The 205,533-nt window shown below is 37.6% G+C and overlaps 14 protein-coding genes across 18 annotated transcripts; 5 read left to right on the top strand and 9 right to left on the bottom strand.

Annotated features, from left to right (window-relative positions):
• The first annotated feature begins 32,991 nt into the window (after positions 1-32,991).
• On the top strand, positions 32,992-42,069 carry LOC124636883 (methyl-CpG-binding domain protein 3). Of its 2 annotated transcripts, XM_047173133.1 has the most exons (5): positions 32,992-33,280; positions 33,699-33,848; positions 38,250-38,415; positions 38,541-38,685; positions 41,289-42,069. In XM_047173133.1, exons 1-5 carry the CDS (start codon positions 33,150-33,152, stop codon positions 41,453-41,455), a joined length of 759 nt encoding a protein of 252 aa, XP_047029089.1. In that variant the 5' UTR covers positions 32,992-33,149; the 3' UTR covers positions 41,456-42,069. The 2 variants fall into 2 exon arrangements, with proteins under 2 accessions (XP_047029089.1, XP_047029090.1); XM_047173134.1 differs by lacking the exon at positions 33,699-33,848.
• Positions 42,055-45,656, bottom strand: LOC124636882 (GPI mannosyltransferase 2). Its single transcript, XM_047173131.1, has 2 exons — positions 45,518-45,656; positions 42,055-45,431 (listed from the first exon to the last, which is right to left on the bottom strand). Exon 2 carries the CDS (start codon positions 45,429-45,431, stop codon positions 43,836-43,838), a length of 1,596 nt encoding a protein of 531 aa, XP_047029087.1. The 5' UTR covers positions 45,518-45,656; the 3' UTR covers positions 42,055-43,835.
• A 1,674-nt stretch (positions 45,657-47,330) lies between these two features.
• On the bottom strand, positions 47,331-54,714 carry LOC124637119 (ubiquilin-1). 2 transcript variants are annotated; one of them, XM_047173460.1, is made up of 11 exons: positions 54,383-54,714; positions 54,073-54,259; positions 52,887-52,984; positions 52,613-52,756; positions 52,163-52,301; positions 51,787-51,894; positions 51,164-51,435; positions 50,925-51,038; positions 50,434-50,622; positions 49,483-49,615; positions 47,331-49,279 (listed from the first exon to the last, which is right to left on the bottom strand). In XM_047173460.1, exons 1-11 carry the CDS (start codon positions 54,482-54,484, stop codon positions 49,203-49,205), a joined length of 1,563 nt encoding a protein of 520 aa, XP_047029416.1. In that variant the 5' UTR covers positions 54,485-54,714; the 3' UTR covers positions 47,331-49,202. The 2 variants fall into 2 exon arrangements, with proteins under 2 accessions (XP_047029416.1, XP_047029417.1); XM_047173461.1 differs by having other exon boundaries at positions 51,164-51,432.
• A 258-nt stretch (positions 54,715-54,972) lies between these two features.
• Positions 54,973-69,194, top strand: LOC124637121 (tubulin polyglutamylase ttll6-like). Its single transcript, XM_047173464.1, is given in 22 exon segments — positions 54,973-55,083; positions 55,186-55,301; positions 55,380-55,485; positions 55,749-55,932; positions 56,022-56,222; positions 56,335-56,427; positions 56,513-56,654; positions 56,740-56,855; positions 57,108-57,236; positions 57,574-57,727; positions 61,309-61,380; positions 61,574-61,740; positions 62,069-62,164; positions 62,672-62,798; positions 66,099-66,335; positions 66,550-66,690; positions 66,769-66,867; positions 67,164-67,230; positions 68,423-68,550; positions 68,754-68,790; positions 68,793-68,837; positions 68,840-69,194. Coding segments are annotated over 21 exon segments (2,442 nt in total). The 5' UTR covers positions 54,973-55,083; positions 55,186-55,295; the 3' UTR covers positions 68,935-69,194.
• Positions 69,176-72,263, bottom strand: LOC124637120 (cyclin-dependent kinase 7). Its single transcript, XM_047173463.1, has 8 exons — positions 71,974-72,263; positions 71,703-71,871; positions 71,239-71,373; positions 70,972-71,137; positions 70,587-70,764; positions 70,197-70,369; positions 69,706-69,993; positions 69,176-69,476 (listed from the first exon to the last, which is right to left on the bottom strand). The coding sequence occupies exons 1-7, from the start codon at positions 72,025-72,027 to the stop codon at positions 69,852-69,854; spliced, it is 1,017 nt and encodes a 338-aa protein (XP_047029419.1). The 5' UTR covers positions 72,028-72,263; the 3' UTR covers positions 69,176-69,476; positions 69,706-69,851.
• Positions 72,264-73,783: 1,520 nt separating this feature from the next.
• LOC124637118 (polyubiquitin-C-like) lies at positions 73,784-78,576 on the bottom strand. Its single transcript, XM_047173459.1, has 2 exons — positions 78,420-78,576; positions 73,784-77,254 (listed from the first exon to the last, which is right to left on the bottom strand). Exon 2 carries the CDS (start codon positions 77,246-77,248, stop codon positions 73,823-73,825), a length of 3,426 nt encoding a protein of 1,141 aa, XP_047029415.1. The 5' UTR covers positions 77,249-77,254; positions 78,420-78,576; the 3' UTR covers positions 73,784-73,822.
• A 4,010-nt stretch (positions 78,577-82,586) lies between these two features.
• LOC124636812 (cytochrome c oxidase assembly protein COX16 homolog, mitochondrial) lies at positions 82,587-84,082 on the bottom strand. The gene is made up of 2 exons (XM_047172976.1): positions 83,768-84,082; positions 82,587-82,870 (listed from the first exon to the last, which is right to left on the bottom strand). Exons 1-2 carry the CDS (start codon positions 83,908-83,910, stop codon positions 82,690-82,692), a joined length of 324 nt encoding a protein of 107 aa, XP_047028932.1. The 5' UTR covers positions 83,911-84,082; the 3' UTR covers positions 82,587-82,689.
• A 184-nt stretch (positions 84,083-84,266) lies between these two features.
• On the top strand, positions 84,267-86,930 carry LOC124636810 (DET1 homolog). The gene is made up of 5 exons (XM_047172972.1): positions 84,267-84,691; positions 84,805-84,930; positions 85,038-85,264; positions 85,539-86,441; positions 86,524-86,930. Exons 1-5 carry the CDS (start codon positions 84,371-84,373, stop codon positions 86,714-86,716), a joined length of 1,770 nt encoding a protein of 589 aa, XP_047028928.1. The 5' UTR covers positions 84,267-84,370; the 3' UTR covers positions 86,717-86,930.
• Positions 86,931-87,021: 91 nt separating this feature from the next.
• Positions 87,022-89,362, top strand: LOC124636813. Its single transcript, XM_047172977.1, has 4 exons — positions 87,022-87,294; positions 88,161-88,395; positions 88,505-88,577; positions 88,655-89,362. Exons 1-4 carry the CDS (start codon positions 87,225-87,227, stop codon positions 89,360-89,362), a joined length of 1,086 nt encoding a protein of 361 aa, XP_047028933.1. The 5' UTR covers positions 87,022-87,224.
• A 10-nt stretch (positions 89,363-89,372) lies between these two features.
• LOC124636811 (tyrosine-protein kinase CSK) lies at positions 89,373-120,906 on the bottom strand. 2 transcript variants are annotated; one of them, XM_047172975.1, is made up of 17 exons: positions 120,760-120,906; positions 106,577-106,662; positions 105,082-105,201; positions 104,076-104,156; positions 103,486-103,567; positions 101,576-101,666; positions 99,313-99,459; positions 98,401-98,491; positions 98,061-98,180; positions 97,442-97,577; positions 96,955-97,120; positions 95,743-95,907; positions 94,976-95,192; positions 94,649-94,735; positions 94,330-94,518; positions 92,086-92,549; positions 89,373-91,072 (listed from the first exon to the last, which is right to left on the bottom strand). In XM_047172975.1, the coding sequence occupies exons 2-16, from the start codon at positions 106,622-106,624 to the stop codon at positions 92,547-92,549; spliced, it is 1,743 nt and encodes a 580-aa protein (XP_047028931.1). In that variant the 5' UTR covers positions 106,625-106,662; positions 120,760-120,906; the 3' UTR covers positions 89,373-91,072; positions 92,086-92,546. The 2 variants fall into 2 exon arrangements, with proteins under 2 accessions (XP_047028931.1, XP_047028930.1); XM_047172974.1 differs by lacking the exon at positions 120,760-120,906 and adding an exon at positions 112,960-113,282.
• A 466-nt stretch (positions 120,907-121,372) lies between these two features.
• LOC124637015 (ADAM 17-like protease) lies at positions 121,373-135,828 on the top strand. Its single transcript, XM_047173327.1, has 17 exons — positions 121,373-121,537; positions 121,618-121,857; positions 122,303-122,424; positions 122,585-122,726; positions 122,812-123,074; positions 123,155-123,214; positions 123,296-123,430; positions 123,816-123,954; positions 126,633-126,868; positions 127,125-127,263; positions 127,344-127,413; positions 127,657-127,783; positions 128,098-128,209; positions 134,637-134,752; positions 134,859-135,014; positions 135,348-135,457; positions 135,707-135,828. The coding sequence occupies exons 1-17, from the start codon at positions 121,477-121,479 to the stop codon at positions 135,765-135,767; spliced, it is 2,289 nt and encodes a 762-aa protein (XP_047029283.1). The 5' UTR covers positions 121,373-121,476; the 3' UTR covers positions 135,768-135,828.
• On the bottom strand, positions 129,965-132,896 carry LOC124637016. Its single transcript, XM_047173328.1, has 2 exons — positions 131,413-132,896; positions 129,965-130,027 (listed from the first exon to the last, which is right to left on the bottom strand). Exons 1-2 carry the CDS (start codon positions 132,501-132,503, stop codon positions 129,994-129,996), a joined length of 1,125 nt encoding a protein of 374 aa, XP_047029284.1. The 5' UTR covers positions 132,504-132,896; the 3' UTR covers positions 129,965-129,993.
• On the bottom strand, positions 135,820-177,763 carry LOC124637014 (dynein heavy chain, cytoplasmic). Of its 2 annotated transcripts, none has more exons than XM_047173326.1 (93): positions 177,434-177,763; positions 177,152-177,222; positions 176,869-177,071; positions 176,460-176,597; positions 176,095-176,212; positions 175,880-175,993; positions 175,490-175,662; positions 175,296-175,416; positions 175,092-175,213; positions 174,735-174,876; positions 174,328-174,435; positions 174,005-174,110; positions 173,617-173,816; positions 173,178-173,313; positions 172,988-173,094; positions 172,727-172,890; positions 172,419-172,524; positions 171,748-171,903; positions 171,379-171,558; positions 170,903-171,046; positions 170,362-170,507; positions 169,711-169,860; positions 169,537-169,629; positions 169,007-169,221; positions 168,525-168,651; positions 168,103-168,205; positions 167,730-167,952; positions 167,171-167,318; positions 166,731-166,836; positions 166,079-166,288; positions 165,635-165,781; positions 165,333-165,505; positions 164,915-165,082; positions 164,482-164,647; positions 164,106-164,291; positions 163,669-163,851; positions 163,282-163,404; positions 162,897-163,056; positions 162,329-162,462; positions 162,127-162,250; positions 161,734-161,974; positions 161,344-161,458; positions 160,441-160,636; positions 160,239-160,327; positions 158,657-158,766; positions 158,212-158,337; positions 157,769-157,946; positions 157,540-157,649; positions 157,344-157,461; positions 157,078-157,235; positions 156,736-156,862; positions 156,563-156,652; positions 156,136-156,295; positions 155,576-155,763; positions 155,266-155,392; positions 154,773-154,921; positions 154,046-154,239; positions 153,298-153,443; positions 153,106-153,221; positions 152,648-152,839; positions 152,011-152,172; positions 151,712-151,821; positions 151,375-151,528; positions 150,846-151,054; positions 150,395-150,554; positions 150,071-150,172; positions 149,286-149,385; positions 148,430-148,625; positions 145,969-146,086; positions 145,676-145,891; positions 145,261-145,416; positions 144,841-145,014; positions 144,308-144,472; positions 143,921-144,057; positions 143,614-143,774; positions 143,168-143,379; positions 142,700-142,873; positions 142,106-142,326; positions 141,783-141,951; positions 141,381-141,555; positions 140,827-140,944; positions 140,218-140,431; positions 139,887-139,959; positions 139,625-139,746; positions 139,179-139,364; positions 138,875-139,003; positions 138,652-138,769; positions 138,454-138,542; positions 138,065-138,193; positions 137,497-137,694; positions 137,022-137,132; positions 136,550-136,713; positions 135,820-136,217 (listed from the first exon to the last, which is right to left on the bottom strand). In XM_047173326.1, the coding sequence occupies exons 1-93, from the start codon at positions 177,672-177,674 to the stop codon at positions 136,049-136,051; spliced, it is 13,956 nt and encodes a 4,651-aa protein (XP_047029282.1). In that variant the 5' UTR covers positions 177,675-177,763; the 3' UTR covers positions 135,820-136,048. The 2 variants fall into 2 exon arrangements, with proteins under 2 accessions (XP_047029282.1, XP_047029280.1); XM_047173324.1 differs by lacking the exon at positions 148,430-148,625 and adding an exon at positions 147,162-147,360.
• An 11,377-nt stretch (positions 177,764-189,140) lies between these two features.
• On the bottom strand, positions 189,141-196,809 carry LOC124636917 (odorant receptor 49b-like). The gene is made up of 9 exons (XM_047173188.1): positions 196,514-196,809; positions 196,202-196,413; positions 195,921-196,033; positions 195,498-195,573; positions 194,810-194,978; positions 193,423-193,522; positions 192,324-192,437; positions 191,913-192,068; positions 189,141-189,303 (listed from the first exon to the last, which is right to left on the bottom strand). The coding sequence occupies exons 1-9, from the start codon at positions 196,807-196,809 to the stop codon at positions 189,250-189,252; spliced, it is 1,290 nt and encodes a 429-aa protein (XP_047029144.1). The 3' UTR covers positions 189,141-189,249.
• Positions 196,810-205,533: the final 8,724 nt, after the last annotated feature.

Raw genomic sequence — 205,533 nt, 5'->3', positions numbered from 1 at the left:
TTAATCCCATAATCCCTACTATAGTTCGGCCATTCAGAGAATGCGTTCCTGACACGTCGCGATTGAACTGACGACGTAACTTTGCAATGGCGTTGCAGTTACGATAAAAATATTTTTGCTGGTTGTTTACCGTTTTAACAATTGAGGAGCATTAAAACAACATTATTATATCAATAATCAATGAATGTTATAATTTCGTCAGTTCAATCGCGACGTGTCAGGAACGCATTCTCTGAATGGCCGAACTATAATATAATAAATCCAAAAGTAGCTCCGTTACGCTTAGTCGAGGTGATGAGATCAACTTCATACCAAAGAATGGACAAATATAATTTTATGTAGGGGGCCACGAAATAAACGAGGCCACGGAAACATGTGTTTAAAAAAGAAACAAAAAAAGATGAATCGTGCCTTAAAGAGTGGTTGACGTATGGATGTGGACAGATGGAGAGGCAGAGTTAAAACTCAAAAAGATGGGTTCCCTGAATTAGAAGGGAGGGAGTGAATGAAGTATGACGAAATTAAGAGAGGAGTGGAAGCAGAAAACAAATACCTCAAACACATTTGAGAGCAGAGCAAATGAATTTAAAGTCATTGGAGATGAAATTTCTTCGACCAGCAAAAAAATATGTTTCTTATCCTCAATTAACCCTAATAATAAGAATTTTAATTCTATAATTTCAATCGTACATAACTAATTCTATTCTGTAACAATAACCTTGCATAGCTGCTTATTATAACTGTAATTATATGTAAAACTAATGTATCGATTTGCCACTGAAGAATAACAGTAATTATTTTCCATCACAAATCGAATGACATGATAAAGCATACGACGAAATAATGATCACCTTCGGTATATGGTAATGACAATGTACGGTCAGTGTCATGCATGACGTGCAATTATAAGTTCAATATCATAAGTGATCGATATTAGATCCACCACCCATAACTGAAGGTAACGAGAAAGTGGAACAGAAAATTAAAGCAATTAATGAACTAAGTTCAGGTGGACAATTCCAATAGTTTGAATACTTTGATAGTTCTAGGTATGGTGACGAAGCGCGGTAATTATTTGGAAAGTTTTGAACACTTTAAACAGTCGCAATTTGGAAAAAAATATAAAGAATCATTTATATAGTTAAGTAGTAAGATCAATCAATCAATCTCATTTATTAGTAAGATCAAGGCCCAATCGACAACGATTTACAGAAAAAAGTTAATTTGGCTTCAATATAAACTGGGGCCGTTTTTCAGAATTCCCGTCGCTAAGTTGGGCCGCGTTGATGTAACCCAAGTTTTCACAAACTTTTGTCAGTATCCGCAGTCATAAGCTTTGCACTCGTTTGCAATAAATTTCTCAGCACGCAAATGAAAATGTAATTGAAGTGATGTTTCGCGCAAATAAAAAGTCATGAATGAATCATGTGTTCGGACTCAAACCACACCGGTATCGCTGAAAGCTCAGCTGATATAATTAAATAAATAATAGTTTAAAAAAAACTAAAAAACACGCTTTTTATAGAAAACCGAACTAAAAAATAGAAAATAAATTTCAATGAATATAAATTAATAATAGTGTGAATACAAAAAAAAAAAAAGCGTGGGGTGCTTTTTAAGGTCTTATCGAAATGAAAATCACTCTACTCATATCTGTCAATAAAATATTTATAACTATTGACACCATGCACCCCACGCTTTTTTTTTTTTTTTTTTGTATTCACACTATTATTAATTTATATTCATTGAAATTTATTTTCTATTTTTTAGTTCGGTTTTCTATAAAAAGCGTGTTTTTTAGTTTTTTTTAAACTATTATTTATTTTCTACTTTTTAGTTTGGATTATTTATAATAGCTTTTTTTGTTTAAAGCTTTTCAGTGATACGAATAGTTGTCACTGTCCATACAAGTGGGAAGTTCTCATCAATACAAAGAATATAAGGCCAAACGAGGTATTTTACATATTCAGTTGTCGAGTTCCCTCGACTTTCTCTGGTCTCCATCATCAGGTCAGCTCCCGACCTTCACTGTTGCATAGGTCTTGTCAATACAAATAATTTAAGCCCAAACACGAGGTAGTTTACATATTCAGTTGTCGAGTTCACTCGACTTTCTCTGGTCTCCATCATCAGGTCAGCTCCAAACCTTCACTGTTGCAAAGGTCTTGTCAATACAAATAATTTAAGCCCAAACACGAGGTAGTTTACATATTCAGTTGTCGAGTTCCCTGGACCCTCTCTGGTCTTCATCATCAGGTCAGCTCCAAATCTTCACAGTTGAATAGTGCTTTTAGGCGTACACCTGAGTGTCAAGTTTTTACCGTATTTATGCCTACAACTTTCGAAGGTTGCACTCGATTTCTCAGGGTTTCCATCATCAGATCCTGACCTGATGACTATGGGACCAACTGGCAGCTATTCCGAGTCGAACAAAAAAAGAATCACGTAAATCGGTCTATAAACCTCGAAGTAATCGATGTGTATGTGTAACCTCCTCCTTTTTGGGAAGTCGGTTAAAAATGGAATAATTTTATCAAATTAGTGTATTGTCATCGGTCCTCAATAAATCTACAAAGTTTGAACGAAATCTGGCCGTTTAAAGTGGGTCAAAATCGCGCCCAAAGAAGTCGGTTACAAACCTACAAACATACAGGTGAAGCTAATAAAAAGCGTGTAAAAACATGAATGAAACGAGCAGTACGATCAGACAAACATGAGGTAATATGCATGAATCTGTTTTCTATTTTCATTTTTGTGCTTATTCACAAAAAATTGTTCAAGCAAATATAGAAAGATAGATTGTTTTCTCCAAGATGTCAAGATCCTCTTCTACCGTAAGATTCCCTTTGTTTCCCTAAGGTCTTCTGCTAATTTATTCACAAAATTGATATGGGATCCTCTAGAATATTCTGTTGAAGAAATACGCGTGTAGAACATGGAACAGCATAACCGACCTTGAGGACAGGTGTATAGTGGGCGGGAAGACACTCACCTTGGCCATGTGTTCTCGCCGAGGACTTTCCCATGTCGGCCGCACCATCGACACACATATACACTCACACTTGCGCGCGACACTTAAACACTCTGTGCGTACTTATACTTATAGGTTGGTATAAAAGAGGCGTACAAAAAGTTAGACGTTATATTATCGAAGGACACTTGAGGGTTAAGCTAGGTCTCCTATGGAGAAGCAGGTGGTAGGGAGGCGTCGAGGGCGGAGGGCCGCGCGGCGCGATCGGCATTCTGTGCACCGCCAGAGCACTTCGTCTTCCTGAAACAAGACAAAACACATCGGTAAATGACTAAGTCAGGCGCAAACATCGTAAACACTGGAAAAAGCACTTCAGATACTTCGAGGACTATCCAATAGGGACACATATGATTTGCATTTTAATTATTTGGTTATAGAAATTATAACACACTATTCAGCGATAAATAGGAATTTAAATGCCCTCAATCACAATTCTCAACCACCCTTTGAGTAAACAGTGATAAGAAGCAACTGAATCACAGTCTTTGTAGTTTTTCTTGGACACTCGTCAACTTGCTCATAGCGGCTGAACAAAACGTATCCCAACATTTCCAACAGCTTTTGTGATCCGTGTGAACTTGCAGTTATGACGTGTCAATCGACGAGTTCCTTTGAATCTGGTCGTACGTCACGTTGATGAGTGGCCACTTGAGCCCTTAGTTTCTAAGGACGTTGCAACGTCGATAGCATTATTCATTAGTTGTACACAAAATGGTTTAACTATTTACAGTCATAACCGCAACTTCTGAGATTTTAAATGGCTGTGTATCTAAATAAAAATGAATCACTAAACAGATAAAGAAACCATTCGCAGTATCTGAAAGAATATTCAATCAAATCCTACACAGAGCCTATACGATAGCCCGTTTAATGGACAGTCCATCACAAGTAACATGAGACATGACAGCAGTTTCACTGCTATCAAAGATTGGATCAAAATCAGGATAAGTCTTGCTCGCTCAATTATCTTGACCTTTAAATCAAATATTCAATCACTGTTTAAATAAGTTGTGAGTCTGAATAATAACAACTTAAACTAAGCAAACAAATACCTTAAATCACGCCCACAAGCAACAAGTTGACGCCATTCAAAGATGAATTGCTTTGAATTACAATAACGATAGTATTACACCTACTCCATTAGTTGTTTCATAAGGTTATGTTATACCAAAGTTGGAGTAAACATTCAAATTATGAGCCAATAATGCAATTATCAACCACGACAAAGGTTCTAATTGATTTCGAAGTTGGCGAAAATGACAATAGATTTTGAAAGAAATACAGATAGTCTCAGATAGCTACGATTATAGTAAGACAATTTTAAGTTCTATTAATGCTAGTGGAAGCCTTTACAGCAAGAGCATATAGGATACAGCTGGAATTAAACCTTAGTTACTGTGACTTTCAGCCTAAAGTCTTGTTTCCCTACAGGTAACGGGCGCACATAGGGGTATTGGACCAAAAAAAGCGGACAATATTATTTTATGCTCTTATCCTGTTTATTGGTCAAAAATCACTGTGTAGAATGTATTGTTACTTATTTTATGATATTATTTTAGTTAAAAAAAAGTCGTGAAAAAAAAAAATTAAACATAATAATTATTAGCAAATTTTGTGACATGAATGAATCAATCAATTAATCCTAACTGAAAAAATCACTAGGTACTTCAGCTAGTTTTAGGTGCTTCAGTTTCATCGCCAGAATCTATCGAACTTTCGTCTTCAGTTGAGACTTCAACTTTACTTGGCATTAGCTTTTCCCTAGCCGCGGTACTAAAGGGTTTCGACTTCTTTGGGCGTTTTGGCCTAATACTGCTTATAAACGGGTCAGATGTAAGAAGTAACCTATTCAGAACGTCTTGGTTGCACTGAATTGTAATATTGTATTTCCTCGTTTGTAATATCAAATGTTTCATGAACAAATCTTATTCTCATGGGGCGGCAAAAGCGAGGTGAGGATGGTGTCGCATTTTGCCAAATAACCCTTTTGCTATTGGTACAAATAATTTGAAGGGGCACCACAGATGATTGAAAGATGAAAGCATCGGAATCGGCCGTATTTTCAAATCTTTGTTTGTACTCTGTCTGGTTCGATCCATCACAGCCCCACTTACAAATTAACTCCAATAAAGCTATTTCTTCTGTTGGTAGACTTTTTAGTACATCATCCAAGTATAACAGTAGTCGTTGAGACGTGTGATTCAATAAATTTTGAAGTTTTACTTCGGCGCAGATGGCAGTTACCAAAACTGATTCTTTATCTGGGTAACAGTCTTTTTTTGCTCTTTCTTTGCACTATAACATGGATATAATTTTATATCACTAGTCCTAATATTTTCATACTGATTCCTCGTTAAAGACGCTTCCACAAAGATTGATAATGCTTGATTGGGTGTTAATTGTGATCTTAATGATGAACCGCTGCTTTTGTAGTTTTTTAAGTACGTTGATCCTCGGGTTGGACTTTTACTGATATCTTTGACCACTTTTGCAGCCTGTGGATAACCATATTCTCGGAGCTTCGTTTGACTCGCATATAAGAGTTGTTGAGAGTCACCCTCATCTTTAAGGCTCTCAACTCTTCGCCTTTTACTGCGATCACATAAATCACTAAATGCTTTCGATGGACGACCTGAATTTCTACTTGATCCCGTAGGTATTTCTACAGTACCTTGAAGCCAACTGTGATTTTTTTTCAAGAAAACCTTTTCTGTCCTACTCGCAGCAACCCATCTGGTCTTCATTTCTGACTTAATGGCAGAAAATTTGTGCAGAAACTGTTGTTTTTGTTCCTCGGGGAAAGTCGGCTTACTTACAATATCTTTCTCCACAGAGTCCAACTTCTTTACAAATTCTCTTTCTGTACTTTTTTTCATCAATTTAAATAAGTATTCCCGCGTAATAACATTGTTTCCAGAACTACCTGCTAAAGAAAAACTCCTGTATTGTCAAGTTTTCAATATCAAGTGAATAATATAAGTTTGTTTTGTAAAAATTGTATTAACAAAATAATACGAAAAAAATATGATAGGCAGATTTAGGCACCTAAAGTTCTATGTTTTCAATAGTAGAGTAGTTAATCTTGTTATAAAAAAAACAAAAATTGCCCTGAAACGTCCTGAGACATAACAAAAACACTATTATGTATATGTTTGTTGTAAAATCTTACTACGTTTTTATGCAGTCTAAAGAATTGTTCATATCTATAAGCTAACTAATACTACATCAAAACAAATAAAATAAAACGAATAATGAATGAACCTGCTTCATTATTATCCATCATGAATATCACTTCACAAGACTTTGTTTAGTTAATAACAACCAAAATTGCGCGATAAAAAATCGTTAACTCAATGATTGTTACGTGACCGTTTGCAACCGTTCAATTGATAGGCGAAATAATGATACACAACATTTTTTTAAGTTTTTAATGTGGGTAGTTTTAGGTTCTTAATTTATCTAGGTACCCTCAAGTACATCCAATTTGCGAAGATACTGTACTTTGATCTTGTCGAATATTGTCCGCTTTTTTTAGTCAAATACCCCTATGTGGGGCGGCCGGCTGCATAAACTAGTAAATAAAAATATTAAAAATTCTGACTAAATGATGTGATAGTTAGAATTCCAGCTTTGCGTTGAATTAAAATATGCGGATATTCCATAGTGCTAAACTGAGGAAGCAATGTTTCAAAAAATGCGATAGGTACTATTGTTTAAATAAATTGTATTTGTATTATACCAAAATAGCTATTAGCCCGGTCAAAATAGACATTTGAAATAACAAAAATTCCCACAAAGCTGATTTTTGGTGGAGAGCTAGATTTGATCATTATAAATAAAATACTAAAAGTCCCCATCGATCCCATGTGTGCGTCAAAAGTTATTCGAGGTCAAATGTCAATATTTCTGGTTTTTTGTGTTTTTTTCGAAAACGGTAAGTTTTATCAAAATAATACATCAGACCAAAATTGTAGATTATAAAATTTTCTACAAAAATGTCACTAACAGTTTTCTCCTAAATGTTACTATTCCTGAGATATGGCGCTTCAAAGTATATTCCATACATGACATGCACACATTTCCACGCCACCTGTGAGGAAGTGTACTCGGCGCGTTTTTTTTATCGTGGTTTCCCCTGTAGGCCTACTCCACTAACTGTCATGACAATTTTAGGATAGTTTAAGGGAATAATTGCCGTCAAGTTCTAATATATATTATATAAAGTTCTAATATATCATTATTGATATTAACTATTGGGTTAACTATTATTGTGATTGTTTTAGATTTATCAGATTCATACAAAAACTCGTGGTGGCCTAGTGGGTAAAGAACCAACCTCTCAAGTATGAGTGGGTCCGATTCCAGGTCAGACATGTACCAATGCAACTTTTCTAAGTTTGTATGTACTTTCTAAGCATATCTTGGACACCAATGACTGTGTTTCTGATGGCACGTTAAACTGTAGGTTCTGGCTGTCATTGAACATCCTTGGCAGTCGTTATGGGTAGTCAGAAGCCAGTAAGTCTGACACCAGTCTAACCAAGGGGTATTGGGTTGCCCGGGTAACTGGGTTAAGGGGGTCAGATAGGGTAGTCGCTCCTTGTAAAGGACTGGTACTTAGCTACATCCGGTTAAACTGGAAGCCGACCCCAACATAGTTGGTAAAAGGGCTCGGAGGATGATTTGATACTACAATAATTTTTGCAATTGCAAAAAATAATGTCAGGAGTTTTTCTGGAGCAGGTGGGAGTAAAGTTTTAATAGGGTCCAGATACATAATGTATCAATTTCCAACCCCAGTCTTCTGGATAAAAATGGAAATGTCGAAGGAAAATTAGTGTGCGATAATTTTCTACAACTTTAAAAGCGGATTGTCGCGACTTCAGCTGTTTAAAAAATTTTGTTCTGTGTTTAGTGATGCAGAACCATGCCTTAGGACTGCAGTACGCTGATATTTAGGATTTAAAAGTGGGCAATCTAGCCTTAGCGATAAGTCACGTGAAGGTAATTCAAAACCCGATATGACCCAAGATAATATCGAGGCTATGCGGCAGTTAATTGTCGCAGACCAACATGTAACATACCGTGACATAGATCCGTGGGCATTACACGATTGTTTTACATTCCCCAAAATTAAGTAAAGTCTTCGTGGTAAACGTTTCAGCACACCTGAAAAAGCTGTTGACTCATACAAATCGGCCAATTTGACTACCCCCACTTCAGAATGGAATAAATATTTCAAGAACTGGGTTTAATGCATGCAAAAGTGCATTAAATATCGCGGAGAATTCTTTGAAAAACAATAAATGGTATTAACCTATTAAATTGTCTATACTTATTTCAAACGACACAATTTAAAGGCAGCCGTCGTATGTACGTGGCTTATATGTGCATATCATGTGTAGTGTGACTCTTTGAATCGCGATATGTCTGGAATGATAAGATTTAGGAGAAAACTGTTAATGCCATTTTTGTAGAAAATTTAAAGATCTACAACTTTGGTCTGATGTCTTTTCTTGATAAAACTTACCGTTTTCGAAAAAAAAACAAAAAACCTAAAATTTTGACATTTGACCTCGAATAACTTTTGACGCACACATGGGATCGATGGGGACTTTTAGTATTTTATTTATAATGATCAAATCTAGCTCTCCACCAAAAATCAGCTCTGTGGGAATTTTTGTTATTTGACCACTACTTTTATGTCTATTTTGACCGGGCTATATATATAAAATCTGAACGGTAAATCCCCAGATATGTGAGACTAAAGCGTTGTGTATTTATGTTTTAAATACTCAGTGTTTTCTAACGGTCCATTATTGCTTGCTTACATAGTTTCACAGTAAGTACTGCGAATGCATGCCATCACAAACAAATTATCACCAACGCTTTCCATCAGAGACAATATACCAGATAATCTATAATTGCATTTTATGATAAGAAACATCTTATCACAAGAGCTTAGCATGTGCTTGACCGGATTCGTCGAAGTACATAATACGTATACGCCTTCTCTCCATGTGGCTGTAGACTAGCTGAACTCCACGCTTTTACGTACCCTCGCCCTCGTCTTTAAGCGTACCGACTTTTGACTTGTTCTTACAGACTTTATATCTTCCGACGCGCCTAATTATTATCATAAGATCAATTTAATCTGACCGTTACATGCCTCAGGAATGACTATGAATGCACAGAATTTCTAAAGGAAACTGGCCATACAAAATTTAACTGACATATATATTTCGCAAAACCAGAGATTATGTTGTTCAACTTTATAAATATGTATTAGGATAGATGAGCAAGATGTTTTTCGTCCTAGAGACAAACCGCCAACCAGTGCTAATGATGTGGCAATTAAACTTTATTGGGTGAATTGAGATGCGCCGCTTGATACAAGTCACGTGTCATCATCTTTTATCAACGATGGACTTGAAAAATATTCTCAATTAAGGACTATTTTAGAAATATACGAGACAACTGATGAACAAGGTCGCATTAGGTGACGAATGGGTTAAAACTTAATTGAATATAGTGCTCACTGATTCCTATTGAATCAATATCAAGTGGCTGCACGTCATAAAAGCTGATGATGATTATGCTCGATGAACACACTGATCAAGCACGACGGGTGATATAGTAATTAATCAGGCTCTTACATCTGATAATGAATACAATCGTATATTTTCAACACTTAACAATAACTTAGGAAAGTCTTTACGCGATAATGTAGTTGTAGCCTAGATCTCTACATAAGGACGGTAAACCAGCTTGTGCATTGCGTAATTTTACAACGCTTGACATTATTATGCCATACCAAAACATTTGTGGCCTTACTACAAAAACTTTAACCACTGTTTTACACTTGTCTAAAAAAAATGTGGCTCCAAAATGAACCATATGTCAACGTCATAATTTGACATTTTTTTAGACAAGTCTTAAACTGACGTTAAAAAGTTTTTGTGGTAAGACGGTTGGTATTTAACAAAGGACATACATTTTGTATACAGTTGAATATATCTAGGGTCAATTATCAAAGTAATGCAGCCCCGGATCTTCAATTTTTTTTAGGCGGGGCAAAAACTGAAAAATGCCGCCCCGCCTACCTACGTACTTATGTTTATTTTCACCAACGAAAGTCACTTTTTTGGTAGGTAAAGGACTTAAAAAAATGTGTCCAAATCATTGTAGGCTCAAACTGTTCGCCAGGTTTAAGTTATGAATGCCGGCTTTAACTCTACTAGCGCCCTGGGCGAGATTTCTACGACGCCCCCAACTACAAGTCAAACCCATACGAAAAACAGAGACATAATATGTAGTTACCGATTGCGCGAGCGAAGCGAGCGCGAATTTTTTTTTATAGTTAACAAGTCAAAGCAAAAATTACCTAAATTGTAGCCCAATCGTACATAAGTTATTGCTGGTTGGTGAATGCAAAAACACGGGAACATAGGTTGTGATTGCGCGAGCGAAGCGAGCGCGAAATTTTTTGTTATATTTTAGAACTCAAAACAAAAATGACTTAAAATGTAGCCCAAACGTAGATAGATCTTTGTTGGCGTTGGCGCCTATGAATTAAAATTTTGGGACTTAAAGTAGTACCATAAATAGAAACTAGAAGTTACTTTCTTATTAATAAAAGGACTTAAAAACGACGCTACCTTTTTGCCTAGCAAAAAGGTAGCGTCGTTTGTAGACAAAAAAATGTTGAAAAATAAAAACAACTATAAAGTGAAGCAAGCCCGAAAAAGCTTTTTTGAGATTTGGATCACTAAAAGTCCTTAACATATATAATAAAAGGCGACTGTGAAGTGAAGAAGCCGCGAGCGAAGGGAGCGCGAATTTTTTTGAGCATTGGGACATAAAATTAAAAGTAGCTATATGTGAAAAAAAAATGTAAGTGTAAAGTAAAGAAACCGCGAGCGAAGCGAGCGCGAAAATTTTTGAGTACACACATGATACACTACTTTTATGTCCCAAAGGACATAAAAGTATCTAACGCGCGTGGCATTGTATGACAATACATTAATTTAATTGAAATTTCTTGGTCCAGGAGCGTACCGCGGCGCCCCTGAGCTCGCGGCGCCAGGGTTATTCGAACACCCTGCACCATAGGTTAAGGCGGCCCTGTAAGTAACTATTATGGTAAATGTAGGATTTAAAATCAGGCAGCCGCCTGATTTTGCCGCCCCCTGAATTTGCCGCCCGGGGCATGGGCCCCGGCTTGCCCCCCCCTAGATCCGGGGCTGAAGTAATGTAACGTTTATATGCTCTGTTGGAATAAAGGAAAAGCACGTTGTTATTATCGATGGTAACAGGATCTGATCTTCCTGTATTAAAATTACTTATCGTTTGGCAAAACCCACACATATTTGACAGGGCGTTTTGGATAGCAACCATTGTTTCTATTATTTGTGTAAAAGTTAAAGCAGGAACGACTATTCAAAAATTCATTAGTAAAATACTATATGACAACAAGTTGCAAATGAGTTTTATGTAGCTTAATTCACTTGATTTCAGCCAGGAGCCAATTTCAGGATTAAATCCCGTCTTAAAACGAATAACTCATGTGTATAGATCGACATCAAAATTACGTGATTATGTATGGTATTACGTAAGGTAGCCCATTATGAGTACCTATGTAGGAAAATACGGGCTCATGTCAAGCGATGACATCATGATATGTTACAAATCTTGGCCAGTTGCTTAAACCGATTCTATCATTTGTAATAAATTAATAATCCTTAAGTAAGAATATAAAATGTATTCTAAAGTTATGTTGCCCACAAAATCGTCTCTCTCTGCATTTGAAAATACTCAATTCTTTATCATAGCGTTTGCTAGAATTTTGTGTTTCCCACGTAATACGTAATGTAACAGAAATATTTTTTTTGTTACTCGATTCTCTTTCTACATATAATCAACGAGGCAAAAAGAAATACCTGTAGCCTTGGACCCATGGCAACAGCGAGACCTTAAGTGACGTAGGTACTACAAAGACTGCTCACAAATCTGTTCCGAAGTAAGGAAAGTTTCTATTATCAAGATAAATTCATATATGAATCACACAGTGACTCAGCCGTGCAATTATTTCAAGTATTGACTGATAATGAATGATAGCTGATTAAAGACAGTGACGTCCGTTCAGATGCACAGTACTGGTCATAATTTCAATATTATCGTTAGTTTTCATAAGGAAAATAGCATACATCAGTGCACAGTCCACGATACAATCAACGTTTGTATTAAATGCTCACGCAAATGCTTTAGGGTTGCAATTATTGATTATGATGGTATCACAGTTAAAACATGATATGCGTGCATAAACCACAGTTCCGCAATACAGCTGGTCGGTCATACGATTTTTAACCTATTTATATAGCTACGTATTTAACGAAAGAAAAGAAGAACCCGTAAGGGCAAATAGTTCGTTCATTAATCATCATTCGGGAAAAACGTCTGTCGCCTCGCATCTATACAAATTGCGGACTGACAAATAAATTCGGCGTACACCAAGGAAGTGTTTTAGGGCCACTGTATTCTATTCAGATTCTTTTAATGAAACGTTGTTCGCGTCAACTGCAGTGTATTCCAAGTTATTATCGTCTTTGCCATATTTTAGCTTTAATTGTTACTGCACTTTTGCATCCTCTACCTGCTTCACACCGTTTCGCTGTTACTTTACAAACAATATCTAAATCTCGCCTTGTTTCAAAGGCCCTGTTATGTTATTATTTATTTATTGTACTGTAAACATTTTATGTTTGGATTTTTAGTACAGGGATGGCCTACATTTTATGTGCGAGGGACAACCTTAATGCCAGGTTTGTAGGTCAAAGGGTTTGGCCCAAGCGTTGATGACTCATTTAAGGAAGTCTTGGTGATATTCGAAGTCTTGCGTACAATACAATGTATTATAGATTTAATGCTCAAATAATGTGTATTTTGGTTTATTTAACAAACAGTGATTTATTAGTTTTATGCCTAGATTTCTTAATTGTTTACACAGGAATATTTTCTACATATAGATTTGCAAAGTTTAATTCAGATTAGATCAGATTATCGAGATAAAAAGAATTTATTTAGTACTTTTAGTCGACATGTTTTTTTAACGGCATGAACCACTTTCGCATCTATGTAATTTAGGTTTGGTCCACCCCATTACCTTATTTCCTTGTGACGTAATATTTGAAATGACGGTGACTGGTCGTTTTGCCTGTACCCCCATTGAACCAGTTATTGATGTACAATCAAACCAAACCAGCGCGAGAGAGATAGCATTTTCTTTATCAAATCGTATCAGATATTAAATCAATACTCTATACTTCTATAATGATGACAGTTACGTATCGGACGTTATATTATCTTGTAACATAACTACAATTACAAAGGATTGGATGGTAACAACAATCAATCAAATTATTTTTCCATACCGAAAATTACTTACTTTTATTGAAAATTATTCTGATTCATTCTATATTATACAAGGTGCTACATTTGTGTAAGTAATAGAATAATACATTAATAACATTAAAATGTATTGAGAACATTATGATGATTAAAATATAGTTGCATTTCGTAAGAGGTTTCTAGTAAATGCAGAAAATGAAAGCAAAATTAATTTTATAAGAATATTAATCTGGAAGCTTATAAAAAATGCATATAATAATTTTGAAAAAGTAATAAAAGTACTAGTGGTATGTAGAGTCCGCCTTACTTCGGAAATAAGTTTTGTTATCAAGCAGGAATGAAGTGGTAAGGTTATTCCCCGTTTGATCCGTTTATTTTACTGATATCAAATACCTACAATTTAATAAAAATAATGTAGAACAATTAAAAATATTTGCTTATTATTTAGCGCAACGTCAAATATACCTAATACACATAAGTTTAACCAGGCTATTACAAGACCAATAAAACTTATTTTTATCCGCATACTTAATAGTATTCTTATTTTAAGTTTATCAAATCATTGCTATTTTATCAAATACTGCATACTTTTACTTAGTTGATAGGAATTAAAACAAATGATTGAAAAATAACAATGAACGTGACCATGATCAAATAGCACAAGTATCATAAACCACACTAGCCTATTTCCGTGTTTAAAAAATTAACTCACATCATAGAAATAGGTTTCGCCCAGACCAATCTCAGACAATCCAATGAGACGCTGAGTCCGCGTTAAACACGTCACATTCACATTACAAAAATAATTTTAAGCTTCAAAACAGTCCAAAAACCTATTATTTTTAATACTAAACCATTAGAAGGCACTGTTTTTAAATGCTATTGAATGTGTCGCGACTTTATTTCACGGCTTTATTTGTTAAACAATAATTATATGGTTGGAGCGCTTGCCGGGCGAGCGTGTGACTCGGAACGGTGAACGAAACGCACTGTTTTGATAGTGTATTTTAGCGTACGTAACAGCAAACCTCAAGGTGAGTTGGAGCTCTACCAAAGTGAGCCCCCGACACCACTTCCATTGAACGTTTCGCTCCATTCTATGTCCAATGCTGGCTTTGGTACAATAACATTCAACACAACTAAGCCATTACCAGCAATCTACAACTTCACTTTGCCTATTTCCTTTATATTGTAGACCGGCCTGTATTGTGTTCTTAAAACTTTAAAGGGAATGTGAATATTTAACTAAAGTGTAAAAACTTGAAATCCTTAACTTACTTTCTAGTTTCAGGTTTATTTCTTTTTTATTAGAGGTGGCTTCTTCAACAAATGTAAGACAATGAAAATGGGTGAAATATGATTTGCTGAAAGCTGTTTTCACGTGGTTTCACACGGGTCTCGAGGGAACTATTGTACGTACCCGCATAAAATATAGCATATAGATGTTATTCGGGAATTAGATTATTCTAGCTTCCCAAAATCGGTACACTAGTATCAGAGCTTTTACGGTACAAATAAACAAAAAAAAAACATCTTTATCATATTACTAAAGTTTGACTTTTCTGATAACGGATACAAATCAATAACACACCCAGACATAAAGGATGATTTAATTTGTCTGTAGTGAAACAGCAAACAGTAACACCGTTTGCGGTCGGGCCATTATGTCGACAGGTCTTGTGCAACGGCACACACGGATGGCTAGACACTGTTACTACTGACGACACTATCAATGCAATATGACAACATTGCCGATGCGAATTTGCAGGAACGTGGAAGAACTACACAGCTTTACAGTGCAAAAATGAGCATTAATTGTAACCGCTAAACAAGATTTTCAGTAAACATGAAGGATGTGTGTGTGATTCATGAAAATAATCGCAGAAAAATAACAAATAACGTTGAACACATACTTACTCCTTATTTGTTATGAATCACTGTAACCAAGATAGTTAACAATATTTGCAGAAAAATTCGCATTCGTGAAAGTGGCGACGCTGCAAGGTCTTAGAAAAATAGAGCGGTAATTCAGAATTTGCAATATCCAACTTTAAATAGACAATGCACAAACAAGGTTTCATCAAGATTGGATTAGAAGTTTGTACAAGTGGAGAGAAGACATTTATCTTGTCTCGTGTGTACCCACGAAATATAAAGCAAAAACTGCTTGTCAAAGAGCGTATGACAATGATCTGAAATAGTCACATTTAATTGGAATCATCAATTTGATGCTGTGTTGCCTATTTCTTATAGGTCCCCGATTAGATTTTCGGACACTTTATTAGCTATCTATAATTTTCAGATTAAGTTACTTGGACGCTTGTCTAGACATGTCGTAAATATTATCCCGTCCGTGACTTCAATCGTGGGCCATATGCGCAAGAGCACCATCATAAGAATGCTGCATGTTGCGAGAAAGTTATTTGATGTTTTTATAACGATGTTTAGCCTTAACAAATTTGATTCATGAGGAAGTTTTAGTTTTCCTGAAATAGTTGTAAGAGATTTATTTTTTCAATATTCTTCAATATACTCAAAATAAATCTATGAATAATCAGTGAAAGCAGTCACGCAGAGTTGGCATCAATCCAATTTAATCGATTTTTCATCTTGTTCTAGATAAACGAATTATTACTTAATAGCACTGGACGTAGATACTAACATTCATTGTTTGCAGCATCATGAGCTCAATTATCTACACTGCTGTTAATTAAATGAAGAGCACTCAAATGTAATTTGTTGCTAGGCACAGTTTTTAATGCCGAAACTCCAAAAATTGACACTGTCCATTGAAAATAAGCAGTTCCTAAATATGAGGTAAATAAATAAGATCATCTAGACACACGGGAGTGTGTCCGCCAAGTTCGAACTTGGCAAGTTTTAATAGAAAATTAAATACTTGATTCATTGCGTTTAGGTTTATAACGGTGTATGAAAACTTGCCAAGTAACATCATTAAAAAGCAACTATTTTTAACTGAGGTATGTGTATGAAACTTGGTACTTATTCAGATCTCACTTCTTTTATAGGCGAAGCATTCCCATATTATCGAACTTGGCAGTCTTTCACATTTTTGTTTTGGGTGGGATATTATTTAAACATGCCTTCAGAGGATGCAGACCATAAAATAGGTAAACTTGTAACGCTGCTGCAGACTATTAATTTTCCATAGCTAAATGCGAACCTCTAAAGATGACCTCAATGTAGCTTCGTTTATTATTACCAAATTATCAAAGGGTAACAACTTCCGATAAACATTTACGGGAAAATCTAACGATATACTTCGTAAACAACGCCAACCTGAACGGATATATGGGCCATTACCGAACTGCCCTATACGTCAAATTGTGTGTTACTAAACTACTATATTGTCAGTATAAGCTTATAGAATATATGAAGGTATCGGGCCCGTTAACAAAATACAATCCCTTTAAATTAAGCGGGACGCGGGCAGAGCGAACAAACAGCGCCACCCCTTAAACAGTAGATAAACCTTTGACATCGAGCCTTAACAGCAACAAAGAAGAACTAGTTTGGCGTAAAACGCTTACGAGTTTCCGCGTTCTACTTTCAGGAACATTAAAGCTTAGTCCCGGTCGTGATTGGGTTAGGCGTGGCGTGGCACCCATCACGCGTCTATGCGGTCACCACCAATATAGACTCGTCAGTGTAATCGATTAGCTGATAGGGTTTGATGGGGTCACCACCAGTCACTTATCAGGTGAAGGCTTATTTATTTAAAACGGTAATTAGTCAATTACATACATTTGTAACCATAGCCTATACTTTGGATTTTTCCCTATTTAAAAATGTATACTAGGGAAAGTTTTAAGAATGACATCATTTGTCAGTTCAGTACTTTTAATAATATATTGCTAGATACGCAACAGCATGTTGTTTCTCAAGAAGTTTTAGGACTCTAACTGCTGACTAATCTCATAATTTATGCAGACCATTTGATTTTGTATATATGGCGACGGAGTATCAAACAATACCAATTACCATGTCACCCATACGCTGCTGATTCATCAATTCACATCGATACTTTATCGTAATTATTAAATTAAAAGAATAATCATTTTGCAATTAACACTATAAATACTCATTCATAACTAAAATTGGTTCACTCATTAACTTTAATGCACAGATTTACTTCGTTCAATCAAAGTTAATTATAACCGAGGTTGTTAATTAATTAAAGTAAGTTTTTAAATTAATTAGAAACTAGAATATTGTTGTTAATTTGGCAAACATCAACGCGTGACGACCACACCTCCGAATGACGGCCTTCAAAGACAATACACCCTTCTTCCGCATTATGTATCCGTTTTCGGATTTCACGAAAAGTTAGCGAAATAATTCATCAACTCTGTTGACGTGTAAAACAATGGTCATTTGATTGTGTACAATAACTTGGAATTTTAGGTGTCTTTACAAAAGCTCGGTTATAAAGTTCTTTGGCGGTATTATTTCTTGACATAAGGCATAGTCATGATCCATCGCTCACAGTCACACTGCTGAACAATTAGACGAGACTGGTCATCGTTAAGGTTACCTTCACTTGCAGGTAGCTGTGGTAAACTATGGAATATTCCTGAACCAATATAGATAAATAGGAATAACTCACCTGAAGCCGAAAACAGTAACAGTTCCTAAAGGCACTGGGCCATTACTGCCATAGTCATTACCTGTTAACCAAAATAAACCATTATTTAAACAACATTCAAGCAAATTATTTACACTATCGGCTTGTAGCCATTGATATTGTTCATTATTTCGCATATGCTTTAGTCAACATTATAATTCTGCTAATCTTTGCAAATGTGTACACGTAAAATTTTACGTCACGTTACCATAATGAACTACTGAAGGAATTTATATGAAATTTTAATGTAGATCTCCACATCGCTATATGATTTTTGACTGAATAAAAAACTTTTTTACAAAAAAATTAAACCGACTTCCAAAAACACTAAAAAGCTAAAAAAAATAATAATTTTTGGTGCATCGGCCTAGAAGTCGGTGTCTAATGGATGTTACTAAGTTAATTTTGCCACCGTCGTTTAATTTTTATTTACAGCTTTTTAGTGATACGAATAGTTGTCACTATCCATATAAGTGGAAAGTTCTTATCAATTCAAAGAATATAAGCCCAAATACTAGGTATTTTGCGCTAAGTCGTGTCAGAAGTATAGAAGGTATAGTTTTGTCAGATTTGGATGCCAACAAGTTACTTAATCGACCACACGACGGCAGGGCGTTGGCAGAAATAACGAGGTTAAGAAATCTTCCTTCCAATACTTAAACGTCGGTAAACATTTCCATTTAGAATATCCTTAAACTGTTTTTCGTCTTCACTGTCGAATCTGCAATATTACCCATCTCAGCTTAAAGTGTACATCAATACGAATAAAATACGCCCAAACACTATATAGCTGCTATCGACCATTAAGGAGTTCCCTAAACTGTACTGCACCTGCATCACTGACCTTGCTGTGGCAGTCATAACCCATCTCAGCTTAAAGTTCTTGTCACCACGAATAAAATAAACCCAAACATTATGTAGCTGCTATCAACCATTAAGGAGTTCCCTAAACTGTACTGCACCTGCATCACTGACCTTGCTGTGGCAGTCATAACCCATCTCAGCTTAAAGTTCTTGTCACCACGAATAAAATAAACCCAAACATTATGTAGCTGCTATCAACCATTAAGGAGTTCCCTAAACTGTACTGCATCTGCATCTCGGACCTTGCAGTGGCAGTCATTACTCATTTCGGTGTAAAGATCTTGTCAACACTAATAAAATAAGCCCAAACACGAGGTAGTTAAGATGTGCCGTTTAGGAGTTCCCTCGATCCTCTGTCGTCTCCATCATCAGATCTGCCCTAAACCTCCATAGTATTGTAGTCTCATCAGATAAACACATAAATATAAAGTTTGTACCCCATGCTCGCCTACAATTTTCAAGAGATGCCCTCGATTTCTCAGGGTTTCCACCATTAGATCCTGATCTGACGACAATGGGACCAAATGACAAGCATACCCCTTTCAAATAAAAAAAGAATTTTTGAAATCGGTCCAGGCGTCTTTGAGAAATCGAGTAACAAACATTAAAAAAAAAAAAAAAATACAGCCGAATTGAGAACCTCCTCCTTTTTTTTGAAGTCGGTTGAAAAGGAAAAGCAAGAAGGAAAAAGCGAATTAAATCGATGGTGTTTCACTCTGATGTGGTGATCTACTTTTGAGACATAAAAAGAGTTGAGAACAGAAGTTTACATTTTTCTCAAAGCAGTTAAAATAAGTTTCAAAAAATCAAGTAACAGAGTAACACAGCTAGCTCTAACTAAATCTAGTCCTGAACTAAACATGATAATCTATGTAGAACTGCAGAATGCAGCGCGTGCCCTAGCGCCAATTGTTTTTGAACGAGTCGAGATATGATAAAGATGACAATGGGTAAAGTTGTTTATTATTACTACATAATTAACGGATTAAACGGAAACATTATATTATCCGCAAAGCTAGTTTACACAGTCGAAGATTATGATCTTGTAAGAAATGCTGTATTTCAAGCATAATGGTATTTTCCCATATTGAAGATAAACGCAATATTAACTTATCAAACTGGTTCATAGGTAGGCAACATTTGTATTAACAAGTTTTATAAAACCGGTGATAAGTGAAATTACTTTTTCCGCTACCATAATTCAGTAACAGCCAGTACTGCTGACCATAAAAAAATGAGGCCGGTCCTAAGAAAGAACCTTGGGGTACGATTCGCTCGGACAACCCTGCCATGACAAGAGATTAGGGTGGGCACGGGCGTGGCAGGCGCACCGCGAAATGTCGCGCCATTTCGCTGATGACGTCACAGGCCGCGCCTGACATTTTCGGATAAAGCAACAAAACAGCCCAACCTAGCTTCGCCGCTGATAACCAAAAAAGCTTAATAGCTTTCAGAGCTTTTGCGGGTTATTCGCTCCGCATGCTCGCGCTTCTGCCGCGGTGCCTTACCTTGACATTTAGTTATGTATACGTATTAACTAGGTACGCAGACAATATCTAATTCTAGGATTTAATGTACTCGTAAGCTTTAGGCCCTAGGGACGATTCCGCGACTGCGTGCGTGGGTTATGATTATTTTTGTGTAGGTTTAACAAATTCTGTTTACTCAAAATACTCTTATTCAATAACTCTTTGACAAACAAATGGTTTGTTCATCATTATCAGCCTTGCCTTTTCCCAACAATGTGGGGGTCGGCCAGTCTAGCCGGATGCAACTGAGTACCAGAGTTTTACATGGAGCGACTGCTGTATAACTTTGTAGGTACTACAAAAGAGATTCCCAGTCATCGACGGACTCTTTCAGGAAAAAACTACACGAGGTTTCAGTTGGCTAGTCAGTTTTCTCAAAGTGTTCAAATCTGCCTAAGTCCCCTCGGTCCTCCCAACTCCCGCGTCGCGTGCCGTAGATGATTTTGGGTGCCTATTTTGTTCGTATTAAGTCAGGCATGCCCAATCAATCAAGTAAACTGCTTAATCAATTTTACTTACCATCGAATGAGCACTTTTAAGACCAATATGTATTCGATTGGAGCATATTAATGCTACGTAGGTATATTATGCAATACCTGATTTTAATTTAACACATAATTAATATGAATAATGCATGAAAAAAACCCTCAGTATCAAGCAAATCTCAACCACATAAGCAGGATTGGGTATATAATACACAGATTGCGTGCAGAGGTTTAATATTCTTTATAGTCGACATGGGTCAATAAACTGCTGGGTGATGGCTACTGGCCATTAAGTTAGCTAACCTACAAAAGTTATTCCATTGTCAAAACAGCATGGGTAGGCAAGCAAACGAACTTCAGTTATTCGCCACCAAAAAGAATAAACCCAATTTCATTTTGTGGGACAGTTGAGAGAAGCTTGACAAAGATTCACGAAAGTCGACTCCTTTCTCGCGCTTGTTTTTGGATCAGAACAAGCGCATGTCCTGATATTATTATGACCTATCTGTTATTTTGGACTAATATTTTGTAACCATTTATGATTTCTCAAGTTCACAAACAGCGTTCAATACTCAAATGAAGTGTGAAACTTAAGTGTTTGCAACAGAAATAATTTGTCAGGGGAATACAAAACTGATTGATTTATGATGTGTCAACTTTGCTGAAGTATTACTTTAAAACGATCGAGTTACATATAAACGTATATAAAGAAGTGTAAAAAGCTCAAAACAGGCTTTGAAGCAACCTTTATATGTTATGCAAATATTGACCTATGCAGTGTACGGAGTTACGTGCCAGTTGTCCTTACTTACACTTCTATTCTATAAAACAACTCTTTGAGTTTTGTGATCAGACTTCGTTGGTTTATCAGAATCGGTTCAAAATTTTTGTTAGACTTTTTGAGCTACTAGTCGATTATGCATGTATCGAGATCTGGAAATATTTAGGACTCGTTGCAACAAATGGCATGCCGATAGGTGCAGCTAAAGGGTAACAAAGACAATAAGCATGTACGTACGTAGACACAGACTGCACCATAGTGGTTGATAAAACCACATGCCTACCACACGAAAGTTTTGACATTTAAACATCCAATTGCGAAAAGAAAGTTCAAGGAGGCAAACCGCCGACATTCGTTCGATTTATGAATATTTGAAACGATTAATTGATCCACAGGCGTGAGACTGGCAGCAGCCGACGCACCGGCCGTCCATGTCGTGATACCATAGAGCACTCTATTAATATTGGAAACAATCATGGTCAATGCAACCAGTTCGACAAATGATTGTGCAATTATTGCCCAAGTGATTATGTGAGAATATACATAACTGCTATACTATGCGTGATTATTATGTAAGATAAGATACATAAGTTATTTGCACGCATATGAAAACAACATCAGGTGTCTGTTGGCTGTTTGTGTGTGCCTATTAATAAACGGGGCTATTGATAATCCGCAATAGTAATGCAGTTTTGCCTAAAATTAAATGCGGGACAGCCTGGCTCTAAGGTGCTGTAGGTAGGCCATAGGTTTTCACGGCATGAAATACCTAGTCAGGAGATCCCCTTCGCACCCATGGCAACTCAATTTAAAAACTTGAAATATGTCGTATTGTACAAGATTAGTTTGAATATCCATAAAAAATACCCTTTTGCTGCTTTTAGGGTCAACGCTTCTTGACTCATTAATATAACAGGAACGCGAAGAAGCAATCTGTATGGACAACTTTATTATCTCGCAAAAAAATATTTGAAAGAGCGATTTAACAACTAAACTACCTGGAGCATTTTAATCTAAATTTAGTGTTTTGCTGTTCAGATTCGGTGGAGTTCAAAGTGGCGTGTTCGGCACTATTCTAATAGAGCAGATTATTTCCTGGTTAACTGTCTAGCTAACTATTTGTTAAATCACGGGAAAGTGAATTTCCGAGGTCAAAATTGATCAAAGAATGGTCTCATCAGGTATAGAGTAGTTGCCCTGCGAGTTTGGGTGCTTCTGTAGGCGATTTAGATTTACGCCTTCTTTTAAACAGGGCGCATTTCTTTGTTTTCAAGAAGTAGTTCGGCACCCTTTGCATGATCAGGCAGCCACCCTACAATTGTGTCCCATAAGTCTATATTATGAGTTTGATAATTGTTTTGTTATGTATAAGAGGATTAGGAGCTTGAGCGGCTAATAGACAGAGCCAGTGTATGTATTTAAAACAAACGCGGATCCATATGTCATCATTCGTCATTCAAACTGGTAATTGGCAATAGGGTTGTTTCCAATTTTCGGAAATCTATTTAGATAGCTTCTAAATAATTTTAAGATCACCCTCTCTTTCATTTTTCGTCTCAAATCTTTTTATTTTTTATGTATTACATGTTTTTCTATTTGTCTTAAAAAATTGCTCAGAAAACGCTAGATCACGTGACTGTGACGTCAACGTTCTCTGTTCATTCCTTTACATTTTAAAGCACATCTAACGAGAAAAAACTAACATACCAACTAATGGATTTATTTTAATAATGTATTTTTATAAAATAGCTACAAAAACTATAATATTTTATACATATAGATTATTTTTATACATTTGCACAAAAATAAAATACCTCAAATGTTTTGAGTTGTGTACGCGGAAAAATGAAATGGTGCAAAGAAACGTAAAGTTTGTGTTTATTTATATTGAGGTTATGTTTGTGTCCGCGTTCGAAAAGATTTGATGCTTTTTCAAAAAACTTAAATTAAATGAATGTCTACAAGGTTTGTGTTGTGCGAGACTGTGGAAATACGACCATTAGTGCTCTAAATAAACTGTTCATCCACGTACCGCTGAATAAAAATCTTGGTTATTGGCAAAGAATTGAGCGACCATAAAAGAGTCTACTCTTGGCAGATTGGAACTATCAGCTTTCATAAATCCTTTCTCCATAATTCTTTAGCAGTTGTATCACTTAAATGCAATTAACACACAGAACTTCACAGAAGCAAATAAACAAAACATTAATTCTGAGGTTATTTCGATATATCTGTCACTGTCAAATACTTGTCATTGTCAAATATAGAAAGGATGACGTCATCGGTCTCTTCTCGTCGTTTTTAATGGCGTGACGTCACAGGCTCAAAATTAAAATTTCATAAATTAATTAAAAAATATATGGTCAGTTATAAATAATATAATATAGCTTATCGTGTTTCTAGTTTTGTGAACTTTCGGTGCATTTATTTAATTTTAACTAAATGAATACTAGGAAACAACCCTATTAGTTGTCGCGAAACCGAGCAGAAAATCCGCTACTTTTAAAAGAGTTCTTACGTTGTTGAATTTCATACAGGGTAAACGGTGCTTTATAGCCTTTGCCTTTTGAAAAACTGGGCCACCAAAAAATAAGAGTGGTTGCCATCATCTAGCCACGAGGAATTATAAGCCTTTGCAAAGAGAAACTGTGACACTTGCAGAAATTCTCCACTTTCCTAGCCTTTTCTGCATCTCATTTTAGTTCCTTTTGTAGTAAGTGGGAAGCTTAGAACCGCATTTGATCAAAGTGAGATTGGCTGGATTGGATAGGATTTTTTCTAGATGTTGGAGTTATAGAAGTAGAAAGGCCTACATTAATAAGGTTGCAGTTAACTTACCAACTACAAATAAGTTTATTGGATATTAATTTCAACCATACATTTCTGAGAAAAAGCTCTGGTGGATAATTAATTGATTTTGATTAAATTACACGGCCTACAAAAAGTTACAACATTAGTTTCATATCATCCAATTTTGTTTAGGCGTTTTCCCATGATTTCACTCACGTCCGGGATAATATATAGCCTATGTTACTCAGAAAGAGTGTTGATTGTGTGTACTGTAGCACTGCTTGACAGTGAAATATTTTGTATAATTGGTTCAGAGGTTTCTGTGCCTTTAGGATATAAAAAAAAAAACAAAAAATATTCTATCCGTATACAAATCTAAATCTGTATTATAATGAATAGGGTTGTTTCCTAGTATTCATTTAGTTAAAATTAAATAAATGCACCGAAAGTTCACAAAACTAGAAACACGATAAGCTATAATATATTATTTATAACTGACCATATATTTTTTAATTAATTTATGAAATTTTAATTTTGAGCCTGTGACGTCACGCCATTAAAAACGACGAGAAGAGACCGATGACGTCATCCTTTCTATATTTGACAATGATAAGTATTTGACAGTGACAGATATATCGAAATAACCTCAGAATTAATGTTTTTGGGATTCTCGCCACAGAGTGTCTTTGGTTAGCACGTGTGCCTAGAATTTTCAGCCGTTTTAAGTGTTTTGGTGAACTTTTGTGACTTAGTTTTGTGTTTGTGTGTTGTCCTTGTGTTTGTCTCCAGTGGTGTACTGTTATTTCGGTAACTTACTAGTTGTTTATAAGCATAATGGATCAAAATAAACCTCCCGATCCCGATCCTCCCGACATCTCTGCATATGCTCCTCTTTCCCCCAACTATCCGCTATCCCAACTCGCTGATGTTGCTTGCAGCATCGCGGACTCCCAGACCCCATCAACCTCGTATACCAGGAAACGCTCCGGAGATGATGCTAACATTAGCGTGTCAACCCCGCCATCCAAACAACAAAGGAACCTAGTTGGCCGCAGCAGGTACTCAGCTACTGATAAGGCACCTTTTATCGTTCATGTCTCTCGATTGGAGCCCCAGCCTAACGCCGGTACCTCTCTACACCCTGTTACTTTCGGAATATTCCTACAAAAACATAATATTACTAACGTTGTCCGTGATGGTGTTAAAAAAGTTGGTAGGAACCGTGTGTCTGTAGAGTTTAAATCCCCTCAGGATGCAAACTCATTTATTATCAACAGCATTTTACATAAGAACTGCTATGTTGCCTCAATCCCCACTTTTAATATAACTAGGATGGGAGTTGTGACTGGTGTTCCCACAGATTTAAATGAAGAGGAAGCCCAAAAATACTTACAGGTCCCTTCAGGTTGTGGTGAAATCCTGAAAGTTCGTCGCATAAGCAGGAAAGTAGTTATAGATGGAGTAACTGAATTTAAGGCAACAGAGACATGTGTACTTACCTTTGATGGCCAAGTATTGCCTCAAAGAGTTTTTTGCTGTTACACTTCCCTTCCAGTTCAGCAATATGTTTATCCCACCATCCAGTGCCGTAAGTGCTGCAGGTTTGGTCATGTGGAACTAGTGTGTCGGTCCAAGCCTCGCTGCAGTAAGTGCGGCCATGATCACCCTGGTGATGGTTGCAGCACTTCTGAGGCGGAGGCATTCTGTGTGCTCTGCTCAGGGAATCATTTTGCAAATAGCAAGTCATGCCCGGAGTTGGGTAGACAGAAGGCCATTAAGACGGTTATGGCTGAGAAGTCCCTTTCATATGCTGAAGCTAGCAAATCTGTCCCACTTGCTTCTCGCAATTATGCGAATGCTGCAAAAGCAGTTCCCGCCCCCACTCAGTCATACCGCAAAACTGTTTTCCTTAAGCCAAGGACCCATGCCCCTCTATCTCCCTCTTATGATAAAGCTGCCCATCAGCAAATTATTAACTCCCCTGCACCTTCACAGCCTGATGGCTGCGCTCTGAATAACCCATTCATTGATAGTAATGTTTCCTCAATAATAGATATACTTATTAAACTTCTATCTACAATCCTATCCACCAATAATACCCAATTACCGTCCAACGTTGCCTACCAATTAACTAACCTTTTATCAAATATTAGAAATGGCGCCTCGCCAAGTATTCCTTCAATGGAATGTGAGGAGCGTGTGGCATAAAAAGCACGACCTCATATTCCTCCTCAACAAATTCAAGCCTCTGGCTTGCTCTGTAGCTGAGACTTGGCTCACCCCGAGTCTCAGTTTTAATATACCACTATTTAATATTCTCAGATGTGACAGATCTGATGGCTATGGAGGGTCGGCTCTCCTTGTTAATAATCGTGTCCCCCTCTCCACCTTGTCCCTTCCGGTTCTGGATGGTGATATGAATATAGTTGCGTGTAGAATTGAGGGTATCACTGTTTTATCGGTGTATATTTCCCATCCTCAGCGTAGGTTTTTAACCACCATTAGGGACATTTTGAATAGCATAGTAGGACCTGTGCTCGTCATGGGTGACTTCAACTGTCACCACTTTAGATGGGGCTCCAATCGTTGTGATTCGTTTGGGGAAGGTTTAGTAGAAATCTTGGATGATTTAGACCTTTGCATCTTAAATGATGGTAGCCCTACTCGTAGATCCCTTCCAGGACAGCAAAAGAGTTGTGTAGACCTCACATTCTGTTCAGTTGAGTTGGCGGCATCAATTCATTGGGAATGTACTACTCTGACGCATGGTAGCGACCATTTCCCCATTGTTGTAACTTTAATTAATAAAACTTATTTAGAGAAAACTTCTCCTCCACTATTGAAGTACAACTTGTCCAAACCTGATTGGTCGAAGTTTGCATCTTTACTGGAGGGGAAAATTAGTACGCTTCCAAATTTAAATTCAAGTTTCCAAGATTCTTCTGGTCACTGCCATGCTAAGAGCTGCTACGATGGCTTTATCTCGGCCATTACCTCAAGCGCAGACTCTACCTTTCCGTTGCGCAACTGTGCCAGAAATAAAATCCCGTCACCCCCGTGGTGGGATCAAGAATGCACATCGGTTATTAAAGAAAGAAAAGAGGCCGAAAAACAGTACAATGATGCGATGAATAGCGTCAATCTTATACGGTACAGACGAGTGTTAGCTCAATCTCGACGGCTTCTTCGCAAGAAGAAACGTCGCGGTTGGGTTAAGTTTTGCACTTCTCTATCCCCTTCCACTCCTATTTCAGCAGTTTGGAAGAGCATTAATCGTTTCAGGCGAGGCTGCTCCCCATCTATCTCTTCCCCTATCTCGAGACAAACTGCTGAATCCTTTTTCGACAAAATTGCTCCAGCCTATGTTCCTTCTTCCTCAGAACTTCTGCTCCCGTCTGTAAATATTTTGGACGATCCTATGAATGAACCATTTTCGTTGGAGGAACTTGATGCGGTGTTACGTCATGTTAGGGATTCCGCCCCAGGCATAGACGGCATACCGTACTCATTTGCAGTTCATTTTGGTTTTGAAGCAAAAAAGTATTTTTTAGGAATATTAAATTATTGTTATCAATTTGGTTGGGTTCCCGAACAGTGGAAAGCTCAGATAGTAATTCCCCTTTTGAAGCCCGGCAAGACTGCTGATGATCCGAATGGCCTTAGACCAATTGCTTTGTCCTCAGTGTTGGCCAAGATATTGGAACATTTAATTAAAAATAGACTTGAGTGGTTGGTGGAGTCTAGGGATTTACTGCCGAGCCATCAGTTTGGCTTTAGAAAGGGGCTTAGCACCATGGACAGTGTGGCAATTTTGGTTACTGATATCCGTACAGCCTTTTCCAAAAATGAATCTGCTGTAGCCACTTTCCTTGACATCTCTTCCGCATACGACAGCGTCCTTCTTCCAGTTCTCAGGCAAAAATTGCAACAGCTGAGGATTCCGGGTAAGATGGTACAATGTATATGCGCACTCCTCATGTCTCGCTCTTTGATGCTCAGAGTGCAGGGGGAGGTATTTGAGGTGAGACAGACGTGGAAGGGCCTTCCCCAAGGCTCAGTTCTGAGCCCTCTACTATACAACCTGTATACAGCAGACATTGGCTCCTGCCTTAATTGTGACTGCCACCTTCTACAATACGCGGACGACCTAGTGTTGTATGTAGTAAATTCATCTATTGCGGACGCTGCCTCATCTCTCTGTCTCTCCCTGGACTCTCTGCACACATGGCTTTTGAACCATGGTCTCACGTTATCCGCCCCAAAAAGCTCGGTAGTGATTTTTTCCCGAAAACTACTGATCCCTCAGGTCTCAGTTAACATTCAAGGACAAGATATTCCCATAAATAATAAAACAAAATTTTTAGGCGTTTTCTTAGATTCAAAATTATCCGGGATTCACCACTTTAACTATTTGATCCAAAGATGCGAAAGAGCAATCTCCATCTTAAAAGCTCTCGCTGGTGTCTGGTGGGGGGCCCATCCCTTCACTATGAAACTGGTCTACAATGCCTTAGTCCGCAGTATCCTGGACTATGGGTCACACTTGGTGATTCCAAGCAACAAAGGTGCCTTGGCCGGTTTAGATAGGATTCAATCTCAATGCCTTCGAATCATCTCAGGTTGCATGAAGTCGTCGCCTATTAACGCCTTGCAGGTCGAATGCGCGGAACCTCCTCTAGCCCTGAGACGTCAGTACCTTGCTTCCCGTTTCCTATCCAGGGTTATTCCCAAGTCGTCCCACCCCCTCATCCCAAAACTCAGAGAGCTTGACACTCTTTGTCACAGCTCCAAATATTGGGAACACAAAGAAATCCCCCTATTCCTAAAAGCATACCGGTTTTTTCAAAATTTAGAATCCCCCATTGCTCCATATCCCAGACTTCCTCTATTTAATTACCCCTATGAAGTACTTTGCTTCACCCCTAAAATATTCTATAACATTGGCATATCCAAAAACTCCCCATCGGCAAATTCGGCCTTTAATGCGGTTTTGGGTGAACGATGGATTGGGTTTCAAAAGTTCTTCACGGATGCTTCCAAATCAAATGGTGGCTGTACTGGAGCCGCGGTTTACTATCAGAACTCTAAAATAATTTTGAAATTCAAATGTCCGAAGGAGTCTTCTGTATTTACAGGCGAGTGTGTGGCACTATTGGAAGCTTGTCGTTTTATAGAGTCCCATGAGATTAGCTATGGAGTTATCTTTACTGACTCCCTTAGCTGTCTCCAAGCCCTATCCCAGAATCCCTTTAGAACTAAACTCCATTTTCCTATTGTCCTGGATATTAAAAAGTCCCTTTTCTCCTGCACTAGGCAAGAGAAAGAAGTTCACTTAGTCTGGATTCCTAGCCATTGCGGTATAGCGGGCAATGAATGTGCCGATGCATTGGCCAAAGATGCGTGTTCATCTGAGTCTGCTGACCTTGTACACTTCTCCCTTCAAGGGCATGACCTGCTAAACCTCCCTAAATTGAGTCTTGAGACCTCGTGGCAGGAATGTTGGAACATCTCCAGCAAAAAGAAGGGTAGCTCTTATTTCGCCATTCAACCGGTTGTAAAACCAAAACCGTGGTTTTCAAAATTTAAAAAATACCCTAAAAGGGTAATTTCAGTCCTGTGCAGAATACGGTTAGGTCACTGTTGTACACCGGTCTTTCTGCGCAAAATTCGGGTGCAGGATTCATCCCTCTGCGAGTGTGGACTGGATGAGGGTACCCTGGACCATATATTTTTTGACTGTCCTAACAACTCATCCTTTGATTTATATGGTCGTCTCCAAAAACTTAAAATTCCTCTCCCTACTAATTTCCGTTCCCTCTTATCCCACTCCTGTCCAGAACTGCTCCAGATGCTGTTGATGTTTATACATCAAAACAATATTAAATTATAAACTGTGGCCTATATTTAGGCCTCAGTTTGTATGGTTGTGGTATATGTATGTTATGTGTTACTAACATTTTCTTGTTATTTTTATATATGTAAATGTATTTCTGTTTGTTTCAGTGCCGTCCTACTAACACATTAAGTTACACAAGATCGGCCACAGCTCCGTCTTAAATCAATATATAATTATTATTTTTATTTTTTTTTCATTAAAAGCACTACTTGCTTGTCATCCCACTTGTCATTGGCAGAATCGTCGAATTGACATCGACACGGATTGCCATATCCAAAAATAGAATAGAATAGAATTAATGTTTTGTTTATTTGCTTCTGTGAAGTTCTGTGTGTTAATTGCATTTAAGTGATACAACTACTAAAGAATTATGGAGAAAGGATTTATGAAAGCTGATAGTTCCAATCTGCCAAGAGTAGACTCTTTTATGGTCGCTCAATTCTTTGCCAATAACCAAGATTTTTATTCAGCGGTACGTGGATGAACAGTTTATTTAGAGCACTAATGGTCGTATTTCCACAGTCTCGCACAACACAAACCTTGTAGACATTCATTTAATTTAAGTTTTTTGAAAAAGCATCAAATCTTTTCGAACGCGGACACAAACATAACCTCAACATAAATAAACACAAACTTTACGTTTCTTTGCACCATTTCATTTTTCCGCGTACACAACTCAAAACATTTGAGGTATTTTATTTTTGTGCAAATGTATAAAAATAATCTATATGTATAAAATATTATAGTTTTTGTAGCTATTTTATAAAAATACATTATTAAAATTAAGAAATCCATTAGTTGGTATGTTAGTTTTTTCTAGTTAGATGTGCTTTAAAATGTAAAGGAATGAATAGACAACGTTGACGTCACAGTCACGTGATCTAGCGTTTTCTGAGCAATATTTTAAGACAAATAGAAAAACATGTAATACATAAAAAATAAAAAGATTTGAGACGAAAAATGAAAGAGAGGGTGATCTTAAAATTATTTAGAAGCTATCTAAATAGATTTCCGAAAATTGGAAACAACCCTATTGTTTTATATAATGATTTTTTTTTTATATTATCAACAAAATTATTAGATACTTGTTACAGTGCAACAATGCCCATTTTACACAGGTATTATAAAAGTATTACTTTAGTTCCAGAACTTATTGTAAATACACAGAGAAAGCCTTTGCAATATTATTTTATGTGAATAAAATAGTTATAGATGAACTATGTATAATCATGACGTGACAAGACGGCAACTACCCTCATACCTTATATATTTTATGAATAGGTTTTGTTTATTATCAATATCTCTTCAAGAAGTCCACGTTTCATGCCTTATAAATTATAAGTCATCAAGTATAAAACTTGTACTAGCTAATAAAACCTTTTTATTTTACAATATTAACTGGACATTACAAATTTAACAGGGTTTATTTGTGAATTTTCTTTCATAACTCAAAAAAGATAGATAAAACAGGTAATTACAGGAAAAGATAAATATACCTGGTATAATACAATACAGGTGATAAACACAAGTGGGTAATCTTGTCACAGCAATAAAATTATGTCCACAGTACTATCTACAGTACTAGCTATATTTAGTAAAACTATACCATGTTGGAAGTTGACAGCGAGATAATCAATGTTTGAAATTCATTAGATAGTACCAATTTGTTATTATTTACATTCAACACAATTCTTGTGATGTGGACCAACAAACATTTATTTGATGGACAACTTTTGCGTAAAATTTATAGGATTCCTAAAACATTTCCTCATTCAGGAGCCTCATAAACTTAATAGTAATCACTATAATCATTTGAATTCATAAAATGATTCAAAGTGAAAGTATCATAGCAAAAGTTGACATCATTCAACGAAATAACCAAGACCAACACAAGTTAATGGGAAATAAAGGGCAAATACTTACATGTAAATTATCCTTGATGAAAACTGGACACCTTTGCTAATACCACCATATATTTAAACTATAAGTAAGGTAAATTATATTCGTAATTTCTTGATAAAATTAATAAACCTAACGTTATTCACTATTCACCGCAAGACAGAATTCCTACGATGACGACCGACCGACCGCACTAACTGAATGATTGAGCTAGTCCTTCAAGACACCATATAATCTGTGGTTACCCTCAATTTTCTGAAGGGTAACTATGTTTGGGGGAATCCAAATAGCTGATATGTTGGCGTTGGGTATTGAGAATAAGGCAAGCAATAATAGTTTTCGTAAATTACGACATAACACACTATTATAACAGTGCTTGATCGATACTTTTTTTTTTTTTTAACGACGTAAAAAATCATCAAATGACCCCTCCCGCTGTGGGTTAGCAGCGGTGAGGGAGTGTCAGACTCTTACTGACTAAAAGCCGTCGTCGTGTTCCGTCGTAGGCCTTCTTATGTGCTAGGGCCGCGGTACCTCTTTCGAACAACCCGCAGCCCCTTCGAACAACCCGCAGCCCCTGCTTGATCGATACTGGAATTGAAAGATGAACGAGAATAAACAATACACTTTTTATCCGAATTTTCGAAGTTTCTGTTTGTCAGTAATGTCAGTGTCAAATCGTGTCGAAACGATATCCATTCGACTTTGTCTTGTTTGATTGTATTGTATATGAATAAAATACCCTAAATAAACTACTTTCAGTATTAACACAATAACTTTCTTGTTAATTCTAGCCGATGAAGATCATAAATAATTGAAAACATGAGTACGATGAACATATCTATAGAGAAGAAAAGATCCGACTGTCCTGCCTTACCCAAGGGATGGCAAAGGGAAGAAGTTCTCAGGAAAACAGGCTTATCTGCCGGAAAAGTTGATGTTTACTATTACAGGTACATATTCGTATTTATTGTTGAAACCCTAATGTAAATAATTAGTATTCGGCTCGAACCATGGGCTACTAAGTTGCTCTATCTATGTATAGATTTTTAATATGAAATCCTAGTAAAATGATAAATATAAAACTAATGTTATGTTTACGCGAATGAAACATTCAAATTTTTATTATTATTTTATTAGCATGTTCACTGTCGTGTTTAAGAACATGTACTGATTATGAAATAAACTGAAATATTACTTTAATGCCAACATAGATTAAGCTATGATATATTAATCAACTTTTCAGTTAACATGGCTAATGAATGTCTAACTAAACATTTACATATTCATCACTAAATCAGGGTTTAACCGAAGCTAACACACACCAGCTCCTGGCCGAGTGGTCCATAGTGACAATAAAATTTTCTGTAGCCCAACAGGTAAAAAGTTTCGCAGTAAGGCTGAGCTAGTTCGTTATCTGGGTGATAGTATGGACCTGTCGTGTTTCGACTTTCAGCAGGGTCAGATAAACACAATGCTGCTGTGCAAGGCCAAGAAAGCACGCGCGCAGTTTGACTACAGGTTCCCATTAGTGTCATAACTTCTTCCACTTGTGTTGTGATCATTAGTGCAGTCCTGCTTTGTGTACCATCTGTATCTATAATGCAATAGAAGCTTGTAATCAGTGTGCCTAGGTATAGTCTTGCTGTTGTGTGTGAACAATGATTATGTTTTAACTTTCCTTGTTTACGAAACATAATCAGTGTTGTTTGTCTTTGTAGTAGTCTTTAGTCATCACACCAGATATGCACCGCTTGACACAAACCAGTTTTAGTACCTGTTCATATGTTAACCATACTCCTTGATAAGCTTAGGCTTTTAGTGCTTCATTTCACAGTTCATTGCCATTTATTCATTTAAAATAGTTCACCATAACTAGCTTTGCTAATAATTGTACAATCATATTTTGTCATGTACATTTTATCACAGAGCATAATGCTTTCACACAAATTCATACCATTTCTTTCCTTAGTTTTGCCTTTTTTTGTAAAATAAATCAGTATGTATTATTTGCGTGTTGGTAAGTAAATAACTATGTTAATGTAGATTGATTTGAATTTTTCCTAATATTTGTGGTATTATAATATAAGGTTCACCTGTAGTTACGTGTCATATGTGTCATTAACCATCACTGTCTTTGGGTTGGTATGGGTTCAACTTATATGGAGTGTTTGTTTGGTTTGTAAATAATGTCCAATTTGTGATGTTGTTACATGAAACTGCAAAAAAACTGTGTACTGTCAGTAACCATGTATAACATTGAAGAGATTCACTGTAATTTTTGACTTCTAATTAATCTAAATAATTAGTGGTGTATTCACACATATAAACAACTTTGAACTTCGTGTTCAGTATATTTTTTTTTGAGTAGGAATGAAATACACCTACCATTATTTCAATTTCAGGTAGTAGTAAAGTGTGTGTGTTAGATATGTGAGCATGTTGTTCAATTAACATTTATGGGTCATTCTAAGTTAAGAAGTACTTTCGACGGCAACAACAAAAAAATACATTTTTTTTCAATAAACTTTACAAATAACCTATTTATCACTTAAAACTAAATGTTTCCTATGTGGTCACTCAAATTTATTGCAGAAATGTACGTAATTAAGTCACAATAAGCTCTAATATAAGAAAAATGTCTCTCCCCTGGTCTGTCCCCCAACCGACTTTATTTGTAAATCAGTAATTATGAATGTATTAAAATTCAATAATTATTTTAAACTCTTTAATTTTATAGGTACAGTAAACTTAGTAATAGTATCTTACAAGTAAAAGTGCTTTTATTCCAATTCTTTAAAAAAAATATGAACACCAAAATTTGTCCACCGAGTTTCGTGTCTCGTCCCCTGGTCTTTTGTTTTCGTTCAAAAATCAGTTTTGCTCTCCTAGTCTGAAGAAGTGACCTTGAATGCATAGTGTGTAACGTGAAGTTAGCAGCAAACGGCGCATAAGCAACTGCGCCGCCTTTATTGTCGGCCATTTCGATCACGCTACTCGCTGGGTGCAGAAGAGTTATGTGAATGCAGTCTTTCCTCTGGTAAGTTTTACATTGCAATTTTTTGTTAAAATACTAACATATACTTCAATATTTACTATGAATAGTGTGTACATTGTTATGTTTGTGTGTGAATGACGTACGCGAAATACTTTTACGGCTATTTTAGATTTCTATCGAAAATGTATCTCCCCTGGCGTATTTCCCCTGGCTCTTTTGATGGCAGGGGAGATACTTAATGTCCAGGGGAGATACATTTTTACGCGTTTCCATTAATACTTCTAGTTTTCTCTAATCCTTTACTTGGCGTTATGCTTATTTTAGCTTTACAGTACATATTACGTTTTATTTACAGAAAAATGGCTTGAAAAGAAGAGGATAGAAAACGATTACGATATCAAAGAATTAAAAATGACCCGGATAAGTATTTCATCGTTGTACTTGTTTTTTTTGTAGCGTTGGACTGCACAGATTTAAGTGAATCTATTTCTTCCGCTTGTTTTTTTATTTTCAGGTTTCTTGCTTTTCTTGCTCGAGTGGACTTTTGCTGCACGATCTCCCGCGAAGCAGCTAGCCTACTGCCGGACTGCCAATTGGGGATCTGGAGGCGAGAGTCTTCTTGCGCCTGTACTACTGGCGCGAGGAGGCTCAGGGCCGGGAGGGAACTCCGTTGCCGCGGCAAGTTATCGAGCAGCGGGCGGAGCTCCGGCGCGATCTCATGGTGGCCTGGAGGGAACGACTGTCGCAACCCAGTGCAGGGCACGCCACCATAGTGGCGGTAAGTCCCCTCTTTGAGGAGTGGCTCGGGAGGAGTCACGGCGCCCTGACGTACCGCATGACGCAGGTCCTCACCGGACACGGTTGTTTCGAGAGGTACCTGCATCGAATCGGTCGTGAGGAGGCGCCTGGGTGTCACCACTGTGCGGACAGCCCCAAGGATACGGTGGACCATACAGTCCAGGAGTGCCCTGCGTGGGAAGGGCACCGCCGGGTCCTCGTCGAGGCTTTAGGCGGCGGCGACCTCTCGCGTCCGGCCCTGGTTCAGGCCATGGTCCGGGGCGAGAGGGAATGGGATGCCGTCGCCTCCTTCTCGAGCATGACTGCTTCGCACCTCTCATCCCGGCCGCCGCGCTGGAGCAGGTAGACACCACGGGCGCCGGGTGTCGCGAGCCGACTCCCGGCCACCGTAGGCGTAGGTCTGTGAGCGGTGAGTTCGAGTGGCTCATCGCTCATGTCTATTTTTAGACAACAGACCCGTGTCGGCGGGACGCGTTGTTCCACGCGCTCCTCAAAGAGATGTCAGCAACCCCAGCGGGGCCCAGTAGGGCCAAGGCCTGCCAGGGCTGCGGGTTGTTCAAAAGAGATACCGCGGCCCTGGCACATAAAAGGCCTGCGACTTTTGATGATTTTTGACGTCGTTAAAAAAAAAGTTGACTTTTGCTGTGCTGCCTGCGTTCACCTGTTTATATTTTGAGGAGGCGGTGGGCCTTCATTATCTGAACATGGTGGTGTTACAAAAGCATTACATATATCTTGGAGTGCTAAACGTCTTCTACGAATTTTGCTTTTTCTCTCCATATTTCAAGTTACTGTTATTCAAAAGAGAATTTTTTGTTTTTGTTTCTTTTTAACCGACTTCCCAAAAAGGAGGAGGTTATCAATTCGGCCGGTATGTTTTTTTTTTTTTTTTTTTTTTTTTCTATGTATGTACATCGATTACTCCGAGGTTTATAGACCGATTTACGTGATTCTTTTTTTGTTCGACTCGGAATAGCTGCCAGTTGGTCCCATAGTCATCAGGTCAGGATCTGATGATGGAAACCCTGAGAAATCGAGGGCAACCTTCGAAAGTTGTAGGCATACATAGGGTAAAAACTTGACACTCAGGTGTACGCCTAAAAGCACTATTCAACTGTGAAGATTTGGAGCTGATCTGATGATGGAAACCAGAGAGGGTCGAGGGAACTCGACAACTGAATATGTAAACTACCTCGTGTTTGGGCTTAAATTATTTGTATTGACAAGACCTTTGCAACAGTGAAGGTTTGGAGCTGACCTGATGATGGAGACCAGAGAAAGTAAGTCGAGGGAACTCGACAACTGAATATGTAAAATACCTCATATTTGGACTTATATTCTTTGTATTGATGAGAACTTCTCACTTGTATGGATAGTGACAACTATTCGTATCACTGAAAAGCTTTAAATAAAAAACTTTTTTACAAAAAAATTAAACCGACTTCCCAAAACACTAAAAAGCAAAAAAAAAAAACTATTTTTAGGTGCATCGGCCTAGAAGTCGGTGGCAAAATTAACTTAGTAACATCCATTAGACACCGACTTCTAGGCCGATGCACCTAAAAATAGTTTTTTTTTTTTTGCTTTTTAGTGTTTTGGGAAGTCGGTTTAATTTTTTTGTAAAAAAGTTTTTTTTATTATTGTTTTTCATGTTTTGTACCTAGCACATAAGACTGCTAAGAAATGAAAAGTCTAATTATAAATAATTCATAATTAAAATAAATAAAGATGATTCTTAAAATTAACCTCGTTATATTTTTTATCTCTTCCCTGTTCATGAAGTATCTTCCCCTGTACACCTTGTCTCTCCCCTGTATTGTGTATTTCCCCTGGTCACTTATAAAACGAGATAAACCCAAAAAATTGACTGGCCCCTTTGTAAACGTTTTCAACGTAGCCGTTTACATTTAAAAATGTATACTTAAGTAAAAATATATAAAAAAAAACTCGTGCCGCCATTTCATACAACGAATTACCTCTTAACTTAGAATGACCCTTATATAGCATGAGAGAGTGACAAAACAATAATATCTTTTGAAAATATACAAGAATTAAGATATGGACTTCTGTAGTCACCTTTAGCTTACACACTTACAAAATATTAATTTTAACATTCAATTTGACAGGGGAGTTCGATCTGATGCCTCTTTGGTACCTCCTATTCGTCAGACAGCATCTATATTCAAGCAGCCGGTCACTGTCTATAAGACTCAGGAAAGCAAAGTGAAAACTGACCTCAAACATGGTACACAAGAGAAACCAAAACAGTTGTTCTGGGAAAAGAGGCTAGAAGTAAGTTTATACAGAAATGTATGTACTACGAACTATGAAATAGAAATAGCTGATTGAAGAGTTCCAACAAATTATCAATGAATGATCCCAACATAGTTTAAAATATGTTATCATCCTTATTCCAGGGCCTGACGGCGTGCGACGCGGATGGAGTGAGAGGCACCACGTCCCTGCCCAAGTACATCAAGCCCTTGGGGCCATACAACTCTGATGCTACAATCATTCAGTCCCTGGCGACAGCTCTACACGTTTCTTCTCAGCCCATTACAGGTAGAAAAAAAGATCTCTATTTTAAATTAAACTAGCTTCTGCCCGCGGTTTCACTCGCGTCCTGGATGGTGACAAAAACTCCTGCCTCCTGCCTCTAAACTACCTCCCTGCCAATTATCAGCTAAATCGGTTCAGCCGTTCATGAGTTATAAGTGGAGTAACTAACACGACTTTCCTTTATATGTATATGGGTGTTTTTCAGAAAACTTGACCCTAGCAAAATCGGTCTGTCCCACACCTTCAAACATTTTTATTTTTATTTTTTTATATGGCACGTGTGAAAGTGAGTTTTTGATTAATTTAGGTATATATTTTAATGTACAATGAAATCAATATGTAGCATAAAAAGTGGATAGTTATTTTTATATTTAAAATAAAGCTAAAGAGGACGTACCTACAAATATCGTGTGTCCCATGGCGCTCTTGGAGATTTCAAATACGTCTTACTTCTAAAATATTCGTTTTTAGGTATGTTTAAGTTTTTGAATTTAGTCTCTGTATTTCTAAAAACGTATTTTTAATTTTTATGCCATAAATTTATTTTTATTTTAAGAAATATCATTATTTTAATGTTGTCCTACGAAAATCATTGTTCCGGAAAATCCGGCTTCGTCACGGCGAATTTGATATCGTACGCAAGACAAAATCTACTAGTTTGTGTTTTTTCTACCTTCTTGGCAACTTTATGATCGTATTAGGATTCCGCCATTGCCGTTTTAAAGTCAGTTATGACTAAAACTGTGACGATAATGTTGAAGTCATCGGCGCGCAAAATTTTTGTTCCGGATAGTGGCAGTATTTAAAAGGGTAATAAATTATTTTCTTAACTCTATAACACTGTATATAACATAAACAACTCATTATTATTAGATTATGAAGGCTAAAAACAAGGTACAGTCGACTCTCGTTAATTCAAACCTGCGATAATTCGAACCTCTCTTTAATTCAAAGTTATCACGAGTTCCCTACAAAATCTCTTTATATTTCGAACTAAATCAATACATTTTTATGCACTTGGTAATTCAAACGAAAAAAACATTGCTATGTAACAAAACGACGCGTTATTTCGAATTCCTATATAGTCGTCCAACACTCAGCAATTCAAAGTTGCAGAGAGAAAGGGGCGGAAAGAGTGAGGTTAGTCAGAGTCGGAGAGCATTCTGAATTCAGAGTGGCAGCAATCTGCTCTGTAGCAAACCAGTATGACGACGGGGTTGTTTCGAAAGATTACTTAATTCATATTATGAATAAGTACATGTGTGTACACAAATGTATTTTTAAACTTTTGACATTGTTTTAGAATAGCAGTCAATAAATAATAATTGATCAACACTTGATAAAAATCAAAATCAAAACCCATTTATTTACTTATTATAAACTTGGCTGCATAACAGCACTTTTTGAACGTCAGAAAAAAATTACATAAGACAGCCCCCAAAACGCCCACCCTTCACCACTTCCTATGTGTTTTTGCTGGGAAGAAGAAGTGGCGCAACAAACTCCCCAGCAACATAGCGATAATTCGAAATTCTATTTATTTTCTCTCACAAATTTCGAACCATTTAGTATTTCAAAAACTCGATAATTCGTAATATTTTTAGAGTCCCTCGAGTTTCGAATTAACGAGTCTACTGTAGTTTAAATAAATATTAGTTATTTTCAATTTTAAAAGTCTCGTGAGATGAAAACGTCACCTCCTGCGCGTCACGTTACATACTACCGGAACAAAATCGTAACGATCTTGAATTGTAAAGCTTAGTATACAATTAAATAATTTATGGGAGTGTCTTGTCCGCGCGTGTGGTAGGTATCAAACGAAAAGTCATACATTTAATCTGTTTTGTTTATATATGTGTGTAAAGGTTTATATTTAAAAATTTAGTTATTTAATACTTTATTCTTTGTAATTGTGTTTTGAAATCGGCAGTGTGGACATTGCTCAAATTATTCTTATCCATCACGAAATTTTCATAATAGTCCCATATTCTGGATGTTACAAAAATGGTTTTAAAAAAAATATTTTTCATTTTATAGCATTTATTTTGGCATCATAGTATTTTGTTAGTATCCAAAATTTCTCACTAGGCTTGATTTTGGAAATTGTAGCGGGTATCATTAGTAATGACAACTTTTCTAGTGAGATGTGTCCAAGAAGTGACGAAAGTGAAATTATTTAGCTGATTATTGAATAATCTTATAGAATTGTGCTATAGTTTTGTTTGTTTTTAAAAGATTTTAAGCATATCTTTATGCCAACATAAGTTGATTTCGTTTCAATACTTGTTTGTTTTATTTCTGATTAATTATATTTTGTGACGTTCAGGAATACTATGCATCATACGCTGACAGAAAAACTTTAATATTTCTTAAAATCATATTATAATTTTAATTTAAAATGCAGATTTAGCTGGTTAACAATATATTCATTAATATTAGAGTAAATATAGTAGATTTCTCAAAATATAAAAAATATATTTCCTGTGCGTCACAGGGTATTCTTTTCTGAAAATCACCCATATATAAGATTTAATCTCTACTCATTGATTTTTGCATGTTGCTCAAAAATCAAGTATACTTTATTAATACTTATTATCTAATTCCAGGCCAAACCGGATCTAAGCAGTCCATATTGGAAAATCCAGGCGTTTTTTTAAACCCTGAACAGCCGCTCATCGCGGCTGTGACCATTACGAAGGATGACGTGCGGCGCCAAGAGGAGCGCGTGCGTCGAGCTCGCCAGCGCCTGCAGGAAGCGCTCGCGGTGGCATAGGGGCACGCCGGCGACGGGGAGGCCAGCGCCGACCCCGTCGCCGATTTATCCGTGCCCTCGTCCCGGCTATCGGACTCCGCTGAAGCCTCTCCGAAAACTGCGCCCGCTGATATGAGTGTTGATAATAATGAATGAATTGAAAGTCTTTTAGAAGAATCTGACGAGTTTTCTACAGTTTTTAAAATAATTCCATATCTATCGTGGTCTCTTTTCGAGTTTTATTCAAGTGTGAATGAGGTAGATACACTGCCATTAATCGTAAGTGTATGTAGGTTAACGTAACTTGTCGATTGTAAATTAAAACATTTTGTGTAGACTATTGCATGCTGGTAGACAAATGTGTATTTTTTATTGTGCTGGTATATGAGGCAATATGTTTTATTAGGAAGCTAGCTGTAGTTTTCATAAGGTAAAATTGTAGACTGCCGTTTCTTTCCTGGTTGCCAGTGAATCTAGTAGACTGTGATGGAAATGACAACTCAATCTACAGTACAAAAATCAATTTATACATTCATCAGAGAAATTAGGCAAAATCGACAATATTTTTCTCTTAAATAAATTAATTAAATGATAAATTTTGTATTGTAATAATAAAACGATTTTATAACTTGTGATATCGTGTTTAATTTAATACGAACATAACGGTAAGTGAAAGAAGTGCGATCTAAATCTAGATACATTCCTATTACATAATTATACACATTCACAACCATAAAAAAAATATATAAAATCAATTTAATCATTAAGTAGGTACCTTTCAGGGACAATAAATAAATATGAAGTTTAATTTTAATTAAAAATTGGGATAATAAATAATTTGACACCTTTTTTGTTGCTAATATTGCTTATGATGCCAACTGAACCGTAGCTGACTCAAATGATGATATTTTTAACAACCTTACTAGTTTTTATATTTAGGAGCTTGCAGTTATTTCTCTTTAGAGAACTAAGATGGTATTAAGGTGTATCTATTCATAAAATTTATTAAACCTTTCAATATGTAGATATAATACTGTAAAAACTTTAAAATTTTTGAGCTTAAAGCGTTACACGTCCAATTTCTAGCGAAAGCTAATTTTATCTTATTGTTTTAGTTTATCACGTAACAAATATTGTTTTATACCACGCCAATTAAAATTACTTATTTTGTGCAAATTAAATGTAAACAACTACATTTTATTTTTTTATAAATATTCTGGAAAGTTTGTAGCTTGTTACTCTACTTTGTTCCTTAATATAAAGAAACTGATGAACTCGAAATCGGGAAACAAGGTAGGTAGGACAATAATTAGTGATGGCTATTTCAAAATGGACGGTTGCTCTACATCATGCCTGAGAAGCTAACGTGCCTTCAAAAAAACTAATCCCTACATTAGAACATACCTACAACTAATAGGACTTGTCAATAAAAACTTACGAATTTGCTGGGTCACCGGTATTATCTAATTCGGTCTCATTCGGTGGTCCCACGCTACGTCTTATCAAAGCTAATAATGAATATTAATAAAGCTAATTCGTGTTCAAAGTCAATTCCATTTTAAGATCAATTGATCTATTATTTGGTATCCTAGACTAGTCTCGTGGTAGATAACTACACTGATACTTAAATAAATGCCTAATGCCAACTTCAGGATTATTGATTTTATTGCAAGCCGCAAGTGCCATGGAATTATGGAATGTTGGCCTCTCTAACCACCTATAAGCATAATCTCGATCATTCATAATTACGCGTAGAGTTCGCAAATAAACTTATAAGTACATATAAAGTAATACACAGCAAGCTCTTCAGGGTGTACATTATTTTTTTATTAGTAAATGTTAATCTTTTAAATTACTGAGTTGAGTTTGTCAAGATGCGGTACAATTTTACTGGATTTTTCTGAAAATTGATTAGCTAGTATTTACTTGCTGTGTTTACTTTTGTTTCTAACTATAAATAAATGACTAGATTAAGTAACAGTCGATTTGTACGAAAACCTTACTCCTTATAATTACTTCATAAAAGCGATTTTTATTAAATGACATGTAGCTTATTATTTTAATATTGTTAACATTGAAAGGCCCCATTTCAAGCATAAAAACCTTAACATCCTTTGACCACTAAGGGCTTATCTAATTAAGAATGTTGTTAATATAATTTTCATCTATTTACTATAAATATTAATTTGCTAAAAGATCTCACACACTAGGATGTTGCATGATAAGGCAGTATTATTTAGTAAATATATTTTTGAACTAGTACATTTTATGAAAGATTGTTGTCATAAATGGAATGTATTTTTATATATCACAAATGATATGTAGTTAAATTATTTGGATAAAATATCAGTCCATAGCTGATACGTAAATGATATGTCCAGAGTAATAATAAAAAAAATATTTAAGTCCAAGGATAAAAATTTGAGAACAAAATTGTACCTATAAAATAGTATCCAATAAAATAATATTGTATCATTCGTGATTGAAAGTCTGGCATCCTTCTGGAGATAATGAAAGTTTTCCACTTACTGTACATATTGTCTACTCCCTCCAAATTAGCTATGGATAAATGGTGAGGTGGAATTCGCTTTCCTATCCCAATACGTCGAAAATGTTCATTTATAGTATTCTGATCTGATGTTGGTGTAGGACCAACATTCATTTTGCCTGAACATATCCAGTACAAAATTGGACTAGCTGATGCTAAGAGTCTGGTTGACACTTGAATGTGTACAAATATAATGCAGAATATACACAAAAATAACATATGGACTACATACACAAATATTGCAGGCTCATTGACCCCAAAATATTTAGGATATTGCTTTGGCCTATAACACATTTTATTTGAATATCCAATAACACCAATTCTCAATCCAAGTCTAAAACATATCCTAATGTTGCACATAACATAAGAGCAACAATTATACAGAACTATAAAAATAATAGGTGCAGCAAGGATAAAGTTAGGAATTTGTTTCAATTTATAATACTTGAAGAAACCAACATCCCAATAATGACTCTGTATATAGGAGTATGACAATGGCAAGCTACTATTACACCATGGACTTTCAGCACTACCTGGCAATACATATTCTGTATTTGATAAAAATTCAGGCAAATTGTGATCACTGTGGATGCAATATTTAATGTAGTTATAAGTCTGAACCAAAAGAAATGGCAACAATGCTATGACCACAGTTAAAAATAATGATACAAATGTTGTAAACAATGGCAACAGCAAGAATGGCAATATTAACTTATGTTTTAATGTTCTATATTTGTACATGATTTCAGGTAAAGTTCTTTCTACAACATTTTTAAAACTTGCATACAATATGAACCCTAAATTAACAGAGCCATTGGATCGAGTGATCATTGAAAATCCTGCTGGCAGACCACTAAGTATATCAATATTAGCAAATCTTAAAGTCTCACATTCTGTACACTTAAACATGGTGTAAAATGACATCCATGCAAACAGTGACTCAGAGTATGGTGCTGAAAAGAATATGCTCGCTGGGTTCACACAATACAAAATCACAGACTTGTATGCTCTGCATTCACTTCTCAATATTCTTAAACTTAGTCTGTGTAATATATCAGCCGATTTAACAAATATGACAACATTTAAAACAGTTGCAGATATCAACAAAGTGCTATGGAAGTTCAGGAATGTTCCAAATAGACTGTTAAGCCCATAGGCAACATATCTTACAGCTAAAGGGAACAATGGAAAGAAGGCTAAACAATTTTCATATGTATATCCATACTGGGCAATGTGTATAAAGTACTGAGCATCCCATCTCTTCATTCCTCCTAATAATTTATCCACGACTAGGTCGGCGTGCGTTTTACGCAAGTTCGGGTCTTCAGGGCTTATAAAAACATTGGCGTCATGGTCTGGTATAATAAAATTTGATATTGCTTGTAAGATAATTAAAAAAATTCTGGTGCTGAACGCAAACCATAAAATTTTCTGGCGAGGGGAATACATCTGAAACATGAATGATTTAATTTTAAATTATTAATAACAAATGGTAAACTTGCTACAGTGATACATTCTAGTACACAAAAAATTACCTTGCAAGATTTGCACCCTTATTTGTTCTTATAAAATATCATTGTCGATAATGTTTAAATTTATTTTAATTCAATATTTATTGATAAATCGCTGCTATCGTAAGATATTGATATTGGTTAGCTGTTAAAATGTCAATGTCAATCAACAAAGTGTCAGTGTCACTAGTCCGTCATGGTCCTAGCATAGACATAATATTAGTAAACAGGACTGCGCACATAAACCCAAAAAACGAGCCGAGTGAAACAGTTAGTACGGAGGCTGTCTGTCCCTTTCTAATAGGGTGACTATGAGATTAAGCTATGTGAGACAAATCCGAATTTGCTAAGATTATTAAACACAGATTGGTATTGAAGTTTTAACTGACGCAGTTTGTGACCTTAAGATACTAATAAAGGCTTTTAATAATTAGCGGGAATTAGCAGTATATAAGCAGGAAGATTCGAAGTGAAAACTGTTTTTTTTGTATTTCTACTTCATATATAGACTGCTGAGTCATTTATGTCGCCTTTCTTCATTTTTTGGGCAGGTATAACAATAGTACAACAGTTTTAAAATCCATCACCCATATTTCGACTCATTACAAGAATTCATGGGCACCCTAGTTGTTTGGTTTACGAAAATGTTATTATTAGCTAACCTGTGGAACGATATATTGCAACCACCATAGAATTCACTTTTACAAGTATAAACGCAACACTTTTTCACCATTTAAATAGTTTAAATTGATTTAATACAAAAAATATAAACAAAATTTTAAATGCTGATTACGCGCCAAGAATGTTCAGGGTTACCGCTAGAAAATAAAAAAAAGCAAAATAAAATTTTATGTTGTTTATGTTTTAAGAATAAATACGAATAAATTAATGCGGTTTTTATTAATTTGTTGACTTACAATTGTTAAAATAAGATAAAAATATATGTGATTCAATTGTTTTTTTGGGAAGACAAAACTTTTGATCACAACATTTTTTTATGCTGGCAAGGCTGGCTGCAAGACAAACGGCCTCCGTTCTAACTATCCCTCTCGGCTCGGATTTGCCTCTGTGTATTGTGCAACAAATTGAGTACCTTATTGCGTTGGAATAGAGTTCATTTTCGTAAATATATATTTTGAGCGTGCGCAATCTTGTTTATTATATTACATCTATGGGTCCTAGCGTCACAAAATCAAAGACTAGACCGTGCCACAGATTACTTACTATGTAAACCAAGCTAGAGCTAGATTGTGCACAATTTTGGAGTGGGGTTGGTTCATGTCCCAGGGGTTGTCGTGGTCGGGTGGTCAGACAGAAAATCTGACAACCAGTCTCACCAAGGGCTATTGGGATGCCCGGGTAACTTGGTTGAGGACATACGATTTAGGGTCAAAGATTAAAGTCATACTATGTTTAGGGTTTCTAGACTCCTTTTAAAACACTGGTACCGAGTTGCATCCTATCCGGTTAGACTGGAAGGGGACCCAGAACATAGTTGGGAAAGGCTAGGCAGATGACGTGTCATCGTAATGACGATGTTATTTATATCTCTCGCAAACGACACTAAATTGTGCTAATATTGCATTATTATTCCGAAGGTTTTCGAAGGGAAATTCCATCTATACGAATTAAAAACATCAGTATAAATCAATTTAAATCTAACAGTAGAAGATTTTTTCAGACTTCGTGAGATCAGGATGTCCATTCAAACAAACAAACTCTTTCACGCGAAAGAATTACCTATGCATTGTTGACACCCAACGAACACACGTTTTTTCCCGTAGTTATTCACGGCGGACTAAGCTGGTATAGAATAAAGGATCAAATAAAACCATCGTTTTCAAGTTTATTTATAATAATTGCATTCTGTCACGTAATAATATTGTTACACCCAGATTCATACGATTTTAAACAATTCTAGCAGTCTAGAACACATCACAGAGCACACACCTATTTGTTGATTTCAACATGAATTTCAGAAGCTCAAATCAATGCGTATTTTGGCAAGAATTTGGAAATGAAATAAGTATAGTCAGAATCCGAACGAAAAGAAACCAACCTATTTTTTATCCAAACCGATTGAGCCAGTGAATGCTAGCATTATTTTAATGCATTGACTTGTTGGCCATTGAAATGTTATATTTTAACGATAACTGAAGGCTGTGCTTTTATGATAAACGCCTCTGTATACAAGTAATAATCCACTCGAGTGATTCATCACTTCTGGGTAATTTTAACAAATTCCCTACAAAACTGAGCAACCATAGTACTCTTTCATACTTTTTACAACTTAAATTTAATTACCTATAAAACCACTACAATAGGCTACAAAAGGAAAGTGTAATATAAAAGCATTTACCACCACAAAATAATAGATAAAATATACTTTACATGGCTACAGACAAAACAGAACAAAATAAAGGCATTATAATATATAATTGAGATACATATATAAGAAAAGAAAACAAATCGTATTTTTTGTCTTTTGTTATATTGATATATTTTTGTCCGTATTTAAACCAATATTCAGTGTTACCTGGCATAATGCAAAAAAATCAGTCAACCTTATATACCCCTTAAAATTGTGACTAACATAAAAATCATGAAGAAACTCTGAAAATTGTATAAAATTCAATAATTTTCTATTATTGATAAATGATAAAGTTTATTGCATGAAAGTGCGTTTCTTCCACATTTTTATTTCAAAGCAAATCTATTTACATAAACCTATTATTTACGTAATTCTACGCAAGTGAAGTTCACATCGATAACATAGAGTATAACAAGAATACATTAAATTAAATAGTAGAAATACCATTTTATATTTCTTTACAGTAGTACATTAAAAAATCTGACGATTTTATACGGAGTTCTTCTAGTGTTTTCATTACTTAACGTATAAACAACAATTTTGCATATTGCCTAAAAACAAGAAGGAATGAATTTTATAATTACAATTATTTAAAGGGAAACTGAGACGTGCGTAACGACAGAAACAGTCATAAATGTAAGGGTGTTGTAAATCGTTGTCGCTAGCCATCCTTACTTACACCATTGCAGAAAGAGTAAACCAAGTGATAGCATATATCTATAAAATGACGTTATTCAAAATTTGAGTATGTTTTACTATTCATTCACTAAGTGCTATTTAATAACTATTGAAATTACCATTCAATAAATATGAAGATGAGTTTAAATGTATTTTCAATATTTATTACCATAAAACACACGTATTTCGAATCCTGCCATTTTAATATAATTAGTTTGAAAACGCCGCTCACACAATTTTATACCGAAACCGTAAACATCATAAGTATCAGACTCTAATCTTGTTACAAACGTTCTTGACACTAAACAGCAGTTGGATAATTTTAGTGTATTTCATTAAACATCACTTTCTCAATAGTTAGGGCAAACAAGAGGCAAAACTGCCTTACTTCCTCAAGTCAATTCTTCAAACATATTTTTTCTAGTGCCTCATAGGCATTTTTATCCCAAGTCCCGACATCTAGCAAACCACACGTGATCATAACGAAGCTTCGAACAACAAACAACCGTGATACATGAACAAAACGAACCTCATTTTTACTTCGTTGGACAATTTCATCCCGTGAATGTTTTGTTTGTAACAAAATTACAGTTGAGTTAGTATGGTGTAAGCAAATCGTAGCCGGAGTAGTGGACGTCTAAGTTGCTAGGCGCGCGAGTGTTAGCTCATGGACAACTGGCCGAGGGCGAGTAGCCTCTCCACTGCAGCGTTCACGTCGCCGAACGTCGCGATCAGTGCTGGAAACAAGTACAAAAAACGTTGTATATAATGTGCAAAAAAAATTCTGTTACACTGTTGGTAATGATTAGATCTCGATGTCATTCCGCAATTAAATCCCAAGCATAAGTCAGCGTATGTGTCCATATTACGTACTCGCGGATTGCTTAATGTTTTGCGCGAACTATACCATAAGATAAAATAAGATTTGTATAGGATTTACCTTGCAAGTTAGCTTCCCGGTTGAGAAATCCCATAGCAGTTAGTTGTTCAAGTTGTTGGGAATAGCGTTGCTCAGGTGGCTGTGATGAATTCGTCTGGTTATTCGCCATCGCAGACATCATTCGCTGCATGAACTGCGCACCAAACAATATTAATTAGCATATTGCCATGTGAAAAAACAGTAGCAAACTATTTACACCAATATTTACTACTTTTTATTAACATAATAGTATGTTACATAAGCTATGAGTACTCTCAATGTAAACCTTATTACTGTCTCAACTAATGATACAGGGGTAAAACAAATGAGCATTTCAATTTTTCTTTCTCATTTTTGTTCCTAAACAAAAGAGGTCCCTAGAAAAGAGGGCCTATCTCATTTGTTTTGAACCCTTCTAACCTGTATAATAGACGATATATTTATCACTAACAACTCACTTAAAAGTAAAAGTTATTAGGTACCACATCGACGTGCGGCCGGTGCCCGGTCGACTGCGACGAAGCCGGCACATATAGACAAAGTATTATATGTCTACTTGTTAGTGGCTACACTGCAGTTAAGAGCAAATTACTCATAACCTGTTGTGAAACCACTGTTTAATATTATCCTATTAATGTTATTTAGGACTTAGTACCTTACATTTCTAGTTCAAAAGTCCTGTCCACTTCCAAAAGAAGTGTTATAAGTTGGACTGCGATAAAGTAGAAAACAAATGTGTGACACAGTAGTGGCATGTGCTACAAAACATCACATAAAAGATTAACAAATACATTCTCCACCGACCCTAAATAATAATTGGGATAAGGATGATAATGATTAAATTATGTTGCAAATCTATCGTGTACTTGTGTCTGTATTTTAACTGCCTTCCAAAATGGAGAAGATTGTTTCGGATGTTCGTATTTTTGGTGTCGTCATTTTCGTGTGATGTATAGATGTATGGAGTGCTACCTGCGTGAAGAGCTCGGAGTTGTGCTGCTGGCGCGGCGGCTGCGCGGCGGGCGGCGCGGCGGGCGCGGGCGCGGCGGGCGGCGCGGCGGCGGCGGCGCCCACACCCAGCCCCAGGTTGCCCACCAGTGTGGGTGCAGCACTTCGCAGCTGCTCCAAGCCTTGCTGGATCTGTAGCAGCGCGTTCAGGGCCTATAACATTTTTTGAATTTTTATTGCGCCTCGATGGTTAAAAGCTCGTAGCAGTCGCTCTATGTAGAAGAGTAATACTAAGCTGCACATAGTTAGACTGGAAACCGACCCCAATCAAGTTGCAGTAGGTGTCGACTTAGCGGACCTGGCGCTTTATTTGCAAGTGCTTTATTTAGTCGATCGTACTGCGTTTTTCACGCTCGAGCAAGCCCGGCTAGCTTCTATAGGTCATTAATAGTCTGCGCAGTAATCTTTGCTAGTTGGATACCTCTTTCAGTGTTCTTCAACGAATTTACACTAACCTGTGGGTTGGACATCATTTGTTGCATTTCAGGGTTCTGTAGCTGCGCTAGCATCTGCGGCATCATTGTGCGGATCTGTTCCTGTAGCTGTGGGTTGTTCGCGAACATCGGGTTCTGGAACAAAAAGCAACACAAATGTCTTGATGAAGATATTGACAAAAGAATACTAATTTTATGGGATCTCTCTATGACTAAATCGCTGATTTAGTGAAAAGAAAAATGGTTCAATTGAAACGCACCTGGTTAATAAGCTGTGAAGCCATATCAGGGTCAGCGGCGAGGGCCTGCAGCATGGTGTTGGTGTAGGGCGCGGACAGCATGGACTGCACGAGGCGCGGGTTCTCGGACATCTGCTGCAGCAGCGACTGCATGCCCGGCGTGTTGATGAGGCCGGGCCCCGCGCCCGCGCCGCCCGCCCCGGCCGCGCCGCCGCCGCCGCCTCCGCCCCGCTGCCACGGGTTGGGCAGCGGCTGCCTGTTCTCAGCACCTTGTTGTGGGTTTGTGCCGTCTACTTGGAACAACAAGTTTCAATGGTTAATGCAGCTGCATGAAATTAGATAACTGGCAACAAAGTATGTAGGTATAGAATCTATAATGCATTTACAAAAGTATTCTGTTTTATTAGTCACTGGTTTTTTTTCTGTGGTTTCCCCCACTGCTCAAGTCACCTACCACATGAATGTATAATAACTGTAGAGTTTTTGCATATTAAAGTTACAAACATCTACATAATGACATTGACTGGTAATCATTAACAAAATGTTGAACAATTAGATTTGCATACAATAAAATAAACAAGCAAATACAATACAAACATTCTTTTACAATTTCCCAGATATAGTCATAATAAAACATATCTCACCAGAGTTGTCCACCAGTCCTGAGAATGGGTTGCCTGCCATACTGCTGGCTACGTTTAACATAGGCTCTTGGATGTCTCTGTACATGCGTTGTAGAGCATTGTAGCCACCTGAAAACAAAATTATCAGTGTTGTAATTTTCTATGGAAAAATAATACTGCAGAAAATTTACGAAAAGAAGTGAAAGTTACGGCGAAAACCGCATGATAACGAATCAAACGAAAACAACCATACTTTTATTTAAACGAGATTATTATCCTAGTAAGAAATGGGTATGTAGCTATTTTTGCAAATTCAATAATTATATAATTGCCAGTCATATTAACGTATATGTATATGGGAACAGGGCAGGAAGAAGGAGAAATATCAAAGTCTTACCAGGTATGCTCTCAAGGTTGGAAAGCGCGCGGTCATGAGAGCGCATGAGTTCCTGCAACATGGCGGGGTTGCGAGCCAGCTCCATGGTTTGCCGCAGCAGCTCAGGGTTGTTCAGCATGTGGCTAATCTCTGGGTTCCTCTGCACAAAGCGATACAATCATATAAAATTTTATACTATCAATCAATTTCAACATCAATGGATTTGCCATAGGTTCTTATAATGTCATAAGTATATGACAGCAAGGACTAATTATTTATGATCATAGACCTTGTGTCACTGACCATAAACATTCTATGAAACAAAAGTACATAAAGCAGATTTTTTTATGATTGGAAAAGACAGTCTGCTGTACATAAACAAATCTTACAAAACATAGTTCTTATCATGTCTTTATCTTTCACTTTAATTAATATGGAAAAACTACTATGTAAACCATAGACGGAACTTACAGCCATTAAATCCTGCATCTGTGGGTTGGATGTAATGAGTGTGCGCATGTTTTCAGGGTCATTCATCATCTGCTGCACCAGTGGGTTGTCTAGCACTTGCCTCAGCATGTCCGGGTTAGACAGCAGTTCTTGTTGCATTCTAGCCTGGAACATAACAAATCAAATGTTCTAAATCTATGCTTGAAAACTTGAAGCTGTTGAATGAATAAAGTGTGAAGAAGAGAGTTAATTAATTAAAAAGTAACTAATACATCATGTGAAAATGGATAAGTACCTGCAAATCCATAAAAGTGCTTTGACCAAGACCCAGGCTCTCTAGGCCAGCTAATCCACCCAGTGAGTTCAACCCAAACGGTGTGGCACCGACATCAGCTGAAAATAAATGTATTCCTTATTATAATCTGTTTTCTAAAGTAAATAAATATAAAACAGTTCCCAATTAAAATGAGTATGAAGTATAAAAAGGGCTACTTTCATAGGTCCAGTGCCCATATAAAATTCTTTTTTATTTATTTTATCATAGTATCTCAGAGACAGTTGCATGCAACAACATCATAATGGCTTTGATGTCACTAACTCATAGCTGGGTAGATGCCAACAGACATAATGTGGACAATATTTATCATGTGCCTTTAAATAATATGATGAAACAATACTGTTATGATGAAACTGAGATGTAATCCAACATTTAATGGAGCTGAAAGATTCAATTCCTGTTCCGCAACATCTTTCAATTATTGATGGCAGTTCATTCTTATATTGATCCAAAAAGACGTTATGAAATATAAAGAAGTTTAGTAATTAGTACAAATCAAGTAATACAACATTCCATTCCCAAGAAAGTTATTGTTTTGATATCACCATTAGCATTATTTCCCTTTATAAATAATATCTGACCTCCATAGCCATTAAAAACATGATGTTATTATACTTTTAATAAGACAGAAAGAATATTTGTTTAGACTACATGAATAGGACCCATGTTTGGGTGAATTGTCTTTCATGCTGTCTACTTGAGTGTGATAAAAGTTGCAACTTAGTTGAAGGCGTCAATAATTATTATTATACATTTTGTTGTATTCACCTTTTTATTCCTCAATATATTGATTGAACACTCTATTGTTCAACCTCTTATGAAACTCAATGTTACTTGAATATATTAATTAGTCAATGACCCAATTAAAATTATACTATTACACATTCCAATGTGGTTATGCACTTATATTCTGCTCATTACTTTGCCCACTTATCTTGATTGGACATAGCCTGATTTTAGTAATATTGCAGTGCTAAAATTATTTCAGCTTACATTTAAATGCACTAAATTATTAAAGTTTATCATGAAGGTGTAAATAAAGGTCAATAAATAGACCCCATAGGTACATAATTCCAAAGCCTAGATCGAGTTGTAGCTCAAACCTCTTGTTGACAATAATGACAGGATGCAAGTAATTCAGTACCTGGAGGGCGTCGCGTAGCGCCCTCGGGCTCGGGCCTGGGAGGCGTCTTAATCACGAGGTGGACTGTCAGCCCGTCCTTGATGTTGTGCTGTTTCAGGCTGTCGGCATCATTCAAGATCTTTCCGGCAAATATGAGACATAACTGCTCCGGTTCCGCACTGAATTTAGGGGACAACACTTCCTTAAGCTAAAATCAAATAACAAATTCATATTACGTTGCCGAATAGCTAAATAAATGTCGTCAGTGATTGCGTGTTCAATATCTATGTTATTACGCCATGAGCTAAGTTTCTGGCGGCGCCGTACTCACTTTTTTAACGTCAGCATCCTCATCAATCTCAACTTGCTGTTTTTCTTTCGGTGTTTTCACTGTGATAGTAATTTTTTTGGGTTCGTCCTGTCCCTCTGCCATTTTGGCAAATCTAGAATGACTCTGTACTTTGGCGGAAAAGCAGAAATATGTACAAGAATGTAGAATTTGACGATTTGTGTTAAGTTGACGGCCGAGGGTACGGCCCACTTTGGTAAAATGTTAGAACTTTGAAAGCCTAAATCGCAATCAAACACTTTTATGTTTTATTGAGTAAAAAATAGAGTTTAATTTGTTTCCCACGTAACACAAGCGAAGTTAGTCACTTATGTCGAAAATTCTGCTTGTCTATGGATTTTAATTGGAAAAAGTCGAATTCTATAGCTGGACCGTACTCAATGAACAAGCTAAAAAAAATTACAGTGTTGCCAAGTTAGTCAAATCAGCCTTGATTTGTTTGTGATAGATCATAGACAAAACCAAGAGCGTGGTTACCAGAGACAAGAAATCAGGTCGACAGTTCGAATTTTTGGTAAATGTATCCGATCTATATTATGATGTCATTTCCGGATTTTCCGGAAAGTTTGATTGCGGAAATTATAAATGACTTGCTTGACAGCTGACATGAAACAAAAACAAAAAACAGTTTCCAATAATGTCTCTCGCAAAATTTTAATGAAATTACTACATAACAAAGTTTGGTAAGGCGGATATTATACATGTCACGGTGATATGAAAGTCTAGCGCATCAATTATTTTATGGTTTATATTCCTGCTTCAGCGATTTTTAATTTTTGTTTTAGGTTTTCTTAATTAGGTGACTTATAAGCACTGAGCGATATTATTGCATGCCGTAGAATGCCTATCACGAGCGTTTAGGTCTTTTGTCACTTATATTAATTCATTGCAGCAAATGGAGGTAAGAATTATAAATATTCATTATTGATTGCAAATCTAGTTGCACACCTTCTTGTTATAAAGGTCTTAATATTTTTAGGTGGACTTACACGACACTTTCTTGCGTGACGAGGATCAGCAATCACAACACAGCTCGAAACAAACATATTCAGTGCCAAATAAAAGAAAAAATGACAAACTACAGGGTGACTACTTTCAATATTCCATATTTTGATTTTATTTTTTTGTTGTAATTTACCAGTGCCGGATTACGCATACAGGGGGCCCGTAGCAAAATTAGTGTGGGAGCCCATATAGATCACAAAAAGTAGTTGTCTTCCTGTTAAAGATTAGTGAAACAATAATGAAGAAATAATTTGGTAGTTCAAAACATTTAGAACCCTTTAGTTAGAAATTGGTGTGAGGCGGGGCCCGTAGCACATGTATGACGTCTATTGTATCTTTGCAGACGATAAAGCAGTAACTGAACAACAAGCTAAGGAGGAAAAGGAACAAGCTGAAAATATAGCTTCAATGTTGATGCGTAATTATGATACCAAGTTATACGGCGAGGATGACACATCACAGCCAACTTCACGTACTGCACCTATTATACCTATAGAAGCTTCAAGGAAGAAAAAGAAAAGAAGGAGGTATTTTTAATTGGCAGTTAACAATAATTTCATTAATCATTTTCTGTAACATACTCTAACTAACGATATGTTGTAATTATTTATTTCAGATCACAAATTTCAATATGTCTAACAAACTGCCGATATGAGTCAATACGAAAAGTTGCTAGTGCTTTCGGAATGCGAGAAGTATCTGAAGAAGATGCTTGGAATTTTTACTGGACTGACATGAGTGTTTCTGTGGAAAGAGCTAAAGAGATGAAGAGGTTTCAGCGCATAAACCATTTCCCTGGAATGTTAGAAATCTGCAGGTATAAAATATTTTATAATAATTCAAAAGCAAAACTATATTTATTTGCTTCAAAATTTTTATGATTCTAGTTTGTTCTCATATTATTATTTTAAGTAAATGTTCGTTTTCAGAAAGGACTTGTTAGCACGGAATTTAAATAGAATGCAGAAAATTTATCCTAAAGAGTATAATTTTTTCCCAAAAACTTGGTGCTTGCCTGCAGAGTAAGTGGTTATCTGAATATATTTGATGAATTTATTTTGAGTGTATAATGAAAAGAATTGCATAAACAAATATTAAACATTTCAGTTTTGGTGAAGCGTTGAACTATAGCAAATCACGAAAAAATAAAACTTTCATAATAAAACCGGAATGCGGAAGTCAGGGCCGCGGCATCTACTTGACGAAGTCGCTTAAAGATATTAAACCTACAGACAAACTTATCTGTCAGGTAATTTTAATGATATCACTTTGGTGCATCTTCATTATTTGTATTTTTCTAGTTTAGTTAATGTATTTTTCTTCTCGGGTTTCAGGTGTACCTTTCCAAACCATACTTGGTGGATGGCTATAAGTTCGACATCCGAGTATACACTCTTATAACGTCTTGTGATCCTCTCCGAATTTTTGTGTACAACGAAGGACTTGTAAGGTATGTATATGTCATTTTCATTAGCAAGAATTTTATTTCGACAAGAACATTTGCTACGTCTAGGTAGGACTCCAAAAGTAGCGAAAAGCAGAACTTCTGCATGTATTCAATGTTACTTAGAAACGGTAGAGGTCCAAGAATCGTTCCTTGAGAAACGCCATTTTGACTAAAGGGGATAAGATTAGGTAAACGGTTCCGAATTCATCAATTTTAATGAACATTACAAAGGTGGTAATTTTATTTGTATAAAAGGTTTGCAACGAGCCGGTATGCGGACCCTAACGTGAACAACACGACCAATGTGTTCATGCATCTCACAAACTACGCGCTGAACAAACACAGCCGCACCTACGTGTATGATTCTGAGGCGGGCAGTAAACGGTAAGGCAAAATATAAATATAGATTATATAGCTTTATGCGGATATACTTTTGAATAGGTATTAACAGTTTTGAATGACCAGTTGCATGTGAATGATTTACAACCCTTTAGTGCATTTGAGAATGTATTATATCCCCTCTCAATTTTTTCTATTTCTTCTAAATCATACCATAGGTTTAGCGACTTACAGCAAGATTTAGTTTCAGGTCATTATTTTATAGTACATAGAGGTCTTACTTACATTTTTTTATTTAATAAGCCAGGTGCTTAGATAATTTAGGTAACAGCAATTTCCTCCCTAATCGAATCCTAAAGTCACGATGAATTTCATTCATCAGCAAGATATCGACTTTGAACAAGATCCTGTTGTCGCAAGGAGTGGACTTAGACAGGCTGTGGCATGCCATCGACCAAGTGATCGTCAAGACGATAATATCTGCGTGGCCGATACTCAAGCATAGTTACCACGCGTGTTTCCCCTCGCATGACATGGTGCTTCTAAGTTTTTCATATCGTTGAGCTTCTGATGGCATTTTTGTGTGTAGTTTAGCTTTCGTTATTGTTGAAATTGAGTATTGAGTTGGTAGGTATGTTGTACCTTCATGATGTATACTTCGGGCAACTATCTCCCTTCCTAATGAATCTGAGAGTTCAACGATAGGTATCCTGATTTGATGGTTGCCCTAAAGTGCCTTAAACTACTTTAATATGCGAGTAGGTAGGTACATTTATTAGATCTGAACGCCGTTGTTTACATATCTTTATCTGTATTTTGTATCTATAAGTATTTCAAGTACCGTTCATGAGAGAACAGCTTATGTAGAAAATATATAAATTATTGTTTAGTTCCAATATTTAGGAAACAATAATTTATAATATATAAATTATAATATAAATTATTGTTTCCTAAATATTGGAACTATACGTTACGTTATAGTTATTATAGTTAAAATGGTTGTTAAAGTATCTTGAATGCTTTTATTGAAGCCGTGTAATATGCTTAACTGCATGGGCGTAGCCACACTGGGGCAAGCTGGGGCACTAGCCCCACCCTGGGCCCTGGCTCTGACCTATAAGGTGTCTGATTAAACAAGTTTTTTTTACTAACTCTAACTAACAACATCAACAACATATGTACTATCCGTAAGTTATTGCACAAAAAAATTGTCGACTTTGAAAAGAGCGCGATCAAAACAAAATGCACGCTCGAGTTCCCGAACGTGTGCGGTGCGCGCGTTATTTGAAAGCGAGCCGTATTCCCTAAAAGAATAGTTGCTATGTGGCGTAGCGAGCCGAGCCATCCATCTAATCCAAAAAATAATGCATTGAAGGAGATGGAACTGGTAGATGTGATCAAAATTTCGGAAATGCAATTTTATCCTAGTGTAAAAACCGCTCTCGCTATTTTGCTTGCCCAGCCATGTACGACCTGTACAATAGAACGATCGTTTAGCACAGTGGTTCTTAACTGGTGGTCCGCGGACCACTGTTGGTCCCTGGAGGCATTCCAAGTGGTCCGCGAAGCTTAGCTACGCGACGCTGCTATACGTTATCTAAATTTATTTTTATCGACTTATCCATGCGAGCGAGGGGGTTTTCGTAGGGACGTAAATCGGGTGTGTCGTACCTAGTTCCCCCATTCATGAAAATGTATATTTGGGCGACATTTTACGTAGTTTTTGGTTTTGAGTCTTAAAAAAAAGTAAGATAAAAATTTCACGCTCGCTTCGCTCGCGTATTCAGAAACTATACGCCCTTTTTTTGCATTTGTCAACAAACAAAAAGTTAAGTACGTTTGGGCTAAATTTTACGTAATCTTTGGTTTAAGTCCAATAAAAATTTCGCGCTCGCTTCGCTCTCGTATTCAGAAACGATATGCTCTTATTTTTACATTTGTCAACAAACAAAAAGTTAAGTACGTTTGGGCAAAATTGTACGTATTATTTGGTTTAAGTCCGATAAATTCGAATCCGATATTTCGCGCTCCCTTCGCTCGCATATTCAGAAACTATATGCCCTTACTTTTAGCGTTTGTCCTGTGTGTGATTGTTTATTTTCTGTACTTGAAAATATAAACCTCTCAAATTAAGAGATTAACAAGTTTGAGATTAACGGCTCAAGATACACAAAATCGGAGGGCCCCCGCCCTCCCCCGGGGGATAGGTTGACTGCTGCCCCACCCTGAGCCCAAAGCTGGCTACGCCCATGCTTAACTGAATTGTAAGATCTTTTCCTAATACAAAGCCTTGATAAAGCAGGACTTTGTTAATGGGCATTGATGCTTAATAGAATAAATGTTAAGTAGGTAGTATGCAATTTTTTTATTACATATCGGGTGTTTCGTACCTAATCACATTAAATTCTATCACATATATACTTTATGATACTCTATGGCGAATTGTGAAAAAAAAAATCTAATCCATTCAGTGGTTTGGCCACAGGAGTCATTTTCAGTTTTCATAATTTACAACATCATGTATAGCCACTCAAGCGTCTGGGCGACTATAGTCGCCCAAAAATTTTTGGCGTTAAGCGTCCGGGCGACTATAGCAGCCTCTTTGACTTGTGCACTTCAAACGAATTTTTATCTATGACAAGTTTCAAAGAGCTTTACGAATGTTACACTAGATGGATCTGTATTAAATAACGCGTCTATGGGTCGGTAAAACAGTATGCCAGGTACAGCAAGAATATAAAAAATAATTGTTTACAAACTGTGTGTCAAGTTTTGTGAAGTGTTTAGGAACTTTGCATTTAATATTTAATTATTCATTTATTTATCATCCTACTGTATTAGTGTTATATATTAAAATAATCCTCAAGATTCATTCTTTCAAAATATTCATAAGTGCTATCAATCCAAAATTTGATAGGTTGTCTTTACATTTAAATAAAGTCGGCATGCGAGAACTGCCTTTGAGTACCAGTTTTTCGTTAAGTTTTTGTGTGTTAAATTCTATATTTTAATAAAATTCTTGAAATTAAGAGAATAGGTCATAATTAATGTATAAAAAAAATATGCGGAAAAAAGAAACGGAAATAGTTAGGATTTAACGTTTTTTTCGTCATTTTGTCATCCGAGGCGATAACAGATTGCTGCGGGAATGCCTTGTTTGTTTTGGTTTAATGTGCTACACTGTTCATTCCAAGTATATATAATATTGGTATCAAAAAAAAGCTTATTTAATCTAGTTTATAGTTCGGCCATTCAGAGAATGCGTTCCTGACACGTCGCGATTGAACTGACGACGTAACTTTGCAATGGCGTTGCAGTTACGATAAAAATATTTTTGCTGGTTGTTTACCGTTTTAACAATTGAGGAGCATTAAAACAACATTATTATATCAATAATCAATGAATGTTATTACGTCGTCAGTTCAATCGCGACGTGTCAGGAACGCATTCTCTGAATGGCCGAACTATAATAATAAGTATAAATCAATGAGAAAAGTTAAATAACGTTTAGTTAAAACTTGTTAAAACAAATATTTTGCTTGAATTTAGCATGTTCTGTTAAGTTCAACTTTTTTTATGCATTTGTAATTGATTTCTGTACTTTAATTAGTACATATTTTGATTCATTAATAATTCAGCTTTATACTGGTATATTTTACTTTGCTATAGCTGCAATAGTTTGCTAGAAAATACACTTTAAATCGGTAACGGCATGGGGCGCTCGACGCGATTCAACACAAATCGAGCGCGTGAACGTACGAGGTGTTGACAGGTGTCGCACGCGAACGCTTGAGTGGGTAAAGCAGAGATAAAGTTAGGACTATCGAATAATTTGATCAGTTGACAGCTGTCAGTTTTCAAGGGAGAATTTCAGTTGTTTGTAATGACTGACTTTTATATGGTGTTCTAATTTTCGAACATTTTTATTCTATTTACTTTGTTTGAAAAAATCTTTTTTTTATACGTATTTTTCTTTTTTGTTTGTGTTAATCGACATATATTAACCAGTATATTAACGCATTTCATTTAATGTGATTATGAACGACACACCCGATATAATAAAGGTGCATAGAATCTTCCATCCATTGAAATTATAAATCATAGAAATTATTTGCAGGTACATGCTTGCTTCGAAATACTGGGTTTTGATATTCTTCTGGATCACAAGCTACATCCCTATATATTGGAAGTAAGCTTACTTATCTTAAGCACTTATTTAATTAAGTCTCTTTGAAAGGAAAAACCATTCAGCATCTAGTTGATGAACCATAAAAAAAAACGAAGTCCGGGGCCCCGAGGCTTCCGTCGCATTAGGGCCCCAGAACGTCTAATCCGGCCCTGTACTAAAGATTTGATTAAAATCGTAACTCTGTACATTCTAGGTGAATCATTCTCCGAGTTTCCACACGGATACGCAATTGGACCGTGAGGTGAAGGAAGGCCTGCTGACAGACACGTTCACTATGCTGAACATATGGCAGTGTGACAAGCGCAGGGTACTTGAGGAGGACCGCAAGAGGATAAGAGATAGGCTCCTACAAACTAACAAGTAAGACATCATCATCAGCGTTTTTGTCTTCCCACAGCTGGGCACAGGTCTCCTCTCGCACAGCAAGATTTAGCGTTAATCACCACGCTTGCTCAATGTGCGTTTGTTGATTACAGACTTGATAGTCCAGGTTTCCTCAAGATGTTTTCCTTCATCTTTAATCAGTGATTGGTGTCCAAGACTCCTGTTTTAACCGTGCAACTAGTCACTAGTGTGAAGTTTCATAAGAGCCTGCTAAAGCCTTTGTGTAATAAAATTGACTTTCAACAAAACAGGTAGTTCCCAAATGGTGCATTAAGTGGTTTGATCGTAATCCTGGGTGTTACAGGTTCGCAGAATTCACACCAACAGAAGAGAAAGAACCGGAGAAGAGCCCGTGGCAGACACAAATACAGTGGGAGGAAACACACCTGGGAAACTTTAGGTACATACCGTGTCACCAACCCAATTCGAATAGAAGTTTCTTCTAAAAGTTTATTCAATACATAATTCAATTCTTTCGCATAAATTTTGTAGTTTCATTTCATTTTTCACATGGTATGTTTAGAATTTGTTTGAGTTTGTTTATAGCTTTTATAATATAAAAAAGTTTTATCTGCAACTTCAGTGTTATCCTGTTGTAAGAACATTAGGTACGAAATTTTATTTATAATAATGAATTAAGAACTCGCCGCCTTTTACCCTCATCGTTCACTGACTTGAAAGTGGACCCACATTTTTGTACCTAAGTATTAGAGGAGCACAGAAAAAGGTCACTCTTCCCTTCCTTTAGGGAACTACATACTTAATCTTATAAGGCAAACGCAACTATTTGGTCCTATGCCCATGATGACCAATGAATTCGAACATAGTAGGTAGGTACCTATAACAACGATCTTTTTCTTGAACTAATTCGCTTTTTTTATTATTAGTTTTTCTTGTGTTGTGTCAGACGTGTGTACCCGGTGGGCGAGCAGTACGCGTCGCTGTTCCAGCAGCCGTCGGGCTCGCTGTACACGGGCACGGCCTCCTCGCGGGCCCGCGGGGACTGCACAAGGCTGCAGCGGGAGGAGTTCCAGGTAGGGGCTTCTAACTGTAAATAATCTGAACCTTCCTTAACATAATCATCAGCATTTTCCTAAGCGCGGAGTTACATTTTGGAGCTGCGGAACATCATCATCTGCCTAGCCTTTTCCCAACTATGTTAGGGTCGGCGTGTTTTACATGGAGCGGGTAACCAAACACCCCTCGCAGCTTGTGTTCATCATCAGCCTATCGCAGTCCACTGCTGGACATAGGCCTCTCCAAGTGCACGCCACTGAGATCGATTTTCGGCTACTCGCATCCAGCTCCTGCCAGCCGTCTTGCGCAAGTCATCACTCCACCGTGCCTGAGGACGTCCTACACTACGCTTGCCGAGGCGTGGTCTCCACTCTAGAACTCGTTTACCCCAACGGTTATCGGTTCTTCGGCTAATATGGCCAGCCCACTGCCACTTCAGCTTGCTGATTCGGTGGGCTATGTCGATGACCTTGGTTCTCTGACGGATTACCTCATTTCTGATGCGATCCCTCAGAGAAATGCCAAGCATAGCCCTTTCCATAGCCCGCTGAGCGACTTTAAACTTGTGGACCAGCCGTACCGTCAGTGTCCACGTTTCGGCTCCGTAAGTCATGACAGGTAGGACGCACTGATTGAAGACTTTCGTCTTTAGGCACTGTGGGATCGACGATGTTAGGACTCGACGTAGCTTCCCAAATGCAGCCCAACCCAACTGAATTCTCCTATTCACCTCGTCCTCAAAGTTGTTTCTACCTAACTGCAATGTCTGCCCGAGGTATACATATTTCCGAACAACTTCGAGAACGGCACCGTGTATCGCAATCGGTTCCGGTAGAACATGTTCATTGAACATGACCTTGGTTTTGTCCAAGTTCATCCGTAGGCCGATGCGTAGAGAAGATTCAGCCAGGTCGTTCAGCATTTGTTGTAGGTCCTGCAGCGTTTCTGCCATGATGACGATATCGTCAGCAAATCGCAAGTGAGAGATGTGTTCGCCATTGATGTTGATGCCACGTCCTTTCCAGTTCAGCGTCTTGAACATATCCTCCATTGCATTAGTGAACAGTTTCGGGGAAATAACATCCCCTTGTCTCACTCCTCGATGCAACGGTATGGGCCTTGTTTGCTGATTTTGTACTTGGACGGACTATGAGCAGCACAAAAAAGCCACGGCCCCTAGTTCCCGGCAGTCCCGCTATTCCCGGTCATGGTGGCGACCGTGGTTACGGCGGGGCAGGGGGTGCGAAGAATCTCCGGGTTACGGGAGGCCACCAAACAAAACTGACTCTGGCGACGTACAACGGCCGCACGCTACGGCTTGACTCGCATCTGGCGCAACTCGAGGTGGAACTTGGGAAGATTAGGTGGCACATATTAGGGTTATGTGAAGTTCGAAGAGAGGGGGAGGACACCATAACCCTCGAATCAGGTCACCTAATGTACTTCCGAGAGGGAGACCAACAATCCCAAGGTGGCGTTGGGTTTCTGGTTAATAAGTCCCTAGCTGATAACGTTGTGGAGGTGTCTAGTGTGTCGAACAGGGTAGCGTACCTTATCTTAAAGCTCACCGACAGGTATAGCCTCAAGATAGTGCAAGTGTACGCACCGACCTCGACACATTCAGACGATGAAGTGGAGGATATGTTTGATGACATATCAAGGGCCCTCCACTTCACTACAAAGACCCATTACACCGTTGTCATGGGGGACTTTAACGCTAAAGTGGGAGTACAGATTTGCGGCGAATCGGCAGTAGGATCCCATGGATTTGGAAGCAGGAATCATAGGGGGCAAATGCTCGTCAACTTCCTCGAACGTGAGGGGCTCTTTTTGATGAACTCTTTTTTCAAAAAGCAGCCCCAAAGGAAGTGGACGTGGCAAAGCCCCGACACTATGACTAAAAATGAGATTGACTTCATCATGACGAACAAGAAGCACATATTCAGAGACGTCTCCGTGATCAATAGGTTTAATACCGGTAGCGATCACCGACTTGTCCGAGGCTCTCTGAATATCAACTTCAAGGCTGAACGTTTCCGTCTGATGAAGGCCAGGCTCCGACCAACACTGCTCCAAACCATGACAGGATCTGAAACGTTCCAGTCAAATTTGGAGAACCGATTTGCCGCCGTGGAAACCACAACAGACGTTAACCAGAACCACGAAAATGTGGTTCGGATCCTCAGGGAGGAAGGTTCGAGATTCTGTAACATGCAGCGTAAGGGCAAGAAATCAAAACTTTCGGAAGAGACATTAGGGCTTATGAAGAGACGACGTGAAAACCCACCTGTCACTTCGTCAGCTAAGCGGGCTCTAAACCAAGAGATCAACAAGCACGTACGACGTGACCTCCGGTGCTCCAATACTCTTGACATTGAAAGAGCAATTGAGCTGAATCGGGGGTCAAAGGTGTTCGTACAATCTCTTGGAAGAAGCCACTTGACGAAGCTGACCACAACAAGTGGAGAAGTCGTTTCTTCGGTGCCCGCAGTCCTTTCGGAAGTGGAAAATTTCTATGGCCGGTTATACGCATCGCATGCATCTCGACCTGATCCCGGAAATGAGGATTCTAGAGCCACATTAACGCGCCATTTCACCGAAGACCTGCCAGAAGTCAGCAGTGGCGAAATCGAGATCGCTCTGAGACAGCTCAAAAATGGAAAAGCCCCTGGCGAGGATAGCATTACAACAGAGCTATTAAAAGCAGGAGGAAAGCCCGTACTGGGGGAGCTCCAGAAGCTTTTTAATGCCGTCCTGTTTGAAGGGAGAACTCCAGAGGCGTGGAGTAGGAGTGTTGTCGTCCTGTTCTTCAAAAAGGGAGACAAAACCCAGTTGAAGAACTATCGACCCATTTCCCTCCTAAGCCACGTCTATAAGCTGTTCTCAAGAGTGATCACGAACCGACTTGCGCGAAGACTCGACGAATTCCAACCACCGGAGCAGGCTGGGTTTCGGAGCGGATACGGCACCATAGACCACATCCACACAGTGCGGCAGATTATACAGAAGACCGAAGAGTATAATCAGCCCCTGTGTCTAGCATTTGTGGACTATGAGAAGGCCTTTGACTCGGTTGAAATCTGGTCTGTTCTGGAGTCCCTGCAGCGTTGTCAAGTAGATTGGCGATACATCCAAGTGATGAGATGTCTCTACGAAGCCGCTACAATGTCCGTCCAAGCTTGTGTTAGTTTTTTCAAATCGTCCTGACGGCCTGACGACCCGTGTGGCTGTTACTTAACCACGCGAACCTCTAGATGTTTATTTCATAAACAACTTGCAAACTGTTTCCTATAATATTGACCTTTCATAAAATCCAGCAAACGAAAGCCAAAGCGGAAGCCCTCAAGAAACCATCCCAACCCAAAGCTACAAAAGAAGGCGAAAAGAAACCCGGCGAAGATGGTGCCACCACGATAACGGCAGTCACTACCACAACGACTACTACCGAAAAGACCGGCAAAACTAAATCTCGCACGGACAGAGAACAGAAACGCAAGGAGAAAGAGGATAAGGACAAGAAGCTTACCAACAAACCTTCGCTTTCACTACAACCGGTTAGTCATCTCATTTTATTTTCAGACTTCTCTCCAGTTCATCAAGTTCTCTTTTCTTTTAGAACTTTTAGCTTATAATTCCCGTTTAAGGCCTTGCGCATGCACTGTAGTGTTTATTTATTTTGACTATCATGAAATCTCTAATGTCTTACTTCTCACATGCAAAGCTACTTTGCTAGAACGATAATTATATTGATCTGTAAAATCACACCAGGTACCCGAGAAAGAGTCCAAGCCTACGTACGTGCTGTGTTCATTCGAGCCTGATCCTATAGTGGAGAAAGAGGAACGAGAGAGAGTCAACCTATTGGCGCAGAGAGATTTCCTCATCAGGAGCTACGGCATGTTAGAACAGGTTAGACCTTTTCACATATACGAGGTAATTTTATATTACACCGACTCCATATAAAATCATTATTTGTATTACCTACAGATTTATTTAGTCATGAAAAAAATGGGAACACTGAGGCCAGAAGACGAACGCAAATATGGTGTCTACGGACGACTGTCAGTGGTTTCTAACTCCCCCAAGGTAAAATGTGAAACTTAGAAGACAATGTTCTCAGGCCATTTCATTTGTTTCTGCTTCTACTATCCTTCTTACTTTCTTTGGCCAACACAATGTTTTTACTAAAATATACACCTATGAATTGGCTCTCTGAACATTGTAAATATTATATTATTTAATGACATACATTACATTATTCTAAAAAGTTGTGTTTGCCTACAGAAAGTGTGAATGTTTAAGCTGCATGAAACTTATCTATAAAATAGAAAAAATTAGATGTAAGAAATTAAAAAAGGAACAGATAAAAATTTTGTGTACAGACCGGCATTAAGAAGAGCAAAACAGTCGCACACAAGCCTAACGACCACGGTGATAATTCGGAAAGTGGTAAGTTCAAAACGGCTGTTATTTAACTTTGAAGTAGCTTAAAATATTATGCTTACTTACTCTTAATAGCACAAGGCACCGCCGCCGCTAGAAGCGTTTTTAGATTTGTTTCAAAATGTCTGGCCGGCTTAGGGACATGGCACATTATAGCAGCACCGAGCAGCACGGCGTGACTACGGCTAGCTGCCAGCGCGCGAGGTGTAAGCTTGCTGTCACCGCAAACTCAATATTATTTTAAGACAGTTATGATTGATCACGACGCAATGACGTTGTTTCGCTGCCGGCTCGGAGTCGGCGCGTAATTAGCACGCCTATGGCGCGCTGTACGCATGAGGTCCGCTCGCTTGCAGCACGCGGGCGGCGAGTCGAGTTGTGTGGTAGCGGCAAGCGCGCTGTACGCATGAGGTCCGCTCGCTTGCAGCACGCGGGCGGCGAGTCGAGTTGTGTGGTAGCGGCAAGCGCGCTGTACGCATGAGGTCCGCTCGCTTGCAGCACGCGGGCGGCGAGTCGAGTTGTGTGGTAGCGGCAAGCGCGCTGTACGCATGAGGTCCGCTCGCTTGCAGCACGCGGGCGGCGAGTCGAGTTGTGTGGTAGCGGCAAGCGCGCTGTACGCATGAGGTCCGCTCGCTTGCAGCACGCGGGCGGCGAGTCGAGTTGTGTGGTAGCGGCAAGCGCGCTGTACGCATGAGGTCCGCTCGCTTGCAGCACGCGGGCGGCGAGTCGAGTTGTGTGGTAGCGGCAAGCGCGCTGTACGCATGAGGTCCGCTCGCTTGCAGCACGCGGGCGGCGAGTCGAGTTGTGTGGTAGCGGCAAGCGCGCTTACTGCTCGCCGTTGGCTTTTTCATATGGACATTACGAAACATATTATAATATACACGATTTAATGCTCTAAATTGAATGACAACTTAAATGCTGGTGTGGAGCCGTGCTGTTGCGGTGCCGCTATATGTGCCATAACCTTAAGGTATTGAATAATTTTTGCCGAATTAGCCATAGTAAGAGTAGCAATTGCTACGGGCCCCGTACGCAGTCCTTAGTGGGGCCCTGCCATCACAACTGAACAGTTTTATTCGCTGTCTCCATTGGCTAGGAGGAGTATACAACTTTTCAAGACTTTTAGGTTGCCCCCTTGAAGTTACGTCCGTTACTATAAAAAGAATAATCCAATTGTCATTTTCGTGATTGATTGTAGGATTACAAGTGCAATGCCGAGACGTAGTGATATGGAAGCGGCCGTCGCCTCTGGAAGATATTCCGGAACGCACTACCAAAGCGCACATCGTCCGCACCGCTTACACCGTTTGGAAGATGAATTCGTTTGTATTAGCTCACTTTTATTTCACTTGCTTTATGAAACGGGTTTGACCCGTATAAATCAATTCCCGCAACTGGATCTCAGTCTCAATCGTTTCCAGGGTCTACCTATCTATATGACGTATTCCAAATTTATTCTCAATCGGTTCAGCCGTTTTAGAGTGAAAGAGTAACAAACATACTTTTATAATTGAGTATATTCTTCTCAGATTAGTTTCACTACCGCTGCCCAAGTAAAGTGGAACAGAGTGATTCGACATTAGCGACGCTCCTGTGTCGTCGTAGTGTTCAAGAGTCTTATATAAAGTTTGCTCACGAGAGCGCGTGTTAACCAAATATAGTCGTAACTATTTCGATAATATTATGATTATTGTATACTGCTACTTATGACAATTATTAGCTTGCCATATATCTCAATTACACATAAGATTTATTTTTATATTGTAATTGCTAACGTGTTCATATTTAATCATGATAATTTTAACATTACCGATACTTATAATTAGAGTAATTTTGTCAATGTTATGTAAATTCTGGTGCATAGAAAAATAAGCAATAACTGAAAGATAAATATTACTATAACTGTATTCTTATTTTTACAGTCATCATTGTTTTTAATGAAATAAAGGTATATTTTAATATCAAATCTATATTTTCTCTTATCAATACAAAAGTTTATTATACAGCACAAGTCACAGTACAAGTCTTTGTAGTTCAGTTCTGTCATTTAGTTGGGTCAGTTTAGTATGTCAAGTCTGTCTTTACAATCATATGGGAACAACATTATCATTATACATTATCAAGTTGTCTTAATACTTTCAAAGTTTTATTTGTATGGGTGTTGCTAATCACGTGCAACCCTGTAGTATTATTAAGTATACAAAGATGGCGTAATTCCACCTAGTAACATTGCACAACATATTATAATTATTATAGTTCGGCCATTCAGAGAATGCGTTCCTGACACGTCGCGATTGAACTGACGACGTAATAACATTCATTGATTATTGATATAATAATGTTGTTTTAATGCTCCTCAATTGTTAAAACGGTAAACAACCAGCAAAAATATTTTTATCGTAACTGCAACGCCATTGCAAAGTTACGTCGTCAGTTCAATCGCGACGTGTCAGGAACGCATTCTCTGAATGGCCGAACTATAATGTGCATTACATTTTGCATGCATGTTTACCTCTTATTTATATGTCCATGTCAATATTATAACTTGCATAAAGCATCAGTAAATTGCACTTTCTTCATTGTACTAAATCCAGCAGTACTTAAGAATGTCTTAAATTGTTTTTTAGTCAAAACTGTAGCCTCTTAGCTAGGGAGCCACCATCAATGTTTTCCAATAGCTTTCTCTTGAGTGAGGGTTTTTCAGACTCTATTTTGCTTATGTTTGAAGGCATTGGGAGCTTGGAGCCCACTGAAGGAGCTGGTTTGTTACTGAAACAAGGATAATAAAATTTAATAAAAATCGGATGGAATTGCTGAACCAATGGATTACGCAAACAAAAACTGGAATTCGTTGATATTAACTTGAGAACTACTTCCTGTACCCATTTGAATTAATGCGAGCTCAGACAGTCGAAGTCACTTTTGCAATTATAATCTTATAGTGAGGGTAATAACACCACTATTTTAATTACCTAAAGTAGGGCATCTGCAACGCTTGCGTGCAGTCGCACCGACTGGGCGGGTAGAGTGCCAGGAGGCTCTCCATCAGTTGTATCAGATCATCAGACGCAGCACTGAATATGTGCCGCAACTGCTGTGGCGGGAAGTGTTTGAACTGTACATAGTCCGTCAAGTTCTTCATACCCTGGAAATGACCAGTGACAAATAAGGCTGGGTCCATATCCATAATTGTTAATATGGATGGCTGTTGGAAAATTTACCATACATTGCTTTTGTTTGGGATATTAAGGGAGAAAAATAGAAATGTTTTTCTTTGATACAGATCACTGTAGCGATGACACATGGAAATTATACATGTACAGATTGGGCTTTAGATTGAGTCAACTGCAGTAAATACTCACTGGCCAAGTCTCTTCACTTGGTGTGCCAAATACTTGGAAGATACGTGACAATTGGTCCAAATCTGATTCTCCAGGTAAAAATGGTACTCTTAGAAGAAGTTCGGCCAGTATACAGCCTATTGCCCACATATCAACACCTGTGCCATATTGTCTCGCACCAAACAATAATTCTGGTGACCTGAAATTTATGATGTATGATATATTTGCAAACAAATGCTCAGATCCCATGCTGAGAATGTTATTATATAATTTTTTATATTGTATCTCAATACTCATTTATTAGGTAAATTCAGTTTTGTTTAATGTTATGGGAAAACAAACAGACAGATAACCTGGTGGAAGTAAAGAACTCAACTAATAAATGCAATAAAAACATTGTAATTACCTATACCATCTGGTCACCACTTGATGTGTGTTAATTCTAGTAGGAGATCCAAAAGCCTTTGCAAGTCCAAAATCACCAATCTTAAGAATACCCTCTCGGTTTATAAGCAAATTATTGGGCTTTAAATCTCTGTGCAATATCCAATTTTGATGTAAGTATTCCAAACCTGTGGCCAAATAAATATGTATAAAAGACAAGCATTAACATATCTTCCAGTTTGATTGGAGCAGATTAAAGTATTGTAAGGTGCTTACTTAGGTAACTTACCTTTTAAAGTCATAATCATATAAGCCTTAACATTAGCTGGAGTGAGTACAATGTTGCTGTCCTTAACAATTATCTCTAAGTCTGTGTCCATGAAATCAAAAACAAGTGACACATTTGATTTCTGTCCAAATACATCTGGAAATTAGTAAGGAGTGTTGTAAGATTTATCTTTAAGTAGTAGGTATGAGTACAGTTGCACTCTGTTCCTATTGATATACCGTATTTATACACTACTTATTGCCAAGGATTTCATGGTTGAGGCCAACACTTAATGATTGGTTGTAGCGGTCAGATAAGTGCTCCAAAAATGACATCTGGTTAGCCTGAAAGCGGGCTACAATACAGTTCGTAAATGTAGTAAAATGATAGACAAAGTAAAAGACTTATCACAAGTCAACTATAGGAATGTGGAAATACTAGAGAGCTAATAAGGTAGATATTGCTAAAATATAATGAATGGATACCTAATAATCCAATGAGATTGATATGCTGTAACTCCTGCAACAGCTTTATTTCTCTCAGAGCTGTCCGATTGATGCCATCTTGGGCTTCTAGACGGGAACCTATTTTGATCTTTTTTACAGCCACAATTTTATCAGTTTTGACGTCCCTGGCTTTGTATACCGTGGCGAACTAAAACAATTTTTTGAGGTTATATTTATGTTAGAATTTGTTAAATACAAATAGTTAGCTATGAGGTTGCTGCTTGTAGAACAATAGAACATTAAAACAGACCTGTCCTTCTCCAAGGAAGTCGATTTTCTCATAACGTAAAGTAGGTTCTTCCATGGTGTATATTTGTTTCGTTTAGTTTTAGGCAGTTGAACTTACACTAACATTAGGCTTCACTAGCACTTATTATTTATATCAAACCATTATGCCACAGACACAGTTATATTGAAAAAGTACAATACAAATTAATTTAAAGGCTCCCGTTTGTGTCGTGAATTTCATCAGATTTTTTGAATTTCAAAATTTGACAGTTCGCTCGCTCCGTCTCGCTCAAAGTCGGCAAATCAGAGACAATAATATACTTTTAGTTCTACGAGGTCTATCGTTATATATATCATATCGGCAGCGACTGAGCAGAGCAGCTGCAAATCAGGAATCACTTCTATGACCACGTTTCTTATCAAAACATGCATCTATACATTACAACCAACCAACACGGTGCCAACGGAATGTCGCTGTCACCCCTTGATACTTGTCTGGGCCCTATGATTTTTCCTCAAACGAACTGTATGTACTGTGTATGTACTAATATTTCTTTATAGTTATCGGCACGAATAAGGGGTCTCGGCGGATAAATCATCCCTAAGGGATGATTTAAATTAGGCCGGGCCGTGTCCGGGGAGTGCCGTGTACGTGGGTCGTACGGGGCACGCAGGGGCACGGATGTGAAACGTTACATACATTTTGTATGAAGCAGTTTATATTACACCGTGCATGATCCGTGGCCCGTCCGGGCCACAAACGACGCTCGTCTTTAGAATTTCGTAAAAGCCCGGACACGACCCGGCCTAAATCATGCCTTAAGGCAATAAACCAATAAATCACTTCTGCGCAGGTGAAGGTCCTACTATATTAGTTCTATACTATACTTATAAAATACAGCGGAAACATTGTTTTGTTTGTTTGTACCCTAAAGACTCCGAAACTACTAAAACGATTCGAAAAATTATACCATACGATTGGTCTTATACTAGTAGCAGAATGCCCGATATAGTTAAAACTGCTATTGCGATTCAATTTCTATTCAATTTTGATATTATTAACTTAAGAGAATCGGGCCCCTGTGATTATATGGTGGGTGTTGTAAACGGGGCGGTGAGTCTTGAGCATCTTCCTCAACTAGCTACATTGCGGCAGCGCATCGTCTTTTGGAGCTCGTTTTTGAAGCTGACTGGACATAAGTTTTTATCTCTATCTTATCTTAAAGACGTGTAGGTAAGTCAAAGTAGGTCCGCAACTAATTTCCGACTATTTACGACCAAACGTAGGTACTCGCTTGTGACCTGTACCTACTCCTCCCAGCACCTTCGACGCCCGCAGATATCTAAAATCGGGACTAGGGACTCTAAAATATTTATTCTAGTTTACAGTACGTATACAATATGTACATAGCAGCAATAAGTCAATAACTCATCATCCGTGACTGCCTACTGTCTAACTATATATCACGGTTTATGAGATACAGACCGCCAGACAGCGAAGTCTCATTTAGGGTTCCACAGTAATCTGGGAACCTTTGTTCAATTTTGGGTTGATAGGTACCCCAAAAATGTGTTTCGTGACAAATGCCCATGTAATACACTGGTTCTCAGCTGCATCCGGCCAGACCGACCACCCCATACTTGGGAAAAGGCTAGGCAGATGATGAAGTTTAAGTATTTGAAGTTCTTGTTTATGCGTGTACCTTGTTACTTTCCAAAAGCTTGACGGTGCCTAATTCAAGGGTATATTGGGCTAGGTAGATTACGCACTAGAATCTAGAATCTGTACTGATTGAACATAGATGTGATATTACGTCAAATAAAACAAAATGTGCATTCAGAATATGTCTTTTAATTCAGAAATCTATTTTTTACATTCCACCTCTCAACCTTAGAACTAAATGAAGTGTTGATTCCTTTTGAATATTGTAATCGGAAAGAGTGCGTCCGTCTTCAAGCTGCTTACCAGCGAAAATCAATCTTTGTTGATCTGGTGGAATTCCCTCTTTGTCTTGAATTTTGGCTTTGACATTTTCAATTGTGTCAGAGGGTTCAACTTCTAATGTAATGGTTTTACCAGTTAAAGTTTTCACAAAAATTTGCATGCCGCCTCTAAGACGGAGGACTAAATGCAACGTAGATTCCTTCTGAATATTGTAATCAGACAATGTTCGTCCATCCTCCAATTGCTTGCCGGCGAAGATCAATCTCTGTTGGTCTGGAGGAATACCTTCCTTGTCCTGAATTTTAGCCTTGACATTTTCAATTGTGTCAGATGGCTCAACTTCTAGTGTGATAGTCTTGCCAGTCAAAGTTTTGACGAAGATTTGCATACCACCACGCAGACGGAGTACCAAGTGAAGAGTGGATTCCTTTTGAATATTGTAATCGGAAAGTGTGCGACCGTCTTCCAGCTGTTTGCCAGCGAAGATCAATCGCTGCTGATCTGGTGGAATACCTTCCTTGTCCTGGATTTTGGCTTTAACATTTTCAATAGTGTCGGAGGGTTCTACTTCTAGGGTGATAGTCTTGCCGGTCAAGGTTTTGACGAAGATTTGCATACCACCACGCAGACGCAAAACTAAATGCAAAGTGGACTCCTTCTGGATGTTGTAGTCTGAAAGAGTGCGACCGTCTTCCAGTTGTTTACCAGCGAAGATCAACCTCTGTTGGTCAGGTGGGATACCCTCCTTATCCTGGATTTTGGCTTTAACATTTTCGATCGTGTCAGATGGCTCGACCTCAAGGGTGATGGTCTTACCAGTCAGTGTTTTCACGAAAATTTGCATACCACCACGCAGACGAAGTACCAGGTGAAGAGTGGATTCCTTCTGGATGTTGTAATCCGAGAGAGTGCGGCCATCTTCCAACTGCTTGCCGGCAAAGATCAATCGCTGCTGGTCAGGTGGAATTCCCTCTTTGTCTTGAATTTTGGCTTTGACATTTTCGATCGTGTCAGAAGGCTCAACCTCTAGAGTGATAGTTTTGCCGGTCAAGGTCTTGACGAAGATTTGCATACCACCACGGAGACGGAGTACCAAGTGAAGAGTGGATTCCTTCTGGATGTTGTAATCCGAGAGAGTGCGGCCATCTTCCAACTGCTTGCCGGCAAAGATCAATCGCTGCTGGTCAGGTGGAATTCCCTCTTTGTCTTGAATTTTGGCTTTGACATTTTCGATCGTGTCAGAGGGCTCGACCTCCAATGTAATAGTCTTACCAGTCAAGGTTTTGACGAAGATTTGCATACCACCACGGAGACGCAAAACTAAATGCAAAGTGGACTCTTTTTGGATGTTGTAGTCTGAAAGTGTGCGACCGTCTTCCAACTGCTTGCCGGCGAAAATCAATCTCTGCTGGTCTGGGGGAATACCTTCCTTGTCCTGGATTTTAGCTTTGACATTTTCGATTGTGTCTGAAGGCTCAACCTCTAGGGTGATGGTCTTACCAGTTAGTGTCTTAACGAAGATTTGCATACCACCACGCAGACGAAGCACCAAGTGGAGAGTGGATTCTTTCTGAATATTGTAATCAGACAAGGTCCGCCCATCCTCCAATTGCTTTCCGGCGAAGATCAATCGCTGCTGGTCTGGGGGAATACCTTCCTTGTCCTGAATTTTAGCTTTGACATTTTCAATTGTGTCAGAGGGCTCAACTTCTAGTGTGATAGTCTTGCCAGTCAAAGTTTTGACGAAGATTTGCATACCACCACGCAGACGCAAAACTAAATGCAAAGTGGACTCCTTCTGGATGTTGTAGTCTGAAAGAGTGCGACCGTCTTCCAGTTGTTTACCAGCGAAGATCAACCTCTGTTGGTCAGGTGGGATACCCTCCTTATCCTGGATTTTGGCTTTAACATTTTCGATCGTGTCAGAAGGCTCGACCTCAAGGGTGATGGTCTTACCAGTTAGTGTTTTTACGAAAATTTGCATACCACCACGCAGACGAAGTACCAGGTGAAGAGTGGATTCCTTCTGGATGTTGTAATCCGAGAGAGTGCGGCCATCTTCCAACTGCTTTCCGGCAAAGATCAATCGCTGTTGGTCTGGAGGAATACCTTCCTTGTCCTGAATTTTAGCCTTGACATTTTCAATTGTGTCAGATGGCTCAACTTCTAGTGTGATAGTCTTGCCAGTCAAAGTTTTGACGAAGATTTGCATACCACCACGCAGACGCAAAACTAAATGCAAAGTGGACTCCTTCTGGATGTTGTAGTCTGAAAGAGTGCGACCGTCTTCCAGTTGTTTACCAGCGAAGATCAACCTCTGTTGGTCAGGTGGGATACCCTCCTTATCCTGGATTTTGGCTTTAACATTTTCGATCGTGTCAGAAGGCTCGACCTCAAGGGTGATGGTCTTACCAGTTAGTGTTTTTACGAAGATTTGCATACCACCACGTAGACGAAGTACCAAGTGAAGAGTGGATTCCTTCTGAATATTGTAATCAGACAAGGTTCGCCCATCCTCCAATTGCTTGCCGGCGAAGATCAATCGCTGTTGGTCTGGGGGAATACCTTCCTTGTCCTGAATTTTAGCTTTGACATTTTCAATTGTGTCAGAGGGTTCAACTTCTAGTGTGATAGTCTTGCCAGTCAAAGTTTTGACGAAGATTTGCATACCACCACGCAGACGAAGTACCAAGTGGAGAGTTGACTCCTTCTGGATATTATAATCAGAAAGAGTGCGGCCATCCTCTAACTGTTTGCCTGCGAAGATCAGTCGCTGCTGGTCTGGGGGAATACCTTCCTTATCCTGTATTTTGGCTTTGACATTTTCAATTGTGTCAGACGGCTCAACTTCTAAAGTTATTGTTTTACCAGTTAAAGTTTTTACGAATATTTGCATTCCTCCGCGCAAACGCAATACTAAGTGAAGGGTAGATTCTTTTTGGATATTGTAGTCTGATAATGTGCGTCCATCTTCCAACTGTTTGCCGGCAAAGATCAATCGTTGCTGATCAGGTGGGATACCCTCCTTATCCTGGATTTTGGCTTTAACATTTTCGATTGTGTCAGAAGGCTCAACCTCTAAAGTGATGGTTTTGCCAGTCAATGTTTTTACGAAAATTTGCATACCACCTCTGAGACGCAGCACGAGATGAAGAGTAGACTCCTTCTGGATATTGTAGTCGGAAAGAGTGCGTCCATCTTCCAATTGTTTTCCGGCGAAGATCAATCTCTGTTGATCGGGAGGAATGCCTTCCTTATCTTGAATTTTTGCTTTAACGTTTTCAATGGTATCAGAGGGTTCCACCTCTAATGTTATGGTTTTCCCCGTCAAAGTCTTCACAAAGATCTGCATGTTGTCCTGTAATAGAAGAAAAAACAATTGTTAAAACACTATAACTCTCGTCGGTAATGAGTGGGACTAATTTCTCCTAACATGAGTCACGAATACTCATGACAACTAATGAATACAATGCTTGACACTATGACTCAAGTTATCATGTAGATATTATCCGTCAGCCGATAGTGTCATTTGTAAATAAAAAATACCTGAAGCAAAGTTTATAAACTTAAGGAAAATTTTATATCAACACCACCATGACGGATTTCTTACATTGCAAAAACATTTGTAAATAATATGCATAATTAGGTGCATATTACGTAGGTATGTAAGTTCCTTCACAATCAGTTTTGATAAAGAATGATCTACGTTATTATTTATTTTTGACACCCAAACCTAATCCAGGATACAAGTAAAATTAATATTTCAGAATACTTTATCTACTTCGATATTTTCTTAAATTTAGACTTGGTAACTAGGTAGTAGGTAAGTATCTCACAACAGAACATTATCTAAGTAGGTACCTATTCCGAATACCAATGATTGTGTTCTATTTACATCGATGTTATTATTTCCACTGGTTAATGCAAGTGATGACTGTGATGAGTAACGTAGGATAGATAAATACATATTTACCTACGTTAGAGAAAAATATGGCCGCGGACGGACATTGGACAGAAACTAGGTCACGGAAACATTTTCTAACTAGGGCGACCTACTAACATCAACGTATCTATATATAGATTTAATATATTATGCCTAACATGAATATTTATAAATTGCAAAAACTGAAGCAAAATTTATCCTTGGTAACTTCCTAGGTACTTTGTGAAAATCCACAACACAATGATGAGAATGTCAATAGGTAATAATAGGTATGTATTATTATCATACCTTGAGTTTAGTAGACAAAGATGACAATTTAAACGGCACAACAATAGCTTTAGAAGTTGATTAGGTACAGGACTACTTGAATTTTTTATTAGAACATAAACTCCATTTATTTAAAGAAACTTCAACACTGACGCAATTTCAATTCGCTTCGATGTAAAAACCAAAATGGCGTACGATCAATAATAAAAACTGCGCAGTTCACTGATTCGACCTTATTTAGAACGTTTCTAAAATCACTTTCTGATTTACAACTTATTGAAGAAGGTACATAATAAAGAAAAATAACACTTACCGATTAATCACTAGAATTTAGTCTGATAAAACACAAAATTTCAATAAAATCCTGTTATCTCTGACGAACAACTCTAAAAAGTCACGCGCTTATGAATTCCTTTTTCAATTTCTCGTTTTGAAATGCGGTCCGAGAATTGACGTTCCCTTTATATAGACACGGTCTCGTGTACAATCGATAACGGCGGAGAGCCGACGAGGGGAGCCGAAGCAAATTTTATCTCTTTTTAATATACCGAGAAAGATAGGGATGGCAATAGTGTTCTAGAACGCATGCGTTGCTTCTTTCCTTTGTGACGCAAACTGTTTGGTCTGGCTGCGCTGTGAGTGGCTGTGAGAGAGGAAACCCAACAAAAACAAAGCCGATTCTGCGTATCACGGCGATCAATAAAACACAGTCTGGACGCAAAACACTATTTCTACTAACCAAACAAGAATATGAAATTTAACTTTACTTAAACTATTTTGATTTCCTACCTATTATAGGTACGTTTTTTACGTGTCTATACCGTTCTTACCCACTTATCTACATTAAGTTACATACATAAAGACATAAACAAGAAACTACATAAACTTTGTCTTATGAAACTAGACTAATTAAATCAATTAACGGTAGGTTACAGGGAAATCTTACAAGGATGGTTACGTTCACGTTACGTCCCATGATTTGCAAGTCTTCTCTCATGTAGGAAATAAGCCATTTAGGTTTTAGTTGTCGGGTTTAGTTTCCCGAAGGTAAGGTTCCCTTTGTAGGCGTATACCAACCTGCTGTAGACCTTCCTTTTATAAAAATAACTATTTAAAAATATACCACGCTGGTCATTAGTCCGTTTGAGGTCATTGACATTCCTTGACGTATTTTCTTTATGAAAATGAAAACTACATTATGCTTTATATTTTCATTAACTGGGTATTATAGAAAAAAATAGAAAATATAACAACGCAGGATATATACAGGTTTCTGTCTTGCTAACTAGAAAGAAATCGGCTCGATTCCAGTCACTTTGTGCAGAATTCAAACAAGGGATTCCTACCTACAAATAGATAGGTAGGTACACAAATACCTAAGTAACGTTAATTCTAGAATGTTCTGGTAGTCTTGCATCATCCAGTTTCAGGGAAACTATGACTATGATCACCTCGGTAATTGCATGAGAAACGAAAGAAAATAAGTGGATTGTGTCGTATGATGATGACTCATCGTTTATAGAAAATTTGAAATTGTTGTGCAATTAATTAGGGAAGGGAAGTACTTATTTATTTTACCTATCTATATCCTTTTCAAGTCTACGAGTCATATCATATGATACTGATAGGTCATGCAAGCATAGAGCATTGTTTTCATCAGCATCAATGTTTTTTCGGTCACCGACCCATCGACCGTATCGCACAATCTTTTAGGTCAGACTGCAGACAGATACTTACGCACATACAGGTTCATTATCTCGCGTTCCTTTGTCTAAACAGCAGATACCTAGGTTATAAATACTTGAGGATATGTGTGTCTGTCTATCTATCCTTATGTAACTTAGGCTTACTTAGGTAATGTACCTAGGCACTGTTTACGTATCAGTCAAGTGTCTGATTAAATATTATAATTATTGACACTTGAGTAAATTACGTTAGTCACCCACTCCTCATGTCTTTGGAGTGGTGGACGAAGTCCATGCTCGAAGTCAACAAGGTATCTAGACAAGTGATTGAATAGCGTAGTTCAGTCTAAGGGCTACTGTTTCATTAAATAATAGTACTTATTTCAACTGTGGGCTGCTCGACCTTATTAAATCCATTGACCCACAAAATTCGTTTTGTTTATATGTTTAAGGGCTGATTTTTCAATCATCAGTTAACTGACTATCTGAGGAATAAATATGGCGGTTTGACATATTTTCTATACAAAAGCTGTCAAAACGTCAAACATATTCATCAGATAGAAGTTAACTGATGATTGAAAAACCGGCCCTAAGTTGGACAAACCGATAAGATTCGGTGGCAGTGGTTTCAGTCGGGCGATCAATCATTAGGTAGGTACAAATAGGAATTTACCGAAATGCAAAACACTTTACAAAGGCGATAAAAATCAGCTGTTGTTGATATTTGACACGATTTAGATAAGTATGCATGTGCCCTTAATTATTCTAGAATCCGTATTGTTTACACAGGTAAGTATTAATGACATGCAAAATGTTAGGTACTTATTTCCATTGTTCAAGGGTCATTGTTGCGTTATAATTGTGACAAACAATAAAGACATTAAACATACTTACCCTAAGTACTTGTAAATTCTACTGTTTTGATAAAAAAGAGAACTTGTGGTGTAGGTAGGTAGTTTAAAATTTTAAGGGAAATGTAGGTGGTTCTGGATGCAAACTTAGTGTAAAGTGATTACGAACGCTGATGATTAAACATTTTCAGAACGAGCTTAATGGTGGTTCATAATTAAAAGAGGTAGGTCGCTAGGTCACTTTAAATACCAACGTTAAGTAATAAATAGTGAAACTAAAAGATTTCGGTACAATATAACGGTCATTAGAACGACTAAAGAATTTTACAGTTAGGTCCCTAAGAAAAACGTTATTCTTGCCTATCCGTGACTATAAAATTATTACCTTCCTTGTCATGTTTATTGTACTTCTACTTACCTACTTATTTTTATTATGTTTCAACTGGTATATATATTTGTTCTCTCCCTTATATACTTCTTTGTATGTACTCTCCCTATGTCTAATGTAATACCCCTACGTACTTCTTTATATGCATACTCTCTCTTATTTATTCCTCTCTAATGTAGGAAGGCTGGATTTGCCCATGTAGGTACCTTCCTGCCTAGATTAGCGTTTGTTAACAAGCAATCTTCATACTAATATTATAAAGCTGAAGAGTTTGTTTGTTTGTTTGAACGCGCTAATCTCAGGAACTACTGGTCCGATTTGAAAATTTCTTTCAGTGTTAGATAGCCCATTTATCGAGGAAGGCTATAGGCCTTATATATACTTTTTATCCCGGTACGGGAAGTAGTTCCCACGGGATGCGGGTGAAACCGCTGGCAGATGCTAGTCTCTTATAATCAAGGAAATTCCAACTGCGCTATTTGCGATAACATCGCATTTTATTTATGAGATTTCCTGACTTTTCGAGACTTCAGCGTGCTTCAGCGCAGCGGCGAGGTCACACGTGTATGTATTGTACATTTCAATGCGCACTTTGCATGAAAATATACCTACGCGGAACTATTAGGTACAAACTATTATTATCACGGTCTTCTAGACCGAATGGCATAGAGCAATTTGTGGCCAGCTTTTTCCCAGTTGGGTTTATTCGCACAAGAGCTTGATTCTGGCCATGAGCCAAGTTTTAAAGCGAGGTAAATATTTTTCAGTTTTTGCAAGAAATTGATTACTATCTGCAATATTTACGTGGAATTGTTTGCACAGGTCGTTTCGTTTTCTGTTTGTTATGTTTTTTATCTGCAAAACTCCGAATATTCAAATTTGTTAATGTTTGATTCTAGTAAACAAGCGTATTTTCACTTAAGTGCAATGAGTCACTACGTAAATAGCTATTATCCATGTTTTTTTACTTTATAGCAGTAGAAGTGAGTGACCTTCCTAAAAAGACATACAATCACAATACATAGGTAGGTAGGTAGGTATTACATTAATCTATTGATTAGGTACCATTCTGTGCGCAGCCAGACGGCGCAATTGATAGCCTTCCTCAAGGTCCAGCTCATACCTATACGTTTGAAATAAGTTTCGTTATAAGGTTTATAACTCTGTAATTTACAAACATTTTGAGAAATAAAAAGTTACCATGAAATTCTATCTTTCGCCAGCGGTTTTATTCACGCCACGGGAATTACTTCGCGCACCCTAATATACTGAAATTTCCCAAAAAATATAGATTCTATAATTCTATATTTCATTTGCCTCCTGGCATTGGCATTGGCATTCCTCCGCAAATGAGTCATGTATGAATAGTTTTTCAAAGGTAGAGAACACTTAAGGCTTTAAGTCCGCCATTGTACTGTTTGTGCAAGAAGGATTTTAAATAAATAAATATTTTTCAAATCATTCCAGCTAGTTCCTGAGATTAGCACATTCAACCAAACAAATTCTCCTCAGCTTTATAACATTAATGTAGATAAATAGACTGGTAAACTGGTATGTTTAGGAAAACAAAAATTATTTATTTAACTAAGATAAAAATATTTACAACAATAATACTTTAACACTTTGTGCTAACAGTATGAAGTCAAGCTTGACACATAATCACTTCTTTTCTGGTTCTGTGTTCTCCCAAGGTCGTGGCCCTCGTTTGTTTTCCCAATTGTCTATGTCTAATTTTTGTATTTCTTCATATGTTTGTTCCAAAGTTACATCCTTTTCTTTATTCAGGCCCATTTTCTTTGCTTCTTCTTTACTCACGCCTTTTACTTTGGAGAACTGATACCTGAAATCAAAGTTTAACATTAACATGATATTAAATAATTTTTTATTCTACTGAGTTTACCAATTTTGAATGAAACTGTCTGATACACTGACATACCTGTATGAAACTAATAACAAACCGATAAATAATGTACCAAGTTACGGTTTTACTATAAATAACAGTGAAATCTTTCTCTTTAGGATATCCCTGTTTTGATTGTGAAGATTATTTAAATACTTATGGGTGCTTCAACAATTTATGACTTCATACCAATAAATGTCTACTTTATTTATTCATTAACATGGCTTTAAAAGCCAATTACATAAATCGTAGAACTAAAGTTTAAAAATTATATTTATGTTTACTCTGGCCAACAAGATATTGTCTGATACATAAGTGAATTGTATCAATTACTGAATGTTGTCAGTGGTGGTCCTTTGGAACTACCTCTATAGGTAGGAGACTTGTAACAATCTTTTCATGGTTCAACTGCAATAGACCTAGCTTTAGCCTGGAGCCCAATTTAGTAAGTAGGCGACACAAAACATACCCATAATGGCATATATGTTCGAGTCCTATTATGTGAAGTTAAATACTAAGATAAGCTGATAAAAGTCATTTATTCAAAGTAAGCCGAAAATCAGCAGTTTTAGAAGGTAAAACTTAAAAAGACAACCCCTAAATCGCCCGGCCTTCACCACTTCCTATGTGTTTTTTATGGGAACAAGAAGTGGTGGAACAAACACCTTAGCAAAGAACCAATTGCCTTTGAGTAACAATTTCTGTATAACCTAAACTGGCCCTATAATCACAGCGTGTATAGAGCTCTAGGGCAATAAAACTGTCTTCGAAATAGCGTAAAAAGCGATTATACATTTCTTAGGCTCCATGTAATCCGCATTGTAAGATAAAAATCACCTGATTTGTGTCCATTCTCGTAAGCCGAATGATCCTCCAACCATAAATAAAATGAAGGGTAATCCATATTTAAATGATCTACGTTTACTTAAAGCAGAAAGTGTATTCCGCATAGACCCTAGGCGAGCATTTACTTCATCCATAATTTCCAATTTTATGAGAGAAATTGATAAAAACTAAACACAGTGATATAACAACATAACCTCTGCGAATAAACCTCCCTGTCCTGTCACTGTCAAACCAATTGTCAAATGTTATTTGGATCTGCCAAAAGGCTGTGTTGTTTATGAGCGAATTCTAGAGCACCCTTCATTTACTTTTTTTCTAAAAAAGTGAATGTATGGTATGTAAGATATCCTAATTTCTTTGTTTTCGTTCCTAAATTCATGTAAAATACTACATTTCTGAAAAAAAAAGAAATCACATCGATTTTTAATAACATTTACTTTTGAACGAAGTGTAATTTGTCACATCATAAACACAGCTGATTTCCGCCATTTTCCTAATATTTGTTGTCAGCGTCACCGCTGCCATAATTTTTATTTATTAAAATGCCGAGTTTTCTAACAAACACAACTAACATTAAAGGTTTTTAAAGGCACCATGGCTTCCACCAGCCAGTCTACAAGTGTTTATTACGAAGATCCTCCTCCTGGTGCTCTTAAAGAAGATGAGTTTTTCTGCACAGAGAGAATTGTACCGCGCAAAATCAAGCCTCAGAACTTAGTCATACGCCTTATGGACAGAGAAATATATGGATCACGAAAACCTGGCTCCCATTTTCATGTTGTTCGAGAGTTTTACCAAAATGTGTTTCCTAACTTGACTATTGTCAATGTAGAAAAACCACCTTGTTTCTTGAGGAAATTTAGTCCTGATGGAAAACATTTCATCGCATTTTCTGCTGATCAAACCTCATTAGAGGTAATTGAGTACAATATACAATCACTTAATAATGTGATCTTAAAGTTACAAATACTATGTATACAAAGGCTTGAAGGTAGAGTACTTGCTAAGCAACCAGGTGTTGTTCACAGATCTATGAGTACAGAGGCGCAGCAGCTGCCGGGGATCTCGTAGCTGGATATCCTTCAGACTTGCTCAATGCTGACGCTGATGCTCATCATAGAATAAGGACTCACATATTCTACAGGTTTTTTAAGGTATTTACATAAATCCTACTTGCTTATTTATATCAACTGAAAAAATAACAGTATTAGTATAAGCAGAAACAAAATTTTACCTTATACAAGAAATTTTATCATTTCAGCCTAAGTTCACTGTAAATGTGTGTCAACAAAGAGAAGTGATGAGATCTGAACGGAACAATGCTGGCCACATGCCCTTTATGGACCAGCAGCTGAACAGAGAGTGCAGTCTGTTCACCGAGGACGGAAGATATGTGATAGTGGGATCAGCAGCTCACATTCCCGATGACCTGAGACCACATTTTTATCATATTCATAGCAATAATGAAGCTGTGACACCTACCATCAGGTAAATTATTTTATTTATATTCTTATCTCTTGGATATTATTATCACTTATTTGCAAAGCTGGCCTTGTTTATTAATATGAATCTTTTTATAAAAGCACTAATTTAGAAAAGGAATAGTTTTAGCTCAATTAATAATTGGTCATCTGGGTGCTATAATATTTAACTTGGGCTGTAAAACGAGGGATAAGCAAACAAAAAAAAGAGCAATTATGATATCACCCATTGCGTTGGATCTAAGGGCTCTCTCCCATTGATGTTATTGTTTTGTTTCCAGGTCAGCATTAGAAGATTATTCACTGCATCTAGTGGACTTGCATCAGGGCAAGTTATGTGATACCAAACATTTCAGAATAGATAAAATTTATTTATCTCACAATCAAGGCATTTACTTGTATAAGGAAGTTCTGGCTGTACTGTCAGTTCAGCATCAAACAATACATTTGTTTCAAATTGTGGAAGGAATGTTAATAGAAATAAGAAAAATTGGACGATTCTGTTATGATGATGATCCATTCATAGTGAACTCGGTCTTTGTACCGTTAATGAATGAAAGGCCTTTTCATGAAGAAACGATAAATAGCCTTAAGCATAGATTGTTGGTCTTTCTTTTTAAAAGAGCAAAAACAATCAGTGATGAAACAAGAGATCCCCTTGAATTGAGAAAGTTTTATAAATACTTTGATATGTTTAAAAGTTTGAGGATGTGGAAGATGCAGCTATTAGATGAGGATCATCTTTTTATAAAGTATGCAAGTGAAGAAGTTGTGACACTGCGAGTGGCGGAACCCAATAGTCAATCTTCATTTTTCGTGATATACAACATAAGTGAAAGCAAAATACTAGAAGTATATGAGAACACTTCAGAAGGGCTACTGCAACTATTTGAGAATTATTGTGACTGTTTTAGAAATGCAAGATTATGTGCTGATTCACAATTCACTTGTTCACCATCTAATAATTTGTATGCCAGGCTTACTCAACAAAGATTCAAGCAAACCATTGTCAGAGCTATTTATGGAGGTCGGACAGAAGCCACCAAAAGAATTCTAGCACAGTTACCTATTAGTGCACAATCATACAGTGGCTCGCCATACTTAGATTTAGGATTATTTAGCTATGATGACAAATGGGTTTCTGTTATGGAGAGACCCAAAGCTTATGGAGAATATCCTATAAGGTAAACGTGAGTTTTATTTTTAATATTTCCAAATTTTAGTTTTAGATGATAATGATGCTGAAATATGTATTTTATGTTTCAGATTCTACGCACGTGACTCAGGTTTGCTAAAATTTAAAATTTACGCCGGTGTTTTAGGGCAATCTGTACCAGCTAGCGCGCGGAGACTGGTCGCTTTTACCTTCCATCCTACCGACCCCTTTGCGATCAGTGTACAGAGAACTAACTCTGAATACATCGTGAATTTTCATATAAGAAATGCAGTATTCAGTTGATAACGTGCTTGTAAATAATCTTAATTTTAAGTGCAGATTTTTATGGAATTTATTAATGCTACTGTGTAGTATGTAATACTAATGAGACATGTTTATTTTTCATTTTTATATTAAAATATTAACTAAGCTTGTAAAGCATAGCATGTTACCTACTTTGCAACAAGGAATTGCTATTAATTGTGAAATAAATGATAATAGTGAATGACTGTATAAATGACTCTTTAATTTGAGAAATCCTGGTATATTCAACATAAGACACCATAGACACAACTGATCTCAATAAAATTGTTATGATCGTTAAACTCATTTCTTTGGCATTTTTTTATACACCATGAATAAATGGAAAAATGACATTCACAAAAAGTCAAGCAAAATGTCGACATGAATATCTATGTAAAAAAATGGATATTATAACATTGACTCATAAACATTAACCCCAGTACCCATAGTATGAAAACAGTATAGATATGAGTTCAAGAAATAAATAGCGATAATTTGAAACGCAATCATGCAGTGCAACCGATCCTTCTGCGGAAACGGTTTCACCAATGTACCACAACTGCCTGTTTATCGGTCACGTTAGTAATATTAGATTATTACCTAACTTTGAATATGGTGTACCGCCCCAAATAAATTCCTATCTTACAAATAAAATGTTCTACCTGCCACTCGCGTACCTACTCTTCGTTTGCGTAGTATGATAAAAAGTAGGCTTTCTAATACTGAAGATTTTTTCATATCGGGCTGGTTGTTCCACAGATTTACCCAACCAATCAAACTCATCACCATCGTTATATCATTTTTGATTTTTATTTATACTCCATTTGAGTAGGCCCTTAACTAAAATAAACAATCTCGATGTACCTAATCATCTTAAAATGATGATGTCCTCCTAGCCGATTATCGGCTACGGCGGCTGTTCTCATGTAAGGAGATTAGCCAACTACGCAGGACATATTATAGTGCACGAGCATTTGCGCAGACACAGGTGCACTCACTATTCCTTAACTCTCATAGCCCGATGGGACGGTAATCCGACACGACCGGAGAGAGATCAGGCGCAGGACCGACATTTACGTACTCTCCGATGCACGGGTGTATCAATCACTAGCTTCCAGGCTCCGGGCTGCTTTGTGAAAGTCTTCTAAAACCCACAAAGCGATTTCGGCCCGACTCGGGAATCGAACCCGAGACCTCGTGCTTAGCAGCCGTACTAGCGACAGCTAGACCAACGAGGCAGTTAAAATCATATTAAAATCATCTTAAAATAAAGTGTGGCTAAAAATCTATGTAAATACAACAATAAAAATTACCTATCAATATTTTGTGGTAATTTACTGTTTACCATGTATTTGTATAAAGTTGTATCAAAATTGTTTACCTTTAGTTACGCGCTTACTCAAATGGAGCTTAGTAGGTATATTAATTACATTTAATTTTGTAGCTGCACAATGTAATCAAAACATTTATTCCGAAATAGTAGGAGAAGGAGAAGTCACGTCGTTGACATTACCAGATGGAACAGTTCAGTTCTTCTTCATGCCGACAGTCAAGTGGTGGTCCACCGGCCCAGTGCAATGCCAATCCACTTATCCAACTTCAGTTAACCCTATGTTTGCTAATATGAATTATAGCAATCCTTGCAACAATAATTGGTGCATTAGAGGTATTCCTAATCCGTGAGTAGAACTTACATATTATTTTATGTCTTTCATGATTGTGATTGAATATTCTTTTACACATGTTAACTTAATTGTCTCAAAATGTATTGAACCCTTCATGTAACAGGAATGACCAACCAAAGTCCTGCTTTGCCTCCGAATGTAATATGAACATCGTAAACAGTGGATATCACGTTAAGGTACGCAGGTAATTCCACCATTGTATAAATAAGGTGTAAAATAATGTTTCCAAGTAATAAAGTTGAGGTATTTACAGTTTCATAACGATAACAGTTCATCCACGACAGACCTGCACTACTTCTATCCGAGCTTGCGACAAGGTGTGTTAAGGTCATGTAAAGACGCCGCGGCTGTTCAGATTAACACAGTGCCCGCCAATAACACAATATGCCACTACGAAGTGGTATGCAGCAAACCGTGCAACTGCCCTGCTCGGCCCATGAGCTTAGAGTCTTTGGTAGACACAAAGTTGCCAACCCAGAGTACTAGCGCTTCAACGAACTGTTCAAGTGATGACCTAATAAAGGATAAGGACATTAAACCAAAAAAACGAAAAGGAAAGAAAAACAAAGGCAAATCAAATAACACCTGTGCTTGTGCTTGTGAATCGAAAGACAAATCTAAGAGTGAAGACAAATCAATCACAACATATACAGATCAGTGCATTAGCTGCATTCCGAAAGATGGTCGCCAAACACAAACACGAAATAAAAATGAGAAGACCAATTGGTTTAAGTTTACGCGTAAGACTTCAGATGAAAAACCTAAACAGCAAGCACATAAGTTATTAATTACAGATAGTATCTATCAGAGATGTGACGGTAATGATGCGGAAGTATGGAAACCAGTCACTCCCTTGAGCAAGAAAACAATGGAAGATAAATGTTCCGAGATCTTACTGTTGAAAAGCAGTTGCTGCAGTACCTGTTGTAGCTCTTGCAGCAATTCATGTGTGAATAAATAAAAAACGTGTGTTTTAGGTATTTATACTTTGTTATAATACAATTTATTCCTTAAAGTTAAAAATCTATTTACATTGTTGAAAATAATAGTACAAGTAATAAACAAAAACAATTGAGATTTTAATACCTTAGTTCTTATGTTTTATAAATTACAGATAAAAATACAACTGCAAACAATTCAGTCCTTACTACTCTTTAAAGACTAGTAAACAGTTGTACAATTAATTTAATATGTTGTCTCCATATGAAATTAATACATTTTTAGTAAAAGGAAGACTTTTATGGAAACACCAAAATAAATCAAGTTCCTATGCTTTGGCAGAAATCAAATGTCTTGCATCTGAATCGCTTCATTACATACTTAATTCTCACAAAATTTCTGATAGAACATAAATATATGGTAAAAACAATTTAACACTTACAACTAGTATTGCATAAGATTAAACAAAAGGACTTAATAAAATGTGGTAGTTGAATTAAAAGTCTCATTTTTATAAAATGCTCAATCTTACTTCCTAAGCTTGTTGAAATACATAAAATAATATATTTGCAATTTTTAGCGTAAACAATGCATGTACATTTATTTAATAGTATCATCATAATAGATCTTTTAATAACATGTAAGCAATTTCACGCAAGAATTTTATAAGTTTACAACGATAATATAGAACATTTGCATTTTACTTGAGATTCATGGCTTATATCAGACTATTTGTCATGTTTCATACAAATTCATTACAACTACCATAAATTAAATAAAGCCTATAGACGCAAACGTTTCTTCTGTGTATAGTAAAACTGTGTAGCATAGCTTTTGGGTACTTGGCCAGCAACACCAAATAAATATTTTTGAAATGTAAATAATATCTGGTGACGTTTATATTGAGTTTTGATAATTTGTATTTAGGATTACGTCTTTCGCGCATCTGTCGAAGCTTAATATTGCTTTACGATAGCACACAACCTGGTAGTTGAATTTAACTTTTCCTTCCTATGGCTAAATATATCTTAGTCTATATAACACAAAGTGTGAACCAATTGAACTTGTTAACATATTGACAAAATGCTTTGATGTTTTAGATTTATTATACTATCAGACTTTGATGCTAACGTCGTCGTAAAGAATTAATAACTCACTCAGACAGCTGCTATAATTTTTTGACACAACACTGAATTTTACACATAATACTCCATGAAAGTATGTGGATTGAACACGCACGTGCTCCGTCCACATTTACTTATTCTAGAAATAAACTAACACACAAGTACGTCTACAATTTTAATACTTGCTTGTTGCTTACTCGTGGCATTTTGTCAAGGAATTTTATTTATTTGAGCGATTCTATAAGTAACTTTACAACCAGAAGTGTTTTTTTATATATTTTTGATTTTTATGCAATCAGTCCCCTTTGAATAATTAAAGTGCAAATACTATAATATGATACAAACAATACTTTGACTAGACAGTACCATAGTACCGACATAACCTTCGTGACCTCTATTGGGTGGAATCTTTACGAGAATATGTTACGATTAATTGAAGTTTAGGCCTTCAATAAAATTTTATTTAAATAAGGATCTTTTAGTGGAACTGTTTCATGTAAACTTGTGCTTTTATATTTGTGTTGTTTAAGAACTAAATATATTGTCGGAAAGAAGATCTGAACGGAATGGTTTTTAATGTTGTTTCATGTTTCAAAAGTGCCTCTAATAGGGTTGTTTCCAATTTTCGGAAATCTATTTAGATAGCTTCTAAATAATTTTAAGATCACCCTCTCTTTCATTTTTCGTCTCAAATCTTTTTATTTTTTATGTATTACATGTTTTTCTATTTGTCTTAAAATATTGCTCAGAAAACGCTAGATCACGTGACTGTGACGTCAACGTTCTCTGTTCATTCCTTTACATTTTAAAGCACATCTAACGAGAAAAAACTAACATACCAACTAATGGATTTCTTTATTTTAATAATGTATTTTTATAAAATAGCTACAAAAAGTATAATATTTTATACATATAGATTATTTTTATACATATAGATTATTTTTATACATTTGCACAAAAATAAAATACCTCAAATGTTTTGTGTTGTGTACGCGGAAAAATGAAATGGTGCAAAGAAACGTAAAGTTTGTGTTTATTTATATTGAGGTTATGTTTGTGTCCGCGTTCGAAAAGATTTGATGCTTTTTCAAAAAACTTAAACTAAATGAATGTCTACAAGGTTTGTGTTGTGCGAGACTGTGGAAATACGACCATTAGTGCTCTAAATAAACTGTTCATCCACGTACCGCTGAATAAAAATCTTGGTTATTGGCAAAGAATTGAGCGACCATAAAAGAGTCTACTCTTGGCAGATTGTAACTATCAGCTTTCATAAATCCTTTCTCCATAATTCTTTAGCAGTTGTATCACTTAAATGCAATTAACACACAGAACTTCACAGAAGCAAATAAACAAAACATTAATTCTGAGGTTATTTCGATATATCTGTCACTGTCAAATACTTGTCATTGTCAAATATAGAAAGGATGACGTCATCGGTCTCTTCTCGTCGTTTTTAATGGCGTGACGTCACAGGCTCAAAATTAAAATTTCATAAATTAATTAAAAAATATATGGTCATTTATAAATAATATAATATAGCTTATCGTGTTTCTAGTTTTGTGAACTTTCGGTGCATTTATTTAATTTTAACTAAATGAATACTAGGAGACAACCCTATTGTATTTCAAGAATATAATTTTCCGCCTAAGGTTTTATTTTTACAAACCTTGTAGACAGATTCGTATGTCTCGTAGAGCGGAATGAAACAACTTTGAACGAACGTTGTACTAAAAATTTGCATCTTTCCGACTTGTGTTGTGCAACTGAAGTTCGCAAATGAACGGCTATTGTAAATCTCATCGTAGGTACTATTGGGACGGTAGTTTCCACTAAAAGTTCCTCCAACACCTAACATCTGACACACATTCTTGTACAACACATCAAAATTACACATTATCTAATCTACATTACAATTATACTTAGCGAGGGAGTGTCTTCAAACATATTAAAATAATTTAGTACTTACAGTATGTATTAATTAATGTATAAAATACATGTTGCAACCTTCACAGCACTTTGCCTATCCCGTGTGTACTATTTCACTAATTCACGAAGTCCCACGACACAGCCCGGCGACCTTCACTGTAAATAGATGTCGCGTGTTAGAGATCTGAATATGAGGATGACGATCTTCGTTTGTCTTATTATGTAGATATAGGTCATGGCATGATTTTAACTCATATTACTCATTACGTCTGTAGCGTGTATAAATTAAGAATGAACAAGAGGCAAATAAATTGTATTGAAGTTTTTATGGAATCTAATGGATTTTTTTGGCATGGTCATCATCCTCCGAGCCTTTTTCCCAACTATGTTGGGGTCGGCTTCCAGTTCCAGTCTAACCGGATGTAGCCGAGTACTAGTGCTTTACAAGGAGCGACTGCCCCATCTGACCGCCTCAACGTTTAACGTGCCATGCGAAACACAGTCATTGGTGTCGATGTGCCAGGCGGCGCGCATGACGTCGTAGGATATGTCGGCTGCAGTGTTACCTGGTGCGGCATGGGCTGCGTGAGGTCGCGGATGGCGGCGAGGCGGTGGCGCGTGGCGGCGAAGGCGGGGCGCTGCGCGGGGTCGGCGTGCCAGGCGGCGCGCATGACGTCGTAGGATATGTCGGCTGCAGTGTTACCTGGTGCGGCATGGGCTGCGTGAGGTCGCGGATGGCGGCGAGGCGGTGGCGCGTGGCGGCGAAGGCGGGGCGCTGCGCGGGGTCGGCGTGCCAGGCGGCGCGCATGACGTCGTAGGATATGTCGGCTGCAGTGTTACCTGGTGCGGCATGGGCTGCGTGAGGTCGCGGATGGCGGCGAGGCGGTGGCGCGTGGCGGCGAAGGCGGGGCGCTGCGCGGGGTCGGCGTGCCAGGCGGCGCGCATGACGTCGTAGGATATGTCGGCTGCAGTGTTACCTGGTGCGGCATGGGCTGCGTGAGGTCGCGGATGGCGGCGAGGCGGTGGCGCGTGGCGGCGAAGGCGGGGCGCTGCGCGGGGTCGGCGTGCCAGGCGGCGCGCATGACGTCGTAGGATATGTCGGCTGCAGTGTTACCTGGTGCGGCATGGGCTGCGTGAGGTCGCGGATGGCGGCGAGGCGGTGGCGCGTGGCGGCGAAGGCGGGGCGCTGCGCGGGGTCGGCGTGCCAGGCGGCGCGCATGACGTCGTAGGATATGTCGGCTGCAGTGTTACCTGGTGCGGCATGGGCTGCGTGAGGTCGCGGATGGCGGCGAGGCGGTGGCGCGTGGCGGCGAAGGCGGGGCGCTGCGCGGGGTCGGCGTGCCAGGCGGCGCGCATGACGTCGTAGGATATGTCGGCTGCAGTGTTACCTGGTGCGGCATGGGCTGCGTGAGGTCGCGGATGGCGGCGAGGCGGTGGCGCGTGGCGGCGAAGGCGGGGCGCTGCGCGGGGTCGGCGTGCCAGGCGGCGCGCATGACGTCGTAGGATATGTCGGCTGCAGTGTTACCTGGTGCGGCATGGGCTGCGTGAGGTCGCGGATGGCGGCGAGGCGGTGGCGCGTGGCGGCGAAGGCGGGGCGCTGCGCGGGGTCGGCGTGCCAGGCGGCGCGCATGACGTCGTAGGATATGTCGGCTGCAGTGTTACCTGGTGCGGCATGGGCTGCGTGAGGTCGCGGATGGCGGCGAGGCGGTGGCGCGTGGCGGCGAAGGCGGGGCGCTGCGCGGGGTCGGCGTGCCAGGCGGCGCGCATGACGTCGTAGGATATGTCGGCTGCAGTGTTACCTGGTGCGGCATGGGCTGCGTGAGGTCGCGGATGGCGGCGAGGCGGTGGCGCGTGGCGGCGAAGGCGGGGCGCTGCGCGGGGTCGGCGTGCCAGGCGGCGCGCATGACGTCGTAGGATATGTCGGCTGCAGTGTTACCTGGTGCGGCATGGGCTGCGTGAGGTCGCGGATGGCGGCGAGGCGGTGGCGCGTGGCGGCGAAGGCGGGGCGCTGCGCGGGGTCGGCGTGCCAGGCGGCGCGCATGACGTCGTAGGGGCCGGCGGGGCAGCCCTCCGGCGCCTCCATGCGGTACCCGCGCTCCACGTGCCGCACTACCTCCGCCAGCGGCTACGGAACCATCGTCATTCAATATACATGGCATTCAACGTAACAAAAAATATTAAAGTTATTACTTGAAAAAAGTATGGCATATTACTATCTCTTTTCTACAATATTTAAATATGTAAGATGTACTCACAATTCGAGGGTATGGTACTCTTCCAAATGAATATATCTCCCACAGAAGAATGCCAAAACTCCACATGTCAGACTTGTTAGAGAATTTCTGGAAATAATTAATTATTGTTAAATATATAAAAACATAATATATATGTTATATATTTGTCATACATTTATTATAATAAGCATAATACAGTTCTATAAAGTACTCTTTTCTGCGCTTTCACCCTCGTCCCGTAGAAATTGCTGTTCGTATCCGGATAAAATATAGCCTATGTGACAGTCTAGCTGTCCAACAGTGAAGAATTTTTCATATCAGTCGAGTAGTTACACGTGGTATACGTACGTTGTACTTGAGCGCCTCGGGCGCGGTCCACTTGATGGGCAGCTTGGCCTGCAGGCGCGCGGCCTCGGCCGGGTCGTCCTGCGCGGCCAGGGTGCGGGCGAGGCCGAAGTCCGCCACCTTGGCCGTGCCCGCGGCCGAGATCAGCACGTTCCGCGCCGCCAGGTCGCGGTGCACCACGCGCTTGCCTTCCAGGTACTCCATGCCGCAGCATGTGTCGCTGAGGAATTTAAATATTCGTTATAGAAACCGGCATAGAGTTGAATACCCATCAATCGTTTGAAAAAAAACGAGTGTGGCGTTGAAAGTTGCATTCAACATCACTACATAGGATAAAACATTCGTTTTTTCTGTACCTATATCACTATGTAAGCTTGAAGCATTAAAACTACGCAACCGATTTTCATGCGGTTTTAATAGATATTGATATAATAGTGATTGAAGAGGAAGGTTTATATGTATAAGCTTTTGCCCGCGACTTCATTCGCGTGGAATAGTAACTTCCGGCATATTTTTGGTTTTACCCACATAGTTCCCGATCTCGCGGGATAGATGGCACTCTATGTCCAGAATGAAATTATCTTTTATTTATATTTTTTGTAATAAGAACTATTCTGTCCTTTCTCAAGTTCCAAACTATGTCTGTACCAAATTTCACACGAATCGGGTCGGTATATTAGTTTGGATAACACCCATTAAATAGTGGGGAAACACTAAACAAATCCCGTGCAATCCCGGGGCGTGTCGCTAATAAGATAACTAGTACTAACTATGCGAAGTTGATCTGGTTGAGCTGCGTGACGTAGTGGCGGCCGCGCGAGCGCAGGTAGTCCAGCAGCGAGCCCTGCGCGCAGTGCTCCGTCACGATGCACGTGCTGCCGCCCGACGTGAACACCAGCCCCAGCAGCCGGACCAGGTTGTCGTGCGTTAGAGACCTGAGGATCATAAATAGTTTTATCAAACTTATAGTTATCGGCACGGATATTGAGCCCTGACCTTCACCTGGGCAGAAGCGATTTATTGGTTTATTGCGTTATGTGTACAGTGCGCAAAGCGATCCCCACTCTTCCGCCGAGAGCTCCATATTCGTACCGGTAACTATACTAGCTGATCCCGTGAACTTCGTATCGTTTAAACCATCCCTGGACCACTATCAACTTCTTAAAAGTTTTAGTCAGACTAACGAACAGGAATTCATTTTTGTATATAATATCTTAAACATACTTATTACGTATTAAAAACCGCTGACCAACACGCATGGCTGACTTAGTGAGATTGGGTAAATTTCCCCAGCTTTGGAAAGGCCTCCAACAGTGGACATTTTTAGGCTGTGACACATATTATATGCTGGCGTCAGAGTTATTTCCGTATAAAAAACAATCACATGAACTGTCATCACCATGTTTACGATATATTCAAATTTCCTTACGATGGTTTCCTTTACCAATTGTCCACAGTGAACAAAATTTTTAATTTTGCTATTTTAATCCCTATTAAAACGTAACACCCTTTGCAATAAAGACTACTTTCGTGTACATTTCACAATCACAATGTGTCAAGTTATTTCGCCGTATTCATGCGTCAACTGTAGGTATCTGACATATTTTTTACTCAAAGTCATTGGTCTTTGTAAAAAACACCAAAACCCAGCCTACACCATAAAATATTTGTTATCATTGCAAGGATAGTGGCTAATACAAGTTTTAATAACTTGTCGACCTTGCAGGCAGATATGTTTGATCGAATGAGTCACGTTCGTTGACAAACAGTATAAACTGAAGCACGTTTCATTAATTAATGTTTATTAAATTCGGCCCAGGTTTTACCTGCATCCCGGGGGAACTTTTCCCATCAAACGGATAAAAAGTAGACACAAATATATCAACTATCTCTCTGCAAAATTTCATCTCAATCGGATCAGCTGTTTCAGCGTTTTATATAGACAGACTTTTGCATTTATAATATTAGTAAGGAATACTTACGCCATTACGCTGGCTTCTGCGCGGAATTTACTGGCCGCCTCCCGATCCTTTAGGATCTTGACAGCGACCTTCTGTGAGCCGTTCAATATGCCAAGCATCACGTCTCCGAACTCTCCCTTGCCAATGTTTTCGCGAATTTCTAGATCACGCTCGTCGATTTTCCAGCCTGAAAATAGAGACCCTTAGATGAAACATATGTTGCAAATGGTCCTGGATAGTCATATTTCACACGGTCTGAAATCAGATTAGACATAAAAATGCCCGACTCTGCTCATTGGATACCATAATTAGGGAGCGAAACAGACACATTTTTTTTCTATAAACAGTAGATTGTCCGTGAATGCACTTCTTCCTGCCCGTTCCCTAATTATTTGGGGTCCTGAATGCACTTCTTTTGGTTATTAAATTGTCATATGTATTTCAAATAAGTTTTGCGTGTTACCCCCATTTTCTTCCTAGAGTTAAAAGACCATGTAGTGGTACTCACGCGCATCGACGAAGTTCTGCGGCGCCAGCGCCGAGTCGGTGTGGTCGGCGGAGGGCTGCGAGGCGTAGGTGTGCTGGAAGTGCCCCGAGCTCAGCGCGCTCGACACGCTCGGCGTCGGCGGGTACGGCGGCGGTTGCTGGAGGAATAAACACCAAAATTAAAAATCATTTATACAAAAAGGAACTTTTCGAAAAAAAAAAAAAAACAACATGTTAAGTGTATTTTGAAAGAAACAACGCAAATAAATCATCGTCTGCCTAGCCTTTTCCCAACTATATTGCGGTTGGCTTCCAGTCTAATCGGATGCAACTGAGTACCAATAACCCTACATAATAAATACCCCTTCGTAAGACTGAAACTTGTAACCTTCATTTTAATTTACAGATTCAAACCTATGGTGATATTATCCTACTATCCTACAAATATTATATAAATGTGAAAGTTTGTGAGAATGTATGGATGTATGTTTGTTATTCTTTCACGCAAAAACGGCTGGACCGATTTGGTTAAAATATGGTATTTTTTATCAACACACTACGCGGGCGAAGCCACGAGCGGAAGCTAGTCTTCGATAAAAACCATGCCAGACACTAGACAAATTATAAAGTTATTTATTTACCTGTGGGTGAGGCGGATAAGGTGGTTGTAGTACTCCATTGTTGTTGGCACCGTTCGGCGACGCTTTCGGCAAGCAACGCACCAGCTTAGTGCAGAGACCGTCCGCGTCTTGTAAGTAATGCTGTGAAGAAATAAATTGATCATAAACATTATAAAATATAGCATAATGCTGTATAGTAGGTAGTAGGTAGTATAGTAGGTAGTAGTCATGTATAGTAGGTTAAAATATAAGAGATTATGCCATGTGTTTGTAGCTTTTTAATTGGATTATTCACTTCATTTATTAGGGAAAACCAACCATCGTACGATGGTTATTACATTTATCCAGGTCATCAACTTACATGGATTAAATCCGTCATGTTGTCGAAGAATTCTTCATCGTCTATTGTAAGACGTTGATTTTGGTTGTCAGGCGCTGTTGCCCATTTTACTCTGAAATAAATAACAAAAGACTGTAAATAAAAGAGTATAGGAGAATATATGTTCCTCCTTTGTGTATAACCGATCCGCCACAGTTACACCCAAGATATTCAATAGGTGACATTCAGTTGACCACATTTTTTCTAAATAAATAAAGTCACACGGCTCATAACACGTGACCAATAGACATGCCATTTGTGGGAAGACATACATAATGTATATTATTATATGCTGTGGTGACGCGAATGCACATGTTTCAAGTACCTTTATTGTTTAATTATACTAAATACCGACCATATTTTATGTTCAACTACAAAACATTGAATAAGAAATGAATTGTGTATTGAAATGATATTTAAAAAACCTGAAGACAATACCGTCAGGAGTGCATATTCAATCGAGTAACATCTGTGAGCGACTTGATTTAATCGGATTAACCATAAACAGTATGATGTTTTTTTTTTTTCTCTTGATCAGAGCTTGATTGTTCTGTTTCAAACCAGACGTCAAGCAAAAAATCGGAGGTTCAAACAAACCATTTATTTGATTACTATATTCATTCCAAATTTTGACACAAAAAAAAAACAAAGTACTGTAACATTTTTTATGTTATTCATTAATTTTATTGCTACAAACCTACATATATTTTTGATACATTGAACCTTAAAGCCTCCCAAACTACACAACCGATTTAAATAATTGTTTCACTGTTGGGAAGCTAAGACTGTCCCCGTGTAACATAGGCTGTATTCTATTCGAGGTGAAGTTCCCACGGGAGGCGGGTGAAACCACTGGTACGGGTAGTAATAAACATGTTAAGAAGTCAAACTCACCGATAATGTTCGACTCGCCCCCTATACCGCACACAGAGCGTGTGGTCTCCGGGGAAGTTGGTGCTCTCGCGCACCAGGAACACGCCGTCAGGGGAGCCCGACAGCAGGGCTTCCGCGCGCTCGCGGGATATCGCGCCGTGGTGCCATCTGGGGATCAATGTTATAGTATTATTATCATTCCCAATATACCATATATCTGTTGTTTTGGTTACTAGAGATAGGAATTGAACATTATTTTTCCTAACTTTCAATTCTTCCTAATTTTAAATTCCTAAATTTCGTAAGCAATTATACAGATGTGTCGATAATTGGGAATCATCTATGGCAGTCGTTACAGGTAGTCAGAAGCCAGAAACTCTGACAACCAGTCTTATCAAGAGGTATCAGGTTGCCCAGTTAACTGGATTGAGGAGATTAGATAGGCAGTAGCTCGCGCCAAAACTAGCACTCAGCTGCATCAGGTTAGACCGGAAGACGACTCCAATATAGTTAGGAAAAGGCTAGGCAGAATTAGCTTGTAATTTGTTTATGATGTAGTACTGATATAAAAATATGTATTTATTTATTCTTTGGATCGCCAACTGAGGCCACACAATTATATCGATATAAGGTGGGATAGCGTGGGTGTGACTCCCAATTACAGGCGACCACATCAATCACACTACATATCATTACTCATTACTATTAAATAATACTAAAACTATACTGCAGTAATAAAAAACCATTATTGTTTTTCCTTTTATACATACGCCAGCAGATTTACTTATATGTGGGTGAAAATTTGGTGATTGCTCTCATGTGAATATGACAGATGTCTTCAATATAAAACTGCCAATTCTTTGCAATGATTCGTATAGCCCCTATGAATGTAAAGCTAAGTTTTGAATGGGTACCTACATAGTTTATTTGTTTGCTACTTTTCCTAAACATAGTGTGAACATGAACATGTAACAATTTAGTAAACAGAAATAAAAACACAAGGCGCCTTGTTTGTGATAAAGACTAGGTCATTTGCAATCAGTTTGTTCGATTGATATAAAAGATAACAATAATAACACCGATTCACCTGATATTACTCTTCAACTTTTCATTGTTTAGTTATGATAAAAAGGGACAGTACGAAATTTTATTTATAACGTGGGTTATCTTAAATTAATTAGATACCTATGTTAATTTTTCATATCAACTTGAAAAATCTTAATAAATATTTGTTATTTTTAAGGGTCATAGTAATGTTTAAATTATTATCTTCCATACTATCATAATTATCTTAACTCTTCTATTTTTTAACTTTAATACTATGTTAATAATAAGGTATCCCTGTGAAGTAAACCTCATACCTCATCATAATTTCTAAGTAAACTGAAGGCAGAAGCGATTTAGGTTTAAGATTTAATTTTGTATGTAGATTGACAGGACCCTCACCCCCACTAATAATTATAACAACAAAATGTTGGAGTTTGCACTTTCTAGTTATTCTTTTGTTTTTATTGTCTACTTCGAGACCAGTTGATATGCTTCGCTCGAGAGGCCCACTTACATACATACAGAAACATTAAGACTGATGTTTTTATCGATGGTCTTCTATTACACAACACCTCCCACATAAGACTTGTAAATATAAAACTGGATATTTACTCTACATCCTCGTACGCTAAAACCGGTGGTATGAACAACAAAATCTTGTGCGGTTTGTTGTAGCACTGGGTTATGTCGCACACGCACTCCATACTTCTATATTCTGTCAACTGACGAGTATACGTCTATTATCGTTTTGATAACGGCTGATAACGTTCATATCAAGTGTTGTAGGTGTCTTAGTGAATTAGTGATTGTGGTATAAACAAGCTTTACTTTCATGTTTGTGTTGGAGTGTATCGATTTATTGATTGACTTTACTGAGGTGTTTGATTGACTTTACTGAGGTGTTTGAAGTTTACTGGGTTGTTTGTTACTGAAATAGAATAGTTTTAAGGCAATACCTCGATTTCCTAGAATATATAAAGAATATGAAATATTAGGATGCTCTAAAATGTATATGGGAATTTGGACAGCCACGCAGCATCTTCTTAGTAATCAAAATGTTATGAATAATATAATTTCTTAGAAATACATTTTTCCTGCCATCGATATAGCAAATTAAGTTTCCTGTCCCAGGAATGAACATAGGTATAATTTGTATTAATTGGTCGATACCGAGAACTTTACACCCACAAATACCTTTTATGTAAGTAAGTCATACAGATGTAGATAAGATACTTACGGCCACTGAGTCATGTTGACGAGCCTGTTGCCCGCGGGCGGGGGAGCGCACGTGGAGTTCACCAACACGTCGCTCGGCCCTTTCGACACCGCTAAGAAACAATTACTCATATTAATATTTTTAGAAATCATTTAAAAGTACCATATTGTAAGTCAAGGACACTCGAATAAAAAGGGTAGAGGCAACACGGACGGGTTTTAGTTTAAGGCGACGAATTGGTCAACAATAATTCCATAACCGGCACGCGCATCTAAGGCGCCAAAAGGGGTCGGAGCGTCTGAGCGGGGCGAGGATAACAATACGCGCGCTAGCTTATAAGTAAAAGTCGTAAGCGACAAAATGGTTTTGTAATTTTATTATTAAGAAATGATAATTTGATAAAAATTCCTTCTACAATTTTAAAGAGTATGTATATACTCAACTACTAAAAAAGTTAAGAGGCTTAAATCGGTCCCGTTTGCCCATAATATGTGAATCTCTTTTTAAAAAGAGGTATGTTTGAAATATTTTTCTCTGTTATAAAAGTTACCTAATCATGTTTTGACGTCTAACAAAATAAGGTTTATATCATGAACTTTCAGGTAACCAAGTTGTATTTTGATCCGTTTTGTATTTACTGAGAAAAATTGAGATCCTTGGCGCCAAAAATTCCAATTCGTCCTCTTAACATTCTTTTCCGCCACAGAGGGAGAAACCATTTATCATTTCCTATTCGAAAAAGGAAAGGCTGTGCATTTTCCTGAAGAATTTTAGCAAGAATTTGCTATTACATAGTGTTTTGGAATCAATAAAGGATCTCTGAAGTGATATTGTTTAGATCGTTGGTGTCAAATACTGTACGCACATTCTTTGCTGGATTCCATCTTCATGTATTAGCATATACGGCTACGCTAACTCAGTACTTGTACATGTATAAATGTCTCCCGCAGTAAATGTATTAAAGTTAAAGTTGCTTATTCATCTCTTTTACATTAGCCTTTTCCCGGCCTGATGCCAAGGTTCGCTCAGCTTTATAAATAATGCTGCAATGTAGTTTTTGCAAGTCATGAATGCCTGTGTTCCTGTAGCGTCATCTTCTGCTATGCGCAGAATTTTTGTTTTACACAATGTCTTTGTGTTGAGGCAATCGGTTCAGGGAACAAATAGGTTTTAAACATTGTTTTTGTGCTGACATTTTATATCGATCAATCAAATCAAACGCAATTTGAAGCGCTTTCACTATCACAACTAGTCTATCTTATTAGCATGAAAATCTAGATGATGAAATCTACTGTAATTCCTCTCGCCGGTGATGAGCATAAAATGGCCTGGAAGTTAGGATCTTTAGAGAATGATTTTTTTAACACATTCGGAATTGATTCCCATATTTTTTTCTTCATGTGTTGTTCAACCGTTTGACCTAATTTCTCTTCTAACCGGACCTAATCAAGATGTCATAATCCTACTTCGCCTAGTATCAGACCGTGAGGCGATTGCAATTTAAAGAACTACCGCGAATAACGAGGTCTGTACGTGATTTGCATGTCTGAATACATTACATTAGAAAACGTGTGCGTTACTGTCTATTTACGCACACGCGGAATTCACATTAAACAACATTACTACGCAAGTTAGATTAACGTACTCGTTACTCGCTACCACTATTAATATGAGTTCGGCCAAATTTATTGCTGACTAGCGTCAAGTCATTCAAGATTTATACTTTTCTTGTGTAACCTTAGTGAAATCTCAGATATTAAAACTCAAGGTGCATGACAAAGTAGTATACAGAATATTTATACATTCATAAATCATTAATTGGAGTGTGACGTCTAGAGAGTTTGACGTGATTCAGCTTGTGATCACAAAATGATGGTCCCTCAGCTTTGGGTTATTTTACATATATGGTGAATAAATATAAAGATAGTCACCAGCAGTTGTCTGCGAAGTGTGCATGGCGGCGGGAGCGGGCCCAGCCGGCGCTGGCGTCCGAACCGACGATGACATCACAATCTGTTGATACAAACAATTATAGGTAAAATGCATATAACCACTCTAATTTTATGCATCTTGAAATCAATATGTTTATTAAATTAATAGCTATCTAATTAACGTTAAATTCTAATGACCTACTTTAAATACTTCAAAATGTCATAAATAAATCAGGGAAAGATTGCGACGCTTCCAACGCAAGGTAATAAAGGACAAACAAATAAATGGAATAGTAGTAGTGACGGTTCCTGCCTCGTGGAATGCGGGTATTGGCTTGACGTGTTGACATACATAAATATGTAAGTAGGTGAAGTTCAACTAGAAACTAGGCCACTAGAGTACAGGACATCGGACGCTTAAAATTGGATTATTCCAAAGCAAAAAGAAATGAAATTAAGTAAGCTTCTGCCAGAATGAAATGACCAGCGAAGGAGACTGCTATGCAAGTCGTTGAATGCAACGCACGTAGTCTAAATAGCTTCATTCGCAAGTATGTTCAGCAAAAATAATATAAATAAATTGCACTCACATTATGTGGAATGGAATTCTGCAATGCGGTGGGCGAGAGAGGCGCGTGTGGCCCATTACTACCGCTCACACTACCTCCACACTGAAACAAAGTTTTTAACTATGTAAAAATAGCCCACAAATAGTCGAAATGCCAATTCTAGATCCGAGCCTTACGTTGCCGCCGCATCTGCCTTCAGTGAATAAATATTTATGTTTGATCCGGCGCCGGTGTCTTACTTTCTAAGCAACCGTGAGAATCTCCATCGCAAACAATACTCGGTGTGACAAAGGGTTTGAATGATTATGAACTCTACTTTCCGTCGCCGGTAAAGAGGGATTCAACGCAACATAAACATCGTGACTAAGACAATAACCTACAAATCATTTTAAAAAACTTGTCACATGTCAGTGGAAGCATGCGACGGCGATAATGTTACAATTGTTTTGTTTCAACTAAGTACGTGTAATGGGAACTTGTCTAGCGCTTAGCCTTGTGAATAGATCAATGCGGTCCCACAAAGGGACATAAATTAAGTGACATCGCTGTAATAACTATGCCACTGTGCTTCTCGTTCTTAATGCTCTGTGACGAATACGATAAGTCTCGCCTATCGAAATAATATACTATGTTGGCTATTAAAAAGTTTCTAAACACAGTCGTTTGTTAGCATTATTGCGTCTTGTTCTGGTGTAGTTGTTGTTTGCTAAATCACATTTTATGTTACATTCCTGGGTAGTTATTAGTTTATGGATCGTATATTTTTTGTCATGACGAAATAATATAATTTATCTTTCATATAAATCAGAATGGTCTTCATAAATTTAATTGAATAAGTACTTGAGAATTGTTATTTGCAGTAATAATTATTATGTTGGGAAACTTAACGTTTGGTAATAAATGCAACTGATGGAATTAAAATGACTATCTTCAGGCCGCAGATAGAATGATCACACACCAATTCAGTCACACACAACGGCAGTCTTTTGGTGGTTATACTTCAATGTGAAATGTGGTAGATACGCACTGGTAGTTGGTGAGGGGGCTGAGCGCGCTTGAGCCGGGCCGGGGCAGTCGGGACGGGCGCCGCCGATGCCGAGTACCAGCCGCAGGGGCCCACGCCCTGCGACCCCGGGTGCACTCCGTGCTGCAACAACACATTGCCTTTTACATACCAGTTTGTTTAAATGACAGCAAAAATCTAAATTTATCTATAAACGTAAAATGTCTGCAGGTTCTATCTATAAATATAATTAATTAAGTTGGATTAATAAATAATTAAGTTGGATTTACCAATAATTTAAGTCAGGAATAGGAATTTACAACAACATGGTAGTCATAGTATTTAGTAAATTAATGATTTATGGTTGTGTTTACCAAATCTGGTCGTAGAACTATGATGATGTCAGTGATTTCAGAATAATACGAGTATTGTGGGATTAAAGGAAAATAATGTGGTTTCTAAGTAAATACTGAAATATCGCTTGTATTTTACTTAAATAGAATATTGTGTCATAAGCTGTTTACAAATACGTTGAACATTATTCAATACCGCAATGTTTTAACACGTTCGCGTAAGGGTCTTAAACTGACGTGATATAAAATTCTTGCAAAAATATTTATAGAACCTGGTCTTGAATGTTTGTTTACTGATTCTTTGTAAACAGTTCTAGTTTATACAGTAGCCCGAATGATATTAAATTAGCTTCTGTTGAATATAACATCGTGACAGTCGAGGCTGACCGCAAACCGACCTTTCATGAAGACGAGTCATGAATATAAAATATCAAAAAAGTATACATAATGAGGACGCGGATTAAGAGCGCTTTGGTATCGAGGACTATAAACCGAATTCAAGTGTTGTAATACAAGCGTAATTGTTTATCAGTATAACGAATTGGAAACACTTAGATAAACGATAATGTTCCCAGTAACGATCCATTGAAACGCACAACCTTGGCCATTCGCCAAAACTGTCGGTGCAGGTACGCTGAATTCAATTTTTCATGCGAATTTTCTTCTTAACGCTTGTTTTAGTATGCGTTAAAACTGAATAGTGGTTATAAAAGTGATTATGAAAAGTTAGAACCCTATTGGTACAGGAAGCACTATTCCGATGAAATGAACGCAAAGGAAAGTCGGGCATACCAGTTGGTGCATGCAGCCCGGCACGGATCGAGGACGAACGTTGCGTACAGAGTAGCTGATACATCGATAAAGAATGTACTACAGACGTGTTGCTCTATAACTCTAGCTTACTTGCATACGTTACTGAAAAACGATTATGCAACATCGATACATTGCTGCAGCATGTTAGGATAACGTTCAGTTTTCCATATCCCATCGGACCGTTCAAACAATTTACATCTGCCTTTTCGCAATTATGATAACAGGATGTTTAGATAAAGATTCTGATATTAAATAGATCAGACAGAGAAGTTTTGTAAACTGTTAGAATATGTTCCCATGCTGCATAGAATGCTACTTCATAAAACACAAGTAGAATCTCATGCAATATTTACCTGTGCTAATGGCGGGTGCGCCTGGTGACGGTGCACGTCAGAATTCATGTCGCGCTCCTCTACCACGACTGATTACCCCTCATCATCTGTGGACAAACAATGCAAATCATTACTATAGACACGATCATAAAAACTTTCTTCTATTATGGATTTAATTAGGGTCTTGTCATACATAAACGAATTGCCAATGACAGATAACACTGCAAAATTGACGATTCCCAGAGGCCACACACATAAAAGCATTTTTGAATACTATTGGCGTTATCCACACACATTAAATGAATCACAATATAAAACGTATCAGGATTGGTCATTAAACCAAATATGTAAAAAAACAACCATAACTTATTTAGGTTTATTTATACCTAGCTGCATTACATTTATTTTCTACGACACGGGATTTACGTCGCAACTTTCACGAAAACAAAGACATTACAGATGAAATATGACTCTGTAGTTCAGGCAATTATATCTCCAGCCGCTATGAGAGCTTTAATAACGAAATCAATTTTATTTCATTGTTAGCTTCGGTTACGGTATTGATTATGACTGTATGTTATAACGCATCCTCAGGTATCTATTACACCCACAAGGCGTAATAGACACCATCATTATGTTTGGGAATAATCTGTCCGTATTAATTAATTTAGTTAGACATCGTACATAATGTTGAAATGCGCGTTTGGGTAGAAATAAACAATCATTTACTGAGCACTTTTCAAGTTGCATGCACGACATTGATTTTGCGAAAATGACCAAATTTCCACATGTTTAACCAGAGTAAGCATGTAGAGCGCTAATTGCTGAAGGTAAAAGGCGTGGTCAGGGAGTGGTGCTGATTCACTCTCGTCCTCCCAGCGATGATGTGGAACTAACGAGCGACGGCGCGCCCCAGCCAACCGTGTCGTATCGTGACTAGCTTCTGTTCATGTATGAGCAAACTTATGTAACACTACAGGTGGAAATGCAGATGACAGCATAATCATTTACGCGTAACGTAACGTCTAGGAACTATTTGTTGTTGCTTTGCAAACGAATGCCGCATTGAAAGTTCGTTGTATGCATTCTGTTCATCCAAGATGCGTGGATTCGATTTCTCTCAGGCACACGTACTAGATGTAGCATTCATGCCACTAATTGAGAACGGAATTACTGGGGGGAACCAATCTAGTTCACCGGGCTTAGTAGTCGTCGCTCTACAAAGTAAGAGTCGCCTGCTTTACGCTATTAAAAGAAGTAAAATCCGTAATTATGTACTTTTAAATTTAATCTCAATGCCTTTGAATAGTTTATTAGATTTCAAGAATAACTAATTTGCGACCAATTTAGTTGTGAAATTAGTAAGAGAAACAGAGCACAGGCCTTATCTTTGGCAATAATCACCAGGCTGATAACGTTTTAACGTGTTGAAATTAAGGTACCCGAAGATTTCTTACGAACTTTTCAGATTTAGAAAACTCAAACAAGGTCTGAAGCTTCCAGCCACGATTGCAATAACTGATGAATAAAATTGATATCAACTGGAAATGATTAGAATTTTGCGATGTAAAAGCAGAACAAGTCCGCAATAGTACGGATGTAGCAATATTATATCGATTTTCACTCTGTTGACCTAGCTCGAGTGTGAGCGTACCGTGTGGGCACTGTAATGTGTTGTCCAACAAACGCAATTCGCTGATTATTTGCAGTTTTTTGCATCATGCAAGCGTGACGCGCCGTGGCATCGTATACGCCACTTGCATGTTACTGCACAAAAACAAATTCGTTTTTGTCACGCCACCGCACTTAACGATTTGTTGTTACATGGACTTGGACATTTACAGCAAAATATATACCTAAAATTACCTGCCAAACTGAGAGGGGGACATCGAAATATGGTACGTGTCTACTTTGAGCGCAAACTTGACGGCGTTAAACAAATTACGTATGAATTATTTACAATGACTCCGTATTAACACATCTGAGCACATAATAACGAAGGTCACTCGTGGCCGCAGTTTAATTTATTTAAATTATCCTCACTGACTGTTATTACTGTACAAGACGACTAAACGTTCATCAACAGGAAAACTACATTGCAGGCAACTTAACCTCATGCAATAGAAACTAAATCATAAATATTACAAGTTTTATTAATTCAATATTATTTTGGCAGTAGGGCCTTAAGTTTTTTGACCTTATATGTTGATATGTCGAAGCGTTGTTGACAGATGCAAAATAGTCAATGCTACTTTGAGCCAAGGTTCTAAGAGCAATGGCAAGGATATTAATAAGTTTAACTTTTTAAGGCATACAAAATAAATCTGGTCAAAAATAACAGGACCAATTTGAAGCAACATTATTTGGAGCACAATTAAATTGAGTTTAATCTTTTCCACGTCTTGTGACTAAGGGAGAAACGTGACCGAAGGATTTCAAGCCGCGCTGTAAGGCAAGAAGGACTTATCGTGTAGTTGTTATTAGATCACCGCTTAGGAATCCGTCACAGATCCGTATATGGCATCTCGGAGCGTAAACTACTTATATGTACCGGCAGATACGCTAAAGTATAGAAATGAACTAGTCTCGCATACAAGTTCGATGTTATGGTTAGAAAACTTAAGTTAATTGTAAAACAAACTTTTGCAATAAAACAAATTAACTATTGCAACTTGCAAGTTAACGTAATGAACATTTACATAATTCGTGATAAGTTTTTAATTACATCAATACAACATGTTTGTAAGACACATTGTGTATACGTAAATCTTAAAATGGTTTTTCTAAAATATTGCAAAATACTAGTGAAGAATTCTAAGATAGGGAATATACAAGAATATATACAACAATAGTCTCAGAGCTAACCTAGCCTGAGATGGTAGTTAAGTCAAAGGAGTTAATAGGAGAAAATACCCCCTACATTACTGCGAGGATAGGAATGTAAAACTATGGTAAGGCATATTGTTTATTGTATCGCAATCAATAGGTTAACGTTTGAAAGGACCAAGTACGTCACCAAGATTATAAATCGAGCTCGCTGTCGAAGTAACGTCGGTACATTTGGTTGGCAGCATAGAAAACGTAACGAGTGCAACAAAACAACAGTCGCAACGAGATGGGCCGTCAGAGGATGCAGGCGCGTGCCGAGTTGAACGACCACGGGACCACGCGCGCGTTTCACTTTCATCGTATCCCGCCGACACCGCGACCACGCGACCGCCATTACAGAACAACATCATTCATCACTTCATCACCCCGGCCACGTTTCGATTGTTTGCCTTTTTAGTTTCTCTTATAGACACATACTTTATGTGGACAGGATAAATAAATTGTAATGTTAGTAGCTACCAGAGAGTCGCTTCTATGAGCTAATTGATTTAGTCTTGGACCATCTAAGGAAGAAAAGATTGGGATAAGGTTTCGCCAGTGTTTGACAGCTAAAAAATTACTTACGAAGAGGCATATAATAATATCTCTTCACATGACAAACAATAATGGATGGTTGATATTTAAAAAATAAGTCATATTTACTGAAGCGTATTCAGATATTTTATGTTCTTTGCCAGACGAAATTTGTACGAAAAGGGAGCATAAAACAATATTTTCTTTGATGTTTCACGGTTTCTCTGACATTTAGCTTCTGCCACTTTCGCCGCTTACAATTTCATTGAATTGAACGCTAAGTGATTAATTTTGTTCGTACACGATTCGTGTATCGTCTTATCTCATTTAATTTTCTTAAAAGGGTTTTCTTTTTCTTAATTTTCCAATTAGATGACTCATTCGCTACGTTACATGTTAGCATTTAGAGCATATTGTTTTATAAACATAGCGGAATAAAATAAATGTGTACGTATTTTGCGTCATATCGCCGAAATTAAGGTTAAAGTGCAGTGAGGCGGTCAACGACTTTTAGCCTTTATTTGAATGTAGGAACTAGGAAGTTGTACGCAACAGCTGCTGCAGCAGACACATTTTCAATTATCATTGTTTATGTTTGCTGGGCTTTGTTTACGACTGGTGCATGGCATGTGCACAGCATATAATAACAGTAAGTGAGAATGAGAATTATATATAAATACCATGACGACCAGTTATTTAAACATCGGAAGAAATATTATAAATATTTTCCTGTGTACTCAATATCTCATACACTCTATATTAATTAAAAGGAAATAATACTAGAACCCGACAACTCTTATGCTTATATTATAATATGAAGCGAATTTTACTTGACTTAACAAAACTGAAAGCAAACTTGAAAGATTTTTGAACGTTCCAATAACAGTGTACAATAGCACGAGCTCAGCAAAAAGTGCGGCCTTTAACCGGTAAAAATCGTTTCCTTCCCTCGAGTAAGGTCACACAAAAAACAACTTTGTCGGTGCATCACCGACTAAAGACCAGTAGCGTTTTGTGAAAATAAATTGAAGCTAATTTAGTCTCTCGAGATTTATTCAGGAAACTTAATGAAAATTCGCTAAAAGACTTATTAATGCTCGTTTGATTACAGAGAGAGGCTTCTACTACCGAAGCATTTTTAACCGACTTCCCAAAAAGGAGGAGGTTATCAATTCGGCCGGTATGTTTTTTTTTTTTTTTTTTTTTTCTATGTATGTACATCGATTACTCCGAGGTTTATGGACCGATTTACGTGATTCTTTTTTTGTTCGACTCGAAATAGCTGCCAGTTGGTCCCATAGTCATCAGGTCAGGATCTGATGATGGAAACCCTGAGAAATCGAGGGCAACCTTCGAAAGTTGTAGGCATACATAGGGTAAAAACTTGATACTCAGGTGTACGCCTAAAAGCACTATTCAACAGTGAAGATTTGGAGCTGACCTGATGATGGAGACCAGAGAGGGTCGAGGGAACTCGACAACTGAATATGTAAACTACCTCGTGTTTGGGCTTAAATAATTTGTATTGACAAGACCTTTGCAACAGTGAAGGTTTGAAGCTGACCTGATGATGGAGACCAGAGAAAGTCGAGGGAACTCGACAACTGAATATGTAAAATACCTCGTATTTGGACTTATATTCTTTGTATTGATGAGAACTTCCCACTTGTATGGATAGTGACAACTATACGTATCACTGAAAAGCTTTAAATAAAAAACTTTTTTACAAAAAAATTAAACCGACTTCCCAAAACACTAAAAAGCAAAAAAAAAAACTATTTTTAGGTGCATCGGCCTAGAAGTCGGTGGCAAAATTAACTTAGTAACATCCATTAGACACCGAATTCTAGGCCGATGCACCTAAAAATAGTTTTTTTTTTGCTTTTTAGTGTTTTGGGAAGTCGGTTTAATTTTTTTGTAAAAAAGTTTTCGATGTTTTATTTTTTTAGTCGAAAACGGTACAAAGTTGCGATAAAAATGTCGGAAATAAAACTTGCAGCACTCAAGGTAGCTACGACAGTTGTAAATAACTGCTCCCGGACGCCATTTCCATGTTCAGGGATCATTAATCCTGTTTTGGCGAGTGACACCCCGTTTTTATTGGCGTGCATAGGGTAAAGCCACTCCTCATTTGAGTATGAAAGAAAGTATGACTCAGAAGTATTGTCTGTTAATGACGGCAGATTACTATCTACATGTATAAAATATTAAGTTAATTATTTAATAAAATATGGAGCTTATTTTAATGTAACTTTTACCTACTTGTCTTACTAAATAAGCAATTAAGTAACCAGTTAGGGTTTTTTGTGAATCACGTTTCGAAATGTAACAGTACGAACTGCAATAATGAGATTTACGTAACAAAAAATACTAAGAAGAAAAAACACTAATTACCTCAATGAATTATGGAGTGGTTCTAGCTTATAAACAAGATAATCTCAGGTATTTGAAATCAATTAATTTTTTTAAGATGGCATACAATATCATGTGCGAGGTAGGTCCACGGCCCACGTAGCGCCAATCAAGGTGGACGCGTTAACACATTGGCCTCGTGACACGATGATGACTGCCGGTATACTTTATGGATGACTCCTATTGCATATTTCACACAAAATTATGATTTCGTTCTAGTTTTTCCGTGATTTCGAGAATCACATTGAGCCTTTAGCTTTAAACGGTAATGTTAGTTTCAGATATTTTAAATTGTTTGTTAGTAATATCATATTTCGTAATTGGTTTCTGTAAATGTAATAATACTTTTATGTCATTAATCCTACACGAGCCTTAAAATATCAGAATAAGGAAATAACGAAGTTGACATGATTAATTATATTGTTAATAGCGACCCGATCCGGCTAGCACGGGTGCACTCTACTGTATGATACATTACATAGAAAACTTCCTCCTGAATGACTATTTGTTGTTGAAAACTGCATTAAAATCGGTTGGATCGACATGGTTTTATCCTACGTAAATATTGCGCTTAATTAATATTAACGTACCTCGCCGTGTGCCAAACTTGTCTGTCTTCATGTGCAAGGAAATTGGACATACACGGTAAAACTGTAATAAAACACTCGTCACCAACACACTGCTAAACAGATAAGGTCCTTTTAACACGTAGTGTTTTGTTTACATTTGTTGTTTTTCAGTAGTGAGTCAACTCAAGTGCAGTATAACCTCTGTTTATTTACATGTGGAACATGTTTATCACTCCACGGCAGATTTGTACTAAGTTAAGTCGCATATGCGCACATATTCCGAGCAGACACTTTCCGTAACAATAAACGTACATATGACGCGACCGCCAATCGCAAACTGTCAGTGGGGGAGTCGCGGTCTGCCCACCAACTCGTGAATATCCCTATTAGTAAAGGTATTACACAAACGACGTCTATATCCATGCCATTCGTCTTTACTGCGTAATCGTAAACGGAGGCCGACAGATTTGGACACAGAAAATCTTCACGGTTAGAGCCAGAGCTAATGGTGTAAACGTTAGTAAACGAAGGACTGGTTGTGATGACATTATTTTACGCCACCTGAATACTTAATCTAGATTTCATTAGCTACTAGGATTGCTTTAGTTAGATTTGACATCATTTTCTTTAGACAATTTCCATTTCGATGATACATTTTCAGCGAATATTAAGAAAGCACATCCTGAAAGTAATGTTTGAAATAGTAATAATAGTATAGTAAGAAGTACAAACAGTATGTACTACAAGGAAGACTGAGCAAATGAGTGTCGATTTCCTGATGAGATTGCTACGCTTCTCGGGTTACGGCAAGCCGACGCCATTGCCGCTGCGCCGAACTGCACAGTTGCACACAGGAAACGTTCCAACACATTGATACCTTGTAATTGACACGAGTGCAGTAACCACGTGCTTACAGGGCTCCAACGAGCTATTACGTTACGAGAGTATAACAATATGACTCAACACAGTCAAGATCTATAACGAAATTAGGGAACAAACGGGTGTGTTAGTTACCAGCACGTATAAATCAAATTATGTTTATAAAACAAGGTGTTATATTCTGCATTGTTGCTTGTAGCAATAAATTTGCCTTTAAACTTGCTTCATTTAAAACTATTTCCGAACCTATATTTCGTTCGCCAAGCAAGACGTAGTAGTAGACAAGAGAATGAATTCAAGTAATACAACAGAAATTAAGGTGGAAAACCACTTTACATAATGTAAATCAGAGACAGCGTATAGCTGTCTACGATTATGTGAAACTGATGATTTAAACTAGACAAGCTGCCCACTCTGCCCAGCTAATGACCGCAACTGCGTGCGAACTAGTCAATGCAAGCGTCCCAGGAAGTATCTTATAATGAAGGCGACAGGCAACAATAGCCTTATAACCACTCAAGCGTCCGAGGTGATAACAGTCACCAAAAAAAATCTTGCCTTAAGCGTCCGTGGTGACTACAGTATCCGAACGACATCGTTCAGTTTAAACGTGTACAGCGCTATAGCCAGGTGGTATTAATATAGTTGATTGATACTAGATGGCGCGTTATTAAATTTGTCATCCGTGAGTTGTGATTTTTTCTGTCCAATGGCAACATTAAATTTATAAAAAAATATATTGAAGTGACAGTTCGTCGTTTTTGACAAGTGACTTTTTTGTGTGTGGAGCTCTTGACAAAAGTGTGGTAAGTTTCTTGTTTTATACCTTATTTAGATTGTTATTTTATATCAAAATAAACGTGAAGAAATTTCCTTTACGAAATATGTATTATTACGACAATTTCAAAACGTTTACATAGTATAGTTTAGTTGGAAAAGTTATACGATCACTACACGATCATCGTTTGATACTTTTCTATTGTTTACAGTGTATTCTAATTGGTTATTTTTGTTAAATAAATGCAAAATATACGAGAATCGTTCAATATTAGCACGTTAATGGCCATTTACAAACGAAATACATTGAGATCGGGTCTATAATGATCAAAATGTTAAGACGTTATTCATGATTTTAGTGTTGGTGCGCAGACTCCCCTTGGACAGATCTACTTACAACGTAAATAATGGTTTATCCACACGGAGCGTTTTATGATCAATTTGGGAATGTTTTGTGGTTTGTAAAAAATGTGGCTTTACTGAGCTTAGGCCCTTGCGCATTATAATGTTTGTTTACTGTTTTTTTTTTTTTCAGTTTTACAGTGTATTTATTTTACTGTAATACCAATAACCGCTTTCTTTTTTTCTATTTAACATAAAATATATATATATATATTGAGCAATAAAAAAGGATATGTAATAAAATTATATAAAAGTAAAAGTTTAATTACAAAATTTAATAAACAAATTTCATTAAAACAACCTCGTCGTGTGAACTCGCTATTAGCCGGGCGGCCATCTTGCCACATTTTTACGTCGCCCGAAGCCCAGTGACCGCTTAAGAAACACTTAACTTTGTTTATTTTTTCATGACAGAAAACTAAATATTTATATTAAGATATTGGTATCATTTTAAAGAGTATATCCTGTACTAATATAATAAAAAAACATTGTTACCAGTAACCACTATATTTTTCTTATAAAACTCTGAATACAAAAATATACGATATTTTCTTTGATATCCTCAACTTTATGCTTTATTATCATCCTATAATATTAATTAAGGTAATTTACTTTTAATCAAATAAAATTTTACGTTCTTTTAGCTTTCCGTGAGTATTTTTTATTCGAATCTAGCTATTGTAGTTTTTCAGTAGTAATCGTTTTTGTTGAAAGAGTCTCGCTTGGTCGTAAAAAAGCAATTGACATTTCATGCGCGGACAGGTGGGCCGAGAATCACCGCGCGGCTTGGACGCTTGAGTGGATAAAGAACGCAGCCACTTGTGGAAAAAATGCCTTACACCATGGCATTTTCGTAGAAATATAAGGAACTATGTAATAGTTAGCAGCAAATGGGTTAGCAATTAAGCTAGTAATCATCCAAGGGCATATCCCGATTCCCGCCGAGTCCAGTTTCACTTCCGTGCAATTACAAAACTCAATACAATTAATGTGTTTGCACCAATTGGAGCGTGAGAGGAATCCGGGCACGGTAGAGTTCGTGGCGCAGTGCCCCGGAACCAAGTGTCGTGTCGACAGTTGTCATCGCAATGTCCTCTATTCAACCAACGTCATTTAGTAAGTAAGTACCGCAGATGACTGGTTTCTAAGTTGCGGAGTACTTGGGATGAGAAAACTGAGTTTGATTGACACTCACTGGTAATTGCTTATGGCGGATACTCAGACGTCGTCGACGATCGTAAGCTTGATGGCAACTTTATCTATAAGCGTCACGTTTTTGCGTATTTATCGAATATTACTTAGTTTCTTTGAAGAAATATCGTACTCACGAGACTTTTTTTTGTCCCTTAAAAAGATTTTCATTTGAATCAGGTTTCAAATAGTTTCTTTGTAAATAAGCTTATTTAATACTAAAGTTACAGGTGGTTTTGACCGAAGTTTCGTATTGTTTCTGTAAGGTTAAATCTAGAAAAAAGAGTAGACTATAGAATAATATTGAGTGGTAAACGTGTTGGCATGTGGTAATGTTATCGAGTGTGAACTACTTGCTCATCAAATTAACTCAGCAAACAGCCAGGGCGTAGCGCACACCCGATGATGTCACCAGCTTACCAGCGCTTGTCAACAAAGCCGTACTATGAATAGTTAAGTAATCAATTATGGTTCAAAATTGTAGTATATCTACGATTCTACTGCTTTTAATGGCCCTTCATGTAAGTACTTCCTTAATGTTCGATGATTTACCTTAATAGGGAGATTAGTTAGTCAAGACGGAATGCTTATTTGTGAAGCCAAAAGACTCATTTGGCAAAAATTGCCCAAGAATCAAACCGAACCGAAATAAGACAGGTAAGTACTAGAAGAAAAAAAGGGAACAAATATAATGACCACCATAAAATGCTTTGATACCCTTAGTTTTGCAACCAGAAAAATCTACTGAACACCAGAAAAATAAAGTCTAAAAATGTAATAGTACCAGCTATTTTAGTCACGACTTCACTTTAAATTGTATTCGACCACCAAATTTAGTAAATGATCACCAACTCTTGACGACCAAATTAATGTATTATTTTTGCCTAAATAAGTCACTGTGATTGCCATAAAATGTAGGCTTATTATCAAATAAAGTATTATGATGCCATATTAAGTTATGTGTCCGGCTTGCAATGCATGCGTGAGTGTCAGTATGACGAGTGACAGGGGAAAATGGAAGAAAATGACATATTGCGCCGACCCCAAGTAAAATTGGGAACAGGGCAGGAGAAAGAAGAAGAAGAATGTGTTTCTCAATACACTCCCTCGAAAACACACTCTTATCGCACTGTTTAGAGGCATGCAATAGACAATTTTCCACCCTAGTGCAGGAAAAGGGTCCCCATAATGTAATTACATTTATTGTATCAGGCCGAACTTATTTTTTTGGAGTCAGTTTACTTAAACAGGATAGCAAGATGTAAAAACTTTGATTATCATTTTATATTAAAACGCTGGTATAATTTTGATGATCATTCACTACTTTTGGTGATCATTTACTACTTTTGGGATAACAATGATTTATTTGGACTCATTTTGCTTAAATAGGATAGCAGAATGTAAAAACTTTGGTTATCATTTTACTTTAAAATGGTGGTTTAATTTTGGTGATCATTTACTATTTTTGGCTTGCGCATGATTTATTTTGGAGTAATTTCACTTAAATGGGATAGCAAAGTGTTAAAACTTTGGTTATCATTTTACATTAAAATGCGAGTTTCATTTTGGTGATCATTTACTATTTTTGTCTGCTATTTGTTACTATTTCTGGTGATCAGTTAAACATAAGCCAGAAAAAAATAAGATACTTGAGTGCCGAGGTAATCAAGATTCTAAAAGGATGAAACCATTGGAATAGATGGAAATAAACCAGAAAGCTGGTTGTACACCGTACAAATAATGTAATTGAGCTCAGCGCTTAGACTTGGGTCTCTTGATCTTGTTATCATGTAGGTCATAGCAGAGGGTCTTTTTGCCGTTTTTATTGGCTTGATTGAATTATAATAGCTTTCATCGTTTTAATGCACTCTTCGAGAAAGCAGCAGAATGGGCCTTAGCAACGTTCAGTAAAACAGGTACTTATACTTTGATACATTTTTGACAGTTTGTTGACTTCGAAACTGCAAGGTCGTTTTTAATTCAATAGGTCTTTTCGCAAAATGGAGTGATAATGAAGATTGAAACAACCGTGACTGCTACTGTGTATCGTATCGTCGCTCGTCTGACTCACTTTGTGTTGGGATGAATACTAAACAAGATGGTACGTCCGCCGTACGAAAAGAATTAACGATAAATTAGGCGCAGCTTCTTGTTAGGCTGTATGAAAAATAATAATGTATTATTTTACCGAACCTTTTTAACGATGTCTTTTGTTTACTCTAGCATTGTTTTCGCGATATTGTATTAAGTAGATGACCTTCATAAGTTTTTTATCAAGACGAACCACGCCATTGTTTGTTAGATTCTCACATTAATCTCGGAAACATTTTATTCTTTCTCAAATCGTGTCATTATCTTTTTTACTGAAATTGTTTGCTGTAGTCCATATTTCGCTATTGAATTTTTAGCGTAGCCGTTGATAGGTATATGAAATCCTTGAATGTATTCTTTGAACCTGAAGATCCTTGCGTCCAGATTTGATCAATGACACGATGAGTCAGAATACGCTTCGACATCTGTGCACTGATGTATTCTCTAAATATAGGCACAGACACTGCGGCTGTTTAATTATACCTACAGTTTGCATCGGTACAGTGATAAATTTAGGATGTCAAGTCTGCAAAGCCCTTAGTGTAGCCTTCCGCTTTGTATTGCGTATTAAGAGTGGCAGCTCTCAGGATTGCAAATTAGCAGTTAATGTTTACCCTCTTTTACATATCAGTATGCCAAGCTATTTTATCTTTTAGAAGTTCAGCGTAATTGAGATAGATATGCGTAATAGTGACCTATTTGTCTCACTTGGTTCACATTACTTAACCTCAGAGATAACCTACTGATAAGCATGACAGAATGTGCTTATCTTTGAGAAATGGCTATGGTATTAAGTTATACATGTAAAGTTACATTGGGCAATTTTTCATTTGAAATAATCGTAGTTTTTACTTTTTATGCAGCTTTAGTGCCAGTGTTTAAAAGGCAGTGAGTGTCTATTTCACCTGTCAACCCAGTTACCCAGACAATAGGCCTTTGCTCTTTCAGTCAGACCTCTTAGCTTCCAACTAGTTATTTCTTACAACTTTGTAGCAACAAATAGATCAACAATAATACCAATAACAGCCAGTATCAACAGATAAACAAGGAAATAAGAGGATCTTCTTATAAAATAGATAGTCACCAATCCACAAATGAACTGCAGCGCTTGGTGCATCGCTTATTTTTTTATTGGTCAATCCATGCAGTTGTCACTTAGCTACAAGGGTGTCGAAGCTATTCTTTTGTTTTTTTTTTTTAATGATGAAAAGATGTGTTTGTTGATGTAGACAGCATATTCTGATGATGTTGATTTTTGATTTCTTGATTATTTATAATACAAAAAAACAAACAGTCAAATTGGTAATAATATGTAAGTGTATCAAGTTCTGTTTTATTCAAGTATATCACTATTTGTTTTATTGTCAGCCAAGGGCTGTGTTAAATACTGAGTAATTATTTGTAAAATTTGGATGTCATACCTATAATATCAGAGTCTAAGTATTTTATGCATCCATTTGTCTGAGTTTTAACCGTTAATATATATTCATGGCAGGAATGTGTTGTTTAAACCTAAAATTATAATTCCACTTATTTAAAAGTAGCTACACTGCAATGTGTAATGTTATCATTCTTTGCTGTTAAATAACATGGTTATGATGTATCAAAATAAAAAAATACAGACCAGACAACAATACAAGATTGTGAATACCATAACAAATATTAAAATTTGTTAATAAAAAAAAACTACTTGTCTGCAAAATGTAGAGTGCAATATTGCAATACAAATCAAAAGATATATTCATATAATGTGAACACAGGCATCAAAAACTGTAAATATCCAGCCTCAGTTTCAGACAGAAGGTATGTAAGTTATTATAAGCTGTAACCTAAGCAATTAGCTACCATAAATAAGAGACTAGTAAAAAAAAAGAAAAAAATGCACTTATGTTTTTATGAATACATCACAAAACAATAGAGTTTCCTTTCCCACATTATAGAAAACAAGAATTATAAGAACATAATACATATAGAAAGACTCATGATACTATATCATTTATGGGATTTAAACTTTTTACAGCAGACATCCAGTGTGAAACAAGGCACTCGCAATTTATACAGAAATCAATTTAATGTGAATGTTTTTGTTGTTTCATTGAATGATATAAATGGATCATTTGTACATTCAGGTTTTAGAACCTTCTTGTCAATTTGATTAATAAAAGTTACCTTTCCTATCAATTTATAAACAAAATAGTTCAAAATCGCAGGCTCCCGGAGCTTACCTACCTAATTAGATTACAGTGTCTGGAGTTGTCACACTATCAAGTTTGACAATCTTTGATAAGGCGCAATGCAGTAGTTCAGGCAGAATTTCCCAAAGGAGACGAATTGCAGTAAAAAACTGTTCTAACGAAATTTGGTTTTGTGTAATGGTTTACGAAACGAGGACGTTCCATCCCGCCTACAATCTACAGCCAACTACCAACACCGTGACAAAATCTACTATATACCAAAGATGTTACACAATTATCAACTTACCGAAATGACGACAACTAGATAAGATGGTTATGAGATAAAACAATCCTCACTTCATTATATAAATCACTGTTTAAAGATAGTAAATGAAATTCATAAACACACAACACATACGTCACTCAAGAAATCCGCCATTTTATAAATTTAAAACTTTTTCTTGTCATAATTGAATCATTGACTAGGAAATATTTCATACAGCCAATAGAGGATCAATAAGCAGTATTTTTTTTGCACTATTAAAATCTCTGAAAAATAAAATTCAAGTTATTTCTATTTAGTATTATAACATAATATTATACGAGAATAAAATAATGTCTGCATAAAGGATCCAGACAGACACTGACCGATGCAACTATAGCAACTGTTTTGACCGATTTTGGCCACAGCGACTTTGGTTTAAATCCAAATATTATGTTAAGCAATTACTTAATTTTTATTAGAAACTTCTCAGATCGATTCAGTTCTTCTTATCTTTTCTGGATGACCAATGCCCATTGCATCCCAGCCATTGCCCAGCATGCGCCGGATTTAGGGTGTGGTTGCATTGCCAGGGTTAAGAATATATCTGTGAATCTGTCATTGTTCACAAAATGTCATGAATGTAGTGTCAATGTCATTAATAATTGATTGAATTTGTGTTTTTGTGTTGTTGATATCGAAAAATATTTCAAGACTACATAGATTATTCTGTAAATTTCTGAATTAAAACCGATTGTGAAAATGATCATGAATGTATTTTCCCTCATAACTACGTTTTCCACATTATTTTTACTTTGCAGTTGTGAGTAATTCATGTTAACTTGTATTTCAGAAAATTTCCGTAAATTTATGGTATGCTTTTCATATATTTCTTATTTTTAGGTTCGATTTATCATAATCTGAAGTATTTTGAGACAATACATGCCTCAAAACTAACGCACCATATTGTTAAGCGAGGTGCGAAGCTGTCCAATCATCCGTTTAATACAATCAAAGAGGTTCATTTCAAGACTTTGGGAAAGGACTTCAGATTGATTCTCCACCCTCATAGTTCAGTACTACATTCCAATTTCAAAGCTTATGCTGTGGACGGTGATGGCAAGGAGACTACTGTTCATGTTGGTGAGAAACACAGCTTGACTTAATTTCTTGTGTACTCCTACCAAGACAATAATTGTTAAATTCTTATTAATATACTTTTATGTACCCAAAAACCATTCAAGGTATTACGATTAAGGGCTGCGGGTTGTTCGAAAGAGATACTGCGGCCCTGGTACATAAAAGGCCTATGATGGAACACAACGGTTTTTAGTCAGTAAGAGTCTGCAACTCCCTCACCGCTGCCAACCCACAGCGGGAGGGGTCATTTGATGATTTTTGACGTCGTAAAAAAAAAGGTGTTATGATTAATGTGCTAAAGATATCTAAATTAGAACTAATCTTCCAAGTGTCTTAAGCAGTACGTACTTACTGTTCTTAGGATTATAAGGCATAAGTATACATAAATGCTTTACAATGTGTAAATAATAAGATATAAATAAAAATACTGCACTGACTTGTGTTTCAGATCGAGAAAACTTCTACACAGGCAGGGTGTTTGGTGAGAAGGCTTCCGATGTAAAGTTGCACATGGAAGATGGTCTCATTACAGGAATAATTCACACCCCTGATGAAACTTATCATATTGAGGTAGTTACTTATAGTCATTCTTTCATAAGTAAAATAGGTCAAACTACCCATGATACTCGTTATAAAATAAAACCTTGGATTTTTGTTATGAATCATACTGGATATCACTATTTATCAGTTATCAACATTTCATTTAATGTCATGTTTTATCCCTTTATAGCCTTCATGGCGACACCTGCCACATATTGATGACAAGACCATGATCACCTACCGGTCTTCTGACATTCACTTCAGTTGGAAAGCTGCTGAAGAAGCTAAGGGAACCAAACCTCGTGTCTGTGGCTATGTCAAAGAGGGAAAAGGTAATTACAGTAGGCAAAGAGTTTTTTTATCACCAACTTGAAAAACTATAGACAAAAAAATAAATTTCAAATGTTTCTTCACCAGAATTGGAAGATGATGATGATGAAGAAGAAGTGTCTGTCATAGAATCGGAACATGAACAGTCTGAAAAAGACAAATATTTGGAAGAGAATACACATTTTGATAATGCTACAGATTTGAGCCAAAGCAACAAGAAAAGGGTCAAAAGGCAGAGTGACTATGAATATACACCTACTAAAACTAGGTGCCCACTGCTTCTTGTGGCAGATTATAGATTCTTTCAAGAAATGGGTGCAAGCAATACTAAGACAACTATTAGTTATTTGGTAAGATATTCAGGATTTGGCGGGCATTTCAGTCAAATGAATTACAATAATTAGAAAATATTTTATTGTCATTATTTCAGATTAGCCTCATTGATCGTGTTCACAAAATATACAATGACACCCTTTGGCAAGATAGGCAGGTTAGTAAATTTCATTCAGGTCAGAAATTGTGTTGTTGTTTAACAAGAATTTAAACATAATTTGATTGCTATTCGAAACAGGATATGGATGGCTTCAAAGGCATGGGTTTTGTAATAAAGAAGATTCTGGTTCACTCAGAACCAACGCGCGTGCGCGGTGGCGAGGCTCACTACAACATGGTGCGAGAGAAATGGGACGTTCGTAATCTGCTTGAGGTATGTGAACTTTCTATGCCTATGCATTCTATGTCTATATTATCGTTATCCGTTGATCAGACAGTTGATAATTTACATCAAGATACTAAAGAGAACAATGAAACTCCAGGAAATTCCTGAGTAAGGCCTGAATGGGGCTGCGGGATTGTTCGAAACAGTTACCGCGGCCCTGGTAAATAAAAGGCCTACGACGGAACACAACGGTTTTTAGTCAGTAAAAGTCTGACACTCCCTCACCGCTGCTAACCCACAGCGGGAGGGGCCATTTGATTAGATTTTTGGCGTCGTTAAAAAAAAGGCCTGAATGAATCCTGAATCAAATCAAATCTCGCAAATGAATAGAGACCTTACTGCTAAGGAAATAGATGATTTATTTATTTGGCAGGTGTTCAGTCGTGAGTATTCTCACAAGGATTTCTGCCTCGCTCACCTGTTCACGGATTTGAAGTTCGAAGGTGGTATACTTGGACTAGCGTATGTAGGGTCACCACGTCGGAACTCCGTTGGTGGGATTTGTACACCAGGTAACACTTTTTATTATAATAGCAACATAGTATATAAGTTTTTGTCCGATTTATAAAGATGTCCTTTTTTATTTGTTTTATTTTAACTTTTTGTATATTATTTGGTTTTATTTATGTATTTTAATTTATGTTCGTTTTGTTTTCAGCTGTTACGTCTAAAGCCTAATGTGAGTGTCCCTATTTGTTTTGCTTTGTTCTATATGATTTGTATTTACTTATACATATACCTGTGAAACTTAAGTATGTATACAAATGAGGTTATCAAAATTATTTAAATAGCACATAATGTTGTCCTAGTTACACAAACAATTATCTGTCTTATTTATATGACCGATTTTGTTCACATCATTTATAATTTGAATTATTGACTGATCTAGATATGTATTTACATATATGCATTGGCATGCTTATGTAAAGAAAATATTACATTCCCATACAGCCATTTTTGGTCGCAGATATGATAAAGATGTAACAAGTCGCAACAGTTTCGTAACTGATACGACACAACGTGACTGTGTAGGGATTAGCTTTTACGAGTTGTAACGGTTCAGTAAAAATGTGACGGAAACTAGATTCAGTAACTTTGTGTGGTCGCTGTGTCGATACTTTACAGCTTAATTTGTAACCACACATTTTAGAAACTTTGCGTTTGGTTTGTAACCAGTGTGCAATGTTGACACAATTGTGTTGTAACTGGGTAGTAACATGTGTAGTCGATGTTCCAGAACACTTTAACAATAACTTGCACATATAAAAACATGACGAGAGCCAGTTATTCTCAAACTGTCTATGTTTTCTGCCATTATCAACCATTTAATGAAATTTAAAATGAGTAAACAACCAAAAACCTTACGTAAATTCCGATGGACTTCAACTTTTTACAGAAGAGTAAAAGAAATAAGTACGTCCCAAAATATCTCAAGTACCTAATTGTACTCGTACACAAGTTTTTTTTTATTATAATACCTAATATTTTTTTCATGATGTGCATTGTTGGTAGGGCACATTGACGGATACCCATTTTATTGAACTTAAAACTTATTCTTTTCTAGGCCATTTACAGGAAAACAGTACGGAATTTAGTGGAAGAGCTTAGTGGTATAGTCCCTAGTGCCAAAGTTTCAACTTTCGAGCTCCAAATCGCTGTTTTTTCGTTTTCTCGGCCAAAACAAGACGTCTTCGTCTTTAACTCAAGTACTCGGCACAAGCGATATTAATTCTGATGAGCCTCCTTTGGTTAGAACAATGAAAAAAGGCATCTTGACTTGATAAAAACTTTGGGAAACACTGTAACCAAATATTAAGAGAAACCATCTTAAAAATCTAGTAATTTTGTAACAATTTACCGTAACATGTCGACACGTGTCGACACATTATCGTAACTTTGTGACTAGTTGCGACGAGCATATTTTTCATAACAAACATCAAAAATGTTTTTTCATAGTTCATTATTTATCAATTTTATGAGTAAATCTTGCTAAAATAATTTGTATTAGGATTAAAATATTTGATATTGTATTTAAATGGAAGCTTTTAAGCACTCCATGTGCATAATTTTATATTTTTATTTTATTTAACAAAAGTTTTTCTTTCGCCAGAATTATGAAAACATGATATTACGGTGGCGCGTTGGAAATATCAACATATTCAAAGAAATTACACAGTAAACTTTTTTTCCCAATAAGATTTGAGCATTATAAACCATATTAATTAATGAAAACTAAAACTTTGTTAACTTACCTTGAGTTCATCAACTCAAGGTAAGTAAACCATCATTATGGGATTTCTTGTATTTTGTATTCGTCGTGTCACTCACGCACGAGCCAACGAAATTGATCGAACGAATGAATGATTGAATGATTAGTGCGAACTCTGGTTAAAATATGGTAACAATGTTACGACACGGCGACGTAAATTAGAAACCAAATGTTACTTGTTTATTGTGTCGAGATCTTCCCCATTTTTAGTTGCAGCGACGGCGCTAATGCTCCTGCTCCACCTGCGTCTTAACGCGTAAAATTTTGGCGTTACGCAGATGGGGCCAACGTTTTAATGACATTTTATACAAATGGCATTATTAATAGCATTAAACGCTAAGCGATAACTCGGGTGTCGGTTTTTTGGACACATCAAAGGGTTTTAGTGCGTAGCTTAGAGCGCTAAGTGATGTTGGCTACATTAATGCCATCTCATTGCACGCATGCAAGGACGAGTGTAGATACTTTGTTTAAGCGGTAACTGCATTTTACGAGCACGATAATGGAATGGTCAAATGAGAACGCTTTAGTTTTTAGAATTATTTTGTGTGCCTAAGTTTAACCTCTTTAATGAGTGTTAACGCGTTACTTCATGAGGGATTAACTCTTGCGGCATTGTAACCTAAGTGTAGCCAACACGCATTTTTAATGCAATAAGTAACGTGTAGTTGGCCATTGACATTAACGTTAACGCTAACGCAGGTGGAGCAGGAGCATAACACGGAACGTCGACGAGATTATGTTTTGAGATAGATCAGTGTCGACGCTAAGTGTCGAAACGGTTACGTTATGTTCGCAAAAATGGTTATATGGGTTTGGTCTTTCATGCTTTTACCCTGGTGGCATATGTTCCTTGCTCTTTCGGCTAACTCTACTATATAGTAACATCGCCCCAGCTAAAAAACTAACATGCTCCAACAGAATACTTCAAGAATGGCTACACTCTGTACCTGAACTCTGGTCTGAGTTCGTCTCGCAACCACTACGGTCAGCGCGTGATCACTAGAGAAGCAGACCTGGTGACTGCGCACGAGTTCGGCCACAACTGGGGCTCGGAACACGACCCCGATGTGGCCGAGTGCTCGCCTGCCGCCAGCCAGGGCGGGTCGTATCTCATGTATACTTATAGTGTCAGCGGGTATGATGTTAATAATAAGGTGAGTAAACGTAATTAACTAAATTTAAAACGAAATCTTTTTGCATTTAAACGGAAAATGGAAACATAACAGGTAAATGATATTTTTTAGGTATGCAAATGAAAAACATCTTACAGGTTTCAATTCCTTAAAAACTGAGAGTTTAATGGACAAGTACCTAGGTATTATTGACCCAAGTTTCGAATATTCCCTTGACAGTAGAAATCGTAAGGGCACATATTTACTGTTTTAAAACTCTCTTATTTCCTTCTCACAGCGATTCTCACCTTGTAGTCTTCGGTCGATCCGTAAAGTACTGCAAGCTAAGTCCGGTCGCTGCTTCTCTGAGCCTGAAGAAAGCTTCTGTGGAAACTTACGTGTTGAAGGCGGCGAGGAATGTGACGCTGGCTTGCTAGGTAATTTTGTACTTTAAAATATATTACATAAAGTCGATTTTTGTGCACATTTCATTATTGTAAAAATACTTTTATTTCAGGAACCGAGGATAATGACATGTGCTGTGACAAAAATTGTAAACTTAGGAAAAATCAAGGGGCAGTGTGCAGGTGATTGCTTTTATAATAATCTTTACAGCCTAATTATCGTCCCACTGCTGGGCACAGGCCTCCTCTCACACGGTGAAGGATTGAGCGTTAATCACCAGGCTTGCTCAATGCAGGTTGGTGATTTCAGACTTTATTGTCCAGGTTTCCTCGGGATGTTTTCCTTTACCTTTCTTTCTTTTAAAACAATCATGTTACCTAAATTCGTTGTGCATAAAATTTACCAAAATGTCTGGTTATTTCCAGTGATAAGAACTCTCCGTGTTGTGCGGGCTGCGTGTTCGCGCCGCCGGGCGTGGTGTGTCGCGAGGCGGCGCACTCGGCCTGCGAGGGCGAAGCCACCTGCAATGGCGCCTCTGCTGATTGCCCCAAGGTAAAAAAATCAACCTTAACATCTTACGACAGATTTCGATAGTCTATCTATTCTCTAGTAAGCTATGAGACAGATATAAGAATACAATATTGCAGTGAGATAATTGTGTCCCGCCAAGATATTTTTTAAAGGCCTTTTAATCAATCAACTTATTATGTCATGCTCATCGTTGGCTAAAAGATGGCTAGGAGGGAAAATATACTACTGTGCTATTTTGAAGTTGTTGACAAATTCATACATTCTCTTATATTAACCGTAAACAATCGTATGAACATTGTTAGAAACAGTATATACAAAATAGTTGTTTTTTGCAGGCACCGGCAATAGCAGATGAGCATGAGTGTGCAGAGCGAGGTCGATGTCGGAATGGCACTTGTGTGCCATACTGTGAGACGCAGGGAATGCATAGCTGCATGTGTGATATTGGTAAGTATATCGCTGCTTCAATTCAAAAGTACCACAAATAAAAAAAATACAAAAGTATTTTTATCGCAAAAATGCAATCGTAAGTCTGTAAATGAGCTCCTCTGTAAAAAAGTGTAATTTTTATATATGGTAGTTTTGAATTGAAGCAGCGATATAATCATTCTGACAATTTCTATACTCCGTGACTTTTTAGTCGTCTTACAAAGGTGGTCCACTCAATGTATCCGAAATAAAACACCACCAGGCATGATTATTAATTTTATACGTGGACTAACGCTATCCTTTGACAAGTGCCGCGCGTGCGACGCCCCGCCTACGAAACCTATTTTGTAGGGTGAATGAACTCTGATAAAGACGTCGCGCCGCTCCATTGATACAAGACTCGGGCCGCGCTCACAACAGGGTGTTTTTATAATCGACGTCATGCGTCATAATAATGAATTTATTTGTATTTTTTAATTATTCAAATCTCATAAATAACATTCTTTTTTATATGAACGTTTACTAGTCATTGGATACATGAAGTTGGCTGCCGTTGTGAGACGACTAAAAAGTCACGGTGTATACTGTCTCTTCTGACTGAAAACTTATCGTAAGTCCATCTCTTCATTCTTTTGTGAATAGAGGACAGCATTGTAAAAACCAATGAGGATTTTTCGTTTCCCCCAAAATGTTTTTTCAAAATTTTCAGATCTATAAACATCTACCCTATATAGCTCCTCATATACTTCGGCCGTTCAGAGAATGCGTTCCTGACACCTATCAGTTAGTCACGACTAGTGATGGGCACAACATAACACTGAGTTCGTTACCGTTCCTTCAAAATGAACCGCCGCATTATTTTAAGATTATTTTCGTTTTAAATTGGCGGAATCATTTGTTTTATATTTTAGTTATTTAAGTGGAAACCAAAAAAAGGTAATATTCATATAATAAAATTGTTTTATTTATTCTTTGTTACAAGTACATTGAATTGAATGTGCGAACAGAATATTAATCAGACTCCGATTTGCTTGAGGAGGTGGTGTCTTCATCATCATCTTCGCCTACATGTATAATTATATTATTATCAATAACAGAATCAATCCTGATATCTCGGTCTAACAAAAGCCGGGTAATCAAATAAAAACAGATCGAAAACACTTGAAAAACGTAGTCTATGCGCACGAAACGACAACGGACGACTGTTTTAGCGTCACAAAATGGCGGCCCATAACGCCATTTGGGGTTACCATTTTTAATCAAGTCAAGTCAAGTCAAGTCAAAATCATTTATTAAAATAGGCTAATACGATTAGCACTTTTTAACGTCAAAATTTTACAAGAATGACAGCACCCCCAAAACGCCCCCCTTTCACCACTTCCTAGTGTTATGGCTGGAAAGAAGAAGCGGTGAAGAACAAACTTCCCAGCAACACAGCTGTCTATTACAATTTAATTATTATTAATTTATTTTACAGTTATACAATTCAATTTTATTTATTATTAATTTAAAACACCGAATAATACAAAATAAAATAAAGCACTTTTGTTCCACTTCAGAGCTGCCATCTGCGTTTATCTGTGAAATAATCATTAACATTATAATATGCCTTTTTAACAAGAATTTCTTTAATTTTATTTTTAAAAGAACTGTCCGTTAATTCCAACAGATGAACCGGAATTCTGTTATAAATGCGTACACAAAGCCCCACAAATGAACCGTGTACCTTATGTAAACGATAATTAGGTGCGGTTAACTTGTGTTTATTTCTAGTATTAAAATGATGTACGTCGCTGTTTTTACTATATGAATCTAGGTTTTGCCTTACGTATATTATATTGGCATAAATGTATTGAGACGCCACAGTCAGAATACCAATATCCTTAAACCTTTCCCTAAGGGAGACTCTAGCACCAAGTTTGTATATAGCACGGACAGCGCGCTTCTGTAGTACGAAAACATTCTCGATATCGGCAGCATTGCCCCACATAAGAATTCCGTAGGACATGATGCAGTGAAAATAGCTAAAGTACACTAAACGCGCCGTGGCTACATCGGTGAGAGCTCTTACTTTCCTGACAGCGTACGCAGCAGAGCTTAATTTACCCGTGATGCCAGTTATATGCTCACCCCATTGAATTTTGGAGTCTACTGTTATCCCTAGAAAAGTCGTAGCATGTACCGTTTCAAGTTCCTCATTGTTCAAAATTACACCGGGACCGAGATTTTTTACATTGGGCAAAGCAAATTTAATACATTTTGTTTTCTTCGTATTCAAAACTAAATTATTGGCTGTAAACCATTGCGTTACTAGTGAAAGACAAGAATTCACGTCATCAAAATCTACTCTATTCCTATCAACTTTAAAAATTAGAGACGTGTCATCAGCAAACAATACTACATCACACAATGATTTTAAATAATATGGCAAGTCATTAATGTATACAAGAAACAAAAATGGACCTAAAATCGACCCTTGCGGTACGCCCAAACGAACGGGTAGATTGGAAGATTTGACACCATTAACGTCAACACATTGCATTCTACCGCTTAAATATGAGCTAATAACACTAAGTGCGCTGTCTCTAATACCATAGTACTTTAGCTTCTGGGTAAGCGTTTCATGTTGGACGCAGTCGAACGCCTTGGAAAGATCACAGAACACCCCGATAGCATTCTGTGACTTCTCCCACGCACTGAATATATGTTTCAGTAGAGCAACTCCGGCATCCGTTGTGGAGCGACCCTTTGTAAAACCGTATTGTTCCGCATGTAAAATATTGTATGAATTAAAATGCCGGAGGAGTTGATTTAAAATTAGCTTTTCAAAAATTTTGCTCAACGCGGGCAGAATTGAGATCGGTCTAAAGTTACCTAGATCGTTCTTGCTCCCGGATTTAAAGAGAGGTATAACTTTACTGTATTTCATAAGTTCAGGAAAGGTACCTGAGTCAATGCACTCATTAAATATACGAGCTAAATAGGGCGCAATATCGTCAATAATACAGTTTAAGACTTTAACAGAGATACCCCATAAATCACCTGTCTTTTTTGAATTTAATGACTTGAAGGTTCTTACTATGTCATAAGGTGAAATATAACTAAAGGTAAATGTGGCTTCACATTGACTAACACTACTACGTAAAAGTTTTTCGGCGTTGGTGGCAGAGGAGTCTAAGCCGCTAGTGGTCTTGATTGGAATATTAGAGAAGAATGTGTTAAATTCGCGAGCTACATCAGAATCTTTCTCATAAACTTGATTCTCATTAATGATTTTATACTGATTATCACGCTGTTTGATTTTCCCGGTCTCGCTATTTATAATATTCCACGTCGCTTTTATTATACTCTTACTATTCTTAATTTTATTACTGAAATACATTGATTTTGCCGCATGACAAACTTTTTTAAACAATTTAGAATAATTCCTAACAAATCTAATAAAATTTTCATCAAAATTATAATTTTTCATTTCATACAACTCATACAGCTTAGCTCTACTCTTGTAAATGCCGGGGGTAGCCCACTCATTGAAGTTAGCCGTTTCTTTTAGTACGAGCGTTTTGGTTTTAAAACTAGAATTAAATTCGTATTTTATTATATCAAATAGTGCTCCGTACATTAAATGGGGATTGTTTTTATTTAATATTTCACTGTCTAGTTTCGCGTTAATATTATTTTTAAAACTATTAAAACGACTGGTTGTTAAGGGCCGACATGTTATTTCCCGCTTGATTTTATTCTTTTTATCAGGAAACCGCGCCAGTTGACCACAATGATCGGAAGTTAGGCCATTGGTAATCAGAGTCTCTGTGGCGCTACAATTAGTAAATATATTATCTAAACAGGTTGACGAGGTTGCCGTAATTCGAGTTGGTTCTAGAAATAAATTTACTAAGTTAAATGATTTAAATAAGTTTAGCAACCTTGTAGTTAAAGAAGATGATTCTAAAATATTAACATTGAAGTCACCGCAAACTAAAAGTGATTTACTAGTGGAATTAAGTTTAGAGAGAGAATTTTCCATTACTGATTCAAAAGTGTTAAAATCACCTGAAGGAGGCCTGTATACACAAATTATAACAAACTGTTCCAGTTCAACACATGATAATTCTACATTGCGCTCGACTGATAATTTTACTATATCTGAACGTTCCTTACATTTTAAATTATTAGTTACAATTATAAGAGAGCCACCATGGATGGCTTCCTTTCTAACGAATGAACTTTGTACTGTATAATTACTGTTATTAAGGAATATTATTTCACTATTTCTGTGCCAGTGCTCAGTTATGCACATAACTTGTACCATATAATGTTCAATGAATAGACTTAATTCTAAATATTTGCCGGAAAGGCCCTGAATGTTTTGATGTACAACATTCAGTTGATGTGGCCCACCCTTTGTCGCACCATGTAGTTTAAACTATCAGGTGTATCAATAGTTGTATTAGTAGAACTACTAATATTATTAAAAGAAGAGGTTACCGTAGTAGAACCCGGGTCAATTTGTATATTATTTGCTATCAATATAGCAATTTGTCGTTTATAATAAAAACTAAGATACATTGTATCATTTGTCACTACAAAATTATTTATAAATTTATTTGTATCAAAGTACATTATTCTATTATTGTATTGCCTGGTTATATTGTACATTAATAGATTTAAATTAAATATGTACTGATTTTGTTCTATAGTAAAATTTTTAGAATAATCTAATCTAAGTATAAAAATGCGGTTTGGTCATAGTTTTATTTTTATTTTTCATAAAAGTTATAATTAAGTCTTATAGTCCATTATTTTCCAATTCTTAAAAAGAAAATCAAAACGTATTATTTTATATTATAACTGTATAAGAACAGATTACGATACTTGCCTGTTATTTTTAGCACAGCACTACAAAATATAAACCGCTGACATAACCTTGTATAGTTCGGCCATTCAGAGAATGCGTTCCTGACACGTCGCGATTGAACTGACGACGTAACTTTGCAATGGCGTTGCAGTTACGATAAAAATATTTTTGCTGGTTGTTTACCGTTTTAACAATTGAGGAGCATTAAAACAACATTATTATATCAATAATCAATGAATGTTATAATTTTGTGCCAAACTGAGTGTCAAATAACTTGGTAAACAATATTTTTCTAAATCTATACTGCGCTATTACAAGGTTATGTCAGCGGTTTATATTTTGTAGTGCTGTGCTAAAAATAACAGGCAAGTATCGTAATCTGTTCTTATACAGTTATAATATAAATAAATATATAAATAAATAAATAAATAAAATAATACGTTTTGATTTTCTTTTTAAGAATTGGAAAATAATGGACTATAAGACTTAATTATAACGTTTATGAAATATAAAAATAAAACTATGACCAAACCGCATTTTTATACTTAGATTAAAAATGGTAACCCCAAATGGCGTTATGGGCCGCCATTTTGTGACGCTAAAACAGTCGTCCGTTGTCGTTTCGTGCGCATAGACCACGTTTTTCAAGTGTTTTCGATCTGTTTTTATTTGATTACCCGGCTTTTGTTAGACCGAGATATCAGGATTGATTCTGTTATTGATAATAATATAATTATACATGTAGGCGAAGATGATGATGACGACACCACCTCCTCAAGCAAATCGGAGTCTGATTAATATTCTGTTCGCACATTCAATTCAATGTACTTGTAACAAAGAATAAATAAAACAATTTTATTATATGAATATTACCTTTTTTTGGTTTCCACTTAAATAACTAAAATATAAAACAAATGATTCCGCCAATTTAAAACGAAAATAATCTTAAAATAATGCGGCGGTTCATTTTGAAGGAACGGTAACGAACTCAGTGTTATGTTGTGCCCATCACTATAGTTCGGCCATTCAGAGAATGCGTTCCTGACACGTCGCGATTGAACTGACGACGTAACTTTGCAATGGCGTTGCAGTTACGATAAAAATATTTTTGCTGGTTGTTTACCGTTTTAACAATTGAGGAGCATTAAAACAACATTATTATATCAATAATCAATGAATGTAGTTACGTCGTCAGTTCAATCGCGACGTGTCAGGAACGCATTCTCTGAATGGCCGAACTATAGTCGTGACTAACTGATAGGTGTCAGGAACGCATTCTCTGAACGGCCGAAGTATAATAGCGCAGTATAGATTTAGAAAAATATTGTTTACCAAGTTATTTGACACTCAGTTTGGCACAAAATTATAACATTCATTGATTATTGATATAATAATGTTGTTTTAATGCTCCTCAATTGTTAAAACGGTAAACAACCAGCAAAAATATTTTTATCGTAACTGCAACGCCATTGCAAAGTTACGTCGTCAGTTCAATCGCGACGTGTCAGGAACGCATTCTCTGAATGGCCGAACTATAATGATGTTTACTACTACCTAGACTTTACAATGACATATTCCCCCTTGCAGTTGCCGATGCATGTAAGCGCTGCTGTCGCAAGAGTCTGAACAAGACTTGCTTCCCGGTGGCGCATAATGACATACTGCCTGATGGTACGCCGTGCATACAAGGATTCTGTAATAAGGTTAGTAAAATGCCAGTTTCCATAGCGATATTTCTTATTAAAATAGGTCAATTTTGAACACAAATATTTGAGCAAATTAATACCTTTCTATTTTTTATTCTGCCAGGGTGTATGCGAGAAAACAATTCAAGACGTGGTTGAACGCTTTTGGGACATAATAGAAGACATCAATATTAACAACGTGTTGGGTTTCCTTCGCGACAACATTGTGGGCGTGGTCGTTTTAGTCACCGCCTTCATATGGATACCTGCTAGTTGCGTGGTAAGTTTCTGCTTAGTTAGTTCATATTCTTGATTTTCTGAAAAATAATGCGAAAACGAGATTTTGTTTGGAGAATAAGACAGCAATTATTTAGCTCTGTCAATATAAGAGATAAACAAAGGGAAACAGTAATTTAAAGTATAAACTTCAATCGTACTATTAACTGTAGCTATTGTTTACACCGCTGAAGACTTGTGTAATGAATGATCTGCATATGGAAGCAGGTATCGGACAAGATTAGACTATATAATAGTGAAAATATTGATTTTCTTATGCTGATTTTCTTAGTTGTCTTTAGGCGGTTAGGTAAGTAATATTGATGCAATTTTTTAGATCAGCTACGTAGACCGTCGCCGTCAGCGACAACATCAGAAGTACCTCGACTGGGAGAGACAACACGATCTCATTCATCCTTCATCGCCACGGAAAATTATTCATACGAGGTAAGCTATTATTCCGAGATCTCGCTGCAAGATCACTTATTTAGACCAATCTTTCAATAGTCAAATAAAACGATGGTGAACGTTACGTTAGGATGGCAGACGACAGGAGAAAATCCATCTAAGTAAATAAGTGAAATTTTCATTCGTAAATAGGGACAATACGTTGTATATGTATGTTTGCTCGTCAAATTGTTATGTTGAAAACTAGTAGTTCACATAACACTACTTATTTCTGTTATATTGTTTCAGATTGCCGAAACAAAAGCCGCCCGGCATGAAGACACAAATCCAAGGCACAAGTCAGCTGTAGATTTAAGTTTTTCTCAACACTTACTTAGAATAAGTGAACAAATAAAATACCATTAATTATATTATTATTTTTTATTTCTTGTTCATATAAATAGCATGCATAACATAAAACGATTATTCAAGCTATAGCATAAAATATAATTAATTAATGAATAAATAAACACTGGTTATACATATAATGTGTCTCTTCTAATATATAAATACTTCTTTCTGCTTAAACCCGACATCGGTGTAAGTAAATAGAGATCCGAGGTCGGTTGGTAAGTGAATAAGTGAATATGTTTAGTTGAGTGCAGTGGAGGTGAGTAGGGCTACGCCCCTCTCGTAGAAGGCGTGGGGCTCCTGTCCGGGCGCGATGGGCAGGCGGACGGTGAACAGCAACTCGGAGCGAGCACTGTTCAAGTACACTGGGAGCGTCAGGCTCTGGCCACCGGTTGCAGTCTCGGGACCACTGCAAAAGTAGGAATAATTTAGTGCATGAACGTGACAAGCCCTCTATCTTGCGAAATATTCATAACTAACGACCCGCCCTGACTTCGCACGGGTGCAATGTTAATACTAAATACACTACCCTTTACATAATAAACCTTCCTCCTGAAACACTATCTGATAAAAAAAAGCATGTAAATTGGTTGCGTAATTTTGAAGATTTAAGCGTACAAAGGGATATAGGAACAGATAAAGCGACTTTTTATACTACTGTATGTTGAGAAGAATTGTATGTGAATTTTCTTGATCAATTGTTTAGGTATATGTGAAGATTGAAACTTGAAAGTAAATTACCGGATCCAAGTGAGCACAGTAAGCGGCAGGTCCACCATGATAGTGTTGGTGAGCAGCAGCCTGTTGCCCTTCACAGTGGCGCCCTGCAGCTTCAGCCCGGTCACCGAGAACGACCACTCCGTCTGAGCGTTCTCTGTCGGAGTGCCCGGGTCGGGGATAGTCACCTAGAAAAAAAAATCATGATCATCATCTCCTGAGCCTTTTCTCAACTATGCTGGGGTCGGCTTCCAGTAACCGGATTCAGCTGAGTACAGTGTTTTACAAAGAGCGCCTATCTGACCTCCTCAACCCAGTTACCCGGGTAACCCCATGGATGGAAAAGTAAAAAATACTAATTTTTTAATTAATTTACTTCTTTTCTCTTCTTTCTGCCCTGTTTCCAAGTCATCTGGGATCGGCGCAATACCATTGGTACATTTATATTAAAGTACCAATGGTGAAAATATAAGTACTAAATTATTTAATACTTTACCTGTAGATGAAGTTCTTCAAGAGACCAAGAGTTGGCTTGAGCGACGCACTGGCGAGTAGCGGTAATATACGCCTCCGGGTTCAATAGACCGCCGAGCCACACTGGGATACTCTGTAGAAAGTAAAAACGAACGAATAAGTCGACGAAATCGTAACATTGACCCGAATTCGCACAAAGTTACATTGACTTTGATTCATTTTCGGCCCAGCTCTCAATTGAGTATCAAATGATATGTTACTGAAATTTGTTCAAATTTTTCTTTTTACGTTTATCAAAAATATCCAGAAATTACAGACATCATAATACCATTACCATTTACATCTATTTGTAGCTATCTTTGTTGACGATGGAGTTGATAAAATGAGCTTTAATAATATTAATATACCTGCGACAAAATCCGTAAAAGTAGTTTTATTTAAATGTCTCATATTTGCGTAAGTGTCAGAAATCAAAGCGAGTTTGTTTAGAACATTACCTGCAGCCTCTTGGCGCCCTGCGCGGCGACGGCGTCGGACACGGCGGCAAGCTGTGTGACGCGGTGCGCGAAGTCGCCCACCCACTGCTGCACCGTGCAGCCGCGGGCCACGGCGTAGCGGCGCCAGCTGCTCGGCAACATGCCGCGAACTAGTGAACCCACCATCGCACGCGTCTCGTTTGTTTGTTTCATCTCGCCCTGGGAATCAAGTCAGTCATTAGTACATTAGAACGTCAAAAATTACGAAAGGACAGCACCCCTTCCACCACTTCCTAGTGTTATGGTCAAATAAAGAATGAACTGATAAAAAATACAAAAGCTTGATAAAAATTACAATACTTCTATAATCTCAGTAGTAAACTTTCGAGTAATTTCTCAACAATAAAGTAAATGATAAACTAAACAATAAAGTTAGATAAAATAAATTGGTTTCTGAACATTTTGACGGGTCTATTAACTATCGTTCTCTTATTCAGGCAAATAAATTATAATTTAATTGTTTCATGCGACACGATAGCCTGGCTAAGTTTTATGTCTAGCTATGAATATCTAGAATGGAGTAGGTTACCTGACAGATAGATAGTACGTTGCGCAGATCGTGCAAAACTTGTTGCAGTAACGAGGCGCCGGCGGCCACCTCGCGCTCGAAGAAACGATACAGCGGGTCTTTGATGTTCTCAACAGTACGACGCAAGGTCTGTAAAAAAATTACATGATCAAAATAACCACTCCGATTTATACCACACTTAACCCACTCCGGCTTAACATGGGATAACAGTATTTCCCCAGTATTTAAAGGATGTAATTATAGATATAAACCTTCCTCTTCAATCACTCTATCTATTATTACATATTGAAGATTTAAGCGTACAAAGAGTCATAGGGATATAGGGACAGAAAAAGCGACTTTGTTTTATACTATGTAGTGATTTACATTACATATTTTATAGTACTAACCGGTAACTGTTGAGGCAACAGTTGCAGCCAATTAGTGGCAGTCGAATGTAGCGTCTTCATCCAAGCTGGGCGTCCAGCAACCATCGAGTCTGAAACACGAATTATTTTTATCTAACCTTCCTTTGTAACAACAGGCATTGCATTTACAACTTTATGTTGCACCTCCTTGAGATCAAAATAGGTTTTTGATGTAAATACCTGCAACGGCATCGTGGTCTTGTGCAGCAGCATTGTACGCCAGTTCTTCTTCATCTTCAAGTTGCTGCATCTTCAGAAGCTTGGACACCAAGTCGCTACCTTGATTTGTTAAGAGTACCTGGGTAAAACAATATGAACAATTAGAATATACTTCAAGAAATTTATTAAAACAGTGAAGTTTGATCTAAAATTACTTCATAGTATTAGCTTTAAATGTGTTTACCTTCTCAGCATTGTTGGGTAGACCGAGCCAAGATGGTGTCTGCCTGTCAGACAGATCTTCAATCCATTTGAGGAAGTGGTCACGACGGTTGCCATCCGGCATGGTGATGTGACGTTGATTACCGCTTGCCTGCAAAAAAAAAAACGAATGAAAACTTGTGGAAAGGTTTTTCACCTGGTTGTTTTGCGCGTCATCGCTCGGTGTCGATGTCGCTCGGAAAATCCGACAGTATGAAACGGCTGTTATATTTATGAAACTAACATAGAATTTGCTCTTAGCGATATAATTTTGTGAGACTACATACCCCGTCAACATTAGCGACAAGTGCGAAGTCAGCTTCAAACGACTTGGGAGTGAAGAGTTTGCACAAGAAGGAGTGCAGCAGCCTCTGATCGAACGAGTTGTCGATCTTGCCTCCGTAAATACATTGTGACAGGAGAGTCACTAGCGCCTCCCATGGGACCTTCTCTGGTGGTAGGTTTGTACGACCCTAGAATAAGGTTAAAACATTTGAGATTATTATTATTATTTGGCTGCGAAAATAGTAGCCAAATATGCATCGAATGAGGTTGTAATTAAATTTAGCACTGGCATCTAGCATGTTGTGGATCGAACCTAACTTTGCCAAAAAAATAGCAAATTCTACCGATTCCGGTTTAGACAACTATCTATGGTATAAAATTGGATGTTAATATTGCTTATTACATAAGAAATTATCCTATTCAAATCTTAATTAAATATGTACTGTACCATAGCTGTAGCATCAATCCAGGTGTCGAGAGTATCGCAGGCAACTCTCAGATCCGACTCATTGAACTCGTAATACTTCGCCCAACCCAACGGCACGTAACGCAAACGCTCTTGAACAATGCCTGTGAAAATATGTAAGAATTATTTTTGTGTTCAAAAATATTAGTTAAATGTGTTGGAAATATCTATAAAAAGTATGTAAAGAATTATTTTTATTTTCAAATGCGAGGTAAATCTGTTGAAATGTATGAGAGAATATTACCGTGGAACCAAGCGAGCAAAAAGTAAAGTCTTGCACGTTCCGATGGTTGCTTCATCATTCGCGCTGCCGGGACCTAAACAAAATATTTTTCATGTAAACTTATGTAAAAAAAAAAAAAAAACAATTATTACGGTTGTCAGATTTAAAGACTGCATGACAAGGAAAGATTTCATATTATCAGTTAGTTTAGAGTTTACGAGGGATATTCAAAGACAAATCCACAAGACATTTGGTTTAGCTTGTCTTCGAATCATCTACTTATGCAGTCTTTATTTAAATTTAATTCTGTCTTTATTAAAAAAAACTTAATACTGTAGAAAAGCATACTTACAGTAGCGAAAGTCCTGAGCAAGTTAGCCCTGATACCGGGCGGGGGTTCGAACACTAACACCCTGCCGGCTCGCAGTAAGTTGACAGGCAACTTGGGACTGATCTCCGTGGTCAGGAACAGACGGAAGTTCGGATGAGGCTGTAGAGAGTGAAGCTTCTTCTCTAGTTGTACCAGCCATACTGGGGCGAGGTGCACGTTCTTTAGCATCACCCAGCTGGAAGAGAAATTTTGATGTGATAAAACTGTTGAATCTATACTAATATTATAAAGCTGAAGAGTTTGTTTGTTTTTGATTTGAAAAATTATTTCAGTGTTAGATAGCCCATTTATCGAGGAAAGCTATAGGCTACTCTTTATCCGTGCCGAGGTTCCCACGGGATGCGGGTGAACCGCTGGCAGAAGCTAGTACTATATGAAAATAAAATAAGTTGAAATATAAGGTACATAGAACAAACATAATTAATCAATGCATAAATAAACAAACACGTACATGTTTTTTGTGTGGCTTTAATGGATTAAAAAATCGACGATAAAATATAAAATATCCACTATTTTATTAAACGGTTTTATTTAGCTCACCCTGTTTGTTTTATAGGTTTATTGTCTTACCGTCCAGTCTTGCAAGCAGTGTTAATAGCTCGTTCCGCTTGGTTGAAACCTTCAGCGGAACCGATAGCGATGCTGGAGAGCGGCTTGTTCATCTCAGTCGCCATGTCATCCACACGACCTGGATAAAATTGAAATGGATGGTGTTATTATCTGAAGTTATTTTTACAAAATGGAATTTCGATGCTGGCATAGTTTAAAAACATCACCCAGTGCCAAAATCCTTCTTTGGAAACAAATTGTAAAACAATCAGATTGTCATACTGGCTACAATGATAGCAATCACCAGCTTTTATAAAAAAACCGCATTTAAATCGGTTCATTCGTTTGAGTTACAGTGTCACAGACGGATACACTCATACATTCCTAGCAGTCATACATATAAAACCTCTGTTAAAGGGGTAAGGGTTAAAAAGAAATGAACAATAGAAAAATAACTTAATGCATTTACAACGATGTCAAGGACGATTTACTTTGTGAAAAGTACATTGTATAAAATATATATGTATTTGTAAATAGTGTATGCAATAAAGGATAATTTTTATTAAAATATTTACCGCTAGCATCATAACCAGGCACGGAGCACAGTAACGCAGGCGTGGTGGCGTTGAGCTGCGTCTCCGTGATGGAAGCTAAGTCCAGCTCAGTCTCGGCCTTGGCCATGTAGCCGGCGCCTAGTACTGCTGTTACTAGTTGAGTCGCCGCCGCGATCACGCGGTCCGGACGGAACGCCTGGGGAAGTAAATGATAATAAGTATGCATAGGTATAAGTAATGCAGTTTTAAAACTATTTAGGAGTAGCATTATTTTTAATATTCTCCTAGTATTTTGATCCTTGTTATCATAAAGTTTGTCACATACAAAGTTGTTTTTTTTTTCCTTTTTTTTTAGACTTTCAGTCTTGTATGCCGCCTACACGCCGACAGCTCTTGTAGACAGGTCCTGGGAGGAATATGTACCTGTATGAGCAGCAGGCGGTACATGGCGAGGGTGTGCGGCGCGGGCGGCGCGGCGGCCTCGCCGTCCCACAGCGTGGGCACGCACTGCTCCGGCGCCGCCTGCGACAGCCACGCCGACAGCTCCGGCAGCTCGCCCACCTTGTCCAGCAGCCGCCGGAAGTGCGGCAGTCTGGGTCGTCAAACAAGTATGGTGATGTAGGAGGGGATAAATAAGGTACTAGCTTAATTGAGAACAAAATGTCTAGTGGAAATGTCATAACGCAAAATCCCCTAAGAAAATAGCGCGCCAAAATGGGGTGTTCAGGGGTGAGTAAAATGTTTACCTGGAACTAAGCCTAGCAGCGGCATCATGCTGCTGATGAGTGAGTGGCTCCAGCGGAGATGTAGTAGAGACAAAGCCCTCCTTCCCGCCGAGGAAGACGCCGAAGGAGCGGTCGAGCGTGTCGTCGGCGCCCGTGCCCTTCAGGTGGATGCGGCACAGGAGCAGCGCGAATGTGAGCCGGTCCGTGTGCAGCATGCCGCGGGCTACGCGCTCGTATACCACCTGCGGGAATGGTAGTGATACAGAATGGACCTAAGGAACTTAAACTTTTTAAATACATATTATTCGAGATATATTTTTCACAAAAATCAATATTGAGCAACGGTGACTCAAGGGGGTTCGCAAAATGATAGGTAACTTATTACTAAAGGAATGTAATTTAATATGGTAAATTGATAATTAGAATACAAGCAAATAAATAGTAAATTGATGGATGATGATTGATTGATTGTACTAGACAAAAGCAAAAGCCGGGTTTTAGATATTTCGGGCTCAAATTAAGTGGAATCTCAATGGTGTGAAATGCAGATCTGAAAACTCATATCTTTTTTCTTTGGTCAGGTCATTGACTCAACTCCATGAAGCCAACACTTACCGCGAAGAGTTCTTCAGTAATAATCTTGAGTCTAGCCGTGTAGTCGGTGATGCCGCTCAGCATGGGACAAACGAGCACCGAGCTGAAGATATCCAGGAACATCTTCAGGGAATACTGGTACAGGAAGTGCACTTGGTGGAGAGATTCCATCGTGAAGTAAATGCTGCTGCAAGCCTGGTAAACATATATAAAGGTTAGTTATACATATAACTCAGTAAAAAAAACAGGGTCGAATTGAAAACCTTCTCCTTTTTTTTGTAGTCGATTAAAAAAGCATCATTATCGGGCACCCTACTTTTCAGTTTCTATAGAAATCATACTATTTAAATAATAAAATATACCATTCAGAAACCAAACAGTTGATTTTATACAAGTAAATTATCAGAGTCAAGAATGTCAGCTGGTCCGTGAGACCATTATAGAGATAGGTAAATCAACTATAATATCCTATACTTAGATAGTACTTACTTGAGACAAAGGCAAGTACTGCTGGCTAACAGTTTCAATCTCAGCGATAACTTTGTCGGTCTCTTCAACCTTCTGTCCGATATCATCAGCTTCCTTCTTCAGGGTCTCAAGAGTAGCGATCACGGAGTCGTCATCCAGGATCTTACCTTTGGCGTCGTTCAGCGCTTGGAGGAGCGACTTCTCGAGTTGACGTAGACGGAGGTGGAACTCACCTGATTGAGGAAAAAGCGTTAACTACATTGTAAATATTAAGTTATGTAACAGAGGTTCAGACTGAAAAGAGAAAGACATACCTAAGAGAAATATAAGAGAATAAGTGAGAGGGGGAAGCTTCAGAAGCAGAAAACAAGGTCGCAGTTCTTTTATTACATAGTAAACCTATTATTATTTCAGCTATTTATTTTTTATTATGTGTTCAAATATGTCTTCTAACATTATGTGCTTACCTTGCAGCTTCAGCAGATCGGATCTCTTGGTATCAATGTCAGGCCGTTCAGCCTTGAGCACTCTGTGCAAGCACTGTGACTGTAGCGACGAGCGCGTTACAGTGAAGTTGACGAACGTCACACGAGAACACATGTCTGGAGGGAACTCCACTGTTGGGTCCCTGAGTAAATTAAAAAGAAGTAAAGAATTAGCAAATACATACATATACGTAGAAAATAAATTTATTCTCTAAAAATGATTTTACATACATATTTATTTAGAGTTTGTTTTAACAGGCGTAAAATTGTTGCCAGTTTGTTGACTTACCTGGTGCTAAGGAAAATGACGAATGAAGGACTAAGATCGATGTCCTGGTCTCCGAGTGTGATGAGCACACGACCACCAGTACGGCGAAGTTCCCTGTTCAATACCGGGTTCAAGATCGGGTCGTAGTTTTCTACATCCTATAGAAAAACAAGAACATTTTAAGAAGAAAATACATGGCCCTTCTTTCAAGTGTGAAAAGAAAAAGGTGAGTCAAGTGAATCTTGGCTGGTAATAATAAGACAAAAAATTTCGAATATACTCAAAGTAAATACTATTTTAACTTGGACTTACATAACCACAGTTTTTCATAGGAATATAAAAATTAATAAAATACCTCTTGTTTTCCTTGAAGTATAATAATAAAATTATTATTGTAGTTAAACTTACTTGCACAAGCAGCGGGTTACCGAAACGCAGTGCGGACTCCAGATTCTTTCTGAACGAGTCGTCGAGGAATGAAGTCTTGGTGATCTTGCGTTCCTTGAACTCGCGCATTATGAACTCTGTGGCTTGACCCGACGGGTCGATGATCAGCGGGTAACGGTTGAAACGCTAAAACGAAAACAGAATATTTACGAGATTAGATTGAGGAGACATGAGCTCAGATAGGAGCTAGACATGCAAGTAAATCTTATACAGACTTTGTAGAGTGTAGACTACCTGTAATAGGTACAGTCGCCAACGGTAGGTTGACCTGCTGGCCTGGTCAAATTTTACCAAACGAACATCAAACTTCCGCAATAGTGATAAGGTTGAAAATCGAAATTTGATCCATGGAGGTTGATGAGCTAACATCAGTAAATACATAATTTTATTTTTATATTTGTATTGCGGGAAATAAATATGGTTTTGGAAGCCTTACCAAAACAAACACAGAATATCATGATACATTAAAATCTACAGGAACCAAAAATACTTACTCTAAGCATGATAGCGTTCTCGACGCACAATTCATCGGTGGGCAAAGCATTTGCCTGCCAACGTAATCTCTCGTCGGGGTTACTGAGGTACTCCGTGCGAGCTATGTCCGCCCTGTACTTTATGTTCGCAGCCGCTAAGTGCGCTGTCCATGTTGTGAATAGATTTTGACGGTACTGCGGATTTAAATAAATTATAACTAAGATATCAAGTAATAAGTGCACACCACATAAATCCATATACATAAAATTAAGAAAATTATAAAAGATTTGTAAATGTTCTCAGTATCATGCATCAAAAACCCTTGAGATTTTAGCTGCTCGTATGCATCTATAATTTCTTCGGGTAGTTAATCTACGCATCCATAAGGCAGAAGATAATTCTATTGGTGAAACATTAAAATAGTTGGTTGTTCTACTTACGTGCTGATCGAAGTATCCACCATAAGCGATGAAAGCAGCAGACAGTAACACATCTCCGACAATGGTGCTCATTTGCGAACGGAACGTTTCTGAGCTGGACTCCCAACGTTCTCGCTCGATTACCAAGCTCTTCAATAGAGCTATGGACCTGTCCACCTGTTTAAAAACAATTTGATGTACATATCAGTTTATACAACTATTCCGACTTCGTAAGATCCTAGCCTGTCATTTAAAGGCCAATTTGAAAAAAAAAATATAAGACTTGAATTTGGAGGTAGAATAATATCTTCAGTGAGCAATTTTGAACAGGTCTCTTATGCAGCAGAGTCTAATTGGCTATTGCTGCAGAAGTAAAGGCACTACGAACACTAATTATGGTGCTGCTTCTTTATTAAGTCCTGAATCAATATCTTACCTTAGCTTGTACATTCTCCAAGTCAGTCTTGATGGCCTGAGCCTGGCTGATGAGTTGAGCATACTCTTCCTTGTAGGACGCAATGGACTTCTCAAGTTGTGCGATCAGTTCGCTCACTTCATTGCCAGCCGTCACGTTGCTCTGAGCACGATCTTCGAGCGCTTTGAGCTCGTTACGAAGAGGTTCCACACGTTTCAACATGTCCGCATATTCAATCTGTGGAAATCATTTTTTTTAAATAATCAATTTGAATTTAGAACAGATGTTATTGGCGATAAATGTCTTTGACTTACCTGAGCGATAGCCCATTTGACCATAGGTCCGCAAGCCATACTGGCCCTGTTCACTTTCTCGAAGTTGTAATCAGGGTTGCTCAGGTAGCGAGTCCTCATTTTCTCACGAACGTCATCACTGGCATACACACACATAGTCGATTAATACAAAGAACAGTTTCATATTATTGTAATAGTTTAACTTTATTACGTGCATCGTGCAATGTCAATGAACCAGACCATCTCATGAATGACTTTTGACCTTGTACCAGAGAAATTTTGACTTGTATGTACGACACGGTGCTTCTGCTGTCAGTCAAATTCATATCATAGTAAGAGCAGTTTCAAACACATAGTAGGGGAATTTAATATTTGAATAGTAGAATATGAAAAATAAGGTATTTCCATGAATTTGACCGACAGCTCAATTTACAGTTTCACCGGGTCCAACATGCATGTTGTTACTCCGCGATGAACCTCACTTGTAATATAAAACAGGACGTCACTTACCCACACAGCAAACAAAGATTCTAGAGATAAACACATTGCCTTCCCCTGGTCGAAAGACACATTAGATAGCAAAACAAACAAAAGTAAACATAATATTAAACAGAAAAAAAAACAAGCTATATCACCGTCGGCAGTGAGTTTCTTCCTCGGCGATTGGACACGGACATTATTTATTGGCAAATACATTCATGCGTCCTGAATGTCGTGGTAATAATGTACGAGTATGGTGTGTTTAGTGTAACAATGGATTTGGTCATCTTATATTGTACGTTTTTAGTAAAATAGTAGTGTGTGAAATTATTACTCTAAACTTGTTGAGAATGGAACGGCTGTATCAGTGATTAATGTCTACTTTTCATATTAATTTGTTCAAAATGTCTAGGTGTTCTCATTAATGTTCTAAAGTTATCAACCTACCACCACATACGTACCAATTACCGATACATGCGCGTGCGCCTTAACATCAATAAAAATGCATACAAAACTGAACATACCATGCGAAAAGCATGCAGCAAGCATAAAATTTTGCCTAACGTTCTATGCAAATTGCATTCGATTTTAATTCTGGTTGAAGATAAACATATAAAATCGTGTGAAACTAGCATTGGAATAATTTGCGATCCTTAGATCACAGCCTTCATACCACCACCAAACAAAACGGAGGGGACAAGTGGGAGGGGTGGAAAACAAGCGGCGGTGCTCACGTTATGTCCTCGGTGGAGAAATTGGAGACGATGCTGTTGATGAAATTCTCTCGCATGATGACGGCGCGGATGGCCTTCCAGTCGGTGGCGTTCTCCCCGAGCAGCAGGCAGATCGACTCCAGCGCGACCTTCACGAGCGCCGGCGGATTGCCCATAGACCTCACTTCCACCAAGTGCTGCTTCTTTATAGATTTCACGGCTGTACGTTACAAAGTTCGGCGGCGTTCGGAGGTATTCGTAGATGTTCGGCAGCGCCAATGGTGTGTCGCGTCGCGTCCGTCACCAGCACGAAGCGAGAGCGAGAGAGTACAAAAAAGAGAGAAACAAAAAAGGCATTTAGCTGCTTTCTGTGACACATGCGGCTGGCGTTATTATTTAACGTTCAAATTACCGCTGCTACTAGCGCGGGAACTGAGGAAATTGTTCAAGATACTTTAGACCATTATTTTTAATACACAAATGTTAACAATTTCCTGCAGCCCCAGGTCGCTAAAACGTAAATAAATAATTTTGATTATTTTTGTTCTGAAAAGGAACGGTTAAGTAACGTAATGTTAAAACAAAATGTTAAATGATTCACGACGATGCTTAGCGGGGTTAGTCACGAGTATTCACTGTATATTAGTGTGCCTTACATTACATAGATGCCATTTTACATTACAGTGATCACAGCGTTACGTTTTCTTCTATATTAATAACAACAGTCACATAATGCAAGCGAGCTTAGCTTATTTACAACAACATAGTTTTCTATAGAATTCATTCATAACAATAAAAAAAATGTATTAAGAATCGAATACATTTGAATGTTTGTTTTGTGTCAAAACTTACAAAATATATAAAAATTTAATGCATAACATAACAATCAAATAAGTTAACATGGTAGGTAATGTTTTTGCCAATAAATACGACTAAGGGTAATAAAACTAAGAAACACTAATTGCTATCTAGGATGTTGATCTCTAGAACATTACATTCATAACAAAAGTTTTTTTTTTATCAAAAATGTCTGTACAGATAGTATGTCGTTTGATGTCACACAGCTGTCACACGTTTCAAATGATTACAGAAACGAAAGAAAACATCAAGGTGCATCACAGAAAATCATCAAATTCTTACAATAGACACTTCTAGACACTGCACTCTTCACCCATAAGCGTTCCACAGCTATTTGGGGATCACATCTAAAAGAGTGAAAGCGACTTGTGCCACAACAAACAAGAACTACGACATGCTATCTCACAGTGGAAATAATTGATACAACTAACGTGATATTTTCGGTCTCGAAGTTAACGATTGTGGATATGAAGTTGTCCTTCATGACGACGGAGCGGATGCCCTTCCAAGTGTCCCCCTTCTCCCCGAGGAGGGTGCAAATGGACTCGAGCGCCATCTTGACGACGGAGGGCGGGTTGGCCATGGACCGCACTTCCACCAGTTGCTGCTTCTTGATCGAGCGCACGGCTGTTTCATAGGATTGGCTTCGGGTTTAATACTAAATGTCGTTTTAGTCAGGACTTTTAGGCTTCACTTTTGTCGACTTGTTATTTGAATATTCTATTTGATTTATGAGCGTACAAAACATTGAAATGAAGTCTCATAATGACTAAAACGACGCTGCTATAAATTATAAACATTGATCTCTGAATAGTCTTCAACTATCACCAATAGTACAAACGTTACTTTTTTTTACTTTCATATTCAGAAATCAATTTGTATACAAAGAAAAAAAAAAGATTATGAAACATTGAACATACAAACAAAATAAACGAGGCATCTTTCTTGTGACTGCAAAATACAAATATTAGATCAAACTACTGACAAAAAGTTAATCAATAAAATCAGTATTGTCAGCAACAAACTATTCAATTACTACTACACTAATATTGCTTTAACAGTGACTAAACGAAGTAACGTCGTGGTATTCACTTTGGACATACACAAATAACATGGATATGGGGAAACTGGTTTTCGTATTCCAAATTCAAATATCATGAAATTCTGACAAAATAAAGATTATTTTATACTTAAAATTTACGTTAAATATATAGAAAAGTTCAACGAAAACCGGCGTATATATCGATGAATACCACAGAGTCATGCGAGTAGAGGAAAGAGTCAAACCATTTTGCGCCTCAATGACGGCGGGCTCCACTTGTGCGAGATCAGCCATGACGTCGCGACGCTTCGCTTCGATCTCCTTCGTTTGTTTCTCTAGAGCCACCTAAATCACAAAGTAAATAATGTTCATCATCTATATAAAGATATCTAATATATGTAGAGTAAATATTTGAAAGTTTGTTTGTTCGAATCGAATAGGCTCCGGAACTAGTGAACAGATTTGAAAACTGAAGACTATCACTGTTAGAAAGCTAGACTTTCTGCGCTGAAAATGGGCAAAACGTTTCGCCCCTGGGTTGCGGATGAAACAGATAGTTGAACAAATAAAAAGTATCAAGAATTTTATGTTCCTTAGTATGCTTTTTAAAGGGAAAAAAGTCGTGGTGGCCTAGTGGGCAAAGAACCAACCTCTCAAGTATGAGGGCGCGGGTTCGATTCCAGGTCAGGCAAGTACCAATGCAACTTTTCTAAGTTTGTATGTACTTTCTAAGTATATCTTAGACACCAATGACTGTGTTTCGGATGGCACGTTAAACTGTAGGTCCCGGCTGTCATTGAACATCCTTGGCAGTCGTTACGGGTAGTCAGAAGCCAGTAAGTCTGACACCAGTCTAACCAAGGGGTATCGGGTTGCCCGGGTAACTGGGTTGAGGAGGTCAGATAGGCAGTCGCTTCTTGTAAAGCACTGGTACTCAGCTGAATCCGGTTAGACTGGAAGCCGACCCCAACATAGTTTGGGAAAAAGGCTCGGAGGATGGAGTATGCTTTTTAAAGGTGTAGTGTATTACCTGAATTTCTTGACTTTCAACTTTCTTCTTTTCGGCTTCCTGTTGATCTTTTACCATTTGACGAAGTTTGGCGTTGGCTGCTTCGTTCTTTGCTTGAAGTTCCTACAAAATGTCCATACATAGTGAGTATTACTTTTGAAGACTACAGTTTATTCTAGACCAGGCTTCTTCAGAGTTTCAAAAGAATTATATGTGATGGGAATATGCATTTTACTGTCCTTTTGTGTACCTTTGTGTCTATTTGTTTGTGCTGAATACAAGTTATATTTATCTTTCTTAATATAGGAGAAGGGTGTTTAGGAATATTTTAGAAAGAACATTTACCTGTGATTTAACAGCAAGACTCTTCTGCATCTCCTCAACCTGTTCGACAGTTTCGGCGATCTTGCCCAAACCGACGTTCAAGTGAAGTTGTTGCTCTTCCAAGTCGGCGCGCTTCTCAGCGTATAGCTTCACCATTTGTTGGATGAAGTCCAGGTAATGCCTGTTTTTAAGATAAACAATAATTTATTTAGACCTTAGAACTTGGGTACTGGACAAGTTGCCGTGCCGTTCTAAGTTGCCGTGTGAGTTAAAATTCTAATTAAAAGTAATTTAATAAAATTCAGCTATTCATTATGTAAAATTTTTGGAGGCCAAACAAAGAACAGTCTGACATAACAAATGAATGTCGTATGTCGTATTCATGCATGATGCTTCGACTGTCTTCTCTTTTTTTTTCAGACATTATTCGAAATAATTTTCAAGTCATTTATGAGTCTTTTTACAAACTTACCTAGGCGTAATAGCCATAGTACGGTTAGCCCTCTTAGCTAAGCTGGCGTTGGCTCTGTGTAGGGTCTGGTGCACATAGACGCAGGCGTTAACCACGGCCTCGCGGTGTGAGGGACGCTCGCCCACTTCGCCGCAAGCTGAGGGGAAGCCGTCCGGCGGTGAGTACTCAGCCGAGTCGAGGTCCATGCGCTGGGTGAATTCTTTGCCCACCTGTAAGGAAAAGGTTAATGTATAGAAAAGGTTTTTTTATTAATTATTATATTTCTCACCATAAATTACAAGTAAATTTTACAGTATTTACATAATTCCTTAAAAGGTGTTGGATTGTCTGGGTTACTGGGTTGTATAGGTCAGATAGGCAGTCACTACATGTAAAACACTGGTACTCAGCTGCATATGGCTAGATTAGAAACCGAGCCTAGTACTCATTCATCTGATTAGACTGGAAATCGATACTAACATAGTAAGGAAAGGGAAAAGGCTAGGCAGATGATGATGGATTGCGAAATTATTCTCTAAATAATACTTACTTGGAACAGAGCTCCGTCGCTCCAGTCTCCGAACCAGTTGAGCACACATCTGTTGAAGAGCGCGGGCGATGTGGCTGCACGGTCTTTCAGGCCTTCCGACGACGGGTTCATTGTGAACACCACGTGCAAATTGCGCATCACTTGACCGGTGAACCTGGATTAATAAAAAATAAATAAGGAATTAGGTAGGTAATTACACAAAATAAGGCTTTAGGCTAAGCCTCTGCCCGGCAGTGGGACAATGTATGCTAATGAAAAAATAAAACATTACAAATAATTAGAATCTGCCTTATTATGGCTTTTAAATTTGGAAATTGTTGGTGATTTCTACACTTACCATTTGTACAATTCATCATTAGAATCCAACATCAATCCTTCCCTCTGAGCGCCTTCTTTGCACTGAGTCATAAGAGCAGCGAATTCATCTCCCTCGAATAATCCAGGTACCTATGAAATTGATGTAACCAATTAGATATAAATCTTCACAAATACAAAGTACTGATTTCAAGACATTAGAGTGTCAAGGGAAATCAAGAAGATTGTAGATTATTATCGACGATTTACGATTATTATTATCTACCGGAATAATATAATCACAACAGCTCCACTTTATTTGACTTGTAGTATAAAACCTACCTCTCCATTAGCCAGCAGAGTGTTCATCCTCTCGAGGAAGCCGCTGTCCAGCACGTTGGACTCGTCCAGTATGAAGGCCACCTTCTCATCGCGACAGCCAGCGCGACGGAGCACTGAACGCAGATCTTCGTCGAAGTCAGCACCGGTGTATTTGTTGTGCACCTATAGGAAGAAATAAAAATGTTAAAATGCTTTCATATCATAGAGATAATTTGAAACATCAGTAGGTTTTACTGCCGAAATTCCCGCATGACAACTATTAAGTTTAGATTTCCTCGTAATTAAGAGTTAGAAGCGCTCCTTGGCAACACCCCGTTGGCTTTGAATTTACATCAATTAGTTTTGTAGTAGCTGAAATGTTCAAAGACATATTTTCTCTTCAGGTTTCATTATAAGCCTCACCTATCTAAGTACCCCCAAAGCCCCAATATTTTTTGACAACAACATGATTGTAGAATCGTAGTAAGGTTATCTGGAAGAGATCTCTCTTAGTGATAAGACCGCCCATTATGTCACCTACTTTAATTAGATCTAAGATTAAAAATTTAAAAATCGGTGTACCTAGTGGTAGATTTATCCATTTTTCTATCATACCCAACTTTACCCAAGCATCCAAAACAGTTTCCCAAATACTAACCTTAATCTGGAAGATGCTAAGTCCATTCATCCATGCCACGAAGCGACTGAGCGTGGTTTTACCGGCGCCCGACACTCCGATGAGCAACAGATGTCCTTGCGGCTGTCTGAAGATACGGTCGATACGCAGCACGTGGTCTAACACTTCGTCGAATAGCACTAGAGGCACATCTAGTTCTTCTTCGTAGAATACCTTTGAAAAAAAATGGTATTTTTAGTACTTTATCGTGTAAAAAACCTAACGAGTTCTGCCGTGTTTTGGGAAGACTCGATAAACTGGAGGATACCGGCTGTCATTCGGACACTTATGGCAGTCTTTACGGGTAGTCCGAAGGCAGAAAGTCTGACGATCAGATACTGATGGGTATCTGGTTGCCCGGGTAACTGGGTTGTGGAGGTCAGATAAGAAAAGTTTCATTCATTTTTGAGGTCAATAAAAATGGCAAATCTGAATCTTACCTTCAGCCTAGCCTTGACGTATTCACGCAGTTGATCCCTAAGAACTGGCACATAGTCCTTGCTGAGCCAATTACTGTATAGAATAGGACGCGCCAATGCTTGTTCTCTATTAATACCTGAAATAGCAAAATCAAACGTTAGACAAAATTCAACCTTCGGCAGGAAGAAATAAAGTTGATTTTCGAATATTACCTGGGAAGAACATCATAGCGACGTTGTCGATGTTCTCATCAGTCCATTGTCTTTCAGCGTCGTCTACTAATCGATCTTGGAACAGACGCAGGGCTTCGTGAGCCCATAATCTTACTAGACCTTCGACGTTCAGGTTGTCTAGTGGCCTATAAATAAATTTGGAAATTAAGAAAGAGTAAGGAACTATAGTTGAACATAGGTGTAGCTTAAAAAATATAGTACAAGAACACATTTAAATATCACTGCCACATTTTTTGCAAAGTTGCATAATTAAAGCTTTCTTTCCACCACCCGGAGGTAAACTGGTAGAGAACGCCTAAGACGTTAAATCCGCCTTTGTACTGTATATGTGCAAGAAACATTTAAATAAATAAATGGGCACAAATTCCACTTGGCTATGTTTTAGGTTACTTTTCAGAAATTGTTGATGGGAAGAACATTTCGTCCTCCTTTCCTCATACCTATAGTTCGGCCATTCAGAGAATGCGTTCCTGACACGTCGCGATTGAACTGACGACGTAATAACATTCATTGATTATTGATATAATAATGTTGTTTTAATGCTCCTCAATTGTTAAAACGGTAAACAACCAGCAAAAATATTTTTATCGTAACTGCAACGCCATTGCAAAGTTACGTCGTCAGTTCAATCGCGACGTGTCAGGAACGCATTCTCTGAATGGCCGAACTATAGTTACAATTTAAACTTTTTTCTAATAATGATAAAATATTGTAAAAAAATTCGTACCGAATAGCCTCACAAATACCGCGCACCCATCGTGTCATCTCTCTAGGCGAGTACACGTAGTGCGGCTGCATGTCCTGCGTGAACCGCTCCTGCGACGCCAGGTATAGCTTCACCATGGCTTGTGTTAGCGGCTCCGCGTAGCCGCGCAGCGCGGGCTGCATGCGCAGCATGGCGCGGGTGAATGTGCCGTAGATCTGTCAAAGGAAATTAGAGATTCGCTTTTTAAGTAAATATTTAAATTATTTAAAAGAAACTTCACACAGGAAGTTTGGCAACTGAATATGTAGTGGGCAAGATACACCAGTATATTAGAGTGAACCTTTCATCACCATGATCTTATTCCAGCAACATTGGTTTTCAATTATTTTATGCGAGGTGAATTACTCGTAAAGTCGATTGACTATTACATTACCAAGGTAAATAATAATTGTATGTAAAATCGAAATAGCTAGGAAGTTATCATAAACCACGCTACGTTTTTTTTCGTGCTTATAAAACCATAGCGTCATTAATCAACTTTCTAGACTAGTGTCTAACTTTTGATTAACTCTGAGCAACTGACCCTTATGTAATCTCAACATCGAGGCATTCAGCATGTTATTGCATTATATCAACAAGTGTTCAACCGAAGTTTCTCGTGTCCACGAATTGTAGACTCTTTTGTATCTCAATATCCATACTAAGTGATACAAAATATTCGTACATATATCCTTCTATACTACATTACCTGTTCAAGCGAAGTTTCTCCGGGATAGTCGACGTATATGACGGGCACGTGACGCAGCAGTCGATGCGACAGCGGCTTGCGGCCCGGGTCGGTGGGCGGGTTACACGCGCCCACGAATTGAATGCGCTCGAGGTGTACCCAGGAGTGATCTGCGAGAAAGATGGAACATAATTTTGTTATTCAAAGACATTTATTCAGACTAGGAATTAAATTTTGACTTTTTGCTATGAGAAGTGAAATAGCAATAGAAAATTTTATAGGCTAAGTTACGGCATTAAAATGCCCTGTCCCATTTTACATTGTCCAATGTTACATTTAAGTGGGATTTGACAAGATTCCACTATATATTATGATGGCAAAAGAAAGATTGTAGTTCAGGTAATCGGGTCGTAAAAATATCTCCATTTAGATATATAGGTCACTTACAACTGCAACATTATCTGCCAAAATAAAGTAGAAACACAAAAGATACAGTAATATTATGTTAACGTACCACTGGCTCTGTAGAAGCCCTTATGTTCGAGCAGTTGCCTCAAGAAGGAGATGACGCGCTGAGTTCCGTATTGATCCATATCCGGCAAGTTGATTTCATCGCAGAATAGTACCAACCATTTGCCGAGCTAGAAAAAAACCACGGAAATTTACGTAAAAGTCTTAATGGGCCATAACAGTCGAAAATCATATATATTTTTAACTAATACGTATAATTTTATAAGTACATAAATTAAAATCAGCCAATGTCGACCAATAATAAACTTTATCTCTTAGTCCACAAGATCTAAAATCGATTGACGAACTCATACCTGTACAGGAGCAAGCACAACGCCGTTGGGAGTCTTCCTATACTCGCAGTAATGGTCGAAAGTCTTCAACAGTAACTCAGGAGTGGTGGCCGAGGAGAAGTTCAGACCGACCACTTCCATGTCTGGCAGAGCTCGGAGCGCCGAGAATAGAGTCATTGTCTTACCCGAACCGGGAGGACCGCAAAGTACTGTGGAACAATAAAAACACTATAAAATTAATTTACTAATTAAAGTAAATTTTCTCGTGAAGTAAGATAGATACCATTGATTCAATGGTAACAAGCAACCGGTCTAACTACATTATAGCATTGATAAATGGGTAAGGAATAGATAGAATCTTTATGGTGGTGAGACTATCCTTTGGCTATCTTTATGGATGGTCCTAAACTGCAGTTTCTTTCAGAAATATTTTAAAAACATTACATCTATGTGTGACATACTTTCAAGTCACTAACTACTCATACCTTGTACCTTTTGGCTTTCAAAATCACTTTGAAGGATTGAAATAATATGTATACAGCAAAATAAATGTAGTAACATTTTAAAGCGTATTTACATACCCAAAGGTTTATGCTCAGCCAGCCAAGTGTAGAGCAGTGCCTCATGCCGCACGGTGTCAAGCGTGGGCACCACCACATCGGGTGCGGCCACCTTATGCGTCTCCACTTCTATCTGAGGCACCTTCGCCGACCATGGCACCCATTCGCCGGTTATGCACACCTATGATGAGACATTGATATTTACATACTAATGTTATAAAAGTCGAAAGTTTGTGTGTGTTTCATCTTCACGCTCGAACTGCTGAATGGATTTTGATGTAACTTGGCAGCAAGTAGTTCATATATCAGTATAAAAAGTAGGCTGCTTTGTATCTGGGTGCAAGATGTAAACCGCTAGCAGAAACTAGTAAGTGTTAAGTTTTTAAGCCATCGAATCAAATATATCTTGCAAAAAACGTAAATAAATCGTTTACTTCAAATTACTTACCTCAAAGTCAATAATGTGCTGGTTCGCGCCACAGTTCGGCAACTGCATGGTGCTTGCTGATCTGATGAAGTCACCCAGTTCATTGCGATCCTAAAATCAAGTAATCGTTTGTAAAATATGTCCAGTAGAAATAGACTCTATTACGTAGGTGGTAAAGTTGTTATTGATATTACCTTGAGTTTAGCGTCACCAGCGAATGACCATAGTAGAGAGTATACGAGCCACTTCGGTACGTAAGCTTCTAACTGCTCGTTGGTGATCGGGAAGTCTGGGTGTTGACGGTTGTATGCCAAGATGTTTCTAGAAGATAAAAGTCAGTGTTATGATGTGAACTTGAAATAAACATAATTATGGTGTCAATATCTTTTAAGCCAGTCCAAAAAAACTGTAATTTGGAGACATATTACAACACTCTAAACTTCTTGTTTACACTTCAGCTGCGTGGCTCCATCTTTATCCATAGACATAAAAGTGAAACACAAATGTATCAATAATAAAACAAATGAGTTTCTTACCTCACGCCGCGGTTAAGCATAGAGTGCAGCGATGACAGCGCTCTATGGCGCGTAAAGTCCATGATATGGTCGAGACTGACCGCACGTTCTAGACATTTCACAACTAAGCCATCGCCGAAGAACAGAGGTTGTAGAATTGCGGCTACATCTCTTTGAGTCTGTAAAAAAGACAATACATTATTTTTGACATATGATACGATAAATATGAAAGTGTTTTGTATTTTTTTTTAATTTATTCTTCAAATTATATAATGATTTATACATACTTGCAAAGCAGGAGACAAGATATTCTCAGTAGCGGTTTGGTCACCGCCAGCGGTTGGAGCGGCCATGACGATGCTGAAAGAGTCTTCTTCTCCATCTTCCAGAGGAATATTCCTCAACCTAAAGTAGAAGAAAGGTATTATAGAAAGCCAGTTAAAGTTGATATGTCTGTACAAGTTTATAGGAGCATTAAGTTACCTCATAAGATAGTTTTCGAAGATCATCTCGGTGGTGAGCACATCTTGTGAGAACCAGACCATACCACAACGGGAGACGGTAGCTAGAGTAGCGTATTTCAGATCTTGGACCTAAAATGTAGAGATACGTTTTATATATCATCTGTATTTAGAACATCAAGAAACATTACTGTGAAATACAAGCCAATATGGTACTTATTGTCCTAATCATAAAGTTCGTTTTCACTTACCTCAAACATAACTCGAACATTAGGAGGCAGTGACAGACGTTCACCATTAGGCAAAGTGAGCAACTTGTTATCGTCAAGCACCGAGTTTAAGTTCTCAACCCATTCAGGGTCTACATCACCATCGAATATAATCCATTGACGTTTGTTGATTTCACCACGGACGTTGTCAATGATTTTCCTATAGAATTGAAAAAGGAAACATTTGAATTTCTCTTCTATATGCTTCCAGCATATAGAGGAATGAATAATAATGAATAATAATGGCGGCCACGGCCGATTTCGGCAACGGCGGCTGTTCCCATTTAAGGAGATCAGCCAGCTGCGCAGGACATATTATAGTGCACGAGCGTTTGCGCAGACACAGGTGCACTCCCTATTCCTTCACTCTCATAATCCGATGGGACGGCAATCCGACACGACCGGAAAGAGCCTAAATGCCTTACCTGAGGATATGTGTGAAAAGACCATCAGTCCATTCACGAGTGTTGGGATCCAGTACACCATATAATGTTTCCTTGGACATCGCCTTAGGATCGATCACGTGAGCTACGCCTTCAACGCCTTCGTATCTGTACGAAACAAAAGTAAATACAACTACATTAAACAAAAAGCAAAGTCAAAGTTTTTATTTCATTTAGACCTATTACAGGTCCTTAAGAAACGTCAAGCTAGTTGCGCGGTTCCAAAGAGTGGGTCTTATGAAGAAGAACCGGCAAGAAACTCCATAGACACTCTTTTCAAAAGAAAGAATTGTATTGTAAGCAATTCTTTCTTTTGAAAAGAGTAATATTTTATAGGTAGACTCTGAGAAAATCATTGACTAAAATCCCTAGATGAGACAATGAATCTTTGCTGTACGTCCGTTATAATTTCAATGACGTGTCCTACCTCTCCAGAGCCTTCAGAAGTACGCGCCACGCAGTTGATTTGCCACTTCCAGAAGGTCCCACCATCATAAGACCATGGTTCAACTTGCAGATTTGGTACAGTTGCAGAACCTGTTCATAATACCAAATGTTAGTTCAAAGTTATAACAGACTGATTCATATTTTTTTTAATTTTGCACAGAAGATTAAATATACAAAAATAAGTTATTGTTGTCTAACACATGAATATATTTAAAGTTCTAAGGGACAAAAAGTTTCTTGTGACGCTAAAGGGACCTTTTTTGTGATACAAATAAAATTACAAAGATAAAGCCCATAGTTGAAAATTAAAATACCTAAGAACTTACTAAGACCCTCAAGAGAATTGGAGGTGTGATTGAGAAAAGATGTTCTTAAGTTATTTTCGGAGGAGTACGTATAAAACTAGCAATATAAATTCTTGGCTTGAACTTGAACACTATAAAGTTGTGTAAGCACAAGACTTTTTAACAAACTTCAGCAATATTAAACCTTAACGTAATGTCACATGTTTTAAAATGCTTTGACATTTCCAAATTCAAAACTGTTTCTAAAAAACATGTGAAGGTTCAATATTGCTGATATACAAATACAAAAGACTAATAACAAAGAACTAGTAATAGCGAGATTTTAAAATAGGAACAACTAAGACCGCAAAGTAGAAATCCAAACAGTGACGTGGTTTGACCAGGTGTGTAGTGGTGTGTAAGCTTAGAATGAAGTACAGGTCGTCGTATGTGAGTGCTGGCTGGAAATACACGGGGTTGTTAATCAATGGAGTACCTTTTTTCTTCAGTAGGGAGCAGCCTGAAGCTAGTGTCTTTTGAGAGAAAATATTATTCCATTTTGAAATCGGACAGTTATCATCATTTCTATAAGGCTTTTGTTAAAGACTACGTCGTCAAGATGTTGGTGGCACTCCATGATTAATAACTCCGTGACGGAAAAACACACACATATGCAACAATGTATAGACACAGAGAGCACACCCACACCGCGGGTCACTGACCTTCTCGATCCACGTGCTGTGCTGCGCCCGCGACGAAGCGCTGCGCCTCTACGTGCCGTTAGCGGGTTAGCATGGAAACGCATACGCATTCACACTCACGTACTACCGTATTATGGTCGATATAATAGGTAATATGGGTATGGCGAGGCTGGCTTTTACTTACACATTTTTTTATTATATTTTAAGAAAGAAATTCATGGAAAATGATAGTTCCCGCAAAAACCAGCCTCAATGTAAATAAAATGAATAAAGCAAAATGTTAAATTGTTATGATTATTATCGCATGAAATATATTATTTAATAATTATTATTATTTAGTTCAATACATTATTATATTCGTCGTCACACCATCACCTCTCCAGTTAGGATGATTCATATAATTATGGATGTTACATGTTATATAATAAATTAAACGATGTGCATATACAATGGACCTGGTGTTCAAACATATTGACTGTGCAGTCAATGAGATGAATGTTATCAGTTAATTCCTTGACCAGTTAACTTTAGGACTTATTCACTGTAAAAAGTGTTCTAACACAAAGAAATATAATACCTTATCCATCCAGGTGGAGCCTTGCTCGTCACCCTCACCACAAACGAGGAATTCTTCGGCGCATACAGCACGGATTTCATTCTTCAGTCCTGTTAAAAGAGACGGTCACTCTCACTCCACATATTACAACAATCAAAGTATGTATATCTTGCCTTACAAATCTTGATACTTGAACATGGAACTTATATTTTTCGCTACTTACCAGTCATCTCAGCCCTAGTGTACCCAACGTTGGGGAAGACATCGTTGAGCAATGAGAACAGCAGCGGTATATCCTCAGCAACCAGCTTAGGCACCATCGTCTCGCAGACGGACTGGATCAAGATGTCTTGTTCCGGCAAAGATTCGGCTATCGAAGCTTCGTCAGGCACCTCCGTACTACGTTCAATTAGGTTCTCCTACAATAAAAAAGGAAATGTTGAAAGTTTTTGAAAACCTTTTCTTGTATAAAGTCGCTCTTTTTTCAAAGCACACGTATATACTCGTTAAATGTTTGACGGAAGAGAGACAAAATATCGAGACACGCACAACAGTGAAATAGGGCAGTTGACTACTTTTAAACATACAAATAAAGCAAAAGATATTTAAAATTACAAAGTATTAAAATCCTAGATCTCACATATTATGTTAGGTAGCTATTTTCATGCTATACAGAATGTCATATAGATTCAAGTTTTGAGATGGCTCTGCGCAACATAACTTCAGCGGATCTTATTTTAGCGGATATACAAAATACCACATAATATATTGAAATTTAATCTTGCAGATCCATCCCAAATTATAAGCAATAGAATATGAAGTATCATTTAGTGAAACAATTTTGAACCGTATATAATTTCGATATTAAAAATACCTAAGATCGCTTCAAAAAAAGTCAACTACCGTATTGTTTAGCTTACCATATTCTGAAAAGATTTTTCTAGTTTCTGTTTGTTCCGGGCATAAACAAACAAAACACGTTTTAATTTACTTAATGATCATTCAATCTAAGTAGGAAAGCCAATTTAACCATCGTGATATTTGCCAAAAAGACACAATTCTTTGAATGAGGGTTTTACGCGTTGTCTAGCCAAATAGTAAAGCCACAGTCTACAGTATTATTTACCTTGATCTTCTGTATACGATCACGCTTCACGTTACCAGCAGACACGAGCACAGATTTGAGCGCTCGGAGTCCGAAGTCGTAGTGGGATTGGTTGGACAACTGCTCGTCACAAAGCCTGTAAGGTTATTGGTCAATAAAAACAATATACTGAACACCAGTAATATCTCAATGGCTGGGGCACTGCCGTGCCCCCAGATATTTTGAAAAATATACAAATTGTCATATTGTCCTATTTGAAAAAGCGTCATTCTAGTGCCCCGTAACGAGACATTTGGTATTGCGAAAGTTGATGACAATAGAACTAGGCCGAATAAAAAAATAAAACAAAGTAGGTGCCTGCCAAGTTGATCCCTTCATAAAATATTCAGAAAAGTCATCACATATACTCACTTGAAGAACGGCACGATCTTGCAGGCCAGTTTCTCAGCAGTCCTGAACCCTTGACTGAACAGCATCACTTCGGCGATCAGCTGCCTATCCGGGGTCGTCATGGCCAAGCTTCGGAACAACTTCTTCAAGTTATCAGGCAAGTTGGAACGACCCGCGTATCCAGGGTTCATTGTGATGAAGATCGCCATGTCTTGGCTGACACGGACTTGTTTGCCGACTAACTCCACTGTTATGGACTTGGCTAGAAGAAATATATTTTTTAGTACAAGTATATAAGAAATACATAAGTATACAAGTATATAAGAGAAGCATAGTCTTGTTTGTGATATGAATACAAAGGGTTGACAAACACAAGACTGAATAGTATTGATTTCTATTACATTGAGAACTTACCAGTATTGTCTCCTTCCTGGTGACTCTTGAGAGCTTCCTGAATGGTCTGCACTTGCTGTGATACGGCTGACAACATTCTCTCTTCCAAACGATTGAACTCGTCGAAGCAACCCCAGGCACCCACCTAAAAGATTACACAAGTGTTATCTTTGTTCTAGAAGACTTTGTCACTATAATGTTGGTGCAGAATATTCTAGTTTACCTGACAAAGACCAACGAAGATACGGCCCATAGCTTGGAAGTCGAAAGTTTCGTCACAGTTGAACACCAACACGAAACGACCGAGCTGGTTTCCGAGAGCCTTCACCGACTCAGTCTTACCGGTACCGGCGGGACCTAGAAATGGTAATTAACATTTCAACGATGTGAAGAGATTTTATTTTACGTAAGGAATAGTAGTTGAAATGGAAATAAACATGGACATATATACATTTACAGTTTTAGTAACATCTGTTATTGTTAACTTAACGTATAATGGTTAATGTAGGTAACTACAAAGACTTTACCTAGTTTTAGGTACTTATTATTTCTGTACGCTCTACAAGCAGGGCACAGTGAGACTTAATATTATGTATATAATAACACCTTTGTAACCTATGAACACAGAATATAGCCTTTGACTTTGACGTTTAGAATATTGATAGTTACAACCCGTGCCGATAAAGAATGGGATTAGAAATCGCGACAGCTGTATTTACCTCTCGCTCATACACTATAGCACATGATGCTTCTTTATCGGCACGGGTTGTAAATATTTTTGGGACACTTACCGAAAGGTGATCCTCCGAGCCTGGCTTCCAAAGCCTGTGTCATGGTAAGGTAGCAACGATCTGTTAAGGGAGTCTGTACCAGGCGATCTTGGACGCCAAGGTATTCGAAACCGTACAAGAACTTGGCGTTAGCCATGTGGATAGTCAGCTGTTGCAATACCTACGAAACGGAAATATAATGGTTAATTATCTTCTTCTATAATATTTATTTATTTCCCAAAATAGGAACTCATTGCTCTGTATACAAGGTGAAGTATTAATATTAACAATACCATATCATCAGCACAATATACATAATTCTATCCCTTAAACAAGGTCTAGCTTGTATCTTAAAGGATATTCTTTTGTTTTGCAAAAATTCATATGTTTGTATACATGTACTTACGTCATTGTTCCTAGGATCGAAGTAGAAACGCATTTCGCAAAGCCACTCGAAGGAGCGAGGACTGTTGACGTCAGAGGCGATCAGACGACGAGTCACCGTACGCTTGTGCACGAACTCGTTGATCTAATTAGTAAAAACATATTACGTTATTACTGTAAGGAATTTAGTTCATAATAACAATAAGTAGACACAACATAATATACACACTTCATTGTGCAATAAAAGTTGTTCAGTCGATGCAAAATCACATCAAGCTACAATCTACCACAATTTAATTTCAACTTTATCTCCAAACCATAAGGTTCAATGTTGATTGGGTTACAGACTCAAGTAGCTTGATGTCCTATGTCATCGGTCCCTACAACTTATACATAATGTTTAACTCACCAGATGTTCAAGTTTCTTCCTCCTGAGCGGCGGTTGTTCCTGCAGCACGGAGTCAGCGAGTATATTGAGCATGTTCTCGACATGAGCCAATACCCTCTTCAGGCCATCTCCACCGCCGCTTGCTAAAGCTGCTTCCACATCTTCTGACCAAAGGATTTGAGCAGCCAGCACTACGATTTGTGCCTGTGGAAATAATACAGATATGAGATGTATGCTATTGATAATACAATTCATGGAACAAAAGTATGTGTCATACATAAGTGAATTTAGATCATGATATATTTAGACTGGTTTTCTATCTGATAGGATATTATTTGAAGTCGCCTTAAGATATTCTAGATTAAATTTTATAGAAAACTTGTTTAAATATATCTTAGATTGTTTCCACTTTGTTGCGTTTAGTTAAAAAAAAAACTGTACAATAAAATTTCACATACCTGGTATTTATCGCACCAATCAATGAACTTCTGCGGGTCAACATTGCCATCCTTGAACTGTTTGACATCACCGACCGCATCCTTCAGCCGACAAGCCAGAGTCACGCGCATTTCACGCTCCACCATAGACAACCACGAGTTGATCTTAGGGTTCTCTATAGTCGACACTGGTGATGTGAAGTAGACCTGAGGGAAATAAAGAAGAATGAATAAGGTTCTGCACTTGTTCTTGATAATGAGGGATTATCATGTCAAAAAAACTCGCCGTTCAACATAAACTTTCTGTATGCCGTATGTCAAAATGTATTTGTGTAAATTAGAAATAAAAAAGCAAAATAAATATTTCTGAAAAAAAGTTTCAATATAAGTTTCTTACCTCTTCACCCTCTCGGGACGCAATACCGTTAATAATAGTGTTGTCCTCATTGAGAATGATAGCGGCGACGCCAGCGAACATCTTCTTGAAATGCTTCTGTAGACGCGCGATGTTTTTGCTGTTACCAATGATTTCAAGCAGATCCTCGTCTCCCACGAAGTAGAATCTAAAACGGATTTTTTTTATAAGTGGCCGACAAAAATCTACTGCTTTTATAACACACACTACGTAGTATAAAACAAAGTCGCTATGTCCCATGTACGTTTAAATCTTCAGAACTACGCAAATGATTTTCATGAGGTTTTTTTAATTGGTAGAGTGATTAAACATTAAGGTTTATATTTCAAATAACATGCATTAAATAGTGGGGCAATACTGTTATCCCGTGCGAAGCCAGAGCGGGTCGCTAGTTATTATTATAACCGTTACGTACCTCGGAAAGCTGCTCCGTTCCCTCTCCAGATATTCACCAAGCGCCTTCTGGATCTTGCCCAGTAAGTCGGCGAGACGCTCCAAAGAACGTTGTACGCCAGGAATGTTCAGCACATCCATCACCATTGGCGATTTGCTTACTTTCTTCATCAGGCCCAAGAACTCCGAACTATTGGAAAAATAACACAAGATATTGTATATCAGTACTGATGAAAATTAGGCATGCTCCCAGTTGATAGCGATGAGGAGTAATCATTTGACGATACTTATATTTTAGTAGTAAGTTTTTAGTTCTATTGTAATTAAGTACCTCTTTTATATAATTATTTTGTAATCTATATTGTGTATATTTTGTCATTAAAGAACTGAAAATTCTAGGATAAATAAAATATATTATAGAAATAAAAATTATATTTTACCTGATGCTCTGGAAACGGCTAGTTTCGACGGGTAGCAGAGTCTTGATGTCGGCAGAGCCACTGAAAATGCCCTCCAAGTACACCCAGCGACGTTGCACGTCGATCCATACGTCGAACAGAGCGTTGATGCGGTTTAGTTTCTCTTCCCAGGTTAATGCTTCTTCTTCGAATACCTTAACAACAAAAATAAGTGATGAGGCATTTTAGGTACATTTTTTTGACATAACAAAAGTTTAAATAGGATTTAGTATTTCAGTATATATTTTTTTAATAGTTGAGTCATAAAAAATTGAGGATTTTACCTTGTAATAAGGCGACAGCTTCATAGCAGCAACGCTGTTGATATGTTCCTTCACTTTGTTGAACAGATCGTCCCAACCGCGGATAATCTTGCACTTGTTCTGGTAGTTAATCAAGTCCAGCTCATAGCTCTGCCACGACTCGCGCACCTAAGACAAAGACATAGGTGTGTTATTTCTTCTATCTTCCTTCACGAAAAATGTTACAAAGTGATTTTTGCTTTATATCCTATAGCGTAATGTAATAATTTTTAAGCCTATGATGGTTAAATACTTCAAAATTGATCTTATGTAAGTAAAATTGTAAAGTTTAAATTCTTTAACTGGAACCCGAAAATATGCGATTTAAGGATCACTTTTCTTTGTCAAGTCCGGATTATTTGTAGGAAGACTTGCACATTCTTGGTAATAAAATCTTTTCCTTCCCTAAAACTAGTTTTCTCTCACCTGTTTCAAGAACTCCTCAAGTGCCATTTCTCCCTGAGCGACAGACACCACATCCTTGACGGTATGCTCGTTATGCAGCAGGTCAGCGTCCCACACCTGTCCCAGGGTCAGCTCGGAGAGTGACCAGTCGACCTTGAGAGCGCGGCACAGTTGGCGCCAGTGACGTTCTTTCAGAGCATCGGATTTTAGCTCCACGATTAACATGTTCACCTGGTGGTATAAAAATATTGGTTAGATATGAAATAAGAGAGATATTCAATTGACCAATTATTATTTATTTCTCAGCATTGAATACATGAATTTGGTAGTTACAAACTGCATTAAACATGAGACTGGTGTCTGATGTAAGTTAATTCTATATAACAGAATATTGATGACGATTTTTGCGGTTTGAACCTTTAGGAAACTAAACTTGATTGTAAGATAATATGGTGATTTTTGACTGCCTCGTTGGTCTAGGGGTAAAAAAGGCACTTACTGCACAATGGTTTTGGGTACGGTTTCCGTTTGTGCTTTATTATAATGCCCTGCACAGTTGGCTGATCTCTTTCGAGAAAAGTTACAAAGGATAAAATTTGGTTTGGACATCATTGTAGCCTTTGTTACATTTTATTGAACGTATTATTTTTCGAATATTAAAAGCATAGCTCACCTTGGTGTAAGACTGCAGCAGTTTACGGACATACTCGTAGCTGTCATACATGCGGAGACGAGCCGGCAGTTCTTTGAGCTCGTTCAACATCGCTTCCAGTTGTTGTCTGACACAAAAAACTCATTATTACCAAGTTTTTAAACTGGTAAAACTACTTATAATTAGGTATTTGACTAAGCGATAAATAAAATCCTTTATCATATTCATTCGGTAAAGCATCTTAAAATAATGACACTTTCACTTAATAGGAAAAGGATAATAGGAAAAAATATTATATCATTGTTATGTTATAAGTATACAGCTTAACCTGAAAAATCTGTGACGTCATAGTTAGTGTTGTCACTCACATTGCATAGAAAGTAACCGTTTTTGACAGTTAATTAAAAGTATTGAATTTCTCTAGTTGACAAGAATCGTATTATTTTGTGTGTGTATGTTACCTGAGTTTCCTAGGTTGCACAGACAACCAAGGCTTCTCCCTGATATCATCGATCTGTGTCCAGATCTTGCTAAGCGATGACCAAACTCCGCGCAAGTCTTGTAACTCTTCCAGTGCGACCGTCATACGCTCATTGTTTATGGAGCTTCCTATAATTTGAAATTCATTGTGAGTTCTAATATAAAATTAAATTATCTGGTGCATTTGTATATGACCAGGGGATAATATGGGTCTTTAGTGTAGATCAGAGTTATAATTGGACCACAAGTATTTTCAACCCTATTTTATTGAGCGCCTGACAAGGACACAAAAAGTGTAAATTATGTGTAATTTTACATCTATTCAACCTCCCTGTGTGCCGAAAGTGGTTCTAAAATTTTAATTACAGACGCCAGCATACTAAGGCACTCCAATCTGGAAAAAGGCCAACCAACATTGAACCTTATACATCAGGGATAAAGTTGAAAACCGATTAAAGAAAGTTGACCGATTGTAGTAACTTGATGTGCTGGTGTCTGTACAATGAGTACAACCCTTTATCATGACAGTCAATAACTTACCAGTATCATGCAACTCGAGGGCCTCCTTGGCCTTAGCCACATTGTCTCTCTCGTCCTTCAGCCTCGTGTATCTGGTCTCCATAGCCTGGAGGCGAGCTAAAGCATCCTCAGGCCTAGTGGAGCCGTCAGTGGGCTTGCTACGTTCCCATTCAGTGAGGAATTCCAGAGTACGAGCTTCAACCGCCTTGTCTTCTGCCACTATCTTTTGTTGGAGCGAGGCAACCTGATAGAATATTGACACATACATTTATGTTCTCACCCAGGTGCGGGAAGAAGTTTCCCTGGACGCAGGTAGTACAGTATATTACAATAATAATAATATTTTTTAAAGTACAAAGAACTTCAAAAGATAATTATCAGTGTTGTATTGTACCTGGGTCTGAATAGAAGAATCCTTTCTGCGCATAATCTCGTTGAACGCACTCCATTCGCCTTCGATATTGTCGACATGCAGCCATTGCGCAGGAAATTGGAACCTGAGAACAAATGAATGTTTTAGAAACATTTCGTAAGGAAATCTAAGGGTAGATTGCACCATTTATTTATTTATTTATTCTAATCACTAACATTATAAATATTACAACCTATTGCGTTAGTGAGGCACTTATGTAATTAAAATATAATTAGAAAAATAAAAACATATTTATTTTAGGTAGTTAGTTTATAAAAAAAATGTTTGAAATAAATTAAAAATGTTACAATAAAACACATTCAAAACTAATTGGTGGCAATTTGACGGTTAGTTATATGGTGCCACCCACCCTAAATAAAATAGTAAAGATATAATTTATTTACCTCTGTCGTTCTAGAATGCGTTGTGCCTCCCTATAGATGTCGACTTGTTTCTCCCACGCTAACACTTCTCTCTTCAGTTGTTGCACGTACGTGATGAGGGATACTGCATCGCTGGTTGATGCCGCTTCTGTATACGCAGAATTAAATGAGATACTCAGGTCCCTAATAATTGAATTTTAAATTGATTTTAAATGTTACGCTATTGTTATAGTGTTTATTGGGTGTTGTGAGACTCTTAAAGTGTAGTCACATTCATAGGTTTAATTAATTTTTGAAATACTAGATGTTTCCCTTTGTTTCCGTTCCTGGTTAAAATATGTAAATCTGATGTCCCCGCGAATAGTGTAGCTTTATTAGCGTAATACATATCCTCATGTCCATATGTATCCTCTTTATCATATCAGTATAGAAGTATGTTTTTAAATAAAAATAATCGACGACATAATAACAATAGATCACAACCAGATAATTTGCCATCTTACCAATGGTCTGCTGTTCCAGCTGACTGCGCGACTTGGCAAGCTGTCCATGGAAGGTGACCATCTCCCCGCCGAGCAACGCTCCAAACTTGCCCAGCACCTCCTTGTGCCACGCATCGTACTTCAGAGCTACTTTACTTTGTACGCGAGCGAAGTCTATCACTACCGGCCCGTATTCGCGACGCGTGTCAGACGTGTCGAATGTTGTGCGAGATTTCCTGGATAAGTTAAGAAAAAATATAAATATTTAGTAAGATTAGCTTACTGCTTAGAATGAGGCAACAAACATCTGGGTATGGAGTATGAGACACAAACGTGTGTAAATAAGATTACTCTCATTGCAATTGTGGCTGGTAGATTTTTATAGCGATCGAATGTTGGATGAAACATGAAAATATGCTGCGCCGACCCCAAATAAAATTGGGATAAGGACGTGATGATGGTGAGTTGCACGGACTCTTATTATGTGATCTCAAGATTAGATTTAGAGAATATTAGGACACAACTAAATCAATAAACAACTGAGAACTTACTTGATATCATTCAAGCACTTAATCCAGAGAGTGATGTCTTCTCCGAGACGACCATACAAGCTTTCAGGCTGCAAATCCCACAACGCTTGGTAACTAAAAATAAAAAGACATTTTAAAACACCTTTTTCTTTACAATGCTTAACTGTAAATAAAGAATGTCTTATTAAGTCTTACCGTAGCCATTCATCAACGTATTCGCGCACTTGCGAGATCTTTTGTTCGATGGCATCGTATGCGTTTTCCAAAGGATTAGACCCGGCGGGCAGTTTAGTTAGCAAGTTTCTGTAAGTCGCGGTCTGAGCGCGAGCCACGCCCACTTGGTATCTGTAAGGATAAAAATAATGAGATATAGCAAAAATATCAAGAATTTTAAAGTCATCAATAAATGTAATATTCTCGTGATTTTGGATATGTTACGGCTAAAGCGCGAAGTGAGGTTGTACGTGGGTTTAACTGGCTACAGCTAGGTGTAACCGGCCATAGGCAGTAAGTAATTCATAAGGCCGCTGCCTCGAATTTTGCGGGCAGCGGGGCGGCAGCGGCGGCGGCGCGTTCGGTCACCGTTTTGAATGGAGCTCACCGCTCGTTGCCCGCTCCCGCGCCGCTGTATTCGAGGGCCGGTCCATTTGATTATACGCGTAAGATCCTGCCGCTCCCGCGCCGCCGCCGCTGCCGCCCCGCTGCCCGCAAAATTCGAGGCAGCGGCCTAAGGCATTGCAGTAGTACGCAAGGGAGTACATAACCAAGTAAATAAGGAAGAACATAAGGAAAGTATATTATGAGCTTCCAAAGTTAGAAGTATTAAAAAGCCCTTCACATCATTACCTGGTGCTCTGCAAGCGATGTTGGCTGGTGACGATAGCTTGCCACGCGAACATCTGACGCATCAGTTGGAAGCGAGCCTCCTCCAGAGATGGGAAGAGGTACATCTGCTGGTTGGTTATACGCACTTCGTGGACCACGCGAGCAATCTGTCAAGTATGCAAGCCAATAAGTAACAACGCGATGTTAGTTTTAAGAAAGCTATAAAACATTTTTTTTACTGTTGTAGAAAGGACCAATTTATCTAGATGGAACCCAACAGAGACTAATCTGGAAGTTATGCATCTACTTTTAGCCATCACACCAAACAATTCTTGTAACGTCAAGGCTTCGTCAAGGCAAGAATACTTGTCTCTTATTAAAAGGATATGTCAAAGTCTAACGGCCGTTTCCATTATTCTAACTATCTGTTGATTTGCTTAATAGAAATATAATTATGACATTAGCCGCATATGTCATGTAATGTCAAATTCTTATCTCTAGTATGTAAAACAACAACAAATATTGGGAATGGTCGTAAGAGTTGATGACTTTAGGTACTTGCCTGAGGTTCTCCACCAGGTTTATGAGTAGGCTCAGTAGGTGAGTAGGTGTCCATAGACAGATCTAGCTCATGGCTCTTGCCAAGGAGGGCCGATGTCCAGGCTTCAATGCCAGCTTGTAAACGAGCAGCCAGACTCTTCTCGACCTTTGAAAATGTACAGAGACATTAGTTATTTAATCTCAATTTTTACAATTTACATATTAAACATTATTATATAACTATTTAATCAACATTATTATAATACATATTATGTACGCTTACTATAAAAAATTGCATCATAAAACTCCTTCTCATCACTGCCCACCGGGAGTGTACCCAAGGGTGGCAGCATTGCCACATTATACCAAAATAAAAACCAGCCAATGGGTCACTTGAAGTGTCAGCAAGTCTATTAGTTATTATATCATACATAATCAATTATATACTTTTTTAACAAACGTTAATTATTATAAAGAACAAAATTATATAAAACATACCTCCTCATCAAGGCGCTGCACCCACAAATGCAAGTTGCTGTACTGCCTCAAGGAGAGGTCGTCAATAGCTCTCTGCAGCCGACTGAGGATATCAGCTAAGCTTACAGCCGAGTATGGACAAGTTTCCAATGAACGAGCGTCTACTGAGATCTGCTCCTCAACTGCTAATAGGTCCTCAACCTGTTCAAAAGATAGCATAAATAAAGTTTCGTCGTATTCTTAAAGGCTTATATACAAAGAGGACCTAAGCTAAGGCCTCTATTTTTGACACCAGGGATATAATTCATCAAGAATATTTAATGATGAGCATAAAAAATCTATTCGTCTTTTATATTGCAAGATATATATAATATTTTAGGTTCAACCTACCTTCTCTTGGAAAAGCAGCACAACTTCGCTTAGCTTCTGAACATACGGGTCCAGTTTGTATGACTCCCACACAAGTGCCATACCTTCCGACACTTGGTTGAGGACATCACGACGTAACCCAGCCACAAGCGGAATGATGGATGCTTTGTCGCGGATCTAAAGGAGTTCACAAATATAATAGAATATCAGCATAGTAATTAAAATTTGTTGAACGAGGGTCAGGACATAAATCATAGAATAACTTTAAAGAAAATAAAAGCAAGACATCAAAATCAGATACAAATAATGTAAAGCGCAGGGAACTTTGTTTCAGAAGGCACTTTAACACAGTTTCACCAAAATCTAGTCTATAAATACAACTAAAAGAAAGTAATAAAAAAAGTGAGTACAGGTGATGCTAAAAGTGAAATAATAAAACAAAACACCAGACATATCATGCACCTTTAAAGTCATAAGCTACCTTTGTATGATTCCTATTATTTAGCTGCACAAATGAAAACGCACTCGTGTTAGTGTTGTCACATATACGCACATACAACATATAAAGATTTAAATGAGTAAAATTTCGTGTCAATTGTTATAAAATTTAAGTGTTTGTGCGAATATCGTGTCGATTCTAGTGCTTGAAGTTTGTGAATTCACACTGTTTGTATGTGTTAGTGTCGCGTTACCTTCTCCAGTGTTCGTTCGTACGTGCGGACGCTCTCGATCAGCGAGATCGCGAAGGGGTACAGTTGGTTAGCTTGATGTGCCTTGTTCACGATGGCTAATGGTACTCTGTGAAACATTAACAATATTAAACATCCTAATTTTACAAAGTTAAAAAGCCTTTCTATTATAGATCTGCCCGAATCTATAAATTGTCTCATTTTCTTAGGAAATTGAAACGTTTCAATACCTGTGATAACTGAAATTACAAAATTGTTTTGAGACCCATATGAATGAAATAGTGGAATATACTCAGAAAGTAAGAAATTACCTGAATCCAAGGTTCTTCAAGTTGCGCACTTCCTTGTACAGGGTAATGATCTCAGGCAAGAAGTTGACTTTCAACTTGAGAATAGTGCCAGTTTTGCCAGAGCGAGCGCGGACCGATTCAATGGCGAAAATACGACCAGACACGCCTAAGTTACGTTGTTGCACCTAAAATATCGAACAGAAAATATAAATATTATATTTCGCCAAGAAAAGATATATTATCAAGATAAAGGTATTTTTATATTTAAAATTTTTATGTTACCTTTCGAGCCCAATCATCAAAGACTTCCTGGGTGTCCAATTTTAGGCGAAAACTGTCACCATCCGCCTTCAGTTTTTGCCCTTCAATATGGTTCTCCCATCCTTTGCCTGTTCACAAAGAAAAAGAAAACATCAGTAATCAAACTTTTTACTTCATAATTTTTCTTTTTATATGCCAATTATTTACTTACCAAGTACATCCTCAACTCTCTTCAAGTAGGCAGTGAGTTGGTGGTCAATCTGCTTAGCCCAAATGATGGAACCAGCCACTGGGGGCAGATCACGCACTAAAGACAGCCTGCTGCATTTCGATTGAGGATATTGTACCTGAATAAAGCATAGTGATTTTTTGTTTAATTAAGAATTATTATAACACGGAATATAATACACACACACACACACATTGTAGTAGTTAATATTAATATTGTTTTAAAGAACTTGGCCCTTATGAAGTCAGCCATTTGATGCCTGCGCATTTGTATTTGTTTGTCGATTTTGATTTGCGCAATCATAACTAACCAACTTCGTAGGGGTAAAGATATTTGACATGCAGCTTATTATGTAGAATTACGATTACATATTATGAATTTATTAGGGAGTGTTTGCCTAAAAAAACTATATTTCAATTACCTTAAACTTCTCATGCAAAGCTTCGATATCGTCTTTGACTCTCTGTATGAGTTGTGTCTGGTACTCGCGGATAGCACCGCGGATGTGTGGGCGAACGAACAGAGCGTTGAACCGTGAGAAAATGCGGAACATTTCGTTCGCATTCTTCGCTGTTCCTAGCTGGTCACGGAGGTGGGCTGTGATGCGGGTCTCCACGCGATCTAATTTGAAATTATATTGATGAAATAGTGTTCTTTTGTGAAAGAACAAAAAACTACTTACGTTTGAAAATGTTTTTTTCTAAGAATTCGGATTCGCACACATTGTGGAAAGTAATAAAACAAAATGTATCACTACTGGTAATGTTCTCCTACTACTCAATAATTGAGTGTTTTAAGTTGTAACTTACCGATTCTGTCTTCATACCGACGGACCGCTGCTTCCCAGGCATCGCTACCCTCGCGAGATATATCCAGACAGTCTACTTCCTTCACATTCTCATATGCGAGGTTCACCTTAGGACAAAATGGTTTAAAGTTAACAAAGTAGGACTTAATAATATGAAGTAATCTGGTTCTTCATACATAACAGACCACGCCAAGCCACATAGGAAGTGGAAAAGGGCAGGCTGTCTTTAGTTTTGAAATATGAAAAGTGTTGATTTACCAACCTAATTTGAATAAACGTTTTTGAGTTTGAATAGGTCTGTATAAAAATCTGTTGTTTTGTTACCTCTGCAATAGCATTGGCGTCAGCAGCATCCATTGGCAGTGAATGGGGCTGGGCAGGCTCACCACCAGCGCCTGCGTCGGCCGCCACTGTTGCACGCGGACGAAGCACCTGAGCGATATAAATAATCATTAAATATTCCTACACAGATTCCAGTCCAAAATAACAGTTTCAGTAGGGTTAACCAAATATTATATGGTGAACCAAAAATATGTGAGCGGTAAATACTATTTTCTGAAATATAGTTTCAAAAATTTCAACATGATAGTGCGCTATGTAATACAGTTACAAAAGTGGCTACAGTTCCATTTGCTTTTCATGATTTGGATCATGCATGCATCATGTGATATATAAAAATCTGAAGACCTAAGTTTACAACATACTCCTAAAAACCAATAAATGTGGCTTACCCTTAACATGACAGTGCGCAGTTGTTCATGATGCCTGCGGAATCTGCGCATGTGTTCCATCCGCGCCTGCAGCCGCTTGTGCGACGGTGAGACGCGCCACACCATCTTCAAGTGCTCGTCACGCTTCTTCTTTACTATGTCACTGTGAATATTTGTAAAGATTTACTTAGGGGATCTTGGTTTAAAATGAAGCCGTAATTAGGTTTAAATTTTGTTTTAAAACTATCCAGTATAACTCTGATCACTGTGTACATAATCTAAATTGACATAACACTGATCAGTGTGTACAATATAAATTGACATAAATAACTTTTGAAGTATATGTTTAGCATTGTTTAGTAATCTTGGGTAGCTTACCGCAACAATCCCTGGAGCTTCTCGTATTCGTCATCCCAACAGGAGAACACTTCAAAGCATTGTGTCATAACGCGTTCAAAGTCTTCAAAAGGAATATGCATCAACCGGCGAGTTCCCAGCACCTACATAAAACAATAATAATTAATATAAACAGTTTAATCTGAATGTTAAATATTCAAGAAGCATATCTTTGGCTCTTATTACCTTGAGGAGTTGTTGACCAAGATCACGAGAAATAGCCTCAACCAGTCTCAAACCGCGCTGTATGGGGTATTTGGTTGAACGAATCTTTCGTAAATGCGAAAATATCTGCTGTACTGCCAATCTGCATTAACAAAAGATATGTGACTTTTTATTTGGGAAATAATCAGTAGAAAATGTTTGTTATTATTTGTTACCTGATCCTTTCCAGCTCAGTAGCACTGAGAAGATCGTTGATAGGGAAGTCTTTCATGAGGGGGTTGTAGTCCGACACAGTTGCAAGAGCTTGCTTCAACCCGGTGTCCGTGTCAAAGGACACAGTTGCATGGAAACGCTTGCCATACTTCAGAATCTCCAAAGTTAGGGCAACCTAAAATATATTGAATCTTAGTTTGTTTGTAAGCTGGATGTCAGTGCCAACCATTGAGCTGTGTAGGCATGGTTATAATATGCTAATGTATTTAATATGAATAAGTCATTTGCATAATCCTAATGAAGAAGAACTGACGTAAGACTCCATAAAATTAAACCATTGCTTTTAAAATGCATGCTAAAGATAAGTTGTAGCTACAATAAGTTGTACAAACCTCAATACTTTCTCTTTTCTCCTGGATGCGGTGGAGAGCTCTTTCAAGGTTCAGCCAGAAAGAGATTTCTTGGAGAGCTGTGCCGTTTGATGGGTCACGGTCCAACTTGGTGACCTAATAAAAAATATAAATAAAACAAAAGTTAGTCTCAATTCAATAAAATAAACACACAATTAAAAATGATTTGTAATTTATTTACATGTGTTGTGACAAACCTTTTGAATTTCTTTGATCCAGCGGTTGACACCATTCTGCAGTTGATTGAGGAATGTGGAGTCTTCCACTTTGTCACCAAAGTCAGCTACCCGAGGTTTGCGCCCTTCATCAGCAGCTCTAAGAAAGAACATTGAAAACTCTTCAGTGATTTCTGAGTGCTAATTTTGACAATCGTGATTGCAACAATTATTTATTCAGTGAGGTTTTACAGAATATTATAACAAGAGTGGCTCATAATAATGCATTATTTTTTTATTCTTTTGTTGTGTGTGGAATGAGTCTAATTTTCAGGGTGGAGGGTACTTGATTTTTGGTACATTTTGTTTATTATCAAATCAAATCAGTTGAAAATGTTTAGTTTTACCTCTTGATGACAGCAGCTACCAAAGGATGCACAGGCAGGGTAATCTCAGGGATATCAATGTTCTGTTGGAGGTGCAGTAGTCCCATCTCCAACTCAGCAATTTTTTTCTCAACCGATGGTGCCATTTTATCACCATCCCTACAAAACAACATTTTCTTAAAAATTGGCCAATTGATTTTAAAAGTAAAGAAAATCTGTTTAAAAGTTCTACAGATATTTATTTTACATAACACTACAAACATTGTTTTTTTTTTAAGTGTAGACAATATTTCTGAAAATAATCAAACAGAGAACTCATGAAGACAACATGTTGCTTAATAACCAAAATAAAATCAGGATAGTGGCTGGAGGACGACTACAGGATTCAATTTTTCAATTGTGATATCAATAAAAAAAAACCAGAGCTTACCTGTCGGCTCTACCACTCTCCTTCACATAACTCTTGAAGAAAGGAGCCATGGTCTTGCTGATGAAAGCATGGAGAGTTTCATATGGAGAGCCATCAGACAGGTTGATGAGTCGCAGCTGACTGTGGATGGACTTGTCAGCTTCAATGACAGCACCACGCTTGATGCACACAAAGGCTGCCACCCGAGATGATGAGAAGTGAACCTAGAAACAAACAAGTTGTATTATGAGGGTAATTTTGAAGTAACATCTGAATAACTGAGTTGATTATTTAGTCCACAAACCTCATTGCTAATTTGGTAGGTGACAGCCTCTTTCTCCTCTTCCCCTTCAGTGGGTTGTTCACTATCATCTTCTAAACAAAAATTAAAGAATATATTTAATTGAAGGTATTTATTTCAACAGAAAAATACAAAAATATAGAGAAAAATGGTTGCTAACTGTCATACATAAAACTATGTTTATAAGTTGACATCATCATCGATCTAACTGCATTGCCGTATGATTTAATGCTGCAGCAATGCAGGTAGAAAGTTGTCATGAAAAAACATTCAAGTGTCACATACCTTTGGAAGAAAACCTTTGCACGTACAGAGAAGACACCTGAGGGTCGGAGAAGAACTTCCTGATGCAATCTTGGTTCACTTTGTCGTCCAAAGCAGCATTTAATGCCGGTGGCACGATATCATCTTCGGGCAAAAGTACCGTTGCGGCTCTGCGCAAGTAGTTCGCAAAGTCTTGGAAGTCGACAACAACGACATTCTGAGACTCAGGTGAATTTTCACTTCCATCTAAAGAATCTCCCATGGTGGTTTAGGGAGATTCCAATATTTCTTGTAAGAATCAATAAACTTTTTTTGGAAAACGGCCGCAAGTTCTTGCAGATGCAGCCGTCAATTGACATGTGATGACGCATCGATCAGTGTGGCAAGGCTCGATAAATATTTTACAGCTGATTCTATTATTTCATTTTTGTTCGCAACTGAATAAAAATAACTCTCGTATTATTAATATTTCAAGATCTAGATTTTTAATACACAATCAACATATATAACTTTAATAATTAAGACAGTTCATTATTTTAAAATACATATTTTATTTTCCACACTGGTAATAAAAGTAGCTAGTTGCGTTCAAATACTTCATACTGATGTGTTGAAATCAAATACTCATTTCTTACTGAACGTACTCTAACAACTTCTGATTTTTATTTATTTGTATGTTTTATGTCTACCGACTAACACCTAACACCATTGTTAAATCATTTAACTTCAGAAACTGGTATCTTTATTTAATCTCCTATGCTACTTCTCGGGCCGTTCCATGTAAGTAGGCCATTTCATAAAGAATTTCATTATTTCATTTAGCATTTCATTTTGAGTCTCAGTCTGAGTAGGTATATTATATGAAGGAATGTACCTGCTGAAGTGTAGTGTGATCGGTAGGTCTGCCTCAGCCAATAATCAACGAAGCATTATTTAAATTTAAATATAGGACAACAACTACAAAACGATAAGTGCATAGAATATATTTTCAAAAATAGACTTATGTTTATCATCAAGTTTGCTGATTATAATAATCTATACTAGTTTCACTTATATGCTGAAAGCCTTTGCCGAACTTTTAAAATATAACAAAGCACACATATCGTGTAGCACATGTACTTAAGCACATCTTGCCATATCTTAAGTCAGGAAACGTCTACAATCCATCAGAGAAGAATAATTAACATAACAATGTTAATGCAAGTTCCGTGCCTTGCGCTACTATATAGTTACCACCTCAATCGTCAAGACTCAAGACATACGACTAACTACAACTCAACTAACGCCGTTAGGTAGTCGTATCAAGATCGAGTTAAGTCCATGATTTGTAGATAATCTGGGTTTCTCTGTACTTTCGATTCTAACTTACTCCATCCAGAAGTCGTTAGTATCTACCTACATGGAATATCAAAACTAAGTAGGTTACCTATTTTACTAAAAGGGCTGAAGCAGAAAGTTAAATGTAAGTAAGAGACATATTTTCCGGAATCTTCGGGCTACTTTTGTTTCTGTGAGCATAATAAAGACATTTTCCAGTGCGATAGAGCGTCCGATATCTTATTACGGCGGGCTTGTAAACTGACGAAATGCTCCTCGAATCACTGCCTTTATGACCTGAGCTACCGATATTCACCTTCTTGTACTATTTTGCCAAAAAAAATGGCTACAGTAAACTGATCTCTATTGCTCAGACCTTAGGGTTGCTATTCTCACAAGGGAAAATAAAAAGCTGTGTGGGCTGAAATAGGCAGATTTTTTGTCTACTGTGATGGATAAAGCGAAGGAGACATGGACGACTTGATTGAAAATGCTGTTAAAGGGAAGAGGTGCCATAAGGGGGTTTTGAAAGTTCGCAAGGACACTGTATAGGGATTTCGATCACAGGTTCTTATTTCGAATACGTTATAACACCGTTGGGCAGCCATTATATTAAAAATTTTTACCTCTTGTAGCTTGCTGTTGGACCAACAATCGGATTTTTAAAATTGAGATGTACTGTGCAATATTTAATAAGACTTACATTTTTGTTACATCTGGTGCACTGAACCAGGGTACACAGGGGGAAGTAGGGAGGGGAAAAGCCTGAGGGAGTACATGGGGATAGAACCTTCATTAGAGAGTGCAAAGGCTTAGAAATAAAATTCATGAAAACACCATCTTATTTTATTACAGTAACACAATTCCAATTGCAATTGTACCTACAAGATGCCCTCTGAATGGACCGTCTAATGCAGTAGTTCCCAAACTTATTTTTCTCGTGGACCACTTTCAAAATTTTACTGGTTTCGGTGGACCCCCTGCTGCTACATTTCTACCACATTCTTAAAGTCGCCAAAAAATAAAAATTGTGTCACTTCTGAGTTCTGTCCCTATATTCCGATATGTAAAATAAAAACGAAAAATGATACATTTTATATCACTTTATTTATTAAAAGAATAGAATTACAAGAAAAAAATATTAAGGTAATATAGGTTCAGGTCATCATTTTAATTAATGGGAAGGATGTATCTGATGGAGTGTCAGCAAGCGATCAATGTTTGGCTTTATTTTTGTGAGCAATAACAGCAAATCCCCCCGCTCTGTGCTGTTTAATTTGCTCCTTTTTTTTTGTTAAGAGGTTTGTAACGGCACTAAAACTCCTTTCGACAAGGTATGACGAGGGAAAAGCTATTAAAAATTTCCTTGCGATTTCCCACAGTCCAGGATATTTTTCGGGTATTTCTGCTTGCAGCCAAAATGTTGGGTAGCCTTTTCTAAATTTTACCTTCAGCTCCTCATTAGTGCTTAGCTCGAGCAGCTCCTCTTGTAATACAACATTGCCCACTTCCGTTTCATCAAATGGATTTATGATCCTAGGTGATATATCCATCGTCAGTATATCTTCAAACCTGGTTTTGAAGTCATCATGCAGGGCACTTAAATGTTGACTGTAGGTATGGATATCCTCATCAATACATTCTACCTGCGACAAGTTTGGAAATTGAGAGAATTCGCGCCGACTAATGTTTTGCTTCATAAATTTCAATTTCCCAAGAAAAGCCGAAATTATCCCCTTTGTTTTTATTAAATTCAGGCTGTCCCCTTGTAACTGCAAGTTAATATGTATCATTATTTTTTTTAAACAAATCTGTCAAATACGCAATGTCTGCTTTGAATTTGATGAAGTTTTCTTTTAAATCTGTACACGTACTGTGCGCTTTGCAAGTCTGTACACGAAATTGTACGTAATATCGAATACGCAAGTTTGGACAAGTAACAGTCGCTTGCCTTATTAAAATATTATCTGCTTAGATAGGTACTTAAAACAATGTAGGTAGGCCCTTATAAAAACTATGCTTACATTTTTGCTCTTTACTATCAAAAGCAGATAAATTTTCGTGGACCCCCATTAACATCTTATGGACCCCCATTTTTTGTTCACGCCTACGTAGACTCCCAGCAAGTCTCCCGTGGACCCCTGAGGGTCCACCTGGACCACTTTGGGAATCACTGGTATAATGAGAGAGGCTCACCTTTTGATATTGTTTTCTTGGTTTAATATATATCTGTCCTGAACTGCTTTGGATGCTTTGTTATACATAACTTGTGTTGATAACTCAATACTCAATACTCAATACTCAATTCTTTATTGCATTCCACAATGTAGGTTTAGGTGGTAAACATTTATTTGGTAGGTAACAATTATGGACCCTGTCGGGCACAGCAAAAGATATTCTTAATATACGTATGTGGAGAGGACTTTACATTCAAATAACTTAAGTATAATTACAATTCAACTTATTCTAAAAACATTTACATAACACTAACATTACAATTAAAATTATAGACTTTATTTTTCTAGTTTTAGAGATTTATCACTTAAATATTCATCGACACTATAATAACATTTTTTTAATAATAACTTTTTTAATTTCTTTACGAATAGATGGAGTTTTTTTTCATTTTTTATTGTTTCTGGTAGCATATTATATATTTTTACCGACATTACCAGAGGACTTGTAGAGTGTATTTTTAAGCGGGATGATGGTAGGTTGAGTCGTGTTTTGTGTCTAAGTGTGTACCTTGTTTGTATGTTTTCTCGTTTGGTGTAAAAGTCTTGGTGTTTGTGAGCAAATTTGCATATTTCTAATATGTACATACACGGCAGAGTTAGGATATTTTGTTCTATAAAATGGGGTTTGCAGCTATCTGTCTGTTGTATATTTACCAGGATTTTTTTTTTTTTTTTTTTTTTTTAGCGACGTAAAATCATCAAATGACCCCTCCCGCTGTGGGTTAGCAGCGGTGAGGGAGTGTCAGACTCTTACTGACTAAAATCGTCGTGTTCCGTCATAGGCCTTTTATGTACCAGGGCCGCGGTATCTCTTTCGAACAACCCGCAGCCCCGGCAGGCCTTGGCCCTGCTGGGCCCCGCTGGGGTTGCTGACATCTCTTTGAGGAGCGCGTGGAATAACGCGCTCCGTCGACACGGGTCTGTCGTCTAGAAAGACAGAGGGACGATGAGCCACCCGAACTCACCGCCCACAGACCCACGCCTACGGTGGCCGGGAGTCATCTCGCGACACCCGGCGCCCATGGTGTCTACCTGGTCCAGCGCGGCGGCCGGGATGAGAGGTGCGAACTCTCTGGCGTTCCGCCTCCTCCTTCTCGAGCATGACCGCTTCGCAGAAGGAGGCGACGGCATCCCATTCCCTCTCGCCCCGGACCATGGCCTGAACCAGGGCCGGACGCGAGAGGTCGCCGCCGCCCAAAGCCTCGACGAGGACCCGGCGGTGCCCTTCCCATGCGGGGCACACCTGGACTGTGTGGTCCACCGTGTCCTCGGGGCTGTCCGCACAATGGTGACACCCGGGCGCCTCCTCACGACCGATTTACCAGGATACGGATAAGTTTCTTTTGAACGGTGAATAGTGTTGGGGCATCTGTACTATATCCCCACATTATAATGCCGTAACTGAGCCATGCATAAGCATAGGCGTAGTACATAACTAGAGCAGTCTGTAAATTTGTTGTTTTTTTTACTTCCCGGAAAGCATATATAAATTTCGATAGTTTTGATTTTATGTTTATTACGTGTGACTTCCAAGTTATATTTTTGTCTATGGTTATGCCTAATAGTTTGAATTCATTAACTGTTTCTATTATATGGTTATTGAAGGAAAATTGTACATTTAGAGGAGTTTTTTGGTAGGGGTGGAAAGGTATGAGTTTGGTTTTTTGGAAGTTTATTTCGAGGTTGTGTTCATTCATCCAGGTTTTTATTTTCCCGAGAATTTCATTGAGGGTACTGTTTAAGTTCGTATTGTCATGACATTGGGTAAGAATGGAGATGTCGTCCGCAAATAAAACGCAAGGTCCGGTTTCTGCAATAAATTTTGGGAGATCATTGATGTAAATGAGAAATAAAAGACATCCAATAACACTACCCTGTGGTATTGATGCGGTTATCGCCTTTAGGTCAGATCGAAACTTTTGAAGTTCGTTTATAGTGTTATTGAAGTATTCTATCTCTACTAGCTGTGCTCTGTTTTCAAGATAAGATTTGAACCATTCGTATGCTTTACCGCGGATCCCTAATCTATATAATTTATTTAATAAGATATCATATCGCACTTTATCATAAGCTTTGGTCATGTCAAGCATTAACCCTACTGCGTATTTTTTATTATTTAGTATGCTTAGGGCTTCCTGCATAAATTTATAAACCGCTAACGCTGTTGATCGATTTTTTCGAAAGCCGTTTTGGCATTCGTCAAATATTTGATATTTTTCGCAGAAAGTGTACACGCGATTGCACATAGCTTTCTCAAAGATCTTTGAAGCTGTAGGCAATAAAGCTATTGGACGGATTAACCGAATTTGATTCGAAATTCGAAAGTTTGTATGTTCGCCCGCAACTGTTTTCTTTTTGCAGCGATCCTATTTTCGCTAGTTCCCAAGTTTCCGAAGAAAGGGTGAAACGTTTTCGTGTGGTAATTTGTCGCTAAAATCCTTATTTATTGCAACAGAGAAGTTGGATCGGCCCCGGGGGCAAATTCGCAAACTTTGCTCCTTTAACTTCGCTTCACCGAGTACCGACACCTTGAGCACATATTGAGGTTGAATCCTCGTTTTCTTGTTTCAATAGAATTATTGAGAATTACTTTAATACTTCTGTATTTTGATACCCCCGGCGTTCAAGTTTATTTGCGTTAATTAAAGAAATCTGTGAGTTTGTAAGAATCATGTGGGGAGATCATTTCCCGAATTCACTTTTCAGGACGGTTCTACATGTAAGCATATTCATTTGGTGGCAAAAATGTATTTATTTATCTTTTCTGTAATTTTAAAGTTCTGTTAGATATGGACATCTCTCAAACTCGGAATATAGAAATATCAGGAAAGTTAAATACAAAGACAACTGCAATTTACTTAATTGCCCATTGCGCAAACAAGATCCAAAATTACACCTCTTCACCTTGTTACTTATCATGTTTCATTGTAATCACTTTCTTCTAAAACAATTTAATTTGAATACTGTGTGGGTAGTTGCTTGTTTTACGGTCCTAAGAAAGTTCTGTACCTATACGTATTTCCGTTGTTACCGTATCTAGTTCAGATATTCTATAGCATTTACTAACCATAGAGAAAGGTATAGGTAAGACTAACCTTTACCTATATGTCTGCAATCATCATAAGTAATTGAATGACCATCTGTTAACTAAGTATTTTAAGGCTGACAAAACTCCATCTTTCGATTAACAATAGGTAGTTAGCTGGTTAGGTTAGCAGTTCATGTGTGTGCAACTCAGCTATTTTGAAAGCGGACATCTATTTGCGATCGCAATAGGCCGATATCGCTGCAAACTTTTACATTGAAAAATACCCTATTGTGCTGGTGGATGGCAACTCTCACACAATTTCTATTGTAACAGTGGGTTATCGTACTATTCATAGTTGCGGTCAAACAATGCGGACATCAACTGTGTTCAATGGAGAATCGATTGTACCTTTTAATAGTGTTTAGAGTACAAACTTTGGTAGGTTGTGGTGGAATCGATTTTGAGTAGGAACCTTAAGGTTTGTAATGGAGGCAGATGAGGCATTGTGTTTGTATTAATATTTGATGAAGTGTTGGTATAACCATAACCTAGTTATTTCATTAATAAGGTCGCTTTCTACTCTATCGCGTAGTTTCACCTACGTTCGCTGTATGACTTGACTACGCGCCTATGCAGGAATTGGAGACTTTATATGACTTAATATATTTTCTGAGGTTTGGGGTTGCATGTTTATGAATAGCATACGTTACTACAAAACGTATTGATACAATTTAAGCATATTAGTTTCTGCGTATTAAGAAAACATGTTGACTCCCGTCCATGCTATGGATTTATTTATTTATTTATACGTTTTGTTAGAGGCACTCACGCCTCACCCATGGGTGTCGTATAACGCTACTAGAGGATCATATCGAGGAGATGGTCAGATGCGTCCTCCAGCCTGCAATATATTGCGATCAGGAACCCGCCCCACACATTAGGGAATGATGAATTTTATTGTTAAGATTTAAGATCCCATAAACTTACGATCAGTTCATAATGGTATTATTGGGCAACTTCTTTAAGGCAGTCCTTTTATGTGTTGAAATAAACAGTTAAAGAATTGTATACACATTACACAATATTATAAAGCTGAAGTGTGTGTTTTTTTTGCTTGAATATACCAATCTCAGGATCTTTAAGTCCCACATGAAAAATTCTTTCAATGTTAGATTAGGTTTCTAAGATCATGTATTGAGTCCCGATGTGCGGAGTAGTTTCCACGGGACGAAAGTGGAAGCTGGTATGTATTATATTATGCTGTTCTACAGCTGGATATAGAACAACTTTTTTATCTACCACTAACCATTTCATATTTGGGATCCTATCCCACATTTATTATTTCCCGCATTCCCTAAATATGAAACATGACAATTATGAAACATAAATGTTGCAGTTTTCCTGGAGTAAGTTACTCAGTAAGTTTGAGCACCCTTGCGCTATTCAGTAATAACATTTGGCGCTCGCATATATAAGTAATTCAGCTCATAAAATGAAGCGCGCTGCTTTGTATAAAAACATGTTAATTATTTACTATTTTTGATGCTGCTTTTTAAGCTGGACAATGTGTGTACAGTAATTTTTAGAACCCTTTGTAAAAAGATTTAAAAAATACATTTTATATCGCATCCTGAGGTAATTTATTACTCACACGAATATCAATCATAACTTTTAGAAGTTTAAAGCTACATAGATATCCTTACCACGCACCATCTACATTCTTGTCATTTTACCATACCTAAGCATAAATGACGTATAAAATTCCATTGATTTCCATATTTTACGCAAATAAACGAATTTAAAATCGGGAACATAAAATTTATTCCTGTTGTGTTTGTTAGCAACGGCTGTTGTTAGAACATAATATACCGTATACAACACTGTTGGAGTTCGCCAGCCGTCGTAACCGCGGGGACTGGTTTAATTTGCCTCCACGATTTACACATGATCACCGAAATTGCAGCTGGAATGGGGCAAAGCACTTGTTTTAATAAGTCACTGTAAAAGAAACGACTTTGTTTGTTGAAATTCAACTAGAATAAAAAGTGGTTTATTTAACTTTTTTATGTTACCGTCATCCCGCTATGAGTGCTCAAAAGTGAGCGACTGTGTACGTGGGGGTCTTCGTCAAAATATCAAATATTATTTACTCTACTCTGCTTTTCCCGATTCGTACCTTTTTGGCTCCTTTATACATCGTTGTGTAATATATATTTTGCAGGTTCATGTTGATTAATTAATTGTACTAGACAAGATTTTGCTAATCAATTTCAGTTCCGCATAATTCCTTACCCAATCTGTTTAACGGCAGGAGCTAAATTCAATCAACTTAACTAGATAGATATGGCGTTAGATTACCATTTACCAAGAAGGTTTATGGCCAGTAAACCCCATCGAATATTGTTATTATTGGAAGCATAATTTTTTTTGTATGTCTCTACCTGACCTCGGGACTATAGAGTCCCGGATTTTTGGGAGGCGAACGTGGGGCCGAAGCCAACACGCTGAAGCCCTTTTGAGACAACTTTAATGAAATGGTGACACAAAACCGACGATTATCCCTAGTATACACTATAGAAATGTAACCAAGGACAATCTCCGGTTCTGTGCTAAACTATTGCTAATTATGGATGAAAACTACTTGGGCTATTGTGATGGGATGCTAGTGGACTAGGAATGGGGAAACTACGGGAACTATGGCACCTGCCGATAACAATGTAATAAATACCCGTAAAAATGGCAGGTGGAGACTCGCCAACTCACTTACTGGGCCCCCGGGAATCAGTCGCTAAATCGCAACAAGGGGGCAACAGGTACATGAGCGGCTGAAGGGTGAGGATACCTCGGCGGACTTTAAACGCAGATCACGCGCTCCCTGTGGGTCCAGCATCACCGGCCCACTCGCCACTTACCACGAGGCACCTACCCTCCGAGCGGGCTGCTCTGACCGGCCGATGAAGGCAAGCCAAGAGGCGGGAGACTTATCCCCCGTCATGTTTCACTCCGGCAGGCCGGAGATGGGGGACAGTATACTCTCCCTGGAGCACTCGGATATATAGCCCCGCGGGGTCGCTACTCCCCTTCATCCGCCTCAGATGCCCTGCGGGGCGAAGCATAATTATTATTTTGATTTTGCTAACAAACTATAATGTTTTCGTCTACTAACAGACTCCCAGCGTCAGAGGTGAGCCGACACGAGATCTTCTAATCAACGTTACGAGGCCAAAGCATAGCGCAGGAGAGGGTTGCAAGTAGGTAAACAGTGTAACATCTATAAAAGTAATGTGCACTTACTTTAATTATCGTAAATGCACAATGATGGTTGAGTTTACGCCTTGATGTCGGGAGTCTTCACAAACAAAGCAGGTACGCGAGAGCTTTTCAGCAGATTACAAAAGTTACCGAAGAAGCGATAATAGAGGCCGAACGAGCGCCAGAATAGAAACTGTCTACGTTTTCGTCTCAAAGAGAAATCTCAATTCGCTCTACTGTTAAACGTGATGTGATAGATGATATTGGACTTTCTGTTGTAACTGAAAGTAACTTGGATAAAAAGTTACATTTGCAAGTTTAAGGAAATTCGTATACCTTGGAGATTGTCTTTTTATGGATGCCGTGTAAAAACTTTTCAGTAAATAGGTAATAGAGATTTAAAGATCGAGACTTTAACTCTCAGAGAAAGGGCAGGGAAGCATACGTTATCAGCAGTGTAACGACTAATCTGTGCGACCGTTATTAGCATCGTATTTAGTACGGCAATCGCATCTAATTAGCAACTGTGATTATTTGGGCGTATAATACACCCGCGTTGCGGTCATGTTAATTATTGACAAACTTGTAGGTACCTACCCGGGTTTCACATTCGTATCATCCATTGTGTTAATGATTATGGCATCGTTGCGACCGATATAGGATAATTAAATTGTTCACGTATTGTTATTTTGACTTCTGGACCGTAACAACCGACATGCTCGTGAATTAAACCACCGGAATAGTTCTCGAGGGTAAAGTCTGTGGCTCTGTCTCAAAAAAGTAAAATAATGGCATATCATTACACTGTTTACACATTTATAAATAAGCATAGAAGTAGGTTCCAAATGTTGGACTTGAGAATTTAATGTAGTAATTACTTCAACATCACAAACAACCTAATCTCTAATTTCGTAGCAAATTAATATTTAATGCAGATTACTCGAATAATATTGGTCTCTTAATATTTAAGGTACTATAATTATAACTTAAGGAAGACAAGGTATCAAAAGCTGTGTAATATTATGCGAGATACATTAAGTTTAATGACTATACCAACGTTAATGAAAAACAAACAAAACGACTTGAGTCACGCAACAAGGTTATCTTCGCAAATGTTTCTATTTAATTGTGATATTTGACATGCCTTCAATTTTTGAATGCGGAATATTTGTCCGTTTTTATGCAAAATGGAACCACTCGACAAATTTCATTTTTTACTTTTTTTGAAGAATACTAATGTAAAAGTGGTCTAAATTCTTATATAAAAAAGAACCACATGATTTCCCCCTTGGAAAGAAGGTATATTAAAATTTTGTATAAGAATTTAGACCACTTTTACATTAGTATTCTTCAAAAAAAGTAAAAAATGAAATTTGTCGAGTGGTTCCATTTTGCATAAAAACGGACATTTCTGCATTTGAGGCATGGAAGTCGGTAGAATTCGGGATTAGTGTGGCAACCCTGAGAAATGGGAGGAATGGAGGATGGAATTGGAAAAGTTGAGGCGGGGCGGCGGCTCGCGAGGATTACTGCTAGCTGTTTGGCACATTGCGACGTGTACAAAGTTTCATTGGTACCTACGTCACTACAATGTCTGTTTCCTTGGAACTTGCATATTTTCCTTTCGAACAGTACTTTCAAAATGTGTTTTCCTCCGACCAAAAACGCTGACTCGATCTTTGCTTACTGAGGAAGTTTTTACATAGTTTTTTGCCGAGATTTGTTTGCCTGTTGGTGAAAACGACGACCCAGTTTGTTGATTTAGTTGGTAAGGAGGTATTTCAAGGTGCCTACTAATATCATTGAAACTAATACGTACTGGCACGAAAAACAATCTTTAATGTGCAAAGTTTTGATTATGGAACGAAAATACTATTCAACATAGGGATAATATATATTTTTTAACATTTTAAACTTAATAAATTGCAGCTTTGTACGATAATTTAGCATTGCGTAGGATGACTAAGTATCTTAGCGAAAAAAAATATAACATTTGTAATTGTTCATTTCTTCATGTTTCGCATCACAGCAAAGGCTTTGTACGACCAGTTGATGAGCTGAAACATAACAAGATTATTTTAATTCTAAAACTAATTATATCACAATTCTTTACCAGCCATTCTTTATAAAAGAAAAACTGAGTTAAATGATTTAATTTGCAGATAAGGCTAATTATGTCATCTAAATAAGTAAATTAGGTCAAGTAATGAAGTGAAATAGATAGCCAAGACCTATTAGCCGTATAATATTAACCATACTAATTAATTGAATGTCTACGAGTCATTGAGCTTTGGATATGTAATCTTCTAATAACAACCGAGATATAAATCTATGCAGGTATAAACTGGAAGCGTCAGTGGGATAGGGCTTCATATATATTGACTGTATCATACGCCGCCGAGAGATCCACAAAAACCACGCCCGTCACTGCACCGGCTTCATATCCATCTTCGATATGCTGAGTAAGCCGTAAAACCTGGTTGCAGCATGACTTACCAGGTCTGAAGCCGGCCTGCTCTGGGATGAGTTTAGGATCTATGATCTTCGTTAGACGGTTGAGGAGCATTCGTTCAAAGAGTTTGTAAGTATGACACAGTAGGGAGATAGGTCGGAAATTTTTAGGGTCATCAGGCGACTTGCCAGGTTTTAGCAAAGCTATCACTTTGGCTCTTCTCCAAACCCTCGGAATCCTGGAATGCTCTAAACAGTGGTTAAAAAGGTTAAGAAGCCAGGATACTGCCACAGGACCTAGATGCTTGATTTGTTCGGTCGAGATATTATCAACGCCGGAAGCTTTGCCATTTTTGAGGTTCATTATCGACCCAACAATTTCACCCAGATCAAACTCCCTGCTTATTTCATCTGAATTGTTGGGTTGGCAGGACAGTTTCAGAGTTCGACTAGGGCGGTTGTCAGGTTTTCCGTTCATCATAAGTTGGTGGGCTATCTGATTGGCAGTAATCGTGCTAATTTTGACAGGTGGAGGTGGTTCACTGGTAAGCTTCCTGATAGTGCTCCAAGCTTTTTTGCTATTGTGTGTTAAGTCCAGGCTGGTTACGGTGTCCACCCACTTCTCGCGTCTGCTCTCTGATACTTGGACATGAGTTCTTCGCCCACACGAATAGTCTCCTCAGAAAAGGGGTCGGTACCGTAAAGGGAGTTGTACTGAGAGAGCAGCTCTGCAGAGTGTGTCGATAGTCCAGGTACATAGGCGGTGCGGCAGCCTCTCGGTATGAACCTTTTGGAGGCTTTATGGACTATTGCAACAAACTGATCGTATGCCTGAGGAGATGGATGGACATCACGTAATGCTTCGTCGACAAAGCTGGAGAAGTCTACCCAATTGGCTTTAGCATAGTTGAAACGCCGTTTGAAAGGCACTTCCAATGGTTTGACAGCTGCCTGAACTTGACACATTATTGGTCTATGCTGAGTTCTTGGGATAGGATGACAGACATATTTTACACACTGAGATATTATAGGTGTACTCGCAAAAATCAGATCTGGGTTATAGCCTCGTTTCCAGCGACTGCTGTTCAACGACGCTGGCAGCTTGGCACTGTGTAACAAATGTAGGTCGTTAGCGTCTGCCCATTCTTCGACAGCCACTCCATCTAAGTCAGTATCACGATATCCCCATGTTTCGCTGTGACTGTTGAAATCACCTACCACAATTTTGACTGAGTGGTTTGTAAAATTGGGAGGTTCGCAGAAAATGAAGGGTTGCCCTGGGGGCTTATAGATTGCAGTTACAGAACAACTACCGAAACTTATCGATAGTAGTTCGATGTTATGGTTGTTTGAAACTGACACAGAAGACACTAATGTGTTAGGCTTCGTGAAAATAGCGCTCCCATATTTGGGGTGTGGTGTCTCTGCAGCAAGGGTCATTCCTTGTATGTGAGGCCGAGTTTGATCCGGGCCTCGGTGGGTTTCCTGTACACACAAGATGTCGCAGCGTGTTTTCTGGCAAAGCTCTGCCAGTATTACAGCCTTATCGGCAGAAAACCCTTCTATGTTTATAGAGATTACAGTCAGAGCGGGCTCTGACAATTGCCTGGTTTTTGGCCCTGAAAAGGGCCTTCGTGGTCCTGAAAAGGACCGGTTGGATGTCGTTGTTGCCATCGTGGTGAAAGGATCAGCCAACCTGCGTTACCGGCTCGCTGTCCTCGCAGGTTGCCCAGGGTGCGCCGGGCATATAGAGGTTTAATTGATAACCATGATATTTTCATATCTAGTAACCCCCTAGTTCTATAATCCGTCATACTGGCTTATGCCTGCCGCGCTTTAGTTTTCCAATTTAATTTGCCTCATTAGATACTCTCAAAAGAAAGTATACTTTGCATAGCAGTGCGCTGTAGCTCCGCTTTTCTGTTGAATATTTAATTTCAGGCTATCAGATTACATAAATAATTTACGACTTGAGAATCACTTTGTTACACAGCAAAAGCATCTTAAAGCAAACTGAAACGGCATTAATTAATTATGTCTATTGTTGTATATCTGACTTTGTCTATTTGGACGTCTGACTTTGGATGATGAAAATCTAGGCGCAGCAAGAATATGGTTTAGACTTGGAAGAGTTATTATTATCTTTTATTTCTTTACTTTCATTAATCATTTGATGACCAAACAATTTCAAAGGTATAAAATAAGTTTAACTTACAACTGTGTACGTGTCGAGGGATAAGGTAAATATTTTCCCAGCCGACAACCTTAAGGGACGTTTGCATCGTTCCAGTAATATGATAATAAACATATTTGTCTGACGATCACTGTTCATCCAAGGTCCTTCAAAGGCAGCTTTTGCAAGATCCATACTCTGTAATACAATATAAGTACTACAAAATGGAAATTTAATATTTTAAAATAATTAATTCTAAGTTGAAAAAGTACCCGCTCTAAGTTTCTAATGTATGAACATTGAAACAAAACTGCTAGAGAGGGTAAAGTGTGCATAAATTATGTTACGCTTTAGCAAAGTTAGATAGGTATTACTGGAGTTTTTCTATTAGCTATTCTAGGGGAACTTGTGCTTAGAATAATGGTAAGAAGTGTATAAGTAATTTAATCGCACCTTCCAGATAAGTTCGTCGCCGAACCAGCACAGTATGAATACTTCGATCAGCATGCAAGTGAGGTATATGCCCATCCACGCAATCTGCATCGGATGAGCGCTTGGGTTCTCGATCTGAACAAAAGAATCTAAATCATGAAAGTAGCATGTTTTAATATATAATATTTTAGCAGATCATCAAGTGTTAAATTGATAGTGTTTCGCCCGTATTGAGAACAATGTTCCCGTTTGTACCGCAATTTCTGAGACCCGCTTTCGTAAAGTGATTTTATACAAATTTGTATCCAAATCTATGAAATCGAGATTAATGACTGAGTATTGTTATAGAATAAAGGACTGAGTGTCCTTTGACGGGTCGACAAAAGGTGTCTACGGTTCTGGGAAAGACATTAAATCGGTAATTACCTAACAGACGGTTTGTTTCTCAGAATCAGGAAAGATACTAAGGTACAATGAAAAATTAAAGAAAAATCTTTAACGATATAAGCTATTTCTTTACTTATTTTTCTTATGTTGTCACTGAAAGAAAATTTTTGTGACAGTCGTAAGAATAATTTGATTATGGGGAATATAAAATTTACATAAATTATTTATTTAAATGTCATTAGGCTTACTTTTACTATAACGTAGAACTAGATACGTACTTACTAAGGGTGTAATTAGACCAATCGATCAATCGTCGATCGACGGCATCGATCGATGGCAGAATTTATTAGTAGACGCCGCCGTCACGTTACCCGCTACTAGACCAGTAAAGTAAAGCTATTAGACCAGTCGATCGACGTTGATCGATGCCGTCGATCGACGATTGATCGATTGATTAGTCGAACGGTATCCGTCGATCAATTAAAGCTATTAGACCAGTCGATCGACATCGATCGACGATTGATCGATTGGTCTAATAACACCCTAAGGCAATCAATGTTATTATTTCGTAGTATTTTATAGACATAAATCTTGGAAATCGTAACCATGCAATCCAAAAATCTATTCGAAAATTCCCTAGATAGATTTTTTCCAAAATTCCCATAAAAATGAACCGAAAAAATCTATCTAGGGTTGCGTATATATATTTTAAAACACAACACGATGTACTCACGGACAGGAACTGAATTCCTATCAAACAAAGCACCATTACGCTCAGCATGAACTGCAAAGCTGACGCCAAACTGAAAGCGCTCTCAATCATCGACACGTATCTGAAAATCAATTTGTTTTACAACACTCGTTTACGAAGCAAAAATACTGTCATCTATTTTATGTGCGCTAAATAAAAATGCATTTTTTTTGGAGTTTTTGAACTGTGTTGTGGTTATGGTATGTATGGTAGTGGCTTAAGCTGATGTAGTTTTAAATTATCTGCGATTTTTACCATCTAAATATTTGCTTAACTAAGCATAAAAATCGCAGATAATTTATTTATATTACATAAAAAAGTTTTGTATTATTTATAAACTATAATTATATTTCTTAGCTCATTTAAGCTTACGCATCTTATTTGTAAATATTTTAAGGAACGAATGTAACACTGATTTTGTAAATATGTACTTTGTTCGCAAAAGTTTTTATATTTGAAATTATACTTAAATGATAAAGTTAAAGTTACTATTTGCAGGTCATTGGGGGATTATTATATTATAGAACTATAAATATTATAGGTACTAAGAAAATTATTGCATTAAAGATGACTTATTTTAGCAATGAAACGTAAACTTATTGTAGTTTTCTTGGGATCGCCACTGGATGATTATGCAACAGTCTCGCATCGTTAGACGAAATAATTAATTCTACGAAATTTGTATAATAACAACAACAACTTTGCAAAATAATTTTCGTTTAATAATATTTCATTTTAAAATTGCCATTAATAAATTAATTAATCATCGAAGATAAATACCCATAAAGACATAAGAAGTGCAAAAGTATTAATACGTTGAAATCCCAATGAATATCTAAGCGAGTTGGAAAGATTAAAACCTCAATCAGCGGTGGGTATTGACTGTTCAGATTGCCGTTCAAGTAGTGGCCGGGGCGAGTCACCGGTGTCTTGCCGTCGGCGAGCTATCCGTGCCTGATACGATCACCCCTTTTCCTCACCTTTGTACGACTAGATACAGCAACGATACACTTTCTTTGGTTCTTAAGAACCTAGATAACCTTAATTTACAATACTCGTAAAAATATTTTTTATCTGACTAAACTTTAATCAAAGAACAACATATAAAGTTTTTTGTGTCTATAAAAAAACAGGCTTAAGTCATACCAATTTTGCTAGAACTACTTCCTAATTGCATCAAACTAAATATTGCACCTTAAAGTCGTACATAACCATTATTCCAAGGAGAAACAGCTTCCAAGAGAACGCTGAGACTCGTGTCACTTGTAACTAACACTCTAAAATCTTCACGTCTCTCGCATTTATAACACTTTTCATTTGCGTCAGCTTTTACTAAAATATACTGAGTAGAGCATACGTATAGTATTACCGTATAATGCAGTTGTGGTGTCTGATGCACTCCTTGAGCACTGAACGCACGTAATGTTGAGCAGGATATTCCTCGATATATTTGTTCTGTGCTAGGTCCCTTCTGCGCTGTCTGTCGGCTACTAGGTTGAAGTTTCGCAGGTTGAAAGCCAGTATTTCTATTTGGCCGACTGTCAAATGTTTAATGAAATTGTGGGAAGAGTTATAAGAAATGTTCTACCTAACGATAGGTAACTAATTGTATGCTTAGAGTACTAGTAACAACTGTAAGAACCCAGAGTAATTCTACATGTTAAAATGTTACAATAATTGTGTCTTTCCCCTAATACCTTTTTATATAAAAAATTAACCGATTGAAATAGTACTGTGAACTGCCGCATAATGCTACGCAACTGCTACGGTTTTCCGTAGTGCGTAGCTCGTAGCAATCTTGTAGTATTCATGGTGCAGAGTAAATAGCTCACAAGTTCTCAATTTATACGATCATTTTAATGATCAAGGTATTATAATTTTTCTCTGTTCGTGGGTGTCGATTGTATAAAATTTTAAGACATTTACATTTCTAATCGAGTTATTTTGAGCAAATACAAAAGTACTAAGAACGTAGGTGGGTTTATAAATATACGAAAGGTTAAACTTCAGTCTGCATTTTGAGGACTAAATCTTAAAGAAATTGCAATAGATCTTACTAGCCGAGGCAACGAAAGCTGCTAATATTGTGTCCATAACCCCATCTATGATGCATGTGGCCGGCTTGTAATAAATCTGAAAACGTTTGTGGTTTTATTCTGAGTTTATTCAATACATATTTTCATTCGATTAAATACATTAATCCTAGTATATTGGCTGTATTTGGTTAGTTGTTTATTCACCGCTCGGGCAGGGAATTTTAGGTTTAAAATTTGAAGAGTTTATAGTTTTGTATATTTTTAAAACTACGAAGTACAGAATTTAAACGGCTAAAGTTGAATATTTGTGAAAACGGTGTAAATTATTCTCTGTTCTTAATTAAAATATGCTTCCCAGAATCTCGTTCATATGGAATTAATTTAATTAACATATTCAATTAAAATTTGAGTGATTGATTTTCTAAGGTAAGCAATTTAACTTACATGATGGATGTAAACTGCCTCGTACGCTGGACTCCTGTAAACGTTGAAAAATGGGTACTCCACGTTTGTTGGTAGAATGTCAAAATTTTCAGTTAGTGGCATTATTATTCCAACTGCCAACAAATAAAAACATTTTACACGTTAAAAATGAAGCATCGATGAAATATTTTGTGATTCATTGTTCAATAACTCTATTCATTCTGTCGTGTATCGGCATTTTATGAAATTATTTTCCTATTATAATTTAATAACTTACGCTATTGTAAGTATGTTAAACCCACCTGACACCGCTCCGACGCACATGGTGGAATAATATGTCATAACAAAACGTGCACTTTTTATACTTTTTGTAATAATATCTCTGTGCTCCGGCTCTTTTGGTTTGAACTCCTTACAATGTAAATATTCCAAAAGACTTATAACTTTGTCCCTATTCATCCAAAACACAGCAATCTTGACGTACGTGTACATCTCACTCAAAAATAAATACAATCTGAAAAAGAAACGTTATTTTATCATCTACATTTGTCATCTTTGGAAACCAATTCGTGATGTTAGACAAACAACATGTAAGTGAACTGGGGAAAATCTACCCATCGGCGATATCTCCTATATTTTCTCTTTGCTTTAGTAAATATACGACCTCTCCGATGCCGGGGAAAAAACACACGAGCCATAACACGGTCAGCGTGTATACCATATGAAGCCAGAACTTGATATTGTTTGGTGAATAGTTGTTGAACCACATGCCGTAGAACTTGAGCCAGTAAATGTGCACAGCATGATACAGCCGAGGGTTCAGATCCTCCCAGGATTCTATCACCCCGTAAGGCAGATAAGGCGATAGCAACGCCAATTTCTGTTTCATATTTTCGCTCAGGATAATCATTTTTCTTCGTAAACCAAAAACGAGTGTAGTATTTGACGCGTAATATGAGAATGCTTCTTATATCTCATCAAATTATGAGCCTTTGTACAAAAACAGAATGAGAGAGCGACGTTAAGTGGATGTTATACATTATGTTGTGATATTGTTAAGCAGAGGTGCTGTTTGCTAACGTTTGTTCATTAATTTTACTTCTAGGAAAAGTTGTTACCTCGACACACTTACTCGTCTGAATAATAGTAAAGTATTTGATAGAATGATATTTGATTATTCTCTAGATTTTGCTTTGCGCCTCTTACTTATTATGTATATTAATATGTTTGATATATACTGAGAACTATTCTTTCTTTTTGTAGCTTCTACTCGTACTTTGTCTCGGCAAGCTTATTAGAACCGCTCCATGTAGTTTAAAAGATAAGAACAAACGTGTTTAAGTAGATGCATTTAAATGCAATACTTGCATTAGGAAATGATCACAGTAATCTGATAAGTAATCTGCGTTATTACAATTATTGTTTACACAATAATAATTATACATGAACTGCTATGGAATTGATATTTTTATCATATTGCTGCCATCTAGGGATCCAAACACGAGTTCGATTTGTGGGTCTAGTTTAATATTTATACTTGTTAACTCTTCCCCTATTGAGAATAACACGGACAGTATGATTACGAGGGATACAGCCATAATAAGGTTTTATAATTTTAAATAGATGTTAGAGCGAAGAAACATCCCCTTAAAAAGAGTTAATTTAATATGTCGACAAAAGCAATTATTATAATTACAACAGCAATGTAATTACGGCCATAAGAAAAGGCACCGCTCTCTTAACTATGTATAATTGTGTTTTCAAAGAGGCTTTCAGATATTCATAATTTTCGAGTGAAACACAAAGAAGATTTCCAAGCAAATAAGTAGATTGATGAATATAATACATCGCATTTTCTTTGAAATGTGGAAAATGTAATAACTGCCGTAATCACGTGAACTTAGTACAGTTGTGACAAGTATCGGTAACGTGGGGTTTTATTAGTATCAGCGAGCTTAATATCGGTAAAGAAAGATATTATTTTTGGTTATTACCTCAAGGGTCTGGATACAGGGACAATGCCAATGAATGAACGGAGTTTACCTAAAAGAACAAGTAAGTAATTATGATCTATTTTTTTCTCGTGTTCCTGAGCTGTATCGCTATGTAAATATTGTTATATTTTAGTTCCTACTGTCTTCTTAAATTCTCGTGAAGTATTCGTTGAATAGTATAAAAATACTGCATGCGGGTCTGCTTCAGTGCAACAAAATGATGAGTATCGTGGTATCTGTACGTACGTATGTCATGCAATGTTTCGTATTATTTGATTGAAGTGACACGTAGTAATTCTGTTAATTTGGATATCAGTGCACATCTCCAGGTCTAGTTTTCGAATTAAGCTAATGGTAATTAAATTGTCTTACATTAATAATACGATGTCCAGAGTAATAATGTTATAAGAACTAAAGTGAATAGTGTTTTGAAATAAATATAAGGCCAATAGTTTCAAAATAATTATTGCATAACTTTCAGATCTCTTTTGTTTTAACAATCAATTTTCCCGAAAGATTCCTGAAATGAGAGAATGATTTTAAAATATGCTTATTTTGAATGAAGAGCTTTTCATGAAATGTTGAGAGCATTTCATAATGTGCAGTGATCGGTTCAGCTTCCACTGCCATTTAACAGATATGTACATCTCATCGGTTGTAAGTTATTTCATATGCCTTTTGACGAGACCTTAAATGATTTATCATTAAAAAAATATCGTTAAAAGGTGATAAATAATTAAAATTATATAGTTTTAATATTATTTAAAATTATTTATACTAATATTATAAAGAGGAAAAGTTTGTTTGTTTGGTTGTAATGGATAAAGTCAAAAACTACTGGACCGATTTAAAATATTCTTTCACCATTACAAAGTTATATTATCTGCGAGTAACATAGGCTATATTTTATCCCGGTGCGGGCAGTAGCTCCCACGGGACGCGGGTGAAACCGCGGGAAAACGGCTAGTTACATATACAATTAAAATTATTATAAGTATTCAATTGCTTTCCTATTTTATCAACTCTTGAACCACTTTAAATTCAAATAAAGTTATTGCAAATGAAAAGTTCAAAGTTCTTGCGAATTTTGTTTCTTATCGAATAGCGGTAGATGATGCTTCATCAGGTAACTTTCTTGTATTTATTTGTATAGGAAAGTGCTTTGTGATTGGCTAGACGAAAACTTTTTGTATTCAAAACCGTTGAAACTAAAAGTATTGTAAAGTTAGGCTAACTTTAATGAGTAGAATATTTCAGGAGTAGAATACATAGCGTTTTGACGGAAAGTAACAATAACCTGTGGATAATGAAGGTTTTTAGACAGTCCAACAAGAAATATAATAAGAATTACCTAGTATTAAGCTTTGTACATACGAGTACATACATGGTATCATGAATTGATAAATATGGTTCAGACCCTTGTCCGTTGATTGTGGTACACATCTAAAAGCAGAAAAAATAATAAATCATCCGTCAAATGTAGAGGCACCTTTCAGCGGTGAAGGGCGCTGACTGATCGTCGGCTTACACAAAATATATTATGCAAAAAAGTGATAAAATATGAAACGATTTATGTGATTCGCACAGGGGCGGCCGATTTGCATAATCACCGCTCGCGCAGGCCGCACACAAAATGAAATACGTGATCTACCAAACAATAAAATACAAGTGAAAACTCGCTGTTAACAGTTTCATCAAACGCTGTACAAGTAATCGAAGGCGTCTAACACATACACTGAAACATTTGCTCGCCGATAACATTGAAACTTGACAAAACAAAGACTTAAAAGGCTGTAAAAGTTTATTACTAACAGAAGTATCTATGTTTATATGAACATAAATGTATTTTTATGAGGCTTGCGGAGCTTTATTATAGTTACGAATAAGAAAAATTATTTTATATTGTTTCAAAACACATAAAAGAGGATAAGTGTACCTATTTGAGAGATCGTTGAAAGATATACAGTTACAGACATCGGTACATTAGTTGCTTGGCGTTTATATTTGTATTGATATTTGATATTTTACGTGAAAGTAAACTATGATAGCATCTATTGCGAATACAAATTTAATGCAGTCAAAATGTTGTATAGCAAAAGTATTCAATCTAATAAAAAAAATAAACTTTGTGAGTGCGACTGTCCACTAAACATATTGTTCTTTTATGCATCAAAGTCATTAAGTGATGATTAAGTACGATCGATATAGCAAACCTGCTATTATATGTTGGCTGATAGTATCACAGCGTTGTTGCAGTAATGAATACATAGGTCAGGTTTAGAGAGATTAATATTGATTTGTTATGACATGAGAATACGATCGATTGCAATGGTTTGAAAACGGCGTTTACGACTTACTGAAATTGTGATTAGAATTAAGTACCTATATTAATTTACTTTAGTATTTTCATATTAGAATACGTTATATGATCGTGATATTAAATCCTGTTCACTTTTCACTGTTCTGTGATGTAAATAAAATGTCTCCACAATGTTAACTTTATAATTTCTTGTTAAATTGGTATCAACTTTCTTTAGTTAAAAAATCTTAATGGCTTACAGTATATGTCGGCATAGCTCTTAATAAAGCTTCGAGTAATTATGGATGAATTCTCATTTCAGGTAGCAAGTCCGTTGGAAGCCCCAAACACTGTTTACGTAATATTGTTTCAGCGTCCATAATTCAACTTAAAACGGATTTAAACAGTGTACTTGCGATCTAGATATCGTTTATTATAATTGCAGATCGTGCTGGAAATTTCAGCAGGTACGGCGAGGTAAGTGTTTGAAGACATTTAAGGTATTTGTATCGCTTACAATTCTTCTGTGAACATCCGACGGGGGGTGAGACAAATGGGTCGTTTCCACGCGATACTTCGCCATTAATTAGAAACAACGCGTGCAGCGGCCCCCGATTGCTATCTGTCAGCGAACACGCGAATGCTTGTTCGCCACACCATATCAGCGGTCAAGAGTCAGTTGCCTGCTATCGGTACAACTGCTGTAGATCTCCAAGAACATGTGTTTATCGTCACTAAGTGGGCAATGATACTAAGTTGGTGCTGAAAGTAACCAGCTTTGTAATAAATATGTATGCAACGTTTGATCAAGGTAAAAGTATTGTCTTTTATGCACAATGTTTTTGTGACAAAGAAACCAATTCAAAGTAGTTAAAAAATACTTTCAAATTAGAATAGCCTGTTAACATAACCCCTTAGCAATAACAATTAAGTTTAAATGCTAGTGTAGTGAAGTGAAAAATATATCCACCGTTATGCACCGTACAAAGGTACTTTGTAGTAGCTCGGAGTACTCTGCGAACTCGGTCGAGTGCTCTCCAGATACGTGTTGAGCCTTTACAGATCAACTTCGGAGCTAAAGCTTTGTATCCACTATGAATTAAGACTAGGAAACTATACAGATCGCAACATTTCGCGAAGCGTAATTTTCCGGGAGACTTGCGGACTAATTAAAGCGGGTTGATTGGTGTGAGAGGATAAACTAATGCGGCCTGATCCTCGATGGAAGAACTGTTTGATCTTCGAAAATGTTCTGAGTAACAATACCTAATGACATGGTAGTAGAACTGCTTAGTAACAAGACCCAAAAGTAACGTAACTGCATTGCAAAGTTCTCGTACTGTATTCCGAAGATAGTCATGTAAAATTCAACAAAATATTGATATTATATCTTTGCGTTGCTAAAAGCAAACTCCGACTTAGAAAAATCAACTGATAATATTTTTCAGCTCAGTTTCCACTCAGAACTTTGAAACTAATCGGAACTGTGTCGTATCGTGAATAGTCACATGTATTTCTAGGAAAGAGGACTCGAAACGTTTAACCCTTTTTCTTGGAATATCGTGAGACAAAAAAGACTTTCTTTCGAGAGTAAGCAGTTCTAATGCAGACGTATATAATCAAAGGAAAAGGGTCCTTCGTTAACCATCCTATCATAATGGACGTATACAAAATTTTCATAATATTGTTGCTACCGGCCGATTTCAGCTGACAAGAAGACGTATAAGGAAAATGACGCGACAAGCTTGTTATTATAAACGGGTGTACGCACGATATAGGAGAAAGTGCTACTCTGAAGGCAAGGAAGAAATTTAAACAAAAAATGTGTATCATTTACTCGAATATCATTGGTCTTGACAAATGTTGAGCAAAAATGAATGGAACGTTGGCATTGTCACAGTTGCAAGCGAAGAATATAAGGGTTCTTTGTGTCAGTCCCCTCCAGAAAGAATGCGATCTGGCTGGCGGAGGTAGACAATTCATATATTTTATGATACGTCCCTGTGTTGTTTCTCTTGAAATATAATACTTACGTCTTATAAATTGTATTTACGACAAAACGTTATAACAATCTTATGCTTATCTACATTCCAAAAAAATTGTCATGGAAAAGCTAATGTAGTAAGGTTCCTTTTGTTATATTTTTTGATGGTTCTAATATTTGAATAATTAAGACCGACTTCATTAGTGAATATAACACCAGCTAGGACTGTAATTAATATTAAATGTAACATTCGAATACTAATAAATTTTCACCTCTTAGGTAGATGCTATTTTGATACGTAGATAAGAAGATTGGGTAATTTTAGCACGTTTTACGACTTCCAAAGACCGCCAAAATAGCTAAATTGATTGTAAATTTGCTGCTCGCTCTTCTCTAATCCAATCGTTTAGTGGGGAGACGAATAAACAAACGATTATTTTATTCATGGAGTTGAAATTCGGCTATGGGTAAAACTTTTGTGTCAGCGATGTCTACCGCAATTAAAAACACATAAACCTTCATGTTAAAGTTAAAGTTGTAAAACAACTGAATTGTCGAGTTGTTTTTGTTAACTCTTGCAGGTGTTTAGACAAGAATGAAACTCACAAGGATCAAAATACCTTAGGTATATTATACAAAACTAAGATATAAAACCATTGGATACTTTAATATAAGTTGTTACCATAAGCAGCCGTTTTATTACCATCCAGTCCTTGTAAAAACATACCCATACCTATCCAAATATCACACCAAGACACGATACCAGCTATTCTTGGAAAAGGCTTTCATCAGTGTGATGTGGTTCATTCAAAAAGCCGCAATACAACGCGATGGACGTTAAAGAGGTTTGCTTGAATGTTGGTGGGACGAATTAACGTCGGTTCTAGTGTACGAAGAGCATTTCAAAGGGTTCCTAAATTCAGCATTGGCACATCATTTGAACGTGATACTGGTACTTGCAGGCTTGATGATTACGACTGTCAGTATAGATTAATGTCCAATCGCCTTTGACGGGTGTGACACTTGATTTGAATGCAGTTCGTCCGGAGGATAAAGGAGTTTTACCTGTTTCAAAACATGTGACTCATTGAGTGTTTGGATTTTGCATGTTTGAGCAAGATTTCTTGTTGTGAAATTGTTGAGAAAATTCTGAAAGGTGTTATTATTCATATGGTCCGGCTATTTCAAGAGGGGAAGTGAAAATTCTCTCAATGAATAGTTTTAGCCATCTGCAAGTGTCATTAAGGAACTTAAAAATAAGTTTTAAATGGGAATTCTTCGACCGGGCGGCATAGTGAATTCAAATAGTACAGAAACTCATCCAGCTTTCCCCGTAATTACAAGTCATTAGAAGTTTACGCCAATGTTTCTGATTAATGAAGATTGATGGCTTCAATCTGATAATATCGTGACTTTCATTTCGTTGAGTTAGATGTATGTTTTACGATTCAATCCCTTGTTTAAGTTCAACATATTAAAAAAAGTTCAGTATGATTTTATAAGAATTTTATTAAGTCTCAATTAATATGTTTTTTCATAAGTATAACGTTATTCCTTTGATGTATTTATTGCATGTTTTCCTTGCAGTTATTATGCAGCAGGCAAGTAGAACAGTGTTGCAAGAACATACACGTGTTTTCCCACAGACGGGCGGCTAAGAAACATTTTTCAGAAACAAACATCTCTTAAAAAGAACTGCTTGAACGTTGTTTTTTTGTTTACGCTTAGGTGACATCGTGACCTACGACCGTTTCTAAGAATATGTCTCTGAATTTACAGCTGCAGTAAGAAAACATAATATTTCAGCATAATGTGTGTACACCATTATAGAAAATTAGATATTTTTACGACTCTGTCTTATTTCAACGTATTTTACGATTTTGAATGAGTGATATCTTCGATGAGAATATTTTTTAAATAAGCTCTGTCAGAGCTGTCATTATTCTATGAAAAATAATCCTACTTATATTATAAATGTGAAAGTTTGTGAGAATGTATGGATGTATGTTTGTTATTCAATCACGCAAAAACGGCTGGACCGATTTCATTGAAATTTGGTATGTAAATAGGTGATACCCTGGATTAACACATAGGCTACTTTTTATCAACACACCACGCGGGCGAAGCCGCTGGCGGAAGCTAGTGATTAATAATCTTAGTTCTAAAAAAATCAGCTCGTAAATTTTGTAATTCGATCAGTAAACCCACAGAGAATTCTATACGCTTCTTTAATCTGCTTTGTGAAGAGGTTCGTTAGCCAGAATGCATACAAGGCACTCAAAACAATGCGAGTAATGCAGTATATTATTATGCATTAGTAATTACGTCATCATAACCCGCACTATATTCAATTCCACCCTCAAAACTAAATGCAATCTACTTAACAACGTTCTCATTAGTTGTGTTAGAATTCAGTACACTGCTGCAAATTAGGTTAATCATGAATTTTAGTTTAGAAGGGTACTGAATTAACAATTGCACGACTTGTTCATTAAGGAAATTTATGATCATTAAACGTATTGCAGGTACCAACAATAATATTAATGTTGCATGTGTTTAAGCTGTATTGTTGAAGTTAAAGGGAATTTCAGTAGACTTATCAAAGAAACGCCTGTACGTAGTCTAAGGAGCTGTAGCAGTCACTTCTGTTATAAATTATGCTCCGCATAAGAAGTTCCTATCTCATTGTGTACAGAACACAAAGAGGTAGAGCTTTTACTTGCGTTCGAAGTGTTTAATATTATGTATTTCTGTTTTCAGCACAAAGTGGTAGGTATTCATGATCGTACTTGCTGGATAGCGAAGCTGTATTTTGTAATTTATCCATTAATATAGATGCTTCAAGTAACAGTTCATTTCTTGTTTTTGATTTTCATTTACATTTAATGAAGATAGTAGGTACTGTGTCTGTAAAGTTGAAACTAATGAAGCACTAAAGTTGAGTGAAAGGAATAAATCCAAGCATGACAGTCACATTTCCGCTCATCAAATGTCACTGGTGAATGCGCTGCAATCAAACAGTTTCATAATTAGCACGCTTCGCAGGTAAATTAGTGTTCGCATTACGTTGCAGGTACAACCCTCATTTTGTAGCATAGCTTACTCCCCTAAATGACGATAAACCGGCCCGTACACCGTTTAAAAATCGCTTCCACGTCATTTTTCACTAACAGCACATTTCACTAAACACTTGAGGTGTTTTGAGTGAGTACTTGACGGTGGATGTAGTAATTTATGTGGTGAGGCGTGGCGGTCGCGAGTAAACGCCCTTCTCGTCATTAGTGTTAGGCGAGAACGTCACTAGCTAATTACAGAAGATTGATGAAGGCGCCGCTCTCACCGCACTCCACTACTGAC

Source organism: Helicoverpa zea, chromosome 15, assembly GCF_022581195.2.
Source record: "Helicoverpa zea isolate HzStark_Cry1AcR chromosome 15, ilHelZeax1.1, whole genome shotgun sequence".
NCBI lineage: Eukaryota > Metazoa > Arthropoda > Insecta > Lepidoptera > Noctuidae > Helicoverpa > Helicoverpa zea.
This window is presented reverse-complemented; position numbering and strand designations above follow the sequence as displayed.

Bases quoted from the DNA above. Each gene is read 5' to 3' on its own strand.
- LOC124636883 (XM_047173133.1), top strand. From the start codon at position 33,150: ATGAGTACGATGAACATATCTATAGAGAAGAAAAGATCCGACTGTCCT. The intron at 33,281-33,698 runs GTACATATTCGT...AATTTTCTGTAG, and splicing joins GTTGATGTTTACTATTACAG to CCCAACAGGTAAAAAGTTTC. The intron at 33,849-38,249 runs GTTCCCATTAGT...TCAATTTGACAG, and splicing joins CGCGCGCAGTTTGACTACAG to GGGAGTTCGATCTGATGCCT.
- LOC124636810 (XM_047172972.1), top strand. From the start codon at position 84,371: ATGGCTTCCACCAGCCAGTCTACAAGTGTTTATTACGAAGATCCTCCT. The intron at 84,931-85,037 runs GTATTTACATAA...TTATCATTTCAG, and splicing joins TATTCTACAGGTTTTTTAAG to CCTAAGTTCACTGTAAATGT. The intron at 85,265-85,538 runs GTAAATTATTTT...TTTTGTTTCCAG, and splicing joins GCTGTGACACCTACCATCAG to GTCAGCATTAGAAGATTATT.
- LOC124636813 (XM_047172977.1), top strand. From the start codon at position 87,225: ATGCAGTGCAACCGATCCTTCTGCGGAAACGGTTTCACCAATGTACCA. The intron at 87,295-88,160 runs GTTAGTAATATT...TTAATTTTGTAG, and splicing joins ACTGCCTGTTTATCGGTCAC to CTGCACAATGTAATCAAAAC. The intron at 88,578-88,654 runs GTACGCAGGTAA...AGGTATTTACAG, and splicing joins ACAGTGGATATCACGTTAAG to TTTCATAACGATAACAGTTC.
- LOC124637119 (XM_047173460.1), bottom strand. From the start codon at position 54,484: ATGGCAGAGGGACAGGACGAACCCAAAAAAATTACTATCACAGTGAAA. The intron at 51,436-51,786 runs GTGAGATATGTT...TGTTGTTCCAAG, and splicing joins AGGACTGGTGGACAACTCTG to TAGACGGCACAAACCCACAA. The intron at 51,039-51,163 runs GTGCGTTTCAAT...TTTTTGTTCCAG, and splicing joins CTTCACAGCTTATTAACCAG to AACCCGATGTTCGCGAACAA.
- LOC124637014 (XM_047173324.1), bottom strand. From the start codon at position 177,674: ATGGGAGATTCTTTAGATGGAAGTGAAAATTCACCTGAGTCTCAGAAT. The intron at 169,861-170,361 runs GTAATGATGTGA...TTATCCTTACAG, and splicing joins CATCGCTTGCAGAGCACCAG to ATACCAAGTGGGCGTGGCTC. The intron at 139,747-139,886 runs GTAATATTCTCT...ATATTTTCACAG, and splicing joins TTTGCTCGCTTGGTTCCACG to GCATTGTTCAAGAGCGTTTG.
- LOC124636882 (XM_047173131.1), bottom strand. From the start codon at position 45,431: ATGTATTCCCCTCGCCAGAAAATTTTATGGTTTGCGTTCAGCACCAGA.
- LOC124637015 (XM_047173327.1), top strand. From the start codon at position 121,477: ATGATCATGAATGTATTTTCCCTCATAACTACGTTTTCCACATTATTT. The intron at 123,955-126,632 runs GTAACACTTTTT...ATGCTCCAACAG, and splicing joins TGGTGGGATTTGTACACCAG to AATACTTCAAGAATGGCTAC. The intron at 134,753-134,858 runs GTTAGTAAAATG...TTATTCTGCCAG, and splicing joins TACAAGGATTCTGTAATAAG to GGTGTATGCGAGAAAACAAT.
- LOC124636917 (XM_047173188.1), bottom strand. From the start codon at position 196,809: ATGATTATCCTGAGCGAAAATATGAAACAGAAATTGGCGTTGCTATCG. The intron at 192,438-193,422 runs GTGAGTACATCG...TCTTTTGTTCAG, and splicing joins TAGGAATTCAGTTCCTGTCC to ATCGAGAACCCAAGCGCTCA. The intron at 189,304-191,912 runs GTAAGTTAAACT...GTTATGTTTCAG, and splicing joins CCCTCGACACGTACACAGTT to CTCATCAACTGGTCGTACAA.
- LOC124637118 (XM_047173459.1), bottom strand. From the start codon at position 77,248: ATGCAGATCTTTGTGAAGACTTTGACGGGGAAAACCATAACATTAGAG.
- LOC124637016 (XM_047173328.1), bottom strand. From the start codon at position 132,503: ATGGTACAAGTTATGTGCATAACTGAGCACTGGCACAGAAATAGTGAA. The intron at 130,028-131,412 runs TAACACATTCTT...TTTATGCCAATA, and splicing joins TCTGATGTAGCTCGCGAATT to TAATATACGTAAGGCAAAAC.
- LOC124636812 (XM_047172976.1), bottom strand. From the start codon at position 83,910: ATGGATGAAGTAAATGCTCGCCTAGGGTCTATGCGGAATACACTTTCT. The intron at 82,871-83,767 runs GTGATTTTTATC...CTTTGATTTCAG, and splicing joins CGAGAATGGACACAAATCAG to GTATCAGTTCTCCAAAGTAA.
- LOC124637120 (XM_047173463.1), bottom strand. From the start codon at position 72,027: ATGGAAGAACCTACTTTACGTTATGAGAAAATCGACTTCCTTGGAGAA. The intron at 71,872-71,973 runs GTCTGTTTTAAT...AAATTGTTTTAG, and splicing joins ACTTCCTTGGAGAAGGACAG to TTCGCCACGGTATACAAAGC. The intron at 70,765-70,971 runs GTAATTACAATG...CATAAATTTCAG, and splicing joins GTGGTGACCAGATGGTATAG to GTCACCAGAATTATTGTTTG.
- LOC124636811 (XM_047172975.1), bottom strand. From the start codon at position 106,624: ATGAATTCTGACGTGCACCGTCACCAGGCGCACCCGCCATTAGCACAG. The intron at 105,202-106,576 runs GTAAATATTGCA...GTGTTGTTGCAG, and splicing joins CGCACCCGCCATTAGCACAG to CACGGAGTGCACCCGGGGTC. The intron at 98,181-98,400 runs GTAAGTTGATGA...ATTTCTTCACAG, and splicing joins ACATGACGGATTTAATCCAT to CATTACTTACAAGACGCGGA.